At 42.8% G+C, this 288358-nt stretch overlaps 1 protein-coding gene across 1 annotated transcript; it reads right to left on the bottom strand.

The window, feature by feature from the left end:
• Window positions 1-93679: 93679 nt before the first annotated feature.
• On the bottom strand, window positions 93680-266612 carry CDH20 (cadherin 20). The gene is made up of 12 exons (XM_030552235.1): window positions 266330-266612; window positions 150064-150444; window positions 141140-141434; window positions 138479-138598; window positions 135465-135632; window positions 133493-133680; window positions 124064-124317; window positions 118898-119034; window positions 111010-111131; window positions 107918-108035; window positions 96670-96921; window positions 93680-95199 (listed from the first exon to the last, which is right to left on the bottom strand). The coding sequence occupies exons 2-12, from the start codon at window positions 150310-150312 to the stop codon at window positions 94700-94702; spliced, it is 2403 nt and encodes an 800-aa protein (XP_030408095.1). The 5' UTR covers window positions 150313-150444; window positions 266330-266612; the 3' UTR covers window positions 93680-94699.
• Window positions 266613-288358: the final 21746 nt, after the last annotated feature.

Raw genomic sequence — 288358 nt, 5'->3', positions numbered from 1 at the left:
AGACTAACAAATTTATTTGAGCATAAACTTTTGTTGGCTACAGCCCACTTCATCAGATATATGTGTTCTCTGTGTATATATATATCTTCCTACTGTATTTTCCACTGCATGCATCCGATGAAGTGGGCTGTAGCTCACAAAAGCTTATGCTCAAATAAATTTGTTAGTCTCTAAGGTGCCGCAATTACATTTAATCACTCTTTGACAAGGCATTCGACTATCCCATTTCTTTTCATTTCCTGACTTCATTGCCTACAGAGCAGCATTATGCTGCATGAGAACATGAGTCATTGGCCTGCTTTTGAATGGTGGCATGATTCCACATAAGGGTTTGATTTTTGTGTTACATACTTTCCACCAAACCCTCTGTGACATACCAGGGTACAATAAACTAAGGACTAGCTGTGTCACCCCTGCCTTGGAACCCTGGGTGCCTTATATGCCTTGCTAAGTAGCTCCCACCTGGGCCAATCAGAAACAGCCTTCCATCTTGCAAGCAAAAACCTGAGTGGCTGTGTAACTGCATCCTACCAGCCATACCTGGGTTACACTCTGGGTCTCACCAGTCTTGGTTACACTGCAGAATGACCCCAACACTCCCGTAGCCCCAGAAACCTACATCCTGTACTGCCCAGCCTTCTTGTGGACAGTACAAAATATTTTAAGTCCATTATTCTTTAAAGGGAATAATATGCCAGTGTATTGGTCAGACATTTCAATTTAAACACACTGGATTAGATATAACAGTAAACCAAGTTTATTAACTACTTAGACATAGATTCTAAATGCATACAAGTAATGAGGCATAAAAGTCAGAAACAGTTTTAGAAAAAATAAAGCTAAAACATTCACTGATGCCTAACTTACACAGTATATCAGATTTAGGCAAAGCTTCTCACCACGTGCATTCAGCAGTCTTACTGACCAAACTTGGTAGGTCAGGACCCCCAACCCCCAAAGTCCAACAATTGCTTTCTTTTACTCTTCATGTGCAGTGAATGAGATGGATAGGGAGAGAGGGGGGCCTGCCTAGGATTGTTTGTCCCTCCTTTTTATAATTTCAGTCCCCCTCTTGAAAAACATTTCCAGTACTAGGAGATTAAAGGCATTAGGAGACTATGAGTCCATATGGAAGCATGTTCCCTGCTGGCTTTTTCTCACTTGTTTGAACCATCTTTGTTTCCCTCCCTGCTTGATGACTCCATTTACTGCTTAAAAACAAATTAAGCAGAGTGCACATTCCTTTGATTAGGACAGACCTGTTTGCCAACTTCTGTTTGGACAGGGCTGTGTGGTTTGGAACATATGTCAATAACACCATATAGGGGGATCTCATAACTTCACATACAATGTTGCCATGCATTTTATTAGGACAATACTGACCAGCAAATTATGAATTTTCAAATGATACTTTACAAGCATACCTTGTACAAAGATTATTACAACAGTGTGTAGGAAGTGAACCCAGGTATTTTCTATCACACTCTCCAATTCCTGTTTATTGCTTGTGTTAGCGGTTGAAGGTGAAGTCTAAAGCCCTAAATATTTGCTCTGCTGGATGTTAGTCTGTGCCAATATTCATTTAAAGCCCAATACCTACATAACAGGTGTGCTAACTAGCTGCCCAAGAATAGCTCAGGTGTAGTTTCCAAGCAACAAACTGCTTTTTCACTACAGAGGGAATCTGAAGTATTCTGAAATCCATCTGAGGTGGTGGTGGTTACATCTGAGGCAGTGGAGAATGAATAAATGCAAAACCCGCATAACCAGAAGGTCCAGCACTAAGCTTGGGATGGATGACCTCACCACCAGGGCTGGATTAACCTTTTGGGGGCCCAGCGCCAAACATATTTATGGGACACTTGGAGGCACTGAAGCATGGCGTGGGGAGGTCAGGCCCCGGAGCAAGGAGCCAGCCAGAGGCAATGGGGCGTAACATGGCAGGGGTGGCCCCACTCCACGCAATGCAAGGGCACTATTTACAAACCGGCAGTTGCCAGACACACAGTGGCCTGCTTGGCCCTGTGTTGCCAGCATGCCCCTTCCCCTTGGGTGTGGGTCTATGCCACACCACACAACTCTGTCCCACCCAACACCCCCTGAGTCCCAATGGCCAGAGGCCCCCTGGAATGACTATGCCTAGTACCCCCCTCAGACTCACCCACAAATGCACAGCACCCTGCACAACACCAGCTCTGCCCACAGCCCCACTACAACTGCCCAGCACCCCCCACAGAAGCCCCACTCCCTAGTGCCCCAACACACATAGATCCTTCAGCCCCTTCACAGCACAGCACCCCTGCATACTTCCTACAGATCCACTCCCCCAAGCCCTGTCTCCTGACCACACTCACCGGCCTTGCTGCGAGGCAACTGTGTCTGCTGGGCTGAGCCAGCACTGCAGCCAGGGCTGATCCCAGGGCTGGGAATTGCTCCAGTCCCTCAGGAGTGATGTGATCAGCCTGGCCGGGACCTACCCCAGCTGGGGTCCCTCAAGACTCACTTGCCTGGAGAGGCTCAGCCAAGCCCTCCACACTGTTTCCACCCACACACGCACCATGCTGAGACTGCACCAGTCTCAGGTGGCTCAGCTCTGGGGTAACAGTGGGGCCCACAGGTGGTGGGAAGCAGAGACTTTCCAGAGCCAGAGGTGCACCCGGGTCCAGCCATGGGGGGTGAGAGGAGCAAGGGATGGTGTCAGGGGGTGGAGAGGAGCCCTTAGCCAGCTGGTGGGCAGGTCGAGAGGAGCAAGTGGTAGGCCTGGGGAACCAGCAGGGTCTCAGGGTGCAGTGTAAGCAGAGCAGGCTGAGACCTCTTCTGAGCATGGGCCCAGCTCCATGGAGCCACTGGAGCCATTGTGAACCTGGCACTGCTCACCACATCCCTACAAACCACTGCTTGTTACTAATTGTAGAAAGAGCTAACACCAGCAGAGGGCTCTAAATTACTGGAGAGTAGAAAATTTTGAGGAACTTTGACCAAAAATACTCAGGATATGTCTACACTTCGGGATTATTCTGCTTTTACATAAACCTGTTTTGTAAAACAGATTGTATAAAGTCGAGTGCACACTTCCACACTAAGCACATTAATTCGGTGGTGTGCGTCCATGTACCGAGGCTAGCGTCGATTTCTGGAGCGTTGCACTGTGAGTAGCTATCCTGTAGCTATCCCATAGTTCCCGCAGTCTCCCCCTCCCATTGGAATTCTGGGTTGACATCCCAATGCAAAAACAGCATCGCGGGTGATTCTGGGTAAATGTCATCACTCAATCCTTCCTCCGTGAAAGCAACGGCAGACAATCATTTTGCGCCCTTTTTCCCTGGATTGCCCTGGCAGACGCCATAGCATGGCAAGCAAGCCTGTTTTGCCTTTTGTCACTGTATGTGTACTGGATGCTGCTGACAGACGCGATACTGCAGTGCTACACAGCAGCATTCATTTGCCTTTGCAAGGTAGCAGAGATGGTTACCAGCCCTATTGCACTGTCTGCCATGCCATTGTAAATCGGTGATGAGATGACTGTTATCAGTCTTTCTGTACCGTCTGCTGCTGTCATGGGTACTCCTGGCTGGCCTCGCTGAGGTCGGCCAGGGGTGCATGGACAAAAATGGGAATGACTCCCTGGTTCATTCCCTTCTTTATGTTTTGACTAAAAATAGAGTCAGTCCTGCCTAGAATATGGGGCAAGTGTACTAGAGAACCAGAGAGCACAGGCGCTCCGTGTCAGAGGCCCAGAGATCCTGCAGAAATGATGAGCTGCATGCCATTCTAGGGAGTGCCCCCGCAACAACACCACCCATTGCTTCTGTCCTCCCCCAACTCTCCTGGGCTACTGTGGCAGTGTCCCCCCATTTCTGTGATGAAGTAATAAAGAATGCAGGAATAAGAAACACTAACTTTTTAGTGAGATAAAATGAGGGGGAGGAAGCCTCCAGCTGCTATGATAGTCCAGGCAGGACATTAAAGGATGGAGGGGGAGAGGAGCACAGCCTCCTGCTGCTATGATAGTCCAGGCAGTACAGAATCTTTTCTTTAGACATGAAAGGGGGGGAGGCGGGTTGATGGAGCTCAGCCTCCAGTTGCTATGATGTAGATGGTTACCAGCTGTTCTGTGCCATCTGCTGGGAATGACCGGAAGTAATTCCCATTTTTACCCAGGCGCCCCCGGTCAACCTCACCGAGGCCAGCCAGGAGCACTCACAGGCTGATGATGACGATGGATAGCAATCATATTGTACTGTCTGCCATTTTGAGGGGGATGCTGGTGTTCAGCGCTGCAGCACCCCATCTACCATCAGCATGCAGTAGACATAGAGTGACACTGAAAAAAGGCGAGAAACATTTTTTCCCCTTTTCTTTCGGGGGGGGGGGGAAAGGGTGTAAATTGATGACATGTACCCTGAAACACACGGGAAAATGTTTTTGACCCTTCAGGCATTGGGAGCTCAGCCAAGAATGCAAATGCTTTTCGGAGACTGCGGGGACTGTGGGATAGCTTGAGTCCTCAGTACCCCCTCCCTCCCTCCATGAGCATCCATTTGATTCTTTCGCTTTCCGTTACGCTTGTCACACAGCACTGTGCTGTGGACTCTGTCTATCATAGCCTGGAGATTTTTTTCAAATGCTTTGTCATTTCGTCTTCTGTAACGGAGCTCTGATAGAACAGATTTGTCTCCCCATACAGCAATCAGATCCGTATCTCCCCTATGGTCCATGCTGAAGCTCTTTTTGGATTTGGGACTGCATCACCACCCGTGCTGATCAGAGCTCCACGCTGGGCAAACAGGAAATGAAATTCAAAAGTTCACAGGGCTTTTCCTGTCTACCTGGCCAGTGCATCCGAATTCACATTGCTTTCCAGAGCGGTCACAATGGTGCGCTGTGGGATACACCTGGAGGCCAATACCATCGATTTGCAGCCATACTAACCCTAATCCGACATGGCAACACTGATTTCAGCACTACTCCTTTCGTCAGGGAGGAGTACAGAAATCAGTTTAAAGAGCCATTTATATCGATATAAAGGGCCTCATTGTATGGACGGATGCAGGGTTAAATCAGTTTAACGCTGCTAAATTTGGTTTAAAAGCGTAGTGTAGACCAGGCCTCAAAAGTAGCATTCAGAGGTGCAGCAAGGGAGACCTGATGTGCAGGCTACAGTTCAGAGATGCAGCATATTAATTGTTGGTTGGGGATTTTGAGGCATGCCTGCTCTGTAGCAAACCACTCAAGACATGTCAGGTTCCCTTGGTGCTCACACAGAGGTCACAGTGCCATGGCAACCATATTCAGTGGAATATTTGTGGGGACAACAGTGGCTCCAATTAATAATAGTCTAATCCTTATAACATATCACTTATATTCCAAAGAGCACCTGGAGCCAGATCACTTAAAAAAACTATTCCCCTGTGTTTTGGGTGCTGTATATGATTACACTGGATAAGGGTCACCAATGTATAGTCAGTGAATTCCACATTTAAATAACCGAGCTGGTCTGGATTAACCAGGAAATGGAGATAGCTATGAATCCTCAGTGTGGAATGTGAATCCATCCTGGGCCAGTTGTGCAACCTCTTTGATGAAAAGAAATCACATTTGTTCACTGCCAAAACATAAACTGAATCTTTCTTTGAAAGAGATAAAACAATCATGCCTTGTTTGAATGTATAAGTAGATACAGATGGTTACCTCTACTGTAATATCTTCCCAATCCCCCATTTAATATACAGTAACAATCTGCTTGAATTTGGTTTAGTAAAGAAGCAGTAGAAGAAATCTGGGGAATAGTCTTGGTTTTATTGTTAGAAAGAACAGAATAGTATCTTTCCTCTAAATCTTTAAATAGAGTATAGGGGTGAAATCCCGGCCCCATTAAAGTCAATGGGAGTTCTGCCCTTGATTTCAGTGAGGCCAGGATTTCAACACAGATATCTTTCCAAGATATCAGATTGCCATATGAACTTCCTGTAGACATCAATGCCATATACACTTAACTCACCCTGTTTTCTTTTTTTCAAACCCTTTACTAAAGTGAGTAAAGGCTTACAATGAAAAGGTTGCAGTGCATGTCAGAGTTCTTGAGTTCATTCGCACCAGAGTGATGTGGATCACTAGGATTCAAATGGAGCTGGAGAAATTTTCCTGTATCCAACACACCTCTAGCTGTGCATGACTTCCCCCACATCAGAGGCTTATGTGCTGCTGGAGAGACTTAGCAGAAAAAAAACAAAACATCAAGGTCCCTTCCTCAAGTGTGTATAGTAAAAAAGTAAAATGATATGAAAGTAAACAGAAAATCTCCCCTGGTCTAGGGGTCAGTCAGGTCTCGTGAGCTGGGGTGTGCAGCTTGGCCTCCCCATGTATATTCTCTTCCCAAGCAGGTACTCCGTTAATACTTTCTAGTATATGTGGAGAGGAGAGCTGAGTTGGAGTTAATCCCTTGTTTACTGGGGATCAGGTAATGCAACTGCACCCTTTCACAAGGTGTTGCTGCTGCTGCTTCAACATGAGCTTTTATATTTCAACAGTTCTGTGTCACGAGGTATGTTGCCCATTGAAGTCCTAATCCAGAGTACAGCATCAGTGTTACACAGAGCTCTTAAATTTCTCTTCAGTAAAGTCAGGCTTGGTCTACACTAGAACTGATGTTGGTATAACTATGTTGCTCAGGCATGTGGAAAATCCACACCCCTGAGCAATGTAGTTATATCGACCTAACCCCTGCTGTAGACAGAGCTATGTCAATGGAGGGCTATCTCCTCTTAAGGAGGTGGAGTACCTACAATGAGAGAAGTTAAGTGCTAAACTGGCGTAGCTGCAGCACTGTACAAGTATAGACAAATCCTCAGCCTCCCTGGATACAGCTTCCTGACTCACCTTGTGGTAATCACCTTAGGAGCCTCCATCCATCGTTCAGCACAACTGACATGATAGCATTCAGGAACAGACTCAGTCTTGAGGAGATTGGAAAGCTGCCTGTATGTCAGATGCCCAACTACTATCTGCAGAGTTAGGGAGGCATACGTCACTGGATGCATCAAAAACATAGTCCTCAGAGAACAGCACGGTGCCAGTACTAATGGCCAGCCTGAGAACACAGCTGGTGCTACTGAACAGTACAAAGAACTTAAGGGTTTGTCTACACTTACAGTGCCGGCTGGTGCAGATGTGCCATGTTAGCACTTAGTGAGGATGCCAGTGGTAGAGCTTCTCCTGTTGGCGTATGTACTCCGCCTCTCTGAGATGCAGTAACTATGTCAATGAGAGACGCTCTCCCGTCAATGTAGCGCTGTGTACACTGGTAGTTAGGTGGATATAACCACGTTGTTTGGGGGCGTGGAAAATCCACATCCCTGAGCGAAGCAGTTGTACTGACATAATTTTGTAGTATAGACCAGGGCTCAGTCAGTAAATATGGTGCTAAAAGACTAAACCCTAGTCTAGAGGTAAAAAGTGGGTTAAAGAACTTCTAGAAGGTCTCAGACATAAAAATGCCTTTCATGGAGGATCTTCATTGTTTGTAGTATTATCAGGTGTAATTTATGGGTCACAGTTTCCAAGTTGAGCACAGGCCTAACATTTGAAAGCTGGGATTTGCACATACCAGTGAGATGCCTATTTGGCTCTGGGCATATATAGCTCCACAATTTGTGTACAATCAAGGTATTGGCACACAGAAACACGGCATGTGAGTTAGACTGTAAAATCTTCAGGGCAGGGCCCTTATCTCTCATTTATGTGTATGTAAAGCACTGTACACATTTACAACATCTTATAAATAATAATAATAATTTGGGGCTCAGCCCCTTTACCTCCCTCAAACAATCTCCTTTGTAGGTGTAGTCAAAGATAGAGCCCAGTGGTACATTAAGATTAAGCTTGGACTGAATGGTTTGTCTGATCCAAATGGTTTGTGCTCTGATGGGACCCCAGATTGGGAGTAAAAATCCTAGAGCATGTGTATTCATCAGCTGAAGTGCACCCATATTTTTATTTGGGGCAGGTTTATACTTAAAATGTTGCAGCAGCACAGCTACAACTGTGCAGCTGTGTTGCTGTAGTACTTCAGTGAAGACATCACTACACTGACAGGAGAGCTTTTCCCATGGCAGTAGTTAATCCATTTCTACAAGATGCAGCAGCTATGTTGATAGGAGAAGACCCTCGCATTGACATAGTGCTGTGTGGATTTTTCACACCCCTGAATGATGTAGTTATATTGATGTAAGTTTATAGTGCAGAATAGGCCTTGTTCTCACCCAGCCACTAGAAAATAATAAAAAAAAAATGACCTGGGAGCTGGTTTTCAATTAAAAGTGTGACATAAAAATGCTGGCAAGAGCCTAATAATATTTATTTCCTGGCATCAGCCACATTACATAGGTCAGGGTTACAACCTCACTGATAGGGGTCAGCGTCCACTGGCTACTGCTGCATCTTCCTTTAGCTTGAACATTTGTTTCAAAGACTCATAAAATATTAGTAAAAAAATAACCACAGAACCATTACAGCTGTTTAATAAAACATGCAGATAGACTCATTCAGAATGGAGGTCAGGGTACAGAATGGTAACATCTATGTATCACAGTGGTTTTCTGATCTCATGGCCATTTAGTCTCAAAGCTGTTCTTTCTGTCTGTTTAGCTAGGGATGTGGATCCACTTCCTGGTGCTTATGCTGCTACTCCTGGTGTTTTTCATGGGCAATGTCTGGGTGGGCAATAAGTGTGTGTTACTTCTATTAGCATAGGAGCACTGTCCATAACATTGCAAAGGTCTTCAAGAAACAGAGAACCAATGTCCTCTGTGGGCTTGTTTTTGCTCATCCAATGAGTTTGGGCCTTGGGGGTAATTATGACATAATACTTTGGTGTATATGGCATATCTATTACCTTGGCATGTTCCCACTGCTTTCTGTTTGAAATTTAAGATTCTCTCCCATTTGCAATGGGATTAACTGTTTAGTATTCTTGGCATAGTCTTTATTCTGTTCTAGTTTCCTGAGATTTAGTTCTTTTGGACCTACTTCAGGTGAATAGTCTTTGGCTGAAGAAGCCAGTGATTTTGGGACTTAAGTTTTTGTCCTTCTGCCCATATGAAACATGAACATGTTTGGTTTATTTCAGATTGAAAATTTTTATTTCAGTTTTTGAAACTGATATTTTAAAAACTTTTGTTGTTTATATTGCTCCCTCACCCCCTTCTCTCCCACTTTTCTAGGAAACATGGCCCACACCTCGGGGGCAAAAAAAAAAAAAAATGGGGAGACAAAGAGAAGGAGGCCACTGAAAATTAAAAATATTTTGGTTCTTAAAAAACAACATGAAACAAAATGTAATGATACAAAACAAAAATCTACTTTTTTCTTTTTGTTTGGTATACAAATTAGAGTATTTCAAAAGAAGTGAAACATTTTGTCTCATTCAAAAAGAATTTTATCTTTTAAAACATTTTCAACAACAATGATAAAAAAATGTAGACTGCCTCCAGTTATGCCTCATTATGTGACAAGGTCATCAGTCACTGAGTCTAATTGCTACTGTTATAGCTTTCATGGCTTTAGTCAACTTGGGCCACTTTTGTCCTTAATTTGTTCCTGGTGTTTTTTCATAGTGACTGAGTTAGGATGGAGAAAACTGTCCTTGGGCTGGGCCTGCTCCATCAGGTACCATCTCTCTTCCTGCAGTCAGGTTCTGCTGCAACAAATGCATTTACTGGGAACTGAGAGATATGGTGGGTGAGGTAATATCTTTTATTGGACCAGCTTCTGTTGGTGAGAGAAATCAAACTTTCAAGCCACACAGAGCTCTTCTTCAGATCTGGGAAAGGAACTCCCAGTGTCACAGCAAAATGCAAGGTGAGACAGATTGTTTAGCATAAATCATTAGCACATATTGTAAGGGACCATTCAAAGTAGAGTGGCCTATTAAAAACTCTGCAGTCGTAGGACAAGAAGGTAACAGATTGTTGTAATAAGCCATAAATTCAGTGTCTGTGTTCAGTCCATGATTTTTAGTGTTGAGCAGAGTAATGAATTTAAGCTCCCAGGCTCATCTTTTGGAACAATCAAATAGCCAACAGCAAACATGAGTGAGATTACAAGAGCAGGGCATCATACTGTCTCAGGAACTGGCCCATCTTTGTATAACTCCTCCAAGAGATTAGAATGACAATGAATTTTATTCCTTTCAGGATGAAATGCAAGGCCTATCTCTTTACTATGGCTTTTCCACACCATATATTATTAGCAGCGATGAGCTGCCAAAATCTTAACAACCGGTTCCCTATAAAAAGTTCTGATTTAAGGGGGGAGAGCAGGGGAGGAGCAGGGGGAGACATACCAGTGGGGCCGGGGGCTCCTGCAGGGCCCGGGCCAATTGCCCCACTTGCCCCCTCCCCTCTCCTCTGGCCAGCCCTGGGACTTGCAGCAGGACCCCCACACACACCTTGCCGGGCCTCTCAAAAAGTGGCAGCAGGATGACTCCAGAGCTCAGCTGAGCTGCCCAGCTGATGCTGGCGGCTGGCCACGCCGCAGCTGGGGGGAAGCGGGGGAAGGGCAGGGGGAGCCTCAGTCTCCCCAGCTGGGAATCCTGGGAGCAACAGGATGGTCTAGCCCACAGACCAGAGTTCTTTGCCCACTCCCAGGCCCTTTAACAACCAGTTATCCACGGAGGTCTAATTTTAGCAACCGGTTCTTGGGAACCTGTGAGAACCGGCTCCAGCTCACAACTGATTATTAGTAATTACGAGGACAAAAAAATACCCTTGCCTACCTGCCAGGAAAGGGGTGGAGGGTGGGGGAAAAGTGAACTATAATTTTACTGTGTTTGTTGTCGATTAGAAAGACAAGGTGGGTGAAGTAATATTTTTATTGGACCAACTTCTGTTGGTGAGAGAGACAAACTTTTGAGCTTACACAGAGCTCTTCTTCAGGTCTGGCAAACTAGTGTCACTGCTAAATACAATATTTGAGCAGATTATTTAGCATAAGTAGTTGTTGTCTATGTAATTGCATAAGTTGCTGCGATACTACAATGATGAACCCAGAATAGAGAGAGAGAGCTAAAAAAGACACAGCTGTTGTGCATTTCACTCCAAGTTTCCAGAGGGGAGTTAATTTTCTTATTATTCCCTTTTTTACTCTTTCTGTGTTTTTCTCTCGCTCTTCCTCTGTAGTAGCTAGGCTTAAGGATTATCTCCACTTACTGGGGGATCAAGGCATGGTGATTGATCTACGGGGGGTCGATTTAGCAGGTCTACTGAAGACCTGCTAAATCAACCACCAGTCGCTCTCTCGTCGACTCTGGTACTCCACTGGAACAAGAAGCATAAGGTAAGTTGACGGGAGAGTTTCTTCTCTCGATCCAGCATGGTGTAGACACCACAATAAGTCAACCTAAGGTACGTTGAGTTGCATAACTTAGGTCAACTTAGCCCTGTAGTGTAGATCTGGCCTTAGTGTCCATTCCACAACTGTTTGCGATTCCTTCAGTCCCCAAAATCTGAATGCTTCTGATGAACAGGCAGATGCTCAAAGTGTGCTAGACACACATGCTGTGTGTGCACTGCTCACCTATTTGTAGCACTAACCACATGCTTTCCATAGGGTGGCTCTGTTATAGCAGTTATTTTAAACCGTTATAGCAGCAGTGCTGATGCTACATGGACAACATAGGTAAAAATAGGGAAATGAGAAGTAAGTGTAGAGTAATTGGTTCATCCTCTGCCAGTTATCTTCAGGTTAATAGTTTGTTTTTTCTCTATCTCTTTAAGAGGGCTAAAACTTTTAAAAGGTAACTAGTAGGTTGGGACATCTGAGTAGCTGGGAGTATTTTCTTGATGGCTAAAGTAGTATGTATATTGGGTACTGTGATTCTGACACATCTCTGTAACCCTTCGCTGCTTGTTTGTGAATTCTGCCTCTCACAGTGCGATCTGCTCTACAGGTGCAAGGTACTGTGGCTAATAAGTAACCAGAGCAAATTTTTACTTAGCTGCAATCACTTAACACAGTAATTTAATTGCCATTACACAAGTGAACCATGTAATCACAAACTACCACCTGATGTCTTGCTGCCTTCTACAAAGAATGTGCACTTGTCTGGGATTTTTATGTTTAACCTTTGCAAATACTAAATCAAAGAGAGAAATTCTGGCTAGGGTTGTACAGTATATCATTTTGTCAAGGTACCCTCACTACTTTCTTTCCATAAGGGTCTCAAATCCATCAATTGATAAATCAAATCTACTAAAGGCCTATATGGATCATGTTCTCGTTTAGTATCCCAGCAACATGTATCATCAGCCAATCCATTTTCCATTTGGAATGACAGAGCTTTGTTACTCATGATAGATGAATCATTGCTTGCCTTCTCTTTGGTTTTAATAATGGAATAGTTGGATTTATACTGGCTAATTTGTAATTCTATGTACCCCTAACACCACCCCTTTTTTCTGCCTCCTGAAACTTGGTAGCCGCTAACGTGTAGTGAAGATTACACCTATCAAAGGATTCATTTATAAAATTCAGTTCTGGAAAGCTGCTATGCAGCACAGTCCAGTCCTCAGAATCACTGATGAACCAAAGAGTTTGTTGTGATAATATTCTTGCTAGAGAGCGTTTGCAAAAACTAGTCTGAATGGGTTCTCTTTAGATAAAGAATATGTTGCTTTTGTAAGTGACTTAATCTTCCTTTTTCCATAAAGAACTTGATTTGATAGCCTTTTGGAAAAGAAAGAAAGAACATGGTAAAAGTAGGGGAGAGGAGAAAGAGATTAAGGGGTTGATTTGGGTTCTCGGATACCAGAGTAGTGGGCAGGGGATAAGAACTTGAAGGTGCTAGTGGTTAATTACCTTCACTATTGAAATGTTTTCTAGTGTGAATTTTGTCTAATTTTAGCTTTCAGACATGGCATATCATTGTGCCTTTTTTTGCTAGATTAAAGGACTGTTTGCAATCAGAAACCTCTTCCGTAGGTAGGTGCTTGTAGATAGTGATGAAGTGAGCTTTTCATCTTCTCTTGGACAAGCTAAATAGATTTAGCTTCTTTAGTGTCTCACTGGAAGGCAGGTTTTCCAGACCTGAATGATTCTGGTGTAGCTCTTTTTTGAACCCTTTCCAAAGTTTCATCAGAGAAGGAGATTTGTAATCACGCAAGAAAAATATCTAAAATCAAAGTTTTAGCTTCTGAAACAACTCAGCATTCAGGAGAAAATGTACCTGAATTTATAGCAGATTTAAGAGGCCTGACTTCCATACGTGAGGAACCTGGTCCAAAGCCCAGAGAAGTAAATTAAAGGTCTCTCGCTGACTTCAGTGCATATTGGATAAGGCTTTATGGTGCAGTCAAAAGGATTTATTTGTATATGGTATTGACAGCAAGGAGCTGTGCAGCAAGTTACTTAGTACAGTCTGTGGAGTGCTGGAAGAATCCTGGATTCTATGAAGTATTTTGAAAGCAATGCACTTGGTATAGAGAAATTTAACTGCTTTCTTAGATCAACTACTTGGGGGCACTGAGGTTTCCATTTGCAAGGTAAAGCCAACCAGTCACTTCACACAAGCATCATCATAGTCGGCGAGCAAAACAAGTGGAAAAAAAATTAGCTTTTGTAGGTTTTTTTCTGTCTGGGGACTGAACGCTTAGGGCTTGACCTTGCCAATGGCTTAAGTGCCCTCAGCTCCCAGTGAACTCAGCTGGAGTTGAGTGGGCTCAGCACCTTGCAGGGCCAAGCCCTTCTTGCAGGGGGGGCAGGTTTAAGAAGTTACAGAAATAGGTGTGTTCATTGTGGGAGACACTGAGCAAGTTGGTGTGATCATAGATTGATCCCTGACAATGGCAGGATTACCCAGACATGGCTCTCAACCATCTCTCCTCAAAATCATTTACCAGACACAGCAATACTGGGTGAGGGCTTACTGACTGCTAGTTCTCCATATCCCCCAAAGCCCCAAAATGGGAACTGTAGAGATAGCAAAAACAAAATATGAGAGTGTCTTCAGTGATTCTTCTTCTCAGGATAAGTTATAACTCCCATTGACGTTGGAGTGAGCTGAGAGACAGGGTTTATTCTTTCACCCACCCTATAATTTCAGGTTACCATGTTCCTATCTATACAACAGTTCTGACACCATTGGTCAAGTTCTGTTCTTATCAGAGATTTAGGTTTTCATGTCCAAATCATGTTGATAGGACTCTCCTGCTGCTGCTGCTTGTGAGAACAAACAGACTCAGATCCTTATAGGTATTTAAGCTCCTACCTTCAGTGGAAGTGGCCACATTGATCAGGAATTTCATTTACAAACTGTGCTGCCAACTGGCTGACCTTTGTATAAGTCATTTGCCCACATATGAAAAGGTTTATTCTGAATGGCACTTGTAAACTTTTCCTTTTTTACTATGTGAGAACTAACTGCCTCCAGCTCCCACAAGCCTTTTCTAACTTGCATTGGTTTTAGAGTGTAATTCTTTCAGTGGATTTACTTACGACTTGCACAAGTGAAGGCAAGAGAAGAATCAGGCCCTGAGTGCTTCCATCCCACAAGTCTCTCAACCTTGGTGGGGGTATAATCCCAAGGTCACGCTGAACACAAACACTTTCCTTTAGCCACTGATAAAAGTGAGAAGTGGACTGATATTTATGAGATCAAATGAGTGCTAACAACAAGCCATCAATCACCTGCCATTTACTAGGACTATCAATTCATCTTATAACCTTTATAAAGCTTTCTAAAACCCAGGAAAGGTTGTGAGAAACAGCCCCAGCTTTCATCAAAAGCCCAAGAAAAATGTAAAGGTTTGATAGTTGTTTTCATTGTCCAAGTCTTTCTCATTCAGGACCTTTCTACTATGTATTCCTTTGTAAGGTGCTAGTCTGCACACATTCTGAATGTTCTTTGAAAGCAGCTTTTCCATTCTGTGAAACCTTGTGAAAATTTAGCGGGGGATTCTGATGGCCCTGTAATAGGTTCTGTAGTGTAAGTCATCACTGTCCTCATCTAGAGGGGCTATCAGACCTGATCAAGTGGGAGCGTTGTCCTTCTCTAGTGTCACCTTCACAGAGGTTATGGTCACTGATCCAACAAAACATTTAAGCAAGTGTGTAACTTTAAGCACATAAATAGTCCTACTACCTATGTGCTTAAATACCTTGCTAAGTTAACATGGACATATTAATCATGTGAATTCAGTGCAGTGGCAGCTCTAGACATTTCACCACCCCAAGCACGGCGGCATGCCATGGGGGGCGCTCTGCTGGTCGCCGGGAGGGCGGCAGGCGGCTCTGGTGAACCTCCTTCAGACGTGCCAGCGGAGGGTCCGCTGGTCCTGCGGTCTGCAGGTCCCGCGGCTTTGATGGACCGCCCGCAGGCACGTCTGCGGGAGGTCCACCCCAGCTGCCTGCCGTCTTCCTGGCAACTGGCAGAGCACCCCCTGCGGCATGCCACCCCAAGCACGCGCTTGGTGTGCTCGGGCCTGGAGCTGCCCCTGCTTCAGGGGCTTAAAGTCATGCATAGCATGACCATATTTCCCAAAGAGAAAATGGGACACCGCGTGGGGCTAGCCCAAGCCATTAGCTCAAGCCCTCCTTGCCCCCTGTGCAAGCCTGGGGCTGGTGTTGCTGTTCGCCCGAACCCTGCTTCGCCCCTTCCCCCCCGGGGAAGGCCTAGCATCGCCACTTACCCCTACTTCCCACGTTCCTCTGCACTTCACTTTTTTGACAAAAGTGATCATCTGATCAAGTTGGCAAGAGCAAACGGGACAAATGCCCACATATGCCAAAAAAGTTGGGACAGGGCTTAAAAAAGGGACTGTCCTGGCTAAAATGGGCCATATCTCCCTAGACTCATGCATGTAGTTTAGTACCTTGCTGAAGTGGGGCCATGAGCCCTAAAACCTGGGGGCAGAGCCTCAGCTGGTGTAAATTGTCATAGCTCTATTGAAGTCAACGGAGCTATGACAATTTACACCAGCTAAGGATCTGCCCCTATACTCCCTTATACTTAAATAACACCAAAGTGTTCAAACCCTATATAAACCTTGCTCTAGAGGTAGTGACGATTCCTTTCACTAGAGTGGTAGGGCTACTAGTTTTGGAAGAAGAGTCCTGAAGTCTAGCCCCTGCTTATGGCTGAGAAATTGCTGTGGCCATCATTTTCAATATAGCCATTGACTGAGAAAACCTGTGCAGCTGTTGAATTTTTATATTATCGAACCACTCACAAAGGCTTTTTGAGGGCACAGTTTACATGGAAGATTGTGAGGTGCTCAGGTACTATGGTAATGGGGGATATATAAGTGCCTTAGATAGAATAATTTTGTTACTGTCTTCAAGCACAGATTTCAAGTAAAGTATCATACGTAGCGTATACCTTACATTTGTAGACAGAAGAGAACTGTGCCTTCCACACAGCCCTCTTATGCTACCCTGTAAATTAACACTAAGGAGCAAGGAGGGGACCCTAGTTCTGATAAAATTAACAATACTTTGCATTTATACAGTAGTTTTACTGATGTATCTCAAAGTGCTCAACAAGCATCAATTAATTAAGTCTTACTACATCTCTGAAAGGTAAGCATATCTATTTTATAATTGACCATGCCCTGGCAGGGCCGGTTTTATTAACTGCGGGACCCAATTCAAATACCTGGTGGTGGTCCAGGGCTTTGGTGGCACTTCGGTGGTGGGGGGTCAGCTCCAGATCTTCCGTGGCACCGAAGGACCCCCAGCCACTGAAATGCCGCCAAAGACCCCTGGAGTGGACCGCCGCTGGGTGAGTAAAAAAAAAAAAAAAAAAAAATTTAAAAGGCGCTTAAGGCTCAGGGGTCTGGTGCTGGGCCCTCTTAGGCGCAGGGCCTGATTCCGGGGAATTGGGCAAATCAGCCTAAAGCAGGCCCTGTGCCCTGGAGAAGTTAAGTGCTTTAACTCAGGGTGTGTCTTCACTACTCACCGGATTGGCAGGCAGAGATTGATCCAGTGGGAGTCGATTTATCATGTCTAGTCTAGACACCACGGTAAGTTATTCACATACCTGAAGTTGCATAACTTAGATCGATTCCCCCATCTCCCAGTGTAGACCAGGCCTCAGGGCATCTGACATCTAGTCCTACTAGATTACACTGCCTCATTGGTACAATTGTTCATCCAGAACTCAAACCAAAAGAGAACCAAACTTTTGTTGAAGTTCAATAAAGTTTGGATTAACTATGTTTTCAAATATTTTTCACTTTTTTTTGCTCTTCTAAACTTCCTAATTAGACACAGTTGAAAGTAAAAGTGCAAGAATACTACTTGATAGGCTGCTCTTGTGATAATTTAGGAAACACCAGAAGCAGGAAGTGATGAAACCCTGTGACAGTGACAGGGGCGGCTCCAGGCACCAGCATGCCCAGCGCGTGCCTGGGGCAGCACGCCACGAGGGGCGCTCTGCCTGTTGCCGCAAGGGCGGCAGGCAGGTTGCCTTTGGCAGCATGCCTGTGGAGGGTTCACTGGTCCCGCGGCTTCGGTGGACCTCCCACAGGCAAGCCACCGAAGGGGCGGCAAAATACCTAGAGCCGCCCCTGAACAGTGAGTTTTCCATTCCTAATTGTCAGACTTGGGAATTCTGTGTAATTTGACAAGAAACGAAAAAACATCCAAACTTTTATATTTATGTGAATCAAAGCTCCAACTTTTTTCTGGGGGGTAGGAGGAACGTTCACCTCTGTTCACTAATTATAATTTACCTCTTTGTCAAACCAGGACCTAGTCATTCATTCCAAAAATGCCAGTCAGTGTGATCCAAAAGCATGAAATTCTTGGTCTTGTTCACAATTCCCAAAAGGGTGACCTCCCAAAGACTCAGTCAATCAAAACTGTATAATAAAGCATACTGTAAAGATCAGGGCCTGCAGCAGAACAAGTCTGGATGAAGTCTTGGCAACCTAAAGAGTGCAGCTGCCTGTAGTAGGCCATCTGATCCGCTATGCCTCCTGATTGATTTCAAGAGCCAGTAGACTGGCTCCTAAACCCCAGGAGTAGCATTAGCAGCAAAGTGGCTGCTCAAAACACTTGACCGTGACTGCAGTAGCTTCTGTGCCTGCTTGTTCCTAGCCTTGGGCCCAGCCTTGCCATACTCCAGGTAACATGACTCTGACCCTCGGCTCCATTTCCTGACCTCTCACTTTGGCTCTGACCCTTGGTTTTAGCTTTGGCTCTGATTCCTGGCCTCTGACTCCAGCTCTGACCCTTAGCTCCAATTCCTGACTACTGACATCTGCTGTACCCATGAGGCCTGGCTGCTGCTCTAACCACTGGGTACAACTGCCTGCCTCCCAGTCATGAACACCCAGCAGAAGGTATTGTTTCACATCCTCAAATGACGTGTAAGACCAAAATTTTTGCCAGCATGACCCCATTTTCAGACTTTATTGCTTCCTGTGACCCCAGGCAGCATGGAGAACACCATTTGTAGAGATGGGATTGCAGCCCCATCCACTGATGACGGTGGAGTTGTGACCCATAGTTTAGGATCTGCTGCATTAGACTATTCTTTAAAAAAAAAAGACTAAGGACCAGCTTTTTATCTACTTTTCCAGCAGATTTAATAATTTACATTCACTTTTTAAATAATTTCCTCAGTGTTTGGTACTTTCAAAATTCTTTTTGCATCAGCAGTTTCTCACCTTTTGCCAGAAGCATTGATCATTGCAGAATCTTTTACTGGAAACAATTCTTTAACAATAGCAGAAGCAGCCACTACTATCAGAAAGTCCATATAAATAGCTCCCAAGCATACATTACATAGGAACAGTCCTAGTGGAACAGACCATCTGGTCTGATATCCTGGCAGCCTATGCTAGATGCTTCAATAGAGTTTTCTGTAGTTGGGGACTTGCAGAAGCTGTGAAACTGCACAATGAAGTAGGAAAAACTGCATGATGGTATAGTGTTTCCTGCAGTGAGGTCTTTGCAGGACTAGTAGACTCAGGCAAAGCACACTGCTGTTTGGGGTCTAGATGTGTATTGCTTTAGTTTTTCCTATATTGAGCATTCACTAATTTCAGATCAGACCCAGACTGTATGTCAGGCTGCTTCTCCAAAGGAGACTTTCTCACCATTGTTATTTTTCCATGCATAGGTTTCAAAACATGTATTTACAGGCTAAGAACCTGATCCTGCAATGGAATTTATGTGGGTGGAAGGGTCCATCCCTGTTGATTCCAATGATAGGACTGGGACCCCAAATGGTTTATTTTAGATTAAACCAAACAGCAGGAAAGCACAAAAGTAAAGTTTCTGTGTTTGTGTGTCTCTCCTCCAGAACAAGCTCCAGCAGCTGAGAACAAAATGGCTGCTGATCTCTGCCCTGGGTGAGAATTCTTAACAATGTACAAATGCAATACACAGAAACAAAAAGGTTTTGAAACATAATAGCTACATCCTGTACATCACAGTCAGTCAGTAACAAGAGGAACAAGGCCTATGTGGATGCCTTATTCCAATTTGGCAGTTTCTCTGTCTTGTGATTTGTCATTTTGCTAACTGTATCTTCCTTCAAATTTGACTGGATTAAGTTCATAATGAGATTTCTCTTGCAATGTAGTGATTGGAGGATGTGAAGTTATATTTAAGAGTAAAAGCCAAATGCTGAGGTCAGTTAGGGTGTAGGTACAGTAGTTACCCTCAGTCAGAACCGTAACATCTATAATGCAATTAAGGCTTTTTTGATTCCATGCAGTGTATTATAAGGCAGGCTAAGGCTGTGCAGATTGCTGGCAGGTGTTTTTTTGTTTTGCTATATATATATATATATTGTTAAGAATTTCTGGAGTTTTATAGAGATTTTATAATACTTCTGTGGTTATTACAAGTAGGCAATTACTATGGAAATTATAGACTATGCTTGAATGTCTGGAGTGAGAAATTATAGATAATTCCTGGTATGTTGGTCCAGTTTCTATGGTAATCTGAATAATTGTGAATTAATTGCCTGTTGTTGCCATGGTTCTTTATGATAATTTCAGGCTGTTAATGTTTGAAACATTCAGGGTTACACTTTATGCTTGTCTTTGCTACTTGTTACCCTGCCTCCTCAGATGTTTCAAGACAATTATAGTCAAAAACAGGAAATAAAACTATTTGGGGACGTTAACATGAAAATCTGAAAGGTAATTTAAAAAAATTCCTCTTGCTGTATTGGTTGGTTCTAGATATGACCAATCTGAAGTCTGTCAAAGACAGTGGGAGCCTTTCCATTAACTACAGTGGCCTTTGAATCAGGCCCATTATTTTTCTTATTCAGTAGTGATTGACAGGTCATGGGTTTTGCTCTTTCTTTCCTTATTGCTGCTGCACAGACTAAACCACTAACTAACATGGAAAGTAAGGAGAGACCACAAACTTGGATGAAGTAAAAAGTAACAACCCTGTTCAAAAGCAACATTCAGACCTTCCGTAACAGGAATCCAGGGAAAGCTGAAAACCGCAAGGAAAGGTGAAGGCATGAATCCCTCAGGACTTTGCTAACAGAAAGTGATTCTCCCAATAGCACCAACTTAACAGCTGTTGATGGATGATACTATGGAACCACTGCAAAGTTACATGACGTTAAATAGTAGAGATTGTTTTCTCACTGGAGTCACTGTAGGATATGATTGGACTTCATGGAGAAACTAGAGTGTTCCCTAAGGACAGGAAATATACTTCAGTCTGTCTTGTAAAAGGGTGTGTTGAACTATGCTGCTGTGTAAATGACTACTGTGCTGCTATCCAAACATCTATTTATTCTAAGCCCTCTGTTTTCCAAAACAGGGTCATGCCCCATGATGTTTGTTAATATATTCACCATTCCCTAGATTACATAAATGAATGTAATCAAGGTTTTATATAATCTCTCCACACACCATGACGTTTGGCTTATCAAAGCTGTGCTGTATTATTAATTATGATTATATATCATTAATTACACACACAAAACTACGTTAAAAGAATATAATTAAGGTTGTGAAGTTAAGCTCTCAAAAGATAGGGAATGCCAGAATTACTGTCATCTGTGCAATAAAGCAGCCCCTGCATCATGATACCATCTTTAATTACTTGATCACACACTGTTTTTCCCACAGGACTCCTGTGCACAGAATGGACGGTGCTCACTTTATGAGCAGCTATTCAGTATTTTGTAGTATTCTCATGGTTTAGTGCAGGGATCAGCAACCTTTGACATGTGGCTCGTCAGGGTAAGGACCCTGGCAGGCTGGGCTGGTTTGTTTACCTGCTGCATCTGCGGGTTCAGCCGACCGTGGCTCCCACTGGCCGTGATTCGCTGCTCCAGGCCAATGGAGGCTATGGGAAGCGTGCGGGCCGAGGGATGTGCTGGCCTTCACTTCCTGCTGCCCTCATTGGCCTGGAGTGTCCAGTGGGAGCTGCCATTGGCTGAACCTGTGGATGTGGCAGATAAACAAACTGGCCAGTCCCACCAGGGTGCTTACCCTGGTGAGCTGTGTGCCAGAGGTTGCCGATCCCTGGTTTAGTGTGTGGCCCCCCAGGGCTATTTATTGTACTCTGTTCAAACCCTGTTCTAAAGACTGATTTATTGATTAGTTTATGGGCTTTTCTATGGCACTCATCAGTATATATCTGAGTGCATCACAAATATTATTTTACTTTCACAACACCCCTGTGAGATGAGGGGGTGTTATTATTTCCATTTTACAGATGGGGAACTGAGGCACATGGAGATTAAGGTCAAAAGTATCCACCAACTTGGGGTGACCGATCTAAGATGCCTAGGACCTGATTTTTCAGAGTACTTTATTTGTTCAAAGTACAGCTCGCATAGACTTCAGCGTCAGCTGTGAGTGCTCAGCTTTTCTGCAAATGAGACCTCAGATATCAAGCTGGGTACCCAAAAAATGAGGAACGCAAATTAGTGTGCACATGTGAAATGTCTGGATTAAATGACTTGCCCAGAATCACATAGGAACTCTAGCAGAGACAGGGATAGAATCCAATTCTCCAGGGCAGCATTCAAGTACCTTAACTACGAGACTTTCCTTTCTCTTCCTACAACCCCCTGCCTCATTCACTACACACCTTTCAACTTTTGCCAGAAATGCAGGGGGGGGGGGCTACAGACAATGGCCTCTGGCACTAGCAAACTTTGATTCATTCTGTGGAAAAAAAAGATAATATATGATAATGTAATGAAAGACTATATCATAGCACATATGCACAAAGAGTCACTCGCTATCTTTTGAGAGCTTGACTTTACAACCGTATGCTTTTTAAAATATTTTTTTGCGTGAAATTTCCTAAACATTTCCTAAAAAAGCAAACTGAAAAACTAGAAATCCCACCACACAGATCTCACCACTAGTGCTAACAAAGTAACTGATAGTAGTAGTAGTAGTAGTAGTAGTAGTAGGTTGTCATCCTCTACATGGGCCAGTACTGGAGGTGGATTAGACATACACAATGCCAGTGGGTTTCACAGATATTTGCTGACAGCTGAGGAATGCTGGATTCCTTCCCATGCTATGCAAGGAAATGTTCTCTTGTGGCCACAGTTTCTTCTGCTCATTCCTCCCTATGCTTGATGCTTTCTGCCCTATTTCTTCCAAGTCGTCATTGTCCAGTTCTCATCCCAGTCTCATCTCCTTGCAGATCCAGTCCTAGTTTCCCATTCCTGGCTTGCTGTCTGAGTCCCAATCTCCCCACTCACTAGGTCTCTCCTTCCCACACCTAGCCCCAGCTGTCTTGCACATCCAGTTCCAGTTTCCCCTTCCTGGTTCTTCTTCAGTCTATTTCTCTCTCCTTCCTTCCCCCTCCCACTACTTTCTAGTCCCAATCTTCCTCCCACCTCATTTGAGTCAGTGGGTATTAGAGGCATGGTTGTGAATCCCACTTCCAGAGCCATGTAGTAAGGGTCAGACACACACTACTGCTGGTGAAACCCAAAGAAATGAACCTATTTCCTGGCCCATGTGACCAAGATCGAGTCTCTAGCGTTCTAATGTGTGCAGACGTGTGTTACTGTAGGACAGGTTATCTGTGATCCAGGGAAAAACTCCAAATCAAGGGTCAGGTTCTTCCTTCCATTGGATGATATAGGGGGAGAAAGACAATGTCTCTGAAGCTGCAGCAGCAGGGTTTTCTGGCTTTGTAGCAGGCTACCCCAGAACACTCAAGTCTTCCCTCTTGATTCTGCAACATTAGAAGGGGTGAGGCTAGATTGGAGCTGGGGAGTCCTCCGCCCTGGTCCTGAGCATTTCCTATCAGACATCCAGGTGGGAACTGATGTTGATCCAAACATACAGCTGCTGAGGATTGTGCAGCTTCTTGCCATGCTATGCACAATGATCAGTTTGCAAATATACATAAAATCATACACTGACTGACTGCACTGCAAGGACTCCCCTGAGCAGTTGTGGGGAGGCAGAAGCTCATTCCTTACCTTCCTCACAACAGGGCAGGGGGAGTGCCTGAAGAGAGCCAGAAGCAGCCTGTACAGGGGGAACCTGGAATAACCATGGGAACCTAAATCATGCGGCTTATGGCACAAAAGTGACCAGGTGATTGTTGGTGTGTATCTACAGGGGATGCTATTGAATGGGCAGCTGTTCTCCTCTTTAACTTCTTCCTATGTTTAGCTCTAGGCCAAGTCCATCACCCACTCCTTACCCTTCTACACTCCCTGTAGGCTGGAAACCAACAAAGGGGGCAGAGAGGTTGCCTGCTCAGCAGGTGCACAGGAGAATCAATTGCAGTTCAAGACTGCCTGCTTTTCACAGCCCAGATGAACACTTGAACTCTCTGAATATGTCAGTGACCTGCCTGTGAGTGTTACAGGAGATGACACTTGACACATCTGCAAACAGCTTCTTCTGTGCTGCTGGGTGAGGGAGAGAGTCCAGATGCAATTTTAGAAGCTCTGGGGAAGTTTTGGAATCTGGAACAGAGGTCTCTGGTTCTTCAAGATGAGCAGGTTTGGAGGACCCAAGCCCCAGCACCCTGCTGTGCTGTCCATGAGAGCAGCACTAACAGACAATTCTGTAGGGTGACTCTTGTGCTTCTCTGTTTCCTCAACCACACATATCGTATCCTTCTCTGGCAGACAGTCCACCAAGAGGATAACAGCTCGCTACTACTACTATCCGATGAGTTCATTTGGGTGAGCTGAAGTGGTAGAAGCATGTGCCTAGGGCTTGAATCTGAGCCTTCAGGCTCCTAAAGGGACCTACTACTTTTATGGATCTCCTTCCTTCAATTATACAAAGATAAATTAAAGTTCCATTTGGTGGTAAAGAAACACATTTTAAACCCTTCATGGTTAGTCTCCTAGCAGTCAAACTGCTTTTTCTCAGGGTTGCTGCCCACCAACTTAGAGTTTCCCGTTGTCTCTTTCTTGGCTGCGGTCACTTGATTGCAGGAGCTCAGCAGATATTCTACCTTTGCTCTTTTATTGACATTCTTCATTTCTTTGCACAGAGCTGCATGTGTCATTGATTGGCCTCATCAAAACACCCAAGTTCTCTGTATAAACAGACAGCAGCAGCCAAGTCCCTAAGCCAAAGTCCCATTGAGAGCAGTGGGAGACTAGCCTGGGTTATTAGGGACTTCAGAGTTTGGCCCATGGTAACTTCAGGCGCTGCAGCTGCTGCCACCCACATGGTGAATCATCCAGCCCATCACCAAATGGCTCTTCCACATCCTGCTAGTTGTGTCACTGGCTGATTACCTGGAGAACAGAAATCCTTTGTTACAGGCAGAATTTTTTCCCCTTTACATGGCTCCCCAGGGCTTCACAATGAAACCTGTCTATGAAAGATTTTCTCCAAGGAGTTCCCAGATCATCCACTTGCAATGGTCTCTGACAGTGACAATGGGTCTCTGCAGGCTGTCTCTTCTATGACTGTCTGAATGGGAGAATATTGGGTCTTGTGATTTAAGGCACAGGTTTGAGTCAGGGCTCCTGGGTTCTACGGCTCTGGAAGTGGGTGGAACTGGACTGGTAGTCAATACAGAGATTTAATCCTATTTGTGTCAGTGATATTGTGTATGATCTTCCTTGCACCCACTCACTTTCCATCTCTCCACCCTAGATAATGGGGATTGTGATGTTCTGTATCTTGGGGGAGCACCCTGTAACCTCCCATATTCCTCATCTGAACATAATTATGATCTTACATATAGAGCATTCCTTGTAAGTTATCAAGGGAAAAGTTACGATCTGCTGAAAGTCATTTCTCTATCCATATATGTATATCATTAATGCATGTGAAGTTATGTGTTGTATGGTTGTCACTAAAACATGCTGTAAATTGGGAAATCAGCCAGATATTAGCTCTCCAGAAGCAACAGCAAGGAAAGTAACCAATGCCAGGGTAGGATGTCAAATAGCCCATCAACAGCCATTGTCCAGCAAGGGAGCTACAATGCAGTGACTCACCTGCATGAGGCCACACCAGGGGAATTGCTCAACCTTGCTTGGAGAGTCTCAGCAATACCCCCAAACATGCCTGGACTTGTGTTTTGCAAGCACATGGACTGAGGGTATAAAACAGAGTGGACACATATGGGGCCTTTCTCCTTCAACCCATGTACATTGCAAGCAACAATGATGCTGAAGACTTGAGATTCCAACTGAAGGGACTGGCCCAGATTTCAAAGGTGAAATCTGTATACTATGGACTGCAATATCCAGTGGGATGAGAAAAACTGCTTAATCTAGTTCCTGCCCAGTCTAATAGAGTTGAGAGTTTAGACTGCGTGTTTATATTTTATTTCCTTTGGTAACTGACTCTGACTTTTTGCCTATCACTTAATATCACTTAAAATCTATCTTTTGTGGTCAATAAATGTGTTTAACTGTGTGGCAAATCTGCTCAGGTTGACAAAGGCTGGTTTATGTTCACTGTCCATTGTTGAAGTGGTGAACCAATTAATAAATTAGATGGTATTAGAAGGTATATTCCTGAGGTACAGTACTGGGAGCTGGGTGGCGGGGTGCTCCATATACTCTTGTGCTGAGTGATCACAGCACCTGGAGGAGCTTGCTGCTGGTCACTAGCAAGGCACTGTGAGAAACAGCTCAGGCTGGAGAGAGAGAGTTAAGGGGGCACAGTGGTCCCACAGTCCCAGGTTGCACTCCAGGGGGATCCCGTCACAGGGATAACACTGACCCACCTTAAGCCAGGGGAGGATGTGGAGGGGTGAGAAGTTGGGCAGGGTATCATGAATTACTCATCTCTAATGCCGTCCAACAAAATATCTCAAAGTTAATAGGTTTAGCTCACCCCTCTGCCCCCGAAAACTGACTGCCTGTGCATCTCCATTGCTGTGGAACTGCTTATAGAGGCTGAAGTTCTGTCCACAAGGTTATATTTATGTAAGAATCCCTCTTAGATGGGGACTATTCCTGTTGACCTCACTCACACATACCTGCCCCTGACTGCTATCACAACAGTGTGAAAGGTTTGTAGTATCTGGCCTTGCAATCAGAAACTCAGACCCAAACAAACTTACCTTGTCAAAGTGGAGCAACAGTAGGAGTTGCAAATGATTTCAGATCCCAGATGCGTGCAGAGAAAGGGCTCCAGTGCCACAACGCAGGGCAGGTCAGTTGCCATCAGGACTTTCATGATGAAACACAAGTCTCATTAGGCAGTGCCTTGCACACTGGAAGGAATTTTGCTGAGCAGCCCCTATGCCCTCACATGAAGCAGTCATAAGAGGCTGCTTCCCAAATGTGAGTTGGATGCTCCAATAGTCCACCAGCCTTGGTGGATGCTGGACATGAGTAAACTCCAGCCAGATCCTCAGTTTTCTGCTCCAGGCCAGCAGGTGGCAATGCAGATTGGTCACAGTTCAGTTTTGGCATCAATTCATGGTATGTTGACCTGGAACAGGGCATGGGCTGGGGGTCAAAGCATAGGATGTAGAACCAGAACAGAATTGCAGTCAGACTCCTTCTTAGATGGGGCTGCTTATCTAGTGGATGGAGGGAAGTAGTTGACATGATATATCTTGATTTTAGTAAGGTTTTTGAGACCTTGATCACATTGGTGTACATCAAAGGCAGGCTCAGACCCTAGATATTTGTAATTGAACTGAGAAATTTTAACTCAAAGTGACCACTTGGCATTCTCAAAAGCAAACTAGGGAAATGTGGGCAACATGAAATTATTATAAGCTTGGTGTACAGCTGGCTGAAAAACTGTACTCCAAGAGTCGTTATCAATGGTTTGTTGTCAAACTGGGAGGTTGTATATAGTGGGGTGCTGCAGAGTCAGTCCTGGGTTCAGTACTAGTTAATATTTTCATGAATGACTTGGATAATGGAGTGGAGAGTATGCTTATAAAATTTGCAGATGATGCCAAAGTACTTGCCAAGAAGGGGTGGCAAGTACTTTAGAGGACAAAACTCAAAATGACCTTGATAAACTGGAGAAATGGTTGAAATAAAAAAGATAAAATTAATTGAAGTGCAATAAAAGGAACAATCAAATGTGCAAATACAAAATATGGAATGACTGACTAGGTGGTAATACTGCTGAAAAGGATCTGGGGGTTATGGTGGATCACAAATTGAATAAAAGTCAATACCGTGATTCAGTTTAGAAAAAGACTAATATCATTCTGAGGAGTATTAGCAGGAGTGTGTAAGACACAGGAAGTAACTGTCCCAGTCTACTCGGCATTGGTGAGGCTCCAGCTGGACTACTGTATTCGATTCTGGGCACCACATTTTAGGAAAGATATAGATAAACTGGAGAGAGTCCAGAGGAGAACAACAAAAATGACAAAAATTTAGAAAATCTGATGTATGAGGAAAGGTTAAAAAAACTGGGCACACCATGTATGATTGCACAGTCCAGGAAAAATTATGACAACATGCTGTATAAATTATACTTGAGAAATACACATTCAATCAAACTTCATCAAAATTCCTTGATTTAATCCAGTCCCTGGAAGGCATCAAGATGGATCTGCGCAAGGTGCAGGCTGTCCGCAAGTGGGCAGCCCCCTGTGTTATGTGTGACCTATAACATTTTTTAGGCTTCCTGAACTTTTACCAGAAGTTCGTTTTGAATTTTTCAAAACAAGCCAAGCCTCTCACTGCTGTAGACCAGAAAAACACCCAGTTCTATTGGTCGGCCAAGGACCAAAATGCATTTGAGCAGTTAAAACTTACCTTCACCACTGCTCCAGTACTGGACAACCCAGATATAATGCAAACTTTCAATGATGAAGCTGACCCCTCTAGTACAGTGATTGGGACAGTCTTCCCCCAGAGTCATGGACCTGAGCAAGTACTACATTCCATTACCTACTGCTCAAGGGAGTTTAACCCCTGCTGAGTGAACCTATGAAATCTTGGACAAGGAGCTCCTGGCAATTAAGACCTTCGAAAAATGGTGACACTACTTTGTGACATGGGAAAAGCAACCTTTCCCCCCTCTGACCTCTTTCTCAGAAACAGCTGAACTGTTTTGACTGTAGTTAAAAAAAAAAAATCAGTTGGAGGTAGTCACTCGGCATGGAAAATTCAGCCCAAAAGGTTAAGAGTCCCACAAAGTTGAAAGCAACCCATAACCAGGGTCTTGCAATGGGAAGCTTTGGGCAATCTTAATAATTTCAGCATCTCCATAGTGAATACCATCCAATGGAACTTTATTCTTGTTTTTGCAAAGATGATTTTGGCCATTTCAAAAGCTGCCTTATTTATGGAGAAATCTCTAGCTAAAATATAGGAACAATTTTGTTGCCCTTTGGTGGAAAAAATAAGGGTTAGATTGTGATAAGGTTATTATTGATTTCAAAGGGTTCCAGACTGAGCCCTTACTCATGTTTCTTTTACTATAGAAATGTTTCTCACATTATACAAGCATGCAGCTTAGGATAGCAAAGAGACAATCTTATATAAGCATTGACTAAACCATGTTAATATAAAAATTTCAGACTAGATCCTCAGCTAGTGTAAATCAGTGTAGCTATCATCACCTCAATGGAGCAATGCTGATTTACATCTGGCCTGAAGACCACTTTTATTAGTGACAAGGGACTGTGTATTTTGGAATCCTTGCTGAATGTCCTAGAATTAACTTCTGTGTATGAATCATAGTAAAAAGCCTCCTGTATGCAATTAAATTAATAATATATCATCATATCTGGGAATGTTTTGGTTTTATACTATTAAAGTTTCACATCTGTGATGAAAGAGAAAGTTGTTGTCTGGCTGACTAATCTCTATTGCATTTGTCACTGCACCTGAGTGCCTAGTTCAGCATTATGGTAATTATTTTGTGCTACACTTTCAAAAGGGTGGATTCCATACCTTGACATCTGTGAGGTTCTTTTACATTTGACTCTGAATTTCCTGGTTTCCAAATGCTTATTTTTAGGATGAGTGCAAAGTTCTTGCAATGTTTTCTTACCCTTAAACTAGTAGTATGTGCTCTCAACATCAGTGCCAGCTTGACAGTTTTTCCTTTGAGAATTTGTGTTTCAGTGATGTGTTTTAAGTTTTTCCCAAGGTTTCCCTACTTGTTTGGGAGCCTGGTTCTGCTATTTGTGTGCAAAACTTTTTTGCCCAAATTGTCTCCTGTGCCAATATCTGCACAACAAAGAGAAGGAGTGGTGAGCTAGGAAGATGGGTATGGTTGCTTGGGCTCAGCCTTAGCATAAGGTAAAGCAACCCAGAGCTGGCCAAGGTCACAAGCTAAGTTCCCTGTAAGATGAGTGGCTGCGCAGCCTATTAAGTGCCACAGAGGAACTCAGGGCTGTGCCAGGGAGGGATGCCTCTCCTTCAGCCCTGGACCTGCCATGGCTGGGGCAAGAGGCACCCCCTCCCCTGGCCCCAACTCAGCCCCAGCCTGGACCTGCTGTGGCTGGGAGGAGAGGCACCTATCCCATGCTCCAGTGCCAGATCTGCCATGGCAGGGAGAGGCACCTCTACCTCCCGGCCCCAGGCCAGGTGCTGCTGCAGGGAGAGAGAGCTGGGGGGGGGGGGAGTCCTCTCTCCTCGCTGTGGCCCCGGGGCAGACTGCACCCCAAACCCCTCATTCCCAGGCCTGAAGCTGGAGGTTGTGCCTGGCTTGAGAGCAGCACATAGCCCTAAAAATATCTTCTTAGAGCGAGACACATTTGTGGCAAGATCTGTGAATTTCAACAGAAGGGTTAAGTAATGGAGTTGGAAAGAGAATAAGGTTCTTTGGAGGAGGAGGAAATTAACTAGACAGTGGATAAGGTCATGATGATGCTAAAAAAAGGAAGAACCTTTTAATAAACTATTGTCAAGAGTGAAATAAAATATTCTGTTTCATCTACTCTGTGTGAAGCCTGTTATTATCCAGCATATCAGCAATCAGCAAAGAAAAAATATAAACACTCGTGTTATTCTTGAAACAGAAATGGAGGCATAACTCAAGGAAAACATGCTCTTCTCTTCAGGAGTGGGGATGGTCAGAGAGATTTTCTGTTCCAAGCTGGTTATGATTCTAAAGCTACTTGCAGGAACATAACAAGGTCAGACTGACCACATTATATGAGCACTGATGGGACTCTCCATCTGCAGATTTCATTCCTTTCAGTTCACCTCTCTTCTCAGCACTCCTCCCAATTCCCAGGATACTTAAAGATGCTCTGCTTGGTATGGATTCATGGCCGAGGAGAGGGAGGGGCTGGGAGCAATAAGAGGGCTGGTGCAGGGCTTAGGGAAGGGAGGAGGAGACACATCGTTCTGCCACCGTTCTTATGGCGAATGTGCTTTGAAGCTTAGGGCTTTAAAGGGTAGTTTCAGGGGCTGTTACTCACAGACAGGACAATCCTGTCAACATGACTTCAGTGAAGGTGGGATACAAGGGCAGGGAGATCAAAGAGAGAGAGGCAAGGAGGCAGTGTGGAGACCCATGATCTCTGTGCAAATAACGCTCTGCCTTTGCTTGATCACTGTAGCTTCAGGGCTTGGGGTAAACTCCCTGCTTCTTCCATGGCAAGGAGGGATTGCAAACCCTATTCTTCTCCCCTGATTGGGAAAACAAATCTCAGGAAATACTGCACAGGAGGACCAGGCTGAATATATTCCCTACCATGGGAGGTGACAACTTTGTTATGACAGGAAAGTGCTTAACTCCCTATCTTGAATAAGGGGGATTTTTTTCTCAGTCCTCCAGCATCTGATTAGAGAAAAGTGTGTGTATATATGTAAAACATGCTATGTGGTAAGACAGAAACATAGGCAATGTCACAGATCATTGCACTGACTTCAGAGCTGGGTGGCCCTGTGGTGTGGCAGAAAAATGAGATGCTCCACGGTGCTTAAACTAGTATAAATAAACATACCAGGAAAGGATTTGCTGTGGTGTATCAGACCATTTGTCCAGCAAAGCTAGAAAGGACTATTGATAGTGGCCTCTCATTCCATAAATAGGAATATCAGGCCTTTTTACTTAGGGCCAATCTGGAAATCATTATACAGACAGCCTGACATTGTCTTCAATGGAAGATTTGTCTGTGTAAAGTTTATAGGTTCAATCCCTTATATTGCAAAGTAAAGATATTGTAAGCAAGGAGGGGACTGAGCCTTTCAGAGAGAGAGGCATTATGGACTTTATCATTTACATACCGTTTCATCCTAGCATCAGAAGTAGAATCTGGGCCTCAGTGCTTTCTTTCTAATGAAAAAGGCTGAAATAGAAGATTGATTTTTGCCTTTAATCTCACATTTGACTGTGCAAGCATTATATTTTCTTTGAGCCACTGTGTTTCAGTTTCTAAAGGGATTACCCTCAAAATACAGAGTTTAGAAATAATTAAAGAATTCTGATGATGCAATGATGATGCTAGACACGGTGTCCACTCTACACTGGTATAATAATTAAAGGCATATGAATTAGATATGGTTTATGCATTCTGAGGCCCTAGGGGAAGCCTTGTTGATGCTGAAAAATCCCAAATGCTAGACCCGATGGCCAAAGACAGCTTGAACATGTCTTTATTTGAACAAATAATCTTGCATAACAAGATTCTAGTGTTTAATCTACAGATTGTAGCACAACATCATCGCTGACCTAACCCAGACAAGTATGAAAATATATCACTGGAATTCGTGCTTCACTGGGAGAATGTTGGACAAACAACTGGAGGAAAAAATAGTTAATCTAATGAAGTGATCCCTGGGTGGGCTGTCCTGAAGAGAAGGTACATGTGACAATGGGTCTTTCTGATATTAGTGCAGTTGCAAATAGTCCTAATGGAAGCATCTTATCTCCCTGTTATAAAGGGTTATTATTGGGTCATTGTCATGGGGTGTACAGACTCCATGCTGTCTCTGCCGCTGAATGGTTAATAGGGAAACTGATTGCTGCCTCCTGATGGAGCTGACTGGAAGCCTCACAATTGCTGCAGAGATAAAAGGGCTGCAGAGCAGCAAAGAGGGGAGGATGCCAGAGAGTCTGAGGGGTCACAAAGAGGAAGGGCCTTCAGCAAGAGATGGATGAGAAGCTGCCCAGGAAACCAGACCCTCTGGAAGAGAGGACCACAGGGTGTGACTCTGAGAATGGCCTGCAAGAGAAGCATGGCAGGAAGCAGAGCAGAGACACAGAAAGGAGCGGGGAGAGATTGATGCCAGACACTTTATAATGGGGTCCTTGCCTGGAACCCAGAAGAGTGGGTGGCCTGGGTTCCCTTACCAAACCCAGCAAGGAGAGAAACTGAGGCAGAGTTGCTGGGTTGCCTGATCTTGCTGCAAGGGGGCACCAAAGATCGAAGGCGACCACTGACAGTCCTCTTTTTCCAATACCTTGGTAGGCTGATCACTTACCTAGCAACTCTTCTTTTGGGTAATGACAACCCAGCAACATCTGAGGGAGAAGGAACAGAGACTAGCAACAGCTGTTTCATTTCTTTGACAGGGTGGTCACAGATGAGGGCAGTAAAAGGGATGGAAGCGTCTGTTTTGAGGTGCCTTATACATCCATCCCAGCCTCTTGACAATCCTTTAGCTCTGTGAGATCTGGGAAGTAGGAGCATCAGTTCTGGTCCCTGTGCTTCCTCCAACCTTCTACAGCTGTCCTGGGTCAGTAAGAGATGGGTGTGCTTTCAGATCCCTGGTCAACGAACAGTGAGGCAGCAATGAAATGCAAGCTCAATTTACCATTGACTGTATTGAGGAGAATGCTTTATTTTCATCACAGCAAAGCACAAGTCTTCAGCTGGAGCCTAGCAGCTAAGGGGCACAGATAACAAAGCACAAAGCTAGCGAGCACAGTGAACCAATCTGAAAGTAGACCATCATTGTCTTGTTCTCCAACAGAGGTTCAACCACTGCCATGAATGTTAAATTTTAGACCAAATTACTCCATCCACTATTTAAGCTAAGAGAAGGAAGGAAGAGAAGTCTCCACTGGCTGCTTTGATGTAGGAAAAAACATTATAGTTAATTCATTGTTACCTAACTTTATTTTACCAACCTATTATGCACCAAGTGCCAGTAAATTCCTCTGCCAAACACAGATAGAGATATCTGACTTTAAAGGTTTCACAAATCCTCATAGCTCAGTATAGCTGAATTACATAAAACTACCTTCAAAGAACATTATTAAGGTTGCAAAGTCAAGCACTCAAGAGGTAGGAAATGCCAAAATTAAAATGGCTTGTGCAACCTTAATTCAGTCTGTGTTTGCAACAGTCTTTAATGACATGATCACATGCTATTCTGTTCACAGAAGGAATGTTGAGACTCAGGAATAATCAGTTCCATTGCAGGTTTTGGAGGAGAGTATTCTCTAGTGGTTACAGACCCTTTCTACCCCCTTTCCTCCTGAGCCTCTCTCTGATCCCTTCTGCACCTATTGCTTCCTCCCCCCGCCAGATCCTGCTTCTATCTTCCCCATATTGCTTCTTTCCTCCCCCCCCCACTTCCAGGAACTATCCTCCCCCACCCTGCCCCTTTCTTCCAACCCTCTGGCTCTGCCTTGGCCCATTCTTGTGGCTCCTGCTTCTAATACCCCTACCCCGGGATCCTATCTCTCCATACCCCATCCCCTCTACATTTAAATCAGGCTGCGTTCACCTTTCCCTCCACACAGGGTGGGTGTCAGCTGGGGGAGCACTGAGAGCATAGAAGAGACAGTTTCCCTGCTCCCAGTTCCTGTGTTTGGTCCCATAGTGGCTCCTAGTAGCCAGGAGGAGCCATTTCTAGGAAAGCACTGCTCAGTTTCCACTCATTTACTGTGTGGGGGATGGCACATGCGCATGTTAATGTGGGCAAAACAATGCATTTTTCCCTGTGCTCAGCCTCAGAAACAGCAGAACAGTTTTAGCTGAGATTTAAAATATTCAGGCTTGAGGCAGACAGCCATTATGGAAAACTTCAGCCTAAATGGTTAACATTTGGTATAGTGATAAGAAACTCATCTTTAAATTCTTATAATTGCTATTCCCTTGCTGAACACTCACGTTTTCCTGTCTGATACTGCTGAGACCTGAAATCTCATCATCCAGGCTGGATTCACTGTGCCGACAAGCCAGGACTCATGCAGTGCTGATTTCCTGTTACTGGAAAGTGTCAGCAAGTCTTAACGAGAGGAGTCACTACTTGTCATTGGAGCAGGGGGAATGGTGCTTTTGTACTCCAGCCCCAAGGCTACCAAGTCACTCTCTGTCTCACTCTGGCCTAGAGACTCTTTAAGCATGTATCCACTTCAATGGGAGCTTCAACAGGAAAGACTGAGAGAACAGTGCTGATTCCAACTGGCTGTCCTTTTAAACAAACAAATCTGGGGTTAAATCAACCAGTGTCAAAAGAAAGTTCTGCCCAACCTAGGATGATAGGTGCATATTCATATCACTTAGTCACCAGGGGCCAGATTTTGAGTGTCCCCAACTCCTATTGGCAAGATCCTGAGTACTCTGCAGCAAGCTGGATGTATCTTCTGCAGCAAGGCCCCCAAACTTCTGTAACTCGATGTTACAGTGAACTGGAAATTTGGTAGTGGCTTCAGGTAACTTAAATAGAAGATTTTTTAAAACTGAATTAAACCAGTACAAAGTTAATTACTAGGGCCCTACCAAATTCATGGTCCATTTTTGTCAATTTTATAGTCATGGGATTTTTAAAATTGTAAATTTCATGATTTCAGCTGTTTAAATTTGAAATTTCATGGTGTTGTAATAGTAGTGGTCCTGACCCAAAAAGGAGTTGTCAGAGGGTGGTGTCACAAGGTTATTGTATGGAGGGGTTGTGCTGCTGCTGGTGGTGAGGTGGTGCCTTCAGAGCTGTTCAGCTGTCTAACAGTTGCCACTCTCCGGCCACCCAGCTCTGAAGTCAGTGCAGGAGTAAGAGTGGCAATACTGTGACCCTCCCCCTAAAATAACCTTGTGATCCCCCTGCAAGTCCCTTTTGGGTCAGGATCCCCAATCTGAAAAAAGTGCTGGTAAAACCCATATAGAATAAGGTAAAAGAATATAAAAGATCAGATTTCACGAGGGAGACCAGTTTTCATGATCTGTGACACATTTTTCCTGGCTGTGAATTTGGTAGGGCCCTATTTTTATTTTGATGTTTTTTGGGGATGAAATTGGGGGTTTTAGCAGATGGGTAGGGACCTCTTGGGAATTTTGACAACTCAGATTATGGGACAGGCACACCATCTGGATGTTGCCACTAAACTAACCAGCAGTTAAATGGTTAACACTATAGGCATTTTAATGCTATCATTAGGTCTCCTAGTTGACGAGCCAGATGGGATGAATGGGCCAGTTCACACTGCTCTTAAAGCTATTGTTTTAGGCTTTCTACAGATTTAGGAAGAAAATGTTCTACTGGTTTGCACAGGGTTCTGATATGAAAGGTTTTCATTGCTTCTAGAAGATATAGGTGCATACTTTGTTTTTTATACAACCACTTGAACTCTGGAGCAGAGTTCTGGGCAAGTTCAGGGTAGGGACTGACTTTGTGCAAGGTGCCATGCAAACACATGACAATGGGGCTGGTGCCTTTACCATAATGCAGATGACAATTAATAATAATGAGTGCTGTACCTATTAATGGGGGCTGTACCTATTAATTTCATGGGGGAATTGAGGGCACTCATCACCTCAGCCCCCAAATATGGTTTACATGTCATCAACAAGGTTAGTTCCTGCTGAAGCTGAAAGGCAATTCTATTGGAAGGTCAGGAAAAAATGCACAAGTCTTTCATAGATGCCTTGTTTAAATCTTCAACACTCAAGGCCTGATCCTGCAAGGTGTAAGAGGAGTGGAAGATGAGGCTGTAAAGCACCCAGCTGGATCAGATCCTAAGTGAACAAATAACTTCCAAGCCTACACAGTGGTCTTCGGTGTTCTTGCAACTTACTGCCACCATACATTTCACTAAGCAAGAGTTCTCCAGGTGCAGGTAAAAAAGATGGTGGTGAATTGCTATGATGAAAACTCTTCTATATCTCTGTGGTATGACTGGGTACCTTAATGATAGACAGAAAAGGCAACTACTAAATTTGAAGGTGACCTGCAAACATTTAGTACCAAATTCAGGAACGTAGCCAATATATGCTGAATTCCCCACCTCCCTATAGGTAATCTAAGAGTGCTATCCAGTACATTATTTATCTTTCTTATCTCCAGCTACCTCTATCAAGGCTGTCTGGCTGTCTGGTAAACTCCTTTTTTGTTGAGAGGTGCTATGCTAATCATAGACACCAAAAAACCTTGCTGGAAAACAGAACCAGCTCATAGAAAAGTGCCCCTAAAAACACACGCATATAATATAATTCAGTGTGAATATATATATATACATTTCCCCTTCCTTCTATCCATCCCCCCCAAATCCCTGAGTTGACTATGCCTCTGAGCCTGTGGGAACATTCAGATCATATTGGTACAATTACTGCATTTGGGTATTACCCTTTTTATAGGTCTCTTTTAAATTGAACAGCTGGCCTTGCACAGTGCTGTAGAGCTATCTAATTTGTTTCCCTAGCCACGAGGCTGCAGAACTACATCTGAGTTGACTCTGAACCCTTATGAATACAACAATATATAACATCAGCCAGAAACAAAATAACCAGCTGCATGTTCATATGTAGACATAATTGTAATGTTCTGAAACACTACCATCTTGTGGCAGCTTGAAGAGAAAATAGATATCTTTTTTTTGTACTTTTCATGGCTGGCTAGGACACGAGGGTGATGTTTATTTGCTCTGATAATTGTTTGTAATTTATGTGTGTTTTGGCATTCATACATTAAATAGTAACAGGAATTCAGAAAATCACACCCCATATTTAAACAATGTTCCTGCAGCTATTTAATAATTTTAAAAAACAATGCATTGTTTTCTCTGCTTCTCTCCCCAGCAGATATACTGCATGAACAATTCTTCTCTGGGGGAGAGGATGAGAGAGGACCACACAACAGATGTTTGTCATGTTGCTTAACGCACTACTGGAAGGGGCTCTGATACCTTCTAGCTAAGGTCCTTTTATGGCCCCCATCATCATAGTGATGTTTAGTGCTTCACACTATATTTAGCCTCACAATGCCCCTGTGAAGTATGGAAAGTGTGATTATTCACATTTTACAGATGGGGATATGAGTCACAGAGAAGCTAAATAACTGGCACAAAGTCACACAGGAAGTCTGTGGCACAGCAGGGAATTGAAGGAGGATGTTAAACAGAAGCCACTAAAGTTAGATTTTTTAAATCAGCAGATCAGATAACTTGCAACAAAGAGTTTCAGAAGAGCTTGCTGGACCATTAACGTTGATTTTCAATAAGTCTTAGAGCATTGAGGAAGTTCCAGAAGACTGGAAGAAACTTAATGTTGTGTCAATTTTTTAAAAGGGTAAATGGGGTGACCCTGGTAATTATAGGCCTGTCAGCCTGACACTAGTCCCTGACAAGATAATTGAGCAGCTGAAACAGGACTCGATTAATAAAGAACTAAAGAAGGGCAATTACTCCTGGGAGGATTCTGCACCAAAAAATTAAAAATGTTTTTTAAATGGGTAAGCAAAATAAATCCTGAGCTGTAATCTAAACCCATTGTGCCACTTTGGCACAGGAAAAAAGTGAGAAAGCACATAGATCTTCCTAGCTGATTTGTTGACAGTCACTTATAAGGCTTTACATCACTTTGGCAATGCAGGAGCCTTAAAACTTTTACAGGTTTTATGCTCCTGGGGGAGTTGACTGAGAATGGGAACAGTTAACTAACAATAGGAACATTAACAATGTTACTACTCAGGCAGGCTGCTACATTTTTGCCTTAGAGAATGAGAACAATTAACTAGCAGGCAGGTTGCTACATTTCTGCCTCTGGGACAGAGCCTTCCTTGTACACAATAAAAAGACCTACCCCTCCACAACCCGAGCAAGCCACAGTAGCAAGTGAGAGGGACAGAGTCTCTCTTGCTTGTTGGCAGGCATGCACACCCAGTCCTGTCCCATGATGGTGATCAACATCTCCCCTGCAGGCCTGCATGCCCAGCCCTGTCCCCCTGCACTGATTTGCATCTCTGAGGCTGCTCCATGCACACTGGAACAGATGCGCTGCCTGGACTGCCGGGAAGAGGCGAGTGTCCACCCACAGATTTCTTTTGAATTTTTCTGTGTGGGGGCACAGAAATATGTGGGTCATATGAATTCTGTGCCCTCACAGGGGCACAGAATTCTGTGAGGAGTCGGTGATGTAATTAATGAAAATCAACATGGGTTTATGGAAAATAGATCCTGTCAAACTAACTAGATTTTTTTTGATGAGATCACAAATTTGGTTGATAAAGTTACTAGTGTAGATATAATAAACGTAGACTTCTGTAAGGCATTTGAGATGGTACTGCACAATATTTTGATTAAAAAACTAGAATGACATAAAATTAACATGGCACACATCAAAGGGAGTAAAAACTGATAGGTCTCGAAATGTATCTGAAAATGGGGAATCATCATCAAGCAGGTGTGTTTCCAGCTGGATGCCACAGGGAATGGTTCTTGGCCCTTCACTGTTTAACATTTTAATCAAGAACCTGGAAGAAAACATAAAAGCATCACTAATAATGTTTGCAGATGATAAAAAATTGGGGGAATGGGAAATAATGACAAGGACAGATCACTGATTCAGATCCATGTGGATCGCTTGGTAAACTGGGCCCAAGCAAACAATAGGCTAAATGTAAATGTATACCTCTAGGAACAAAGAATGTAGGCCATACTTGCAGGCTGGGGGACTCTATCCTGGGAAACAGTGACTCTGAAAGAACTTTGGGGTCATGGTGGATAATCAGCTGAATATGAACTCTTGGTGTGATGCTGTGGCCAAAAAAGCGAATGCAATCCTGGGATTCACAAACAGGGGAATCTCCGGTAGGAATAGAGATTATTTTACCTCTGTATTTGGTACTGCTGCTGGAATACTGGGTCCAGTTGTGCTGCCCACAGTTCAAGAATGATCTTGATAAATTGGAGAGGGCTCAGAAAAGAGCAATGAGCATGATTAAAGAATTAGAAAACCTGAGCTCCTTCAGTCCATTTTAGAAAGAGAAGAGTAAGGAGTGACTTGATTACAGTCCACAGATACCTGCATGGGGAACAAATAGTTAATAATGAGCTCTTCAGTCTGACAGAGAAAGGTAAAAAATGATCCAGTGGCTGGAAGATGAAGCTAGACAAAATCAATTTGGAAATAAGGCAGAACGTTTTAGCAGTGAGAGTAATTAATCACTGGAACAATTTACCAAAGGTCATGGTAGATTCTCCATAACTGACAATTTTTAGATCAAGACTGGATGTTTTTCTAAAAGATCTGCTCTGGGAGTTATTTTCGGGAAGTTCTATGCCCTGTGTTATACAGGAAGTCAGACTAGATGATCGTTATGGTCCCTTCTGGCCTTGGAAACTATGAATCTATGAAATCAAACAGTACATTGATGATTATACTGGTCATCTGATTACTGGTAGCATAAATACAAGCTGTTTTCAAAGCCAACCAGAGCGCAGATTTACAATAATGGTACAGCAGGCAATTGTCATGTACACTTGAATGTTCATCAGGCAAAATACCAGTACCTACCTGATAAATCATGTGGTATAATGGTAGTAAAGCCTCTGGACACTATTTAGGAGCAGAAGACCATTATCCTGTGACAGCATGCTAGTCCAATAACTATCTTTTAAATATACCACTGATTGGAAATGAAGTAGTTATTGTAAAATTGTTTTAAGGAAGAAGTGATTATCATGAATAATTTTTAATTGGAGTGATATTGTTTCCAAATGTGCTGTTGCTCTAGATGTTTTTTATTTGGCTTTCTAGTCTGTGAACTGATTGTGATACCATCCACAATGCTTTTCTGTGCTTACATGATTGCAAGTTAGAACACTGTAGACAGGAAAACTCAGTCATGTTTTTAAGTACCTTCTTTTGGGTAAGAAGTAAAACCTTTGTGCCACTGATTTTTTTGTAGAATATGGATGGGAAGTTAACTCCCAAAAACCTGGCCAAATTCTGTTTTGTGTAAAGACAATCTGTCTACTGAAACTCCGCATCAGTGTCCATTAATTATGGTATTCTTTTCCACTTCTTGTCCTAAAATGATGACTATCGATGCTATGTGTACCCACTCCTACATCACAAAACAAGGGTGGCTGCATTTCAGGGTGGGTGAAGTGATTCCTGTGTATACATTCTGAAAATTCACAAAGGGCTGTTGGGATTCTTTGGAATTAAAAAAAAGCTATATACAAAATAATCTATTCCGTTCTCCCCTACTACAATTTTACTGAGTCAGGTTTTCCTATGCCCATGCAGGAGTGGGCAAAAGTTGGTGTCCAGGATATGAGTGAACTATTATGGGTAATAGCAACTGCATTTGTCTATGCAGTCACTGTGCTGCCAGAAACAGTTGTGAAGAGCTTTGAGGAACCTTGACCAGTAGTGAAGAGTGGTAGTGGTTCAGCAGTGATTAAATCTACCAAGTTGACAGTTAAACATTTGCCATCATGTTGCCAGTATAGAAATTTGCAGGGGAAGGGAGGCATGGCTGTGAAAACTTGGAACAATAAAGTGAGAGATTTGTAGAGGAATGTGATTTCTCTTTGAGAAGTTTTCTGCCTGCAGGAGCTGCTAAATTATGTCTAAGTGGCTTCAGCAAACCCCACTAACTTGGCATGACAGACACTGGAAGACAGTGAAAGAAGCATTCACTATGAAATATAAAACTAATTAGCTATCTGATTACCTTAGTGATGCTAATTCATATAATTGGTTTCAATGAAGTTAAGGATTGACCATAGGGAGGTGGCCATTGACAAAGGAGGACAAAACAGGAGCACACATCAGAAGAGTTGTTCCTTCCTTCCCCGTTTCTTTTGGTGCTCTGAGAATTACTGTTTGGTTTCAGGCTTCTGAAGTACCTTGCTGAAGTAGGTAACTTATGCTTCTGATTAATTTTATATAACCCAGTAAGCTGTAAATAAATAGATTAAAGAGCCATTTGATCTTCAAGAAGAGGTTTAAAATTGCTTTAAGTACTATGGGGATACAATGGATTATTATGGATAGTGGGTTAAGACAACAGGGGATATTGAGCTAATATTGTATAATATGTGTTTATGTGCGTCTCTGTGTGTGTATAATATACAGTTTGTGTGTGTGAGCATATCTGTATGGGTGAGGTGTGTGTATGTGTAAGCAGAATCAGGATGAGCTCTACCCTGACATCTGGTGGTGAATTATGGGAAGTGTGGAAAGAATTTCAGGAAGTGTGGAATCTCAGGTATTTGCATGGGACCACCCAGCATAGCCCAAGGCAGCCTGGGATGGTTATTTTGACAGTTCTGGGATCCCCAATTTCTTTGTTATTGGGGCAGGATAAATAAAGTGTTGCTACCCGATTATGTGAATGAGGAACTACGAGACTGCTTTATGACAGAGATGTCTCAATATAAATTAAGTGACACTTGCTAGACAAGGGACATGGGTTCCAACTCCCAGTGAATGGAAAGAGGTTGAGGACTAGTGTGGGTACCTGATGGTATGGGCCCCTTTTGAGGGCCTGGAACACCAATTGCACATCCTCCTCTCTCCACTGTTAAAGAGTAGAGCTAATTTTGATTCCATCAGGGCTCCATCTAGAGACTGCTGAGCTAAATTCATGTTGGGCCAATGGTGCACCAGCACCAGGGCTCCCCTACTAAGAGCTGAAATCACTGAGTGCTGTGTTAGCTAGTGAGGGAGCCTGAAGACCTATGGGCAAGCAGCTGGCAGAGCGGAGCAGTTTGCAGCATGTTGGAGCAGCCCATGGAACAGTGAGTGGAGTGGAGCGGTTTTCAGGGACAGCTGGAGTGACTCATGGATTGGCTGGAGGAGCGGCACAGCTGGTGTAGTGGAGCTGGTCATGGTGACGGCTGCAGCAGAACTCCACAGAGAGGCAGAGCAGTTGGCCCTGGCCCATGTAAGGTGCCCCACACCCTGTGTGGGCTTTCCCTCCCCCCATTTCCACCCAAGCTGGGGGAGGCGTAAAACTCTGCCCATAAACTTTTGAACTCTGAGATGGCATGGACCAGAAACTTTTGGGTTGTTGGACTTTGAGGTAATTGGACTCAAGACCCTAAGGGGGAAAGGACATTGCCAGACGTACTTGGAGGTAGGTTTTTTTTTGCTTATGGTTTGTGTTATAATCCAGTTTGTGATATTTCTTCAATGTGATGCCACATTGTTTCCCTCCTTTATTAAAAGGATTTTGCTACACTCAGACTCTGTGCTTGCGAGTGGGGAAATATTGCCTCCTAGAGGAGCCCGGGGACGTGGGGGTGGTATGTAAGTGTCCCAGGTCACTGAGTGGGAGCTTGAGCCGGTTATGCATTCTGTTATTGAAACGGAACCCCTGGATACTGAACCCAGCCCTTGTTGCTGCCAACTCAGAGGGGCAGAAGGGTTACATATGTATAAGCATATGTATTTATACATATATGTATATAACATATATGTGTTTTACTCTTTATGGAATAAGAGGTGGCCTGTGGATCTGTTAAAACTGAATTGAGTTTGGATATTCAGCAGTGTGCAGAGAAGCCAGTAAGTCAAGATACCGAACTTGAATTTTCCTCTGTTCATGCGACTATGGTGAAACTGTTTCAGTTTAAAGTGGCAGGATCTTAGGCAAATGACATGTGTTACCTGATTGGATTGGCATAAGGGTCTTATACATGTTATGAAAAAAAATATTTAAAAGCACATATATTTAGTGATGGTTGGGAAAAGGTGTCAGACTGACTGTCCTGGAGACTTGCCCTCTCTATCCACATCAGTGATAGTACAAGCTTCCATCACTGTTCACCAATATGCCTCAACTTAGACTACCCCCAGCTGCTCTAGGGATGTAAAAAATAGATTTTGAGAGAAGGATAAGAGATATGTGAAACTGACGGGAGGGGGAAGAAAAGACTAAAAGATTATGGAGATGCAGCCTTCAGCCCTCTCCTTGAGAGAGTCCAAAAACTGCAGCCTTGGCTTTTAAAATGAGAGGCAGCCAGAAATTAAATGAACCTGAAAAGACCCCTCCAAACTATTTTCTTGACCTCTTTAGATCGAAAAATTGGCCTCTCTTGGTTTGAAGCCAGATTTCAGCCTGGAGTGTATTAAATCAGCAGGGTTATATAAACCTTGGTGAATGGGAGGGGTAATGGAAACAGTAATTCAGTCTTGGCCTTACCCCTATGAATGGCAGTCTACAGAACCCAAATTCAATTTATATAATTTGCTTTCAATTTCCTTTTTTTGGGAGGGGAAGAAATTTATTTATTTTTACACAAATCCTCCCCAGCTCCTTCTCTTTCATTTCATTTCCCAAGGATTCATGGGGAAAGGTGAACTTTGTTGCACAAATAGAGAAAAGTCTAGGCACATGATGTTTCTATTATATGTCAGTTCTCTGCAATGTGACTGATGGCATTTTTAGTTCACTAGTTTTATAGTTTAAATAATGACCCTGAAGAAAACACAAAAGCAACAGCAGAAACAATGCTCTGCTCCCTACCTACCAACAGGACTGGCTCTAGACATCAGCAAACCAAGCACATGCATGGAGCGGCAAAATTCCAGGGGCAGCATTTCGGGAGGTCTTTTTTTTTTTTTTTTTTTTTTTTTGCTTCGAGAGTTGCGATCTCTAAGGTTTTGGGGTTTTTTTTTGCTGGGGGGGCGGGGGCAAAAAACCTAGAGCTGGCCCTGCCTACCAACCACACAAGAGTACCTGGTCCTTCAAAGTAAGTGGGGATGGAAGGATTTAGTTTGCATTGGGGCCTTGGGAAATAGATAAGACAGCTGTTCACTTCTACTAGAGCAACAGAAACAGCACAGCCTGTCCTCTGGGAACTGAATTAGAGTACAAAGTTGCATTATAAATATCATTACCCACATACAGATTGGGTTCCCTGAGACTGCTGAATGGACCAGTGCTGCCTTACTACAGCAGGTTAAAGAACAGCCCTTTCTCCATTCACTGTCAATGTTGGGGGGCTAGGGAGGAGGACTATTGCACTGTTTCTGCTACTTAATTGAGGTTGTTTCAGTCAGATGGACCTTTAATAATCAACTATGGCCTGATTTTTCAGAGAAGCACCTGCAGCTCCCACTGAAGTGAGTTGTATGTGTGGGTGCTCAACACCTCTCAAAATCAGGCCATGAGAATAGTGCTTTGAACAAGGCACTGGGACTTTGTTTAGACTCAGTCACTGATTTAATGTGTGACCTTGGGTAAGTTGCTTCATGTCATGTGTGCCTCATATTACCCATCTTTAAAATGGGGCATAATGCTACCTACAGTACCTCACCAGGGTGTTGTGAAACTTAGGGTATGTCTACACTGCAGCTGGGAGGTGTAAATCCCAGCACAGGTAGACATAGGTGTACTAGCTCTGCTCAAGCTAGTGCCTAAAAATCGCACCATAGTTGCAGCAGCACAAGCAGTGAATGGTGTGAGCCCCCCGAGTACAGTTCTGCCCAGGGTTGGCCCTAGACCAAATTGTGCCCCAGATGAGGAGTATCTTCAGTGCCCCTCCTTCCATTTGCTAAACCTTTGAATACCTTATATTTTTTAATTGCATTTGTAGCCCATTTCATTACTTTGATGGACGATTTGCATGCCTGATTTATCCCTCTCATATAAGATGATAAATTTGCACTCTAGGATCTGTGAATCTGTATTTATTCATTCCAAATATAAGTAAATAAAAATTAATTTCTTCTATGCTCATAGAAATGTTTTAATTAAATTGTGCATCAACGTTGGGTGGGCCAGTATTAAATAGTGTTACAGTAGGTGACACCCTTAGAATGTTGACCCTTGTCCTTTAGTCCCACAGGTTTCTTGCAATTATATAATAAAACAAGGTTCACAATATCATAACTAGGTTGTTACTTCATTTCATTCTTATATCTCATGGATTGGTGATGCTTAGCCCCTTATATACCCATGAGGGCATGGCTGACAACATTTTAAAAGGTTCAAAGAAAATATAGTTCTCAGAAAGTCTAGAAGGTTCCATGAGATTCTACAGAGGTCTGGAACATTCTAGGACAGGGGTCGGCAACCTCTGGAGTGTGGCTCACCAGGGTAAGCACTCTGGCGGGCCAGGCCAGTTTGTTTTCCTGCCACATTAGCAGGTTCGGCTGATTGTGGCTCCCACTGGCTGCGGTTCCCCATCCCAGGCCAATGGGGGTGGCAGGAAGTGGCATGGGCTAAGGGATGTGCTGGCCGTGGCTTTCCCTGTTCTAGGAGGTTAGGGGAAAACGACTCCACATATGGAATATCTGAAACATTTTATTTCAAACATTCAATTTTCCCTTTTGTCACTAACCATAAAAACAAGACCCTAAGCCCTTCGCCCCCACAAACCCAGCACCTCAGGTGGTCACTTGGGCTGCCTGCCCCTAAAGCCGGTCCTGATGCTGCCTGACCTCCTTGTAAGTATTCAGAGAGCTAGTGAGAACCACTGCATATAGAGCTGCAGCCTTGCTGCTATTTTTAAGCACTGGCTTGAACAGAGTGTGTATGTCTACCTGTGCTAGAATTTATGCTTCCCTGCTGCAGCATAGACTTACCATGAGTAAATTCACGATTTTTAACCAAGCTCTACTAAATGGTTATCTTTATCAAGCTCCTGGGCCTTATCTCATTTTCCTGAAATTACATTCCACTCCCACTAGGAAAACAAAACACTCCTGTCCCAGCCTGATGGCTATAGTGTAATCATCACATGACTAATTCCATCAGAAGGGACCATGCCACAGATCCGATTCTTGCTCTTCATTGCCCTTCTTCAAGAATTTCCCTTGTCTTTATTCTCCCCTATGAATGAAGAGTTTTACTCCACACACATTTAGATTTCCCAGAACCTTCATGCAGTGAGGTTCAGCCTGACAAGCCACCAAAAAAGCCAAGTAGGAGATAACTAATGATTTAAATTGTCGGCTGTGAAAAGTGCCTCTCAGGAAATAAAATGATACTTGGGCCCTTTTCTTTCTTCTCCTTTTGAAGCAAGCAGTAATTTATTACAAATGAAATAGATGCAGCATTTTTTTTTGAACTACACCTTTACTGCAGCTTTACTTCTCAGAGAAACACTTAATTCATCACCAAATCTAAAATGGCTGTTAATGCTTTGGGTTACTTAAGATCTGAAGGTACTGTAACTAACATTGAGCCAATTTCTCCAGCCCTAATTCAGCTCTCATTAGAGCAAAACTGATATTGAAGTTATCATATAACTATGCACTAGAAACAAATGCCAATAGATATTTAACACAAATTCATCAACCTGTTTCAAAAGAGAGCAATAAATACAGCTACCCCACACTGAGCAGTGAGGTGAACAGTATTGCAAGTTAAAAGTAGGTAGGGTGACCAGATAGCAAGTGTAAAAAATTCAGACAGGAGGTGGAGGGTAATGGGTGCTTATATAAGAACCCCACCCCCCAAAAAAATCAGGATTGTCCCTATAAAATCAGGACATCTGGTCACCCTACAAGTAGGAAATACTGATTTTTATTCCATAGGGAAAAATCAGCTCCTGGAATAAGTAAAATTTCTATTGAAGTTAATGGACATTGCAGCTACTTACACTAAGTCTTAATTAGTTTTGGGGATAGACAGGTGAGTTGGTGCTTATATCTCACTCTCCTGTTAGATGCTTTTCTTCATACTTTTCCTGCTCCCTTGGCTAAAAATGAATGCTGAGGGTTAGGTTTTAAATTCCATATTTCAACACCTGAACATTAGCCCACTGATTTAGAAGTGCTGAGCCCCCACTAGCTCTCCCTGAAGGAAATGACAACTCGGTACTAAGCACTGTTGAATTCCTTCTGTGCGGGAGGATTCTCCTAGGGACAGATCTGCTTGTGTTTCTCCCCGACTCCTTCTCCCTCCCCATTAAAGCACCAGAGTAATGTAAAGAGACCACAGCACAACAGAGAATCAGCCCCACTTAGACTCCCTTCTAAATCTGGCCCTCAGCCTTTGTTTTTCATCTGTTAAGAAGAGGTGATTGGAAGGACATGTTAGAGCAGTGCTGTTTGGGAATGGATTCTTAACAGTGGGAAAACTGTAATATAGATTCACTCTTAGGGTATGTCTGCACTACGGGATTATACAGATTTTACAGAAACCGGTTTTTTAAAACAGATTGTATAAAGTGGAGTGCATGTGGCCACACTAAGCACATTAATTTGGCAGTGTGCGTCCATGTACCGAGGCTAGTGTCAATTTCCAGAGGGTTGCACTGTGGGTAGCTATCCCATAGTTCCCGCAGTCTCCCCTGCTCCTTGGAATTCTGGGTTGAGATCCCAGTGCCTAATGGGGCAAAAAACATTGTCGCGGGTGGTTCTGAGTACAGCCTCACCCCTCCCTCCATGAAAGCAGCAGACAACCATATCGCACCTTTTTCCCGTGTGAACTGTGCAAACGCCATAGCACAGCAAGCATGGACCCTGCTGAGCTCAAGACAGCAATCATGGACGTTGTAAACACTTCGTGCATTCTTGTGCAGTCTGTGCCGAACCAGGACCTGCAAAACCAGGCGAGGAGGAGGCGGCTACGGCAGCATGGTGACGAGAGTGATGAGGACATGGACACAGAATTCTCTCAAACCGCAGGCTCCTGCGCTTTGGACATCCTGCTGGTAATGGGGCAGGTTCTAGCCATTGAACGCCGATTTTGAGCCTGGGAAACAAGCACAGACTGGTGGGACTGCATAGTGTTGCAGGTTTGGGACGATTCCCAATGACTGCGAAACTTTCGCATGTGTAAGGGCACTCTCATGGAACTTTGTGACTTGCTTTCCCCTGCCCTGAAACACCAGAATACCAAGATGAGAGCAGCCCTCACAGTTGAGAAGCGAGTGGCAATAGCCCTCTGGAAGCTTGCAATGCCAGACAGCTACTGGTCAGTCAGGAATCAATTTGGAGTGGGAAAATCTACTGTGGGGACTGCTGTGATGCAAGTAGCCAAAGCAATCATTAAGCTGCTGCTACGAAAGGTAGTGACTCTGGGAAATGTGCAGGTCATAGTGGATGGCTTTGCTGCAATGGGATTCCCTAACTGGTGGGGCAATAGCTGGAACCCATATCCCTATCTGAGCACTGGAGCACCAGGGCACCTAGTACATAAATCGCAAGGGGTACTTTTCAGTGGTGCTGCAAGCACTGGTGGATCACAAGGGAGGTTTCACCAGCATCCACGTGGGATGGCCGGGAAGGGTTCATGACGCTCACGTCTTCAGGAACACTACTCTGTTTAAACGGCTGCAGCAAGGGAATTACTTCCCAGACGAGAAAATAACAGTTGAGGATGTTGAAATGCCTGTAGTTATCCTGGGGGACCCAGCGTACCCCTTGATGCCATGGCTCCTGAAGCCATACACAGGCAGCCTGGATAGTAGTCAGGAGTTGTTCAATTACAGGCTGAGCAAGTGCAGAATGGTGGTAGAATGTGTATTTGGATGTTTAAAGGCGCGCTGGCGCACATTACTGACTTGCTCAGACCTCAGCCAAACCAATGTCCCCTTTGTTATTGCTGCTTGCTGTGTGCTCTACAGTCTCTGTGAGAGTAAGAGTGAGACCTTTATGGTGGGGTGGGAGGCTGAGGCAAATCAGCTGGCCGCTGATTACGCGCAGCCAGACACCAGGGCGATTAGAAGAGCACACCAGGAAGCGGTGCACTACAAGGTCACATTTTGCATCTTAATAATGAGTGCCTGCGGCTCTGGTGTTAGAGATCTCACAGACGCAGGTCTGGGCAGCAGAATTCAGCTTGCATGTGGCCATGGTAAGCCATTATCTTTCGGCTTCTGCAGCCTTCATATATCCAGTGCCCTCCTTTACCAAATAGCAAGCAAAGCCCTTTCAGTGCTGCTTCTTTCCTGTTAACATGCAGCAACAGAAACCACCCCCCTCATCCAATTGTCTGGGATGATTGCTTTACCCCTCCCCCCCACCGCGTGGCTGGTATCAGGGAAGATCCCTGCTAGCCAAATGCGAAAAAGCTCAGCGCCAATCACCCCCCCCTTCCCCCTGCTTGGCTACCTGCAAGGAAGGATTTCTTTTAAGCAACAGGCAAACAGCCCAGTAGGAATGGCCATCTCTGTCCCCTTAATTAAATTCCGGAATTTCAACCAGGTTACCATGAATGATATCACTCTCCTGAGGATAACACAGTGAGATAAAGAATGGATGTTGCTTGAATGCCAGCAAACACCGGGACCATACGCAGCTAGGCTTTGTCATGCAATGATACTTAGCGAACAGGAGCTGCTAACAGGGAGTTTTGCAAGGGAGTTCTCCAGGTAAAGGAGGAGCACATACAGCATCTGTGGGCAGAGCAGAGCGGACAGGGAGCTGCAGACGGGAATTTGAGAGAGTTTGACAGAGGGAGGCTTACAATGGTGAGGAGGACCCGCAACACCTGTGCCAGCACTGCTTCTGTCTCCTCCACCTGCGCCTGTAGCCAGACAGAGCACCAAAGCATGGATGCTTTTACCCAGATTCTGGTGCGGGCTTGCAAAGACTGTAATTTGCAATTTCCACTTCCTGATATCCAGGCTGGGGGTGGCATCCAATGTGAAAGGTGCCTACTGGTGGAATCTCTCAGGCAGCAGGTGGGAGAGCTACAGGAGGAGGTGGCTAGGCTGAGGAACATCCATATCCATGAGCAATTCTTGGACAGTATCCATGTGGAGACAGCTGACGTAGCTGTCCCAGTTGACGGGACTACTGACACACCAGTGGAGGAGGAGATGCCTCAGGGTGTATCGGACACACCAGTGGAGGAGGAGGCTCAGGGTGGACACAAGCAGCTGGTTACTTCTAGCAGCAGGCAGTGCTCCACCCCTGCTGCAAACCCTCCTGCTGTGGTAAAAGATAACCATTATGCTCTTCTTGATACAGGAGAGAAGGAATCACCCCCAACAGTTAAGGAGGGGAAGCCTCGTACCCCTAAGGCTGGGAGGTCTGCTGCCACCACTGATAAGAAACGTAGGGTAGTGGTGGTTGGAGACTCTCTGCTGAGGGGGACGGAGACACTCATCTGTCGCCCTGACCGTTCATCCCGGGAGGTATGCTGCCTGCCAGGGGCCAGTATCCGAGATGTTACAGAGGCATTGTCGAGGATTATCCGGCCTTCTGACTACTACCCCATGCTACTCATCCATGTGGGCACAAATGATACTGCGAGGTGTGACACTGAGCAGATCAAGAGTGACTACAGGGCTCTGGGAGTACGGGTTAAGGAGTTTGGAGTGCAGGTGGTATTCTCTTCGATTCTTCCTGTTGAAGGTAGGGGCCCGGGCAGAGACAGATGCATTGTGGAGGTGAATGCCTGGCTGCGAAGATAGTGTCACCAGGAGGGCTTTGGCTTCCTCGACCACGGGATGCTATTCGAGGAAGGACTGCTAGGCACAGATGGCATTCACCTTTCAAAGAGGGGAAAGGCCTTATTTGCACACAGACTGGCTAACCTAGTAAGGAGGGCTTTAAACTAGGTTCGACGGAGACAGGTGAGCAAACCCCACAGGTAAGTGGGGAACAAGACAGGAGCACGGGCTATAATGGCAGTGAGGAAGGAGGGTCAGGGCAAACCTGGAAGGCAAGATCAAACCAGTATCTTAGATGCCTATATACAAATGCAAGAAGTAATAAGCAGGGTAATAAGCAGGAAGAACTGGAAGTGCTAATAAATAAATACAACTATGACATTGTTGGCATTACTGAAACTTGGTGGGATAATACACATGACTGGAATGTTGGTGTGGATGGGTATAGTTTGCTCAGGAAGGATAGACAGGGGAAAAAGGGAGGAGGTGTTGCCTTATATATTAAAAATGTACACACTTGGACTGAGGTGGAGATGGACATAGGAGACGGAAGTGTTGAGAGTCTCTGGGTGAGGCTAAAAGGAGTAAAAAACACGGGTGATGTCATGCTGGGAGTCTACTACAGGCCACCTAATCAGATGGAAGAGGTGGATGAGGCTTTTTTCAAACAACTAACAAAATCATCCAAAGCCCAAGATTTGGTGGTGATGGGGGACTTCAACTATCCAGATATATGTTGGGAAAATAACACTGCGGGGCACAGACTCTCCAAAAAGTTCCTGGACTGCATTGCAGACAACTTTTTATTTTAGAAAGTTGAAAAAACTACTAGGGGGGAAGCTGTTCTAGACTTGATTTTAACAAATAGGGAGGAACTTGTTGAGAATTTGAAAGTAGAAGGAAGCTTGGGTGAAAGTGATCATGAAATCATAGAGTTTGCAATTCTAAGGAAGGGTAGAAGGGAGTACAGCAGAATAGAGACAATGGATTTCAGGAAGGCGGATTTTGGTAAGCTCAGAGAGCTGATAGATAAGGTCCCATGGGAATCAAGACTGAGGGGATAAACAACTGAGGAGAGTTGGCAGTTTTTCAAAGGAACACTATTAAGGGCCCAAAAGCAAGCTATTCCGATGGTTAGGAAAGATAGAAAATGTGGCAAAAGACCACCTTGGCTTAACCACGAGATCTTGCATGACCTACAAAATAAAAAGGCGTCATATAAAAAATGGAAACTAGGTCAGATTACAAAGGATGAATATAGGCAAATAACACAGGAATGCAGAGGAAAGATTAGAAAGGCAAAGGCACAAAACGAACTCAAACTAGCTATGGGAATAAAGGGAAACAAGAAGACTTTTTATCAATACATTAGAAGCAAGAGGAAGACCAAGGACAGGGTAGGCCCACTGCTCAGTGAGGAGGGGGAAACAGTAACGGGAGACTTGGAAATGGCAGAGATGCTTAATGACTTCTTTGTTTCGGTCTTCACTGAGAAGTCTGAAGGAATGTCTAATATAGTGAATGCTTACGGGAAGAGGGTAGGTTTAGAAGAGAAAATAAAAAAAGAGCAAGTAAAAAATCACTTAGAAAAGTTAGATGCCTGCAAGTCACCAGGGCCTGATGAAATGCATCCTAGAATACTCAAGGAGTTAATAGAAGAGGTATTTGAGCCTCTAGCTATTATCTTTGGGAAATCATGGGAGACGGGGGATATTCCAGAAGACTGGAAGGGGGCAAATATAGTGCCCATCTATAAAAAGGGAAATAAAAACAACCCAGGAAACTACAGACCAGTTAGTTTAACTTCTGTGCCAGGGAAGATAATGGAGCAGGTAATTAAAGAAATCATCTGCAAACACTTGGAAGGTGGTAAGGTGATAGGGAATAGCCAGCATGGATTTGTAAAGAACAAATCATGTCAAACTAATCTGATAGCGTTCTTTGATAGGATAACGAGCCTTGTGGATAAGGGAGAAGCAGTGGATGTGATATACCTAGACTTTAGTAAGGCATTTGATACGGTCTCGCATGATATTCTTATAGATAAACTAGGAAAGTACAATTTAGATGGGGCTACTATAAGGTCGGTGCATAACTGGCTGGATAACCATACTCAGAGAGTAGTTGTTAATGGCTCCCAATCCTGCTGGAAAGGTATAACAAGTGGGGTTCCGCAGGGGTCTGTTTTGGGACCGGTTCTGTTCAATATCTTCATCAACGATATAGATGTTGGCATAGAAAGTACGCTTATTAAGTTTGCGGACGATACCAAACTGGGAGGGATTGCAACTGCTTTGGAGGACAGGGTCAAAATTCAAAATGATCTGGACAAACTGGAGAAATGGTCTGAGGTAAACAGGATGAAATTCAATAAAGATAAATGCAAAGTGCTCCACTTAGGAAGGAACAATCAGTTTCACACATACAGAATGGGAAGAGACTGTCTAGGAAGGAGTATGGCAGAAAGAGATCTAGGGGTCATAGTAGACCACAAGCTTAATATGAGTCAATAGTGTGATACTGTTGCAAAAAAAGCAAACGTGATTCTGGGATGCATTAACAGGTGTGTTGTAAACAAGACACGAGAAGTCATTCTTCCGCTTTACTCTGCGCTGGTCAGGCCTCAGCTGGAGTATAGTGTCCAGTTCTGGGCACCACATTTCAAGAAAGATGTGGAGAAATTGGAGAGGGTCCAGAGAAGAGCAACAAGAATGATTAAAGGTCTTCCAATGATAGAACAAGAAGCAATGGGCTTAAACCGCAGCAAGAGAGATTTAGGTTGGACATTAGGAAAAAGTTTCTAACTATCAGGGTAGTTAAACACTGGAATAGATTGCCTAGGGAAGTTGTGGAATCTCCATCTCTGGAGATATTTAAGAGTAGGTTAGATAAATGTCTATTAGAGATGGTCTAGACAATATTTGGTCCTGCCATGAGGGCAGGGGACTGGACTCGATGACCTCTCGAGGTCCCTTCCAGTCCTAGAGTCTATGAATCTATGAATACCACATTACTTGCTATATGCATGACTTGGTCAAGTGTCCTACCATGGAGGATGGAATAAGGCTGCCCTGCCCAGAAACCTTCTGCAAAGGCTTTTGGAGTACCTCCAGGAAAGCTTCATGGAGATGTTCCTGGAGGATTTCCGCTCCATCCCCAGACATGTTAACAGACTTTTCCAGTAACTATACTGGCCGCGAATGCATCTCGAATTCTCAGGGCAAATTAATCATTAAAAAACACTTGCTTTTAAACCATGTTTTATATTTACAAAGGTACACTCACCAGAGGTCCCTTCCATGGCATCGTTGTCTGGGAGGACTGGGAGGGTAATTCTGTCAGGATGAGAAAAACTCCTGGCTGTTGGGGAGAACGGAGTGCTGTGTGCTGTCTGCAAGCTCATCCTCCTCTTCCTCCTCCTCATCTTCCCCATCCACAGAATCCTCAGCCATGGCTGAGATTACCACCCCTAGCTCAGAATCCATGGACAGAGGTGGGGTAGTGGTGGCAGACCCCCCCTAGAATTGCATGCAGCTCAGCATAGAAGCGGCATGTTTTCGGCCCTGCCCTGGACCTTCCCTTTGCTTCTTTGGTTTTCTGGTAGGCTTGTCTGAGCTTCTTAACTTTCATTTCGTCTTTTGGAATGGAGTTCTGTTAGCACGGAATCCTCTCCCCATACAGCGATCAGATCCAATACCTCCCGTGCGGTCCATGCTGAAGCTCTTTTTCGATTCTCAGGAGACTGCATTGTTACCAGTGCTGAGCTCTGCGTGGTCACCTGTGCTGATGAGCTCTCCACGCTGGCCAAACAGGAAATGAAATTCAAAAGTTTGCGGGGCTTTTCCTGTCTACCTGGCCAGTGCATCCGAGTTCAGATTGCTGTCCAGAGCGGACACAATGGTGCACTGTGGGATAGCTCCTGGAGACCAATACCGTCGAATTGCGGACACACTAACCCTAATTCGAAATGGCAATACCAATTTCAGCGCTACTCCCCTCGTCAGGGAGGAGTACAGAAATTGGTTTTAAGAGCCCTTTATATCGAAATAAAGGGCTTCGTTGTGTGGATGGTGCAGGGTTAATTCGGTTTAACACTGCTAAATTTGGTATAAATGAGTAGTGTAGACCAGGCCTTAGTGTAGTTAGCTGGGAAATGTTGGGGACTTTTCCTCCTAACTCCCGAAAATTTTGATTATAATGAAAATTTTGTTGTCATTTTCAATGGAAAATTTTTATTTTCTATTGAAAATTCAAAAACTGCTGTAAACTGACTTTTTTTTTTGGCTGAGAACTACCAGAAACTAATTTTTTTCCAATTAAAACAAAAATTAATCAAGGAAAGCAGCCACTTTGTCAGTGTTCTTTTAATCAAAAGTCCCATTTTTGGGGGGAGGGGCGAAAGAGAAGGGAAAGAGAGGGTCAATAGAAAATAGCTAGCCTAGGGTTCCAAGCTCTGTTTAGCAATAAAATTACCAAGCCATATACAGGGCAAGCTCAGTATCTCCATCTAAAACAAACTCCAAATGAAATGACTCCCAGATGGATTCTGTGCCTATGGAACAGTGCTAGGCATTGTACAAACACTGAGTAAGAGAGTCCCTGCCGTTACGATCTTCTACTCTAAGCATAGCAATAAATTGGTGATATTGGAACTGAGTCTCACCAAAGATATCTCAGTTGAGGACTATCAAATATCCGTTAAATGGTAACAGCTTTTAATCCTTGCTGAGCTGGCCAGGGTTCAAACTACTGACCTACAGGTGGAAGATGTTTTAGCTCATTAGCAATGCCTGAGGCATCCAGTACCATAAGTGCTAACAAAACAGCTGTGAGAATGAAGCTTATTTTTTGTAAAGATAAGTTCATTAAGACTTTTCTCTCACTCTGGATGTCTGCATCTTTTTGCATCATCATGCAGTAGTGGCCAAACCTGTTGCACTCAAGATATAATCTTAGGAGTAGGAAACAGGAGTTGATAACAGATCTCTTTAGACACATAGTGCAGTATGCAAATTATGCTCCTTCCGCATGTTTCTTAAGTAACCTCTTAAAAATGGTGTGGAAAAGAAGTGAATGACTTTCTGCTGTGGAGTTAGATGGAGCAAAGGAGCCTGATTCTCTTCTCTACCTGGTAAGAATATAATTTCTTACAGCATTTTGAAACCTTAATTTCTGTCCCAGGTCAGTACTATTGGCTGACAAGAATAAAAACTGGAATCACTTATTTGGCTAAGTAGGGTTTCAAAATTCTTCCAAGTATTGACTTTCATGTGACCAGAACTTAGCATTTTCATTCCTGAAAATATTGTCTGATCAGGATTTTATTTATTAGTATTTTAGTAGCTGCAGTTAAGTATTTGGCTTCCTTGAACATTGTACAATGACTAGTATTACTATATGCTCTTGCTGGTTATTGAACTTAAATTTGAATCTTGAAATGTATTCCTACTGGGAGGACCTCTCCCCCCCTCCCTTTTTTTTTTTAACCCACAAAAAATAAGTACTGTACTTTGGGTAGTGGCTTACCTTCTTTCTTCCACAACTCCTTTTGTTTCCTTTTGGAGCTCACAAAAAATCCCCCCAAACAAACCCACAAACCTTTGCTTTTAAAATAGGTCTGGGTGGCTGGGAGATATGTTTCATAGTTGAACCATCCTTGATAGCAGGAGTCCCAAATTATTAGATTGGGGTAGGAATCTTGGCTTCTGTATAGGTTCTTATTTCACCCTATTTCAGTATCGGAGCACTTTGCAGTAGTGCATTATGTGATGTGACTCAGGGCTTGTCTATGTTTTGTGGCAATGGCAGTGTGGTTTCTGAAGCACTATGTTAATGCACACTAGGTAACTTTCAATGTGTGCTCACAGGTCTAGAGTGGCTAGTGAGCATGCAACATATTGGTTAACTTTAGAAATGACACCCCTCAGTACACACTACTGCACCACGAAGCAAGCTTTCACACCCATCATATGTGATCTGTTCTGTCTCCCATCCTCTCATCAAAGTGAGTTGTGTGTGCAGGTGTCATAAACAGATAGCTAAGGGTTAATGTCTCTTTCACCTGAAACACCTGACCAGAGAACCAATCAGGAAACCGGATTTTTTCAACTTTGGGTGGAGGGAAGTTTGTGTAAGAGGTCTTTTGTCTGTCTGCCTGTTTCCTCTGAGCTTTGGAGAAGTAGTTCTATTTTCTAGTCTTCTGTTTCTAAGTGTAAGGACAAAGAGATCAGATAGTAAGTTCTATGGTTTCTTTTCTTTGGTATTTGCATGAATATAAGTGCTGGAATGCTTTGATTTGTATTCTTTTTGAATAAGGCTGTTTATTCAATATTCTTTTAAGCAATTGACCCTGTGTTGTATCATCTTAATACAGAGAGAACATTTGTATTTTTTCTTTCTTTTTTATATAAAGTTTTCTTTTAAGACCTGTTGGAGTTTTTCTTTACTTCAGGGAAATTAAGTCTGTACTCACCAGGGAATTGGTGGGAGGAAGAAATCAAGGGGAGAGCTGTGTGTTGGATTGCTAGCCTGATTTGGCATTTCCTCTGGGTGAAGAGGAAAGTGCTTTTGTTCCAGGATTGGGAACGGAGAGGGGGAATCACTCTGCGTAGTTTCACAGAGCTTGTGTCTGGGTATCTCTCCAGGAGCATCTGGAGGGGGGAAGGGAAAAAGGATTATTTCCCTTTGTTGTGAGACTCAAGGGATTTGGGTCTTGGGTCCCCAGGGAAGGTTTTCCAGTGGGACCAGAGTGCCCCAAAACACTCTAATTTTTTGGGTGGTGGCAGCAGGTACCAGGTCCAAGCTGGTGACTAAGCTTGGAGATTTTTCATGCTAACCCCCATATTTTGGACGCTAAGGTCCAAATCTGGGAATAAGGTTATAACAGCAGGGTAGGGATTTTTTTCTTTTTTTAGATGTCCACTGCTGTGTGTTTATATTTGAGAAGGCAGGTTGAGGCAGTGTGCCTTGCATTTAGATCAGAAGGTGGTGATGGTCCTTAGTCCTAGGGGAGCTCATCCCACAGACTAAGGCTAGGCCCTGAGAAAGCTTTGTCTCCTGAACAGACAAATTTTGACCTTGTGGTAGATAGTTCCATGTTGCCTAAGAAGCGGAGTTGTGGACTGCAGTCTTTGTCCCTGAGCTGTAGTCAATATTTTAGATATCTTTGGTGCAGGTCACTGAGTGCCTTGAAGATAAGGACTGACACCTTGGATTTGCCTTAGTAGTCTATGGGAAGTCAGTGTATAAAGAGGAGGATGGGTCTCGTGTGTTTGTGGTAGTCACTGGTTGCTGAGATATACTGCAGCATGCTGTACTATTTGCAGTTTCTAAGGGCTGATGACTTCATGCATGTATATATTGCATCCATTGCCTCCTGATTTGTTACCTCCTCTTAAAGCATCACATCTAATATTAAAGCTTGATTTTATCAGTGATTCTGAGAACCTAAAATCCCCCTTAAGTCACTGGGACATGCAGGTGCTCAAAACGTAATAAGGCCTGGCTCTCATAGCACTTTTCATCAATAGAGCTCAAAACACTTTACAAAAGAGGTAACATCCCCATTTTACAGCTAGGGGAGTTGAGAGGTGAAGTAACTTGCTGAAGATCACCCAGAAGACCAGTGGCTAAGTCAGGAATAGAGCTAAGGTCTCTGGAGTCTCAATCCAGTGGTCTAGCCGTGTAAGAAAATCAGCTCCATTATAACCCCCCATGACAGGAACCTTGTCTTTTAAATTGTACTGTAAAGCATCAAGCACACTTTTATGCAGAATAGTCCCTGATGTTGACATTTAAATTTTAGTCTGAAATGCTTGTCTCCTCCCCTCAATAATATTAGGCTGCTATTATGTTTTCTTGCGAGAGAGAGAATTTTTTTAAGGAAGCCCCAATTTTGAAAATATGTTGAGTCCACCCAAGATTTTAATTTTAATAAAATTTGGCTTTCCCTGTAATAACACCCCACAGATTTTATTGTATTACAAGGATAGTGTTGTCTACGGCACAGTCAAGTGCTTCTAATTCCACTTGGGTGTGTTCATTTGATAACTACCATGAGGTTTTTCTTTATTAATGATCTGGAATTTCTTTCGGCTTTACATACTAATCACTCTTTCTCTTTGTTTTGCTGGGAGTTAACTAATTTATCTCTGGGAGCTGCCAAGTAATCTCTGAATGTTTCACTTGTGCAACTATCCCTCTAGAAAGTGAATGACCCCATCAGAATGTTCTCTCATTATATGTGTTAAATGATGCATGTATTACAGTGGCAGATGCCCTGATGTCCTGCTGCATGAAAGGTGGATTTGGACCAGGAAGAAATGTCTGTTACAGTGTTCTCTTTATTTCAACTAATGCTCATGGAGCTTCTAGGTGAAATTCAGCCTAACCTTGAATTTTCTGAGATGTCAATGTACCCCTATTAATTTCTAACAACTGGGGGGCACTTGAATGGGAGTACATAGAACCTGTAGCCCAGTGTATAACTCTGCTACATGAGAAACCTGGGTTTGATTCTCATTGTGTTTAACAACCCTTGGAAGGGGAGAGAGACATTTTGCAGTGATTACACATCATTTGGCCAAAGGAATGTTGCTAAGACGCTTGCTCAATCCCTTACTTAAGGGAAGGTCATTGCAATGTGGGGACTTATATGGTTAGGTGTAAACCAGGGAAAATAGGATTATTTGGGCTCCAAAAGGAAAGGGGACTAGATGACCCTCTCCCTACAAATCTATTGGGATTTCTCTGGACTTTGTGGCTAAAGCTTTAACTTTCTGTATGATCTTGAGGAATAATAATACCTAGCTCTTATCAGTAGCTTTCAAAGGGAGGTCAGTGTATTAGCTATATTTTACATATGGGGAAACTGAGGCACTGGGCAGTGAAGTGGTTTGTCTAAGATCACCTAGCAGGCTAGTGGCAAAGCCAGGAATAGAACTCAGGATTCTGGAGTTCCAGTCCAGTGGTCTATTCTCTAGGTCACATATGACCTTTATCCCCCTGTCATTTGCTAAACATCAAAAAGTGTACCAGGTGCTGGATAGCACGATTAATCCATGCTTATTTCACTTAGTTACAGAATTAATCTCTTCCACCTCTATGAGCATTTCCTTGTTACTTTGCAGATGAAATCTCTCATTCCACCACATCAGAACAGGGTCTTGACAGACAAACGAGTCGTCTTTGCTTGAATTTCATTGTATTACTCTCCGAGGTTCTGGATATACCAAGGCAGTTCAGACTACTTGTTAATTGGATCCATTTCCTTACCCATCGGTCTTTGTCAGTTGGAAAGTGCTAGGTTCTTTATTAAGGGAGGTTGCTAATGCCTCCCTTCAGGAGGGCCATGAAAACAGGTCCTTTGCCCTACCAGGACATACATGATTCCCAATCACAAACTACAGGAGGGTAATGATCGAGGTGTACAGAATACAAAAGATTTTTTGCAATGTAAAAATTTTGCTGGTACTTATTTAAAATGACCTACATAATTGTTGGCATCATGCATTAAAAAAATAGAAGGAATTAATTAGTTAATAAATGAAGTTAATGGAGAAAATGACCAAGAATTAAAAAAAGTACAATTAACAGGAATGGAACTCATTAAGTTTTGAAACATGAGGCAGCCATTCTACAGCTGTGATAACTAATGGGAATTCAAAGGAATTAAATTGGCTGTGTGAGGGTTCTTTAGCTGGCCAATAAACACAGTTAGAATACGTGGAGTATTACAGGGGAAAGATGGTAAGATACTATAGTGACAACAAAGGCTACAAACTTAAAATGAAGTCTATTCTCTAGGTCAGAGGTTGTTAAACTGTGGTCTGCAGCCCACCAGTGGTCTGCGAGTTCCATTCAGGTGGTCCGTGGATAGTTCCCTCTAAGGGGTGTACCTGGATGGCTGCACATCAGAGAATGAAGGGCCACCCACCTAATTAGTGGAGCCATGCCTGCGCACATGTAAGGTGAGGTGGTGGCCTGGGGGCGGGGGAGGGGAGGGAATAGGGGACAGGTGGGAGGGGGCAGTGGGGTGAGAAGTAGGGGTGAGGAGAATTTGGAATGTGCAGGGCTGCAGTGATCAGAGAAAGAGGCGACTTTCCCCAGCTCCAGGGCTGTGGCTGCCGGAGAGATGGCCCTCCTTCCCAGCCCCAGCTCTGTGGCTGCTGTGGTGGGGGAGAGACCCCCGTCCTTCCCAGCCCCAGCCGGGTAGAAGGCACATCCATCACATTAGAAAGGTAAGACTATTGATATTGAAATATAAGTTGTGTGCTTTTATTTGTAGAACAAAAAAGTTATTTATTTATTTATTTATTTTAAATATATAGTGCTTTTATCCAAAGCGCTTTACAATATTTAGCTAACAATACAAACATTTGGAAAGATCATTAAGTGGTCCGCTGAGACCCTCAGTAATTTTGAAGTGGTCTGTGGGAGGCAGGGAAACAAAGTTTGAGAACCACTGCTCTAGGTCATATCAAGGTACATGTTCACAAAATGGTTTATAGAAATCTCACTGATGGGTTTTATTTCCCCAATAGCAAAATGAGAAGAATTTTCTGACTTTTTGTATGTTTCTCTAGAAATGATATCTAGTACAATGACTTTCCTCTCCTCAAACTGGGGTCCGTGTGAGGCACGCAACAGGACAGCATTTGCATCACCCTAGAAACACTCAAGTGGTTACATTGGGGCTATAGGTGCAAACGTATTTTAAAAACAAACAAAAAACAGGATAAGGCCAAGTGTGAGAAAATGAGGCCAGTGGTCAAGTTGTTGGGGACCTCCCTAGCATAGTATATTGAGGTGGGAGTAAATAGCTACCCCTCTAGGGTTTGTGCACTGGGGTGTCTTTTCAAAAAAATTTGTGAGGAGCAGCAAAGTTGTCAGCCTATAGAATGTTATATGGATTATAGTGTATCCTGCAAAGTCAGGAGGGGGGAGTGGAAGACATGAGAGAGCATATAGATCTATGAATAGGATTTGGGGGACACATCAAGGTCTGGGGGTGTGGGCAACAGCCACCCTTGCCCCATAACGAATGATGCCCGATTTGTGCATATGAGGCCACTGGATCTGCATAAAGTTGGATCTTGTGACCATTTCCCCATAATATCCCCAGCCCAACTGTATTACCATCCTCCATCCCTGCCTAAGCAGGGCCATGATTGTCATGGTATATTTCCTCAATCTGAACCTTAGAGTCCCAAAGATGGGGTACTAGCATGAATTTTCCTAAGCTTAATTACCAGCTTAGATCTGATAGCTGCCACCAATTAGGACTTGGAGTGCCTGATACACCTTGGTCCCCCCAAAACCTTCCCTGGGGGAGCCCCAAGACCCAGACCCCCTGGATCTTAACACAAGGAAAGTAAACTCTTTCCCTCACCAGTGCCTCTCCTAGGCTTTCCCTCCCTGGGTTACCCTGGAAGATCACTGTGATTCAACCCCCTTCTCTGGCTTTCCCTCCCTGGGTTATCCTGGAGAGAGTCAGATAGAATCATAGAATCCTAGGGTTGGAAGGGACCTCAAAAGGTCATTTAATCCAACCCCCTGCTCAAAGCAGGACCAATCCCTAGATTTTTACCCTGGTTCCCCAAATGGCCCCCTCAAGGATTGAACTCACAACCTGGGGCTTAGCAGACCAATGCTCAAACCACTGAGCTATCCCTCCCCCTGTGCTCTGTGAACCTAAAACAAAGTGATTCCACCCTTTTTCCCCTCCCTTCTCCTCCCCTGTTAAGTACAGACTCGATTCCCTTGAGACTCAACAAGGGGAAAAAATCAAACAGGTCTTAAAAAGCAAAACTTTTAATAAAAAGAAAGAGAAAAAAAATGTTTCTGTAATTTAGATGGTAAAAGTTACAGGGTCTTTTAGCTTATGGACACTAGAGAGAAGCACCCCCCTCCCCCAGCAAAATACAATTTAAAATACTTCCAACAAACTACACATTTGCAAATACAGAAAACAATCAAAAGACTATAACCGCCTTTCTACTTAATACTCACTATTCTGAATATATAAGAGACTGTAGCAGGGAGATTGGCAAGAAACCTGGTTGCATGTCTAGTCCCTTTCAGGACTCAGAGAACAAAGCAAAACCCAAAAACCACAAACAAAGGCTTCCCTCCACCGAGATATGAAAGTATCTTGTTTCCTGATTGGTCCTCTGGTCAGGTATTTTTGGTTCCCTGTTTGTTAACCCTTTACAGGTAAAAGAGACATTAACCCTTAACTATCTATTTATGACATGCCCCCCAAATCGCGGACAGTGGGAAATGTCACTGGCGGTGATTTCTTTCTAGAACTTTAGAATAAATAAATTAATACAACACATGCACCTTTACATATACTACTAAGTATGTAAACTACAAGACTTTCTACATTTGAAGGACCAATTTTAACCAGTGGATTCTGGGAAACTTTCACGAGAGAGTGCATCAGCTACGTTGTTAGAAGCTCCTGAAATGTGTTGAATTCCAAAATCAAAATCTTAGAGAGCTAAACTCCATCGAAGCAGTTTTTTGTTGTTCCCCTTGGCAGTATGAAGCCACTTTAGTGCAGCATGGTTGGTTTGTAGCTGGAACCGCCGTCCCCAAACGTATGGGCGTAGCTTTTTCAGGGCGTACACAATGGTGTAGCATTCCTTTTCACTGACTGACCAGTGGCTTTCCCTCTCAGACAGTTTCTTGCTGAGAAACACAACAGGATGGAAGTTGTGATCTGGTCGTTCCTGCATGAGAACTGCTCCTATACCACGTTCAGATGCATCTGTGGTTACTAGGAATGGTTTGTCAAAGTCCGGGGCCCTTAGCACAGGGTCAGACATGAGTGTCGCCTTAAGCTGGGTAAAGGCCTTCTGACACTCATCAGTCCACTTAACTGCATTCGGCTGGGTTTTTTTGGTCAGGTTGGTCAGTGGGGCAGCGATTTGGCTGTAGTGTGGTACAAATCGCCTGTAATACCCGGCCAACCCTAAGAAGGATTGGACCTGTTTCTTGGACTTTGGGACAGGCCACTTTTGGATAGCATCCACCTTGGCCTGTAGGGGGTTTATGGTTCCTTGACCCACCTGGTGTTCCAGGTAAGTCACTCTGTTTTACAGAGAAAAAAGAAAAATAATAATCTTACTGGCTTTTTGGGTCCTACTTTATCCAATCTGCTGCCACCATGTCATGGTATATTTCCCCAATCTGAACCTTAGAGTCCCAAACATGGGGTACCAGCCTGAATTTTCCTAAGCTTAATTACCAGCTTAGATCTGATAGCTGCGACCAATCAGGACTTGGAGTGCCTGATACACTTTGGTCCCCCTAAAATCTTCCCTGGGGAGCCCCAAGACCCAGACCCCCTGGATCTTAACACAAGGAAAGTAAACTCTTTCCCTCACCAGTGCCTCTCCTAGGCTTTCCCTCCCTGGGTTACCCTGGAAGATCACTGTGATTCAAACCCCTTCTCTCTCCTTCTCAGGCTTTCCCTCCCTGGGCTATCCTGGAGAGAGAGTCAGATTCAAGCTCCGTGAATCTAAAAACAAAGGGATTCCACCCTTCTCCCCTCCCTTCTCCTTCCCTGTTAAGTACAGACTCAATTCCCTTGAGACTCAACAAGGGGAAAAAAATCAAACAGGTCTTATAAAGCAAAACTTTTAATAAAAAGAGAGGGGAAAAAAAAGTAAAAGTTGTTTCTGTAATTTAGATGGTAAAAGTTACAGGGTCTTTTAGCTTATAGACACTAGAGAGAAGCCCCCCCCAATAAAATACAATTTAAAATACTTCCAGCAAACTACACATTTGCAAATACAGAAAACAATCAAAAGACGATAACCGCCTTTCTACTTAATACTCACTAGTCTGAATATATAAGAGACTGTAGCAGGAAGATTGGCAAGAAACCTGGTTGCACATCTAGTCCCTTTCAGAACTCTGAAAGAACAAAGCAAAAACCACAAACAAAGGCTTCTCTCCACCGAAATTTAAAAGTATCTTGTTTCCTGATTGGTCCTCTGGTCAGGTGTTTTTGGTTCCCTGTTTGTTAACCCTTAACTATCTGTTTGTGACAATGATAGAGACCCCTTCCATGGTCTTCTGAGAGCATGAATGGGCTCCTGCATAGCTGCTCCTCCTCCTCCGCCCTTAACTACCCCTTCCACATATACTGCCTCAATGCACCACTTCAGCAGATGAAGAACTTTGGACTGGCTTTTGCACCAGGGAAAGCTTCACCTCTCAGGGGTGTGTGTGTGAGTGAGTGAAGAGGCTCTAGTGAGGTTTCATTGATGTAGAAGATCTTATCTGGTCCTTCTGCCTGGGAGTGAATGTCCCCGCAAATGAATAAAGCTTACACCATAGTGTGTTAGAGGAAAACCTCACATTCCCTGTCAGGGCTGGACAGCTAATAAGAGGCATGACTGTCTTGTTTACTCAATTTTAGTAATTGATTTAACCTTTTTCTCCCCTCCCCCTTTTCATTATGCTCAAACTGGTCACTCATTTCATCCCTGCAGCATATACAATATGAATTCCTGCTCACCTTGAATTTTCAAAGATGCCCGTCTATCCAACGACCATTCAGTGGGTGTTTATGTTATATTGCCTTACGTGTGCAATATTTTTTTCTGATTCTTGACGTTTGGAAATTAAGATTTCACCTTCTTTTGCCTATTCCTCCAGCCTCGTATTGAGAGGAAATTTCTTGTAGTGTGTTTTGTTTTGTCGTTTTATTTTTTGGTATGTCTGAATTGTTCCCGAACCTGGTTCATTTTATATATGCTTATTCACCTTACTTTCTAACTGAACTTTTATCCGTCATGGGCTGAAGGGCAGGTTAGATTGCAGGTCTTTGGTTAATTGCAAGTGCCATTATTTTTTATTTGCAGTACCTGAGCAAGCAGGAAAACAGCAGGTTAGGACTCATTTGCAGTGAGATCACTACTCAATTAGTGGGTTTTTTTTTTTTTGAGTAAAAGGATGTGGTAATTAAGAGCATGGCAGTTGCAGCTTTGTGTGTCAGCCCAAAAGCTGAGAAACCTATTTGAGCAAATTCCCAATGGAAGAATCAAGGATTAGAAAGAATTTATGCAAGTTCTGAATGCCTCCTGGAATTTATGTGAGAGGATACAGGCACCAGCGAAAGGTAAAACTAGGCATGGCTCTGCAAAACTTTATCCTTCTGGGTTTGCAAAGTCAATGCCAAGGACTCTTTGGATCCAGGCCCCAGTTTATCCAAAGAGTCCCTGAGCTTTGGAAAGGTAAGTGATGTGGGTAACATTTCATTTTTGGAAACAATCATAAATACTCCTATACATTCAAGAAGTTTCCTGTAGTTCAGAATGGTGCACTGCAGCCTCAAACATGCATACCAGACTGCAATGTCAAAGGTTTGCTTATAAGTCTCCATGATCCCTTATTATGAAAGATGTCTTACCCTTTGGACTCATTGCCTCTGTCCCCACACTGATTTCCTGTCCTCCTGCTTTATACTACTGTAAATCACAGACAGCTGTAATGCTGAATTGTGAAACTGAGTTCCTAGAGAACTTCATCATACACCACAATGAAGAAACTCGTCCCTCTCCATTTCTAAATTTTTCTCTACTAGCCTGTAATTTTGCTCCTCATTTGGATCTATCCACCCTGGGGCACTGAGGAGTCAAATCCTACCTTGATGCAAAACCAAGCATAGCTCCAATGATGTTAACAGAGCTAACTCAATTTTACAGCAGCTGAGGATCTGGCCCATTTATTCAAAGTGCAGCCTGGGTAAATGCATTCTTAAACATTGATGGGCATGTTAACAACACATTTTTTTTTTTTTTTTTTTTTTTTTTTTTTTTTTTTTTTTTTTTTGCTGTGTGAATATTTTTAAATGACGGACATGCTAAAGGATTTTAAGTTTCTCTAAAGAAAATAATGCAGTACACAGAAGCAGGGATGCTACAGCAAAGCCTTCCTTGATTACTTCTGTGCCTGCCAAGCTCTCTTTTTGTGTGTGTATATAGCTTTTAATAATTGAAGGTTTTTTCCTGTGCCATCAAAATTAATGGCAATTTTTCTATTTACTTGAATGGAACAGGATCAGTGCCATATGAGCATCCATCATTGCATTAGGGCACTTTGTTTATTTCTGTGTTCCCACCAGTGTGCTGGGAGGTCAGAGAGAGGTTCTGTCCCTGCCCTGTTGAGTTTACAATTATAGCTGGCTGGAAATGTTCAAAAACTGTCAAATTTCATATAAAAAGAGGGTGGAAAAAAATCAAACTTTTTTTTTCTATTTTCTGACCATCTCACAAGTCCTTGAGGCTGCAAACATTTATACACATGATTAACTTTAGGCATGTGAGTAACTTAATTTAGCTTAACTTTACCCATGGAGCTGAAGGAGACTGCTTCTGCATCTAAAGTTAAACATGTGTCTGACTCTTTGCAGAATCAGGGCCTAAGTGTAACATGTGACAGTGAGAAAACAGAAGGGAGAGGAACAACCAGTGTCAAAACCATGAGACCATGTGGTCACACATCTTAAGCATGGATGAATCAGTGATTTTTTTTTTTTAAGCTATATGATAAAGATGTTGAAGACTATTATATTGCTTATTAATGAACACTGGCACCGATGAAACTTGGCAGAGGGGCTAGCTCCAGCTGGGGACACTCCATTGAGCTGCAGCTTGTTGAATTTCTAATCACAAACAATGGAATTTTCAAAATAATCTAACAGCAGTTGCTATGGCCTTTGAGTTCCCTTGGATACTTTTGAAAGGCTCTCCCCAAATTCTTTATATCCCAAATCCAAATTTTGGGGCAAAATCACATCTCACTTCATATATTTTTAAAAGCACTGAATCTACAAAACTCTTTTAGGAAGCATTTATATGCATGAGTGAAAAGTGTCTGGTTCAGTGGAATCACCAGGAAGCTGATCTTTTTGATGCAACTTTCTAAATCTGCTCCCTCTCTTTTCCACCTGTATTCAGGATTCCAGTTTTGTCCATTTCTACTTAAAACTGGAATCAGATTCACTCAAAAGGGTCATGATTTCAGTTTGTAATAACAATGTGGGTATTGTGAAACCAGTGAGTGTAGCATAGTTTTTTGCAGTGTATTGTTAAAGGTTTCTAGCTAATTGTTCTTGATGACACTTGTGGTTTGACATTAAATATGTTCAAGAAGCCAAATAACCAAGCTTAGCCAATTTATTGTCTAAAGACCAAGTAGTACAATACAGAGGAAGTATACATACCACTCCCTCTGGGAAGCCATTTCTCACAAAGCACAGTTCACCTTACATAGAAGGCATGCTCCAAAATATGCATTCAAAACCAGACATGTATAGCATGTTTTTTAATGAGATAAAAGCATGCTATATGTCACCCTAGAATAAAATTTACCAATCTGCTTTTTATCTTCTTGTTTCTGGCACTATGATGTACCTTTTTCTTATCTCTATTTTGGATACTACATTCCTAACTAGTTGCCCATTAATGTGCCTTCCAAGCTTGTAGCAGGGTGGGACATTAATATACCTCCCAAGCTTGTGGCAGGGCAGGACATTAATGTATATTGTTTTTGACAGATTTCATATTTTCCAAGGCCAAAGCTGACTTTAATTTTGCAAAGTGTTATGGGATACTTGGCATGGGTGAAAAGAACTGTGGGAAGAACATAATACCTTGTTAACATAACAATTCAGTGCCTACACACAATATTTTAACACCATGCACCCTAATACCTATTAATGTGTGTGTAATATGTGTGTTAGCTAACCCAGCTATAGTTAGAAGAAACTACTGGGATCCTATTTGTTTTACTTGTAGAAATGTTTGCATCAATAACTGCTCTTGAAGATAGTATAGAAGTAGAACAAGCATTGTATAATGGTCTAAATCTGAGAACAGGGCTAGAATTCAGATTGTTCTCTGAGCATATGCTCCAGATTTGACCTTCCATTTAGTGCATATCTTCAGGGATGAGGATATGGATTTTGTTTATATTCTGCAGAGTGTACAGCAGAGGTGCCTTCACTAAGTGTGGTGAAAAGAATGTTACTTCCTCATAGCTTTTTAAATGAATGACAATGCCCCAGTCTCTTTTAATGGACTCGCATAGGAATGATTTTTAAACTTAAATGAGCAAATGTGGAAAGTACATCTCCTTGGAGCCATATAATAAGGGATGGAAAGCTGTTAGGTAGCTTCACACACATGAATCCAGATAATGAGACTAGAGATTTAAGCTACCTCCTGGCTGCAAAGAGCATGAGTCTGTTGACCTTCGGGGCATGCTGCCAGATTTAGTTTTCTCCTTAACGCCTGGGAAGAGTGTGGCTTGAGAAATGGGTTAGGTGTCTGGAGTTTATTAGTCTCGATGGGCTGGGTGGGTCAGCAAACTTTTGTTGTTGACATCAGGGAGTTGTTATATTAAGGGTACATTTTATAGATGGAGTATAACTGAGTAAAAGATATTTTAATGCGTGATTAATCCATTGTTAAATATTATACAGGCCAATGGATTGCTTATAGCCATCCATAGCATCATCTACTGATGGATTCATAATTGTCTATAACACATACTGTTCATGTCTGTAACATGTTTATAACCTCTATTAATCATTTACAAACATTCCCTTAAATGGAAAGTGTGACTGATATGGGTTTCGTTCTAAAACAATGTATAAGTTTTTTTGTTGCTGTACATATGGCTAGAGCATAGAATAGGTGCATTCTAAAATTCCAAGTCATAAAGCTAGAGAATCATTTTCTATTTGTTTTTCTTTACTCTCCTCCAGGCTTTATTCCTTGGTTTTGAAATAAATGTTCCACTGCATTTAAACATGCTACCCAATGTCCATCAAAGTGAACTGTAGTGCATCTTTTGCAGGGGTGGTATTTTGCCGCTCCAAGCACAGCAGGCAGGCTGCCTTCGAAGGCTTGCCTGCGGGAGGTCCCCAGTCCTGCGGATTCAGCGGCATGCGGGAAGTCCACCGAAGCCATGGGACCAGTGGACCCTCTGCAGGCATGCCCGAAAGGCAGCCTGCCTGCCGCCCTCACTGCGACTGGCAAAGCTCCCCTTGCGGCTTGCCGCCGCAAGCACACGCTTGGCGTGCTGGTGCCTGGAGCCGCCCCTGATCTTTTGCAATTGATTGGAGCAGATTCATTAGCTAGTTGCACAGGAATTAACTGCTTTTGGGGGGCTTTTTCACTTGAGTGGGAATAGAAATGCTCATACAGTGTATTAATCTGGCATTTGCACTGGAAAAATAGGGGAACTGACACAACAAAGGGGTTGGTTTGTGCTTTATTCTACCTTTTTGTAGTCCTCAATTGTGGGGCTGGCTGGAGTCTAGTTCAGCCTTCTGGCACCGTAGAGCAGCTTTAAGGCTGCTCTACTTTGTACCAAGCTGCCAATGGCCCTGCAGGGCTGTTTCAGCAGCCAGGGGTCACTGGTGTGCAGAAGTGAGCTGACAATGTGCTCATTCATTCAGGAGTACCCCATTTGCCTGAAGCTGGAATTGCTACCTAGCTCTGTGCTATCCAGGAATATCCACATCTCTGGGGAAATCTTCCAGAGGCTGAGTAGGAGGATTCATGGGTCCTTTATACCACTGCTGTAAGGCTATTTACATTGCTATGACCTCTGACATTATCTACGGAGTCCAGTATTCCATATGTGAAGTAGTACTCAGCTGAGACTTAAACTGTAAAAGACGCTGCATCCGGAACAGTGATGTAGAGAAGACTCACAAAAGCAGTCACTTGAATTTCCTTAACAAAGTAATTTAACAGTTTATTTAAGCACAGGAGAATGAGTCTCATGGGCTAGATATCGACAATCATCTTGGAAACTAGCATCCCCACCTCCCTGACCACAGCTCTGTGTCCAGACATAGATGGAGATTCAAGGTCAGAATGCCATAACATATGTATCCTCTCTTGCCTGTTCAAAATACTAGCTGAGAAGGCCTCCACTTACATATCCATGTGCCTCTAGTCTGGGTATCAATGAACCCTTTATTACATATGCAACAAATAATTTGTCACTTTTTGGCACGTGGGGAAAAAATTCTGCTGCATTAGCTTCCACACTGAGGGCCAAGAAGTGTCAAATAATTTAACACTCTACTGTCATAATTCAGAGTGTCATAAGCCTGAAGAATGATCCAGGCATTAAAAATACAGTGGGAGCATTTATCTTAATTTCTTTCTACCTACTACAAAGACACAGGCCATTCTGCTACCGCTATTTGGTTCCTCTTGTATTAACTCCCCCAACTCCTAGCTTGGGAACTTGCATCTGGACATTAAACTAACTGGCCACTAGGAGACACTGTGGCTCAACAAAAATAGAATTTAAAACTCACATACTTGCCTCTTCAAAAATGTACTGAATTGGAGAACTTGGCTGTAGGTGCTGACAGTTCTAAAGTGATAGTGGGGTAACCAGGCACAACTGAAACTTGCTGAAGGATTTTTTTCTGCTCCAGCTGCAGAGGTGTCCTCTAGCATAATCATTGCTGCTGAAAAGATACTCTTAGGTATTTTTATCAAGTTTAAAATATTTTTCCTTGCTGTTTATATTAACTTTGGAAAATGAAATGGAATCTTTTCTTCCCCAGTTTTACCCCATCTATTACTTGTGCATTTTTTTTTTTAGACAGTTTGTTATTCATGCAAAAAGTTTTGGGGAAAAAATAAGCTACATATGAACACATACTATGGAAAGAACTGCACAGATGTTGGAAGTAGAAAGGGAAGGAAGGTCAAATTTTGGGCACACCAGAACAGTGTGTGTTCCTTTAAATGAATTTCCCATAAACTCTGCTCCAGCAGCACATGATGACATTGAGGCTTAATATCATGATATTGTCTCAATACACTGTGCTATTGAATCTTCACATCATGGTGCTGCCTTCATGCGTGACTTGTATGCAGTGTCACGTGTTGGTCCTAGGATATTAGAGATGAGGTGGGTGAGGTAATATCTTTTATTGGACCAACTCCCCAATAAGTAGAAGTTACCTCACCTAATTTCTCTTTTTAATGCATGATGTCATTTAGAGTTCTTGATGTGATGTTGACTCAATCTGGGCCTCTTCCTAGAGTCCTTTCTCAGGCATTGAAATTAGGGGGCTGTTTGCACAAGTAAGCCTGATAGGATTAGATAGTGTTCTTGATTTGTTTCTTTCTCATGTTTCCATTCTCTCTCTCTCACCCCTCCCTCCCCCTTCATGTGGTAGCCACGTATTTATTTGTAGGGAGAAGAAACTACGGAAATCACCCCCTTTGTAAATGCTTTCACTGGCTGTAAACTTTCAAATAACTTTCCAACCAGGGACTGTAATTTCCTCTGCTAACAAATATCCGACACATGGGACAGCTGGTAAGAGCCGTGCTAATGGTTCTGAGATTGGTTCAGCTAATTCCTAATGTACCGTAGGATGAATTTCAATGGGCCCTGCCAGTTTGACTACATCTAACTTATCTAAATCATTTTTAACCTGTTTTGGCTTGTGTTCCTTCCTTCTTGTTGTTAATATTAATTATATTGAGTATCTGGTCATCATTGGTCCCATTCCCCCTTTTTTTTTAAGTGAAGACTTAAATAGGCATTAAACATCTCAGCTTTCTCCATGTCACCAGTTATCAGCTCTCCTCCCCTGCTAAGTAGAGGACCTACACTTTCCTTCTTCTTTTTTTTTTCCCCTCTTCCTCCTAATGTATTTAAAGAACTCCTTCATACTGCCTTTTAGGTCCCTTGCTAGGTGTAACTCATTTTGTGCCTTAGCCTTTCTGATTTTGTTCCTACACACTTGCATTATTCTTTTGTGTTCTTCCTTAGCAATTAATCGATGTGTCCACTTTTTGTAGGATTCCTTTTTGATTTTCGGGTCATTAAAGAGCTCCTGATAGTAAGAGGCCAATATGGCTGTCTTTTTCCTTTACATCAGGATAGTTAGCAGTTGTGCCTTTAATGTTGTTTCTTTGAGACATCGTCAGCTGTCCTGAGCTCCTTTTCTACTTAGATTCTCTTCCCATGAGGCATTATCTACCAGTTGTCTGAGTCTAGCAGTATAGACGTTCTAGCATAGTTGACATTCCTTCTTAGGCTGCAGTGTTGGCTCTGAAACCCGGCAAGGGAGGAGTGTCTCAGAACTCAGGCTCCAGCCCAACCAGGAACGTATACATTTTATCCATGTACTGTGAGCCCAAGTGAGTTGACCAGGGCTCTGATACCTGCTGCTGCAAGTTCTTGTTGTGCAGTGTAGACTTAACCAGAGGTGCCTAGGGAACATATAATGCAAACATTTAGGCACCGAGCAAGCTTAGATGTCTACAGGGGAAGCTGGCAGCTGAGTAGGGGTTTTGTGAATGCCAGTAGTGCCTGAATCTTGGGTTTAGGCACTTAAAATTGCAGTCAGGCACCTAAATCCCTCTGTGGAACTAGCCCTAGGTTTCTAGCCCTCATGGCTGTAGGAAAAAATGTGAACCCCAAACATTCCAGAAGGGAAATAAAATGAACCTCAGATACATTATTTATTTTTTTTAAATCCCATGATTATTTAAGCCCATCTCATGATTTTTTACACTTGGAGTTGGCAATACTATCACAGATAGAACTTCATTTTCTGGCCTCAGGCACCTGACCTGTTATACCATGGTGAACATCCCTGTTAAGTCTAGCACCTACTGATTACAATGGTTAGTGTTATCCCTCATCCATATGCTTTTCTGGGCTTTGTATTAGCATATGTTAAACACAGGGTGATGCATTCTTCCACTTGTGAAACCTTTACTCCTGGGGGGAGCACCTACCCATGTGGGGAGTACTAGGGATGTCGATGGGATTGCTCGAGTGAGCAAGTCCCCACAACCTTCAGTAAGGATGCAACAGTCAGGCCCTTTGTCTTGGCCCATGGTTTTGAGACTGGTGTGTATGTGGCTTCCCCTCTTCCTCTAGAAAGAAATCTCTGCTACAGCCTCCCCTGATGCATTTCCCATGCAATACTTTGTCTGCCTGTCCCCTGCCACTCCCACTTTCACCCCCTTCAACTCGACAGATGGAAAGTGACAGTGCTGGTGCTTCCTCCACCATGTTTTGCAACAGTGATTTCAGTGTTAAACTGTGACTCTGCAGCAGGGACATCACCCTGCCAAACAACTTCTTCCCACTCCCTGATCCCTCAGCGCAGTCTAATGGACTGCGTCTACCAAGGCTGCAGTTTCTCCAGTTATTTATGCCTTGGAGAGTGAGTACACAGCTGCAGCAGTGCTTCAGTTAGTGGTCGCCCACCTTTAGAAACCCTGAGACAGCAGGAGCTCAAATGATAGTCCACCAGTCTGGTGAAATCCCAGGGAATAAATTAGGCCTTGCTAGAGTATTATGAAAATTAACTGATTATTGTGCACAGCGAACTCTGTGCAGCTTGAGCATCCCCTGCCATCGTGACCTCTTATCGATGCTGGAAGTAACTTGGCACTGATGAAATCCTGATCTCACAAACCCAGAAGAACGTAGCCTACAGCCATGAAAGACTTTGATTTTTAAACTCCTGTTGTCAAAATATCTTTTAAATGTCAACAGTCTCAACAAACATCGATGCACAATGTCATTTCCGATCACTTGCCAGAAGAATCAGCGTGTTCCCATGTTTGGACGGATGTCATTTCAGCCACTGTGTTGTGGCTATGGCCCTGAGGCTGCAAGTTTTGGTGGTGGGCAGGGGTGTATGTCTGTGAGGCATGCCAGTGAAGTGAGTGGGGCCTCTGCACATCCAGCAATGCACCCACGTGCAACAAGTTGGTCCCTAGCTAGGTTGGTCCCTCAATACCAGGTTAAGCCAGCCATTTTGTCTCAGGGATATGCTCCTGCCTTCCATATTGTGTTGATTGGTGTGGAAAATAACATATGGGCAATTCTTTATCATCGCTTTGCAACTGAAATTAGGTCAAGTTTAAGAAAATATGGTCACTGAAGCACAAAGGTAGAGAGACTAGGTGTTTCCAGTAGTGATATCTTAAATGAAACAAAAAGGGAGTCCTTCTGTTTGCCTACTGGAAGCAAACTGATCATACATTCTACTACAGCTGGTTTGTTTGCAGACACTATCTCAGTATTTACTTTGGGTCAACAGCATGAGGGGAGCAGTGAGTTTGTTGGGGAAAATGTTGCCCAAAACTCTGGCTAAATCACCTGATTTTTTTTTTTTTAAAACAATTGAGCCTAGAAGCCTCAAATGAGATTAGGGCTGTGCAGTGCTAGGGGCTGTGCAGTGCTAGGCACTGTGCATGCTCCAAGGGGGAGAGATTGCCTGTGCACTTTGAAAGCAGATAAGACAAAATAAGAACACATTATCCCCATTTTATAGATAAGGAACTGAGGTAGAGCATTTAAGTCTGTGGCAGACCTAGAAATTGGACCCAGGTGTCCTGAGTCCCAGCCTCCTCTCTGAACCAAGGGCGGCTCCAGGCCCCAGCATGCCAAGCGCATGCTTGGGGCAGCAAGCTGTGGGGGGTGCGCTATGCCAGCGCCGCAAGGGCGGCAGGGAAACAGCCAGAGGCAGCCTACCTGCCGTGTTTGGGGAGGCAAAATCCCTAGAGCCGTCCCTGCTTTTAACCACAAGATCATCTTTCTTTTAAGATTTTTTTTTCTTTCCACTAGTTTCCTGTGCTGATTCGTCATCCTTCCCAATACATCCCATGCTGGAAAGACACTCTTCACTGTCCAGCTTCAGCAGGGATGAAAAGTCCTGTCAGGCTGAAAATCCCCTTGAGAATTCATGGATTATATGACTACTGTGACAAATGAAGTCAAATTATGAATATTAAAGTCTGTGAGTTTGCATCAATTACTGCACTGAAATTTCTCTCTGAAATTAATATTCATGTGTATTACTCTGAGGGCCACTGATTACGTTCTCTGTATACATCACAGGGATGTTGTGCTGCTCCATTAATTAATGGTTAGTGTTTTTAGAGATCCTTGGATGAAGGGCAGTACAGAGGCGCAAAATAACATTATGAATGCAGCATGGAAACTGAGAAAAAGGGAAATGATTAGATTCCATTAGTCTGCCCTACGTAGGTTCTTATGCTGCCCTCCTCACCATAGTATCTCAGCACCTTCCATTAGTCGGTTAAGTGACATGACCAACAGCTGTCACAAGTGGCAGATTCTTTCTCTCTTATCCTTTCCCATAATGGGACAATTATGTGTGCAGCCTTGCTTTGGGCAGGTTTTGATTTGGGAGAGGAGGGTTTAGAGAGCTTAAGCCTTCACTCTCACGTTTCCCTGGTCCTTTTCGCATGAACAGGGAGCAACAATATCTAAAGTCCAAAGGTGCAAATAATTCAATGTTTATTGGGGTAAACTTCCAGCAAGCTTAAATTCAAGTTCCTTTTTCCTTATTTTCAAATCCCAATTTACTTTCTGTTTGCCCCTAATTTATATAGTAATTCTCAGCTATACCTTAATTCTACTAAAATTTACCTAACCAATCCTAACGTACTGTAACATGATTAGCTAACCAATTATATCCTACCATCTTAATTAGTTTACACCCAGTAAAATTAATTATACAGCAGACAGAAATAATTATAGAACCAGACAGAGACCATGCAAATAAACATACAAAAACAATACAGAAGTGGGAATTTCACAACTGCATCTATACAGACATAAGGGTTCTCCAGCTGTGTCTATTGATAAGTGAGTTCTTACCAGACAGAAAACTATCAAACTAAATTTGGTTTTACGTGTTTTAGGCTCTTCCCTTTCTCTGGAAGTGATAAAATTAAATCACCTTCCTAACAGCCCCCGATTGCTTTATTTTAATATAACTAGTTTGAAATGTAAGACTGTGACCATACGTTTCCCAGTTTATGGCTGCTTAGCTGAAGAACCAGGCCTCAAACTTGTTGCAGTAAGAAAAGACCATTACACAGACAGACAGTATTTTTTTATTCTTTCTTTTATACCTCTATAACTAGCTAAGTAATAAAAATACACCTAAATTCTTAAAGTATAGGCCTTTGCAGACAGATCTAAATATCTATATCCTAATGGGGGATTGTTCAAGTGTTTTTAAAGGTACACAGTTCTATATGACATCTTTATGCTCCTGGTGTCTTAAAATGTCTTCCAAAATATGTCAATAAACAATATATTACTTTGCACTGGCCAAACTCTTTAAAGAGATAGATAAACATCTCCTCTGTTATAGTGATTGGGGAGCTGAGGCTCAGAGCAGTCAAGTGAATTCACCAAGATTACATGGGGAGTCAATAGCAGAGCCAGAAGCGGAAAACCGAGTTACTCACCTTGTGCAGTAACAATGGTTCTTTGAGATATGTGTCCCTGTGGGTGCTCCACTCTAGGTGTTGGTGCATTCCTGCTCCGGAGATCGGAGATTTCTCACAGCAGTACTTGATCAGGGGAAGGGCATGCACGGGAGTCATCTCATGCAGCCGTTGGCACTTCCTGTAGTGCGCACTCCCCCAACCATCCCCTCTGTTCCTTCTCTACTGCAGAGCTCGGCTGTGTGAATGCTGAAGTAGAGGTGAGGAGGGTGGGTAGTGGAGCACCCACAGGGACACACATCTTGAAGAACCATCATTACTGCACAAGGTGAGTAACTACTTCTTCTTGTGTCCCTCTGGGTGCTCCACTCTAGGTGTTTGTAGAGCAGTACCCCACCAGTGGTGGTAGGGGTTTGGAGTTGTGTGAAGAGAGCACTGTAAGGCCAACAATAGAGTCTGAGACAAGGCCTTGGGTGATAGCATAATGCTTTGCAAAAGTGTGCTCCGATGTCTAGGTTACAGCTCTACAAATATCTATTAAGGGGAAGTTGTTCAAGAATGGAATCGAAGTTGCCATGGCTCGTGTTGAGTGGGACCTGATGCCTATGGGGGGTTCTTTGTGATGCAGGTAGCAGCAAGTTTGAATTCAGGTAGATACCCATTTGAGAGGCTCTGGGTCAGTATCGTAGAGCCCTTGCAGCACTCTGCTGTAGATCCAAATAATCTTTGTGACTTGCGAAATGATTTAGTTCTGTTCAAGTAGAAGGCTACAGCCAGTCTGACATCTAGCATGTGCAATGTTGCTTCCTGAGAGTTATTTGGCTTGGGATAGAAGGCAGGTAAGTGTATGGTTTGGTTAATATGACAATTTGTAGCCACTTGGGGCAAGAATTTTGGGTGAGGACATAACATGATTTTGTGTTTGGCAAATGCCGTGTACAGTAGTTCAGCCATCAGTGCTCCTATTTCGCTGATACATCTGGCAGATGTGAATGCCACTAGCAATGTGACCTTCACTGACATATGAAGGAGAGAGCAGGTTGCTAGAGGTTTGAAGGGTGGTCTTGTGAGACACTTGAGCATAAGATTGAGATCCCATGGTGGTGCAGGTTGGCATCCTTCTGGGTACATGTTCTGTATACCTTCTAGAAAGTGCAATGTAATCGGGTGAGTGAATACTGAAGCCCCTTCTATTTGTTTGTGGAGGGCCATGATGGCAGCGAGGTGTACTTTAATAGACCTTATGGCTAACCCCGTTTCCTTCAGTTTTAGTAGGTAGTCTAGGATCATAGATAGAGGCACCTTGATTGCGTCCAGCTGTTTTTGCTGACACCAAAGAGAGAATCCTCTCCACTTGTGGCAGTAAGTATTTCTGTTGGTGAGGCGAAGGCTATTTAGTAATACCTGTTTTACTTTCTCCAAACAGTTCCGTTCCCCATGTTGGAATCGGAGAGGAGCCATGCTTTGAGATGGAGTTTCACTGGGTCTTGATGGAGCGTCAGGCCCTTGTTCTGGGACAGGAGGTCGGTCCAGAAAGGCAGTGTTTGTGGGGCACAGACTGCTAGATGTGAGAGGTACAGAAACCAAGTCTCTCTGGGCCATGTGGGAACAATGAGAATGATGTATGTTCTGCCAAGTTGTATCTTGCAGATGACCCGTGGGATCAGAGGTAGCAGCAGGAAGTTGTACATGAGTGACGAGTTCCAAGGGATGAGGAAGGCATCCCCTAATGATACCGGTGCCAGGCCTGCCCTGGAGCAAAATAGTGGATGTTTGTGATTTGTCACTGAGCCGAAAAAGTCGATTACTGGGTGACCCCATTTTGGGAATATTCTGTCGAGAACACTGTCATGGATTTCCTACTCATGTTCCTATGAGAAGTGCCTGCTGAGATTGTCGGCTGTAGTGTTTTGGCACTCTGGTAGGTAGGGTGCTGTGATGTTTACATTGTTGCGTATGCAGAAGTTCCATACATTCATGGCTTCTATGCATAGCAAGTGATACCTGGCTCCTCCGTGGTGATTGATGTAAAACATGCACGCCACATTGTCAGTGAGAATAGAGATTGAGGTTTCTCATATGAGTGGGAGGAAGTATTAGCATGCATTGTGTACCACGCAGAGTTCCAGGAGATTGATATGTAGTCGGATTTCTGTCGCAAACCACTTGCCTTGTACATTGTGGTGACCCAAGTGGGGGCCCCAACCTATCAGGGAGGCATCTGTTGTAGTAATCACTGATTTAGGAAGGGCATGTCTTGTTGAAAGGGAATCCTGGAGCATACGTTCCCTGGCTGTGCCCACCATTGTAGGGAGAGGGTAACCCTTGGTGGTAGTGTCACACGTCTGTTGAGAGAGTGTTTGCTGAGTGCATAGACTGTGCTCAACCAGTGCTGCAGACAGTGCATATGGAGTCTGGCATACTTTACTACGAAAGTCATAGCTGTCATATGCCTTCAGATTCTGGGATAAGTCCTCACTGAAGTTTGCAGGCTGATGGTCACCATGGAAATAAGATTGGTCAATTTAGTGAATCTATGCTTTGGCAATATTGCCTTGGCTTGTATGGAGTCTAGGTCAGCTCTGATGAACACCAATCGCTGGGTTGATTCCAGGGTGGATTTCTTTTTGTTTATCTGTGGACCTAGCTGATGAAACAGGTCTATTGTGGTCGTCAGCATGCCTGCTGTTTTTTGTTGGTAGGCACCCTTGAGAAGGCAATCATCCAAATAGGGGAAGATTATGACTCTTTTTTGCATCATAAATGTGCTGCTACTACCACGAGTGTTTTTGAGAATACGAGGGGAGCAGTGGACAGTCGAAGGGAAGGACCTGTATTGGTAGTGGTTGGATCCTATTGTAAACCTCAGGAACCATCTATGGGCAGGATGTATTGTAATATGGAAGTATGCATCTTGGAAGTCGAGGGCTGCAAACCAATCCCTCCCCATCTAGAGCTGGGATTATTGTGGTCAGAGTGACCATTTTGAACCCATGGTTGCATATGAACCTATTGAGTTTTTGGAGATCTAAGATTGGTCTCCAAATATTTCCTGACAGAGAATGGGATGGAGTAAAAACCCCTTCTTTGGTATTGATGTGGTACTGGTTCTACAGCACCCAGAAGTAGAAAGTGGTCTACTTCCTGTTGCAGTAAGTGCTCGTGAGAGGGGTCCTTGAGGAGGGACGGGGGGAGGGCGATAGCTGTGAAAGGAATGGTGTAGCCAGATTGTATGATCTCCAAAACCCATTGATCTCTGGTTATTGGAGCCAAGGTATGGTAAAATGGGCATGGGGTGACCAAAATTGTGGGATGGGGTATCTGTTGGTGCTAGAGGTGTGAGGAGGTCGTGCATACCCTCGACCAAGACTTTAAAATTGTGGCTTAGATGTAGCTGAATGGGTGGACGAGGTCTGGTTCTGTGGAACTCGTCATCTCTGAGCCCATTGTTTGGATCTGTTCTGAGTGAAGTATCATGGTGTTTGATGATTAAACGAAGGGGTAGATGACGTCACCGCTTTGTCTGGCGCAGAAGATGTGTAGGGCAGGTGGTGAATCATCCAGGTCTGCCCGAGATAGTACCTCTTCCTCTTCTATCTCTGTCTCAGGGGAGTCAGAGGTTTCTCTGTGTGGTAATGATGGGTGTGCTCTGGAACCTTTTGTTCCCCCTTCCCCAGCAACAGAATAGGGATTCTAGTATGTGTGCCTAGGACCCCACTGTGGCCGTTGCATGGGGTAAAGTGGTAATGGGTAAGGCCAGGGCTGTGAATGCTCGCAGGGATGTGGCTTAGGCATCACAGCATTCCATGTAGGTCTCATTTGTGATGGGGATAACACTGAGAGGAGAAGCAGTTGTAGGGTGGTAGATGAAGGATGGTACCATACTATGTTGTTTTGGGAGTGTTGAGTAGTTGAGTGGTGCTGAGTAGCGGTGACTATGGTGCCAAAGAAACTATGTCAGCAGGATGCAGGAGTTGCGCTGGTCCCACCTTGGGGTTGCGGTTGACCGTAGTAGCACTGACTGGTGCTGGATTTGGCTTGCTAGGCAGCAGCCAGTTTTGGGTCAGTGCTGGTGGTGGCAGCATTGATCACAGTGCCACTGGGGTAACCGTTGATGTGGAGGAGCGTTGGGGCTCAGCAGGGGTCTGCTGAGGGACAGTGCAGGAGGAGCCCAGTGCCTTGTAAGTACCCTCAATGCTCCACTCATCCAGAGTGAGCAAAGACCTGGCTGGCGAAGCTCTCTTTCTGAAAGACCCTTGCTGGAGAGGTTGATGCTCACTTCCTGACAGTTTTGGAAGTCAGAGCGTTATCAGAGCTCAGGGATCTCGGTTTATGAGACTCCCTGGAGGATGTCTCTTGAGGAGGCTGGAGGGATTTCTCCAGCAGAAGCATTTTCAAGCAGAGATCCCTGTTGCGTCTTGCCCGTGTTGTTAAGTAGGTGCAATGTATGCATTTCTGAGAGATATGAGCTTGTCCCGCATTCGCTGTCTGGGTGGTGTGGCTGTCAGAAGCCAGCATCAGTTCACAGTGGGAGTCACGCTTTTCAAATCCTGTTGAGCCCAGTATGATTGCAGCTAAGCCTCTCCCATCTCTCGAGAGACAGGGCCGGCTCCAGCTTTTTTGTCACCCCAAGCGGCGAAGTGGGGGAAGAAGGGTAGGGGGAGCAAATCGGCAGCACTTCGGTGGCAGATCAATCGTGCTGCTTCATTCTTCTGTGGCAATTTGGTGGTGGGTCCGTCACTCCCTCTCTTCCTCTTTGGTGACAGTTTGGCAGCAGCTCAAAGAGTAGGAGAGGGACTGAGGGACCCACCGCTGAATTGCCGCTGAAGACCCGGACATGCCGCTCCGCTTTCCATTGGCCACCCCAAGCACGTGCTTGGTTTGCTGGTGCCTGGAGCCAGCCCTGTCGAGAGATAAGGATGGGAGTTGATTGTAATGGTAAACTGTTTAAACTGTTCCCAAACAGGGAGTTAGGGAGAGGAAAAAGTCGTCGTCTTCCTTCTTTTCCTTTTTATTTATTTATTTATTTATTTATTTATTTTATTTATTTAAGAAAATCCTCTAAGAGGAACTGACAAAACTATGTATAGACTAACAAAACAATGTAACTAAGTATAGACTAAAAAATTGTTCCTATGTAACTTGTAAATAACCCCACTCGTTGCTTCCCTACTCCCCCAACCCTCCTGGGCTACCGTGGCAGTCCCCCCCCCCATTTGTGTGATGAAGTAATAAAGAATGCAGGAATAAGAAACACTGACTTTTTAGTGAGATAAAGTGAGGGAGAGGCAGCCTCTAGCTGCTATGATAGTCCAGGGAGTACAGAATCTTTTCTTTAGACATGAAAGCGGGACGGGCTGATGGAGCTCAGCCTCCAGCTGCTATGATGAGGATGGTTACCAAGCCTTCTGTACCGTCTGCTGGGAATGACCAGGAATCATTCCCATTTTTACCGAGGCCAGCTAGGAGCACTCACGGGCTGATGATGACAATGGATACCAGTCATTCTGCACCATCTGCCACCGGGAAGGGGATGCTGATGCTGCAGCACCCCATCTACCAGCAGCATGCTGTAGACATAGGGTGACATTGAAAAAAGGTGAGAAATGATTTTTTCCCCTCTTCTCTCGGTGGGGAGGAAGGGTGTAAATTGAATATATACACGCTGAAACACCCGGGAAATGTTTTTGACCCTTCAGGCATTGAGAGCTCAGCCAAGAATGCAAATGCTTTTTGGAGACTGCGGGGACTGTGGGATAACTCGAGTCCTCAGTACCCCCTCCCTCCCTCCATGAGTGTCCATTTGATTCTTTGGCTTTCCAAAACAGAGTCCCTGCTGTGGACTCTGTCTATCATAGCCTGGAGATCTGGCATGCAGCTCATCATTTCTGCAGGATCTCTGGGGCTCTGACCCGGAGTGGCTGTGCTCTCTGGCTCTCTAGTACACTTGCCCCATATTCTAGGCAGGACTGACTCTATTTTTAGACAAAACATAAAGAAGGGAATGAGCTGGGGAGTCATTCCCATTTTTGGCCATGCGCCCCTGGCTGACCTCAGCAAGGCCAGCCAGGAGCACCCATGAAAGCAGCAGACGGTACAAAAGGATTGATAACCGTCATTGCCAATTTCCAAATGAAAACGGTGCAAAATGACTGATAACCATCATCTCATCACCAATTTACAATGGCAGATAGTGCAATAGGGATGGTAAACGTCTCTGCTACCTTGCAAAGGCAAATGAATGCTGCTGTGTAGCACTGCAGTACCGTGTCTGTCAGCAGCATCCAGTACACATACAGTGACAAAAGGCAGAACAGGCTCCTTGGTTGCCATGCTATGGCATCTGCCAGGGCAATCCAGGGAAAAAGGGCATGAAATGATTGTCTGCCATTGCTTTCACGGAGGAAGGATTGAGTGACGACATTTATCCAGAATCACCCGCGACACTGTTTTTGCCCCATCATGCATTGGGATCTCAACCCAGAATTCCAATGGGCGGGGGAGACTGCGGGAACTATGGGATAGCTACCCACAGTGCAACGCTCCAGAAATCGATGCTAGCCTTGGTACATAGACACACACTGCCGAATTAATGTGCTTAGTATGGCCGCGTGCACTTGACTTTATACAATCTGTTTTTAAAAACTGGTTTCTGTAAAATCAGAATAATCCTGTAGTGTAGACATACCCAAAGAGAGCTGAGGACAGTTGAGAAGGAACTGAGGGGAATGCCGGGGGAACATGCACTACAGGAGGTGCCAACAGCTGCATGAGACGATTCCTGTGTGCGCCCTTCCCCTGATGACTGCTGCGAGAAATCTCCAATCTCCGGTGCAGAGATGCACCAACACCTAGAGTGAAGCACCCACAGGGACACCACTCGAAGAAGAACCCAGGTGTCCATGGACCACAGTGTCATCTTGCTGATGGGTGTCTGTTTAGACAGTACGCGGCTGATAGATGGGTGGTGGCAAGAATGCCCATGGAAGAAGACTCACTCTGAATAAACCACTAACAGCATGGAAAACTTTAGTTTTTATGCTGTGATCAATGTGGAAGCTAAAATTTTCCTCTTTTCGTCTGCCAAAGTACCAGCCAGCAGAGCTGTCCAGAATGTGCTACATTATTTAAGACAGAAGTTTTTTTTTCTCACTTTTGAGAAATTTTCACTTTAAATTGTGGCTAGAATCAAAGTTAGTTGGGCACTGACTGCAATATCTAGTCCTTATCTGGAAGCCTGGGGTAAATTTGCTTTCTCATAATATGGGTAACGTTGGTTACTTACTACAGTGATGAGTGTGCTGTGTATTTATCAAATAAACCCATTACACAGCTGATATTTTCAAAGGAGATAGAGCTCGGAGTGAGATTCAATCTCTTAGGAAAGGATAGTTGAGATGAATGTGAAGATCCAGCTGAGAGTGATTGTCTAGAGTGTTTATACCAACACTTATTTCTCAAAATTACTATTAATTGATGCTGTGGTTATTCAGTGCCACATTAGTGTAGGAAAACACTTCTTCTCAAATTAACTCTGAATATCAAAATTAATTAAGAGTTGTTACAATTTTTTCCATCCAACACATCTGTTTGGGTTCTAAATGCAGTGTTGACTTTTGATTTTCTTCAGTGGCTGAATAGTAGTTAAGAGTTTCAAATATAGAGGAATCACTTAAATGAAGGTTCTTTGGATCAACAGTATTGTTCACTTTCTACCATGAGACTGAATTACTCATTTTACCTGCAGATGCGTTTATTTAATCAGAAGAAAAACTATTCATTTAAAATAAAACTCAAATGTCTATTTGCTACTTGTGCTGTAAGCAGAACCTGCTAAATTAGAAAAAGAACCATTGTATCCTATTAGAGCAATGGATTGGAAGTCAGGACTCCTAGGTTCTGTTACCAGTTCTATGTTGACTTTCTGTGAGACCTTACACAATTTGATTTAACGTCTCTGTCCTTTGTTTACTCATCTGTAAAAATGGGTGGGTAACATTTACCTTGCAGGGATAGTGTGGGCTTATTTGTTTAATGTTTGTAAAGCACTTTGAGATCCCAGGATAAAAAGTACAATATAAATCCTAAATATTACTGTGTATTTTCCTTGTAGGTGTGTCTGTATATATTATATCATCCAGTACTAACATCTCGAACACTAAAAGCTCTCTATACAGAGGGGCAAGTCCAGCAATGATTTCCACTCAGATTTAGTATCCAAAGTCAAAAAATGACACATTTTCTTGAGTAGAAGAATTGGCTAGTGGTTAAAGGAGGAGGAATTGTAAGTTGAGACTTCTGTGTTCTACTCCCTGTTGCCACTGACTTCCTATGTCATGTTGAGCAAGTCACTGACTGCTTTGTGCTTCAGTTTCTCTGGCTATCTACGGTATGTGGTTACTTCACAGAAGGATGGATGAGCGCCTCAGAGAAAAAGTGCTACTGGAGTGTTGCTATACTTTGGGCACATTGTATTTGTTAATGTTCTTTCTGGGGATGCTACACAAGTACCCTTGAAGACAGGGCACATTGTATTGCATCCTGGAAAGGCAGTTCTTCATCTTTGGATTATGCACTAACATACAGGGAGTCTATAATCTGCCTGGCTCTTCATTTGGTGCCTAGCTCTTCATTTTACATGCTGGGAGGTAGAAAATGTATCTGGAGCCTGATTCTTCCCTGCCTGGCATCTTGTGTAGTCATTTACACTTGTGCAAAGAGGGCATAAAAGGCTGCCATTCTGATTTACACCCATGCTGCACAAGTGTAAATGATCTCACAAGCTGCAAGACCGAGAACATGGCCCTTTGTTAATCAGGCAGAAAAAGGACTGAATTAAGGAAATCAGGGACCCAAGGCACATTAAGATGTGGGACATGTGGCCTCAGCCCATCCTGGAGTGGTGGTGACAGTTGAGCCCTCTTCCCTTCCTAAAGAGCCACTATACCTCCCAGAAACAGCAGTAGGGTTGCTTGTCTTGGAAGCAGCAAAGGGGACACAGAGGCAGAGCTGGCAGAAGGGGGACACCCAATACTTAACCAGCAGGCAGGGTGCACCTGCCCAAGAGGCTGGGAAAGGCCTACACACTGAGGGGGTGGTGTTAGCAGGGCCTCCCAGAGCACTGAGGCTTAAAGGTAACTCTGCACTAGGATGAATGGGGGCAGTTCTCAGAGTTACTGATTCAGACTCTCTGCAGACTCAGGCAGACACAACTGCATTGGGTGCACTCTGGTCATACTTTCAAGGTGGTGGTTTTCCAAGCATATGTGCTTAGAACAGTAGTTTCTCAAAGCCGGTCCGCCACTTGTTCAAGGAAAGGCCCTGGCAGGCTGAGTGGTTTGTTTATCTGCTGTGTCTGCAGGTTTGGCCGAGCGTGGTTCCCACTGGCTGCGGTTCAGCACTCCAGGCCGATGGGGGCTGCAGGAAGGTCAGCCAGGACATCACTCGGCCCACGCTACTTCCCGCAGCCCCTATTTGCCTGGGACAGCGAACTGCAGCCAGTGGGAGCAGCGATCAGCCGAACCTGTGGGCGCAGTAGGTAAACAAACTGGCCTGACCCAACAGGGGCTTTCCCAGAACAAGAGGCGGACTGGCTTTGAAAACCACTGGTTTAGACCTTTTATAAGAAATATGTATTTGAAAGCTCTTATTCTGACCTCATCCTGTGACTCAGAAGCTGGGTCTCTAAGCACATTGCTATAGGCCCACACCTGCATCCGTTGCTATCTAGAGCAGAGGTCGGCAACCTTTCAGAAGTGCTGTGCCGAGTCTTCATTTAATCACTCTAATTTTAAGGTTTCGTGTGCCACTAATACATTTTAAATTTTTAGAAGGTCTCTTTCTATAAGTCTATAATATATAACTAAACTATTGTTGTATGTAAAGTAAATAAGATTTTTAAAAATGTTTAAGAAGCTTCATTTAAAATTAAATTAAAAGGCAGAGCCCCCCGGACTGGTGGCCAGGACCTGGGCAGTGTGAGTGCCACTGAAAATCAGCTTGCTTGCTGCCTTCGGAACGCATGCCATAGGTTGCCTATCCCTGATCTAGAGGAAACAAGACACATGTTGTGGGTATGGAGATCACATTTCTTCCAGTTGTCTGTTTCCAAATCTCAATGACTGCAACAAATATCCAACTTCACTGAGCTAAATGTCCTTCTTTTTTGTCCTGTGCCATGACAAGCATTTGTCTCTAGTTATAAAAGCTTTAGCTCATGCACCCTTAAAAATCAATCTTTGCAGGATTGGCTTATGGCTATTAGGGAATATAAATTTTCAAAATACCTTCTTAATCCGCCCATTCCTTAATGGTGGCCAGGAAAGTGGGATTCCCACAGAATATTCCTAACTTTACTTTTTAAAGAGCCTTTTGTTCTGTCTTGTCATCAAAGTAAACTGCACCCAGTGTCCTACTACTCCCTCCCTTAAGAAATGCAGGCCCAGGATTACACAGTTACTCATTTTCTGAAGCAGGGCTTGCTGACGGAGGGTCTGATTTTGCTCCCTCTGGCACCCATGGCAAAATTTGCTTGGATTTGAGCAGGAGCAGGCCCAGCTTTATTCCTTTATCCATAGATGGTTAGCCTGGAGGACAAAGTTCCACAGTCACTGGGGCTTTGTGCAGGGGCCTGTCTGCTTGGATCTGGTTGCTGGATCAGAGCCAAAGAGGTGCAACTGGAATTTCCCCAATATGGGAAGGGGAAATGCTGCACCGTATCTGGGTGAGTTCATGTGAAATATCAGGAACTCTTCAGTGTTTCTGGACTTTAAGTAAAACTAAAACACCTTTAACCTTGTTGTCAGAGTCCCTGAGAAAAAGAACTAATGCTTGTACCCCAGCAAGCCATTCTCTCCTTAGGAAACAGGTTGCTCCATCCGATCACTCCCTGGGTGGGGGGGAGAATCTTCTTTAGACTTTCAGAACTGCAAAAGCTCTTCACAAGCAATAATTCATCCTTTCATAATTAGCCCCATTTTACTGATGAGTAAACTGAGTCACAGAGGGGTGGAGGGTCATAGACTTCACACAGAGATTCAGAGACAGAAACAGATTCCAGGAGTCCTGACCTACTGTCTCCATCTCTGTCTTTCAGAATGTAGACTTGGAGCCAAATCCTCAGCTGGTGTAAATCATAGCCCTGCTGAAGTCAATGTCCACAGCAGTTGAGGTGCTATCTGTAGGAACCCTAGCTCCCAAACCCTTGCAATAGCCATAGACACTAGGGGTCTTGACTTCCAGGGCCAGGTTTTTCAAAGGTCTTTAGGTGCCTAAAGATGCAGATAGGCATCTAATGGGATTTTCAAAGGCGCTTATGTAATACCAACAGATCCTAGTTATCATCAGGATCGAATCGGGGACCTCTGCAGCTCAGTCCATGAGCTTGTACCCCGTGAGCTAAAAGCCAACTGGCTGTTAGCTAAGGTTGTAGAGGAGACTCATTTTCTCCCTCTTTAAGCTGTCTCAGTGCTACTAGATGGGACAGAACACCCCACCCAGAAGGTGTGCGGGTTACACTTAGGGCTAGTCTACACTGGCAACACTAACGCGCTTTTGCGGCACCGCTTTAACGTGGCTTGTGTGGCCACAGCCAAGCATTGGGAGAGAACTCTCCCAGCGCTCTAAAAAACCCACCTCCATGAGAGGTGCGTCTCCCAGCATGGGGAGCGCAGCTCCCAGTGCTGGTGCAGTGTCTACATTGGCACTTTACAGCACTGAAATTTGCTGCGCTTAGGCCCCCTGAGCAAGAAAGTTGCAGCGTGGTAAATTGCCAGTGTAGACAAGTCCTTGGGCACTTAACTCCCATTAAAATCAATGGAAATTACGCACCTAAATACCTTTTAAAAAGCTGGCCCTCAGGCCCTTATTCTGTGCAATTACCATTATCATAAACATTTTTCCTTGTCCTGTACCATATTACACCTCCGGGGCATCTTTAAATATGAGACCGAAGACAATTTTGTTTTGTTTTTAGGATAAACACTGGGGGTGGAATGTTTGGTTGTGTATATTTAAGTCTCCGTTGCTTGGGAAAATGTGTGGGAGGGTCCAAATAAAGGTTGTAGTGGCAATTAGTTAGTATTTGGATGAGTGGTGTGGAGAGAGCAATTCTTGTTTTCATTTCTTTACGAGTACTGGAATCCATTTATTAAGCCAGCTTGCTGTTGTTCGCCTAAGCCAGCTGGGGAGATATAGCAGTGGCATGAGCTATTTTTTTTTTTCTGTTATAAGGCTGGTTTCTCTCTTCCCTTCCTCCTCACCTCCCCCAGCAAGCTTTAAGCAGTCCTCAAGGAAACTGGAGTACTGAATTTTCTGGAAAAAATGGTATGTGATCACATAATTAAAGACTCTATCATCATGTACTGATTTGCTGGGTCCTTCGATGACTGTATTCACTCTGAAGACCTGGATATCATGATGGGGAGCTCAGTGAAAACCTCTGCTTACAGCAATTATAAAAGCCAATGCAAGAGACAGTGGTTGCCTGGATGGTTTTACAATTAGAGAGGAGAGACTCCGAAGAGCAGGAATTGTGCTTATTCATCAAATATCTCCTTGGCATAGTCTCCTGCTGGGGCTTCTGTGAACATGCTTTAAAGCTGCTCTCCCCAGGCAGAACCCCAGCAAAAGCAGCCATATAAACACCCCTTGTCTTTCCCTGTGAGGACCCCTGGTGCCGGGTGCCAGTGGGCGAATCAACTAGTATATAGTTGTGAAAGGAAAGGAAACAAACCACAGCTCTCCTGGAACATGGAAAACAGTCACATTCTGCAATACTAAAATGTGGAGCTATATCTAGAAATAGGCAGCCCATTGTAAGCCCATCACACTAGTGTTGTGTGCTCTGCACTGCTTGTCTGCTCCCTCGTGGGTGTAGTTCAAAGTCTTGGTTATGACCCTTAAGCCTCTCAAAAGCCTGTGAATCGCTCACCTGCCCAAATGCTTTTCTTTCTTGATGGCTGGGTTTCTCTGCCATCAGTTCCTATGGTTAATTCTGCAGCAATAAGGCTTCCTTGGTTGCCTACCAGAGCCTGAATATGGAAAGCTGCAGGCGGGCTGGAACAATTTGCATAGTGGGGGTGCTGAAAGCCATTGAACCACACTGTAAACCCTGTATATAATGGAAACCACTTCAAGCCAAGGGGTGCTTCAGAAGCCCTAGTACCAGCACCTAATCCAAAGCCCATTAAAACCTTTTCCATTGACTTCAGTGCAGTTTGGATGAGACACTGATGTACAGTGTAGGAACTGACATTTGAGTGTTCTAGCAGCAAGGAGGGAACAATGTAGGAACAGACCTTTTTTGATCATTTTAGCAGCAATGACTGATGGCTCCATTTGTTCTCTCAAAGGATGTGAGCCTTAGTTCACTTATAGTAGTTTTATACTAATTAAATGGCATTAATGTTAGGGGAGTTACTTCAGATACACACTGAGCCGAGATCAGAATGGGGTTATTTGCCAATGGCTATTTAATTTAAGGTGTGCAGGTACTGGATTGCAGCAAAGAATCCTGTGGCACCTTATAGACTGACAGACGTTTTGGAGCATGTGCTTTCATGGGTGAATACCCACTTCGTCAGATGCCCGAAGTGGGTATTCACCCACGAAAGCTCATGCTCCAAAATGTCTGTTAGTCTATAAGGTGCCACAGGATTCTTTGCTGCTTTTACAGATCCAGACTAACTCAGCTACCCCTCTGACACTTGACAGGTATTGAATTGTTACCAGTGTAAATACACGGAAATATGTAATCATCATTGTTCACCCCAAATAACTAACTAAATAAATAGACAGACCAACAACATATGAATGAAAAGTTGAAGTATTTGTGGGGAGGAATTATTTTTCTGTTTGCTTTTGTCAATGCTGGTAACTAATATTCCCAAGATACTACATGAACATATGCAAAAATTTGACACCCCACAGTAGATACTCAGTGCTATACTGGTGTAGCTTTGCCTTGACAAGTAGCAGTTTTATTCCTGCATATCATTTGGTCTTTTTTTCCACTTTTCTGACTATTCTTTTGCTTTATTTACTCTGCGCTTGTTGCTTTTCCCCTCTCTGCCAGCCCTTTCCCTCCAAATCATCTCTTTTGCTCACTCTTTCCTGGCCTGCCTTCTCCAAAAATCACTCTGTGCTCCCCTAGTCACTTGTCTTCTCCTCCAGATTAGCTCCCTCTCTCACCAAAACCACTGTGGGCAGATTGTGACGCCCTCAGTCATAATGAGAGGTCGCCTCTGATCCCCAGTAGGAGTAAGAGCTAGATTTTACTATCCTCTGTTTGCCCGCCTCGCTAATAGTCTTTCTCCTCTTTCTTTGGATGAGTTGCTCTTCCACTTCATATGGTCGTCTTCTGGCAGTTGCCTGTACTCCCAGTGAGAAATTGGCCTGAGGCCTACTGGAGCCTCCTCACATCTGTCCATAAATATACCATATAAAGAGCATTCTGTAACTATCAAGGAGGCTGAGTGAGGGCAAATGTAGACATGGGACTGCAAAACTGTTCACATTCCACAGCAGTTGAACATCACAGTCATGAAAGTTAAAGACTATGAGGAACTATGAGCAGGGCTTCATAGAGCTATTTTTAGGGAAAACCATTTTTTTTTCTCTGTATAAACAAACTGTCATAAACATACAGCTAAGGGTAGCATAAAATCCCTCCTTTACCTGTAAAGGTTTAAGAAGCTCAGATAACCTGTCTGGAACCTGACCAAAAGAACCAAGAAGGGGAGAAGATACTTTCAAAGCTGTGGGAGAAGGTTTTGTTTTGGGTCCCTTTTGTTCTCTCTGGGTCAGCGAGGAATCAGGGCAGGGAAAATACATCTCCCAAAGCCATACCTTAACTAAGCCTCTAAGATTACAAATTGTAAGTAATAGGAAGGATATGCATTAGATTCTTTTGTTTTATCTTGTGAATTGTCCCTACACTATGAGGGAGGTTTATCTCTGTTTTTTGTAACTTTAAAGTTTTGCCCAGAGGGGAATCCTCTGTGTTTCGAATCTGATTGCCTGTAAAATTACCTTCCATCCTGATTTTACAGAGGTGCTTCTTTTACTTTTTCTTTATTATAAAGTTCTGTTTTTAAGAATCTGATTGGGTTTTAGTGTCCTAAAAACCCAAGGGTCTGGTCAGTTACTCACTTTGGTTACTCTCAAGCCTCCTCAGGAAAAGAGGTGAAGGGACTTGGGGGGGATTTTGGGGGAACAGGAACTCCAAGTGGTCCTTTTTCCTTGAATCTTTGTCTAACTCACTTGGTGGTGGCAGCATACAGTCCAAGGGCAAGGAAGGATTTGTGTCTTGGGGATGTTTTTAACCTAAGCTGGTAGAAATAAGTGTAGAGGGTCTTTCATGCAGGTCCCCACATCTGTACCCCAAAGTGGGGAGGGAACCCTGACACAAACAAAATAAAATACACTTAAAGGTCTAATAGGGTTTGAATTCTAGAGCCAATACATAAATTATAGAAGGGGTCAAACCCTGAGTTCTTGCATCTATAATTAAAATATTATAAGCCTGATTCTCCATGTTGTTAAAATTATTTTATGGTATTATTACTTCACTCATTTAGAAGAGACTTACAATGCTATAAAACTGCTATACTAGAAAAACTGGTGTATGGACTTGGTTTACACTATAGCCACTTTTACAGAACACATTTCTTTGTTTTTAGGGGGTCTTTTCCCGCTTTAACAGTGAAGGGTCCAATCCAGATGTGGAACTGAACCACTGGCATATTGTATCTAGTAAAACTCATTTTTTCACACCTGATTAGCAAGCATATGAGAAACTCTAAAGCACTTTTATTTGCTGTTTACATAGTGCCATAGGAGTGTAGGCATCTGAGATGTTTAGTTCTTTGCTGGAGAGCTTATAGTCTAAAATTAGACTAAATAAAGACAAAGTGTGTGTGTGTGTGTGTGTGTGTGTGTGTGTGTGTGTGTGTAAGTAAAATGAAGATGGGACAGTGATGGGGGGGGGGAAGAAAGATGAAATAACACAATCATGTTGTTTTTAGGCCTGGCACATGTTTCAGCACCTCCTTGTTCGCATAGCCTCTTTATATATAAAGATCCTGTAGATGCAATTTTAGATCTGTATTACATCACAAGATTCCAGTAAAGCATGCACTGAGATGTTTGTTCACTTCTACATGTAATTTTTGTGTACTGCCTTTAGGGTATACAAATGAGAGAATCTCCAAATTCTATTTGCACAGGAAAATGAGTAGATTCCATCATTTGTGTGAACCAATGAGTGCATAAGTTATGCATGCAACAAGAGAAGCTGGGTTTAAAACATGGCTTGAAATGCTTCATAAAGTGAGAAATGACTCTCTCCTAAATGAACTAATTGACAAGGGTTCCACTACTTAGAAGTGAACATTTAATGGGCTTGACCCTGAAGATTGAAAGTTCGGTTCCATTACACGGCTCTGACTAACCACGTTTTGCCTGTTTTCTACAAGCACTAACTGTGTACATAAAGCATCCAATAAATTGTCATCAGACTATCTCTTCAGTATAACTTTTATTAAAAGAGATGCTAAGGTACTGTATGCAGTACATGATATTTATTACCAAAATTATTAACAAATATACAAAACTTATACATGTAATTTTCTTACATCCATTTATTCTTCTATAATACTGCATTTGTTCAAGTAGGTTATCTACAGTATGTAAACATCCCTTGGATTGACCTCACACAGATTAGGAAGCCCCTCTAACCCATGTATTTATCAAATTTTTTTTATTTGGCATTCATTGCTAGCATCTAACCATCACATTTGGCACATGGAAGAGACATCTACAGTGCAAAAGAGGCAGATTTTCTGGTTTTGTTCTGAGCAGTTCCACAGTGCCAACATTTTAAAGAGCTGAGAGGAAAATAAATTTACACTAACTTGACAGGGGGTGAATTAGTATTTAACCTCAGTGACTCACGTATCAGCCATTAAACTAGAGCATAAATCCAAAGGTCTTTCCAAGCCGTCTCCTCTGAGCAACATGGAAAAAGTCAGGCTTGTTTTTCAAGGGTTAAAAGGACTCTTAGCAACAAAAGAAGAAGGATGATTTTTATAATGAACACTCTTCATGATTCCAGTTTCAGTTTTCTGCTTTCTGTTTTGTTAGCAAGAAATGGGGGGAAATAACCAATTGGGGATCCTCTTTTACTGGCAATTTCCCTGTGAGCTGAAGATTACTATTGGACCCTAGGCATTTTCATATACAGATGCAAAGAACTCCATAAGCTGCCATGTAAAAAAAGAGTAATATATTCCAGGAACGAAGCTTTCAAATGTAACTATAAAAATCAGGAAATACTTTCCTCTTTTTGTTCTCCATTGTTTAAAAATGTAACTTAATTTAACTGAGTAAAGCTGAGCCAGAGAGAGAGAGAGCTTTGTTTGCATCCTTCTCCCTCATTCTCATTCAAGCACCATACTGCTATTTCAGGAGGTCTCGCCCTATGTCCATACAAGCTTCTGATGAGAACAGATCTAGATTAGGACATTTGTGTCATGTAGAAAACACTCTGCTCTTCATTCGTTACCACAGAGCCCCGTTGCCTTCTGTGATGCCGTACATCTCAGCCAGCTTTTTAAAGCGAGGTCCCCAGTCTGTCAGGTAGTCATAGCTCTGGTCTGAGTCTGTAGTGACAGACTGTAATGAACTGAGTGACTCTGCCACTGAGCCGTTCCCTTCAAACATGTATGTTTGGAGGGAGTCAAAAGGAGGAGCCCAGAGGTCCATATCAGCTTCGTACAGCTTGGCCAGCACATAGTTGTGAACATTGTTGTCCGTTATGCACATCTGAGACACGTATCGGGAGAGGCTTTCTATTTCAGGCAGCATGTCCTGCCTGCTTTTCACCACTAGCTGGGCCTCCCGGGGATTCCACATGGCAGCAATGTCAAAGGCCTCAGTGTCTTCCTCCCCGCCCCCTTCATCATCATACCTTACGATATTCTCATGGATATTCTCTTCTTCATCAATGATGTAAGGCTGCTTCCTGTACCGCCTCATGGATAAGATGAGCAGCACGAGCACTGCAAGGGGCAACCAAAACATACGGGCATTAGAAAGAGCAGCTCTCTGGCATCTACTCTCCTCAATCACTGAGAAAAGGAACAAATGTGCATTTCTAACAGAAGGCATGGCCGAAAGATGCAGTGAAAATGTAAATACCAACGCCCAGTCCAGGCATTGTCCTTGGTGTTTACAATCTCTATGGAATCAGTATGACAATTTTGTAATGCTAATAACTGAAATACCTCATTTAATGATTTATTCTAGATATGAGCCCAAATCAGTGGTCCATAGAAGTCAAATACTTCTGAGCTTTGGGCAGCTGGGATGGAGCTAAGAAAATTAATTTAAAATTTTTGGTCTGAATATGGCTACTGGATCCTTTTTCCTATAATAGACCAAACCAAATTCCAGGATTTAAACAATCCAGAACTTTGGAGTGGGGAGAGGGTCTGCTGTAAGCTGGACCCATACCCGAATGTTCTGGTTTGGGCCCATCTAATCTACTCCCTTTCTCTCATAAATCCCACTGATTTTTTTTAAATGACACTTAGATTATGTTTATGCTATGACTTTAGTTGGTATAACTTATGTTGCTAAGGGCTGTGAGAAAAACACCTGATTGAGCAAGATAAATTACACTGACAAGCACCAGTTTGGTCGGCTCTATGTCAACAAGAAAGCTTCTCTCACCAACATAGCTACTGCTGCTCATTGGGGATGGCTTAATTATGTCGACGGGCGAGCTCTTGCCCATCGGCATAGAGTGGCTACACAAGAGATTTTACAGTGTAAGCTCTCTAGTATAGACATGGCCTTAGGCTCCTAATTGCCTAAGTCACTGTTGAAAATAGGACTTCAGTGCTTTTGAAAAAGTTAGCCTGTGCCTCTATCCCATTGCTTCTCAGACTGAAGATGAACTTCTGAAATGTTAGGGAATGTGTGGCGATCAAGGGTAGGAGCAATCTGACCCAGATTCCTGTTGATCCCAATATCCGGGGCAGAGTATAGGGGAAATAGGTAGGGAAATAGACCAGATCTGTAGGTAAATGAGAGCAAGAGAGATATTAAGCACCTTAGCTCCCCCTGGCGATCAGATACTAACCTCAGATACCATATCTAAGTAAGTAGATATTTCTGATTAAAACAAAGAATGGGAGCAGAGGTGCTAAATATCTGGAAGATTCAGAACCAAAATAATGAAATTTACAAGTTTTCATTTTTTTCCTGATTTTTGTGTGTGTGAGAGAAACTTAGACCATTTGATCGTATGACTTGACCTCCCTTGCCCCATTGCCCTTCTTTGTCTCATAAAATCTTGGGGGAAATGCTGACATCAATAAAGAAAAAGCTTTATATATATATTATACACACACTTCTATTTTATGCACACTATAAAATCAGCCTTAGTGAGGCTAACAGTCTGCCAAGTGTCGTGACCAAAATAGATGAGTTAAGTTCCTCATTAGGAAAGGCAACACAAGTTTTACCTAACAAGACAAAGATGCAGGCTAGGATTGCAATGAGTGCTCCTCTGCTCAGGCTGACAGGGAGTATATAGGCCTCTGCATTGCAAGACATCACCACACCATCGTCATCACAACTGCACACATGCACGGTCAGAGTGCCAGTACTGCTCAACATGGGGCGCCCGTTATCGGCGATCAGGATGGGAAGATAAAAGATGTTCTGCTCGTGCTGTCGGAAGCCAGATCTCCTGGTTAAAATCCAGGCGGTGTTGTCTAGGGCAGGAAATTAACAAAGATTTATAAGAATTTATGATGCAAACATTTTCAGCTGGAAAGGGAGGTTAAAACCCCTCTCCCAGCATTAGACACACATCTGTGATATCCTCTCCCTGTTTTCTATGCTTTTCACCAGTTTGTCACTAATCAGCATTTTGCCTCAGCCTCCCATCCTAACTCCAACATGTTTTCAGGCTAAAACCTATAGACCTGTAAGGCGTACACCTTATGAGACTCTCTTACCCTTTGTGACACTAAGTGCCTAGAGCAAACTCTCAGCCTTCAGATCTTGCTAAAATATCTTTCAGAAAGCAAGATAGAAATGAACAGTTGAGGGCAACTTCTTGTCCCTGTTTGTTCCTGCTCAGCAGCTTTTCTAGGCCTTGTTGTTTCTTTGTGTTTCCAGTGAAAATGCTGTGGAAACCTCTTTGTGTAACCCTTGTGGACATGTAGTGTTCTCTTATTTTTGATGTGTAGCTGTTTTCCCCTACATCTGAAAGACCTCTAAAATCAGCTGAATCAATCATTCTGGGCTATATAAACTGTCCACTGGGGGCACCGAATGGATAAAAGACACCAAAAATAGTCTCTTTCAGTGTCTCGTGGGGGGGCGGGAAGGATGGCAGGCTTTTTCAGCACTTACCCCCCACCAAATAATCAAAATTGCAGGAATATGTCCATTTTGACAAAACTTTAGATGGAAAAAGGTAGAAATGTGTGGTTTTTTTTGACAATATCAAACATTTCATTTCTATTAATTTCATTTAGATGATATTAATTTATATAATATAGTATTTATATATTGTCAAATTTTTAATGTAATATAAAAGTCAAAACTGAATGAAAACAAAGTTGAAACAAAATATTTCAACACTATTGAAATGAAACATTTTGGTCTCAATTCAAACATTTTGGAATTATTTCACAGGAAATTGAAATTTCACTTTTTTTTTCCTAATTCAGAACAATTCCACCTCCATCCCCTGCCAAAATGTTGGACTTTCCTGCAGAACAGAATTTCCAGTTCTCAACCAACTCTTCTCAAAACACAAAGGCCACTATCCACACTACAAACTTCACAGAATCAGGACTTCCAAATTACCCTGGGTGCAGCTGGCCAGAAGAGTTGGGGTTCAGGCAGCAGTTCTTCATAGTTCTATCCTCAGGAAAACCTGCAGAGATTTCCTGTGGAAGTCACTGCTGATCTTATCAGCGCTAAATTGGTGAAGAGGAATTCTATCTATTACTAGACTTGTCTACACAGAGGTTGGGGTAGGGGATTGATATGACATGCATTATTTAACTCACAGGACATGAGCTGAACTAAGGTGCGCACAGGCTGGCGGTGCCTCTTTCGATTTGCATCATGTGCACACAGTGGCAGCTTCGTGAACAATAATCATGTAGCATTCTTTGAGGGTATCCCATAGTCCTTTGCTGCTGAGCAGTGTGCATGCTGGGATTTGTCTCTCTGTGAATTGTGGGATGCATATCAGAAGCCAGGGAAGTTCGATCAAAAAAAACCCCATTTTTTTCATTCTCTCTGCCTCATGTTTCCTTTTCTGGGCAGACTAGCATTGTTTTTGAGTTGCTGTCAGCCAGATGGACTCTATAATGCTGGCAACTGCAAGCACACAGAGGTTGCTTGGACTCTATGTCACACTCAAAGCTGGATGACTTTGGGTTTGGACTTTGCTGGCCACATCAGCTTCAGAGGCTAAGGAAGAAGAGGAGGATGGCGAGAAACTGATATGAGAGAAGCAGTTGCTGAAGTAGCTTAACAGCCTGCAGTGCTGTTTCTGGGCTTGGGAAGCCAGCGTGGATTGGTGGGAAAGGATCATTCTGCAGAGCTGGGGAAATCAGCCATGGTGAGAGAATTTCAGGGTGGTGAAGGAAACCATTTTTTGAGATCCTTCAGAACTGGCCCTGGAGTGGCAGCATACCAATACCCGGAGCCCCATACCTGTGGAGATGTAGGTTGTAATTGCCATCTGGAAGCTGGTCACCCCAGAATGCTACTGGAACACAGCCAACCAATTTGGCCTGGGGAGATCAGCTGTGGGGGCCATTGTTTATGTGTGGTGCCATGGATGAGGCACTGTTACACCAGGTTATAAAGCTTGGTAATGTTCATAATATTACTGATGACTTTGCACTCATGGGGTTCCCAAACTGTATTGGAGCAACTGATGACAGCAATGTACTTATTATTTGGCTCCTCCCCTCCCTTCCCCCCCACTCCCGCAGCTCAGAGTTTATACACAGAAAGGGGTATTTCTCCATGGTGCTACAAAGGCTGTCGACCACCGTGGCAGGTTTACAGACATAAATGCAGGGTGGTCTGGAAGAGTCTATGATAGGATTTTGGAAACTCAGCTCTGTTTACCTTAACGCAGTGGTCTCCAATGCGGTGCCCACAGATGCCATGGCGCCCACAGGGGCATCTTAATGTGCCCGTGTCCTGGCCCCTGGGAGAGCACCTGCCGAAATGCTGCCGAATTTCAGCGGCATTTTAGCGGGGATGCCTCTCGCTGACACCGCTTGCCGTCAACAAGTGGCATCATCGAGAGGCGTCGCCCAGCCAAAAAGGTTGAGGACCACTGCCTTAATGGCTCAAGAACAGTTTGCCTAGAGGATGATTGTGGACATCATGGTGTGCAGATTGCTCTGGTTATCCTAGGAGACCTGGCTTGTCCTTTATTTCCCTCAGTAACAGCAGTTCACAGTCGGTTTGGACAGAAGGAAGGAATTGTTTAACTATTGTGTTAATAGTTGCGGAACGACAGCGGGTGTGCATTTTGCCGTTTGAAAGGAAGGTGGTGCTGTTTGTGGACTAGGTTGGAAGCTGGAGGGGAAAAAATAAGTGCCTTAAAATTATTGCTCCATTTGTCAGAGTAAGAGAAAAAGCCTTCCACCCGGGATAAGGCTGTGCCTTGAGCAGCCAGCAAGGCATCCAATACAAAAGAGAAACGGCCAGGGCAATGTTGTCATAGATACCTCTTGATCTTAATTTGAGTCTCAGGCCTGAAAATGTGCAGCTGTTACCCAGTTGAGGGTGTGTATGTGGGATGGACTGTGAGCAGTGCAATATTGTTTATGGGTAGTGAAGTGAAGGACAATGTCGTGGCAATCCTCATTTTATTCTGTGTCTGTGCTTGGTTCTTCTGTAAAACACTAAACTATGGTCTATGGATTTGCTATATAAAATGCATTGACGACTCTTTTTACAAATGATTTTTAATGAGTTTTATTATATAGCAAACAGAAACAGGCCTTATTTAGAACAATAACTAAATAAAAATTCAAAGTGACATCGTGCAGTGGAGGCGGGACTCAAGTCATAGGTGAGCATATGCCTTGCCTCTTCCTCCTCTTGTTCTTAGGCCTTCTGGTGTTGAATGGCAAGGCTCAAAGTTATTAAGGATGGTAGATGGCTCAAAAAACGAAGGCTCCCAAGTAAAACTGTTCTTGCTGCCCTGAGCCTGGGTCTGTGAAGGAATGACGGTTTGGGGTACTCTGTTGGGTGTACAGTAGTACACTCTGTTGCTAGTGTTCCCAGTACCCTGTATTGAAGGGGCTGCATAACATGGCTGGGTCTGGGTTAACAGAAGCTGCAGCAGACCCTTCTGGCTCTCTATAGCCTCCAGGAGTTGCCTTTATATCTCCATGTCTATTTCCACAGCATCTTTTGCCATGGCAATACTGTCCCTGGCCACTGTGACCCACTCTGTTCACCCTAATGGTCTCTCTAGGAGCTCCATTTCTATTTCCTTCTCTTTGCCCAAGTACAGCCTCCATCTCTCCACTATTTTTATTTGTCATTGGGCCTCTGCAATGCTGCTTTTTAAGTCTCTTTCTGCATTAGGTTAGCCAGCAACTCAGCCATTGATAAAGGCCTTGTCTTGGAGGGTCTGGCCACTGCAAGTGCTGCGACTGTGGGAGGAAGGAAAACATATAAGTAGTTATTTTTCATATTCCAGAGAGGCTAAAATAGCGTTTTTTTCTTTTAATATGGAAATGGTGACATTCTTCCCAGGCTTGGGGGAATTTCAGAGCTGGTAAGTGGTGTGTGAATGAGAACTATACGGGGATTTTTGTCTGTGTGGTATATGCTGCTTGGGTTTGCCGTTGCCCCTGAAGAGGCTAGGGAAGGGTTGGGAATTTTGCATTTTTGCTTATACAGTGTGGCAGAGGTGAGTAGAGGCCCTGTAGGGGAGAATTGGATAGCAATCCCCTCTACATCACTTTTAGGCTGTCCTGATTCTCAGTGATGTTACATAGAGATGGTTGACTAAAAGGCAGAGAATGGCCTTCTTGAAGAAAGCAAAGGGCAGATCAGTGAGATATGCTGTGAAGTTATTCACCAAGATGGCTCTTCCCCACAAAATGCTTCAGAAATGGAAGGGGAATGACTGCATAGCCATCCTCTATAATGCCCAGACCAAAGTCAGGCAATTTCTTTGGCTTCGATTGTGCTTTATCTTCCTTGCAGACATGGTGAAAGTGCAGAGAAAAACAGGGTTCTGCAGTGGTTGTCTGAAGCATTCACTGTTACAGAGCATCTATACTTCCTTGAGGAGCTGTAGCTTTTGTACCTGTAAAGGCATGTGATGTCCATGTCTACCTCATGTAAACTCAGAAGAGTAACCAAACTTCCTGTAACCAAGCATTGATAAACTGTTGAATTTTGCATAAATGAATGTTTTCATTATTTGAATAAGCTTGGGGAGGGGTGTGTCTGTGTGCGCGGGAGATGGGGAGTGCAGGTGGAGACTGTGCCAGGCTGCTGGCTGCCAGTTTCAGCAGGCAAATGGGGTTGCCAGACAGGACAGATATGGAGAGAGGAAAGAAAAATAGGTGGATGGGTATGCGCCCTCTATGGTCAGGACTTTAGCATGAGACAGATGCAGGTTGCTTGGCCAGAGCAGCCACCATTTTGAAAACTGTATGGAGGGGCCAAAAGCACAATGTGGGCTGAAATGAGGGGTTGGAGACTTGGAAAGGCTTCTACTTCACATCAAACTAAAATGTCATGTGGCACCCAAAATGAAGCTAGCACAGCAGCATAGCACATTAATAATAATAAATTATAAAGATAGATACTTACATGACAAGATTCCCTTGAGAGGATCTGCCTCCTCAGTCCCAGCCTGGATTTCTGGCTAGGAATTGGGCTTGATTGCTGCACGTCAGGAATTGGGCTCACTTTCTACTTGGCCAACATCATGATTCGATGTCCTGAAGAATTCTTGGCATTCTGGAGATGTCTTCACTGGCTCCCTCATGCTTATCCTCCAGTGAGTCTTGCAGGTTGTCTTTGGGGTGGGGACAGAGCAGGTTCCATAACCTTCCTGGTTTGGGTGGTAGGGTACCTGATCAAAATTCTGTCCAGCTCTTCAAAAGATGGACAGGTCACATTGCCACTACTGGACCTTTTCCTGGTATCCCTGGTGTGAATGTAAGTCCTCCTGGGCTGTTTGCTCTTTACCTTGCACTGGTTGGTGTGCTGGTTGAGGCCCTGCCTGGCTATGTGCTTAGCAGTGCCTACAAAAAGAGCTTGATTTTGGCGGGTGTCCATAAGAGCTTCCTGATACTTCTCCCCAGATGGTGATGAGATTCAGGGTCTCAGCACAGCTCCAAGCAGCTACTCTAGGCATATTTTAGGGCTTCTGGACTAATACTGCTGCAATGCCAATATATTCAAATCGAGGAGAAAATGGACAAAATCTGACCCTGTGACAGTTTTTAAACAGGGACAGGGGCATCTGGTCAGCTTGACACCAGAGCAGTGGAAGGCATAGAGGTAAATAGACAAGTCATTTAATGGTTGCCTGCAAAGCAGTGTGGGATAGCAGCTGGAGGATTGCAAAGAAGTGCACAACAGCTTTGTATGAACACAAACAATAGAACAAACTGTATCTGAGTCAAATTTCTTTCACTTTGAAAGAAGATTCCAGAGTTAATATGCTATAATGAATTGGAGCATCTGTACTCAAGTATTTCCCCACCAGTTTAACTTGATTTAGTCTAGTTTAAACCTCCCATTTAGACAACCCCAATGCCTCTTGGAAGGCCCATGAATAAGTAGGAAAGTATGGTAGCAGGGCTCTTAACCAGTCTGTGCTGCTAAGGGGGGGGAGGAACCTGAAGGAGTAGGGCAGACGACTTGGCCCTATGTACAAATGGCCTAATCATTACTGCAATTTATTTGCAGATATTGGGGCATCCACTTATTTGTAGGGCTACAGCACCTTTGCTCTTCGATGGGCCAACAAACTCCACCCCCAACTCCCCTGGATGGAATGATGCGGTGGGATGTCTGAATTTCAGCTTGTGGTTTCCTATTTAATTTTTGCTACCTCCCCTCTGATTAGTTAAAAGGAAATAATGAGCTGGCCATCTGTGCTTTTGATTGGTGAAGCAGGTGTATTGATATCCTTAGAAGTACCTGGTGCTGTCAGTGTTTACAGGGTAGGCTGGCATAAAAGACACCGCTAGCTAGGAAAACTTCCATTTAAAAATAAAGGGGGGTGGGGTGGGGTAGAGAGGGGAAATTGACATTTTCCTACCTGTAAAATGTGGAATTTATATAAATGTACTTAGGACAGACAGTTGCTTTGTTTGCAGTGGAAACAGTTTTATTGTCAGTTTTAAGCTGAACATTTCGTCCCCAACCCCAATTTAACAGCACTGATTATGTGGCAATTGATTACCAACTCATCTGATACACTGCGTAGCTTTAAAAAAGGGAAACAGAGGCAGCCCACAGAAGGAGGCGTCTGCCATCCTTGGCACCAAAGCAGAATTCTGTTTCTGTGCCCATTAGGAGCTCTGGAGCTGGGGCAGGCTTAGGACAGGGGCAGTTAATTGTTTTTTCAAGGTCCAAATTTCTTGGTCAAGGTATAATCAAGGTCCAGACTCCAGAGAAACATTTTTCATACTGCATTAACGATGATAATAAGTAAATATATTCTACAGTCCACTCAAAAGCATCTGGCAGTCCAGATTTGGCCCATGGTCTGCCTAGTGACTACCTCTGGCTTAGGAACTGCAAAATGGCAACTGCCTTCTTCTGCAAACCTCTCCAAACTCTTTCTTGTCTCTAGGCTGCCCAAGTGCCCTCTGACATCTCCTCTCCAGCACCTAATACAATGTCCTTTCTGCAGCACGTTTAGTAGAGTGGGTGGAGAAGCTGAAGTAATGGCAGGAAATGGCAATTTAAATTTATGCTGTGCCAACAGATAGCATACATGGACACAGGAACGGCCTGTTTAAAGTGAACAAGAATAGAAGTCTTGTTCATCCCTTGCTCCTCCTGGTTGGTGCCCCTGATAATAAGAGGATTCTACTTTATTCATAAAACAAATAACTTTTTGATACAGGGAGTGCATCTGGCTGAAGCTGTGCAGCATTAATTACTGACAAACCCTAGGTTCCTTTTCAAGATGAAACACAGACTTTTATAGTCAAATGTTGAAGCAAATTTTTTGTTTTAATTGACTGCAAATATGTCTCCCAGATCTCTCTTAACTGTTGTGGTGATGCAATTCCCTTTGGTGTTTCTCAGTGTTGTGTATCTGCCACCCTTTTGTTTTTGTTTAGCTTAATACCAGGCAGGGATCCAGTTCATCCCTAAAGAATAGCTGGACTTATTGCATTGTAACTGCAATATGTTTGTGCCATATCGTGTAATCAGGTGTCTCATCAAATGTCAATGGGATTTGATACAGTACTGCTGGGTGTATAATATGATGGAATGTGACCCGGCATGTCAGAAATTTGAATATACCACTTGCCCAGATTGGATACCTGCTAGAGACTAACCCAAAAAAGAAGTTCTGTGAAATATGGATGATACAAAAGCACAGGTAGTGTTGACCTCACTACAACCTCATGCAGCTTCTTTTAATCACAGAAGGACAGACTGTAGTATTTAGCCACAACCCTGAATACAGACAGATGTAGCTCTGTACCACTTCTGGCAGAGGAACTGTCTCCTCAGTCAGCCTTTGGGCAAACAGAAGGAGCACACATGATACTCCATCCCATAGGATGGAGCATATGCCATGTCATGCAGGATCGGCTGTGCAGGAGTGTGTGTGTGTGTGTGTGTGTGTGTGTGCACGAGAGCACACCATAGTTGTTTTCTCCTGGTCCAGCTGAGATGATTGCTCACGCCTAGTACTTTCAGGGAAGTAATCACTGAACTCCACTAAATTCAGGGAACAAAACAAACCCTGGCATGGGGCCTGGAACAATTTGTATAGTGGGAGTGCTAAGAGCCATTTAACCAAACTGTAAACCCTGTATATGATGAAAACAACTTCAAGCCAGGAGATGCAGCACTGCCCCTAGTTCCAGCATCTAGGCTTGTGGGGCTAGGGAAGGCACCATGCATCTGTGCAAGGACCAGGGATAATCTACCTCACAATTTGTATTGGTTTTCTTAAAGTAATTACCATAGTTAATAACTAATGCAAAAATAATTTACCAGAGATTGAGGGAGAGGGAGGAGAAGCAGCAGCCATCTTTGATAACCAACCATGAAGTAGGAACTTTGATTTTTCTCAGGATTTTCAGCTTTTTGGTTTTCTCTCTCATGTCTGAGACAGTAGTAACCTCTCATTTAAGGAAAAGTGTCTTTAAGAACCCACAAGCCATAAAATACTGTGTGGAGAGGAGGTGGATGTTTGAGATTGCAGATGAATACCCACACACCAGTATACAATTGGTGTCTGTACCCATCATGGTTGCTGTTCCTTTTCATCATCAGAAACTGGAGGCCAGAGGATTGAGTCAAGAGACGACTGTACTGAAATCTTCCTTGTGAACTGAGAAAAGTATCCACTAATTTGTAGATCCTCCCATCCAAAACACTTAATGCCTTTACCCTCTATATGTTCTCCTGAACTGAGAGGGGGTGTTAGAGGAGCTCTCTAGACTGCAAACTGACTCTTACAGTTTTAATTGGTGCTAGAGTTCTACAGCTTTGATAAAGAATTACTCCTAATCACTGCAGTGGCTAGCAATGTATTCAGCAGCATTGGTAATCTTGGCATTTGTTCTCTAGTAGCTAAAGAACAGGACCTGTGATTTGGGAGTTCTTTGTTCTGTTCCCATCATTACCGCAAAGTGACTTTAGATAAGTATCTATCCTTTCTGTGAATCAGTCTCCTAATTTATAAAGTAGTGTGAGATTCCCAGATGAAAGTATCATTCTGAAGTTTTATTACTATTTGTTACTACTGAACTGCCAAGGCAGTAGGTTCTTACGAATTGCAGGCAGGACTGGAAGGGACCTCTTCAGTTACTGAAATAGTACAATCCTGTTCATAAACTACTCCATGTACATTTCAGATTTGTAAGCAATACTATCCCTGTGTTTGCTAGGATATATGTCTCTCTGAAAAACTGGCATTCTAAAGTGATAAGGAGACACAGCTATTCGGTCACTGCTGCCACTATACATTTTACCAAGCGCAGCGCTGGTCTGAAAGAGTACATCTGATGCTAAGAATTTTCAATGAGCCTAGTTTGCCAAAGGTTACAGTGAAGGTTGCTTTCAACTTTATTGGCAAAATATCTCCTGCCTCCCACCCCAAAAGAGAGACAAGGTCACAAAATGTTGCACGGGGAAACCTTTGGGCCTTTCTCCAAATAACTGTTATGAGCAGATATAGCATTGGCCCGCTGTTGTGAAAGGTCATTGGCCTGCTTGCTACTTGCATTCTTTTTAAAAGTACCATTTGTTAGCCATGGCAGAAACTCTGTCTACATTTATGATTGACTTCAGAAACTTTCCTCTGTATTCCTGGAGAGAGATGGACAGATGCACGGTGGTGTAGGAAACAATGCTGTATTCAGATCATGGCCAATGCTGTTGCAGGTGCCTTTATTTTTATTAAGTTAAAAATATCCCCAGCCTCTCTTGCTGAACTGGGGCACCTTAAGTATTACAAAAAAATACCCCCCCCCCACAAGTCCAGTATATCATAAGCTATATTCACATCCATAGCTCACTGAATGTGGTCACATTAGCTAATCAAAGGCCTGCCTCATCTCCCTTTGAAGTCAGTTGAGGGTCTGACTTTATTACCTCTGTCTGCCAAGAGTGATCCTCTCACTGGTGAATTAATTGTCCCTTAAATGCCTGACTACAGGTGGGGCTGTACTCCATGATTTTGAAGGCCACCTAAGCCTAGTTAAGCTCTGGTGGACTCTCAAGGAAGTAAATTCCACACTTTGGGCCTGATCCTGTGTGCAAGGATTGCAAGATCAGGTTCAGTTCCAAAAGTTTTTCACTTTGAATGATCCCATTTGAACCATCCAGCTAATGTGCTTGATTATTTCCTTGTTCTTGGACAATGGTTTTTCACTATCTTCCCTTGTTACTCCCTATTTCCTTTTTGGAGTGTTCTACTCTGGCTTCTCCCTTTCTGCTCTGTGCATCCTAGATGGCTTCTTCCTCTGTGCCATGCATCTCCTCTGTAACTCTTACAGCTTTTTATGAGCAGTAAGTGAACAAGTGTAAAGAGCTTTGAAAAAAAGAGAGGAGACAGTGGAATAATAAGAGCATTCACTTTCTGTGCCTGGAAGAAAACATGTAGGGTGCAAAAAAGGGAAATTATTTTGCTCTCCATTTCTCCTAGTTCCAGTTCTAATCCTACCTTTAAGCCTTGCCTTTTGAACCAAGTCCCACACTTGAAATCTTAGATGCCTACAGCATGACCACAAGATCTGAATTTGCACAATGCTGACACTTTTCCGCAAAGAAAAGAGCCTAACACTGGGAAATGTTTATATAGAAGCAAATGTTGTATAACCTTCAAGTGTATAAAATAATATGTCATTTTATCACTGCCTTTAAGGAGCAGGTGTCACTTGGCATTATTGGAAATGGCAGTCTCATAGCGCACTGTGAGTCAAAGCTTCTCACGTCCAACTCAGGCTATAGAAATAAGTGTAACTAACTGACTGTGTCCACTCTGATTACCTTGATTGTCCCTTAGAGTGAAGTTTGGGTTGTTAGCTGCCTCAGGAGCCAAGCTGTAGTAGAAGTGTTGACCCTCTTGTGGGTCATCCTGGTCTACTGCACTCACTGTCTGAATCAGCTGTGGGATGCAAGAACAAAACAGTGGTAGCAGCCCTGCTAGGGAGAGACTGCTTAAAGAATTACACTCTAAAAGTGAAAGCAAATGCAGTGTTTGAACAAGACCATCTTGTGAGGGACAAGTCATGACTTGAGACATTGAAAGCCTTCTAGACTTCATTTTATTTCACTGCAATCATACAAATCCCAGTAAAACTAGGGATGGGCCAATTGGTTCGGTTAAAATAACAGACAAGCCACACCCCCGTTCCCAATTTAAATCAAACCTTTTTTGAAGGCTCTGAAATGCTCAGGAGCACATGCATCGATGTTACAAGAAAGCCCATTGTCAATAGATTTCCAACCTCATTTTCTACTACCAAGTAGATAACTTTCAGACACTTATCCACACTGAACCCTAGATGAGTATTTTGAACATAATTTTAAATAGTAAGGTATCTTTCACAGGGAAACATGTCGCTTTGCTTAAAAGAAGAAAAAAAAGGCAGTTCTGCAGCATTATATATGTAAATTTTCCATGCCTGATTTCCACGTGATGAATTCTCCCTTTCAGGGGTGTGCACAAGGGGGATGGCAAGCGGGGGCATGCCCTCCCCCCAATAACTGGCAGGGGCACAGAACATGCCCCTCCAAAAATGGTAAAATTTAAATTCTTGCCCCTTCTCCATTCATTGGTTTCTACTGTCTTTCATACAATAAGCTAAACGTGCTGTAAGTTACAGAATATAAACTTCCCTCCACATTCTATATATTCTGTCACCAAGGATGTGCACTAGAAAAATAATCTGGATTTCAGAAGAACTAATGCTCTTGATATTGTAATTGACCCACAGTTCAAAATACCTTGGGAGAAAGTCTAACTCAGCTTAAGTCAGTGGGAGTTTTGCCATTGACTTTAAACGGTGAAATCTAAGCTCCTTTAATTTTTTTAAATTAATTAGGTTTTTCCTATGAAGTCAACAATAAGAAAACAAACAAGCATTGCCTTAAGCAATGAATATAATAGGCTGTTTGGAAAGAAAATAGAAGCCAGATTCTACCACCTTTACTTCATAAGTAGCCTGTTGATTTCAATGGGGAGTAATAGAGTATGGTACTGCTCAGCTTGAGCATGTACTAGAATCAGGGACAAACCTTTTGCTTAGTTTTAATATAAGGAATAAACTTCTACTTGAATTCATAGCACTGAAGTTTGTTTTCTAAGTGATTAAGTGAGAAATGATAGGCCTGAGCAGCCTTAAACAGCACTTTGAAATTGATTCCAGGAACTTTTCAAAGTGGTGCAAAGCAATTTAGTCACATGACTCCAGTTATTCATAATGGCAGCTGCATGTCTAAATTCTCATGCACTACTGGGGGGGTGGGGGGAGAAAGGGATAGCTCAGTGGTTTGAGCATTGGCCCAGGGTTGTGACTTCAATCCTCATGGGGGCCATCTAGGGAACTGGAGTAAAAATCTGTCTGGGGATTGGTCCTGCTTTGAGCAGGGGGTTTGGACTAGATGACCTCCTGAGGTCCCTTCCAACCCTGATATTCTATGATACTTGGAAAGTTTGTCCCCTAGGACAGTGGTCTCCAAAGTGGGATGCACAGCAGCATGAGTGTTTTTTTGTTTTGTTTTGCTTTGGCAGTTTGGGTGGGAGTCCGAGTGTGTGTGTGTTTTGTTTTTTTTATTATTTACGGGTTCGGTTTTTTTTTGCTTTGGCAAAAATGGTAGAGCCAGCACTGCAGGGGGTGCGTGCTCAAAATTCTTTTACTGATAGGGGTGTGCGATCAAAAAATTTGAAGATGACTACCCTAGGAAACCCAAACAGTGGTTTTTCTTCTTTGCCTCATTCTGAGGCTCTGTGTGCATAGTTGTACAAAGTTATCTCTGGCATAAACCCACTGACTTCAGGGGAGTCCTATCATGAAGTTGGCCCAGTCACTCCAGGCTACTTTATAGGAGTAAATAGGCTTGAAGTAGATTTAGTGAAAGCTAAGGGCAGGTCTAAAATATGGAATGTCTATTTTTTCCTCCCCTAGTAAGAGATCGGCACCCCAGTTTTTAAATTTAGGCATCCAATTCTGATTTGAGCACCCAAACATAGTACCGTGGATACTGAATGCCTAAGGGCCAGGTTGAAAAACTGCTGGGGTTAGTGACAAAATTCCCACTGACATCAATGAGCATAGGATCAGACCTTAAATGCCGAGTTTGTGCATCTGCCTGTGGAATATAGAAACCCTAATAAATGAGTCCATATATGAAAGATGTGATTTGAGACAGAGAAGGGACGCCATTGTGATGTTAGCACTGCTTGCTTCAGTGGAGTGATTCTTGATTTTCATGGGTATCAGTGAGTGGAACCTAGGATCCCTTGTTAGAAATACTTAGACTTCCTGTAATTACATGATCAAACCCCTAGAGAGCTGACTCAGTCTGTCATTCTTCCTAGATGGATGTGTTCAATTCTATGCAGCTTACAGTTCTTCCTGCCTGGATTTAAAAACAAACAAACAAGAGCAAACAAAATACCCAACCCAACCCACTGCCTAACAACTCCAACTGTTCTTCATTAGAGGCACAGTTTGCCCCGTGGTCTCACATTTCCTCTTGTCATTGCTGCTGTGCAACATGCTGTCTGGTTATCTGCTGCCAGCCTCTCTAAAGATGGCTTCATGTCAGAAGTGAAGTGAATCAGACTTTGCAAAGTACTTTGTGATCAATAAGGAGGAGAAAGGTGCTATGGATGAGATTATTACTAGCATACTGTAACTTCCTTTGGAAAACAATGAAGTCATCAGAGGACACACATTGGGCCAAGAGCATCAGAACTGCTGAACAGAGTTCTGATGAAACATCTGATGTCCTGTAGTGCAAATCTACTTTGCCCCATCCCCTCCCTTTTCTTAATTGCTGGCTATGCCCATACAATGCAGTATCTGCATGTAAGTGACAACATTCATCTCACACAGACATATAGGATTTCTCACCTGTCCAGCGTTTGCATTTTCACACACAAAAGCTTCATAGAACCTGGAAAACTGAGGAGCATTATCATTCACATCTAGGACTTTTACTGTGACTGATACACTGCCAACCTGTGAGGGATTGTCTAAAAGAAGAAAGAACAAAATAATTACAGGGACTTTATAATCACAGGAAAAAGTAGCTGCTTGCTCTACCAAAAAGGCAAGCGAACTCTCCTTTTAAGCCTTGTTGCATTGAAGGAAATTATTCTAATTGTAACAGGTGTGGGAAGATAGTGGATACTATAAGCAAGATTGAGTTCCAGATTCCAGTCTAATCACCTTGACTCCTCACATGTTCACAGCTTTCTCAAACCTGGCCACAAACACAAGGTAAATTTCTGGGAAAGTTTGAGATGATGCCAAGAATTAAGGTAGGCTAAGGTTGGAAGGTGTGGTTCAATTAGTCTTGTTTGAGAAGGCATTGGGCTCAAGGAGCTGATAAAATTGTTTTTGAAATTCTGCAATTCTGATTTTTCTCAAAATTTAGAATTTCAACTATAAAACAGCTTGACATTTTGGACAAATATTTTATATAAAAATCATCCAGTTTTTTGATCAGCTATAGCACTGGTTGAAAAATGTAAAAATTTCTACAAAAGTTTTCAGTCAAATTTCAATGAGAAAAAGATGGAATTTTCATGACATCTTTCGTGGAAACCAAGTGGAACATAATTTATTGGCTTAGTAGCTCACAAATAGAAGGAGAGATGAGTTCATCAAGGTAAATATCTTCAGATCAAATAATATATAAACCCTGTGTCTTCAAGATGAATACATTAGCTTCTTTCTTCTTGTGGTGTTTTCTGGTCCCCCACACCCAATTATTCCACATAAAAAACCAAAATGAAACACCATACAAAAACAAGATGAAGATTGAGCGATCAAAGGTTCAAACGTTCATAAAAGTTGAGATTTAATTCTCAACTTTAACCCTGCTACCTTGTGCATATATTTAAAATACTATCTCTTTATAGCATTATGTAATGGTTTCAAATACAGTAGAGCATACATTCTGGAATTTTCATAAGTTTTTTATGTATGGTATTCATATTGCATGTAGCATGCCTGTACCACTGAGTTAATACTGTCAAATAATTTGATTATGTAGCTTGTCATCTATCCATATGTTTTATACTGTACCTATCACAGAGGCATATGAATATCTAATTTATAGACTGAATAATATCAAACTAGCTTTTAAAAATAGAAACTCCTAGACTTTGTGATGGTCCCTTCTGACTGTAATCATCCAGTCTGCTATCCTGCACATTGCAGGCCACAGAACCTCACCCCCCTACCCCTGTAATAGACCCCTAACCTCTGGCTGAATCACTGAAGTCCACAAACCAAGATGTAAAGACTCCAAGTTACAGATAATCCACCATGTACACTACTTTAACCTAACCAGGGAGCCATTCCCCATATTTCAAAGGAAGATGAAAAGCCCCCAGAGTCTCTGTCAATCTGACCCAGGGGAAAATTCTTTTCCAACTTCAAATATGGTGATTAGTTAGACCCTGAGCATGTCGGAAAGGCCCATCAGCCAGATACCTGGGAAAGTAACTGTAGTAACTCAGAGCCCTCCCCATCTAGCATCCCATCACTGGCCATTGGAGACATTTTGCTGCTAGCAGTCGTAGATCAGCTACATGCCACTGTAGGCAGTCTCATCAGATCATCCCCTCCAAAAACTTTTCAGGCTCAGTCTTGAAGTCAGTTAGGGTTTCTGCTCCCTTTGGAAGGCTGTTCCAGAACTTCACTCCTCTGATAGCTAGAAACCGTTATCCAATTTCAAGTCTAAGCTTGCTGATGGTCAATTTATATCAATTTGTTTGTGTGTCCACATTGGTACTTAACTTAAATAACTCTTTCCTCTCCCTAGTATTTATCCCACTGATGTATTTATAGAGAGCAATCATATCTCCTCAGCCACCTTCTGGTTAAACAAGCAAAACTGTTTGAGTCTCCACTCATAAAATAGGTTTTCCATTCTTCTGATCATCCTAGCAGCCCTTCTCTGCACCTGTTTGAATTCATCTTTCTTAAACATGGGAGACCAGAGTTGCACACAGTCTTCCAGATGAGGTCTTGCCAGTGGCTTGTATAACTGTACTAACACTTCTGTCTCTACTGGAAATACCTTGCCTGACGCAGCCTAGGACTGCATTAGCTTTTTTCATGGCTGCAACATATTGGTGGCTCATAGTCATCCTGTGATCAACCAATACACTCATCTTCCTTTGTCATCTCCAACTAATACATCCCCAGCTTATAGCAAAAATTCTTCTCATTAGTTCCTAAATACATGACCTTGCACTATTAGATGCCATCCCGTTTCACCTTATTCATCTATTGTATGCACAAGTGCATACAGACTCGGGCAATTTGGAAGCTAGAAACCTACTAGAAATGTTGTACTGCACATATAGAAAAGTGAAATTTTATTTGCTTCAGACAATATGGGACACTTCCTTAGTTACAGCCAACCCAGACAATGAGTCAGTGGGTGCTGTGCAAAGGAGTTTCACCGTATCTTTCTCTGATCCTAGTGCTACTGTAATGCACGGCTTTAACTGAGCCTGTGGGCTGCTTTGGCCACAGAAGGCTGAGCACACAGTAAGGATAGGTTGGGATGGTGTGAGGTCATATCAGGTTACGACCCCTTCCTGCAGCTATATAGGGAGGGGAGGTGTGTTATAAAAGCCCTTACATTAGCTCTCAACTACTCAGGTAGGTCATCCTTGCCCTTGACTTAGGTGAGCCTCCCTGGACTTATGAAATTGGATTTTTGGCTGCATTAGACTAGTGGTGCAGTAGTGCAAAGCAGAGATGAGTCAAGATGCTCTTGATCTGTCCCTCAATCTTTTTCAGATAAAACAAGCAATTCTTCTTCTTCGAGGATTAAGCCAAGGAAACGTTTTACACTTATATCTTTGAGCTGTGCATATTTTAAAAAAAACCCCAAAACAAAACAACAACAACAACAAAAAACCTTTGACACTTCTATTAAAGCGGAAATGGTATATTCTCCACCTCCGCCCTTCACCTAACTCAGAGATGGCTGGGTATATTTTGTACAAATATTAAAAAAATATATTCACTTATAGACTGAGGGTGAGTATATAATTTAACAAAATTCATGGCAGAGAGGGAGGCAAGCATAAGAATGATGCTGTGTAGCATGGTGGGCAGAACGCTCCCCTGGGACGTGAGACACCCAGTACCCCTGCTCTAATGGATTTTTTAAAAATTTATCCATAGATTGAATAAGACATCAGAATATCCCATAACACTATGGCTAAGGCATGCATCTGAGAGGTGGAAGATCTCAGTCCAGATTCTTCAGGTGTGTATGTGTGGGGGGATCTGAACTGGCTTTCCCACATCCAAGGTAAGTACTCTACCCACCAGCTAAAAGTTAGGAGTTGTCGCCCGCCCCTGGCTGTTTTTGTAAGCTTGTCTATTGGAGCCCAATGTGGTAGGCAAGTCTGTCTTCTCCTGGATCATGCATCATTGTGGGATTTAGCCAGCTGGATGCCTGGTGAGAGGCTGCAGGGCACATGCTCAACGGCAGAAATGTAGGCTCCTAGCAGCGGCGCCAACTTTCTCCGGCGCTGGGGGGTGCCCATGCCCCCCCGCCCCTGGCCCTATGCTGACTCCACCCCATCCCTGCCCCTGGCCCTTACCCCATTCCAATCCCATCCCCAAAGTCCCTGCCCTAACTCCACCCCATCCCTCCCCCTTTTGGATCCCTTCCCCAAATCCCCACCCGGCCCCGTCTCTGCCTTCAGCGTGCAGCGTTCCCCCTCTTCCCTCCCTGCCCTGCGAATCAGCTGTGTCATGACACAAGGGCTAGGAAGGAGAAGCAGGACGCGGCGGTATGCTCATGGCAGAGGCAGAGGTGAGATGGAGCAGGGGGGCAGGGCCACGGGAAGCTGCCGGTTGGTGCTCAGCACCCACCAATTTTTTTCCATGGGTGCTCCGGCCTATGCTGGCACCTATGGCTCCTAATGAACTTTTACTGCACAATTTTAGGCACAGAGTAAGTTTAGGTGCCTAAAAGATTTGAGGGCAGCTCAGCTGGAGATTTGTGAATCCCTGAGGGACCTGATTCTGGGATTTAGGTCCATAAAGTGGCACTTGTGCACCTAAGTCCTTTTGTGAATCTAGCCCTATGTGTTCACTGCTGCAGAAGTGACATTTACTTTTGAAGCCTTTTGACAGCACAGTTAGTTTGAGATTTTAAAAGCTGCCTAAAATAAATAGGAATTTGGTGTATAAATCTCTTAAGTGATCTTGAAAATCTCAACTTTATTCTTTTATCAGTTTTTAAGGACCTGATTCCTCCACCATAGTGAACTGAACCTTATGGGGCAGGTGGTCCAATTCACTTAGCAGTCTGGGGGTTCTGCTCCACAGAAGGGTGGCAGAATCAGCTCCTAGGTTAGAACATAAGAACATAAGAATGGCCACACTTGGTCAAACCAATGGTCCATCAAGCCCAGTAGCCTGTCCCCTGACATGGCCAATGGCAGGTGCCCCAAAGTGAATGAACAGACAGGTTATCATCAAGTGATCCATGCCCTGTCACTCAATCCCAGTTTCTAGTAAACAGAGGCTAGGGACACCATTCCTGCCCATCCTGGCTAATAGCCATTGATGGACCTATCTTCCATGAATCTATCTAGCTCCCTTTTGAACCCTGTTATAGTATTGGCCATCCCAACACCCTCTGGCAAGGAGTTCCAGAGGCTAACAGTCCATTGCATGAAAAAATACTTTCTTGTGTTTGTTTTAAACCTGCTACCTATTAATTTCATTTCATGGCCCCTTGTTCTTGTATTATGAGAAGGAGTAAATAACACTTCCTTATTTACTTTCTCTATACCACTCATGATTTTATAGACCTCTATCATATACCCCCTTGGGCGCGTCTTTCGAAGCTGAAAAGTCCCAGTCTTATTAATCTCTCCTTATACGAAAGCCATTCTATATCCCTAAGAAATTTTCTTGCCCTTTTCTGAACCTTTTCCAATTCCAATATATCTTTTTTGAGATGGGGCGACCACATTTGCATGCAGTATTCGAGTTGTGGGTGTATCATGGATTTATATAGAGGCAATAGGATATTTTCTGTCTTCTTATCTATCCCTTTCTTGATGATTCCCAACATTCTGCTCCCTTTTTTGACTGCTGCTGCACATCGAGTGGATGATTTCAGAGAACTATCCACAATGACTCCAAGATCTCTTTCTTGAGTGGTAACAGCGAATTTAGACTCCATCGTTGTATATGTATAGTTAGGATTATGTTTTTCAATGTGCATTACTTTACATTTATCAACATTAAATTTCATCTGCCATTTTGTTGTCCAGTCACCCAGTTTTGTGAGATCCTTTTGTAGCTCTTTGCAGTCTGCCTGGGACTTAACTATCTTGAGTAGTTTTTTTATCATCTGCAAATTTTGCCACCTCACTGTTTACCCCTTTCTCCAGATTGTTTATGAATATGTTAAATAGGACTGAGCCTAGTACAGACCCTTGAGGGACACCGCTATTTACCTCTCTCCATTCTGAAAACTGACCATTTATTTCTACTCTTTGTTTCCTATCTTTTAACCAGGTACCAGTCATGAGAGAACCTTCCCTCTTATCCCGTAACTGCTTATTTTGCTTAAGAGCCTTTGGTGAGGGATCTTGTCAAAGCCTTTCTGAAAATCAAAATACACTATATCCACCGGATCTCCTTTGTCTGCATGCTTGTTGACCCCCTCAAAAAATTCTAGTAGATTGGTGAGGCATGATTTCCCTTTACAAAAACCATGTTGACTATTTCCCAACAAATTATGTTCATCTATGTGTCTGACAATTTTGTTCTTTATGATAGTTTCAACCAATCTGCTGGGTACTGAAGTGAGGCTTACTGGCCTGTAGTTGCCAGGGTCACCTCTGGAGCCCTTTTTAAAAATTGGCATCACATTAGCTATCCTCCAGTCATTTGGTACAGAAGCTGATTTAAATGATAGGTTACAGATGACAGTTAGTAGTCCTGCAATTTCACATTTGAGTTCCTTCAGAACTCTTGGGTGAATACCATCAGATCCTGGAGATTTATTACTGTTTAGTTTATCAATTTGTTCTAAAACCTCCTCTAATGACACCTCAATTTGGGACAGTTCCTCAGATCTGTCACCCAAAAAGAATGGCTCAGGTTTGGGAATCTCCCTCACATTCTCAACAGTGAAGACCGATGCAAATAATTCATTTAGGTTCTCCACAATAGCCTTATTGTTTCTGAGTGCTCCTTTAGCATCTTGATCATTCAGCGGCCCCATTGATTGTTTATCAGGCTTTCTGCTTTTGATGTATTTAAAAATGACTTTGTTATTACTTTTGGAGTCTTTGACTAGATGTTCTTCCATTATTTTTTGGTCTTTCTAATTATATTTTTACACTTCATTTGCCAGAGTTTATGCTCTCTTCTATTTTCCTCATTAGGACTTATCTTCCACTTTTTAAAGGATTCCTTTTTGCCTCTCACTGCTTCTTTTACTTTGTTGTTTAACCACAGTGGCTCTTTTTTGGTTCTCTTACTTTTGTTTTTTAAATTGGGGTATACATTTAAGTTGAGCCTCTACTATGGCGTCTTTAAAAAGTTCCCACGCAGCTTGCAGGGATTTTACTTTTGGTATTGTACCTTTTAATTTCTGTTTCACTAACCTCCTCATTTTTGTGTAGTTCCCCTTTCTGAAATTAAATGCTACAGTGTTGTGCCACTGTGGATTTTTCCCTGCCACAGGGATGTTAAATTTAACATTTAAGTTACTGATTGCAAAAGGTGCCAGGTTAAAGAGCCCTGGAGTATGAAGTACTCCAGCTGTAAAGCAGGCACTGCCTAAATAGCAGGAGTGCATACTCATTCAAACTGCCCAGCTAGTCTGTTTCAAACTTGATGTAGCCCTAGATATGATCTTTCTAGATGAATCCAATCAGTTCTTGGACAACTGAGAGACTGCTGACAAAGATACCAGTTAATACTGAGTGGTGGCAGATTTTGTGATGTCCACAAGAAAATGGACTGAGATCATTAACAAAACCTTGTGAAGCACTGAGGTTTCAGCTCAGATGCCTGAAGCTCTGCTTTGAATTTCATGTTCATTTGTACCCCAAGCTAAGCGCTATCAAAATTGCAGTTTTTCATAGATTCATTTTAAAACTATCAGTGCCTCCTTTGCACCTAGAAGTTCACAATGGTGAATCTGGGCTGAGTTTTTGGTATGTAACTAAACATAGAATCCTAGCAAATTTCAACTGTTCTGGAGTTGTTAAAAGCAATTCACGCAGCTTCTGTGGCTTGTGCGAAATGACTTGGCTGTAAACAGCAAGCAGATGGCAATGACATTTGCTCTCTACTGACCTAGGATGGATTTGAACCAGTGACCCAGAAGGTAAAAAGCTCTCATCCTATTACCAATTCCCTCCTCCCTAGGAGCCTTGGTGTCTATTCTGATAGACACTGAAGCATCTATTTTTGTTAACTAGTTGTTCTGGGGAGACGGCTCTCACTGAATCATATTTCAAGAAGAGCTTTACAATAATTCACTTGAATACTAATGAGTTGAGAAAACAACACTCTGCATTTAATTGTAACCCTCCAAATCTCATCTCTTTACAAAAAAGAGTGTAAAAACTAAAATGCAATATTCACTCTGTAATGTGAGAAGTTCAATTCAGACAGATAATGTGACTTCCATTCAATAAATAAAAAAAAATCTGAATTGCTTAATTGAAAATAATCTATCACTGTACCTATTGTATCTCTAATCTATCTACAGTCTCCATCAACTTACTCAGCTCCACAGCCAGCACAGTGATATTGTGCCAAGAAAGGTCTTCCCGGTCAAGAGGTCTTGCAGTCATCAGAGCTCCTGTTGCAATGTCGACGTAAAAGAACCTTCCGGGATCACTGCTTCTATCAATTGAATATCTGCAAAAGTACATATTAAAAATATTATGCAACTCTTGGGGAAACATTGTGTTATAGCACATACAGCACATACAGAACATAAGAACGGCCATACTAGATCAGACCAATGGTCCATCTAGCCCAGCAGCCTGTTTTCCAATGGTGGCCAATGCCAGGTGTCCCAGAGGGAATGAACAGAACAGGTAATCATCAAGTGATCCATCCCCTGTTGCCCATTTTGGCTTCTGGCAAACGGAGGGCAGGGACACTATTCCTGCCCATCCTAGCTAATAGCCATTGATGGACCTATCCTCGATGAATTTATCTAGTTCTTTTTTTGAGCCCTGTTATAGTCTTGGCCTTCACTACATTCTCTGGCAAAGATTTCCACAGGTTGACTGTGCGTTGTGTGAAGAAATACTTCCTTTTGTTTGTTTTAAACCTGCTGCCTATTATTTTCATTTGGTGACCCCTAATTCTTGTGTTATGAGAAGGAGTAAATAACACTTATTTATTTTTCTGCATACCAGTCATGATTTTATAGACCTCTCTCATATCCCGCCTCAGGCATCTCTTTTCCAAGCTGACAAGTCCCAATCTTATTAATCTCTCCTCAAACGGAGGATTTTGGTTGCCCTTTTCTGTTCCTTTTCCAATTCAAATATCTTTTCTGAGATGGGACGACCACATCTGCACGCAATATTCAAGATGTTGGCCTACCATGGATTTATATAGAGGGAACAGGATATTTTCTGTCTTATCTATCTTTTTCCTAATGATTCCCAACATTATTAGCTTTCCTGACTGCCACTGCACATTGAGGGGATGGTTTCAGAGAACTATCCACAATGACTCCTAGATATCATTCTTAAGTATTAACAGCTAGTTTAGACTCCATCATTTCATATTCATACATATATATAAAAAATCGGGATTATGTTTTCCAACGTGCATTACTCTGCATTTATCAACGCTGAATTTAATCTCCCATTTTGTTGCCCAGTTGCCCAACTTTGAGCCACTAAAGTACCTCACCAACTATCATACAGAACATAACTGTATTCATCTAGGACCTGCTCCTGTTTCCATTGACTTCAGTAGGTAAGGATTGGAGCCTTCACTAACTGATAAATAGTTCAGTGTTGGCCTCCATTCACAGGGAACACTAATAGTTTGAAGCTGGAGGGTAGGGAATGTAATGCACAGTTCACCACAGACTATGTTGAATGCTGTACTGCCTAACTAACTAGTTGGGGTGGGAGTCCGTTACTGAGATAGTTATACTAGTACAACCCTTACTGGGGATGCAATTATACCAGGATAAAGGTACCTTGTACTAGTATAGTTATTTCCTGTCCTGTACAGGAATAAGATATGCTGGTATAAGCACTTTTATATTAGTATAAAGGTGTCCGTGCAACAGATTGAACTATTTTGACTGTACCAGTATAGTAACCATGTTAGTTTGGATGTTAGGAACAAGCACTGGAATGTGTCTCTCTGTGGTGAGCAGAGTTGTCTGACAGTACTCATTTTGGCTTTTTTTTTTTAATTCAGACATTTGATCCACAATTATCACCCTTCATGGAACACAGGGACAATCCTTCTGATGGTTGTCATGTATTTACTAGAGGTGGAAATTTTGCCATTTCTCTGCACATCCAAAACTCTCAGATGGCAATGGGAATATAGGGTGCAGAAGTGCATCCAGCCACTGCTGTGGAGGCAGTTCATCTGCCCCCTCAGTAGCATTCTGGCTCTGAGAGTCTGCAATGAACCAATAATGTGTAATCCTTTTTTGACTTCTATTTGCATCAATGATATCCTGCAGTAATGAAGTCCACAGATTCATTTTATGTTGTGGAAAAGAACATTTGGCCTTTGGAAGCAAAGACCACTTTCTCTGCAGTATTATGATGCTTTTCTGTAGGTGATAAATACCTTTAATTTTCACACTTAAAGTCTAGAGTAGACTCTTTCTGTCTTTGGAGGTTGCTGATGTGTAATGTATAATGTGTAACTGTAATGTATACTGTTAATCTATTACAGCTATTCATCTAAGATAGACACTCCCTCAAAAGATATCACCAGGCACCAATCCAAGCACTGTTCCTTAGATTATAGTTCAGACTCATTTCCACCACTGTTGGCCCATTCCACAGTGCTCTCATTGAATTGAATACGAGTTTATCCACTGACTTCACCAGAAGCAGAATCAGGACCTTTATTCTGAATGTTTTTCTGCTTTACAATCAGCAGAACAAACATGCAAGACTGTATAGCAGTGCTTCTCAAAGTTGGACCGCCGCTTCTTCAGGGAAAGCCCCTGGTGGGCTGGGCCAGTTTGTTTACCTGCTACGTCGGCAGGTTCAGCCGATCACGGCTCCCACTGGACAGCACATCCCTCGGCCTGTGCTGCTTCCCGCAGCTCCCATTGGCCTGGGATGGCAAACCGCAGCCAGTGGGAGCCGTGATCAGCCGAACCAACTGACATGGCAGGTAAACAAACTGGCCCGGCCCACTAGGGGCTTTCCCTACACAAGCGGCGGCCCGACTTTGAGAATCATAGAATATCAGGATTGAAAGGGACCTCAGGAGGTCATCTAGTCCAACCCCCTGCTCAAAGCAGGGCCAATCCCTAAATGGCCCCCTCAGAGATTGAATTCACAACCCTGGGTTTAGCAAGCCAATGCTCAAACCACTGAGCTATCCCTCCTCCCCCTGCTGTATAGCACTGGCAATACAAAACACTGTGGAGCTATGCACTTGGGAAAGAAACAGCAAATATTTCCCCCAGAAAAAGTGAGAAAAGGGGAAAAAAGGGTATTTTTTCTATTTTAAATAGAGATTTTTGAGGTATTAGATTTATTACAGAAATCTGAATGAGAGTTGCTGTATTTTTCTATAATAATCATTCTTGTATGAGGTCTATAAAAAGATTTTTCCTATGACAGTTTAAGGCTAGCTAGTATCTGAGAGTGAATATAGCCGTCTGATTAGTGGTTTAGCATTAATCAGTGATGTCACAAAGCACAGGTGGAGGCTTTGTACTGATTTCTCCACACACTGTCTCCTATTAATAACTAGTTTTCCACGTTCATGTCCATTGTACTGTTTTAATAATCTTCCTTAGTCAATCAAGTAATCAAGCCACATTTCCAACAATCGGAGTCTCTCAGTGGGGGAGTCCAAATGCCAGAAGCTGGGAATAAGAGGATTTCAGCATTCCCATGTGTTCAGTGGGCCCTTCTGAAACATGGTCTGGTGCTTTAAATTTATTTTCAAATTTGAAAAAAAAAGGCATTTTTGATTAATTTTTTTTTTTGGATTAAAACCCTAGTTTCTGGTGGAATCATTTCTGATGCACTGAATGTATGTTTTCCTCCTCCTTTAAATTTTGCACTACGAGGGCCAGATTCTCCCCAACCTTGCACCTTGTGCAGTCATTTACATCAGTAGAAAGTGACGGTGTAAAACACTACCATTCTGCTTTTGCTCTCATTAGACGTCGATGTAACTGGCCAAATGAGGTGCAAGGCAGTAGAGGAGTAATAGTTGATTTTTACATCTTTATTTACCCAAATCACTTGTATTTTGTTTCTCTCTATGTATTTACAATGCAGGAGGAAAGAGGGGCTGCATACAAGAAAATATGTGTAAGTAAATACTGGAGCATATTTTTAATTGTGCCTGAATGTAAATACACCTCTACCTTGATATAACGCTGTCCTCAGGACCCAAAAAATCTTACCACGTTATAGGTGAAACTGTGTTCTATTGAACTTGCTTTGATCCGCCACAGTGTGCAGCCCCGCCCCCCTCAGAGCACTGCTTTACCGTGTTATATCCAAATTTGTGTTATATCAGGTCGTGTTATATCACGGTAGAGGTGTAGTTGTTCTTGGCTTGCTGTTTGTATTTTTCCCCCCCTTAAAAAGCTTATTCTCAACTGAGTTAGCTGAAAAGTCCTGGGAAAAATTCAAAACCTCAGTAAAAACATGAACATATATCTACCTTTTGTGTCTACGGATATATTTTTTCACAAATGCACATGAACTTGTTTTCACTGCAAAGCTGCAGCATGTGGATGATGCCAGAAAATGATTAGAATAATAAGACCTTGAGACAGAGAGAGTAGAATGATGTAGTTTGATTGATACTGAAGGAAAGACTAAGATGAGAAGCACAGAGCTGAATGAAGGATAGTCTCATAATCTAGTTAGGAGTTAGAAACAATGGACATGATGTAGGAAAAAGGAAAGCATACATCTTAGAAAGAGCACTTCTAAGGGAAAATAATGTGCTAAGCAGAACAGGCTTTGTGTCTACCTGGTTCCCTCCCTATGTGAAGCCCATAAAGCCATATATAAGGATTTCACTGTCCCTTCAAAAATTGTAACAACTCAGCATTTAGCGTTCCTGCTGTGCTTTTCTGGAAAGATCCTGAAACCAGGCAGCTGAGAAGCTGAACTTGCACAGGGAGAGAGAAACAATATAGCAACTGCTTGCATAGATCAGAGAAACTTTTAAGGGTTATTTGCTGGTCTATGAAAATGCAATGAACCTGCAACTTTATGTAAGTTTCAATGCTGAATATGGTCTCAAAGAACATTGGTCTTTTCTGGTAAGACTTGGCTGCCACTCTGGAAATGAGAGTGATAATCATGCAGCTCATTCTTTTGGTTCCTGGCTGAATTGTAGACATGAAGCTTCCATGACTGTGAATGTAGTTTACCTTCCTTTATTACTTATGGGAATATCTAACTAAGCAGCTTGAATGTCACAATAGATAATTGAGTGGTCCAGGCATATGTTATTAGCATGCATTCTATTATAAATGTATTTGTATAGCTGAACTGTTGACAAAGATAGGTTGTGTGTAACAACATGCCTTGAAACAGAAGGGAGAAGAGAGTTGATTACCTACAACATAATATGAGGACAGATCTGCAATGGGGGTTTCAATTTACACCAGCTGAGTATCTGGCCTAAGACATACAGTAGAAAATCTCTGGATAACAAGAAAAGCTTAAAAAACAGTATGAAAAACCTGATTGAGTTGTTGGTCACATCAGGGTCCCTGGCAGAAATAATTTGTATGGTGGTTCCAATCTCCACATCCTCAGGCACTTCCACAAAGTAGAAGCTAGGCTCAAACACTGGTGGCTCATCCACATCTTCCACACTGATGTGCACAGTCGTGGTGTCGCGGAAGGGGCCCAGGTTCAGGAAACGCATTTCCAGGTGGGGATTGGTGCCTTCTACTTTTAAAGTGTAGCTTTTCTTGCTCTCAAAACTTAAGGACTGAGGAAGAGAAAAGGACTGTGTTAAGCCTGTTGAATTCAGTGTGTTAGGCTGCAGCCTCTTGTGTGCCTAAAATAAATGCTTCTCCCCTTTTTACTGCATCTCAGTATCTTTCCACAGATTCATCTCTATTACATGGTCAGTCTTTATGCCAAATATTGCATCTAAATATTTTTAGTTGAAAATAAATCCTGAAGGGGCAATTGTATCAGGAACATTCTATATTTAACTAAAAACCTAACATCTAAAGTGATGAGAGGAAGGGTTCTGTTTGAAACAACTGAAGGTCTGAAACTCGTTCACCCAATCAAGTGCTATCCATAAGTCTAGTGGAAGCAAAAGCAATTGCAAAGTTATACACTTCTACCCCGATATAATGTGACCCAATAAAATACGAATTCGGATATAACGCAGTAAAGCAGCGCTCCGGGGAGCAGGGCTGCACACTCCGGTGGATCAAAGCAAGTTCGATATAACACGGTTTCACCTATAACGCGTAAGATTTTTTGGCTCCCGAGGACAGCGTTATATCAGGGTAGAGGTGTAGTTAAAAGTTATGGGGGACCGTGCTGCCAATTTAATTTCCTGCAGTTCTCAAAACTATATGTTCACAAACCCTTAACATGTAGGGAGTTTTACAGTGGAAAACAGCTCAGTAGAATCCCCTTAATTGGTGCAGAGTCCAAGCAAAACAAACTTTGTGCCTATAATGCAATTGCCCAGTTTTCAGAGGCATACAGTTTGCTGCAAAAAATCATGGATTTGATGGTTTTTAGCCTGGTATATTGTAACCGTAGAACCATGAAACTGCCTTGCATAGAGCAGATCATTAACCCACTTAATTCACTATGGAGCTGAAGCTGATTGAGGCTTGCACATCTATTCCCAACCTCTAGGAGCACTACTGACTTTCAATCTTCGTCATTCTTTTCTTTTTGACAACTGAATGAAATTAGATGGGTAGTGGGATTGCAAGAGGGTTGGGTGGCAGGGCAACTGGGAAGCAGGCCTGAGTGTTTTGCACTGGAGTGTATTCAAGGAGAATGAAGGGGAAGGCCAGTTGTGGTAGGTATGTGGGAGCACACAGCATAAATGGCAGAAGTTCTCCCAGACCTTTAGACAGCAGAGATCATTGTGCACTTGTGCCCCCCACAACAAGGTGGAAGTCAGTAGTTTGCTGTAATTGCTACTCTCTGCTAAGACAGTTTGTGGCAACCAGAAGAGGAAGTTACTCAACTTGTGAAGTACCGATGGTTCTTTGAGATGTGTCCCCCTATGGGTGCTCCACCCTAGGTGCATGTGCGCCCCTGCGCCTCTAATCGGAGATTTTTGGGAGCAATGACAGTTGAGCCCGCGCATGTGCTCTCCCTTCCTCGTGGTCTGCCTCAAGACTATCTAGCACTGCATGGGCGAACCCCCCCTCTCTTCTTTCTCCACCACAGAGCCCTATAGAGAACTCTGAAGTAGAAGGGTGGAGGGCGGGTTGTGGAGCACTCACAGGTGGACACATGTCGAAGAACCATTGTTACTGCACAAAGTGAGTAACTTCCTCCTCTTCTTCAGGTAGTGTCCCTGTAGGTGATTCCTGAGCAGTAGCCACCACTGGAGTATGGGACTTTGGAGTGGAGTCTGTTACTACAAAGAGCACTGTGGAGTCAAAGATGGCATTGGGGGCCAAATCTTCAGTGATCGCATAATGTTCTGTGAAAATATGGGCTGAGGCCCAAGTCACTGCTCTACAGATTACTGAGATAGGAATGGTGACCGAGGTAGAAATTGACCTCATGGCATGCATATGGACTCTGGACTGCACCAGGTTGCACCCTTGATAACCATGATTAATGCAACCAGAGACCCATTTGGATAGTCTTTGAACTCATATCTCAGAGATTTTGGATCCTTCTGTGGTCAAAAGGAAGAGTTTAGGGGATTTCCTAAAGTCCTTAGTCCTGTCCAAATAGAATGCTAGTGTCCTTCTAACATCTAGTATACGCAGAATCATCTCCCTGTTGTCATAGTGTGGTTTTGGGAAAAAAACAGGAAGATGGATCTATTGATTCATATGGAAAGTGCAGAGAAAGTAGGGAGAAACTTGGGATATGGCTTTAGAGTTATTTTGTTTTTAAAAAAAAGCGGTGAATGGTGAGTGTGCCATCAGGGCCGCTATTTCTCCTATGTGCTTAGCTGAGGTGATGGCAATTAGAAATGCTGTCTTCATGGACAGGTGTGAGAGAGCAAGTTGTCATGGACATAAAAGGATGCCTAGTCAAAGCCCTGAGAACTAGATTAAGGTCCCAGGATGGAGTGGGTATATCACATGCGGGAAGAGATTCCCAAGGCCCTTAAGGAATCTACACATCAATGGGTGAGCAAACATCAATTATCTGTCTACCTGGCAGTGGAAAGCAATTTTCACATGAGATGTACCTTAAGGGAGCTGAGTTAGAGTTTTGACCTCTTGAGGTCTAAAATATAGTGCAAAATCAGAGAGAGGGAAGATGAGGTTGGGTCTATGTGTTTAGGTAACTATGTCAAGTCATCAACTTTTGGCTGTGTAGCAACATGTCTTTCAGCTCATCAGAGCATTCTGCCTCTAAGCTTGGGAACTAAGAAGGAGCCAAGCCTGGAGGCAGAGGACCTGCAGGTTGGGGTGAAGGATCAGCCCATTGTATTGAAAGAGCAGGTGAGGAATGGGCCGAAGAGGAACAGGAGGGCATATTGCCATTTGTGTCAGTGTAACAGGGTTCATGACCCCTCCCCTCTTCCTGGGGCCCACTTGCCCACCCCAATAAGTTTGGAGAGGCTTCAGGGTTGTGCAACACCCATGTCTTTATTTACTTATCATTGTCCCACCACCAGTGTCCATCTATATACAAGCTTTACAGGTTTGTTTACCTCCTTTACAGGCAGAGTCAGCTTTCAGGTAGGAGGCTTCCAGCTTCCTCCCTGACTTCTTCCTTGCTGCCTCCCTGCTTTCTGGCTCCTTCCCAGCCTTTATAGCCCTTGGCATGTCAGGCCAGCAGATGTTGCCAATCTTCAGGCCAGCATCAGGCCTTTTCCATCAGCCCCAATCTGTTCCCTTGATTGGGAAGAGGCTAATTAGGTGCTTCTCCATCAGCAGCCTGCTACAGTCAAGTAAGGGAGCCAGACTTGTCATGTCCAGGAGGAGCAGTCAGAATAACTCGCTTTGTCTCATTTAATTTTCAACAGGACCTTGGATAGAAGAGGAAACTGGGAAAAGGCAAACAAGAGGGCCCCGTCCACTATGATGGAGTTGGGCTGTGGATGTTGAAACAAAATCTGTCTCTGTGGGAGGGATGTAGTATTTTCTTTTTAATTATTTTTATTTTTGGCTCTGTTGCAGGATGGTGCGATGGAGGCTGGTGTCTGCCAGATGACTTTGGTAGGATCTAGAATAGCCTCATTAACTGGGAGGGCGATTCTGGATGAGGAGGTGGTGTGCAACATATCCACCAACTTGTGATGTGTATTTATCTGCCACCTTGTGAAGGGGAATCTGCATCTCATCTGCCACCCTCTCGGTAAGATCCAGAAAGTTCTTTAAATCATAGATTCATAGATTCTAGGACTGGAAGGGACCTCGAGAGGTTATCGAGTCCAGTCCCCTGCCCTCATGGCAGACCAAATACTGTCTAGACCATCCCTGTTAGTCATTTATCTAAGCTATTCTTAAATAGCTCCAGAGGTGGAGATTCCACAACCTCCCTAGGCAATTTATTCCAGTGTTTAACCACCTTGACAGTTAGGAACTTTTTCCTAATGTCCAACCTAAACCTCCCTTGCTGCAGTTTAAGCCCATTGCTTCTTGTTCTGTCCTTAGAGGCTAAGATGAACAAGTTTTCTCCCTCCTCCTTATGACAACCTTTTAGATACCTGAAAACTGCTATCATGTCCCCTCTCAGTCTTCTCTTTTCCAAACTAAACAAACCCAATTCTTTCAGTCTTCCTTCATAGGTCATGTTCTCTAGACCCTTAATCATTCTTGTTGCTCCAATTTCTCCACATCTTTCTTGAAATGTGGTATCCAGAACTGGATGCAATACTTCAGTTGAGGCCTAACCAGCGTAGAGTAGAGCGGAAGAATGACTTCTCATGTCTTGCTCATAACACACTTGTTAATGCATCCTAGAATCATGTTTGCTTTTTTTGCAACAGCATAACGCTGTTGACTCATATTTAGCTTGTGGTCCACTATAACCCCTAGATCCCTTTCTGCTGTACTCCTTCCTTGACAGTCTCTTCTCATTCTGTATGTGTAAAACTGATTGTTCCTTCCTAAGTGGAGCACTTTGCATTTGTCTTTATTAAACTTCATCCTGTTTACCTCAGACCATATCTCCAATTTGTCCAGATCATTTTGAATTATGACCCTATCCTCCAAAGCAGTTGCAATCCTTCCCAGTTTGGTGGTATCTGCAAACTTAAGCGTAATTTCTATGCCAATCTGTATGTCGTTGATACTCAACAGAGCCGGTCCCAAAACAGATTGCTGCAGAACCCCACTTGTTACACCTTTCCAGCAGGATTGGGAGCCATTAATAACTACTCTCTGAGTACAGTGATGGGTGGGGGAGCAGTACAGCCTCATCTGGTGGAGATGAGGAGAAGTGTGCTAGAGGGGTAGCTTCAAGTCCTCCTTCCTGTTCTGAAAAAGCTTCCTCCTCCCCTGGGTCAGGGGCTCTGGACAGCCAGGCTGTAGAAGACCAGTTGGTGGACTCTCTCTGAGCAACACTGGATGGCTGCGACATGTGTGTACACATTACCCAAGGATTGCAATATAGCCATGGGAGAGTGGGGGAAGGAGGGTGGGCATGGGCGGTGGGCTTACCCCAGGGTTTGTGGGTTGGCTCAGTAGAACTGGGGAGGACCCTTGTATTGTAACTGTGGGCCACAATGAGGGGCCAGGGAAATGACCTTCTCCTAGCCACTGTCACACTCATCACTGGGTAAGGGTGGCACTGACTGGAGTATTGGCGGTACATGGCCTGGTGCCAAGAGTGATTCCAAGTGCCAGGAGGTGCTTGGTACCGGGGCTCTGGTACTGAGTAATGGGGATTGCGGTTCTTCACCAACCATCAGGTCTCTAGGGTACTAGAGACTCTGGAGTACCCTGTGCTCACTTGGTACCACGGAGGAGTGTTCATGGTACTTTGTTTGTACCGATGGTTGAGAGCACTCCCTAGATGAGAGTTTTGTTACACCCAGTACAGAAGTTTTGTCGATGCCACTATTTTAGAGATGGTACTTTAATTGTCTTTCCCTGGGTACCAGGGTCATGGGTCTCCAGAGTACCAGAGCTCATGTGGTACCATGGGCTCACTTGGTCCTGTAGAGGTGTGCGTGTGGTATGTTGTCAGTACTGATAGTTGGGAAGGTGCAGAGCACTCCTTAGATGGGAGTTTTGTCACACCTGGTACCAAAAGGTTTCTCTGTGACGTTCTTTTAGAGAGAGTGTGGTAATTGTCTGTCTCCTTAGGGAGTGGTACCATTGCCTCAGAGCCTGACTGCCAGAGCCCCTGGCTTCTCCAGGTGGTGCTGCCAGCCGGTGCCACACAGCAGAGCTCATAGTGGAGGCCTCCTTCTGGGTACCATGCTACTGGTGCCATCAGTACCCAGGTGGCCGCACTGGGGAGCTCCTCTGGCTGGCCAACTACTTGGAGCCCTTTTAATGAGCCTTTTCTGGGGACGTCTGCTGTTTTTTCCCATGACTGTATGCCCTTTGATCCGAGGTCAGCACTGGAGTCCCCCTGGAGACTGAAATGCCTTCTCCATAAGGGGGAGTTTTAACTTCAGCTTTGAGTTCCCGCGAGAAGGCTGCTTTAGCTGTGGCAGGGGAAGCACTTCTGTGAGTGCATCTGGCCATTACAGGAATCAAGTCCTTGCAGGAGAGGCACCTCTTGGAGCAGGGAGAGCTGGGCATGGGGGACTATCATCCTCTGCAGTGAGGAATGCAGAAAAAAAGTCAACTTTACTCCTCTTTTCCTTCTTTTTTTTAAACTGAAAAAACAGAGTGTACTAAACACAGGCAGGAGGGGTGGTGGGAAATGCCCCCGGACAGGGCAGGAAACTAAAACATTTTTTCTTTCTTTCTCTTCTCTCTCTCTCTTTTTTTTAATCCCAAAGGAGTAAAAAAAAAGGAAACACTAACGATTAAGTAGAACAAAAGAAACAAAAACAACTTCTTATGCTAATGACACAGATAAGGAAGGGATGACTGCTCACTCCATCTGCTCACTCTGTTCGAGGTGGTGGAGAAGGAAATGAGCGGGGTTTGCCCACATAGTGCTAGAGAGCTTCAAGGGAGAGCACATGGGCAGGCTCAACGGACACTGCTACCAAAAATCTCTGATCAGAGGCGCAAGCGCACACGTACACCTACAGTGGAGCATCCAGAGGGACACTACTCAAAGCAGAACTACTTTCTCACACAAGGGGAGTCAGAGCCAGGAGCTCTGCTTTCCAGCTGAGAAGATAGATCCACCTACTTAGAGATGTTGAACTCACTAAAGTTTGAAATGCTTTGGGGTTTTTGCATGGAAGGTGCGATAGAAATACAAAGTATTATATTATTTGCTGACTCAAGCTATCTACTAGCAAGCCAGTAGGAGGTAGGATGGGGAAGGAGCAGTCAGATAAGGGGAAGATAGCTGGTGAGAAGCTGTGCCCCAGGTGGCTTTTAGATCAAAGTGTCATGGAGCTAATTCCAGGAGTCCTGCAAACCCTGTGATCTTACACTAGTGACTAGCTCCATTGTCTAGTTATTTAATTGCTGCTCATCACTGTTGTATCAAGTAGCAAATTACTTAGGCCTGGTCACACAGTCTTTATTTGGCAAAACTCCAATTGAAGCCAATGGTAATTTTGCTAAGTAAAGGTTTAAACAAGGATATTAGGATTTGGCCCTTTTCTCTATTCATATGGATCATCTGGTTTTTAGTGAAGTTCTAGGGCCAGAAAGAATGACTATTCTAACATGATTTCCAGATCAGTTTTACATATTGAAGAAGTTCAGCTAAATTTTAGTACATTTGAGAAATTATCCAGATTGAATTGGCACTCCAGACTTTTTGAGATTTACCCATAGCTACTTTTAAATCCAGTTTTACAGCTGGATTGATGCACACTTGTTCAGTGTCTCTGCATGCATCAGTGGCTGTCTGCATTACAACAGTTTAAGATTTTTTTAGCTCCCAATCCTTTGCCTCAGACACTGGACTCACTTGACCTCATGAAATTTCTATTTATTTGACTCCAAAGTTTAGGTTGCACTACAGATATGTTAGCCTTTGAGTCTGTTAATAGTGTGACAGGAAAACTAAATCCTTTGTTTGTTTGTTTGTTTGTTACTATAGACTGACTAGATTCTGTTTAGTAGAGATGGGTCCAAAACAAAAATACAGAGCTGAATTCTGGGTACAAACTTTATAGCTCTACAGAACAAGCAAAATACACAGTCTGTCACTTCTGCAGCCCTTGGGGGTTTGAAATCTTGATCTGAATGAGAACTTTTCCAAAATGGAGTGTGGCTATACACAAATGAATCATCTTATAAAATACCATAGGCACACACAGTTTTGCAAGCATATAAACTCTGGTAGCCTAGAATGAGAGTACCTTACTGTGTTGGTGTTAGATAGTCTTCTCATTCTGTATGTTCTAGAATGCATCTTTTATAGTACTGCATAATTATGCTTAAATGCTTTGCTGAACCTTGGCCTAAAGAACTAAAGTAGTGGTTCTCAGTTGGACGTACGCAGAAGTCTTCCAGGGGGTGCATCAACTCATCTATATATTTGCCTAGTTTTACAACAGACTATGTATAAAGCACTAGCAAAGTCAATACAAACTAAAATTTCATACGATGACTTGTTTATACTGCTCAATAGACATTATATACTGAAATGTAAATACAATATTTATATTCCAATCAATTTATTATTATATTATTATTTTCAGTAATAGTGTGCTGTGTCAATTTTGTATTTTTTGTGTCTGATTTTGTAAGCGAGTAGTTTTTAAGTGAGGTGAAATGTGGGGAACTCAAGACAAATCAGACTCCTGAAAGGGGTACAGTAATCTGGAAAGGTAGAGGATCAAATCCATCCTCTGTGTCAGTCCATTTTAGTGGATGATTTTGGCTCAGGCTATTTAAACAGAGACTGTATTTCATTATGCGTGCACTAGATATGCCTAGGAAAAGATATAACAATAGCTTCAGAATCTAGAACAGGGGTAGGCAACCTTTCAGAAGTGCTGTGCCAAGTCTTCATTTATTCACTCCAATTTAAGGTTTCGTGTGCCAGTAATACATTTTAATGTTTTTAGAAGGTCTCTTTCTATAAGTCTATAATATATAACTAAACTATTGTTGTATGTAAAGTAAATAAGGCTTTAAAAATGTTTAAGAAGCTTCATTTAAAATTAAATTAAAATGCAGAGCGCCCCGGACTTGTGGTGGCCAGGACCTTGGCAGTGTGAGTGCCACTGAAAATCAGCTTGTGTGCCGCCTTTGGCACCCGTGCCATAGGTTGCCTACCCCTGATCTAGGAAGAGAGTTCAACAACTAACATTTATATAAAATTATAGAATAAATATCCTGCAGGAGATACTCTAAGCAAAATACTATATTCCTTTCTGTGTAGCCTGTGGTACAAAATACTAGCAATTTCACAGCTGCCATTTTAAAGTAGAGCTTCTTCTAAGCTAATTAGCATTTATGGATCTTCAAGAAGCAATTAAAAAAACTGCCTGGTTTTTATTGGTTTATAAATAATTCTTCGGCTTGCTTTATTATTGTTTATGGAACACCAGCATGAAAAATGTCTACAGTTCAAACGCAAATATTGATCAGATCACTCACACTGTTGTGTAATTAAGCTACAAAGGTTATTTACATGGATAAATACTGAACAGGGACATTTATGTGCATATTTATTTATATCACACTACCCTCTTTTTAAGGTTTTTTCCTGAGAATACAGCCTGTTTTCATATTTTAGCAAAGAGTGTTAATGAAATGGTGCTTCATAACAGGAAAGAAGCTATTGTCATGTAATGGGAACCAAGTTACAGTAGCTATAACAGAATATTGCACCCATGAAATGTAACCGGAACTATTAGCTGTATAAATGGATATAAAAAGAAAACTTACTACCTTTCTCACAGTTATGATGCCAACTTGGTAATTAGGATCAGTGTTAATGTCAAAGACATCCAGTCCATCTCCATCTACAAAGCTGTATTTCATGTCAGCATTAATGCCTTCATCCAGGTCTTTAGCAACAACACGGCCCACAGTGGAGCTGACTGGAGCGGACTCCAGCACACTCATCTGATAATGTTCTGGCAAGAGAAGTGGAGGGGGAAAAAAACATGACTGGAACAAAAACTGTACAGGAATTCAGAGGACTGGCCACAGTCAACAAATCCAGCAGTCTGAAGAGAGGTCCAGTTAAAGGTTCTTTTTTCCAGGCTGAAAAGCAAAGGGTCATCTCCATTTAGGAAGCCATCACTAATATGGATTTGCCTTGCTGAATTTCAGTAAGGGGCCTGTTGGGGCATATTTAAGTGATTTTCATCAAAACACCAGTGCTTCCAATGGCAACTCAAAATGAAATGAGTGCAGAATTAGTGCATAACTGATCTGCTTTAACAGTAGGCCTGGGGAAAGAGAGAACTGCAATTTAATAAAGTAGTTTAAAAAAAAAAAGCACAAATACTGTGCTTATGATATTATCTGCCATCCTAGCTCAGCTCCATGCTTGAACAATCTCTCTTAACTATACCATTTATTTAACTCTATTGTAAAGGACAGCATCAATGATGAGGCTTGATGTCATTTATTACCATTTTTCCTAATTCATAGGATTGACACCAAGTCTCTCCACTTGATGTTGTTTTAAAAATAGAAATAACATCAATAACATGCATCAAGTCAGACTTTAACAAAGAGAAGAGGAGGAAGAAAATTAACAGCAATATGCAGTGATGGTATTGCTGGAGGGTGCTCTCAGTTTAGTTCGGTTTTAGCAAATCAAGGTATGTAAAGGGAGAAAGAGAAAAGGAACAGACAAAAGTGTTGAAAACATTAAAAATAACTAAAATATCAGACTGTTAGTCTAAAGTTAAAGGGAGTCTTCAATGGACTTTGCTTAGGATCAGGCCATTAGGGGATGCATTTAGAGAAGGGCATAAAGAGCCAAATCTTGCTTTGAGTTACACTGGTGTAAATCCAAACTAACCTTTTTGAAATCATCACGTCTTAGACTTTAAATAATCTTTTGGTGAGTTCAATTGAATTTTCACTGGGGAACAGTCTGCATGCAAAACTATTCCATACTATGCAGCACAAACAACAGACTCTCTCATAAAGAGGAGAGACTAAACTGAATTGCTGAATTCAATCCCTTTCTCTCTCCTCCTCCCAACCCTTGAGACAGACATCCTTCCATGCTAAAGATGTGAAAACAAAGTAGTACATGGAAACCCACTTGCCAAAGGCCTGCAGTATCTAATCTAGGGATAAAGGAATGCCCCTGATTTCCTAAATTTAAGAAGGAAAAACAAAACCATAAAAACCAAAAATAAATAGGTTTAAAAAGGGGGGCGGGGTCAGGAATACAGCTGGTCGAGATTTTTTTTATTTTTTGGCTTGGAAAATGTCAATTTGTCTAAACTAAAACTGTTTGCAGGAAAGGGTCTGTTTTGACAAATATTTTGATTAAAACTTCTTTTTGAAAAATTTTGAAATGTCAAAATGGGATGCTTTGACATTTTCTAAACAAAAAGTTTAGTTTTTCAATTTGAAAAAAACCTTTTCATTAAAATAAGACTTTAAAATATCTAAATCAATACATGTTTTGAAATTACTGAAACAATAACAAGATCTGATATTTGTTTTGGATCATCAGTTCTCAGAATTTTTTTGAGATTTTAACTTTTCATCCTGTTTTGAGACAGTAAAACATTTAAAAAATGCTCAGGGGGATAGGAAAATTGTGTTGTGCCCTACTCTAGTCATGGATTGATTCCATTTGAAAAGATCAAAGTAAGTGCAGATATTCATCATGCAAGTATTTCAACCCATCTTCCCTTTTCAGTAACACTGTAATGCAGCAGATACTCACTCTGTGGAAATCTGGGTGGATTGTCATTGACATCAGAGAGGGTGATGTTGACTGTGGTTGTCCCAGCTAATCCTCCCAGCTGTCCACCCATATCCTTGGCCTGGATAATCACTTCATAATAGTCTTTTGCTTCTCTGTCCATGTTCATTAGAGCTGTCCTAATTAAACCTGTAAGATTTTTTTTTTAAAGGTTTTAGGACAGAAAAGAAATTCTGGCTAAACAATATGCAAAACAGGACAGAGCTGGTTTTAATAAAAAACAAACAAACACAATTGCCTCTAATTTAAAAGAATGGGGTCAGACTATGCTCTTAATCACACTAGTGTAGATCTAGAGTGATTCAAATGAAGCCAATGGAGTTAATTCACATCAACTCCAGTGTAAATGAGAACAGAATTTGTCCCTCAGTCTCCATTTTGTCTCCTGTGGATATTCTGTTAAAAAAGACTGGTAGTTTATTTTGTAATTTACATCTCAGGGTTAGGAGGACAGAAACTGCGGTTGGTAATCACGCAAAAATCCACAGTTCAATGCAGTCCACTTTCTTCTATGGTAATATTACTGAAAAAGAACACGAGGTGGCAGCACTAGTTCTCTTATAGAGTCTGCAAAGAGCCATCCAATGCAATTACTGCCTTTGCTGACTAAAGGAGATTGTTGCTTTTGGTTATAAAAGCGGGAACTCACAAGGCTATAGCTCTCTGGACTTTTAGATCATGCTTCTTTAGCTCGCTCTTGGTTTCCTGCTTCCGGGATCCTGGTAGTGTAACTGACCTCTTATTCTCATCCACACCTCAGCACCCCCTTCCCTTCTTAAGGCTTTAAAGTCTTTTTCTCTTTTCTTTTTTTTATACCTGACTGCCCTTGCTGAATTCTACATACTTTTTAGTGGTTACTTCTAGCAGACACACTATGTGTGGGGCTTAATAAAACAGCACTAAAATGATACCGCAGTGGTGTCATAAACAGATAGCTAAGGGTTAATGTCTCTTTCACCTGTAAAGGGTTAACAAACAGTGACCTGCAACACCTGACCAGAGGACCAATCAGGAGACAAGATACTTTCAAATCTCAGTGGAGGAAGCCTTTGTGTATGTTTTTGGGTTTGGCTTTGTTCTCTCTGGGCTCTGAGAGTGACCACATGTACCTACAGGCTCTCTAATCATCTATTCCAATTTTGTGAGTACAAATGTAGAAAGGCGGTATAGTCTTTTTATTTGTTTTCCTTTACTTGCAATTGTGTAGTTTGCTGGAAGTATTTTAAATTGTATTTGCTGGGGGGAGGCTTCTTTTTAGTTTCTCTAAGCTGACAGACCCTGTAACTTTTTACCATCTAAATTGCAGAGATAGACCTTTTACTTTTTTTCTTTCTTGTTATTAAAAGTTTTGCTTTTAAGGCCTGTCTGATTTTTTCCCCTTGTTGAGGCTCAAGGGAATTGAGTCTGTACTTAACAGGGAGGGAGGGGAGAAGGGGGAATCCCTTTGTTTTAGATTCACGGAGCTTGAATCTGGATTGCCTCTGGGGGAAGGTATCATTCCTCTCTGTGTGGTGATTCAAGGAGTTGAATCACGGTGATTTCCTAGTGTACCCAGGGCGGGAAAGAGCTGGGAGGAAGAAAGGAGGGGGAAGGGATATGGTTTATTCCCCTTTGTTGTGAGACTCAAGGAATTTGGATCTTGGGGTCCCCAGGGAAGGTTTTGGGGGAGACCAGAGTCTATCAGGCGCTCTACTCTAAGTCCTGATTGGTGGCAGCATTACAGGATCTAAGCTGGTAATTAAGCTTAGGGGAATTCATGCTAGTACCCATATTTGGGACGCTAAGGTCCAGATTTGGGAATTATACTATGACAAAATGATACTGCAGTGGCAACTATCATCCTACATACTAAGAAAGAAATAGAGACTAAAGCAAACAATTCACAAGTGCACTGTTTAAATGGTGCCACCTGCAGTTTTTATGAGCCTGATTCTGCAAGAAGTTGAGCACTGCCCATTAAGTGCTGTGGATCTTCAATTCCCACTGGGATATGAAAATGCTTAGCATCTTTGCAAAATGGTCCCTCTGTGTGTGAATACTTTATAGACTGTGTCCCCCTCTGTCCCTTAATACAGCAAATGTCCTTATTTCACCTTCTTAGAAATCCTTAAGTATCTGAAAACAAAAATGATTAAGGGCTTACTCATTCTATGGTTTATAACCCGAATACTAAATAAATAGCTCTGTTTTATCTATGTATAATAGGGCTCAGGAAAGAGCAAACCGTATCTAAGTTTGTTCTTGGATAATGGACATATTTCATGTACTGGTAGCTTTCAAAAGTGAGTTATATGATATTTCTTTTTATTTTGTTTCCCTAGGGTTTAACAGTAAATATCCTCCGATGAGTTTCTGACCTTAACACTACAGTTGGCCCCTGGGAGTTGTCAAAAAATGTACGATTCCTCCTATGATAGACATTATGTGTGTGTGTGTGTGTGTGTGTTATATGCAGTGTCCTGTGCATAAATCTAGGGCTCTTAATAAGTAAACCCTTATAAAGGACTACTCCAGCTAACTGCATTTATTTGCTTTTACTTTCTTATCTCCATTAGTATTAAGATTTTTTTACATGTGGATTTGTGAACAACCAGATCTGCTGAAGACTTCATTGAAATGATAGTCTACAAGAATAGTAACAGCACAAAATAAAGCCAACTCCACCAATGCAGAATTTGGTAATTTAGATGAATATGCTACTGCAGAGAGCATATTCTTGCTCTGAAGATCTCTATTGCAATGATGCTTAACCTCCAACATAAAACTGTTATATCCTGGCTCTTACATATAGAAATAAGAGTTGGATATCATGCTTTATCTTTTAACTTTCTTTCTGCTCCAATAGTTTTGCTCTCCTGTGTCCATCTGATATTTAATACAAACTGGGTGTTTCCTTGGGGAGGAATGTGATCCGTAATGAATGAAAGCTAAGAGAAGTCATATTTTTTGGCTGATTCCTTGTTGAAATGAAATACCTGTTCTGGATTCCACAGAGAAATATGGTTGCCCCTGAAGAATACTGTAGACTACTCTGGCACTGTTTCCGTAGGTTGGATCATCAGCATCTGTTGCTGTCACCTGGATAACAGAGGTGCCTGAAAAAAACAAACAAAAAAAACCACAGCGGGGTAGATCCTTATTAAATTCATAACTGGGAAGAAAAAAACAGTTCTAACAAGTTTTAATCCATAACAAATGTTCTATTATATTGGATCTCATAGATTCATGGATTATAAAGCCAGAAGGAACACTGTGAGTATCCTAATCTGACCTCTAGTGTAACACAGGCCATAGAACTTTTCCAAAATAATTCCTAGAGCAGATCTTTTAGAAAAACATCCAGTCATTGTCAGTGATGGAGGCTCCACCATGAACATTGATGAACTATTCCACTGTTAAAAAATTATGACTTATTTCTGGTCTGAATTTGTCTAGCTTCAACTTCCAACCAGTGGATCATGTTATAACTTTCTCTTGATTGAAAAGTCCATTATTAAATATTTGTTCCCCATATAGATACTTATAGACTGAAATCAAGTCACTCCTTAACCTTCTCTTTGTTGAGGTAAGTATATTGAGCTCCTTGAGTAAATTATAAGGCATGTCTCCTAATTCTTTAATCATTCTTGTGGCTTTTCTCTGAACCCTCTCCAATTTTTCAATATCTTTCTTGAATTGTGGACACCAGAACTGGATACAATATTCCAGCAGCGGTCTCAATGCTGCCAAATATGGAAATAAAATAAGCTCTTCCACTGGAGATTCCCCTGTTTATGCATCCCAGGATCACATTAGCTCTTTTGGCTATAGTTCACACTGGGATCTGATGTTTAGCTGATTATCTCCCTCCTAAACCCCAATCCTTTTCAGAGTCACTGATTCCCAGGACAGAGTTCCCCATCCTGCATCCCCTAAATATGGCCTGCATTCTTTGTTCCTAGATGTATACATTTACATTTAGCCATACTAAAATCCATACTGTTTTCTTGCATCCAGTTTACCAAGCAATCCAGATCTCTCTGAATCAGTGACCTGTCTTTTTTCATTATGTACCACTTCCTCAATTTTTGTGTCATCTACAAACTTTATCAGTGATGCCTTTATGTTTTCTTCCAGGTCACTGATTAAAAAAAACATTAAATAGTGTAAGGCCAAAAACCGATTCTGGCAGGACCCCACTGATAACAAATTCATTAGATGATGATTCCCCATTTACAATTACATTTTGAGACCTCTCAGTTAGCCAGTTTTCAATTCATTTAATGTGTGCCATTGTAGTGAGGCGCCACAGCCTCCCTCTGAGATTGACCCCTGCCCACCTTCTGGTGTGTGGAACCAGGACATCTGCACCCACCCCACCAGAAGCAGAGGGGCGGGACAGGAACTATAAAAAGCAAGCCCTGCAGCTCAGCTGGGCTGGAGCCACCAGAGGAGACAGATGCCTCCCGCCTGCTGCTGGAGCCTGAAAAGGATCCGTCTTCCTGTTGCAAGGAATGATGAGGAATTTTCTGGGACTGCCGTTAGCCATGTATCCTGGCGAAACAGAGGATGAACCCGAGACACAGGCACACCATGTGGGGAATATAGGAAGTAGCCCAGGGACACCAGACTGTAGTCCAGTTTTCTTGTTGCCTGAATCCAAGTCAGCACGTTCTGGCTAAATCCCCACTGACCCAGTGGCAGAACACTCCATCACTTTTAGGGCCCTAGGCTGGGACCTGGTGAAGTAGGGTGGGCCCAGGTCCTCCTACTATCCTTTGCTGCCAGCTTCCCCGCCTTATGGTAAAAGGCCTGTGTTTGCCCACTGTCTGCAGAGCTAGGATGTCAGATTGTTTGGTGCTGCACCCTGCCTGAGGGCCGGTGCACCTACACTGTGTGGTGCTCTGCTCTGCCTGTAAGCACACAACAGATGATTTATCTTGCAGTATTTCTTTATCAGCATTATGCCACCACAAAACAATTGTTTCTTCCAAGGAAATGAAAAATTGACAAAATTGGAAAAAACACTTTCCATGTTTACTAGAAGTTTTACATAGAAAGGTGTTTTCCTGTTTTGCTCAGGTCCCAGGAAGCCTCCTGTTTGCATTCTGGCTGTACTGCAAAAAATATCTAATAAATTCTTCTTTGATCCCACTTTTTCTAACAGCATAAAACACATTATGTCAGATCTTTGGGTCCACTGAGATAAGCTTGGTGCAGGACCAGAAAGGAGTGGAAGTCAAAGGTAGCTTAAAGCTAGCTTTGCACACCTTCAATCCTAGGGGCAGCTGGAGCCAATTCCAACTTTTGGTATAAGCTAGATCAGGCACAGAGGTGCTCTAACCTTCACTGACTCGTAGTGGGTGTCCAAGAGAACATTACACACATACAGATGGTCAGAGCACAGTACATTCAAGCTATGCCCTTCCCTGCCCCCATCTTTCCATTGACATGCGTCCTATGCTGGGTGGGACCAGCAACTGCTGATGTAGACCAAGTACACTTGCTTGCAGCAGCCAGAGATGTTCTTGAGAAGCTTTTTCCCATGCTGCAGAACAAAGGACCCAAAGCAGAGGCCAAAAACTTGGGTAATTTATGTATTGGTGATTAATTGTAATTTGCTCATAATGAAAATTATGTTCTTAAATCCACCTTACCTACTGGTGACATTTCTGGAACTGAGGCTACATAAGGTCCATCCAGGAACTTGGGTTCATTGTCATTGATGTCTTGGATTTTGATGATAAACTCTGATTCTGGTTCCATTGGCCTGCCTGTCCGTCTGTCCAGAGCCTGAGCCCTCAGGGTATACTGGGATCTCTCCTCTCGGTCCAATCTCTGAATGGCATGAATGTCTCCAGTGGTATCATCGATTGTAAATACAATACCAGCTCCTTCTCCTGAGAGAATGTACTTGATTGATCCATCTCCTCTGTCCATATCGGAATGGAGCTGCAAAAAGTAACACAATCTACTCAGGATGCAAGCATGGAGTGTATGTGGAGAACACAGCTATGAAAATTAATTTTCAGAACATTTTGGTCTCCCTATTGAAATTCATCTGCTGTTTTTTTGTTGTTGTTTAATATGGAAGGATGCAAATAATTCATATAGCAGAAGTGCAAAGTTGAGGTTAACCTCCACCCATTTCTACCCCCAAATCTGTACTGTGGAAAAAGGAGGAGGCAACCAAACAAGAATGCTCTTGTGGTTTGATTTAAAGCTCTTAGAAATCTGTGGGAGTTTTTCTGTTGACTTCAATGGGCTTCAGCTAAGACCCATACGCAGCGAAGGCAATGGTCCCCAAACTTTTCAGGGTCACGCTGCCCCATACCCCTGTCGATGCCGCCCACCCTCTGAGCCAGGACAGGAAGCGGATAGGGGTCAGGGGGCTGAGTCTGGGCCCACAGTTGGGTGTATTTCTTGTCACACAAAATCGAACACCCTAGCTGTCCCCTCCCCCCTACATTCCCCCTCCCTTGGTGGCTCACTCTCCTTCACCCTCACTCACTTTCACTTGGCTGGGGCAGGGGGTTGGGGTGCAGGAGGGGGCTCCAGGCTGAGGCCAAGGGATGAGGGGTTTGGGGTTCAGGAGGGAGCTCCAGGCTGGGGGAGGTGGGGCCGAGGGATTCGGAATGCAGGAGGGGGCTGTGGGTTGAGGCAGGGAACTGAGGTGCAGGAGAGGGTGAGGGCTATGGGCTGGGGCCAGGGATGAGGGGTTTGGGGTGCAGGAGGGTGCTCTGAGTTTGGGGGGGTGCTCAGGGCTGGAACAGGGAGTTGGGGCTTGGGGTTGGGGTGCAATCTTAACTCAGGCAGCTCATGGTCAGTGGTGCAGCGGGGTAAGGCAGGCTGCCTGCCTGTCCTGACACTGCACTACACATGCCCCGGAAGCAGCCAGCAGGTCTGGGTCCTAGGTGGGGGTCCAGGAGGCTCCATGCACTGCTCTCGCCCGCAGGCACCATCCCCACAGCTCCCATTGGCCAGTGCTCAATGCGGAGGCAGCGCATGGAGCCCCATGGTCCCCCTGCCTAGGAGCCGGACCTTCTGGCCGCTTCCAGAGCACAGTGTAGTGCCAGCCAGGACAGATAGGGACTAGCCTGACTTAGCACCACCAACAAGACTTTTAACGGCCTAGTCGGCAGTGCTGACCAGAGCTGCCAGGGTCCCTTTTCAACTGGGTGAGGGATGTGTGGGTCTGGGGCCAGGGGCAGAGCTGCTGCTAGGGGGAAGCCAGGCGGGGGACTGGGAGCTGTGGTGGGGGGTAGCACTGGAGCAAGACTGGGTTGTGCTCCCTCTCCGCCCCCCTGGAGGCTGACCTGGGCCCTGCTGCACCCCCATGAATGTTCCTCTGCGACCCCTAAGGATGCACACCCCACAGTTTGGGGACCTCTGAGCTAAGGCTCAGGAAAAGATAAGGACAAAAAACATACAGAATGTCTTTACACTTTCTAATGAGGATTAAAAGGAATGAGACTGTCTCTTATAAAATACACCATGGGCAAAAGCAGTACTGGACTAGAGAGAAAATACAGTAAGGGCTTGTCTATAAAGCAAGTTACTACCCAGCAAGCCAGGGGGTGAATCTACAGTGCACCAGCTTGCCACATGTGGACACTTCTACATCACCCTGAAAGTTTGCCAAGCTGCACTCCAGATTTTTCACTATGTTGTATCAGTGTCCACATGGGATGTCACTGCATAGCTTCTTGGTGAGCTATAGGTTGGCTTGCTGGGCAGTAACTTGTCGTGTAGGCAAGCCCTCAGTCAACTGGTGAATGAGGAGTGGAATGGAGTGAATGACTACTCAATAATTGCTGTGAGGCAGAACTTCTTTAAAAAATTGTCTCAAACAAGAAAAAATAAAGCTGGATAGATAGGTATAAAATAGCTATTATGAAAGTTGTTTGCAGCATTGTAGCTATGTTGGTCCCAGGATGAGACAGACAAGGTGTATGAGGTAATAGCTTTTATTGGACAAAATCTCTTGTTGGTGAAAGAGACAAGCATTAGAGCTCCACAGAGCTTTTATTGTCTCTTTCACGGCAGAAGTTGGTCCAATAAAAGATATTGCCTCACTCAGCTTGTTTCTATTATTAAAGAACAGGTAAGGCAAGCAGTTTGGAACATTTGTGCATATACAAGCTAGCCCATGGATTTTAAATGCATCCCAGAGTTTTAAATAGAATTAACAAATGAATTTGCTGCATGACTGGTAAACAGTTTCGAGAAGTTGTGGATAACTGGAAACACAACCAAATACAGAAGAAAAGTAAATGTACGAATTATCTTCAAAACCAGGTACAAGAGTCACCCTGGTAATTACCATTCTGCTAAACACCTAATCCTAGTGAGATATTAGAACAAATATTAAGATCAAACAAATTGTTTAATTTCAATTTAAGCACATTCTTAAATGCTTTGCTGGATTGGGGCCTTATGGCCTGATGAAATCAATGAAACACGTTAGATCAGGACCTATGCATTTGGAAGATAATAGAACCATGAACAATAATCAGAATGGATTTATGAAGAATAGCTTTTGTTCGTCAAGCTTGATTGTTATTTTTTTTAAATATATTTTCAACACTGGTGGATGAATAAACAATGGTGGGCATAATAGCCTAGCTGCAACAAAGTAGTTAAGCACTTTCTTAACTTTATACATGTATAAATATTTTGATGAGGAGGGCTGAGTAAGAGCATCACTGAACTGTGACCAACAGGAGCAGCATTGGTCTAGCGGACTGAGCACCAGCAAATATCAAGGGCAGAGAGGAATTGTTTAGAATAATAAAATGGATATAAATAGGAGCAATAGGATGAAATTACTAAAGAAGAAATTTAGGTTGAAAAGCAGGAACCAAATCCTGATGGTGAGATTTATCAGTCAAAGGAATACTCTTCTGAGGAAAGTGGTGAAATCCCATCTCAGGGACATTTAAAATTAAACTGATAAAATTCTACCAATATATATTATAAAATAACCTCTGATTTCAATATAGAAGAACCTCAGATTTGTTGGGGGATGGACTAAGTCACCTTATACTACCGGTCTCTAATTCCTATGGGCCAGACCCTCATCTATTATAAGTCATTGTGGCCCCACTGCTTCAGCTGAGGTATGTCAATTTGCACTCAGCTGTGGATCTGGCCCTATGATTCTATAAGTTTTTGGAGGCTATTTTTCTCCCTAATCTGTCAGAGTACAATGTGTGACCTATGCAGACCTTGAGCCTACTCCTATTGAATTAATTTTGCATTAATTTAGATCAGAACTAGACTGATTCAGCAAAGCTGTAGCCACATTTGGAGTGCCCCCAAAAAACTGCTTAGAATATATGTTAGCTAAATAGAGGTCTACCAATCACTAGTGTTTCCTTTAAAGGACACTGAAATTACATTGTTGAGGCAGTAGATTTATTTTATAATCAAATCCATATTACAATATGAAAAATGTGTATTAAAACATGTAACTTCTATTTCTTTTAAAATGCATTAAAGCATATTTTAGGGTCCTTCTCCCTACAGACCACCTGATCCCTTTAAAAAAATCCACTTCTGGTGGCTTTACTCTGAATCACACTGGCTTAAAAGTTACAACTGAGCCTCTTTTTATTAAATGCTGAAAAACCTAAAGGTACAGGTGGTGACAGTGAACTTGTTTGGTAATTGATATTTCATTTAACCACTTTGCAGCTGGTCTCTAGTATGGCTACTGTGGAATCTAACAGTGTTCTTTGGAGTCTTCACTGGAACACTAGCGTTTCATAGCTGATACATCAGTTAAATGGGGGAAGAACAGGAGAACCAGTTACATTCTGCATAAACAAAGCAGTGAAATTCAGATGACTGTTACCAGTACAGTAACTCCTCACTTAACGTTGTAGTTATGTTCCTGAAAAATGCGACTTTAAGCAAAACGATGTTAAGCGAATCCAATTTCCCAATAAGAATTAATGTAAATGAAGGGGTTAGGTTACAGGGAATTTTTTTTCACTAGACAAATACACACACACACAGTATAAGTTTTAAACAAACAATTCAATACTGGTACACAGTGATGTGAAGCTTGGTTGAGGTGGAGGAGTCAGAGGGTGGGATATTTCCTAGGGAATGCCTTACTGCTAAATGATGAACTAGCAATTGGCTGAACCCTCAAGGGTTAACCCTCACACTCAACAGTGCAACAAGAATAGAGGGATGGGAGACAGCATCGCAGACAGAGACACACACTGTGTGTGTGTGTGTGAGAGAGATGCGCATTTCCCCTTTACTCTTAAGTACACTGCTATCCTACTCTTAAGTACACTGCCTTGTTAATTAGATCAGCTTGCTGAGACCACAGCTGCTGCCAGCAAGCACCCTCCATCCTGAGCTGAGCCCTGTTGTGTCCCCCACCCCGCTCTATGGAAGATGGGATAAGCGGGATGCAGGAGCAGGGGGAGGGGGACACTCTGACGTTAGCCCCCCTCTTTCCCTTCTCCCCCCCCAGCATAGCAAGCAGGAGTCTCCAGGAGCAGCTTCAAGGCAGAGGGCAGGAGCAGCACATGGCAGTGGGGGGAGGCACAGCTGAACTGCCCGGCAATTGATAGCCGCCTGGGCTGCTGCAGCACAGGGAGCTGAGAGGAGCGGATAGCGGGGCTGCCGGTCCACCCTGGTTCCAAGCCCCCACCGGCTAGCTCCAATGGGCTGCTCTTCCTGCAAGCAGTGGACAAAACAGGTGGCTGCCAAATGACATTAGAAGGGAGCATTGCACAACTTTAAACAAGTGTGTTCCCTAATTGATCAGCAACATAACAAGGTTAACCGGGATGACTTTAAGTTCAGATTTACTGTGTTAACACAGATGCCACCCTACAAACTAGCATATCTTTATAAAATGGTATCTGGTGATTAATTAAAAAAGACACTAGTTGTTACCATTTGCTCTACACACCCATTACTCAGAATATCAGTTTAGAAGCTAGTAAACAGGACTTTTCCAGGAGGAGGACTCTTTTGTAAATTTTGATTCAGAACTACTTAGCAACTTCCTACTCTTTTAGGGTGTTTGTATTCTGTGTTAGCATGACCTCTTGGTTAGGTGTAGCTCTCACATTTGACTGGCTATGGCAGAGAGAAAGAGATGTGTCTGGTACATTCATAAAAAAGTGTTCATTAAACAGTAAATCAAATAAAATATAGGAAGCTATATGGTGTAAATTTGGCCAATTAATAACAATTTTAGGATAGTGGAGGGTGTCCTACTCTGCAGTTGTGTGTTAAAAGTACTGTGTCCCAAGCAGGGCAGCTGTTATGTTGTAAAACTGCTGTTAGCATTACTTATCTCATATCCTATTTTTTCCAGGCAGAGCAAAGAGGAGGAGCATAAAAGTGAATTGTGTGTGTTTGGAGAGATAGTGTGAAGAAACAGATTTCTTCTGCAATACGTTTAGCATTTCGAAAGCAAAGATTCTATCATTTCAGCCTATACTATAAATCTAACACATTTCATCATTGCAGAGATGGAAGCTCACATCACTGCAGTGACAAACCAAATCCTCTGACACTGCAGTTTTATGAATAGGTGTGTTCAGTATAGCAGTTACTATGCTTGAAAGGAAATTTAGTTTTAAGTTGTCACAATGCTGTGGCTGCTGCAGCATCATGCTGCCATGTGACAGGCTTGGAGCTGGGAGGAATTTATTTGGATTTTTCTCTTCACAGTAAAAGATGTGCTACTGGAGAGATGAAGCAGGTGGCCCCTGAGAAAGCATTAACCATGTCAGTCTGAGTAGTCTTCTTTGGGCAGGATGGTAAAACCTGCGGGGGAGCTTATTTATGTGTGATAGACACAGGCTTTTGTAAGGGGCAGTGAGAAATCACCCCAGGAGTTATTTCAGGGAGGGAACTGTGCCTCAGGGAGCACAGCATGTGCTCCCTTGTGCAGCCGACCAGCTCCACTCACTGAGACATGGCCCTACCTCCCCTTGCCCCTTCCATTCCTTTAGAGAAGCTAATGTGTGCAGGGGCTCTGTGAGGGAGTGTAACTGTGCTGCACTGATGCACAATGGCGCACAGTGGGAGGTGTCCTGTGGCCTCCCCACTCCCTTGCACATTAGTTCAGCTGCCAGGCTCTAATGCCTGTTAACCTCTAAAACAGGGGTTGGGAGGAATGGTATGTGCAAAGAAGTGAGCCCTGAACTCCTCTGGAACCAGAGTTCAAACACTGGAGCATTGTAGGTTACTGGATGAAGTCAGAAAAAGCCTGACACTAAAAATTAGTTTTTGTCTCCCTAACTTACCACACTGGCCACTCACCTCTACCTAGTCTTTAACTTTAATGAGAGTCATGTAGCTGTAACACTTTGACAACTAAATGACAACTTCAGGCATCACAGAAAAAAGCAAGCATTATGCTGACTAAAGCCCTGGAGAATCTTTTCCTTTTTCTTGCCCAAAAGATATTTTCCCCATATTTCTCAGTTAACTATGAGGCATATTTTCCATAGCCGACAAGATCCACAGCGTAGATTGAGTCTCCTTGGTGCTGCTCCAGTGGCACAAAGGGGACTAGAATGCTGTTCTAAAGAAGCAGCAAGGGATTTCCCTGTTACAGGGGAACACTTCATAGTGTAAAGCCAATATAACTGGCTTTTTGGTATTCACTCTTTCCCCTTCCATCAGGGAGGGAGCATTGACAAAATATGTGCGCTCCAGCAATCTCTGGCCACCAGAACGATGCACAGAGGGCCATTCTATATGGCATAAATTAGAGCAGCCCTGTGTCTGTTCTGAATTGTGTCAAGGGCAGATCCTAGGATCAAGGCAGATAGAAAGGTGGCTAGGAATCATCTTTGTCACACTTTTCTCAGCTGTGCTGAGTGGGAGCTCAGATCATCTGAGGATTTTGCCTGCAGCTTTTTATATTTAAGTTTTCACGTGGTTAATTACACAACCTGGCCCAAAAAACATTAACCAGTTTTATATATGCATTTAAACCCAGATTCTGCTCCAAGTGCCCAGTGCAGATTTGAAATAACTTCAGTGTTACCCTGGTGTGACTGAGAAAAAACTGTTCCTTATTCTTAAACTTATGGGGGAATTAAATATTTACTACTTTCACTCCAAAAGAAATGGAGACGAAGAACAGAAAAGTTAGGCTGTGTGATGAAGCAAAAATGGTGAGACTCTCGAAGGGGGCTCATTTACACCAGTGTCAGTCAGGGGTAACTTCACTGGAGTCAACAGGACTGTCTTTGGTGTTAGTCACATTAACACCAAATCAGGAATAACTCCACTGAAGTCAGTGGAATTATTTTGATCTTACACCATGTAACCGAGAACCCTAAGTAGTTATACTAGCGATAAATCAATTCAAAAGCAGGCCCTTTGACTTTTGAAATTTTTTTTGCTGAGATCCACAACTTAGAAGAAAAGAATGAACCAGATATGTCTGACTTTCCCCAGGTCCTAATACAGCATGTCAAAACCTGATGATGTGGGTAAAAACCATAATGTAATCTAATGTAATCTTTCTACGTATCTACTTACCCATCTATTAATCTATCATATTTACCTGTATTTATAGTGTGCTCCTCACCACAGCATCGGATCATCCTGAGGTGTGGAAACCATAACTGTATTGTTCAAGCTATAATTATAACTTACTGCAATCAACATAGATTGGAAGCAAAGCTAGTTGCTGAAACTTCTAAAATAGCAGGGTCAAAATTGTTTCATCCACATCAGTCTCGATAAGCAGTGGTAAAATGGAGCAGAGAGGGTGGGTTATAGTGTGTGACAAAAGGTAAATTGTGACTGAAAACATCATGGGCTTGATTCTCTATTAGCCTGTACTTTGTGTAGCCTCTTGTACCATTGGATTTGATAGCATTTCACATCAGCTTTGCCCTGGCTTTGTACTGGTGGAGTAGTCTACACAAGGTGCAGGTTAATGGAGAATCAGGCCCCATATCTTTGAATTTAATGACCTGCTCTCACACTGGTATAAATGAGGCATTAGCTGCATTTAAAACAATAGAATTACACTGTAGTAAAGCCAGTGTAAATGAGAGGAGATTCAGACCGTGGAAGTCAACAGAAAATCATTGAAGTCTTGCTTTTCACAAGCCACTGGTTATTCTTATTCGAATGTAAATTTTAACTTTAACACCAGATTTGATCACAGACAGAAGCATGATCACAAGCCCTCTCTTTCTTCCCTAATCCTCATATGTCAATATAACCTTGCTTTGCCTTGACACTTTAGTGGTCCCTAGAAAGTCTGTTGCAGATTTTCTAAGGCTACCCCAATTACAACTGATAATTGTTAGAGTGGATCTTTCTGAAATACGCAAACACATTGATAGCTTCTTGAAACAGACATTCTTCCCTGTTCAAGGTGACACCAGTCAAAAGCACTCAGGAGCTCAAATAAATTAGCTGTGGATGAATTCATTGCCACAAGAAGGGAAGAACAGGTACTTGGGGAAACTTCCCATGTTTTGCCACATTTACTTACACACACACACACACACACACTCTCTCTCTCTCTCTCCCTGTTTGATCTCCCCTCTCCCTCTGATTTCATGGTTCTTACCTTGCCAACATAGAGAGGATCAGTTCCAGTGTATTCTTCAAGAACAAAAAACTGGTTCCACACCCAGCTCCTTTTCATTCGCTGATGCAGTAGCAGCTTGTCCGACAGGTTATCTTCCTGGCTTTTGGTGAGTGGCCTGGCACTCCCAGACAGTGCAAGTGTAGTAAGGTCCATCAGTCCCCAAAAATATAAGGATACACCAAGCCCAAGCCAGTTCTTTGCATTGCTCATTCTATCTGAAGTCCACATCTGTTTACCAGTTGTTGTTTTTTTTAAAGTCAAAACATCACAGTTTGGGTTTTTCAGGAAGAAAAAGGTAGGCCTTTGAAACTTCCAAGAGAGACTTTGACTGGAGCAGACAGCTTTAATAATGATGGTCTCCTGTAAAGTTAAGGATAATCTACAGTAATAAGAAGTTCATGTTTCTGCCAATGTAGAGGGAACATCTTTTTTCACAAAAGACAACTGTGTTGTAAAACATTCAATTCTCCACATAAAACTCTGATACCAGGGCATACATAACCTAGACAAGGAAGACTTGTTAATTTATTAGTTGTAGCACTGCACACTCACCAGTGGGATATAGTTACTAAGAAAGAGTTCTCTGCTTTGCTAACTTAAGAACCTGCAGGGTTCCAGTATATTATTGATCATTTTGAGTTAACAGGTTGCACTTTAGAAATATTTATGACCAGAAGCCCCATGAAAACATTTAAAAGATAGAAATTATGATAGATAACTAATACCTCTGTGCCAGTTGACTTTCTTTTTCTGTCTAGAAACCACCTTAAATATGATGGCTATATTACAAACCTTGAATTTCATTTCTAGCAACTGCAAATTATTTCTTTCTAATTATTTGTAATTCTTTCAAACCCTTGTTGCTTGAATTCAGGTTTCACACTCTGTTGCTTTCTCTCTAAGGAGCTGATTGCTGCTGCCAACGTAACATTTCTAGAATGTGAATGGTCAGTTAATCATTATATAATCCACAAAAGGTTTCAGAATGCTGATTGTCACATGCTATTGTGGGATATGTGTAAGCGAGGGAGCTAACACATTTTTTCTTCTTAAGCCTAAAAGGCTCATTTTAGGCAGATGAATGCAACCTCCATCAGAGTACACTTTCTCATCAGTCTAGGATCTTTTCTTGTCATGAAGTCAGATTAGCTGGTGACCTCACTCCAGGCCGTTGACTGCTGCAATCTTTTCTTTTACTGTTTTTCTGGGTTAAATTAAGTGACTCTGCACTTGAGTTACTCTGTCAAAATACACAGCACATCCTGTGAGTCTATTTCTGCTGTTCTTTTGGGGAATTCTACTTTCCCTCCCTCTCAGAACAAATGAACTCCTTAGTAAGGTGCCACAGGATTCTTTGCTGCTTTTACAGATCCAGATTAACACGGCTACCCCTCTGATCCTTAGTAAGTGTTTTTTCACTTGTGACACTTAACTAACACACACTTAATTTCATTAACGTTATACATTTATGGCATAGAGGCCTACTTAATTGTTTCATCCTGAGGAAAGAAAAACTGGCAGGAGATATCTGTCAAATTCCCTTAATTGAAACCCTTCAAAGGATTAAAAATCATTAAAAATTATTTTGCACAACTGCATAGAAAATTCTTTAAGTGGAAAGTAATATAATGTGATATTTTCAACATGAAGAAGTTACAAGAATGAAGTGTTGTAATATAACCATGGCTTTTAAGGGGGTATAATAGAAAGTGTCCTTATACAGTGCAACTGATGTACATGTTGTTGTACATTATGTGAAGTGTGGCAAACAAATAAGTCCATGCCCTGAGGAGCTTAAAGCATAACAGGTACAACAAACAAGGCACAAAATATAACAAATATTCAATGGTATAAATACATTATAGCCATAATGATTTACAGAATAGACGGGCCTTTATAAATTGTAGAGGGAGGGCAGTTACTGATGTTGGCATAATAAATCCCTTGGGTCCAAACTCTGTTCCCAATTAAATGAATCCAACTCACTGTAAAGTCAATGGAAGTTGCACCTGTGTAACTCATGTCAGAATTGGGCCCAGGATTGTCCTGTCCCTTTAAATATTTGAGCATTTCCCCTCATTCCAGTGCAAAGCCTCACTTTCATGTTAGTTTCAGTTTTGCTGCCAGAAGCATAAAGGGAGAATAGCAGACAGCTGTGTTTCTATCAGTTCCCTCTGTTTCTATTTCCTTCTCTGCCGGGTCTGAATATAATATTTGGCAATGGAAGATTTCTATCCCATGAATGTCCAGTGCTCCCATTGCCTGAAAAACAAGAGAAAGTACGCAAATGATACTGTAAAAAGGGGGAAAAGTTCATCTTTAGGCACAAGGTGATAGACTGCTGCTTTTGCTGCTGAGACAATATGAACTAGACAGCTAGAGAATGAGGAAATAGGCACTTAAAAATAGAATAAAGGAATAGGTTGCTGACTGGAGTATCTGAAAACAAAGCAGTGAGTGGAAATCAAGCAGCCTTCTTGGTTGACCTGGTGCAGGTAGACAAACAGACAAACAGTTTAGCCTGCGCTGAGGGTCTATAGCAAGCAGAGAAAAACCAAGAACAGGCAAAGAAAAAAATTTGTAGTTGACATGGATCCAGAAGAGGCAGGTCAAGCACAGATAGTGCAGTAATAGTTTTTCTGTGGCAGGGAAGACATCCACTAGGTGCAAAGTCCAACAGGAGAGCAGAGAAATGGCAACTTTTGTGGGGCATGTTGGTGAATTCGACAAAAACTGCAAAAGATGAGTGAATGTTTTGAGCAATTTGTAACCTGCAAACCACCATTTCTGATGGATGAGTTTCAACCTTATTGACAGTGATGGGTCCAAAGGCATACGGACTGCTGCATGAACTATTGTCTCCTACTGTGCACAGAACTGCCATGTAAGCTGCAATTACTGCAGCAATGCAGGAACATTTTCTCCTACCTCATGGCAGAATGATATTTGTTCCATCAGTGACATCAGAGAAGTGGAGAGTCAATAGCACAGTTTGTTGCTGCTCTAAGGAAGTTGTCAGAGCATTGTCATTTGGACAAACATTAAGTGATGACCTGTGGGACCAATTGCTTTCTGGATTACGCAATGACCAGGTTCAGAAGAAGTTATTGACTGTATTAGCACTTACATTCAATAAGGCAGTTAATGTAGCAGTTGCAATGGAAACCTCAGAGAAGGGTTCTCTGGAATTTAGTGTGAACCGAGAAGTTCATCTTGTGAATGAGCAACAGTGGGGAACATGGGAATGTAAGAAATTTCCATTTGGCACAAACTGTACATGCTTAGAAGGATTGCTGGGCACATCATTGTGACTTGTATCACAGTTCAACAACCAGAAACATAAGAGTAACAATCCATCCAAGAATGAACCTAAGAAAGGACGGAAGTTGAGAATTGATAATGTGGAAAAAGACAAGAGTTCTACTGACACTGACCAAGATCTAACATTACATGTTTTACCAGAAGCTGGAGTCAGAGATGGCATCTGGGTCACAATGTTGGTTGAAGGAGTTCCTATAAGAATGGAGCTTGATACTGGAGCTACTGTTTCACTGATTTCTGCATCTACTATCACCAGACTTTGTCCACCTCCACAATTTTGAAGACTTATACTGGGGGAAAGTAGGTCCCAAAAGGTATACTCCAGGTGAAAGTTCAATTAGATGGATAATCAGTTGTGTTATCTTTGTATATGATTGAAGGGAAGTATCTACTATTATTTGGCAGATCTTGGCTTGAGAAGCTCAAGGTGAACTGGACGAAGATCAAGGCAGTCACGAAAGCACCTGAAAATCTTTGAAAAATACTGGACATACACTCCAAAGTGGCCACAGACTCCTTGCACAGGTATTCACATGGCCTTTGCCAGACTTTTAGAAAGTTATATGATGTTTGTTGTAGTCAATGCCCAATTGAAATGGCCAGACATTTTCAGAATAACATCTGCTACAGCTATCAAGACGATTGGACATCTTCGCACCTTATTTAGCAATTTGGTTTATCATTACAGTTGATGAAGGACAATGGACCTCATTTCTGTTCTAAAGAATTTCATAAGTACCTAGCTTCAAATGAAATTCAGCACATATGCTCTGCTCCATAACACCCTGGTACAAACAGACTAGTGGAATGCTTTGTACTAACACTTAAGCATACCTTAAGAGCTAACACATCTATTTTGAGTCATCAGCAGAAATTAGACAATTTCTTGTTTGTTTACAGGAACATATGACATGCTAGTACCCAGGAGTCACTTACAATGCTTTTCTTTACATGATCTTTGTGTACCTATAGGGATCTGTTAGGTCCTGATGTTGCCTCACATGTAGCCAAATCTCAAGCTATGTAAACTGAACGATGATGTGAGACTTAGCATCATTCTTTTTAAGTCAGAAACTTAGTGTGGACTCCTAACTTCAGTTCTGGAGTGAAAGGGGTACTTGGAGAACTTGTAAAATGCAAGGGACTTAGTTTTACCTCAAACGAAACATCTGATGGTATTTTATGGAAATGAAATATGTACCAGTTGCAGCCTCAACTATTACTGTTGTCCAGGGATGTTCCACTAGGTCTCTGTTCCTCTGATCAAACCTCTTTCCATGACAACTCCTAATTTCAATGACTTGTTGGGAGAAACTTTGATATCAGATCCAGTTGATTCCATACTAGATCTAGTTGATTCCTTACCACAGATTGTTCCTGTTCAGGACACTGCCACCCCCCCCCCCCACATCACCATACTATCCCAAAGAGAGTGTGAAAACCAGTTGTGCACCTGAACTGATAAATTGTTTAGTTAGTCAGCTACTATTCCAGGTCAGAATGATTCCTTGCAGTTTAAGAGTCTGTAGTAGTCCATCCCTCAATTTATAGTAAGGTTATACAGTGTCTAATGTTAGCCATATAAATGACAATGTCTGTGCTTTTGTAAAGTTTTTTTAAAGTAGTGTGGAGGAATGTAATATGATGTCCTGTCCTTTTAAATGTTTGAGCACTTCCCACTCCCCAGTGCAAAGCCTCACTTTCATGTTTGTTTCAGTTTTGCTGTCAGAAAAATAAAGCAAGCACAGCAGACAAGCTGTGTTTCTATAAGCTCCCTCTGTGTCTTGCTCCTTCTATGCTGGGTCCAAATACAATAGGCCCCTTCAAGGCTCCATCCCTCTAAAGGGCCAAAATAGTGTGCGTATGCCAACTATGATATAGAGAAGATGGGAACTCTATGCGAGAGGCAGCTGAAGTGCAGCTTGCAGTACATATATGGCCCAGAGAATTCTACAATGTTGCTTCAGTTGCCTAGTTTCTAATAAGGTGCTGTGGCCCATGGGAACCCCTGATCAGAACATGCGGTAGTCATCTGTGGCTTGGGAAGTCAGGTGGCTCCAGTCTACTTGATTTTATGTGTATGGGGTACATCTGTCTGACTCCTGGGACCCTTAGTTGGGCACAGATAGCACAACACTATTCAATCTAAGGGTTTTGTGAGAGTTGAGATTGATAAGGCCCATTGAAAGAGAAAGACCCTTTGAAGATTTTAAGATCCAGTGGGAGATTCTCTACAAAAGGAAGTTGTTGTTTAAGAATTATATTTTGTGTACATTGCACAACCCTGCCTCAGTGTTCATAAGAACTCATCTACTACCTATAATGAGCAGGGAACCTAGAGTATGAGTCATCAAAGTTTCTGCTTGGAATTTTACTTGCCTGTGATCCCATTTACTGCACATCAGCACAAATCAGGTATGTTTATAGCTATAAAGAAAACAAATCATACATTATTGCCCTGACATACTGAACAGATTCCCATTATAATTAGAATTTTGTTTGTAAGTGATCTCAGAAAACATCAAACCATCCAAATCCAACACTGCCTAGCACTAAGTACACCTGGCAAGGGTTGTTTGCAGTCAGTCAAAGTAGTACCAGTTACATAACATCATATGGCTGAAGCTGAAGCAGCTATGGGGGATTAGAGCAGGGAATCTGATCACAGTAATCCTTCCCCCTACATCTGCCTATATGTGTACCAGCAGAAAGCAACAGGAAAATGAAAGGGGGAAGAAGTGAAATTCATGCTGCCATGCTTTCTGTAATAATACTGCTTTTTCATTCGAACATCGTTGGGCATTGCTTCAATTTCCATTAGAAACTCCTTTTGAAAATGTGCATGTTCGCAGAACATGCATTTTCTATGGTCCCCAACAGCCATATCACAGAGAACATTTATGATACAGTCAAAATCCCTTTCATAATAGTAATACCATCATCAGAAATTTAGCCATTAGGCAGAATATATGTAAATTAATGTCTTGACTAAGTGGAATGTGTTTCTAAATGTTTTGTCTTCCCACTGTGGGCAGACTAGAGCATTCAGTTGTGTAAGCTTTCCCATTCTAACCCCAGACTTTTCAATAGCTTGCAACTTTCCCAAACTTTGCAAATTTGGCTGAAATTTTCCATTCTTACTGTCTGCATAAATTATTATTAATTATTATTTAATGTAAGCAAGAACAGTGCAGCTATTATGTAACGCCATTAGGGTATATGGCACTCCATTGACTCTGTCTCATTGTGATCATGCATCTACTTGTGATCAAATCAGGTTAAGGTTAAAAGTAACCACAAGAAAGAATATGTTTGGCTAACAACTTTCTTACTATTTCTTTTTTTTTAATACCAGTGCTAGCAACAAGATGGCTCTATCAGAATGTTGAAATTTGGCAACAAAATATGCACCACTGAGAAGAGGTGCTTTTGAGTCTCCTAGTTTTATATTATGAATGATATGATGATATGTCTTTGGAAATTGTATTTACTGCCGGTGCAGCATATTGGAATGTTTTGTTTTTCATTTTTTAGTATTTTAAAATAATTTATTAACAATCACATAGCTATTTACATCGTGTTACGTATAGGGCAGCCTTTCCATTGAATTAACTTGAGTTTGGATCAAGCTCTTAGTGAATCTGGTGAAGATGCATAGTGAGTGAGGCAGGGTACTGCACAAGTAACAACATTATAGAGATGTCTGAATTTCTTCTAGTTTTAATGCTTCATTTTGGGGATAATTATGGGTTACTTAAAAGAAATCTAAAGATGTTAGGGTACAGAAATGCAGGGTAAGGTACCCAAATGACATTGGCTCTGCCCTGTAGTGATGCTGGAGAATAAACCTATAATTATGATTAGTACATATATGCTTGTAGTTCCAGATTAAATTAAACTGATTTTTAAAGACACAGTTTTTTTCCCTATGCTTTTTCCTCAAGGCATCTTCCACTGAACCAGTGGCTCTCTATGCTGTCATCACCATCTTAGCTGAGGGTAGTTTGACTTCACTCTTCCTGGGAACAATGGGAGGCAGTAGCCATTTTGAAACACGGCACTTTTATGAAGGGCAGCTGTAGCTCCAATCCCATTGAGAACAATGGGCAATGGCAGGCATTTTTTAAAGAGGAAAGCTCTTAGAATTCTCTGTAGAAGAAAAATTACCTGTCAGCCTCTACTGAAGGAGAAAATTTCAGCTATGAAGAAAAATGGTAAGTGATGATCACTAATCCTTAAATAAAACAAATTTCAACATAGCCTACACACTAGATTTTAATGAGTTTAACTATATGCAAAGTTTGTACTATTCCATTACTAAGATCATTTGGGACAAAAACATGGACTTTAAAAATATTATTTTTTAAGAACTTTATCACCTAAAGTAATTTTAACTCAAACTAATTATTTGATTTACTTGTAAATTTTCAAAAGAATTATTTGTGCCCAAAGAGCAAGTGTAATTTTGGGGAGGATATACTATATTCTTCATATAGAGCAAAGTGATTGAATCCCTGCTTTAAGTGCAAAACCAATTCCTTAACTCTGGTGTTGTGAGAGGCACTTCTATAATGTTGTTTCTCAGGTTACAGGGAGGACTACAGAACATTATGAAATCTAGTGCACGTGTACCTAAGGTTGTTTTTTTTAAAATGTCTGATATGTCATTGACTGACAACACAACTTTAGGATCGAATGCCATCCAGTCTCACGCTAAGTAGTACCTTACTATGTGAGTAGCTTGAGTAAAATCAATGAAATTACTCATGTAGTAAGGTCCTTAATATTCCCTTCCCTTAATGCAAATTGTTTTATCGACTCATGCAAGAGTTTTCAAGAGGCTTAAACATCTGAAAAGATGGAAATGATAGCTATTCTGCTTTCCACATGGAGTATATAACAAAAAATGACACTGGACTAGTTAGGATTTTGCTACTTAAAAAGTTTAAAAACCAAATAAAGGGTAAAATCCTGCTTTCTTTACTCATGTGAAGAGCCTCATTAAAGCCAGTGAGACTGTTTGCATGAGCAGGATTTGGCTCAGAGGAAGGTTACCACTGGCTGGTATTCGACTGGCTTGGTGCTTTTTTGTTGTTGTTTTTTAAATGGATTTGCCAAGTGCCAGAAAAATAATTTAATCTGGCATTGTTATCACACTACACTGGGATATCTAATGTTAAAAGTTTCTGTGTCCAGCTAAAGATGCTGCAGTGTTCCCACTTCCGCAGTATAGGCGATAACAGATCAAAACTATTGAAAATACAGCAGCTGTCTGCCCACGAACACGCAAGCGAACTGCAGGTGCATGTGAGAGAGGGTTTGAGTCACTGGAGAGTGAAGAGATGTGCAATGTTATCTATCTTATCTGTATGTGTTATCTAGATACCATAAGTGGCTGTTGAAGGGTGGTGGGTTTGTGGAGTTGCCATGTAACAGGGGGTTGGGTTTGTGGTGGGCTTGCCCTTTTGGGGGTGGGAGGAAAGTTTTTGTTTTGCATTTCAAAGGTGGTAACCCTACCTCAGATAGTATTTTATTTTTCAATTTAGAAATAAATGATGGAATTTAAAGCGTGTCTAAGAACCCAATTTGTTATCCACATCTGACACCCCCATGGTAACACCTTGGTCACATCAGAATAGCTTAGATCTCTGACCCAAAGTGCTCGACATGAACTCCTTTTTTGCTTGTCTTTTTGTGATGGCTATCTGGTCGCCAGTTCAGTTATCTAGGCGACCTCCTTCTCCTACTCCTGCCTCAGACACATTGTGGGAAAGTCTTTTTATTATTTTTATCAAACTGTTACAAATATGGCTTTTGGCATCATTAGGACCCGTGAAGCCCTTTTTGAACCTTGTGGAACCTGTGGTCTACAACTCTTTAGCCATTCCATATCAAGGGGCACAATTATGCATTCTCTACCATGTTTGAAATAACTCAACTCACATTCTACAACTGAAAATTAATGTGTGTTCTATGTAGGAGCTGATGTAAAACTCCCATCTTTTTAAAATTTACATTTATGCTTTAGTTAAACTACTGCTTATTCAATATCTGTTTCAGGCTAAGATTAAAAGGGAGAGAAATATCTGTAGGAACAAACTTGTCACTGGTCTTATATATGAACCACTTCTTATGTTATTTCCGCAGACAATGGTACTTCCAAAGAAAGAATAAAAATATGGTTTTTATTATAGAATGACATTGACACCCAGAGTACTCAGTCAGGGCTAGGTGCATTGTGTTAGGCACTTTACAAACATGAACATATGGAGATTCAGTGCACCAAGACCTCATTAGCTAAAGCCCAAATCCTGGAAAGATTTACACACTTCTTAACTTTATGCATGTGAGTAAGGTCAATGAATGCATTGGGGGTGAGCTCATCGAAGGCAATGGGATTACTCATATGCATAAAATCTTTTAGCTGGATCTGGGGGGGGGGGGTTGACCCCTGCACCTGTACAGAGCCCTCCTGACTTCATTGCCACAGGGGCTGACCCAAGGTAATTTGTTTGCAGAATGGAGGCCTTAAAAGACAAGCGACACAGAAAAGGTGAGGGAAGAGGGATACATTTATAATCTCTCTCTCTCTAGGAATAAATAGACACATACACTTGATTTTTTTTACATATACATGCAGAAATGGTTTTCAGTAGCACTTATCCTGTATTAAGACTACATTAGTGGAAATTGATTTCCATGTGTAATGATTCTTTTTAAAGGTTCTCCGCCACCCACCATCCTGCCTAAAGAAACCAAACAGCTTGGTAATGAACACAGTAGGAAGAAATTAAACTTGAGTGCAAAATGTGCTCTAAGTGAGCTGTTTATTTTGTTCCTTGAATTTCTTGTGATATTTAAAACACAGGGTGAGGGGTGACTACTTGTCTCCAGTAAATGGATTACCTTTTTATTCTTTCCCAGCTTACTTTCCAGTTGTACTGTCCCCTTAGTTGTTCATAATGCTGTCTTGTAATACTTATGCACTAGCTCCTACTGGACAAGGGAATAAATGGCTGCACCCCATGCTCATCATTACCAAAAGGAAGGTGGGGTGTTTTCAGAGTTGTTTGCACTGATCCCTGTTCTAGCATAATGCTACTGTTGGGGATTATTGCTACATATTGTGCAAGTTTACATTAAAAAACAAATTCCCCAGACATTTGTTAGTTTGGGAAATAGACTGGCTCTGAAAATGTGCTTTTCTTTTTCTCCCCCTTCCCCCTTTTTTTCTTTTTGTTAAGATCTGGATAAATACAATGAAACTTGACAATGCACCATATGGTGCGTAAGCATTAACTCAGAATACAGAGCAGTGTCACAAAGTTACATCCACAGACCAGTCAACCATCTCTCTTGGGACACATCAGGGAACTCATTTTACTCAAGATTTGAAGTCCTTCAAAACTATGGAATGCCTGCAGAATGAAGAACTCCTGCAGAATGACAGAGGGAGTCCCATCATATAAATCCCAGCAAAATGCTTACAGGACCATAAACATACCAAGAAGGAAATTTACAAACAATCACAAGGTAAACATTTCCAAATGGATGTATGCCAATGACTTACACCAGCTGAGGATCTACTCCAAAGTTTTCACTAAATGAGAGGTAATTGACAATGACATGCTATAATAAATAAAGATGGACTTTTCAAAACTGCTCAGTGCTGTCTGAAATGCTTCCTCTAAAGTCAACACCAATGGGAGCAGAGTTAGGCCAATGCTGAGTATATTTGAAAACCCCATAAATATAAATAAAACAATGCCTCTATAATTAAGGCAATGCAAGACTTCAGAATTAATTTGAAAATTAGGTAAATCCAGGTTTCATGATGGGTTCCCACAAACCTCTTGCCCAGATTGGCAAGCCACCACCAAGAGATGTTTTGTGAACGTGAACCTGATCTAGAGCTTTATGACATTAGACTAGAGGTCTGTGTAAATTTTGATGAGGACCCACTCAAGCATCTCTTCTCCCCTCAGCATGACCCCCACTCTCTTCCTTCAGCTGACCCAGGACCTTTTGTGTGCTGCACTCTTCTGTGTAGGGAGAAACCTAGCAGCCTGTGATCTCCTTGCTTCCCTTCCCTCTTAACGTATTTGGGGCTCAGTGAGATGTCCAGCTCCTTCATTTGCTGTGAGATCAATTATAACCTGTTTTCTACATCCACAAACATCTGCTGGGTTTTGAGCAGGTGACTTGCCTGCTCCCTCATTCAGCAGCAGTGTATTTAAAAACAGCTCCAGTTCCACAAACGGATAGTGCCTTGAATTTGAGATGTCCCAGCCTACACTGCATGGTAACTAAGGTAACTGAAGCATTCCCCCTATTTATCAAGAATTGTATTGTGGGTGCTTCAGCTCCAGAATGTGGTAAAGCTCCACCCAACAGTGAGAGATGGAGTCTTTCTTGTTCCACTGCTGCTGAAAGGAGGGGTGAGCAGGCAGCCTGTTCCCCAAAAAGTGCCACAGAGATTGGAGGCTATACATGTCAGCTTATCTGCAAACAATAGATATGGAGAGCAGGCTACCTGGCTGCCAGCAAAAATATGAGAAGATTGGGTTGGAGGTGTTCAGAGGAGATCAGAAAGAAGGGGGACGGGGGTCTGTTGGAGGCGAGAAAACTTTTTAGTTTCATTACAAAACCATTAAGTGTTGCCAGTTAGCTTGATATTCCCAGTGACATTTTGGTACGCATATGACACAAACTCAAAATTCCAGGTAAGAGTGAGAACGTATGGATTTGAAAAACATACGTTAATCCTAAAAGGTCGGTTTTATAAAATACATAGTATGATCCTAATCCCAGTATGCCAAAAATCCAGTCCAAGGATAAATGTAATATTCTAAAAATTGACCCAAAGCCACCATCTCCGAACAGCTTCAGGGTAAAGACAAAGATGATCACCAGCAAATTTTTGTTCCAAACAACAAGCATTTTCTAGCCATCTAGCAAGATACATTTATTAAATATACAGTCGTGCATGTATTAATTTCTTTTATTAAAACATGTCCACTTATAAAGTAGGACAGGTATGGCCACCAAGCTACAGGGTAGCTGCCTATGTGGCTATCAGTATTGTAGGATTTGGAAACCCTTATCCTAATTGAAACTTTCTTGGATCTGACATTTATATTGCAGGCCAACACTGACAGCTATATTATCTGGCCCTGACCTTGCTGATTGCCTCGACTCCAATACCAAGCATGAAGAAATACTATTAACCAACAAGATGAAGAACCTTTTGAGCCAACTTCAGGCTGCTGTCTATGAAATCAAACCAGAGTAAGAAATAGAGTCTTACAGTATGTATAACTATCTGAGGTGCTACAGAGCTATCTACCTCGTTCTTATCTCCAAGCTTCAAAGTGCCTCTGGGAATAAAAAATATGAGTGCATGGCCTTCACAGCAATCTTTCAGGCTAAAAGAATAAAGCAACAAGGAATAAAGACATACTGACCTCATTTGTCCCAGAACTGTTCTAATACAGCAAAAGTAACATTCCTAAACCTTGAAAAAAACAGTCTCAGACAATTTTCACATCAACCTCTAGATTTTGTTCCTCAGACCCAATTGTTACAATCTCCACAGGAAGTGTGTGTGGTACTATCTAATTGGCCTCCCTGAATGTGACATATACCAATAATACACTTCAAGAAGAGAATGCCATTGTCCATTATTATTGTCCTTCATAATTTGATGTTGGGACTCCATTCCCACCTTCACAAACCACCCACAATATGCAATATTCCTGTAGGTCACTTACTTTCAAGTTCATCCATCTGGATTTCTTTAAGGCACACCAGTCTTTGCTATTTATAATAATAAATAATATTGAGGTTGACTTGGGCCTCCATCACTTTTGGGAAAACTGAATTCATGCAGTTTATTTTATGTGGGTCTTTCAGAAGCAACTTCAGAACCCTAGGATCTGTGTGCTCAGAATTGGAGTTTGCTACAGTATTCTAGGTGAAAACTGTTGTGCAGTTTGCTGTGACCTAGTCGGTTGCTGCCTTCCATTTGAAAGATGGCTGCATTTGAATATATCTGTTTTTTGTTAATAGTGTGTCAGGATGACATATACTATCTACATGTAAATTATTATTATTATGCTCATGACGGACTTGAGACACTTCATAGCCTTCTAATGTCTTGGGCCTTGTATATACTAGGAATTCAGCCACTGATGGCTAGCAATTGGTTAATATATATCAGTGCAAATCCCAATGTGGACTTGAAAGGGGAATGAATTCAATCAGTACAAAACATGGCTTTCTTTATCTATGCTTGAGACTTGCTCAGTGCAGTTACCTCAGTTGTTAGCTACCATTGGCTCACTCGAGGGTAACCCTAAGTACTGGCCAGGCCTAAATCCCACATCTTTAATGTTTTCCCCCCACATAACATCTGAAAAGTAACTGGAAGTGCGGCACTGTCAGAAGAACTAAGGTGCCTGACCAGAACAGCACAAATATGGAGGGTTATGGATATCTTACAATTTCTACAAAAACAACTTGGCCAAGAAAATACAGGAAGACTTAAAGAAAAGCAAAACTGAGAACTGGACTAGATGACTTATTGCGATCCCCTCCTGTCCTACAATTCTATGAAATACATTCTCACTCACTATAGTCTTCTCCAGTGTATCTTCCTTGCGAGCCCACCTGCATATCCACTGCGGCAACAAAAAATGCTTCTTTTAAAGCTGCTATATTTATGCTTTGTTCACTAATTTTTTCTTCCTTATAATTTTGCCTTTTAAATTTTTTTTCTACTCACGGGCATTGTACCTTTAAGGAACATAGGAGTTCTCCTACCAGACAAGGTCACTGATCTGTTAAGTATGGTATCCTGCCTTTGGAAGTTGTCAATAACGGCCATGGCTACACTTACAGTTCTGCAGCGCTGGTAGTTACAGCTGTGTTCGTACAGCTGTGTAGGGCCAGCGCTGCAGTGTGGCCACACTGACAGCTACCAGCGCTGCAGTGTGGCCACATTTGCAGCATTTGCAGCGCTGTTGGGAGTGGTGCATTGTGGGCAGCTATCCCAGCATTCAAGTGGCTGCAATGTGCTTTTCAAAAGAGGGGGGTGGTGTGGAATGTGACAGGGAGCGTGGGAGAGACAGAGAGATTGGATTTTTGGAGCTGACTGTTCTCAGCTCTCTGCCTTGCAAGTTCTAAGGACTGGAAGACACACAGTGCCTACCTTCAATCATTTTAAAAGTTCTGACCCCTTCCCCCACCCCTCTCTCATTCACTAAATGCAAATTATGCACTCCTAAATAGCGGTCAGACCAGATAAGCATCTGCTCAACATGGACTTCCCCCTCCCCCTCTGCCGTGTGAGCGTGCTGTTTCTCTCTTCAAGCAAACAGCTGTGAACATTCCAAAGTAATTCCCCTGCCTGCCTCCGCTCGCTCAGCAAACAGGAGCTGTGTTTGTTTTTTAAATAAGCAGTTTGGCTGAACTCCGAGCTCCCCCTTTCTTCCGGTTTGTTGTGGACAGGAATTCTGGGATACCTCCTTATACCCCGGAGGTCAATAAAAGCACTGGTGGGGTCCACACTTGCTGACCAGCGCTGGATCACCAGCGCTGGATCACCAGCGCTGGAATCGCTACACCCGAGGCTCGACCGGGTGTACAGCCAGTGCTGCAACCAGGGAGTTGCAGCGCTGGCCGTGCTTTGCAAGTGTGGCCACATCCTAAGTTGCAGCACTGCAACCCCCTCACCAGCGCTGCAACTCTCTACTGTAGCCATGGCCAAAGTAAGTGCTCTCTTTCCCTCTCAGCACACTTAGGAAATGGTAGTTCAGAAGTGAAAAAATTTTTGACAAGAGAGACTTCGATACAGATTAGCTAAGATTCATGGGGGCAAAAAGGATTATATCAAGAAATTGGAAGGAGGGTGCTTTCCAAGTGGAAATAGAATGGATTTCTAATTTGACCCAGATGGAATCATACCAAAGAAGATGTAAAAAATGAAGGGAAAGGGAGATTTATTTGAAACTGTATAGACATTAAGTTAGAGACTCTCATCATATTGAAACCCCATGATTCTAATAGTCTTCGCTCCCTTTCATTAATAGCTTTACTACAGATTTTATTACTCTTTCCTCAGACATCTGTTAGTTTTCTGCTTTGGTTATGCTGAATCCATATTTGTTGAGAGTTGTTTTTATTGTATTGGTTTACCTGAGAACCTATCAGGTTTGCATAAAGAATGAATTATCCTTGCCAAATGTGGCTAACATTTATGAGGATAGACAAAAAACAACCAGCTTGCACACTCTTTACCATGATTAGTAATAATAATGAAGAAAAACTGATATTTCACTGGCCTTTCCAAAAAAAAAGAAAAAATAAAACTTTCCCCAAGTGAACTGGTGAATAGAAGTTTGTTATTTGTAATTGCTGCACTTTATGGTTAAGGCTGAAATGCAAGCATGCAGTTGATCTCTGTGTTGACTGCCCAAGATGTTCCCTTTTCAAATGATAACAATATAGTTCAGTGACTTGGTAAATCAGCTCAATAGTATAAATATGCTTAAATACCATTCTCTAGGATTATCACTTCATCTAATGGGTCATACCCCTAAGTGATTCTAGTGTATGGCTCATTGTGATACATGCCATGCTGTAATCTGTCTACCCTCAGTTAGTTATCACATTAAATCAACAAAATGGCCATCTTTAGTGCAGAGATGCAGTATTTATTCAGAAATGGTTTCTGCTTCTGCATGTGCTGATTAATACCTTATTAAAGACTGAGATAAAACTGCTAACCATGCACTACTCCTCACAACTATATGCAAGTAAGCCTACCTTTATGTTGCCTTTTAAATCCCTGGTATGAAAACACAAGAAAAAACGAAACAAAATCTTTCTCATGTTCTGCCTCACAGCGCAGGTTCATGTTGCACATATCCAGTGAAAACAATTAGCTGGCCATTCTATTAATTTCAATCAATTCATTCAATCAATTTCCAGTAAACAAAGCAAGTGGCTCAATCGCAACTGGCTTTACAATACCATAAGATATAATGAGGAAATCCCTTTTGGCATCATTCAGATAAGATGTAAAATTGAGATCCGGTCTGTTTGTGCTCTCTAAAGAATCCTTGCCACTTTTTGCAAGAGTAAAGGTATTAGGTTTGGTGTCCTATCTACTAGATTGGTTAATTAGTCTGTCTACTTAAATCCACCTGCAGTTTCAAATGCTTATGAGATGATATTTTTCTACACTATCTGGCCTAGATTGTGGTATAAAAATCTGCCGCACCTAACCTTAGAGATGTTTCTGATTTAGTACTGGGTGAAGTGATTCTAATACATATAAGATCACATTTTCAAAAAGGGCTTCAACCTGACCTCTGAATTTGTACCTTTGGGGAAAAATCTTGCTTGTATTATTCATTTGTGTAGTCCAATTGACTTCAGTAGGAATAATCAGGTGAATAAAGTCATCCAGGTTTGATTCACAATCAATTTCATTGCAAATATGCAGTGGCAAATGACAGAATTTAAACATGTAACTACAAGTTTTGCAGGTGTAAATGTTATTTGTAAATGCAGATTAGAGAGTTAAATATCTGAACTCTATCACTTGGGTCCACAATTAATTGTGCCAACAAAATTGTGCCTACAGATGATTGCAGGCACAAAATTGGGCATGCAGAGACTAAAGGCACTTTTGAAAATTTGGTTTGTATACCATTTCAAACACTTGAAATCCTTTGGGATGGAAGGTTCGATATAAGTGCCTAGTATCATTTGTCAAAAGGCATTCTGTTCATCACCTGCCCCTCTTCTGCCCAAAACATTTTTTCTAGAAATCTTTCAGGAAGGGGACTTACCTGCTGCTCTTGGGCCATCAAGCAAAATACAATTTAAGGGAAGACTCCATTTTTTTTAAATGTCAGAATGATCTCAGCTTGTAAAGATCTAAGGATATTGGGTTTCTTTTCCTGATTAACATTGCTGTTAACATAAAAAGACTCTAATCTGGAATATGTGGTAAAGCATGTGTCCATTCTACCTAGAAAATATGATGTACATGAATATACATAATCTGTAGACAAAAGGAAGGACAAATACAATGCACATGTAGCTCACATACACAAATACTTTAATAAAAGGACATATAAGGCAGAAGGATGAATACAGTAGGCATTGTATATGTATGAATAAGTGATGAACCTCAGAAATGATTACATTTTAAATGATTAAAGAGGGTTGCTGCTGGTTTATGGATAAATACTGAAGATAAAGACAGTGAATATGATTGACTCAATTATTTTAAGCATCACTGAAGAGGTGTGTTTTTAAAGGGGATTTAAATAAGAAGAGTGGTGGCTTGCTATACTAGAGATGGGAGAGTGCGCCATTCCCGAGCATAAAGGGACCAAGGCCATCAGACCGAAGATTGGGACTGGAATATAGGTGTCCCTTACTTTTTTCCTGTGCTTATCCCATTGCGCCAAACTGCCTCTTGTACTAGTGAGCTGCTCCAGGCATTTGGTCAGAGACTGTGCTGAATGTTCAGCTGATTCAGCAGAAACTTGCAACAGTCATAGAGCCACCCGTGGAAGCCCAAGCTGCATCATCCCCACGACTGTACAAACTGTTCTGAAGTTCTCCCCAGACTTTAAAGGGCTATGGGTTTGTTACCACATGGGTAAAAGTTGGTGGAGACTCTGAATAACTATGCTCTTTAGTAAAAATCACAGTGAAAATCCTTCCACTCCAAGAATCACTTTGATCTACTGCCCATCATCAAGACTCCACAGCCAGGAGCTTATCAGTTCTCAAAGTTCCTCTCTGAAACAGCCAGCCACTGTTTTATATGTGGAGTGTGACCTGTTGTGAAGCTGAAGAGGTGGCCAAAACTGACCAGGTGCACAAGAGAGGGGCCGGTTAGGCTCTTTGTCTTTTGTCCTGCCAGATGGACGTGGCCAAGATACAAGGTAAGAGCTATTTCCTGCAAGAGAAAGCTAGGAACCTCCAGTGATAATCCTTTGTTGGCATGTATAATTTTTGAATATTTTAAACACATATTTAATGAACTCTAAAGCCTTTGTTAAAAAACAGCGGAGTTTTCCTTTAATGAAAATCCACACATCAGGAATCTCAGTGTAGTGATAGTTTATAAACATTTTGCTACACAGCAGAAGCACTGAATTAATCTAAGAGAAGAAAGCATTATGAATTAGAAAAAAATATATGTCAAGAAGAATAAAACTTTTGATTTCTGTTGTAACATTCATTCAGTGTTTCAAGAACAGATGTAGTGTCTGTTCATCACTTAACATAACAGAGCTTCATTTATTGTAACTCTTCTTTCTCTTCAAATAAATACATATATTGTTATATATCCCTCACTTGTTTTGCCACAAGGCACATTTCAAAACAACATGTGCTGTTTCTGACACACCACCATATCAATCTGATTAATAAAGCATGTTCTAAAATAAAATACTACACAGATATCTATTTAGAAGGATGCCCTTGATGTTGTGAACTAAAGAAATCTTTAAACTCAAAGGAAATAAAGGAGAAATTCTGTGTCATTGCAGTCAATCTTAATCTACCGTAGAAGTCAATGTTCTGTACAAGTGCCATCCTAATCTACTTCCAAATATAAACATTGGCTAGACAGCTGAGACATGCAGATTAGTCCTTTGAACAAGAATTATCTGGAAGCACAAACGTAAATTTGTAGCACTTAATATCCATTTTCCAAATCAACTTTTTAATTACATGTGTTTTGCGAATCACATACATGTTTTCATGTATTTGTCATTTTAAGCAATGTAATATTTTAAAATTAAGAGCTGGTTATAGAAACTTTGAATAACAAATAATAAAATTATTCCTAAACCCTTTATACATCTACCAATCACTATATTGTGCAGTTGTCTAATAATTTGTTAAACAATATAGGATTGGTGTCTATTTATTTTATTCAGTGAGAAGAAACAAATCCATTATGAATAGCACAGGAAAAAAATTATAATATACTTTCCTTTTTCTTGTAAAAATATTACTATGTTTGCATTTTTCTGTTGTCTTGTCACTTACTGCTGCAGTTCAGTTTATACATTGCCTGATTCTTGTGCATTTCAATGTGTATGATAGGCACCGCAGCAGCTCTTCCCTCTCTGTAACACAACCCATCTCTAAAGAAGAAAGTTTCATTTGTATTTCAGAGTCCAGCAACTTTCAGGCAGAAGACATCATCACAAACCAATCAGAGTAGCGCTAGCCTGAAGATTTTCTCTCCCTCTCTGCAGAAGCACTAGTTTCTGAATGAATCTTGTAATCCATGAGGTAAGATGTACAGAAGCCACTCACCAGGAAGATGCTGATGGGTGGACAGTAGGAACAATAGCAAACATTTTATGTTGAGGTGGGTGGAAATGAATAATACATGTCTTGGGGAAAACAGTTGGCTCATTCTATTGCAAAGAGGATGAAAAGGGTGGACCTTATTATTTTTTAATCAAGTTAGCATTTCCAATTAAAATCATAATACATAAAAAAGGCATATTGTGATGATTAAGCACTGTGCAAACTACCTAGTGGGAACAAACTATCATTGTTATGGCCTCACATTCAAGAAAGCAGAAATAGCCCAAACACACACACACACACACACACACACACACACACACACACACACACACACACACACACACACACACACACACACACACTTAGTGTTTCTAAACATGCACACATATCATATGGAAACCAAAAGACAAAAGTAAATGCTACCATTCTACAAATACTTTTAATTTGATATTGCTCAGATATACCATTAAATAAATGCATCATTTTAGCTGAACTGCCCTTTCAAATTGCTGTTAATTAAGTAATAGTCCCTGAGAAATCTGTCATTACCAGCAGTTACAAACTGGTTTATTAAGCTGGCCTGAGGCTGTTAATGCTTGAACAAACTGGCTACTAATTGAGATAAGAACTGATTTCAGTGGGATTACTGCCTGTATTTCTAACTGTCTGGCAGCATTTTACTTTTTTAAACTTTCCCTTTTAATTTATATTCCTAGAGCATGGAGGGTCAGAAGAACCATTCCGTGGTGATTTACCACAGAAATCACCAATAGTGGAGAGAAAGCAGATTTTAGTTAGTTTTGTACATTATTAAGTGTTCTTTGCTGAGGACAACAAAACAAGTTACAGTGTTTATACACGCTGTGTCTGATCCAAAGCTCAGTGAAATCAGTGGGAATCTTTTCACTGAATTTAATGGCTCAGACCCTATGATTCCTTTTAAAACAAAGTCAAGGTTTGGGTTTTTCCCCCTCTTGACCCCCATTCACATGATTGCTTATCCTTTGAAACATATGTTATTAGTGTAGTGGTAAATTGTTTCTAGTATGTTCTGAACATAACTTTGACATTTTTTCACAGTAGATGGAATGTCATGGCTAGAACAATTTCCATTATGTACTGTTAAAATGGATAAATTCTGGGAATTCATTCAGGAGCAGGGAAATCTACCATAAAATGATTTGCTCTACAAATATATTTCTTTCCTTTTGCTCAAGAGCACAGTCTAATGAAAAAGCATTGAAGAAAAGTTACCGTTCTCACTGCATTTTAAAAAACATCCACAGGGCAATTTAAAAAGAATTGCCATTTCAGCTATTTCTTAAATAGCCTCTTTCCTTCATAATCATGTAACATATTTCTTTCACCTTCTGACTAGTACTTTGTTTTTTTTAAATAAAGTCACATACTCATTTTGCAAGAATTATGTTTTTAAATGCTTCTCAGAGATATTTTATCTTAACAGGTTCATTTGGGTTGAATTAATGTGGAGTCTTGATTTGCTGAGAGAGAGCAAAAATAGAAAAAGAGAAAAAAGCTAGCTTGTACCCCAATTTCCAAACACACTTCAATTCATTCCCAAATCAATCTTACTGTCACCTTTATCTGTAATAACAGATTAATTCAGATATCTCTAAAACATATATAACAGCAATAGAGTTATCTACTGGCTTAGACAGGCAAAATAGTTTCCCCCGTTCTTCACCAATTCACAATTTGTTTTCATTCCTTCAGTCTCCATTCTCACTTGATTATTCTTTTCTTTTTTTAGGTTCTCATCTCTCTTTTTTCCTATTAAGATTCGTATGGGCTGGTACCTCAGCCAATATGTCTATACATGCCTGAATACACTTGCAGAAAAGCGGGATCTTCTTTTGTTTGGGCCCTGTATGGCTGTATGTTATTCTGCACCGACAGGCAATGGCTTCCCTCTCAATGGGAGCTTTCCAATAATTGCCAGAACAAATTAAACTGGAGTTTATCTGTTCCTTTCCCTTTTCAGTTGGAAAATGGAAGGAACTGATGAACAAGACCAATTTTAACTGGTAACAATACAGTGTAAAAATAGATTGGATATAGCCAATGTGGAATCATGTTGTGGACAACAGTGGCAGAGCAGGCTATTTTCATGGGTGAAGCAGTGTTGCACCAAATGGACTCTGAAATAATCTCTCTAATTCAACAAAGAATTAAAAAAAATAACATGAAAGGTAAAGAACACACTCATTTAAAGCTGTGTAAAATAGTTATGAATAAACAAGCCTTTCCTTTTTTATGTAGCATGTCAGAAAAACAGATTGGACTGGAATGTGTAAGAATGACAGGCTTGGCATATTCAACTTTTTTGTTTTGGAAGAGTAAAATAAATGAAGGTCAGTAAGGTGAGGTTCCAATACCCTTATGTATGCATGCCCGGGGCCTCTGAACTACACTGGGGATGTTCCAGTTGGGAAGATCGTGAATGTTGCAATTCAGCTTTGGAGACTAGAATTCCCATGATACTTTCGGGAGGAGAAAGACTTTTGCTTTGAGATGACGCAGATTGAGCATGCGGTGGGCTCCATCTTGGTGGGGAGCTGAGATTGCTTTGTGGAGCTCTGTGATAAATGAAGCGAGGACGGGGCGGCTGTAGTTCCCTTTGATGGACACCCAGCCAGCCAGTTAGCTATAAAATCCCTATTGGTAGCTGTTCTCTACTTGCTTTACCTATAAAGGGTTAAAAAGTCCCCCAGGTAAAGAAAAACAAAAGTGGACACTTGAGCAAAAGGGCCAATGGGAAGGCCAGAACTTCTAAAAACTGGGACAGAAACTTTCCCTTTGTCTCTTGTTCTCTGGGTTGCAGGGACATGGAGCATCAATACTATAAGCAGGAATGCTGTGTTGGGTCTGAACTGGGTATGAAAAAGTATCTTCCATACCTAGAAGAAATTATTTGCATAGGGAATGTTTTGTTAGTCAGGTTTATTTATTTTGGCTTGTGGATCTCCTCTGTGCTAACACTGATGCTTTTGTTTTCTTATAAGCTTTAAGCTGAACCCCCAAGACAGCTATTTTGGGTGCTTGATTTTTGGAATTGCTGAGCAGGAGGGCTTGGGGTCCCTGAAATTTTTTAAATCAAAACAGGGGTCCTCAAGTTGCTAAAGTTTGAGAACCACTGATCTAAGAGACACGATGTAACTGGTGGATGAGACAAAAAAGTGAGTGCAGGGACCTCTCGGGTGCAGAATATACAATCATAGAGTTGGAGCTCAGGGTGGGGGCAGCATGCAAAAAAAACCCTGTCCCCCCAGGGGCTTCAGGGATGTGCCGGCCGCTTCTGGGAGCCATGTGGAACCAGGGCAAGTACGGAGCCTACCTTAGCCCTGCTGCGCTGCTGGACTTTTAGTGCCTAAAATCTCCCAGTTTGGCTTCAGTAGCCTCCGGGAATGGAGGGAGAGGGAAGAGCTGAGGGAGGAAGAGTTGATCAGTGGGGCCTGTTGACCCCCTGGAGTACCCTTGAGGATCCCCAGGCGTCCCCGGACCCCAGTTTGAGAAATGCACAGAAACTAACACTGTGTGGCTCAACCTATTTGTGATCTTTAGTCACTAGACCCACAACAGTATTCCGGATCTATATCAACGTTTTGGCCTTAATTCTTAAAACTTTCAATGTACTATATCCTAGCTATTTTAGTTTGCCTCTACCTCTGCAATCCAACAGGCCTGATCAAAATCAACAAATTTTCTCCCACTGACTTCAAAGAGTTTTCACATGAGAGTTGTACTCCACTGCAACATTTCAGCTGAAGTATCTTATGATAAAACTAGGTGAGCTAGATTATTTTTTGGAGAGTCTCCAGCTGTTGTACTTGGAGCTCAAGATAAGTCCACGTCTCATTACCATTAAAGCACAATGAAGACATAGGTATTCACTCATGATTTCCCCTAATAATTGCAGCAAATTATTGGATTAATTATTTTTGATGAAAACAGAACTAATTAGGAAGGCAACAACATAGCTCATAATGGGTTAGTTCTCTTAAACAGAATATGTGCTAGTGACTTAGATAGAAAAGACAGTTACCTGTTCCATAACTGGCGCAGCCAGCTCTCCCCACCCTCAGTTCCTTCTTGCTGGAAACTCCGACAGTGGGGAAGGAGGGCGGGTCATAGAATGGACATGAGCAACTCATCTCAAAGAACACCAGTTATGGAACAGGTAATTGTCTTTTCCTCGAGTGCTTGCTCATGTCCATTTCACATTAGGTGACTCCCAGCAGTTCCAGTGGAGGTGGGTAGTAGTTCATGGCTGCGCAGATTGCAATACAGCTCTGCTGAACCCAGTGTCGTCTCTGGCCTGCTGAATGATGGCATAATGAGACATGAACGTGTAGACTGAGGACCATGTTGTGGCTCTACAGATGTCCTGGATCGGGATGTGCACCAGGAAGGCCGCTGAAGACGCTTGCACTCCAGTCGAATGGGCTCTGACAATTGGTGGTGGTGGTATCTTTGCTAGCTCGTAACAGATCTTTATGCAAGACGTGACCCAGTTGGCAGTCCTCTGTAAAGAAACCAGAAGGCCCTTCATCCTAGCTGCCATAGCGATGAAAAGCTTGGTCAATTTATGGAAAGGTTTGGTATGCTCCAAGTAAAAAGCCATGGCCCTCTGGATGTCCAATGTGTGAAGATGCCTCTCCTCGGCAGTCCTGTGCAGCTTGGGAGAGAACACTGGCAGGAATATCTCCTGGCTCTTGTGGAAGGAAGATACCACCTTTGGCAGGAAGGCTGAGTGGGGCGGAAGCTGGACCTTGTCCTTATAAAACACTGTGTAAGTCAGTTCCGAGGTCAAGGCCTTAATCTCAGAGACTCGTCTTGCTGACATCACTGCCACCAGGAAAGTGACCTTCTAGGACAAGTAGGAAAGGAAGCAGGAGCCCAGTGGCTTGAAAGGCAGGCTGGTGAGCCTGGAGAAGACTAGGTTAAGGTCCCACTGAGGGACAGTGGCCCATACCTCGTGTGGCCCCTCAGGAAGCTGACTGTCATGTCATTAGAAAAGACCATCTGACCTTGGATCAGCGGGTGGAACACGGAGATGGCCACAAGGTACACTCTGATGGAAGAATACACCAGATCCTGGTTCCTGAGCTGCAGTAAGTAGTCCAAGATGGACTGCACTGAAGAACGCCAGAGAGAAATGCCACACTTTGATGCCCAGTGGGAAAACCTCATCCACTTGGCCAGGTAAGTTAGTCTCATGGATGGCTTCCTATTTCCCAGGAGGTCCTACTGGACTTCCTCTGAGCAGGTACACTCCTCTGGTTTCAACCATGGAGCATCCACGCCTAGAGGTGTAGAGACTTGAGATTGGGGTGTAGGAGCCAACCATGATCCTGTGACAGTTAGGGAAGGGGCCAGAGAGGGGCAACCACCATGTTCATGAGAGTGTCGAACCAGTGCTGGTGAGGCCACGCAGAGGCGATCAAGACAACCTGTGCCTTGTCTCTCATGATCTTTATTAGGACCTGGCTGACCAGAGGGATTGGAGGGACCGCGTACATCAGACCCTCAGCCCATGACAGGAGGAAGGCTAGGAGCAAAACCAGTGTACTTTCTGTTTCACCTGATGGCAAACAGATCTACTTGGGGAGTTCCCCACCTCAGGAAGATCATGCAGGCCAACCTCTGGGTGAGCAACACCTCATGGTGAGAGGAGAAGTCCCTGCTGAGGTGATCTGCTAGGGCATTCCTGATGCTGGGAGGTGACCAGCTTCCAGATGGCCGTGAGACAGAGAGCCTCTTGGCAGAGAGCCGAGGCATGTGCTCCTCCTTACCTGTTGATGTAGAACATAGAGGCCATATTGTCCGTCAGGACTCTCACCAGTTTGCCCAACAGGTGCAGCAGGAAGACCCCGCTGGCCAATCGGCCCACTCTGAGCTCCTTGACATTTATGTGTAATATTGTCTTCTCCGGGGTCCACGTCCCCTGGGTCCGGAGATGTCTGAAGTGTGCTCTCCAACAGAGGTCCGAAGCGTCTGACACTAGCTCGACAGATGGAGTGGGACTGTCAAACGGGACTCCTTCCAGGACCTTCTCGCCATAGGTCCACCACTGTAGCGAGCTGAGAACTGCCAGAAAAATAGTTACAATGTTTTCTAGGTGGTCTCTGGATTGGGAATAAGTTGATGCCAGCGATTGCTGCAGGGGCCACATGCGGAGCCTGGCATGGCGGACCACATATGTGCAAGCTGCGATGTGGCCTAGCAGGCACAGGCACACCCTGGCCATTGTCAGGAGAAACGCTGACACTTCGTGATGAGGTCCATCAGGGCCTGTAACTTGTCTAATGGCAGGAACACTCTCACTCGGGTTGAGTCAAGCACAGCCCTGATGAATTCTATCCTTTGAATTGGAACTAACGTGGACTTTTTGTGGTTGACCAGTAGTCCCAAGGAGCGGCACATGGCTTGTAGTATAGTGATGTTACGTTGGACCTGAGCCTTGGAGTTGCCTTTGACCAGCCAGTCATCAAGGTATGGGAAAATCTGGTTATCCTGACACCTGAGGTAGGCCACGACTACTGCCATGCACTTGGTGAACACCCTGAGTGCTGTAGCCAGGCTAAATGGAAGGACCACAAGGTTGGTAGTGGGCCGAACCAAACTTAAAACAGAGAAAGTGTCTGTGTCCTGGGAAGATCGCTATGTCTGCTTCTTTCAGGTCGAGGGCAGTATACCAGTCTCCCAGATCCAGGGAGGGGATAATGGAGTCTAGGGAAACTGTAGAAAACTTTAGCTTCCTTAGGGATCTGTTGAGGTCTCACAGGTCCAGGATGTCTCTCATGATCTTTATTAGGACCTGGCTGACCTGAGAGATTGGAGTGCATGCGTACATCAGACCCTCAGCGCATGACAGGACGAAGGCTAGGAGCAAAACCAGTAGTACTTTCTGTTTCACCTGATGGCAAACAGATCTACTTGGGGAGTTCCCCACCTCAGGAAGATCATGCAGGCCATCCTCTGGGTGAGCAACACCTCATGGTGAGAGGAGAAGTCCCTGCTGAGGTGATCTGCTAGGGCATTCCTGATGCTGGGAGGTGACCACTCTTGGCCTTTGGGATCAGAAAATACCAGGAATAGAAATCCTTGTTCCGCCCCCAGCTGTAAGAGTCCCTGAACCTCCTGCTCGAGAAGACTCTGGTGAGAAGGGTCCCTGAAGAGGGATAGGGAGTGGGGATAGGAGGGAGGGTGGAAATATATTGGAGAGTGTAGCTGTAAGCCACCATATTGAGGACCCAGAGGTCCGAAGTTATCGCCAACAATGCCAGGAGGAAAAAAGAATGGCAGTTGCAAAAAATTGAGAAAATCAGATCCAGGAAATAGACTGGTAGGTTGCCCTTGGGCTTACCCTCAAAACAACCTTTTAGCTCCTCGCTTGGAGTGGGTTGAGCCCGACTGGGCGGGAGCGGGTGGCTCGTGCACTGTCTCTAGCCTTTGGGCTTTTTGTGCAGCGGGTCGTACCGAAGCTGGCTCCCTTGCCCCTGAGGAAGTTGTGGTTTGAACCACTTACGTGCCACGCCCAGAATGTAGAGCCCCAGGGTTTTTAGGGTGGTTCGGGAGTCCTTCAGCCCTTGTAATTTATTGTCTGTCTGCTCTGCAAACAGGGCCTGACCATCAAAGGGGAGATCCTGAATCAACTGCTGAGCCTCAGAGGACAACCTGAGAGGAACAGCCAGGACACTCATCGCATGCCATGGTACGGGTAGTGGAGTCTGCTGCATCAGATGCTGCTTGATGGGCCATCCCGGCAGCGGCAATGCCCTCATCGAGGATTTCTTTCCAGGAACTTTCCAGGAGAGGATTCTCGAACTTGGCCGCAGTCTGTCATATATTAAAGTCGTAGTGGCCAAGAAGGGCCTGGTGGTTGGCCACCCTCAACTGGAAGCTAGATAAGGAACACATTTTCCATCCAAACAAATGCAGTGTCCTGAAGTTTTTTTTGGGGGGGGGGGGATAGCTCTGGGTTGCCCCAGCATTCCCTATGGTTCTCTGCCTTAACCACCAGGGAATTTGGGGCAGGATGAGAGTAAAGGTATTCATGCCCCTTAGTTGGGACAAAGTACTTATGTTCTGCCCGTTTGGAAATGAGGGTTCCACGGCACCCACTGGTGGTCCAGTTGGCTGTTCATGGACTTGCTGGGTCTTATCCCCTGCGGCCTCAATCACTGGAGGCAGTTAGGTTGTCAAGGCCACAGGCCTGTCCAAGGCACCCTACAGTGGGCAGGCTAGGAAGGCTGGGTGAACCCCTCCTGGGGTCCGGGGGTACCATGGGGTCGGCCATCAGGCCTGGGGCCATGGGGCATGTTTTGGTACTGAAGATGCAGGTAGCACCGAGGGTCTGGGAGGCTTCCCTGCTGATGTGGAGCTTTGCTCCATACCGGAGCCATATCCAAAGCGATTGCTGCCCAGTGACCCGGATCCACTGGAGCAGGAACTCCGTGCCTGGTGATAATTGCGGTTGTGTCTAGAGGAGGACCAGTCCAAATGGGATGTATGCCTCCATGGGGACCTCGGTGACCAGCAGCGCTTGGCAGATCCACGACGGGAGATCCGAGATCCACGCCTCGTGCTTCGAGACTGGTACCGGGACGAGGAGCAGGACCTGGAGGTATCATGGGCTGGGCACCGGGATGGGATCTCCCCAAATACGGTGACACCCATCTTGTGGATTGTTGGTGGGGCCCATGGCTCCGGTTCTCCAGTCATTCCTGAGATCTGTAATGGCATTGCGGTGACGCGAAGAGCCGGTTCCAACATTCCTGCTGGGGAGCACGTGTCTCCATGGGTCTGTGACAGGTAACTGACAAGGTCCCCCTCAAATCCCGCTGCAGGTGCCCAAGGTCCAGTGACCATAGAGAGCTCCAATGCATCTGCCTCCCTAACTCTGAGGCATGATGACTTCGAGCAGGTGAATGGTAGTGGGATGTCCCCTGCAATGGGGAGATATACCATTGGGGTGAGGGCAGACGGAAAGGTCCCAAGGAGATCTTACCCCAGGTAGGTGTGGGCGACACCAGGAGTGTCAGGATCTCCTGTGCAACCTGGAGTGCTTCAGGCGTCGACGACACCTGAAGCTGATGAAGGCCCGCCTCTGTATCTGGGTTTCCAGGTAAGGAACGCGGTGGGCTGCATTGCTCTATATGAGTCGAGGCCCAACTTCCCGATGGGGGAGATTAGCTGCCTGGCGCAAGTCTTAGTTCGCCTCCAGCCCTGTCCTTCCCCTTGTGGGGAGTAGGAGACCATCCCCTATCAGCCTTCTTCTCTTCTTGGTTGGAGCGATAGATGGGGATCAGTGCCAGCTCGTTGATGGCGTCGGTGGGGCACTAGGCACCAATGCCACAGTGCTGAGTGCCAAGTTGGACCTTTGCTCCGGGGCTCAACTGAGTGACGACTCCATCAGGAGTTTAAAGAACTATAAGATTCAACACTTATCACTTATGTGCCCTTCACCGAGGCACCTGAGACAGCTACTATGCAGATCACTCGTGGGCCTGGGCCATTTGCAGCGATCGCAGGGCTTAAAGCCTGGGGACCAGGGCATACCCAGGACCTCATCTATGTCCCTGGCAGGTCTAACAAAATTCTAGCTACTGCTAAGGGCTAACTCACTCAACTACTAACTATGTACACTAACTTTACAAGAACTCTAGTTCATACGAATGGAGCCTACGCAAATCTAGTAAGAGCAGCAAATGTTCCATGCACCATCATTGGCAGCAAGAAGGAACTGAGGGTGCAGGAAGCCAGAGCTGCCCCTTATACCTCGCCATGAGGGTGCCACTCCAGAGGGCACCAGAGCCACTCCCCTATGGATACTGCTGAGGGAAAACCTTCTGGCACTGGTGCATGTGGTGAGCACACACAACTAATGTGGAATGGACATGAACAAGCGCTCGAAGAAGAATCCGTTTTTAAGTTGATATGTAGATACTTAACAGAGACAGATTTGACTGGTAGCAATGTTTTCCTGGTGTAACTTCAGAGGAGTCAACTGAGATACACAAGGTATGAATTTGACCCATGATATTTTGCCCTTCAACAAAAAGAGCGGTTTAAACATGTATCTATGCCCCTTGTTACTATAGTCTTCATAATCTTTAGTGCATTTAGCCTCCCAACTCCCTTGTGATATTGTGAAATACTATTATCCCCATTTTAGAGGTGAGGAACTGGGGCAGAGAGAGACTAAAAGCCAGATTTTTAGTCACTTAAGTCCTGAAAGATGTAGACAGATACCTAGTGGGATTTTCAAAAGTACCTAGGGACCTCACTCCCACTGAAATCAAATAGCATGGATATAATGCTCTGTTAAATACTATACAATAGATTAAAAAATCATAGAACGTTTATAATTAAATTCAGTAGGAATTTTCCATAAAGGCAGATGTAGAACTTTGTACATTGTATGAAAATCAGAATGAGGACCATTACTGAGAGGTGCTGTGGTCATTCAGTTCCCACTAATTTTAAAGGCAGACACCAAGCACCACACACAAGGTATATAGCATCTCACATGATAGGCCTTATTTCCCCTACATTAAGGAATTCCCATGGAGGAGACATGCAATCCTTGGACTTCAGCTCAGGGAATTTATTCAAATCTTTGTGCTGGAGTTGGGTGCTATGCAGATTACTCCCAGTGGAACAGGATAGCAGTTTGAGGCCCTAAACTCCTGGATGTCTAGATTCATACAGCTTGTGGAACTCCTACTGCCTGTCACCACCATATCTACAACTGTCCTAGTTCTCAATCCCAAAGCAGCACAGCTTTTCCCGGCTCTCACTGGCATGGCCTAGCCTCTTATTGCTGATCCTGAACCTTCCTCTTAGAGAGGCAGAAGTATTTCTTGCAGCAGAAGGGTAGTATTATTTTATAGGGGTAAATTCCCACTGATTTCCAGAAGGATGATGCTGTAGAATGCCTGTTTCCCCCAGACTATCTCCCTTCTGAATATGGTCATTTATCTGAATTTACAGAGCCCCAGGGCATGGTGGAGAGGAGCCTCAGCAGTCTCTGGTACCAGAGGAAGTCATCATTCCCCTTCTGCATGTTTAACAGCTCTTTCCCCCAAGTGTGTTCCATTCTGCTTTGCTAGCATCTATTGTGCCTTTTGCTTCTTCTGCAAAAACAGTATCAAGATAAGAAATAGGATTTAAAATGTGGAGTTGTCTATATTTTGGTAATAATTTCTAATCTAAGAGCAAATAACTGTGCTTCAAAACCAAATATGTCAGTGCGCACACTCCCTCTCGTTTTCTCTTTTAACCATAGGCAAGTCATCAGTCCCTATCCATAAGAAATAGTACTAGAATTAAAGGTCTATTCTACAGTCCTTTCACAGGCAATGCTCCAATTGCATATGTGTTGCATGTAACTATGAAACTGTGATGGCCTTTGTTTTCTGCGTTCTGCATTTTGAATTGCTGCAGCCTATTACAGATAAGACACACACTACTGTCTTCTAGAGATTTTAGTTTTGTTCTTTCCGCTAATCTAAAATAAGTCATTGAGAAAAAGCACTGCCAATGACTGTTCTTTTTGTATTGAAAAACATAACAAAAGGTTCATAGATTCACAGAAGGGGCCATTGAGATCATCTAGTTTGACTTTTACATAACACAGAATTTCCCCAAAATAATTCCTTTTTTAATAAGACCATATCTTTTAGAAAAACATCCAGTCTTGATTTAAAAATGGTCAGTGATAGAGAATCCACCATCGCCATTGGTAAATTGTTCCAATGGTTAATTACCCTAATTGTTAAAAATTAACATCTTATTTCCTGTCAGTTTGACTACCTCAACTTTCAGCCACTGGTTCATGTTATAGCCTTGTTTACTAGATCGAAGAGCCTTTTATCAAATATTTGTTCCCCATGTACGTATTTACAGACTATGATCAAGTCCCCTTTCACCTTCTCTTTGTTAAACTGAATAAATTGAGCTCCTTGAGTCTATCACTATAAATCAGGGTTTCCCCAAACTTGGGATGCCGCTTGTGTAGGGAAAGCCCCTGGCGGGCCAGACCAATTTCTTTACCTGCCCTATCCGCAGGTCCAGCTGATCGCAGCTTCCACTGGCTGTGGTTCGCTGCTCCAGGTCAATGAGAGCTTCTGGAAGCGGCAGCCAGCACATCCCTCGGCCCGCGCTGCTTCCAGCAGCTCCCAATGGCCTGGAGTGGCGAACCGTGACCAGTCGGAGCCACGATCGGCCGAGCCTGCGGACGGGGCAGGTAAACAAACCAGCCTGGCCTGCCAGGGGCTTTGCCTACACAAGCGACATCCCAGGTTTTGGAAACACGGCTATAAGGCATGTTTTCTAATCTTTTAATCATTCTTGTGGCTCTTCTCTGAATCCTTTCCAGTTTATCAATATCCTTGTACTGTGGACACCAAAACTGGACACAATATTCCAGCAGCAGCAGTTGCACCAGTGCAAAATACAGACATAAAATAACCTCTCTACTCCTACTGAAGATTTCCCTGTTTATGCATCCAAGCATCACATTAGTCCTTTTAGCCACTGGGAGAGCTTATGTTCAGCTGATTATCAACCATGATTCTCAAATCTTTATTGCAGTCATTGGTTCCCAGGACAGAATCCCCTGCCATGTAAGTATGGCCTATATTCTTTGTTCCTATATATAACACACATTTAACCATATTAAAAGACAATTGTTTGCTTGAATCCAGTTTACCAAGTATTCAAGATCATTCTACAGCAGGGGTCCATCTTCTTCATTATTTACCATTCCCCCATTTTTTTTGTGTCATCTGCAAACTTTATTAGTGATGATTTAATGTTTTCTTACAGATTATTAGTAAAAATGTTAAATAGCATAGAGCTAAGAACAAAACCCTGCAGGACCACTCTAAATGATACCTGCTCAATGGTGATTCCCTGTTTACAATTATAATTTGAGACCTGTCAGTTAGCCAGTTTTAAATCCATTTCATGTATGCCATGTTAATTTGATATAGTTCTAGTCTTTTAATCAAAACGTCGTGCGGCTCCAAGTCAAATGCTTTACAGAAATGTAGATATATCACATCACCACTTTATCAACCAGACTTGTAATCTTATTTAAAAAAAATATGACATTAGTTTTGCAGTTTCTATTTTCCATAAGCCTACGTTGATTAGCAAGCATTATTTTTTTAATTATTTTATTAATCGAGTACCGTATCAGCCACTCCATAGTCCCAAATAAGGATCTGCAAAACTACTTCATGGCCTTTAACAGAATGTGTTATCATGCTTTCTCGGGTGTGTTAAAAACAAATTTTTGGCCATGATTTGCAAATATAATTAGTAATTATAATTACTGATTTTAGGGCAGGATTTGATTTTTCAGAGGATGAGAGCTCAGCACTTTCTGAAAATCAGGCCCATTGAAGGTATTTCAAGTTGGGCACCTAAGAACCATGACACCAAGAATCACTAGTCACTTTTAAAAATTAGGCTAATAAATCAGTTTAGTTTGTCACAATAGTAGTAAATAGCAGCAGAAAAAAATAGTAATGACTTACTTTTACCCAACTGCTGAATGAGTGGTAAGGAGACATGAGGGATAAGCAGGTCAGCTCTTGATAAGCCAAGTCAGATTGTTGGATTTTTTCCCCTCCATTTGATTTTGCCTTAGTGTGATCTGGACATAAATCATTTGTAATGGCAGTATATTGAGTCACAGTGGTGGCTTGAAGCCAAGTTACTAAAAGAACCTCACTGTTGTGATCTCTACAGGACTGGACTCAATGTGGAATCTGGGGCACTGCTGCTTTGACAATCTCAAACACTGAAATTTTCCCTTTATTTTTGTGAAGACATGTTCACGCTAACATCACAAACAGAAAGCAATTGTTTTGGAATACAACACACAAAAATTAGATTGATTTTTCAAACTAATAAGTGGAAAAAAAGAAGTCAAATCTTAATCTTGTGAAATACTGAGAAAGGCCCTTTGACCTTAAAAAGTTTGTTATAACTTGTGAATCTTCAATGAGCAATTATGTTTCTTAAACATCTCACAACTAAACTAACTATCTAAAAAGAGGCCTGCGGTTTGAGCATTCAGATTTTTAAATGCTTCTGGAGGAAGCAAAATACACTTAGGTTAATTTTTCAGTGAGGTAAATGAGAAATGAATTATGAAAAAAATTAGAAAAGTGCAAGTTTTAAAACCTGATCTCCATGTTCTTCTAAAAATATGAGGAGTCAGCAAAACCACAATGGCAAATCCATTCTAAAAAGACAGTCACCATCACAAACCTGTTGTCCCAGCCTTTTCTAAAGCCTGTACTGCAGAGACTGAGGCCTTGGCTACACTGGAGAGCTGCAGCACTGGTGGTGGGTTTACAGCGCTGAAACTTACTCACCGTCCACATTTGCAAGGCACATACAGCGCTGCATCTCCCTGGCTGCAGCGCTGGCTATACTCCTGCTCTGCCTGGGCTATAACAATTGCAGCGCTGGTGATGCAGCGCTGCTCCGCCAGTTTGGCCACCAAAAGTGCTGTAATTGGCCTCCAGAATATTTGGAGGTATCCCAGAATGCCTGTTCAGCCACTCTGCTCATCAGTTCGCACTCTACTGCCCTAGCCTCAGGTGACCCGCCCTTTAAATGCCCCGGGAATTTTAAAAATCCCCTTCCTGTTTGCTCAGCCAGGTGTGGAGTGCAATCAGAATCTTTCCAGGTGACCATGCCTCCACGTGCCAAATGAGCCCCAGCATGGAGCAATGGCGAGTTGCTGGACCTCATCAGTGTTTGGGGTGAGGAAGCTATGCAGTCACAGCTGTGCTCCAGCTGTAGGAATTATGATACCTATGGGCAGATCTCAGGGGCCATGCTGGAAAGGGGCCATGACCGGGACACGGTGCAGTGCAGGGTTAAAGTAAAGGAGCTGTGGAGTGCCTATTGCAAAGCCCATGAGGAAAACCGCCGCTCCGGTGCTGCCCCCACAACCTGCCGTTTTTACAAGGAGCTGGACGCGATACTTGGGGGTGACCTCACTGCCAATCCAACGACCACGATGGACACTTCAGAGCGGCGGGGGGAAGAAGGAAACCGAGACTGAGTGTACTGAGGTGGAGGGAGACGCCCCGGAGTCCCAAGAGGCATGCAGCCAGGAGCTCTTCTCAAGCCAGGAGGAAGGTAGCCAGTTGCAGGAGCCGGTACTTGGTGAAGGACAAGCAGAAGAACGGGTTCCCAGTAAGCGGCTTTTATTTTCAGGATAGAAATGTTTCGGGAGAGGAGGGAAGGTTAGAACTGTATGCATGCCTAGATGTGGAATAGCGCATTGATGTGGTCTATCACGTCGCGGTAATCGGCCTCGGTAATCTTTTCAAAAGTTTCAGCCAGAGTGTGGGCAATGCGCTCGCGCAAGTTTATAGGGAGAGCCACTGTGGTCCTTGTCCCAGTCAGGCTAACGTGTCCATGCCACTGTGCTGCAAGGGTGGGGGGACCATTGCTGCACACAGGCAAGCTGCATAGGGGCCAGGGCGGAATCCGTATTGCTGTAGAAGACCCTCCCGCTTTTCCCAGGTGACCCGCAGCAGTGAGATATCTTCCAGGATTAACTCCTGTGGAAACTGTTGGGAGAGTGTTCAGTGTAGGTGCCCCCTGCGGCATTTTGCTTTCCCCAAAGCACAGAAGCCCCTGCACATCCCTGAAGCAATCATTCCCCCTTACTCACCATTTCCTGGCTCCTGTGGGTTAGATGCCCTCTGTTTGGTATGGGAAAAGTATGCTAAAGTGAAGACTGTAACTCCTTCACTGTGTGGGAATAGCTGTCTGGGTGAGATTATAAACAATGCATCCTATGTTAATTGTTGCCATTTTTGCCTTTCGAAAAGTGTCCTTGACTACTGGACGGCCCGTATCATCCACTGCTCAGAGGCTACAAAACCTCAGGAAGAAGCCACGAAAAAGCAAAGAAGACATGCTGAAAGCAGTTATGGATCACTCTGCCAGAGAGAAAAAAAAACTGCAGGACTGGAGGGAAAGGGAAAGCAGGCTCCTCCAGAGAAACGCAGCGGCTAAGAAGAAAAGCACAAAGCAGCTGATAAGCATCCTGGCGCGCCAATCGGACTCTATCCAGTCACTCGTAGCCATGCAGGCAGAGTACTACCGTGCCAGCCCCCACCTCCATCCCAAAGCTCTTTCCCTTGTGCCCCAATGTCAGCTCCAAACCCCCTTCCCCAGCATCCAGGTTCTTACCACCACCAGCTGCCCCCAACACCTGTACATTCACCAACCAGCCCGGAGAACTACAACCCTTACCCTCTGCACTCAACCCCCATCACCATGCAGTATAGGCATCCTGAAGTGCAGCAGTCATTGCACAGCACTCCAGACAGGACATATTCAAACCTGTGACTGTACAGTTCACCACCCCACCCCCTTTTAGGTTCCCAAAATGTTGTGTGTCTGTCAAGAAAGTTATTTTCTTTTCAATAAATGAATTCTTGTCTTTGAAAACAGTCTTTATTATTGCAGAAAGTGAAAGATACCATAGCCCAGGAAAGAAACATGCACTGCAAATCATTTTAGGAAAAACAGATTCCTACTATGTAACCACTGCACTTCACTCCCGTGCAAGGCACCAAACATTACTGTTGGTTTTCAGCCTCAAATTCCCCCCTCAGGGCATCCCTAATCCTTGTAGCCCTGTGCTGGGCCTCTCTAGTAGCCCTGCTCTCTGGCTGTGCAAATTCAGCCTCCAGGCATTGAACCTCGGAGGTCCATTCCTGACTGAATGTTTCACCCTTCCCTTCACAAATATTATTATAACCGCAGGGATGCTGCTTTCCCCCAAGTCTAGCTTCCCATACAGAGATCTCCAGCGCCCTTTTAAATGGCCAAAAGCACACTCCACAGTCATTCTGCACCGGCTCAGCCTGTAGTTGAACCGGTCCTTGCTCCTGTCAAGCTTCCCTGTATACGGTTTCATGAGCCAAGGCATTAATGGGTAAGCGGGGTCTCCAAGGATCACAATGGGCATTTCGACGTCCCCTACTGTGATCTTCCAGTCTGGGAAAAAAAGTCCCGGCCTGCAGCTTCCTGAACAGGCCACTGTTCCAAAAGATGCGTGCATCATGCACCTTTCCAGGCCAGCCTGTGTTAATGTCAATGAAACGCCCACCGTGATCCACAAGTGCCTGGAGAACCATAGAGAAATAACCCTTCTGATTAATGTACTCGGATGCCAGGTGGGGTAGTGCCAGAATAGGAATATGCATCCCATCTATCGTGCCTCCACAGTTAAGGAAACCCATTTGTGCAAAGCCATCCAGAATGTCCTTCACATTCCCCAGAATCACGGTTCTTCTTAGCAGGATGCGATTAATGGCCCTGCAAACTTGCATCAACACGATTCCAACGGTCGACTTTCCCATTCCAACCTGGTTCGTGACTGATTGGTAGCTGTCTGGAGTTGCCAGCTTCCATATTGCAATAGCCACCCGCTTCTCCACTGGCAGGGCAGCTCTCAATCTCGTATCCTTGCGCTGCAGGGTGGGGGCGAGCTCCACCCAAAGTCCCATGAAAGTGTCTTTTCTCAACTGAAAGTTCTGCAGCCACTGCTTGTCATCCCAGACTTCCATGACGATGTGATCCCACCACTCTGTGCTTGTTTCCCGAGCCCAAAAGTGGTGTTCCACGGTGCTGAGCATTTCCGTGAATGCCACAAGCAATTTAGTGTCACATGCGTCAGGCGACCCAATATCATCGTCGGACTCCTCACTGTCACTTTGGAGCTGAAGGAAGAGCTCAACTGCCAAACGTGATGTGCTGGTGACACTCATCAGCAAAGTCCTCAGCAGCTCTGGCTCCATTTCCCACAGAAATTGCACTGCACAGAAACCGCTGGGAGACTCACAATGGCGCCAAATGTGGACAGAAAAACTGTGGCTGCTGGGATGTGAAGCGATGCACCACTGGGCATTGCGACAGTAAGCGGAATGACCCGCACCCTTCCGTCCCCTTCCCACAACCCAGGGCGCCAAAATGGGACGAGGTGCTCTGTCGGATAGCTGCCCACAATGCACCACTCCAAACAGCGCTGCAAATGCTGCAAATATGGCCACACTGCAGTGCTGGTAGCTGTCAGTGTGGCCACACTGCAGCGCTTTCCCTACACAGCTGTATGAAGACAGCTGTAACTCCCAGTGCTGTACAGCTGTAAGTGTAGCCATGGCCTAAGTTCTACCATCCCCTTGCTTTCTGTTTCATCATCCTCTTTGATCAGATATGGTCTAGTTACAATCTAATGGGCAAATTCTCACTCTGAAGATGAGTATTTCTAGAGTCTAAGAGGACTCGGTTTCCTTCTAAAAAATCTCATTGATGTCAACAGAAGTTGCACTCCTGCAAACAAAAGAAGGATTGAGCATCTCGGGTCAAATTCTGCCATTATTTACATTCAAGAAAGCCCATTGACCTCAGTGGGATTTCTATCTGAGTTTAAACGAGAATAGACTTTTGCCAGTAGGCTTAATTTGGATTACATAGGTCAAATTGGAAGACTCATCCCTTGTCTTCACATAACAATTGCACAGTGCCTAAGGTAAATACATATAGAAAAGAAACAAACACTTTACAGAGACATTGTTGCATTATAATCTTATGTAAATATGAAGCTAAGGCTGAGTTTTAAAGAGATTGCAGACAGTAGCTTTGAATCTCTGGAACTGAAGAAAATGCAGAGTCCCTATCTGCCCTGTCTCACTCTGCGAATAGGAAGAATTGACAGACCTTCCCCCAACTTGAGAACTCCTTTCAGGGCCACAGCAACGTAGGACTGGTCTTACTGGGTTAGTCAATTGGTCTGTCTAGTCCACTGCCTTAAACAGTGAGCTCTTTCAAAAGAAGGCAAAAGCACCCAGTCAGTTATGCAGTAGCATATAGGGAAAGGGGAGGGAGAGGGGGAAACCTTTCCTGACCTCTTAGGTGATCAGCCAAATACCCTGAAGGATTAGAATAGATTAGCCCTTTTATTATATCTTAATTTGTGTAGGTACAAATGTTGTTACTGATCACAGGGTTATCCCAAATGATGGGTTCTGCTTTCATAAATTAGGCATCCTAATTCACCTGTTCAAATTATTAAGGGCCTTTTTCCATATTTATTGGTATGCAGACAAAAGAGACAGATCCTACCCCATTGTTCACTAGGGCTTTTAAAGGTGTTTACCTTATATATGCACAGGACACAGAGTAGTGGTAACATATTCCAAATAATGTTTTAGCTGTTACAGTTTTCCTTCTACAGTAGTCTAACCATTTTTTCTTCTGATTAAACAAACCCACAGCAACCAGGTAAAAATGTTCATGCTTTTAAATATATTCATATAGTGATGCCATCTTATACTATGATTCCCATCAGCTTTCAAAAGCTAATGAAGGTCAGGCTGGGCTCACTACTTGGATGAGAGATTTCCAAAAAACACCTACTTGTAGCACCTTAGAGACTAACAAATTTATTTCATCATAAGCTTTTGTGGGCTACATCTGAAGAAGTGAGCTGTAGCCCACGAAAGTTTATGCTGAAATACATTTGTTAGTCTCTAAGGTGCCACAAGTACTCCTGTTCTTTTTGCAAAAAACACCTAGGTGCTACAGAAATTTTTGCTGATGGTGGTGCTCTTCCTTTTGAATAAGACATGAAGTTGAGGTCCTGATTACATGTGGCTATTAAAAGATACAGAGACCCTTTTTAGAAGAGCAGGGATATTATCCTTAGTGTCCTGGCCAAATTCCAATGCTGGTAATTACATTTGGAAAGCACTGTGTAAATCTGCAGCACTATATGCACAATTTTTAATACTACTTTCTGCCTAGCCTATCTAAATTCCCCCTGCGGTTTTAATTGTGTATGGTATTCTTCTTCAGTTCCAGTCCTAAACTGTTTTAGTGTGTTTGCATACACAATTTAACAGCTGCTGTGCTTTAATCCAGATGTAACTGGATTTCAGTCATGAGTGAAGTGATTCTTGTGTATACAAAGTCTATAAAGTACTTCAAGATTAATGGCATGTTATAAAAGTTAATTATTAATCATCAGTATTATTACACATACTAATATGTTTTCCTCATACTATAACAGATCTAGCTGAGATGTAAGCACATTAAAGAATTACTATTTTTTATTTACATTTGCCACAGAACTAAGTGAATTTTACCAAAGACACAGAGCAGGATCAAATTTTATGAATGTAAAATCCCTTTATTACATGGGGATGATTTTGGAGAAGAGATGAACAAAGAGTTCACAAAATATGCCTCATTTCAAGCTGAGGTCTTTGCATGAGATACTGCACAGTACAAAGTCAGCCAGTAAGGCACACTACAACTGGGAGGACAACAGTATTTGAAATTTCTATTGAACCCACAGCTTCCTAACAGAGTGTTCACAACTAGCCTCTAGGCTGTCAAGTTTGATTAACTACTACTAGCACCAGCAAAAATGGTAGCTAGCATATTTTTGTAGCTAAATATTTTCAGGTTTACAAGGCTTCGTTGACTCTAAATATAAAGATCCCTATACAACTTTATGATGCTATCAAAAACCAGCAGTAATGCTTAATGGCTCTCTTAGATGTAACCACACACTTAGGAGTTATCTTGGTATAATTATAGGAAAAATACATTAAGAAATAAAGCTGTTAAAAATACTCAAAATCAGAAGGCAACTTGGAAATGGGGCCATGCATCTCTGGTAAAGACATCCAAATTTACACAAACAAGTTATCTTAAATAGCAGCAGCAATAAAAAGGTAGTGGGATTAAATTATTATGAATGATTGCTTTTTTTTTTTAAATCTCTGCCACCAGATGCCATTAACAGGAAATGACTGGATGACAGTAGTGTAATTCATTTGAATTACTAAAATAACTGAGGATAACACAAAGAGCTGAACAGGAGATGCACTTCAAGAGCAGAGACTAAAATTTCCAAAGTTGAATGCAGTAACTTAGGCACTTCAATTCATATTAATGCACCTAAATGAGTGATGTGATTTTTCAAAGGTGCTGAACATCAGTGGTTCCCACTGAAGTTGATGAAAGCTGTTGGCATTCAGCCCCTCTGAAAATCATGCCACTTCGTTTAGGCACCAAAATCAGTACAAACTTCCACACCGGTAAATGATTCTGATACAATACTTGTTTCACCCCGCCACTGCACCAATTAAAGTTCCAGTGACAGTACCCCATTTGCTATATGTCATACAATGAGAGTCAGAAACTCTGCCAATTGGCTGACTGCATCCAGGGGCTATAGTCTTGTGTCTGTAGTGCACTGGAGGAAAGGGGGGTGTAAAGGGAAAAAGGATATCAGACAGGGAAAGTTCACACTAAGAGTTAGAAGAGAGAAAGCAAAGATCCTGCCAGAAGGAAGAGCAGGGAAGGTCAGAATTTTTGTGTACATTTTGGTTCTATCTTCACAGGCAAAAAGGTGTGTAAGTTATTTTGGCTCAATCAAGTTATCTTAATATGATTGAAAAGCCCCTGAAAATGCAGATGAACCTGTCTGAAGCTGCATTAGCTGGCAATGATGTAGCCCGTGAGAAGCCAGTTGGGTTTAGCATACCCTGTTAAGTGGAAAAACATGGACATTGTTCTGAACAGCTAACTTATACAGATAATTTGTCTTTTCACACAAGGCCTGCTCTAGCCTTCTCATCCCTGTTCTCCACCTCCCCAAGGAGACTCTAACCCCTACCTCACCATCTTCTCACCATGGCAGTCTCCTGCCTCTGCCCAGGTTCTCCAATCCTCCCAAGCAGGCTGTAGCCAATTCCTCCCCCTCGCTCCAGACCTTGGCTTCAAGTTCTCTCCCCAAGGTGAAGCTCCAGCAGCTGCCCCTCAACTCCCAAGCCTCATCTCTCATCAACCTGCCTCCCACAATTGTAAACTTTTCAGAGCAGGGACCGTCATTGACTATATGGGTGTACACAGAGCTGGCACTGGGCATAAGCAGACTAAGCAATTTCTTAGTGAACTGAGCAGGTCAAGAGGGGCCTATTCATTATTAGTATGTGTTATGTGGACCCTGCCCCCAAAATATTCCTGGTTAGGGCCCCCAGTAGACTAGCACTGCCTCTGGTTGTACAATGCCTCACACAATGGGACTCCCTGATCTTGAACAGAGTCTGTATTGTGCTGCTAGAATACAAATAAACAACAACAGTTATCACACAGAGATATATGAGCCACTGCAGTATTTCCCTTTGCGTACAGATGATAACCGAGGTATCTTCGATATCCCTGATGAGTACTGTCTGTAACCTTTTCAAGGGTGACAGCTATATTGAACAGTTTGAATCATTACCCATGAAAAAGACACCCTATGGTCAGATGCGGTTTTCTAGCATCTTCATTTCCAGTTTAAACCATATTAATGATTTGCTGAGTTAGAGAATCTGTTGAAAAAAATAATTTGCCACTTCCAGCTGCTGTTGCCTTAGGGGCTTGTGCTACAAAGGGCTGAGCACTTTCTACTCCCATTGTAATCGACAGAGCTGACTGAATGGCTTGGAGTTGAGGATTTTCTGCCTCTCAGAGGATCTGCCTATTATACTGCAACTTCCTGCACAGCAATGGAGGAAAGATAATACGAAGTGCCTAATAAATGAAATATAAAGAAACCAATTAATCCTGATTAAATGTTGCTATTTTGTCATTTGCAAAAACAGCATTTTTTAATTCATCAGATACAAAAGAGCAACAGAGAAACAAAGAGTTAGCCAGGGTGGAGCGGGGAGAATATGTTGGGGAGAGGAGACAGAGAGACAGACTGACAGACAGAAGAAAAAAAAATTAAAGCTATAAAGCAGCTTACAACATTGCAGGTTCTCTTCACAGATGTACAAATTAGTATTCGACAGGAAAAGAAATATTCTCCTCAAATAGGAACAGAATATAGGCTTAATTATATCTCTGTGCTTTAGTAGGAAATCACTTAGGTGATGGACCACATGTATTATTTTCATGAAATTCTTCTGTATTATTAACATTCTGGATTAAGGTCAAGCCTGGGTGGACCTAAACCCCATTCATCCACAAGACAGATCCCAAATCAATATGCCTTTTCTGTTCTCCTGTGTTTTCAGCATGACAGACAGAGTAAAAAAGTGGTTAGAGAAAAGAAGTGCATGCCACAGTGCCTACACAGAGTGGTACATAATGGAATGAAATGGAATTTGGAAGCATTTTTTTACTGAGCATCTTTAAGTCTGTCACTGAAAGTAACACAACAGAGATAACTACAATTGATCACAGATACCACTATTCATCTTTTAAGGAGAAAGTAACCCCAAATCATTACAAAAAACTGACTCTGACACCTAATTCCATGAAATTCAAATTAACATCCTGAGATGATCTAAGGAGGTCCAGTCAGCTTGGTTTCTCTCTGTAAGTTGTTCGTGTCTACATATTAGTAGCCATATCTTGTATTCTGTTGCATCTGTGCAACTCCATTGACTCCACAGCATGGTAGTGCAATGGTGATAGGGGCCATATAAATTAAATTAAATATGATCAGATACAGTAGAAATATTCAAGCTACCATAAAGTAAACAAAATGAATAATAATCATGACAACACAACCTGACTGAGAATAGAACTTGGACCTCAACTTTCATAATATTTTGAAGACCAGACCATTCTCAGAACAAATGAGGTCGGCTGGAAAGAGATTAGGTAGGACTCTTACATGATAAAAATAGTTATTTGGGAAGAACATCAGAAATGTTGAGGCTAGTACCCGGGGTTCCTCAGCATATTGTTCCTTTCAGATATTTTCACTTCCACTCAATATTTCCCCAGTTATCTTTGATAAACCACCCTCTTCTCTTTAATTAAAGACGTTGGCAGGTATACTTTGCTTCAGTTTATTCCACAGGCTTTGTTATAATCTCCTTTTACAATTTTCCGTTCTTGAGGAGTGGAAAAATTATTTCATAAATCCTTGTGAAGAGGACTCTCTGGCTATCTCTCATAATTATGTTGGATATTCCTGTGAATCCGTGCAGAATCGAAACATCACTCAAACATGCCATCTTTTAGCAAACTGATGCAAGTCATCTGGAACTAGAGTCTGACATCCTTTCTGAATAGCACGTTGGTCCATGAGCAGACCCACTGGTGTCAATGGTACAATAGCTTGAAGTCACTGGGACTACTTCTGGAGGATGGTGCTATTCAGCTGGGGCAAGGAGATCAGAATCTGGGCACTAGTAATGGAGCATATTCAGTGGAAAGTCTGAAAAGAAAAAAAAAAACCTTTAGGCTAAGACCACACCAAGTGAACTTATTCATCAAGCACCAATTTGTGCCCAGTTTACTCATGTTAAGTAGCACCTTCATTAGTAGTTCTATTGATTTCAAAGGGACCTCTTGCACAACAAGGTACTCCTCACCATGAATAAGGGTGCCAGAAACTGTCCCCAAGTGCAGAGAAGTCCCCTGATCATTAGAACGGGTCAAACAATGTCCAGTGACTTTGTTATTCAACTAATTTCTGTGTTTTTCCTTGAATAATTTATTCAAACACTTTTTTCCTGCTATTTTATCAGCTCTGTCAGTCAGAAATTGTACAGTATGTCCCTGCTACTGTCAACAAACAGCAAACCAGCCCCGATATCAGCATATCTGGGGCACAATGTACAATATGACGAGGGGCACCAGGTCCCAATGCTATCATTTTTAATGCTCTTTGCATCTGCCATTGGTATGAAGGACTTACATTAGATTTGAATCCCTCTTCCACAAACACACCTTTTCCCACTATCTGATCAGGTTTTTTTCTTTAAGTTTCTATCACTGCTGAACTTTCCCTCTCCCCTCTTTTGCTCCTGTTTTTTAGAATGCTCATTAGTAGCCTGGCTTATCTTTGCAAACTACTGGAAGTCACATTCTGTGCATTCAGACAGAAATGGGTGCAGGGAGTCTAGCTGCAGGTTAGAAACACAGACATTGTACAGGAAGCAGGTCTGTTGTCTCATCACCTGGTAACAGTCTCAATAAAGAAATGCCCGCTTTTATGAGGGGCTCTGAATGTGTTTGGCTTTAATTAAGTCCAACAAAGGCATGTCTGGACTCAATAGGCTTGTATTTTAGATACTAAGGTAAGGAGAGAGAGCATTATCTCATTCTGTGCATGAAAACAAGGATTCAGGAATGAACTGCAGAATTAAGAACTGAAAGGGAAAAAATGCAATTCAATTAAACGACAATAATACAAGGAATCAATGGCTTTATGTGGTGTTTAATGATGATACTGTTTTCATTTCATTATACATGAGTCATAGCCAGCTTTGCCTTGGTTTAATTTTATTCCTTATAGAGTAAACTGAGGCATGAAATTTTGCAGCAGCAACATCTGTTTAAAGAGGTTTATTTTAGACTATCATAAATTGATCCTGAGGAATGAAATCAACCTTTTCCCAAATCCAATGTTCTAGCTTGTTTAACTTTGATATTCTTGATTGAAAAAGATGAAAAAAAAAATCAAAGATTTTTTTTCTTTCCTGACTAGGAAAGAAAGCCAGATGGGTTTGTGGATACACATCTTGTGATCTGAGCCCAACAATGAGGTGTTTCAGTTTTAACATTTTTGGATTGCACAGTAAATGCTAGATCAGTCTTCCTCTATAAGAAAAGAAAGGAAAAGGGGAAGGCAAAAGAATAAAAGGAAGTAGAACAGGAAGGAACGACTGTCACAAGATTGATGTTATCTATCTTTAGATGTTTTCTCGGCAATACACCTGTTTTTGAGTACCATCCTTGACATCCTACTCTGTGTTTAGGGCTTAGGTGAAAGAGATTTGGCAGGCGACTATTTGTGCCAGGAGGGTTTAACAGAATGGTGTATAGGCAAAGATTTTGGGAGAAGATGTGTGCAGCAGGATTTTGACAAATGGGAAAATGTTTGGGGTCTCTGCTTGGGACCTGTTACTCTACAACCAAGTGTCCCTCATGAGTTCTTGTCTCTCTGCTTCCCCTCTCTCCAGCAGCTGCTTGTTTTTTTGACACCTCCCTCTTTATCTTATGGTAAAAATGGTAAAAATTCAGGACCTAGCTATGTTTGTGATGGGTAGAGCTGGTTGGAATTTTTCATCCAAAATTTTTTTGTAAAAATATCAGCATTGACAAATTGATAACTTTTGCAGTGAATGGTTGGCGACAGCAAATTTCTCAACAATTTTTTTTGAAAATGCTTCCAAATCATTGAAACATCACATTTCAACATTTTAAAAACAAAAGTCCAGTTTTCTGGTTTGGATGACTTATTTAGAACTCTAAGCTAATTAGAGTTAAAAAATTAAACAATGCTCAAACTCAGAATGTTTTGATTTATAAGTTTTTTTTCTTTCCTCAGATTTTAAGTTCATGAACAATGTAGAGATCTCAATTTTATGTCCTTATTCGGGATTGGAAAATTTTCCAGAATCTCAAATTTAACAAGATGAGAAAACTACCCAACTATAGTGATGGGTTATGATGGTGCCATAATTTTATGGTCACTCTGAAGTCCGGGGCTCTGCAAATCCTGGTGTGCTCCAGAACAGAAGTTGTGGAGTGCCACAAACTTCATAGTGAACACAACTGAATTTTCAGGAGGGAGGCAGACACAGTGTAGGCTAGCAAAAAAACAATTGAGGCCTGAATTTAACAGTAAGGTTGTGGAAATGTATGGAGCCCCTTAAATCCATGCCCTTATTTGTACTAGAGGGAAAGGGCTCCAAGCACTATGCCGCTGAACTTCAGCATGCAGTGACTGCTCTCCATGATTATGTGGTGCTCTCTATCGCTACTATGCATGAGCCATACAGAGGTTGATATTTCAGGAGCAGAGGTATTGGCTTGACTATTACTCATTCCCTAATCTGCTATCCTAGGTAGTTGCCTCAGATGGCTATCCTTAATGGCAGGGATTGGAAATTATGATATCACACTAAGCTGCTGAAATGAGGAGCCTCAAATGGCTCAACAGTGACTTCCTCACCTGACTAATGTCAGCTTGATTCCATAATGTTCTCCCCTAATCAAAGAATGGTAACCGTGAAGTTGGATCAATGTGAGGGGAGTATGTCAGAGGAAAAGACAGATCTTCAGAGTTTTGCAGATGTTCCCTTTGGAAGCTAATTAATTGTTAAACACACTAAAGCTGTACAATTCTGTTGATTAAGTCCTGCAAAAATAAATAAATATTTAAAATAGCATCCTTAGATGCTAACCCACAAAGGTTCTGGCAGAACAGCCCTGCAGGCTAATCATGAGTTTTAAAGGGCAGTATTATTCTTAAAAGTACCACTTCTGAAAAAGTCACATTGTAGGATCCATGTTTATCATCTCATACTGATTTCTGTATAAACTGTGTTCAGCTCACAAAGTGAAATATATGTTTGCCTCCTGACTGCCAGCCCTGCAAACTCCACAAAGACTGTGAATGGCAATCTGTTTGATACATCACCAGTTACAAGGAGCCAGCTGGCTAAATTATGCCTTTGATGGCATTGGTGCAACCACATTGTCTTCAATGGGCTTGCACAGGGTGTAACTGATTGGATGTTGGTAAAAGAATTCAGCTCATGATGCCCAAAATGGAACAGATTCCTCATCTCACTCTCTTAATTCACTCAGCAGGGCTAACAGGAGGAAAACACACAGATTTATTTTTGTCATGCTTGGCAAAAGCAACTTTGAATTTCCACAAAGATCTGTTGAATAAGAAGCTGTCAGTTTTACAAGGTAACCTTTCAGAGTAGAATCATATTTGAAGGGGAAATTCCATCTCTTTGGGGCTGCTGAATGCCTCATGAAGAATTTTTCTTCTTCATCAGAGTGGATGTAGTGACCATGATGTAGGGCCCTCAGTCTCTTGGGATCATCATAAGGGTTCTGTGTTTACTATGCTCTGGAACCCTTTCCTAAATATCTTAACACAGGTTCTTCCTCAGCTGACTGATTGTCACAAGATAGGGAAGAATCTTAAAGGGGCTTCAGATAGATAGTTGTTGCTTGGTTCTTCTCATGACTGACAGGTCTTTTTTTTCTGAGAAAAGCCACAGAACATATTTGGAGAGCTCCTAGCCTCCATTTCCCTTCACATTGTGTGTATGATGATAATGATAGCAACAAGTGGCCATTGGTAAATACCAGCCTTTTACCCCAAGCATTCCCAAAGTTGTTTTTGTTACCTTTGTCACAGTTTCAGGGTAATTCTCTCCCTCCATGGTCCACTGCAGGACTTCCCAGTCAGATCTCAAGTCTCTTGCCATCACATATCTCTGGGCATGGACTCTTGTCCCACTCCCTTCTGATTAGGCGTTTTAAGGCTACACTGTAATATTCCCAGCAAACCAGTCTGCCTAAAGGCCAGCACCTGTGTGCTGCATTCTGAAAATATGCTTATGACATATATGACATAACTGGAATATATTTTATGCTACATATGCCATGTAACATATCTCTGCAAATGTTATGATCTACTGAATATATTCATCCTATTTGTATGCATGTATCATTTTTGTATTTGAAGTTATGAATATTGGCGATGTACTTATTTGATTTTAAGTCGCCTTAGTAAGGCATTTGGTCAGCTTCTTAAGAAAGGAATTTGCAAGTTAAGTGTCCAATCAAGAAACACTTGACAGACAATGGAAACTTGGAAGACTCCAATCCACATAAGCAGTCTACCTGGAGACATTCAAGGTAGCATATGAACAATGGCTGCCACCTGTAAAGTTCTGAGTCATGCATGGACATGTGACTTACCCACGTGACTCCAAAACTCCAGCTTGCAGCTGGATTCTGCATAGGAGAGAGGAGGGTGTCTCCACCCACAAGAGAAAATTTATTTAAGCCCCTGGGAGACACTCCATTTTGTTTTCAGCTGGCTCAAGAGATAGTCTCTCCACCCCTAAAGGATACCTGAAAGAACTGGAACAAAGGACAGTAACCACAGGGGTGTGAATGATTGCTGGACCCAGACTAGAAAAGGAGGCTAGCATGTAAAATAAGCTTACTGGAACATCTCTGAGGGTGAGATTTCATCTGTAATCACTTTCTTATTGTATTAGGTTTAGACTTGTGTGTTTTATTTTATTTTTGCTTGATAATTCACTTTGTTCTGTCTGTTATTGTTATTACTTGGAACCACTTAAATCCTACTTTTTGTATTTAATAAAATCACTTTTTACTTATTAATTAACCCAGAGTATATATTAATATCTCAGAGGTGGGGGGGGGCAAACAGCTGTGCATATCTTTCTATCAGTGTTATAGAGAGCAAACAATATATGAGTTTACCCTGTACAAGCTTTATACAGGGTAAAATGGATTTATTTGGGGTTTGGACCCCATTGAGAATTGGGCATCTGAGTGTTGGAGACAGGAACACTTCTTAAGTTGTTTTCAGTTAAGCTTGCAGTTTTGGGGGGTGTGGGTCAGACCTGGGTCTGTGTTTGCAGTAGGCTAGCATGTCTGGCTCAAACCAGCCAGGGCACTGAAGTCCCAAGCTGCCAGGGAAAACGGCCTCAGAGGTAGTCTCAGCACATCAGTTGGCAGTTCCCCAGGGGTTTTTTGTGATCCAACCTGTCACAGACACAATCATACATAATCCAGTCATAGATTTAATACAATATGCTCTCCAAAGTTACTGCATGTAATTTTTTTTTAAATTGGAGATATACCAATCTCCTAGAACTGGAAGGGACCTTGACAGGTCATCAGGTCCAGCCCCCTGCCTTCCCTAGCAGGACCAATTTTTGCCCCAGATCCCTAAGTGGCCCCCTCAAGGATTGAGCTCACAACTCTGGGTTTAGCAGACCAATTCTCAAACCACTGAGTTCACCAGAGCAGGTTGGTCCAGTGTTTAGGGCACTAGCCTACTATTCAGAGAACTGAGTTCACTTCCTTATCCTGTCACGAGTTTAGTGTGTGACCTCAGGCAGGTCACATAGCCTTTCTGTGCCTCAGTTTACCATCTGTAAAATGGGGGTAATTGCACTGCCCTACCTCCCAGGGGTGTAGTGAGGATAAATACATCATCAGGCACCCAGATACTATGGTGACTGGCACCAGAAGCTGTTCTTCCACATTTACAGTTACACCAAGCACAGAATGGGTGGGGATTTATGATGTAACAAGCAAGAGAGGAGGGAAAGAACTGATTTGTCTGAATTCTTCACCCACATAGTTGCTTTCCAACTTTTGACCCACAGAGCTGTTTGTCCCCCATCTCTAATCAGCTTCTGCAACAGGACAACCTTGCCTCTGAATAGCATCTGACGACTCATGCAGCCAGAATCTGTTGCTTTTGATGCCCTGGACAGCCCAGAGGGTCACAGATATTTTCTTCTGAATATGCTTGAATGATTAAGTAGTCGATCAGACTTTTGTGTAGATTGTATTGCTTTAAATACACAGGAACAAATTTTTTCTTTTGTATTTTTGTAAGCAGAGAGGGGTTTGAAAACTAGAGAGATGTTATGCTTGAAATAAAAGACTAAATTCATCTTGAATATACAGTATTACTTTCTTTTGCTTACAAGAAGTTACATGTTGCAAGATTCTAAGTATAATCAGATAGCTGCAATATGTTAATAGCTTCAATCTGTGTATGTGAGAGTAGGAAAGTGTGGAAGAAAGCAAACAGCATTGTTGTGCTTGTAATAATAGTACTGTAGTCTGCAGATAAGTGAGAAAAATACCATTTTATTGAAAGTAAGAGATTCAACTAAACTACCTGGAATTAAACTCCACAAGTGGGATGCAAAGGAAGAAAAACAGCTGTCTATTTCCACAATAATTCCACTAGTACCAATGCTCTCCAGAGTGATAACTAGTTACAGACAATGAAGTATCACGACATACTAGAAGTGGGCTTTGAAGTGGATTTGGATGTGGATGTGGATTTGAATTTCCCCAAACTTCAGATTATAATTTAGCAATTTGCCCTGAGTAAGGGGAGTGCATAGTTGTACTTGACACACAGGAGCAGACAAGGGAATGAATTTTGACTTTGACACACACAATTCCTTTCCTGCTTCCTTCTTTGTTATGGGTGAGGATTATGCTGCTTAGCCCTTTTTGTGCTTGGGCCAGCTAGTATGACTACCTGCCCCTTTCCAACCATTCCCCATTGGTTCAGAGTCGGGTATCAGATGAGCAACCCCAACTCTCCTCCCCATGGTTAGATTCAGAATTTGATCAGAGCTGAACAGGGAAGTAAGGTGGGGAGGAAGGGAGAAGAATAGACTGTAAGAATCCAAATGAGATTTTCAAAGAGGCCCTAGAGGAGTTAATTAGGTGCTCAATGCTCACTGAAAGTCTAAGGGAGTTGGGTGCTCTAGGACTTGGCTATACTAGAAAGCTGCATAGCCTTAACCAATGCCATAGTTCATGTGGTACAACCTTCCCTCCCCCTTTAGTGTGGATGCAGTGGTATCAGTAGAATGATGCTTTATATTAGCATAGCTATTTCCATATGGGAAGGAGAATAAGCTACACTGGTATAAGCACTTTTAAACTGATATAATTGCATCCACACTAGGGTCTGGTCTATACTGGGGTGGGTGGGGTCAATACTGTAGCTGAAGTTGACGTATCTTATTTCGACTTACCTCCCGTCCTCACAGCGCGGGATCGATGGCCGCGGCTCCTCCGTCGACTCCGCTACCGCTGCTCACTCTGGTGGAGTTCTGGAGTCTACAGGAGCATGTTCGGGGATCGATATATCGCATCTAGATGAGATGCAATATATTGATCCCCAGTAAATCAATCACTACCCACCGATATGGCAGGTAGTCTCGACATACCCTAGGACTTTTATCAGTATAATTATTTCCCTAAAACATCCCATTCCTAACTGTCATAGTTATGTCACTAGAACTTTTAAGTGCAGCCCAGGCTCAACTCCCTTACGAGCCTTTGAAAATCTCAGTCCTAGCCATCTGTGATTTTCAGTTAAAGAGGTGAGTGCGGTGGGTATTTGATTTGGTTCGTTATAGAGCAGTCAAACACAAAATTCAGATCAGGAAATTCTAAAAATTTTGGTGTGTATCTACTTTGGCCTAACTTATTTTGTAATCAACTCTATTAAATTTCTACCCCAAATATTGGTATTATAGCATCATTGTCTATCCTGAGAAATACTGTTTGAGCATTTTCATTTCTTGTACGTTTTTATTAACTATTGTTGTTACATTAACGACAAAATACTTTTCATGATTGGATAAAAGGCAGCCATTCAATGACTAAGTAAGTTTTTATTGTTTCTCTCCTCAGAGATCCATAATCATCATCTCTAGAACACAATTAACCAATCAGAAAACGCAAACAAATGAGTACATCTCAAATACCCACTGCTGACTTCTGCAAAGACTGTAAAAGCAGAATCTTGCTAATTTGCACTTTTTGCAAATCCATAAACCACCTAATTTTACCCACAACAAATGTGGTCTCTTTCCCACTTCTCAGCAAACATAACAGCAAAATATTGTGATGAAGCCTCTTGTTATTAGGACTTCAAAATATAACAATGATTCGTATCTAACTAGTAATAATAAATAATTGAAGCTAAACCACACTTACCAAATAAATAAACAAAGCACATTACGTGATGTATTATCTTAGCTTTTTTATTGTTTTGTTTACTTGCTAATTTACAAAATTCACTAATTCACAATGGATCTCTCAGTTTTTATTACACATGAACAAGGGTGCCTTTCATTTATATAGAACCAGATTATAAAGTCAGAAGGGACCATTGTGATCATCTAGTCTGCATCCTGCAGAACACAGGTCATAAGACTTACTGAACTGATTCCTGTTTGAACTAGAGCATATCTTTTAGATGAATATCCAGTCTTGATTTAAAAATGGTCAGTGACAGAGAATCCACCACAACTCTTGGTAAATTGTTCCAGTGGTTAACTACTCCGACTGTTAAAAATATGCACCTCATTAACAATCTGAATTTATCTAGTTTCAGCTTCCAGACATTGGATCTTGTGAGACCTTGGTCGGCTATACTGAAAAGCCCATTATCAATTTTTTGTTCCCTATTGTAGGTACTGAAAAATTGTGATCCAAGTCACTTTTTAATCTTCTCTTGGTTAAGCTAAATAGATTGAGTTCATGGAATCTATCACTATAAGGCATGTTTTCCAATCCTTTAATCATTCTCTCTACTATAGGCATATAGGTACAGCCAAGCCAGATCAGAGCAATGGTCCAGCTGTCTTAGTATTCTGCCAGTGCCAGATGCTTCAGAGGAAGAAGCAAGAAACCTATTGGACAATTATGAAACAACTTGACTGTAGGGAAAGTTTCTTCCTAACCTAACCTCATCAGTTAGTGGTTGGTTTATATCCTGAAGAATGTGGCTATATTTTAAATGCTATCTATTGTAATTGTGGATGTCCTAATTATCCACATAAACATCCAACCTTTTTTCAAATCTTACTAAACCTCAGTGATATCTAGTGGCCCTGGTTCCAAAAGTTAATTGTACTTTTGTGTAAAAATATATCTTCTTTTATCGGTTTTTAAATTTGTTGGCCTTTCAATTTCACTCAGTGCCCCCTTATTCTTGTATTATGAGATGGTAATTAGAAGCTGCATCTGTAGGTTACATTATTTTGTATACCTTTCATTTATCTTCTCTCCAAACTAAACAACCACTATATTTTTCAATTTCTCTTTGTGCCTCTAATCATTTTCACCACCTGTCTCTGAATCCTATCTGATGGACCAAATAATATATGCAAACCTCTTTCTGACTGGATGGATTAAAGTAAATATACTTTTTCATGTACTTTTAACTTCTATCTCCCTATTGGAATTTTAGCTTCATTTGCAAGGCTTTACAGCTTTTGAAATTCATGGTGACAATGGAGAGAATTGCAGCTATTCTCAGGAAGACATTCAGAACATGTGAATTGACATATGCTGGTCATACTGACCTATTCATTACATAAACATTGAGCTGTATTGACCAGAGAATTAAATATTAATTCTTGGTCAACAGTTAACTCTCAATTCCATAAAACCTGATATTTGCCAAAAAATAATTTATTACTGACATATTACTATTTTCTATTACAGGTATTTATATAACGTATTTTTCGCCATTTATAAGTGTGAAGAAACAACATTTTTTTAGTTTAAAATACTTTACTTTCTCATTCAAAAGCAGCTGCAATTTAAATTTAAAAAAATTAAAACATTATGGGCCAGATTCTGCTAGCCTTCTATATGTGAGCATAGGATGGCAGAAGTTGCCACTTCCTCAGCTCCTGTATCAGACAGAATTCCTGTTCCTGTTCTCTTTCGGTTACCTGTTAGGGGAAGGGAGGTGGTATGAGCAGGACCCATGACAAGACTGGGTAAACATTTTTATTTATTTATTTACTTATTTATTGCAAATAGTACATTTGCTGAACATGTATTTTGGGAAGGCACTGAAACTCTGAAAATTCAAGTCAAATTTTGCTATCAGTTTTGTCTCCCACTCCAAAATGGATTTCCCCCTCAAAAATATCTGTGTTTTTTTCCCCAGCCATTTTGAAGTGAAATGTTTTATTTTGAATTTGTTTCTAAATGAAATGCCATTTCAAAATTTATCTAAATTTTAAAAGAGAAGGGAGAAAAAAACACCCAAGAACAACAAGAAACAAAATAAAAATCTGGAAGAAATTCATTTTGAATTGAACAAAATATTTTGTTTGATCCTAAACCATTTTTTCCTCCATTTTGTCAAGAAAAAGCTGAAAATTCAGTTTTGGTTTCAACCAAACCATTGGGGGTTTGAGGTTTTTTTTTGGTGGGGAAGGGGAGAAATTCATGTTTTTTTGGTGCAGCCTCTGAAACAAAAAATCAATTATTCTTTCAGCTCTATCCATGACTCCACACATCTTCCCACAAACAAGACAGTGGAACTGGTTGAATATGCAATGAATAGGAAGCTGTATCCACCTTTAGCGGCTAAAGGAATGTAGTCATGGGAGCATGGCTTTATGCACCTGGCAGGTCAAGAAGGTCTCTACAAATCAGAATGTGTTCTGGTGCTCCTTCTGGAGCAGTGTGGTTCTGTACCTTCCCCAATGCATGGCTGTGTCTAAAAGGTAGACACATGCCCTGTATTGTGATGTAACCACTCATGACATTTTTAAAAGAGTATTTCAGTGACAGTGTTACTGATTGTTAAAAAAAAAAAAAAAAGAGCAACTGTTCATATACTCATTTTCTGCTCTCAGTACCTTTTGTCACAGAAAAACAGTATATAAGATCATGCACTACTTTAGTGCCTTTCTTGATGTATTATGGGTAGAGTTAAACAGACTTGCAATCTTATCTATGAATTGCCTTGCATTTGTGTGTTTATGTTGGATTCTTTGTGCTATATGAATTTATTCTTTATTCTTACAAGTACTGTTAAAAAGAAAAAAGAGATCTATTATGGGAATGTATGGACATTAAAATAATAGTCCACAAGGGCTCATTCGTTGTGTATTTCATAAATATATATTTCAATTCCAGGAAGGCAATTTTTAACATGTATATTATTTATCTAACTTTAGTAGCTCTTCTAGAGCTTTATATTTTTCTGTGAGAAATGTGGACCTGCTCTTGCAGCTGATCTGGATTTTGAACTCATTTTGAAGTCAATGTGAGTACCAGGAATGGAGAGGCCAAGCGATCAAACCTTCAAGACGTCTGATAAATAAAATATGCAGCTGAAAAATTATCTGAAACATATATGGATACTTCTTCAGAATTATTATAGACCTGATCCAGAAAAGCACATGCTTAATTTAAAAAATGTCAATAGCCCCACTGAAGTCAATGTTTAAAGTTAAGGATGCACTTAAGTGTTTGCTGGCCTGAGGCCTATCTGGATCTTCAAGAGGATACCCTTGTAATAAAGCAGACCTGTCAAGTCTATGCCTTTTCACAGCAGAATATTGCATTTTGGCATTTGCTACAGATGTACTGAGATATACTGTTTTTTCTTCTAGTGCCAGGCTGTGAGCATTTAATACAAAAGCCGAGAGTGATTTGTGTGGGAAGATAAACAGCCTTGGCACTAAAATGTTTCAAAGCAATATTCTGTTTCCTCAGCTTCTCTCAGGGCCTTATCACAATCTCCATAGCAGCATCTGCATAGGCACAGACAACTCTGCATGATTCCAGTCATGGTGTTTCCTCTGTATTCTTCCATTGGGTTTCACCATCCCTTTCCCCTGCAGAGGGAACCTTGGATCTGGCACATGCATTCCAATCACAAAACTCCCTCTAGCTGCCTTTGGGGCCCCCTTAGAGGAGTTTCTCACTGCAGAGGGGGCTTCTTGGAAAACATATATTATGCATTCCCCGTGTCCTGTCCTACTCATCCCCATGGCCCAAGCTCTGCATACCCACACATGGATCTACAGGGTCCATCTCAGAGACAGAAACATTGCTGCAGCAGTGGTTGACCCTCCTCTTTTAGCATGAGAGAGGAGACATCCAGGCTTAGTTGGCTAGTTCTGTGTGTGGCTCTTAAATCATGTTCGGACCCTCATCATTTAGATTATACAAATTCTGATTGCTCTCCAACGTTCTGCCAGATTCTGCTATTACTGCATGCACACACACAGCAGTGTTTTATTCTGTGGGAAGCCCTACTGCCTCTCATAGTAAAAGTACTATGCAACAGTGTCAGAATCAGGCCTTAAATTAGGAGTCATCATAACAGGTACTTGTTTCACCCAAATAGCCCACCTTCATGGAACGTCACCATGAAAAGAATAGGAACAATACTGTAAATATAGCTTGGAAATTTACTCACTCAATTAGTATATCAACACTCAACGTGCCCCACAAATCATCATCAATAGGCAAATCCCAAAGGGATATAGCCTTTTTGCAGATTGAAAGCCACCCAGATCGCTCTCTAGCTAGGTCCTCAAGATGGTCTGGCTGGATGTTCAGTCTATTTGCATGCAATCATCTTCTCCGTAGTGTTTTTTTTCTTTAGTATAACTTTAAAAGAAGAAGAAACATTCTTCTGATGCTTTATGTCTCAGTTTACGCAAATATATGAAAATTATGCAAATATTCAACCTACTGCTTTTTTTTAAAATAGTGGCGCTTGGCAGGTATATATAACCTAGCTGTTAATAATGTGAAGGCCTTACAATAATAATAGAGATATGTGTATTAAATGATTCTGAAATAAAAGCAGGTAGTGTTCGTGTGCATTGGCCAACATTCAAACATTAAGAATTCAGCAATTTTAATTCTAAATGAACAAAAAAGAGCCTCATCCACATAATTAACTAATGGAATACAACATTTCCTTTTAAAGAACAAAGCTATTTTTGAATTATAGGAATATATAAAAGTATCCAAAACTTTGTAATTTTTGTAATGCTTCTTCTTTTAAAAGGAGTTGAGAGCTCATGAAAAGTACCAGATCCACAGCACTGTAAACAAAAGACCTCTCCTTATTCATGCACAAAAGTATGGCATGGACAACAGCAGCAGTGCTAGCTTCCCCACTCTGCCCTACAAATGCATCTAGGACTTAAACTGCAGATATCATAACCACTCAATTCTCTGCCTATCTGCTAGGATTGCCAAGAAGGATACACCGGTTGTGATACTGGGGGTTTCAGAGTGGTGGCATAGGTTCTGGAATAGCCAGCACCCCCTGGCTTGAAGCGATTTCCAGTATATAAAAGGTTTGCAGTTTTGTTCAATGGCTTTCAGCACCCCCACCATTCAAATTGTTCCAGCATAACCATGTGTTGCTTGTTATTTTGTTGTTTTTCATCCCAAACAATTAAAAGAAATGGCAACAGATTTTTTTTTTTAAATTAACAAAAAAAGTGCTATTCTGTTTATCTAGGTCTTTATGTTTATCACCATGGTACCTGGGTGCCATTTTATATATCAGCCTCTAGTCTTGCTTAAATTTCTATAGCCAAGTTACGAACAGCTGTAAATGTGAATTTCTTTTCAGATTGCTTACATACTATGAACTCTAAAAGTGCCAACAAAGGAAATTAATATTCCCAGTACAAACTTATAAAACACAGCCAGTACATAGTTTAAAATAAATGTACCGAACATTTAGACCTGTTTAATTTTGGAATGAGTTCCATGTTTGAAATAATCTACAAGTTGAAACTGCTGAAGCGTAAAATGTGTTTGAAACTGAACAAGTTTAAATATTGAATCAATTCCGACACAAATGTGTTTGCATATTAAGAAATTAAAAGTGAATCCAATTTAAATATTAAGCTGAGGAAGAAAGAGCTGTGCTAGGGAAAAAAAGATTAAGGATGACCAGTAAAATTACCGCAGACTCAAATGCTAGAAAATTCTGGTTTGTTATTTAATCCTAGTGAGGCAGCTAAAGGAAAAAACAAAGAAAAAACCACTGTAAACATCAATATGGTGCTGATTGTCACAGAGTGACAATTCACTTAGTGGTGAGTGAATTGTCTTATTATTCAGATTTTGTTCAGTATTCTGATTTTCATCCAATTCCAAATACTGCCCTAAAAGAATCCCTTCCTCCCTCAGGCCTGGATTTCCCCTCACTTTTCCCTTTTTTTATGGAGACGTGGGAAAGGCCCACTGACTTGATTTTCCCTCCACACAGACTATCTTCAGGGAGCAGTTAGCTGTGAACCATTGCCACGCACCCTCTTAGTATACTTAGTTCCAGAGGATGAAAGGGCCAGTAAAAGAGGAAAAAGCAGGACCAAAACAGTCTTTGTGGATACTGCTGCTGCTAAATGAGGCTGTGCGGGATGGGAGGGGGTAGAGTGGGGGGGTTGCTACCTATCCAGTAGATGCCGCAGTTGGATAGGGAAGCAAACCTGCCAGCTGTCCCCCCACCCCTCAAAAACAGCCAAGTGTGGGGTGAAATAGGTTATCTGGGCATCCGCGGAATACACCAGGAGGGCATAGTATGGTACCAGACCTCTTCCCTACAAAACAACTGAAGGTAAGGGAGGAGAAGAAATCAGTGCAAGGGTGCCTCTTTTAGGAGCCTTTTTAAAGCACCCTAGCATTTGAAACTGTCAGAGCTGGAATTCCCATTTCCCTGCCCATCCTGGAGAACAGTGAGTGTGGGGTGTTCCTCTTGAATCTCCCTCATGAGGGCCAAAGGAGGATGAATCTGGAGGCTCCTCTTCCCTTTTTCTACTGTAGCCAGGGAAAGGAGTTGCTGGAGACTCTTCACCCCCTCTCGCAAAGAGGACTAGGGAGGAAGGAGGATGAGGATTTTCTGTTTCCTCCCCAATGAGCCAATGGAGATGGTGCTGACTGCTGCTCTCCTGACAAAAGGAAAATTAAATGGGGCAGGGGGAGGAAGGGTGGTATATTTTTTCTCACTATGAAGATCCAGAGACAACTGGCAGTTTGTGTTACCCTCCCTGTTGAAGTTAGGGGAAGGGCCCGGGCTAGGATCCTTCTGTCTCTTCCCCTCACAAGGTTGGTTTGCAGGTCTGTGGTAGAGTGAGGAGCACATTATTACTCCCACATTAGTGCTGCTGCTGGTTCAGTAACTTAAATATCAGCCTAAAGTTTTCACTTGAGTTCAGATGGCTGAATATTGCCAATATTTAAAGTTAAACTTGTGTTCACTCATCACCAGCTCAGAAAGTTGTGCCTATTTGGCTCTGTGAGGTGTTCTGAAAATCCAAATAGTTAGAAACACATTTTTCCCCTTCAAGTTGCATGTCAAATGTAATGTACTGGTACTTCCCAATGACAGCATGAACTCCTAAACCCTAAACTGTGACACTGGTAACATGCAGGCCCAGTGTCAAGTTTCACAAATCGGTTTCCATCCTGCCTCAATACTGATCTGACAATTAGAAGGAAAACTGTATTGCTTAAACATTTAAACTGTGATATTGCCCCTCTCTTCGTGTCACTATTTGACTCCACTGATATCTCTGCTACAGAGATAGCCAGAACTGGAATGGCAACAGTATTGCAGGTGAGAATAGTGATAAATAGGTTACAGTGCAGCATATGGGAAAACATGCATACTTTTAGAGCTGACCAGAAAACAATAGTTCCATTTCACAACAATTTGAGGTTTTGAAATTTGTTTTCATTCTGCACTGAAACAAGGCCAAAACCTTTTGAATGCTGTTGTGAAACAGAATTGTGCTGAAACAACCATTTTCCAATTTGGGTCTCCCTCTCTCTCTGTGGAATTGACCAGAAAGATAACCCTGGACTTCAGAAACCTTCCCAATGAAAACGCTTCCGAAACTGATACACCTTCACAAAATGTTTTGGCTTTGATGAAACAGTATATTTGTACAACAAATAGTTCTGTCAAAAATGTTGCAACTAGCTCTATATGTTACTGTACTGCATAATCACTAACCAGTGGTATTAAACTATCAGTACTGTGAGCACTGAAATTCACACCCAAAATTAGTGAAGGCATGATCTGGAGGAGTCTGTATGTGGAAGCCACCTAAGTGTGACTTCAAAGCTCAGATATGTTTATCTCATCCTCTGCCGCAGTCCAGATCAAACTTCAAATTCAGCATTGGAAAAAAAAAAAAGAGAATATCGTGAGAGCACACACAAGTTGGATCGGGACTCTTGGGTCTGACCCCAAATCTTAGAACATCTGGAATTCTGGCTCAAGCTTGTCTTTACATAAAATGTTATTTTAAATGTCAAGAACTAATTTTGCAGGTTAAATTAACACTAAAGTAGAATGTAAGTACTTTCAAATCCCTCCTATGGAGTCTCTCTGGTGTTAAAGTGTCAAAAAAAGAAGGCAGCTTTTAGTTATTTGTCTTCTCGTCTGTAGGAAGCTAAACAATTTGAAATGTATTTAAAATACAATTTATGTATGACGAGAAATGCTTCTCCTACTATATGAATTTGACAGCTATGCTACAGTTTGTTTTAAGGTTTACTGTTATACATTTACTAAAATAAAATTAGTTTGTAAAAGAAACCAAATTCTCATGCCATTGTCAGTGGCAAATCTCTCCCTGACTTTAAAGGGAGCAGAGTCAATCTCCTGATTGGATATAACTATAGACCCATTTAATATTTCATGAGTATTAGAGAAACACATCAGTGATCACCAGTGTAAAACAAGCACCTGTACACACCCTCTTTCACCATTCTATAATACTAATATTTGCCTTGATGTTCTTAAAAAAAAGTTATACTGTCTTGCAAATGCTTTCTGCTCTCTTATTACTTCCCGCGTCCTGATATTATTGTATTCAGGGGCGGGTTCAAGCCCCAGCACGCCAAGCATGTGCTTGGCGTGGCATGCCGCAGGGGGCGCTATGCCAGACGCCGGAAGGGTGGCAGGCGGCTCCGGTGGACCTCCTGCAGTCCACCAAAGCCGCGCGTCCAGCGGACCGCAGGACCAGTGGACCCTCCGCAGGCACGCCTGTGGGAGGTCCACTGGAGCCACTTGATGCCCTCCCGGCGGCCCGCATAGCGCCCCCCGCGGCATGCCGCTGTGCTTGGGGCGGCGAAATGTCTAGAGCCGCCCCTGATTGTATCTTGCCCCTTAGGGATGGTAGGGAGTTTTTTTTATGAGTCAGATTATGCATTCCCCTTGCTCACATTGGTGAGGGCTTACTCAATCAAATAGTCTCACTAGTTTCAATAAGACTATTTACATAAGCAAGTGCTCAGGAATGTGATTGTGCACTTCTCAGTCTGGCTCACTGTTATTTTCAAACTTTTGTGGATGTTAATTTTTTTTTAAAGAACAATTTCTAACTAAAAACTCCCAGATGAGTGTTTAAATATTCTACTTTTAAATTGATTTATGGAGTTGTCCTCAAAGTTTCACGGCTGCATGTGCCTTAGTTAGAGTGATAATAAAAATATATAAAAGGACTAATTAGCCTGGTGTGATAAAATAACCTGTACTAGAAAGTGAGACAGTTCTATCTGTTTTGGACAATCATTCCTTTTTGAAATTGTAAATCTCTCTTTTAATAAATACTTTCTTCTAGATGACCAGGTAGACCTGGTAATTACCCCTGTCTGGATGCTTTTTAATTTATAAGCCCAGGTATACACACTTTTCTTGAAGGACTCTGTCTTGCCCTTGAAGTAAAGTGGACTAGAAGGTCCATGGTGAAATCTTGTCTCCACTAAATTCAATGGGAACTTTGCTAATTGCTAGACTCCAGTGATTCTGAAACCTGTACGGGAATCTTAAATACATTAACTTCCACCATCCCATGAATTTTATTTACCTTCCTTTTCTAACTTTTGGACAATTTTCCCCCCTTTCTCTATCATATACAAAGTATCTCCTGTTTAAGAGAGTGGTAGGAACTCTATTCTGGTTCTTGTTGTCTCAGCCTGAATAGGTTAAATTGCCATGGTTACCTCTTCTGTGTTGTTAGACCTTGAAATACAGCTTTATTACATGTCAGCTTTCCAAGCTCAAACTGAACTCTAGACAAATTTAGGAAGACTTTTCATCATGATCTTAACCCCCCTCCACCAAAAGCCCCCTTTTGGGTTTTGTTCATGCCTTCAGCTTCCTTCTGTGCCTGGCTAAACCAACAGTTGCAGCAAACCTCCATATCAACAGCCTTGTCAGAATGAATAATCTAAAATTAATGTGCACTTGTCAACATGTATTACTGTTCCTGACAGGGACGCTTTGCCTGCACTAGCTACAAACCGACAATCCTTCAGAAGCAGTTTGCTCATTGCCAAGGTCTAACGGTTGATAGAGAGCATGGATAAGGCTGGGAGTCTGATTTTAAATGATAAGTACAATGGTTCCTGACACATAAGACTCTAAGTGAATTCACCAAAGACCAAGCTGCTTACTTTTTTTTCTTGTTTGCTTTATATTCACTGGTGATGGTTATCACATTTATACGAAACCCTTAGAGAAATCATCTAGATCAGTTTTGAACATCTTGTTTTCAACACCCTCAATTTCAGCTGGAAGAGACAGAACATGAATAATCAAAAAACACTGTTAAATCCCAAACAATTTAACATTCAGCTTTACATACTGCAGTCCAACCTCATTATGTTTAGCTCTTAAAATATTTCCCAGTAAACAACCTGTGCAGTTTTCCGATGTTATGGGCAGACTGTCAGGGGAATGTAGGATAGGCAATACAATTTGAACTATATATATAATTGCTATGTATGGTTACGATTGTTAGCATGTGCGCACAGAAATAATACATTAATTTTTGATTGACTGATTGTAACAAAATATGACATTTACTTGATTTTTTTTAAAAAGTCCAACATTCACCATAAGGAGATAATGGTTTATTGCTAAATTTTTAAAGCTAATCTTTACAGACTTCTTATGGGTAGTTTTTGAGACATCTTCCTGAATACCCAAGTATTCATTTTTTTGCAATTTAATTGCAACAGAGAATCACTTTAAATAAACTGTTGCCAAGCTTTCACATGTCAATACAGGACTCAAAACTGTGAAGCTTTAAGTTTTGTTTTTGCTTGAATTTCAATTAATATAATTAACTCATTTCCACTAGGTGAGAACTGAAGTCTCATGGTGCAACCCCCATACACCCCAAACTATGCAAAATTACTTGAATGTAATGAGACCGTACATTTACATAGCACCTGTTATTATGAAAGAACCCAAAACACTTTTGAGAACTCTGGCTATGTACTGCTAGATAGATGCACTGGAAAGGGTAGAATTCAAGGAGATCCTTCCCCACTTGCAGTTCCTGAACTGAAGGAAGCCGCAGGGTGTCTGGTAATACTCCCTGACCACAAAAGGGTCTCAGAGGGCTAGAAATGTGGTCAGAGCCTAATCTCCTGCCCACCAACTTGTCCCAGAAAGGCAGCACACACTATATATTTTAGTTCCTAGATACTTGAGAAACTGACCCTTTCCCCATATGAAATACCTGCCTAAAGAGCTGGGTTGGTAGCATAATCCCTGGTTTAGAAAATCTGTTCAAGTGAAATGTCCCTCTTCTTATCACTGCCCTGAAATTGTGGCAGGTTACTTCCATATGTTGGCTGCTTGACTCCTCATCTGCAGGAAGACCTCGCTGAGTTTTGCCCCCATACTGAGCTCAGCACAGGGCTAGAGGCAAATGCAGGGGAAGGAGCTGGGAGCAAGCTTCCTGAGGTCAAGGGAGAGGGCCACTGAGCATCCAGGAAAGAGAGCAGTCTGCATGTGAGCAAAGACACAGAGGTGACAGGCGAAGGGGATCAGTGTATGGGGATTAGGGGAAAGGGCAAAAAGAGTGATGGGGCAGGGGAATGGAGGAGTCTCATGGGAATATGATGAAAAGTCATGAGGGGGATAGTAGGAGGACTAATTTTTTTCCAAGGGATGACTTGTCAAAGTTGTCAGGGATCTGCTGTCTGAATGTATATACTTTCCGGTGAATTTCAGGTTATTTTTCTTGTCTTCTCCCCTTCCTTTCTCAGAATAATCTTACATTCACTAAGATGTGCACACAGCCCTCAGGTAGCCCCCAGCTTATTTGGAAAACTGTCCCTGGCAAAACTGTTTATATGCTAACAACAATGGTGCGATAATGTAGCAGCTGAAATCATCCAAGGTGCTCACACATAGCCCTGTTTTAAACACAAGGGGGTGCTGGCAGGGATAAGTTTGATTTATAAACACATCCCTGCTTGGTCCTGCAGAACCAGATTTGGGTCATGCTGCAAGATTCATCTTTCTCCCCAGCCTTCTTCTGTTTTGGTTCAAGCTAATTTGAATGTGAAGTCTTTGGAACATATTTTTGTCTAGGTTTTGGACTCTAGTCTAGTCATGGGAGAATGATGGGGAAGAATTTTAAGTTTGGGACAAATGACATCTTTTTGGGGAAGGTTTGAGGGAAATTAGCTGTTGGCGTATATGTGCTTTGACATGCATGATTGCTTATTGCTCATGTTCATACAAAGTGCTGAATGGGCATATTTTAAATTAAAATAGGCCACGCACAGCAGAAGTGTCTTTAGTTTTTGAAGGTCTTGGCTTAGAGATCCATACACAATCATATCACATTTCAGGGTGCAATCTAGACCAGTGAGGGGTTGTGCCATCACCTGCCCTGCAACCTTGGGTGCCTTACAATGCTTTTCTGCTGTAGCTCCCAACCTGGGTCGCTTACAAACAGCTAAACAGCATGCAGGTCACACCTGAGTGTCTGTTACTAGCAATAGCCCTGGTCCAGCAGCTCTGACCCCAGAAAATACCAGCTACACTCTGGCTTCCAGCCAGCTGGGTTACTACCTGCAGGGTGACCCCAACACACTTCCACTCCCAAATTTTCCCCCAAAATGTGTGTTCTGCACTGTCTGACCCTCTCCTGGTCAGTTCAGATATTATAGGTCCATTGCCTCTATAAGGGGTCAATATACAACAGTTTGCTACTTTAATTGGAATTACCATACAATTCAGTTTAAACTTAATACTGGATTAAGTTCTGATTAAAAAATAAAACAAGGTTATTTAACTACAAAGAAAGAGATTTTAAGTGAGCACAGGTATGAGGCATTAAGTCAGAAATAGTTACAAGAGAAATAAAGATAAAACTTCTAGCAGCTAAAATTTAACAAGACTAGGTTCAAGGTAAAATCCTTACCACGTGGTCCCAGCAACAAGGCTGACCAAATTCTCTGGCTAAGATCCCTCCTGCCACCCAAAGTCAAAGAGCGGTTCCTTTGTCCTCTTAAGTGTGCGGGGGTTGGGGGCGGGGAGAAGAGAGAGAGAGAAAGAGAGAAGCTGGGGGGATTTGCCCCTCACTTTTATAGTCTAGTCACCCTTTGAAATACATCTTCATAAGTGTTACACTCAGATAAATTTCAGAGTAGCAGACATATTAGTCTGTATCTGCAAAAAGAACAGGAGTACTTGTGGCATCTTAAAGACTAACAAATTTATTTGAGCATAAGCTTTCGTGGGCTACAGTGCATCTGATGAAGTGGGCTGTAGCTCACGAAAGCTTATGCTCAAATAAATTTGTTAGTCTCTAAGGTGCCACAGGTACACTTAGATCAAGTTTCTTCCCATTGTGAGACCAAAGACATGGAGTTTCATGATGAGAGGTTCCATGTGGTTGCAGAGGTGCTGGAACAATTTTTATACTAGGGGTGCTGAGAGATACTGAACCAAACTGTAAACCCTGTGTATAATGGAAACCACTTCAAGCCAGGGGTACAACAGCACCCTCAACACCCTTAGTTCCAGCACCTATGGTAGTTGCTTGCTAAAATGCAGATTCATCTGTTCCTATCCCCTTTGTTGCCAAAGAATGGTACCTTGACAGGTGGTTGCCAGTTAACTTTGATTATACCTGGCTAGAGGCATCAGCTTGTCATTTTTCCATAAGAAAGTGGTATACCTCCTCCCCAGACTTGTCTGGTAAACACGTATCTGTCATAATTTCAGCTTATGTTCATACCTTTATATATGATGTTGCTAGACACATTTCAGCATGGTATTATTGGCCAATGAGTTATTAGTTTTTCCAATGATATCTCAAGGCATATTTTGTACAAAGATTAAACTAGAATGCAAGGTATGAATATACAGGTGTACTTGTGTCACAAGCAGATTTCAGGGAACTCAGTTTATTTACTACAAAAGGCTAAAGACCTGATTTAACATAGTTGGGATTCAAGCCACCGATTTTATGGAGCTTGGGTATCTCAAACCCATTATTTAGATCACTTGGCCAACATTCTCTGATCAGAGAGAAAACTCTTGCTGCACAACAGTGCCAGTTAACTCAAATAATGCCCTTTGCACTGTTTCCACTTACTGGGCTATTTCTTATTGGGTACACTTTAGAGGAGGTTTTCAAAGGCACAGATGACCATTAGCATTCACCTTTCACACAGCGCATCAAGCCTTTAATGATGGATGTTTCAGTACACCCAGAAGTAGTGCTGATTTTCTAGGTCATTGGGCTCAACAGGAGTTAGGTACTTAAGTGCTCTTGTGTTTGACAATCTCTCCCTAAATGGGATGCTGAAAGTTAACCCCAGTTTTCTGACACCATAGCTATTAGATTGTATTGAGAGTCTCTCATCATGCTATGCTATGCCACATGTGAGTGAAGACAACAGGAGGGGAGATTAACATCATGCCATAGAATTTAACAGCACAGAAAGGCATTTTCTGGATTTACAGCCTGGCATCAATTTATATATCTAGGTATCAGATTCAGGGCTTGTAGCAGGGAGATGTGGAGCATTAGAAGAAGCTGCCAACGTCATTCCAAACTAATTTTGCAAATGCAGGTAATTTCACTGTTCTCACATCTTCCCTAATTTAATATTAAATGCAAACTGGATTACTGAGTCTGACATGACAAGAATCAAACAGCACCAGCAGACCCTTGAAATTAGCAGAGTGAGTTTGCTGGAGGAATTATATTGCTGATACAAGTCTTCCTCAGGATAAAAAGCAACCTTACTAAAAAAAACTCTGCAGAAATAAAACAGACAGAAATATTTTACATCAATCTGAGGAGGGACTAGAGAACTAAGGACTAATCTGGCATGAAGGGCCACATTTTTATCTCAGATGCTCAATGCAGTATGTAAGTAAATGAGAGCCACACATGCTCATCTGACTGGAAAATTTGGCTCTTATAACAAGGTACAGGGAATGTTCCTGTTATCTTGTAAACATCCAGCATGGGCTTCACTAAGGAATTTAGACACCTAACTCCTACTGAAACCAATGGGCATTAGGTGCTTAAATACCATTGTGAATCTTACGCCAAAAGTGCCTGCTTAGTCTCTCCTACTATAGTACTTGCAGCAGAACTAACCTAGAATTTCTGCCACAATGACTGGCAGGGATTTGACTATGGAGACTTCTTGTTAGTCAGGGCCATCACAGGGAAAGAATGCTGAAAAGTGTGATGGACAAGCAGATGAGATGCAATAGGACACCTATGCTGGAAGGAACTTAAAGAGTTAGGACCTGATTCTCCATTGCCCTGGAGTTTGTGCAGTCGTTTATACCAGTGAAGAGTTAGTGCCAAATGCTACCAAATCAGAATGGTAGTTTTTTTACACTCATTTTCCACTGGTGTAAATGACTGTAAAAAGATGAAGGACAATAGAGAATAAGGGCCTTTGTCGCTATACCCAGAGGTACTACTGACTTTCTGTGTCACTTCTGGGTTATCACTAATAAAACCCTATCCACAGTGGCAATCTTACTGCCTCTATGTGCTCCTAGATCCTGTATGCACTGCAATATGACATGGTGTTGAACCTGACTGGATCTTACCCCTAGAAAGAGGAGAGGAAGAAAAAGCAAGCAGAACTCCTTGTGAGGGCAGGGCTATGTGATTATGTTCATTCATCTGAAGCTGGTAAGAAAAAAAAAGGGAATTTTTTCATCCCAAAATGTCATTTTAAAAAAAAAAAAACTAATTTAAAATGTTTTTCATTGAAAAAATCTAATTTTAAAAATCTTTCAAGCAACTTCAAGCCATGGAGTGTCCCCAGAACAGGCTGTGCTGCGGAGGTGTGAGGAAGAGAGAACAAGCAGCGAAGTGCTATGAGAAGGGATTTAAAGGCAACAAAAAGCCAAGCCCAGAGCAGGGGCAAACAGAAAACCAGGACAGAGAAAATAATCCCCATGTAGAGGTGTTTTCTCCAGAGAAGCGGGGCTGTAGGCCAAAAACAGAGAAGCTACAGAAAAGAGTTACAGATCCCACAGAGACATAATGGGAGACGGGTCTGTCTGTGCAGGATCAGGGAGAGGAAAAACAAGTTCCTAATACTGGTGGGGAGAACATTTAAATAAGAAAAGAGTTAAAGGAACACAAGTTATTTTTCATAGGTAATGGAGTTAATGGTTCTCATAAGGCCTCAGAAAAGCTTCACTTTGCTGACAAAACAGCACAGCCAAAATGGAGAGGCTGCTTTCAAGCAGTTTTGTGCCACACCAGGACTTATTAATAAGCATAATGAATACAGTAAGCTTTCTAGTCCACACCATGGGATACAAGGCAAATGGCAGACTGACATCAAGCCTAGCAACATCAGAAGAATGCTAATGAAAAAGTGAGAAAATTGTTTGATAGTCATCCCATTGGGAAAAACCTGGGCAACCACCAGAGAATAGCAAAGAGAATCAACAGGTCACACTACAAATTTAGATGCAATGAAACAATAAAAAAAAAAAAAAAGCTAAAATAGAAATGGAAAGAAGAAAAAGCTAGCAACAGTGATGGAAGACTTTGGAGGCGGGAAACAGAATAAAAAACTTATGGAAAATGTCATGAAACATTTAATCTTTCCTGGAAAATATGTTTCCAGCCTGAGGAGCTGAATGCTATAAGAGTTAGCAGAAAGGCCAAGCCTAAAGCTAAAAGGAAGAAAAAAACAAAGGCTAAAAGCCAAGGAGGAGGAGGAGGAAAAGGCCGAGACTAAAGCCAAAAGAGATGAGCAAGCCAAAAGCTAAAATGAAAAAAGGCAACCCCAGAGTCAATGAGAAAAAAGAAACACAGTGTATTGATTGCCATCTTAATAAGGAAGCAGGATAATCTCAATTCAGAAAGCCTCACTTGTGTTCCAGTACAGTTTACAGTTAGGTCTTGTTGGATTTTTCAATGTTAATAAGCCTTTTTGGCCCTTCAGCAGAAAGGTGTAGGAAGGGACTGAAAGAGTTAATGCTGTAGGTCTCACTGCACCAGGAAGTAGTGCTGGCTGTCTTCTGTGTTATCAGTAATAAAGCTCTTACCTGTGGCAGTCCTATGTGCCTTTTTGTGCTCTTTGCTCCTGCTTCTATACCATGACACAAGAGCACCAGGATGGAACAGCACTCTCCTGGTCAAGTATCACAGGGTTAATTGCCGCACGTGAAAATATTACAACTCACTTCTAGCTCTTTACATTTTAGCTTCCCTCCTCTGGCATAGTTTAAAGGTCCACATTTTTAGCCATGCTGCAGCAAGGTTCCAGACACAACTTCCTATCCTAGTGTATCATTGACATTTATAAGATCCCTGTCTACCAATGTGAGAAGGAGATATGCTTTTTGGCATTTTTCCTCAGAAGTTAAGTCCTAAATCATTTCATTTTGACAATAAAAATCTCTGTGCAATCACCTTTCTATCTCTCCTTGTATCACATTAGTATCTAGCCTTCCTTGGGGTACAAGAAAATCTGAGGCTGCCCTTTTAGAACCCTGTTTTCCCAACTGGAGATGTGCTGAATTCTGACTGAAAGGAGGGGCAGAGAAACTGAAATGCAGGCAAACTAAAATTACAATAAATAAACAAAATGCAACTTTAATCAAGTGTTAATGGGAAAGAGACTTACCCTGAAACTTTCTAAAAATTTCACAGGGCTCAAGACAGACTTCTTCCATTGATTTTACTGACACTCATGCAGCTGAGACCCTGCCTGCCAGTCAGAAAATATAGAGACAAGGTAAGTGAGAAAATATCTTTTATTGGATCAACTTCTGTTGGTGAGAGAGACAAGCTTTCTAGCAGGGTCATCCAGACGATTCAGGGGGCTTGGGGTCTTTGGTGGCGGGGGTCCTTCCGCTCTGGGTCCCAGAGCCAGTGAAGGACTACTGCCGCCGAAGACCTGGACCATAAGGAGCCCTCGCCGCTGAATTGCTGCCAAAGACCCGGAGCGGAAGAAGCTCTGGGTCTTCAGCAGAGGGTCCTTCACTCGCTCCGGGTGTGTTTGGCGGCACTGAAGGACCTGCTGCCAAAGACCCGCCAAAAACTCTTGTGGGGCCCCTGTGGAACCTGGGGCAAATTGCCCCACTTGCCCCCCACTCTGGGCGGCCCTGCTTTCTAGTTACACAGGGCTCTTCCTCAGGTCTTTCATCAACAGAAGTGGGTCCAATAAAAAATATTATCTCACTCACCCTTTCTCTTTAATATCCTGGGACAAACATGGCCACAACAACGCTGCATAGTTAGAAAACATGGCAGGAGACTGGGAGAGACTTGAGCAGTAATAAGGTTTATAACTCCTGGAAATCAGTTGGTATTTTGTATTTTGTGTATTAATGGTCATGAAAGGCGCAAGTCTATTTAAATCTTTGGGTGGTGGGCAAAGCCCACCAGAAAAAAAAAAGATCTGCCCCGTCAGGTGAGGAAGGGGCCACAGAACCCAAAACATAACAGAATATGGGGCACAAACAATGAAAAACAGGGACAGTGTGTAGGTCATAACAATGGATCCAAAGGGCAGCAGGGAAACCTGGACAGTACCCTTTGCCCAAATGAATAGTCCAAGAAATCAGAGGATGTTTTCCTCTAATTTGCTGGGAATTAAAGATTTGTCAGACCAAATACTCTTCTTGCCCCCAAATGATTATGGGTGGTGGTGGTTGGCTGGAGAAATTGGGGAACATATTCTCTGTATGAGGCTTGAGGAGGAAAAATGTAAAATACCAGATGGATCTTGAATGAAGTTGGTAGTTGCAGCTTGAAGGCTACAGGATTGACCTATTCCAAGATCTTGTATGGGCCCAGTTATTTGTGATCCAGTTTGGCTGATGATGGGGTACCCAGTAGATATTCAGACCTTGTCCCCCACAGCCAGGTTGGGGACAATCCAACAGTTCGGTATGGTGTGGTATTCGCAAGCTTCCTTCGCATATCTCAATTGCTCCTTGAGCTCTTGGTGTATTTGGTGCTGATGGGCAGCCCAATCTGCAGCTGCAGGTACCAGGGAGTTCATGGGTATATCAGTATGGAACAGTGGATAAAAAATATTGTTCACAAGGAATGGGTGTTGTCAGTTTGAGGTGTGAATTACATTGTTGTAGGCAAATTCCACATAGTGGAGCAGAAACCCCCCCCAACAATCATCTTGGTGGTAATTCAAGAAACAACATAGGTACCATTTTAGAATCTAGCTGATTTATTCTCTTTGCCCATTGGTCTGCAGGTGGTAGGCAAACAAGGCAAAGGATCCTATGCTGAGAAGCTGCAGAAACTCCTGCCAAAAATGAGAGAAAAACTGGGGGCCATGGTCCAACAAAAATGTCAGTTGTTAGCTGAGGATGCTCTCAAGAAAAAGGCATGCTGTTTCCAGGGAGAAAAGGATGGCAGAACATGTAACAAAATGCACCATTTTAGTTAGGCAATCAATCATGAGTGGCATCACGATGTGCAAATGAGAGTGAGACAGCTCCACAATAAAGTCTACAGATATGGTAGACAAGAGTTGAAGGGGAATGGGGAAAAGTTGGAGAAGACCAAAGGTTTAGAGTGTGGGCTCTTGGTTCATGAGCAAAGGTTGAAGAACCTTACATACTTCTTGACACATGTGAGTAGGTTAGGCCAATAGAAACTCTGCAATATCAGGTCCCACCTCTTGAACTGGCCACAGTGACCATATGGCATATAGTGGCATAGTTCCAGGACTTGGAGTTTAGGTTGATCCTCCAGAACATAAATATGATCCTTGTGACAGAAAAGGCCATCCTGCAGCCTGAACTTGGAGCTGGATTAAGCATCTGCATTATCCAATGTCTGGCAGATCTGGGTCACAAAGAGGTTGTGGGACAGCTGAGAATGGTTAGATGACATTAGATAGGTGTCAGCTGACCCACTGACAAAGTTGGATGCCTTAAGGACTGTGGTGAGGAGCTCCTTGCTAGTCTTAAGGTACTCCTCTTTTTGGGACAGGGCATCCACTTTCCCATTTCTAACCCCCACGTGATAGGCTACAATGAAGTCAAATCAAGCAAAAAAGAAAGAACAGCATATATGGCACTGATTGAGCTGCCTGGCTGTCCAGAGATACTCTAGGTTCTTATGGTCTGTGAGAACGTGGTCTGGGAACGGAGTTTCCTTTAGGAGGTTACGCCACTCTTCAAACACTGTCTTGATTGCCAGTAATCCCTTGCCCTAGATGTTATTCTTTCCACTGGGGTCAGTTTGTGTGTAAGTAAAAGGTTCAGGGGTGAAGTTGACTTGGGCGTCCACTGGCTGGGACAACACTATGCCTATGGCAAAGTTTGATGCATTGGCTTCCAAAGTAAATGGTCTGATAAGGTTTGGATGGATAAGGATATTTGCCATGGTGAATGCCCTCTTCAGCTGATTAAAGGCAAACTGAGCTTCCGAGGACCAGATGAACTAGGTTCTTTTTCAGAGGAGTGCCACCATAGTGGCGACGAGGCTAGAAAATTCCTTGATGAACACTGATAGAAATTGGCAAAACCCAAGAACCATTGTGTCCATCATACATTCCTCAGAGCCCTTGATTCATATATGGCTGCCACCCTGCATGGATCCATAGTTAGTACCGTAGGACAGACAATATACCCTAGAATAGGGGTCTCAAACATGCGACCTGCAGAGCTATTTCCTGCAGCCTGCCATAGGCACCGACTCCCTCCTGCCTCCTTTCCTCCTCTCTCAGCGCACCACGTCCTCGCTCCTCTGCCTACCTCCCAGTGCTTCCTGCTGCCAAACCGCTGTGTGGCAGTGCTTAGGACTGTACAGGAGGGAGGGAGAAGGAGCGGGGACACGGCACGCTCGGGAGGAGGTGGAGAAGAGGCGGGGCCAGGGCGGGGATTTGGGGAAGCAGCTGAAATAGGGGCAGGAACGGGGAGCATGAACTGTATACTATTTTGGCTTCTGCATCAACAGAACTTTTGACTATGAATCTAATCCAACCCCCATTGAAATCAATGACATCCTTTCCATTGATTTCAAGGAGTTAGACAAGATCCTAAATTCCAGTTGCAGAATATAGTACTGGTGAAGAAGCAAAAGAACACTGCTGGACTGTAATTACAAGGTATATTTGCAGACCTGTGTAAAGGGGTCCACTCACCGCAGGACCACCTCCTTGTGGGTACTCCACCCTTTTAGGCCTCTTGTAAGAGTCCCTAATCCAGGACAGAACCACAGGGTTTACTTCCTCCTGACCTCCTCTTTGTCTCTGGCCAACTCCCTTTCCCTCTAGGGAGTGGTTGCAGACCTCCTTTCTGCTGTCACTTCCTGGCTTTATAATCCTAGCCCATGGCTTCCCCCCTGCTGGGCTTCATATTCCATTAGTTCTCATCAATCCCTGGCTTCCCTCCAGGTGCAACATATAAGGTTAATTGGCCCTTTCTGGCCCACATCTACCCACTCAGGGCTTGTGTGGGATGGACATTCCATCACAAGCAGACAGAATTTTAACTCATAAAATTAACAAATTAACACTGACAGCTAAGTAGTCAAAAATGAAATGGCTGTCATAATTAGCACTGACTTCACATTACAGTTTTTAAAAAGTTAATACATTGACTTCTAATTGCATACTCTATTACTCTTCATTTTTGTCTATACTTTTGTATCGTATGAAAAGGTGTCAATGATGCTGCCCTCAGGCCAATGTACTAGTCCTCATGTGGCCCTCATGGTGATTTGAGTTTGAGATCCTTGCTCTAGAAATTGAACTCACATTTCTCAAGCTTCACATACAAGTGGTTTTGCCAGAGTTTAAGACATGGCACACTCGTTCATGAAGACCTTGATCCTCAGAAAAAATAGGATATCATCAAGATAAAGGACCACAAATTGGTCCAACATGTCTTGGAAGATATCATTAACGAAGTGCTGAAAGGCTGCTGGAGTGTTGCACAGGTCAAAAGGCATGACTAACTATTATGTGAAATGTCCATACCAGGTAAGGAGAGCAGTCTTCCACTCCTCTCCTTCTCCATTTTGAACTAGATTAAAAGATCTGTGAAGGTCCAAATTGGTGAAGACCCCAAATTAGCACACTCCTCCAGAGAACACATTTATAAACGATTAGGGGTACAATTTCCAGATTGAAACCTTACATAATGCCCAGTAGTCCACACAACAATACGGAAAGCCATCCTTCTTAGTCACAAAGAAACATTAGAGTCACATTTGTAACTTTTCCTTGAGATAGCTCCAGAAAAAGAATAGTTTCATTTGAAAGGGACCTCTGCTCCAGGCTGGAGGTCAGTGGGGGCAGTTCCACTACGATTCTGTGGCAAGATATTAGCCTTTTTTTTGTTAACACATCCACAAAAGCCTGATACTTGGCAGGTATTCCCATGGCATTTGGGAGAGTAGCACAGGATGTCGGGTTTTCTTCCTGATTAATTTCTTTTGTCTCAAGGTCCCCTCACATGCAGGTAGAAGTGGGTTCTAGGAGAGAAGATTGCTGGTACTATGGTGAATTAAAATGATCCCTTTCAGTTACCTATAAGATACGTGAGTCATGGTGGATGAGCCACAGGATGCAGAGAATGACCAGAGAGTGTGATGCATGGATCAACCTGAAGTGGTGGATTTCATGGTGACCCTGAAGGGTGATAACTTCTAAGAGAGCCGTTTGGTAAGTGACTTGGCCTGAAGAGAGGAGTGATCTATAAATGATTTCTGCCAAGTCATGAGGAATCATGTGCTGGGTTAGGATAGCATGCACTTGGGCAAACTCCAAATCCACACAATTCTTCAAACACTAGAGTCCACCAGAGCATTTAGGTTAACCTCCAACAAAGTGGAGTTCCAGAGAACGAGTGGGAGTTGGAGGGGTGTCAGACTGCAATTAACTGTTGCCAAAGACCCTGCGGACCTGCATCAACATGGAAGGAGACCCCAACCCAGCCCAAACCCCTCTATCTTGACTGGAATTTACTGTTTCCCAATTAGAAATGCAGATCAGGCTTTTGTAGGGTAGCTTGATATGAAGCATCCCAGTTTATCGCAGTAGAGACATATGCCCAATGCTTGATACCAGTTTTTCTCTGCATCAGAAAGATGAGACTAGGCATGGCCATGGGTTCATCAAGCTGCTGGGATGAGGGCACCAGAGGTTGGCGGACGCCACCTGGCAAGACTGTGGGGGTCGGAATGTCAACCTTCTATGAGGCAGTCCTCAGTCTTAATACTGAGCTTGATCAAGGCATCCAGACTGACTGGCGGTTCTACTTGCACCAACTCATCTTTGATTTCATGTTCAAGGCTGAGCTAGAAGTGGTAGCTCTGTGCTGCCTCATTCCATGTGGTGTCAGCTACCAGATGCTGAAATTCTGCAACCTAACTAGCATCTGACCAGAATCCCTGCCTCAGGATATGGAGTGCGGCCTCAACTATGCATTGGTACAGATCATCAAAAATTACCGCCATGGCTTGAACAAAGTGCTCAAACTGGCTTTGGTCACTTCCAAATTGTCCAGCAGGGAAATTTTAGGTTCCTGGGGAGCAAGAATTGCAGGTGATATGGCCTGTGTCTACGGCATAAAAATTCTACCTGCATCTGTAGGTTCCACATGGTGCCTACTATCTCAGACAGGGAGATGCTGGCCTCAGTGAACTCCATTAAGTAACTGATCCATTCCTACTCCCCTTCTTTACTTCCTTTTTTGTTTAGCTGTCACAGAGCTAGGTGTGGGGAGTCAGACCTAGTGGTCAGAGCCAGAGTCAGGAATCAGAGACTGAGAAGGGCTGAAGCAGGGGTGTAAATGTTGAGCAGTCAATGGCCAAGTGCTACTGTTGGACTTAAGAGCAGGTCCTGGTAATGCCACTTGGGCAATCAAGCAATCTGGCTGATTAGGGATTTCAGCTGCAGATAGCTAGCTGATCCCAGGCACAGCTGTGGGCTTTCATTCCTGTCATTTACAATGCTATCTCAGAAGAGTCAGATGGTTTGTACAGAAAGAAGTTGGCTTAATAGAACTCTGCTTTCTGAAAGTCCATTCCTAAAGCATAAGAAAAAGAAGGCTGGGAACTTTTCTTCTTCAGCTCTTCTTCTGTGTTTGCTCCCCAGTGTGTAGGTGCTACTGGCTTTGTGTAAATGCTAACTTTTGACTGGTTATGTTGGAATGCAAATATTATAATGTCAGGATGCAGATCAGGTTTAGGGTTGGCCAGTAGCATTGGCCGTAATCCAAACACAAACATCTTCTAGCTCATTCATCCCTTAATTAAAGGTTAAGTCCTTACATTGCCCAGCCTGCAGTACAACATGGATAATACATTCATATAGAAAGGATGGATAGCGTCCCCATTGCTCCCATATAGTGAGATGTTTTCCTATATAATAAAATCTTAAAAGGGACTCAGGAACACCTGATTAATTAAACAATGAATTTTAACACAACTGATGCAAAACATTCAACCTTTCATTATTTCTAGCTATGTATTTTTTTCCAGGAGAAAACACACAAATGAAAGGCCAACCAGCCAGAACTAATTACAGAATCAGAGGACAGGAAGGGACCTTGAAATGTCATCTAGTCCAGTACCCTACACTCATGGCAGGACTAAGTATTATCTAGACCAGCTTTTCCCAAACTGGGGGTTCACGAAATGTTACGGGGGGTTCTCGGGGAAAAATTCCCTAATGGTGGACAGAGCTGTCCCTAGGAACCCAAAGCACAGGGCCGGCTCCAGGCACCAGCATTCCAAGTTCGTGCTTGGGGCAGCATTCTGCAAGGGGTGGCAGTCTCTGTTGTTTTGCCCCCAAGCAGTGCGCTGAATTGCCGCCCCGGACGGTGGGGGCTGTCCGTGTGCCCTTAGGGCGGCAGGCGCGTTTCCGAGGCAGCGGCAATTCGGCAGCAGCTTCTATGTTTAGCCGTCCGCTTCAGTGTGCTGCTTGGGGCGGTGAAAACTGTAGAGCCGGCCCTGTCTAAGCAGAATGGGACACTGAGAAGACTTAACCTTCAAGACTCCTTATAAGAAATGGAAAGGGAAGTGGATATTTTTTGCTGTTTTTAAAATTAAATAGGCAGCTACTATTGTTTTTAAAATTATTATGAAGAACAAGTTTAAGTTTTGTTGTAACATGCGTTCTTTGCCTGGAGTGCTCAAGACCTGAATGCTTGTGTAGGAGGAGCTCTTTGAGTTGGCTTCTTAAATACCTTCATGCTGTTTCACATCTGATACTCCTTGATGAAACATAGGAGCCTTGTCTTATAACAGGCTTATTCAAAGTGATACAAGCTACGAAAGTGAGATCTTGGAAGAGTGTTGCCATTCTCATAATGCAATAAAAATACTGTAATGATAAATAAAAATGAATACATAGTGTGTAATAAACATGTCACAGAAACAAATTTTATATTTCCAAGATCACTGATTTTATAATTTATACTCTGGTAAAGGAGAAAATCCCTGGAAATACTCATTTTTAAGAGGGGGTTCACGAGACTTGACATTTTAGTGAAAGAGGTTCACAGGTTATTAAAGTTTGGGAACCACTGATCTAGACCACCCCTGACAGGTGTTTGTCTAACCTGCTCTTAAAAATCTCCAATGATGGTGATTCCACAACCTACCTACACAATTTATTCCAGTGCTTATCCACCCTGACAGGAAGTTTTTCCTAATGTCCAACCTAAACTTCCCTTGCTGCAATTTAAGTCCATTGCTTCTTGTCCTATCCTCAGAAGTTAAGAAGAACAATTCTTCTCCTTCCTCCTTGTAACAACCTTTTATGTACTTGAAAACTGTAATCATGTCCCCTCTCAGTCTTCTCCCTTTAGACTAAACAAACCCAATTTTTTCAATCTTCCCTCATAAGTCATGTTTTCTAGACCTTTATTCATTTTTGCTGTTCTTCTCTGGACTTTCTCTAATTTGTCCATGTCTTTCCTGAAATGTGGCGCCCAGAACTGGACACAATATTCCAGCTGAGGCCTAATCACGTGGAGGAGAGTGTAAGAATTACTTCTCGTGTCTCGCTTATAACACTTCTGCTAATAAATCCCAGAATGATTGTTGTAAAAAAAAAGCAAACACGTTACACTGTTCATTCATATTTAGTGTGTGATCCACTATGACCCCCCCAGCTCCCTTTGTGCAGTACTACTTCTTAGGCAGTCTGTAGCGAGGTGACTTGGCTCCCAGTCGCGCCTGAGAGGGCCAAGCCAGAACAGAAGCCGAAGTGGGTGGAGCCACCACTGCCTCTCCCCGCCCCCCAGAAGTCAAGGGGCGGGACAGGAAGTTTACAGGCCCGGCCCCAGCGCTCAGTTGACCGCTGGCCGCCGGAGAGGACAGATCCTGGTGCCCTAGCTCCTGCTGGGCCGAGCCTGCCCTGTCCTCGCTACCCTGAGGAGCACCGGCTGAGCTTTCCCCTCGCCTGGTATCCTGAGAAGCTGCCTGAACTTCCCCGCATCTGGTATCCCGAGGACCAGCCCCGCTTACCCAGCGCTCAGGATCCTGAGGAACTCATGGTGTGGGACATCGCGGAAGATGCAGGTGATACACAGGTACCAACACGGGGAGAGACTGGAAGTGGCCCGGGGGTAGCCGACCCCAGTCTGGCTCCAGGAGACCCCGAACCAATGTCAGTGTGTTGCGGCCAGGATCCCCACTGACACAGTAGTGGACTGCCTGCCGCTGTTAGGGCCCCGGGCTGGGACACAGTGGAGTGGGAGGGCCTGCATCCCCCCTGCCACCCCACTCCGGGGTGGCAGACTCCCCCTCTCTCTGGCCTGAGGAGGCCGATAACTGTTACTGCTGCTCAGCCCAGCCCCAAGGCCTGAGCTTACTACTTCAGCATTTGCTGCCCACCCTGACCAAGGGTTGGGCCTCTGAACTGGTACTGTTTGTTTGCTCAGCCCCTGCTTAAGGGTCTGAGCCCTGAACTGCTTGTTGCCCCACCCTGCCCAAGGGCCTGGGCCTATATACTGTTTGTTTGCTCAGCCCCTGCCTAAGGGACTGAGCCCTGCACTGTTTGTTGCCCTGCCCAAGGGCCCAGGCTTATATACTGTTTGTTTGCCCAGCCCTGCCTGAGGGCCTGGGCTCCTGACTGTTTCCTGCCTCCCCAGGCTAATTTGACAGCCCACCCAACTCGTGTAGCGAGGTGGCCTGGCTCACAGCTGCGCCTGAGAGGGCCTAGTCCCCACACCAGACCCTTACGCAGTCATTTCTCATTTGGTATATGTGCAACTGATTGTTCCTTTCTAAATGGAGGACTTTGCATTTGTCCTTATTGAATTTCATCCTATTTACTTCAGACCATTTCTCCAGTTTGTCCAGATCATTTTGAATTTTAATCCTATCCTCACTTGCAACCCCTCCCAGCTTGGTATTGTCTGCAAACATAAGTGTACTCTCTGCCATTATCTAAATCGCTGATGAAGATATTGAACAGAACCGGACCCAAAACTGATCCTTGAGGGATCCCACTCAATATGCCCTTCCAGCATGACTGTGAACCACTGAAGATTACTTTCTTGGAATGATTTTCCAACCAGTTTTGCACCCACCTTATAGTAGCACCATCAATGTTTCACAGCCCTAGTTTGTTTATAAGAAATGAAGAAAAAAATTGAGGTAACTCTTTTGCATTAGTAACAATACAAAGCATTATGGTTAATCACAAGGGCATAAACATAGTGAGTTAAAATCTGAAATCAGCAACCTACAATTGAGACTTGGAATAATGCCACACATGGACATAGACCCAAATTCTGATCTAGATGACAAAGTTACTCTGGATTTATACCAGCATAATTGAGATCACAAATAGTCTCCTTTTTAATTTTTTTTTTTGCCACATTTGGGCAGTTATGCACCTTAAGCAAAGACACACAACTTGACTATTACATAAGGTATGAGAAAAAAACGTCACTATGGGCTTGAACCTGATCCCCTTGATTTCAATGGGAATATAGTTAATGACAAGCTATTAGGAAAAACTTTCTATTAGGCTAGTTAAGTACCAGACTAGGTTACCAAAGGAGGTATCCCTATCAATGGAGATTTTTACGAACAGGTTAGACAAATATCTATTAGGGATGGTCTAGGTTTACTTGCTCCTGATTCAGTGGAGGGAGGCTGGACTTGATGAGCTCTTGAGGTCCCTTTCAGCCCTACATTTCTATAATTCTGTGACTATATTCAGTGCATACTAGAGAAGAAACATTTCTATCTCTTTGAGAGGTAAAGGTACAGGGAAACTTCCAAAAAAGAGGGGAAAAAAATCACAAAAAGAGATGTTGTCAGAAGTGACCAAACTGAAAACATTTTATTGCTGTTAATATATAGAAGATACTTTTGGTAGCTTCATTCCTGGAGCACTAAAATAGCGTTCATTTAAACAAGTGGGAAGTCCCATTTAGGGACTGGAGTGTGAACCCCTTACTCACACTGGTGGTCAATGGGACTTCTCCTGAATACCTGCTCATCAGCATGAGTAAGAGTTTCACAACCAATTGAAATGTAAAAGTGCATATCTATTAGCAGGGGTGAAAAATAATTTCCCCTTCTCTCTCCACCCAGATACCTCATTTGTAGGGTTTCATTGTTGCCCAGGCCTATAAGAGAGCTTTTCCTTCCCTCTTTAGCATTTTGCCCATTGTTGGAGAAATGATAATGAACTATTTGATCAATCCAGTCTGGTAGTACATATGTTCCTATGTAACAGTCATTTTCCATTTGCCTTCATTATAATTTTAAGTATGCTTTAAGTATATTTATTCGGTGCAGATGGGGTGATGTCTGATTAACTATAAAACAATATATAAATACGTAATTATAATTAAATGAATGTTAAAATACTTTGAGTCCTAGGTATTTGTCTTCACAATTGACAGAAACAACTGGGTCCCGATTCAGGAAAGCACATATTGAAGTTTATCCCTCTTCAGGACAGCACTTATGCACATGCTTAACTTTTAGAATGTTCTTAAATACCATTATAGGCACATATTTAAGTCCCATTGACTCTAGTTAAGCATGTGCTTAAGTTCTATCCTGAACAAGGAGCTTTCCTGAGCTGGGACATAGGTTAAGATTCAGTGAAGAACTAGGGCAGAAGTTTGTCTTAGCTTTACTGTCCATGTTAAAGTTGCCTAGGGCCAGTTTTAACTTATGTAATCAGAATTTGTTAGTTTTGCTTACTTTTTTAACAATGAGGATGCACATCAAATGTTCAGCTACATTTTAGGCAGCACTTCACCCACCCTCAAACTCATTTTTGTTCTCTCATCCTCCTGAAGTGATACTTTCCTTCTGACGAAACTGGATGTGTCTCTGGGGTACATGTCATAGCTTGAAAGACAGAATACCATTTTTCCTAAAATACATGGCAGAGCCATTTTCTCTACATACCTCTCACATGGAAATTATCTGAAATAAATCCCAGACGAGCATCTCACATCACAGCAAAGTATAGTCCTCAGCAACTAAGAATTAGGAATTGATTTTATCTGCACTGGTCCTAATGAATTCATTCGGCATTCTTGTGAACCTCATCTCTACTTGAATAAGAGATCTGTGTAGCTCAAAAATTTGTCTCTCTCACCAACAGAAGATGGTCCTATAAAAGATATTACCCCCAACCAGGGCCGGCGCTTCCATGCGGCGACCTTAGGCGGTTGCCTAGGGCACCAGGATTCGGGGAGCGGCATTTTGTGCACTCCCCATGGGGCACACGGGAACTTCTGGTTCCGCTCCCGTCATGCCGCCAAAGAAGGACCTTCTGCCGACGTTCCGCGGAAAACAGCGGCAGGCAATTGAGCAGCTCAATGACTGCTGCTGTCACCTGCGGCATTTCGGCGGAGGGTCCTTCTTCGGCAGCGCAATGGGAGTGGAACTGGAAGCTCCCACGCACCCCGTGGGGAGCGCACAAAATGCCGCCCACTGAATTCTGCCTAGGGCGCCGAAACTCTGGCACCGCTCCTGCTCCCAACCACCTTGTCTCTCATCTCAGACAATTCACTGTAATGTAGCATTACAGAAAGCAACAATTAATGGCCATGCGTTAGGTAAAATATCACCACCCAAATAAAATATGTTGGGTTTTGCTTTCCACTGCTATGTAAAAAAAATAAAATCTAACCAGTCACATGAATTATGCAAGAGTAAAACTTCTGTCTTTCAATACAGTTCAAAATGTCCCAGAAAGAGATATGTAAGGCCATTAATTCTGCAATAGCTAGAATATAGAATGCTGCTCTTAGCTGTCAAGACAACTAGTGACATCTAACTTTTCTTTGCACTTAGTTTTATCACCTAGGTTTTTTAAATTAAGCTTGTAAAGTAAACATTCTGGCTTCAGATGTGAGCATATGCTGCTAAGCAGAGGTGCTAATTAGACCCACGTCGGAGTCAGGCTATTGTCTTTGCCTTAAAGGTTATGAATTAGCCTGCTCCCCCCCACACATCATCCCTTGTCCTTCTGCATTACTCTCACTGACTCTGCTCCCCCAATGATGCCTGTATTGATGCCTCATATATTCTTTTCTCCCATAACGTCCCAATGTCCTGCACATGGAATGTCCTCCCCGAGCTGGTTTGCAAAGGGTCTCATCTGTTCACAGTCAAATTGCTCCTAAAATCCTCAAGATGCCCTCTAGTTGACTGATAATAGCATGGTTGAGGAGTAATTAGGTACAGTCCATATATTTCCCACCAACAAATCAACCCCCCCCCATTATATAATATCACCAGGTTGTGACTGATCACCTTGAATGCTTCAGTTTCCCCTATCCTTTGTCTATAATAGCCTTTTAAATTCTCTGGGACACTGACCTTGCCTTCTGTAATATATGTTCAGCACTCAGAACTTTCTTGGTGCTACTTGAATTTAATAAAATTAGAGCTGTCAATTAATCACAGTTAATTCAAACGATTAACTCAAAAAATTAATTGAGATTAAAAAAGTTAATCGTGATTAATAGCACTGTTAAACAATAGAATACCAATTGAAATGTATTAAATATTTTTGGATGTTTTTCTACATTTTCAAATATATTGATTTCTGTTACAACACAGAATACAAAGTGTACAGTGCTCACTTTATATTATTTTTATTACAAATATTTGCACTGTAAAAATGATAAAAGAAATAGTGTTTTTCAATTCACCTCATACAAGTACTATAGTGCAATCTTGTTATCATGAAAGTGCAACTTACAAATATAGATTTTTTTTGGTTACATAACTGCTCTCAAAAACAAAATAATGTAAAACTTTAGAGCCTACAAGTCCACTCAGTCCTACTTCTTGTTCAGCCAATTGCTAAGATAAACAAGTTTGTTTACATTTACAGGAGATGCTGCTGCCTGCTTCTTATTTACAATGTCACCTGAAAGTGAGAACAGGTGTTCGCATGGCACTTTTGTAGCTGGTGTTGCAAGGTATTCATGTTGCAAATATGCTAAAAATTCGTATGCCACTTCATGCTTCAGGCACCATTCCAAAGGATATGCTTCCATGCTGATGATGCTTTTTAAAAAATAATGTCTAATTAAATTTGTGACTTAACTCCTTGGGAAAGAATTGTATGTCTTTGGCTCCAGGGCTGGTGCAACCACTAGGAAAACTAGGCAGTCGCCTAGGGCACCAAAAAGTGGTGCCCTGGCTGGGCAGGGAGGAGCCGCCTTTCTGAGGCACCAGAGAGCCAGAGCATCGGCTTGCGGGGGCGGCAAGCCCCTGCCATGGAGGAGCTGGTGCGGCCCAGGGTGGGCAGCAGCCCTGCAAAGGTGGCACCCCCCACCCCAGGGCTCCTGCAGGCTGCAGCAGATGTATGAGGGCAGCGGACTCCGTGTGCCCCCTGGGTCACCCTTACCCCGCTCAGGTTCTGCAGCTCCCGGAAGTGTGAGCTGCTGCTGCCTCAGCACTCTGCAGGGGAAGGGCTGTGCGCGCAGCAGCCCAGCAGTATGTTTTGCCTCCACATGGAGCCAGCATCCGACCAGCAAAGGCATGGTAAGGGGAGTCCTGAGGGGTAGTCAGGGAGCAGGGAGAGGATTGGATGGGTCATGAGTTCTGGGGGGGGCTGTCAGGGGGTGGGGTGTGGAGAGAGATCGGAGCATTCAGGGGACATGAAGTGGGGGGGGGTTAGATGGGTCGGCGTTCTGGGGGGGGTATCTATTGGGGAGGCGGGGAGTGGTTGGATGAGGTGTGGAAGTCCCGGTGGTCTGTCTGAGGGTGTGGGTGTGGATAAGGGTCAGTGCAGTTGGGGACAGGTACGGGGCAGGATCCTAGGGGGGCAGTTAGGGTGTGGGGGTGTCTGAGGAGGGGGCAGTCAGGGGACAAGGAACAGGGAGGCTTAGGTAAGGGGTGGGGTTCTGGGGGGCAGTTAGGGGCAGGGGTCCCAGGAGGGGGCAGTCAGGGGACAAGAGGCAGGGGGAGGCTGGGACTTCTGAGGGGAGTAGTCAGGGGGTGGGAAGTGGGAGGGAGTGCATGAGGCGGGGTGGGGCTTTCCCTCCCATCCTCTTTTTTGATTGTTGAAATATGGTAACCCTTGGTGAGGAGGGAGCCGGGGGGCATATGGAGGCTGGCGCCTGCATGCATCCACTGCAGACTACAGAAGCCAAGGGGGTGGGGTGCTGGGCCGCAGCCAGAGCAGGAGGGGCGGGGGGCATGGCCGTTCTCTGCTAGCGGCGCCGCCTTTGCAGGGCTGCTGCTTCCCTGTGCCATGCCGGCTCCTCCATGGCTGGGGCTCGCCACCACTGCAAGCAGGACGCTCTGTCTCTCTGGTGCCTCCAGAAGGCAGCTCCTCCCTGCCGAGCTGCTGCAGAGGCCCAAGCCTGGCAAAGCCAGTGAGTGGACTTGGGTAGGAGCCACTGGACTGGGGTGAGGAGGGCTCATGGGGGAGGGAGGGGCTGTGCACCCTAAAGGGGAATTCAGGGAGTGGGGAGGGGGGAACCTGGTCTGGGGAGCAGCTCCTGGGCATAGCTCGCTCCTGGGCAGCCTGGCCCCTGGGGTCTATAAAGGCTCATTGGGATTTGCCCCTCAATGAACCAATGTGCAAGGGGCGGAAGGGCGCAAGGTGGCAGTTTCACCTAGGGCGCAAAATATCTTTGCACTGGCCCTGTTTGGCTCTGTTTTATACACATTCTGCCATATATTTCATGTTATAGCAAACACAGATGATGACCCAGCACATTTGTTTTAAGAACACTTTCACTGCCGTTTGACAAAACGCAAAGAAAATACCAATGTGAGATTTCTAAAAATAGCTACATCGCTCGACTCAATGTTGCAGAATCAGAAGTGCCTTCCAAAATCTGAGAGGGACAAGATGTGGAACACGCTTTCAGAAGTCTTAAAAGAGCAACACTCAGATGTGGAAACTACAGGACCCGAACCACCAAAAAAGAAAATCAACCTTCTGTTGGTGGCATCTGACTCAGATGATGAAAATGAACATATTAGGTCCACTCTGCTTTGGATCGTTATTGAGCAGAACCCATCATCAGCATGATAGCATGTCCTTTAGAATGGTGGTTGAAGATGAAGGGACTTATGACTCTTTAGCACATCTAGCACGTAAATATCTTGCAACCCTGGCTATAACAGTGCTTTGCAAATGCCTGTTCTCACTTTCAGGTGACATTGTAAACAAGAAGCAGTATTATCTCCTGCAAGTTGTAACCAAGTTTGTTTGTCTAAGTGATTGGCTGAAGTAGGACTGATTGGACTTGTAGGCTCTAAAGTTTGACATTGTTTTATTTTTCAGTGCAGTTATTTTTTGTACATAATTCTACATTTGTAAGTTCAACTTTCATGATAAAGAGATTGCACTATAGTACTTGTATGAGGTGAATTGAAAAATACTATGTCTTTTGTTTTTTACAGTGCAAATATTTGTAATAAAAATAAATATAAAGTGATCACTGTACAATTTGCATTTTGTGTTGTAATTGAAATCAATATATTTGCAAATGTAGAAAACATCCAAAAATATTTAAATACATGGCATTCCATTATTGTTTAACAACACGAATAAATAAATACAGCATAACAATACCGATCTAAGTACAATATATAAGAATAATACAGATTTAAAAGAAGTTGTTCGTTAAATGAACACCTACTATTTATTATAAACACCAACCTTTCTTAACAATTAAGTAATATTATACACAGTATCTGAATAAACTTTAAGGTCAATATAGTCAAAAGGAAAACCTTTAATACAAGAATAATAGAAGAAACGTGTACTAGGTTTCTGTCTATATAGTATTTGTGGTACCGAGTCATGGAAAAATCCCAAAACACTACATGTAGCTACAATGATGTATAATGAAATCTTGCAAGTGGATTTAATGAGTGTAGTCACTGCCCAGAAGCAAGTATGGGGAAAAAAGGAAGTAACTGTCCAAAAAGGCTGTATAGAGGGACTAATATGTTCTAAACCTGTTTCTTATGAATAGTGAGTTCTCTGAAGCACAACCCATCTTCCTGTGTGTTTATACAGCACCTAGCACAATAGGTCCCTGAACTTCTTGGGGGATTCCATGTGCTTATTATTATTAAATAATTAATAATAATAATAATTATTAATAATATGGGATCAGAAGCAACTCAATTCTCCTTTGTGTCTGGAATAGGCTAATGACAACTGCCATTTTCTATGTCCTGCTGCTTCAGTGGGAGTCAGTGGCAAGATTCCCATTGACTTCCATGGGAACAGATTCAGATACGTTTAAAAATGTGTAATTTTTTAAAATTGCTCCACCATTATTGGCAAATATTTCCTGTTCAGAGACCAGCAATGACAGTGGCTGAAGTCTACAGGCAGAATAAACTTCTCCATATTTCCCTTATGGTAGTCTGTCTCCCTGACTTTTCTAAATTACGCTCAATCCAGGGCAAAAAAGATGAAATTTTACAACTTTTAAGTTCAATCTCTCTGTGGCGGATACAATTTAGAACAACTGAAAATGGAGTAACTGCATTCATTTTTTTTTCAAATATGGTGCAACATCCAAAAGGGACTCTCTCATTTCATGTAGGGCTTGAACTTCACCACAGTGGAAAGGCCAATTCTTTATCTTGTAAGCTATCACCCACATTTATGCAATACAAGATTTTTTACTAGCATCCATTGTGATGGACTCCATGACTTCAGAAGAAACACTCCAGCATGCTGGAAGCAAGACTGGATATATTTTTATAGACTCTTCTCATAAATGAAATCAACAAGCCACACTAAACCATTATTCTAAATGTAAGGAGCAGCTTTGATCGTGGAAAAGAAACAATTTGAGCCATGCCAGGGTTCAATTGTTCTTTCACATAAAGAACAAAATAAGTTAAAACTTAATTTTCAAATAATATATAATAAAATATAAGAGTAAAACTTTCTTTTGTCCTAATTTTTAATTTTTGGAGTTCCTCCTTTATTCATTTCCATCTTGTCTACATTCCCACTGGATCCAGATGGGGTCAATTTATCGTGTGTAGTCTAGATGCATTAAATTGACTGCAGAGCACTTTCCCATCAACTCTGGTGGAGTCGACGGAAGAGAGTGTCAGCTGTCAACTTACTGCAGTGAAGATACCGCGGTAAGTAGATTTAAGTACATTGACTTCAGCTACGTTATTCATGTAGCTGAAGTTGCCTAACTTAGATCGATCCCCCACCCCACCCCAGTGTAGACCAAGCTTTAATCAAGGCATTGTCCTTCTGACAACTGGGATTTCAGTGCTATTGAAGGAAGAGGAAGGGGGCAGATATAGTGCCCATCTATAAAAAGGGAAATAAAAACAACCCAGGAAACTACAGACCAGTTAGTTTAACTTCTGTGCCAGGGAAGATAATGGAGCAAGTAATCAAAGAAATCATCTGCAAACACTTGGAAGGTGGTAAGGTGATAGGGAATAGCCAGCATGGATTTGTAAAGAACAAATCGTGTCAAACTAATCTGATAGCGTTCTTTGATAGGATAACGAGCCTTGTGGATAAGGGAGAAGCGGTGGATGTGATATACCTAGACTTTAGTAAGGCATTTGATACAGTCTCGCATGATATTCTTATAGATAAACTAGGAAAGTACAATTTAGATGGGGCTACTATAAGGTGGGTGCATAACTGGCTGGATAATCATACTCAGAGAGTAGTTGTTAATGGCTCCCAATCCTGCTGGAAAGGTATAACAAGTGGGGTTCCGCAGGGGTCTGTTTTGGGACCGGTTCTGTTCAATATCTTCATCAACGATTTAGATGTTGGCATAGAAAGTACGCTTATTAAGTTTGTGGACGATACCAAACTGGGAGGGATTGCAACTGCTTTGGAGGACAGGGTCAAAATTCAAAATGATCTGGACAAGTTGGAGAAATGGTCTGAGGTAAACAGGATGAAGTTCAATAAAGATAAATGCAAAGTGCTCCACTTAGGAAGGAACAATCAGTTTCACACATACAGAATGGGAAGAGACTGTCTAGGGAGGAGTATGGCAGAAAGAGATCTAGGGGTCATAGTGGACCACAAGCTTAATATGAGTCAACAGTGTGATACTGTTGCAAAAAAAGCAAATGTGATTCTGGGATGCATTAACAGGTGTGTTGTAAACAAGACATGAGAAGTCATTCCTCTGCTTTACTCTGCGCTGGTTAGGCCTCAGCTGGAGTATTGTGTCCAGTTCTGGGCACCGCATTTCAAGAAAGATGTGGAGAAATTGGAGAGGGTCCAGAGAAGAGCAACAAGAATGATTAAAGGTCTTGAGAACATGACCTATGAAGGAAGGCTGAAGGAATTGGGTTTGTTTAGTTTGGAAAAGAGAAGACTGAGAGGGGACATGATAGCAGTTTTCAGGTATCTAAAAGGGTGTCATCAGGAGGAGGGAGAAAACTTGTTCACCTTAGCCTCCAATGATAGAACAAGAAGCAATGGGCTTAAGCTGCAGCAAGGGAGATTTAGGTTGGACATTAGGAAAAAGTTCCTAACTGTCAGGGTAGTTAAACACTGGAATAGATTGCCTAGGGAAGTTGTGGAATCTCCATCGCTGGAGATATTTAAGAGTAGGTTAGATAAATGTCTATCAGGGATGGTCTAGACAGTATTTGGTCCTGCCATGAGGGCAGGGGACTGGACTCGATGACCTCTCGAGGTCCCTTCCAGTCCTAGAGTCTATGAGTCTATTGCATGAACTCGTCAGAAGAATGCAGTTTATAATGAGAGATGTAGCCAGCAACATTTCTCAGGAGGCAAACTATATTGTCTCCGCACTGCCCTCAGCCTCTGCCCAGTCTGCCCAAAGAGCTCTGTCTCCCATTGGACAATGCAGCATACCATGTGGCTACCACTATGTCAACATCTGAGTGGAAACTTTTAGCATTTTCTTGGGGAGAAACACTTCACATTTTTCACGAGACATAAATGGGACTGGAAACCTCTTTTATGTTTACGCTATGAGGTTTGTTTGTTTATTTCTAATATAATTTTTGTAATCAACAACTGCCATAAAAATAATGCACCAATACACAATACTTTCCCAACCTTACACATTTCTGCAGTGAACCTTACTTCATTTTTTAGAAGTGAAGTAATAAATGCATAAACTTCAAGAACTACAGCTTAATATGCAGGATATGCAGTTTCCTTGGTTCAAACCTTCTCCACTGGAAAAAAAAATCACTTGCCGATGCAGGCATAGTTCAAAATGAATGCAGAACATGTATTCAAACAAATGCATTCACCTCACATTCATTAGTACAGGCATTAGTAATTCTACACTATGTGCTTTAGTACTACTCACTGCCAGGAAGAAAGATAACCGCGAGAAAAAAATTGGTAGCAGAATTTGCTTGTACAAGCTAATTGAAATATTTGCAGCCACAATACAGGATACGTTTCAGTCAGTCAGAAAATTGTCTTAGTGATAATCAAATTAATTATCCACATTACAGCACAGAGAGCCCAAGTTGAAATTTAATAACACACGCTTCTTGAAGATGCTGAGAGATAAATCATAGCTTGTGATTCTGCAAGCATCATTTGTTTTAAAACACTGTATTGTTTCTGAAAATTGTATTTGAAACAGCTATGTGAAAGTATTGAGTATTATCAAAGGGGAGTATGTTTCTATTGTTATGCCTCACACAGTTTAAGCAAGATATTTGTTTCTATTACTTACATTCCCTAGCTCCTTCCCTCAAAGAATTATTTGCATTCCTGATATATAACACTATGAGTGACCACCTCCTCTGCATTTTGCTCTGCTTGGTTCTTGCCCACCTCTAAGAGCCCTAGACCATGGTTATTATGCTTCCAGCTGCGAACATGTGGAACGGGCTTCCGCAACAACCTGTTACTGCTGTCCCACAATTCACCAGAGGGGTTGCTATTAAATGCTAAGTCAACAGGGGCTAAGTACATTGATTCAGCTCTTGACAACATGGACAAAGAAAGAAAGACAGAAGACAAGAATCACAACCAGCAGAGGTCACTTTCATTACATTACAGAGGATACTGGTTAGTCATAGGGCCTGTCCAATCACTGAAATTCTATTAATATGTATACAGATGCGTACTTCCTCTTCTCCCCCCCACAACTTTCTGACTAAAGTGCATACCAAGGACCTACAAAGTTAAATGTAGTGTCACCTGTAGGAAGCACTTTTTCTCAAGTGTAAAACGTCTAGTTATTTCCATTTGGTCTGGTATGTTCTATTTTCCACCACCACCACCACACACACACCACCACAAGCAGGGTTGTACTAGGACTTGAAAATGACCATTAGCTTTTACTTTTGTTCCTGTGTTTCCTAGCATAGAAGCTACTTGACTTTGAGAAATCTAGGACTCTGATTAAAAAAACCTTTAATTTTTAATATATTTCATCATTATGCAGTTTCTTAAGAATGATGTACAGTGACAAGAAAAATGAATTTTGATAGCATTTGTCATGAAACGTCCCCATCTATGCCTGGAGGGAATTCAGGGGAAGATTCAGATTTTAAAGCTAAATGCCCTTTGTGCAGCCTTCTGGCTTTGTGTCCTTACTGCAGTACAAATTTGCTCTGATCTACCTAATAGAAATCATTAGAGGAATTGGTATGATCTGTATACATCTTTGGAGGGAAGGAAGCTTGAGTCACTTTGCAACACATAGCACAATAGATAAAATAAGGGAAGACCTACTAAGGTCATTCTGTTCCTATTAATTTGATCAAGAATAATGCATCAGACAGTAAAAATGTTTGGATTCACATATTTACAGATCTTCTGAGTTTCATACCTGAAAGCAGACTTAGTTATTGTAATGGTTTATGATGCTAGAACTGAAAAGGTAGAAGCAAGAGGTATTATCAATTTATTCTTCAAAGGAGTAACTGTTTCCAGTGAATTGCACACACAAAAAATTCATAATATATGAGGCCAAAAAGCAATCCCATAAGGGTTCAATGAATGCAACAGAAGATAGGATTCATCCCTTTGTGTCAGAAAACAAAGCCCTCTAGTTGGTTAGAATCAGAGATACAAGCTCCCATCTGACATGGTTTCAAGACAATGTACATATTTTGGCTTGAGCCTATTCCTAAAGAATACTTAGGCCAAGCCAAGCTTGCTTATAAGTCACCCAAGCACAAAGCAGAGATTTAAACAGGAATAATAATAAAGAGATAGATGTAATTAAACCCCCAAAACAGAACTGGGCAAAATTGCTATGGTTACACTTTACAAAGTCAATGAAGGACTGGAATGGAGCAACAGAAATAAGGTTATTTGGCATGGGGTCATTGTAAAGACGAATTAGGGTTAATTTGCTACTTGAACGTAGGTCAGCTACTCTGCTGTTACAAAATACTCATTTTACTAAATATATTTTGGCTCACTTACAGCTTTGGAAAATAAATATTACAATGTTAAATTCAATATGCTCTGAGACAAGGACCTGCAAGAGTGGGAGAATGTGATTTCATAGGCAGTTGACTCTTATATACCATTAATATTATAAGCACTTTGTAGCAAAAGCTAAAGGGCCTGCTCTGCAGTGCAGAAATACTTTGCTACCCCTTTCAGGTTGCAGGCTTTTTATTTTATTTTTTTTAAATGAGTACATGAGTTAATTAGTGGTTATGTATTCTGTCTCTTTGCCTGGTCTAGCTTATCCTTTGTCCCCACAGTAAAGTTTCACTTTTTTCCCCTCTCTTACAATCATTACAACATTAACCAGTGCTGTCAACAAAACTAATTGAAGATCTCCTGTCTTTAGGATCAGCTTAATGAAAAACAGGGGAGTTAAACAAATTCATTTAGCTTTCTAATATACTGCAATTCCTATTAATTCATGTAAAGACAAAGAGGTAGAAAAATAACCCAGACTTTTTTCCATCGCTTGTCTTAAAAAGTCATCGCCTTCTTAAAGCTGTATAATTAAAAGTAATTATTTTTGTAACTTAAATCTCTCATCACTCTTTAATATGGAGTTAATGGTATTACATTTTGTCTTTTCAACTGGAGCTAGGTAAAACACACAAAGACAAGTATTTGTGAATATTCTTCCAGATTAATCCAATCCATTCTCTTTACTGACATTTGAATCTTTTTTACTCATTTAGGCTCTGGGTCAGCACAGCATTTAAATATGAGTTGAAATCCATTCCTGTTCTGCACATCACTTAAGCAAATGCCTTAATCCCACTGATTTCAATGGGAATTAAGCAGATGCTTAAACTCAGGCACGTGCTAATGTGCTGGGTGACAGGGAGGGCTGCTTAGGCCCTGATCCAGCAAAACTCTTAAGCATGCAATTTAAATATATGCTTAAAGTTAAGCATTTTGCAAACATTGCATGGGAAGAAGCTATTAAACAGCAAAAAAACCAAAAAACAAACAAAAACATCTTGGGCTACATTGTTTGTTGTGAACAGTTTCCCCATCTATTCTCTCAGTTGTGTAGAAATATACTACTGCATGAGCCACGCCCTCCCCCACCTCCCCACCTGCCACTTTCTAGTTTGCTACTGAAGAAAAGAAAAGAAAAAAAAAGCAAAAAGACAGACAGGACTAATAATTATTTATTTGTATTACAGTAGTGCCTAGATGTCCAAATAAGGAAAGGGATCCCACTGCGCTTGGCACTGTGCAAACACATCAGTACAGAGTACTGTATAAAGGCCTGAGTCTGTGAACACTGCATGTGGAAATCCCTTTTAAGTCATTTGGAATTCATCCCACAGAGGGTCTGCAGGATCAGGACTTAAATGTTAAGTATTATTATTAGTTATCAAGTGTTCTGAAGCAGATAAAAAATGACTTGCGCTTTATTATGCTATGATGAGCAAAGTAACATAGGATCTGAAAAATAAATTGTGGCTTGTCAACTATGTATATTGGCTTGTTATATTTAAATGGATAGTTATGTACTTTTTGCAACTGGGCAGAGGCTGAGTTTTTTTCCTTTTTTAATTAAAAAAAATCGTTTAAATGACATACTTGTAAAACAATCCAGGTTAATGCATTATAAATATATAATATGGGATAAATGCTGCTCAAAGATCTGCATCTCCTAAGGATTATAAATGTATGTTGGAGGATTATAAATGTATGTTGGAGGATATAATTTGGTCCCGTATGGAAGGTACTCTTCCATTCTTGTAGGATGGATATATATATAAAAAAAAAAGGTCCAAGAAATGTTAACAATTCCTATCCTATATCATAGTGCCCTCCTACAACAGCAAATCCCAGCTTGAGTACCTGGGGATCTCAGGGAGGGCTTGTGAATTACAAACAGGGAGAGCGCTCTAGCATTGACAGTTTCGCTGAAGAAATGAGCTTGTAACCCATGCTCACAATGATGTAATCATTAGTACAAAAAGCTGAAATAGATTAACAGTAATAGATTACAAAGGGGCAAAAAGAAAGAAAGAAATGGTAGTCAGGAATAATTATCACAGTGTATAAAACTTTCTACTCCTTTATCATAAACTGCAAAGTTTTATTGATGCATATTTTATCACAGCACTCTTGCCATATGTGATCTGAAGACTCAGAGCCTGTCCCCAGGGACAGAAGTACTGATATAGATAATCAAGAATTCCTTTTATGCTTCTCTCAACACAGCTACAGCTCATATTGAAATTAGCATCTTTTACAATGAAACACCAGTTTGCTGCCACAACTAGACATGACAGCTGGAGAAAGATGTCTGCTCATCCAGTTATTCCTTCAAATCTCAGTTTCATTATGGTTTGTGAAGATGGTGTGCTGTACGTAAGCACTGTGGATCGTCACTGGCTAGCAGAGAAATGAATCTGCACACAACCTATGTGATCCGGAAATCAGAGAGAAATTGTTCAAAATAAAACCAATGATGAAAAGCATGATCACAGACAGCCCTTAAAAAAAAGCAATGAAGAGGAATCCAAGTGCTTTGAACTCTTGTAATTTACACTCAGGATTAGATTGCAAGAATTACTCACAGGGTGACATTACCCCTGTGAAGACCCAGAACAGGACTACGTACCGTTTAGATTCCCAAAGCATGAATTTCACCTATGTAGTGCCCTATGCAGTGGATGGTATGGAGCTGCACCACTGGTGCGGAGGTAGCAGAAGTGGTTAGTGCGCCAAAGGGGTACGTACTATGCACTTGTCACAGTTCAGGGCAATTGCACATATTCTCCCTCTATGGTCCAGCAAGGGCTCCCACTCCAGGTTTCTGGCTCTCCAGCTGTTGCCTTTCTTAGATAGAGAAGCATCTTTCTCCCTTCATACCAGAGTATTTCCAGGCTGCTCAATTCCCTGACTATACTGTGATACACCCAGCAAAAGAGAGACTACCTAAGCAGGCCTGCTTCACTTTTCTCCTCACAGATGGTACACAGTATAATTGCCACAGTTATAAGTTAACACGCTGCTCCTTCTAAGCAAGAGCTTATATTCTTTAGGTAAATGCATTACAAAGAAAACAATAAAAGAACCTACACTCACCTAAGAAGCTTCCCAGTGATCACCCCAACTCCAACAAGAGGTCTGGTTGATGATTACCCCTTCAAACCTCACACAGGGTTTTTTCCTGTAGTCACAAGTTCATCATCTTCAGCTCAGCATTAGCACTCAAGTGGGCCTCAGTGGGACAAAGACCTTCCAACCCTTCTCTAAGAGCTGCCCACCCGTGGCCCAGAGGTCCTGTCCATTTGCTGGGTCAGAAAAAAAGCCCTGAGTCTGTTTTCACTCAGGCTATTTAAGCAAAAATGCTTTAACTATTGGTTCTTGGAGAATACAGTTTGAACCAGCATATGAGAGCCTTTCCACAGGTGGGAGTAGCTCTCTGGAGATGTTACAACATGCATAAATTTGCCTACTCCTCCCCCTCCCCCGCACATCTCCTAGTGTTCTTAGTTCCAAGAGGCCTGTGGTCCCCCTTCCCCATGGAACTACATACAATCCTTCAATGGGACACTAATGTTTGCATTTTTAATACAACGATGTCCTGAAATACTTAAACTTAATTCAACAAGGTTTGGCCAGGATATTGTCATATTCGTCACAGTGCTATCCACTGATGTAGATTGCTTTCACTGGTACACAAGCTCCTTGCCTCAGACTGGTGAGAAAAGACTATTCTGTTCTACAAAGATTCTTATACCCCCTCATCATGGTAGTATCCAAGTGCCTTCCAGTAAAGGATTATGCAACTAATATGCATCGGGAGTGGTTCATTCATTCATTCATTCTCTCTCTCTTGCATCCTCTTCCTGGGGGACAACCGGCTGTAGAGTGTAGTGTTTTGTTGCAGCAGGATTTTTTAATCAAATGTATATGCTACTATGTGTTTATGCTAAAGAAGGCAGGTCAAAACTAAGGAAGAGGAAGGTGGTAAGGACTGTGATGGTCATTGGTTCCTGTGGGAGTTTCTTTCACAGTCTCAGCCTGGCTCCCAAGAATGCTGTGAGCAAGATATCCCGCATCACCCTGCATCACTTTACTGATTATAGTTGTGAGCTGTATTAGATACTTTCGGTGCACACATGGTATCAGTTGAGCACATAGCACAAATGCAGCTTTGGAGCAGTTTATTTATGAAAATTTTTAAAGTGTGCATCATCCCAGATTATGTTACATATTATCATAGTATGGAGTAAAACCTATTTTATTCAGAGGGAAAAGACTGGCCAGGTCACTGGCATCATCCTCAAAATTCTTTTTTAAAAAATGTCATGCTATCTTTAAATTCTCTGCAGACAGCTAGTGGAAAGGGACAAAAGGAACATCACCTTTAAGATTTAACCCACAGAACAGGACACATGTATTGCACAGGTGTCAAGTCCTTTGGGCAGCATTTAAACCATAACATATCCAGAAAAAGTGGGAAATAAATTACATGGAGAAGGGTGAATGTAATTCCATTTTACTACCCTTATAGCTTTGTCCTCTTGCAAATTGCATTGAGTAGCACTTTTATAGTGTAATATTGTGGACAAGCTTCCCAGGCTCAAAACATGCATAACAGCAGGCCCCTTAGAGTTCATTATCAAGAAATGAGAGAAAACAATTACTTATAGCATGGAAGGCAGAAGACTATGAAAAGAAACTGAGTACGTGGGGAAAAGAAGAACTATAATGTAAGGAACAATCTTGCCTTAGCAGAGCAAAGTAACCCTAATATATAAGAGTCGTAGATGACCCCATCCTGAAAAGCTTACAATCTATGAGTGGGACAAGAAGGTACCTATAATCCAAACTCTTGGGGATCCCATTTTAATTATCCTAAGGACTTCAAAATTCTGAAATTCCTGCCCCTAACTCCAGGGGAAGGATACATATAACTAGAAATGAGTTATTCTTTTGTGTACCCAGGAGGAAGATTTTTTTTTTTCAGGGTTACTTTCCACCTTTTCTACCATGTCATGGATTGTCCTGCCTTCCTGAGCTCATCCAAGAGCTCCCTTTTATAAGGATTAAAATTAAAGACCCTTTTCTCATCTGTGCTGTTAGTTACACTAGCATAATCCCATTGAAAGCAATGAGGTTGCAATAGTGTATTTGAGAGCAAAAAAGTGTAGCAAACTGTTGTGTAATATGGGGTTTTTACATGTTCCTTTCAAATGTCAGAAACTAATCATTTGCAGAGACAATGATGACAGCCTAAATGGACCATAGGTGTGTCCTGAGATAGCAAATCCTGTATCTATAAAATGGAAAGGTATAATAAAGAGAATAAGACCTGTGGAGCAAAATCTATCTCTGATTAAGTCATATTCTTTCACTGTTGTACTGAGGTAAATGGGGATTGTATATATGTATGTATCCAGAGGAGAATTTGGCTACAATAATCATTTTCTATTGCTGAGACATTAGCATTGAAAAGGCAATATTTTACAAAATCCATGTTCTGACAAAGTTCCTCCTATACCTTGGTGGGTCCTGCGCTTATTGGCAGATTTGCTCACCTCAGTGATCTTCCCCACAGTCTTGGTCAACTTCTCCTGTGTCTGTTCAGGAGTGGGGAGGTTTAGGGGGAACCGGGCCCCATTCTTTACTCTAGGTTCCAGCCCAGGGCCCTGTGGATTGCAGCTGTCTATAGTGCCTCCTGTAACAGCTACACAACAGCTACAACTCCCTGGGCTACTTCCCCATGACCTCCTCCAAACACCTTCTTTATCCTCACCACAGGACCTTTCTCCTTGTGTCTGATAACACTTGTACTCCTTAGTCCTCCAGCAGCACACCCTCTCCCTCTCAGCTCCTTGCACCTTTTGCTTCCAGCTCCTCTCACATACTTCCTCTCCTCTGGCTCCCCCTCACCTGACTGGGAGTAAGCTCCTTTTTAAACCCAGGTGCCCTGATTAGCCTGCCTTGATTGGCTGCAGGTGTTCTAATCAGCCTATCTGCCTTAATTGGTTCTAGCAGGTTCCTGATTACTCTAGTGCAGCCCCTGCTCTGGTCACTCAGGGAACAGAAAACTACTCATCCAGTGACCAGTATATTTGCCCTCTACCAAACTCTCGTACCCTACTGGTTTGGATCTGTCACAATATGAACGCAGTATGGTCAATTGTCTAGACTATTTTATACCATAGCATTTCAAAGATGAAGGTATCCCCCTGCTTTGTATTAGAATGTCTTAAAAATGTTATTGAAGCAAGACTTGACAGTATATTGTGGTAAAAATCAAACTTTGCTTTTTTTCAAACCCAACAGTTGTGGGGTTTTTTTGCTATTGATTTTTTTTTTTGCCACTCTGAAGCATAAACTCACAACTTTTAAACAAGAACTGACCTAAGATTTCTGAAGACTGGGCATGCAATTAGCCCTCAGGTAAGGGCAATTTTCCAACCATCACCTACTTCTTAACTCAGAAAACCATGAAGCTGATTCTCAGATGTAGCAAGATTGGGATATCAGAGACTCCCTTTATCAAGGCTCATGGAAGGGACTGTGGCAGGTTTGTCTTTGTCATCTGGCACTGTTTGAAAACTTTTAGAGTAGAATGCTGTTAAAGAATTTTATAAAAAATGTTCCAAGGTTTTTATTTACTTTCCCCCATCCCTGCAATTCTCTAGATATTCTAGTATAGGTTAAAATATGTGAGACAGCACAGCTGATGATATGGCACTGAACTGGGAAGAAGGAGATATGGTTGTATTTCTGGCTGACCTCCTGCATAATCCTGGGCAAGTCACTTCATCTCTCTGTGCCTGTGTTTCCCTTACTACCTTTAGTCGATCTTGCATATTTAGTGGAGCTGGTTGGAACATTTTTGACATTTTTTTTTCAAAATATGCTGTTTCGAAGACAAAGCTTTTAACATAGATACATCAGCTGTGATGACATTGTTGACAGGAATGTTTCTGTGGCCCGGGGTGGACTTTCCTTCACTTCCAAAGAGAGAGAAAGAGACAAAAAGAAATCTTGATTTTTTCAAATAAAAAAATGGACATTATGACAATTCTGTTTTGCAAAAATGTTCAAAAGTTTTCATTTTTATTCCAGTACAGAATGAAAAATGCTGAAATCTTAAATGTTGTAGAACACATTTGTCATCCTCCAGACAGCTCTACTATTTCAGTGATGAGTTCCTTGGGCCAGAGCTATTTCTTATTATGAGTTTATACGGTGCCTGGCACAATGGGGGTCTGATCTCAGCTGGCACTCCTAGGCACTACTGTAAAACAAATAATAATAAAAGTTCTCCCTTAATTGACTATTTCTATCCTAGAAGCCTAAAACCACGATATACCTCAGCACTCAAATCCACATGTGGATTAAAGATACAAACAAGCCAACAACTTTCAGGAAATTCAGATCCAGATTCAAACTCTGCAGCTTGGACCCATCCTTAATATGGATGAAAACCTAGAATCATTTTGGGATTTCATTTTCTGGCAATATGCTACCATCAGTTTTGGCTTCAATGGCTGCGCAGAGCAAACACAGAATGTGGTCCACGTACTTGACCTTACTCTTTCTTACTTCCTCATGAAAAAAACAAAAACACTAGTCTAGCTATATTCATAGCCTTATTTTACACACCACAATATACACAAGGTCCACCATAGGGTAACACTAATCGTTCCCCTTGTCCTGATTATATTTACACACACACACAATACTGTACCTAATATCATCTCCAAGATTCTCCTAGCTCCATAGATTTGGGAAACAAGAATCCTGACACCACTAATTTTGAATCCTGACGCTATCCCTTTACCAGAGTTTCACATATGATATATGACAATGCCACACTCCACTGGAAATGTTTGGTGCATGATGTTTTGCCACATTTTTATATCTTTTAAGTGTTGCTTCAAAAAATTCCAATGTGCAGTCATAAATAAAGTATACTTGTCAGAAGATACAATCTGATTTTTTTCTAACAGTTTGCTTGTGTTCCCTCCATAAATAGTTTATTGGTAAATATGGCTGGAACTTTTGATTTTTACTATTGTTAACCTTGCCCTAAATGTTCATTTCGGACAGTGTTGAGTGTTCAATAGAAAACTTCTCCTTTATTTAAGTCATATGGAACAGATTTTCTGGCTGAAAATTCTGAATGAGTAGCTTGACTATTATCTTATATTTCTTAGCCTCATTGAGATTGTTAGTACCTTTGATATCATCCTCATTAAAGGAACATTTGAGTTACTGGTCAGAACTATATTGGTATTACTGAAGTCAATATTAGCTATGGAATTATGTTGCAGGGAGGCTACTTCCAAGTGGTCCCTCTATAATGTAATAAAGCAAATGAAAAAAGATCGAATAAAATATTATTACTCTTATCTGTATTCTGTTTCACTAAATCATGTTAATATTCTTCAAGTAACAATTTAACATTGTGAAATGGTACCCTGATGAGTAAATTATGAGTAAGGCGGTGGATTTCAGACATGTGTCTGGGCAGGCGGTGAAAACAACACCAAACTATTTCTAGTTGCAAAAGACATCAGTGATTGACATCTGAAAAAAATGAATCTCTCCCAGCACTCCCGAAGCCTTGCAATGCAGAAGGTCTTTCAGCAAAACAATTACCATTCAATGAGGATGTTGTTTTAAAGCAGATAAGTGCTTTGGCCCTCTCCTGTTCTAGTCCTGATCGTTTCCAAGGATGCTAAACAAAGCATTATGGTCTTAAACTTTCAACATGATTATAAGCATAATGGCTGTTGGATTCAATAATTGCAGCCATGGAAGTCAAATATGTTTTGACATTTGAAATTTGCTTATTCAATTCAAATAAATTGTATAAGAATAAAAATAATTTTCGGCCACTACCTCTTTGAAGACAGTCTTGTACAAAACTATATTAAGATTTTAAAGTTGCACAAGAGTGTTGGATGCCCACTGACCATTAAAATGAATGGGAATTTACTGTCTAAATCCCATAGGTGGCTTAAAAAATCTCAGTTGTATACCTGAAGTCAGTGAGAACAGGATAGGGCCTCAATATCATAAGGAGGCCTATGGTATTATTGTCTGTTAAGAGATTGAATAATTTAAACACACATTTTGGTATGACCATATTTTTAAACACTTGGGCGTCACATAATATTCTAAAAAATTGCTGGTAAGTGCAATCATATTAGATAACAAACACTGTCCACTGCCAAGATATTAAAACTGAAGAATATTAATAACTTACAAAAGAAATAGAATCACAAAAATATTTTAAATGGTGATTTAAGACAAATTTACAGGTTTCATTAACTTGATATGTGAAGAAACCATTAAACCCTATATTTTTAGTTACATTTGATATGAACATGCATTATCAGTGGAATAAATTAGCAACAGATTTTGATCAAAATGAGGCTTCAAGGTTTATAGATTTTTAATAAAAAATAAATTTCTTTACTACATTTTCATATTTAAACTATACTACAGTAGCACCTACAGTGCTCAGTCAGGAATCAAGAACGCTTTGCTTTACTCATGTAATAAAAAGGCAGTCTCTCCCCCAAAGTTCTTACAATCTTAGCATCTAATGAGAAACAAATGAACTGGGTGAAGATTGGGAAAAGAGAAGATAATTATTTTGACACAATTAAGCACTAGTCTCAGTATACCCATTGCCTAGCTATTGTCAAGTGTTTCATTGGCATCACAGTAGAGGTGAGTCCTAAGAGGAGATCTTTTCATGTATATTGGGCATCATGGCACAATGCCTGCAGGAGTTTAAGGGAAAAATGGATTAACAGATAATGAAGGCTGGCTTCAGAGGCAGACCAGAGGCAGGAGTTGACAACTCAATAACATAGAGCTGATCAATTTGTTTTCTTTGAATCTTTGATATGTCATCATCCTTTCCAAGATATTTGAACTTGAGCGCCTAGTTCCTTATCCTATAACATAAGGTGCACACACATCTCATATAAAGTTTACATAACTAATGTTTCTAAAGATGCCAATGGATATCTCAGGACAAATTGTGCTCTCAGTTACAACAAGGTAAATCTGGTGCACTTCCATTGAGTTCAGAGACGTTACTCTGAATTTACACAAGTCTGAGTGAACAGAATCTGGCCCTGTGTGAGACCTGAGCTATATATGAGAGATGGTTCAGGCTATCGTCTCTATATAGAGGACTTCAAATTTGATCTCCATGCCCCATATCTCCACACATAGCACTATCATATCTTTAGCTGCCTCTCTCACATTTCCTCCTAAATGAACTATTGCCTCAAACTCAAAATGGAAAAAATTGAATGTACCTTTTTAGAAAACCCTTTAATCTCTTGAACTGTATATGCCCCAAAGAGCTTTCATAAAAATCTAGACAACACCAGACTAGTTTGAACATTCATCTATAACCTTAAACTGTTTGACCTAGCTTCATATTATGTCACAACCTAATTGTCATTTGTCTCCTATTTCTACATATCCCTAGGCCATGCTTTCACCAAATTCTCTCTCTTCCACCTCTGCAGTCTATCCTTCTCTCTTCACCCCTGAAGATTATCACATTTATCATCTCTCTTTTACTATAGAGATACTTTTACTATATACAACCCCCTCTTCTCTGCAGTTCTTTGATCTAGTACATACAAAGTAGTGTTGATAAATTTATCCTGTTCCAGCAACCTGGGAGTCATTTGACAGGTCTCCCCTCTTGTTTTCTGCATAAAGATCAAGCTTCATATTTCACCTTCAAGGCCCTACTTCATTCTATTTTGTCTACTTCCGCTTCCTTCTATTATCTCTCCCCCACACTACTTACATTCCTCCCGCACTACCCTGTCTAGGACCTTATACATTCTTTTCCCATACTCATCTCCGCGTACTTTCCACACATGGATTTCTCATATTTCTTCAATCACTTCCTTAAAAACCCTCTTCTTCCACAAGGCTTTGAAATATTAGCCCATCACATTGTCCCATGTAGTATATATGTTGGAATGGTGTTATCTACATCTTATTTAGACTGTAAGCTCTATGGCACAAGGACCATGGGTAAAATTTTGAACAAAAGTGCCCAAGAGGCTTAGGAGCCTCCCATTTTGAAAAGAAAACAGGTTCCTCAGTGTCTAACACACATTGGAAGTCTTGAATGTAAGCTCTTAAGTCAATTAAGTGCTTTTGAAAAAATGTATCCTATGTCTTGTTTTATATTTGTATAGTGCTAAGCACACAGAAGGCACTCAGTAAATCACCACCACCACTTCCTGAGGTGTCTATATACCAATTTTATAAGATTTGCCAAATGGTGTTCTACTACTGCTATTATATCATGATCGCAATTCTGAATCAAAACTACACAAGCAAGAACATTTATAGGTAAGCCTTTCAATCTGTCTTTAACAAGTCCCACTGTGTCCAGGTTACATGTTTCAGGAATCCACTATATGCCACAAGTACTAAAATACCTAGGCATAAGGAGAGGTTAATTATATAGTTTTATTTTTACCTCTGAATTACTGCTGTAGTAGATTTAAAGAAACCACATTGAATAATTTGATGCCAAAGAGCTACCTACTTTAGAACTGCTAGAATCTCATGATTTGTATCTTTAGGATTCTTAGGACTTGATTGTGCAAACTTGATTCATGTTGGTGAGCACTTACTATAACAGGCCCACTGGCTAGCTGCAACAGAGCTCACCAACATGAATAAGGCCCCTAACAAATCTGTTTAACATACTTCACCATGTAATTTAAAATAAAAACCAAACGGTTTACACAAAGGCCCTACTCAAAAACAAAGTTCTGTGTGCCCTCTACTGGTCCCACAGCAGCAACTATCTAACAAACACTATCCCTAGACTTCTGATGATGATGGTGTGTGTGTGAATAAACAGGGAGATGGACAAAAATATTTTTGGGACTTCAAATACTATTAGAAAAAACAGACGCCCCCCCCCAAAGTAGTGACTAATGGCAAAAGGAAAGAATCAAAAGAAGAAAATTCAGCCTAACTTGTTGCTTTAAACTGGAATGTTTTCACTGATGTCAGTGGGAGCTTTGACTGCCTCATGGCTACAGGATTGGGCCCTTCATTTTCAAGGTTCTGAGAAAGTATTGAAAACAATGGAGCAAAATATTTTAAACCTATAAAAGGGTATTTGACAGTGTAACTTTATTTCAAAACACTTGAAGTCTCTTTAATGGGTGTGGTGTGTGAACTATCATATTGGAAATGTATGAAATGCTCCTTTTACCCACAGATCATTGACAGCTAATTGACATGAGAAACTGTATTTCTTCCTTCACAGTACTTATGGTCTATCATATCAATATGTACTTAGTGAACTCTACCAGAGGATTACCATATTGACATGCTCTATAGTGTCTACAAGAGATGGTGAATTTTAAAACAGTAATTAATTCACAAATGAAAATGCATGTGTATATATATATTAATCCTTATGCAAAATTAGGTCTTGTCTTAGTGTTGAAGACATTTTTACAAATGTATACCTCTATTGCTTTAATTAAAAAAAAACAACGAAACAAAACACCCAAGATACTATGATTCATAACCTACAAAATATTCTTGTTCAATTGCTTTTGCAATTATTTTGTAGCTGCAAACAAAAAATAGCATGTGAAATTAGAGATAATTTCATCTTTTAAAACTGACAAATTACTTAAATTAAATTTGTTTAAAAGATAAGTATTCCCAAACTAAGGACTTTCATATCTACTTTCAGCCTCCGATGAGATATCACAGCTGAGTTATAGACCTCTGGCATTAAAATGTAAATGATGATATATCCTTAACTAGCCATATCACACCAATAAAATACTAAGACATGACTGGCCTGCCTCATGTCTTGCTTTTCCTTAAATACAATGCCTTAGAGGTAGTAGTGTTAGTGTACAACGCACTCTGCTAATACTAGTTTTAATCTTTATATAGAAAAATAAGCTTCATTTTCTTGCTTGCTAATGATCAGAACATGAGCACATTTAACTTCTCTTCACAAAATACATTCATACATTATCGCTTTCCAAAACAAGGTACAGTGGTGACATGACAGATTCATGTTCCCAGCTGTGACATAAGGGTTCTTTGACAATGCCATAGTGAAAGCCCTATTAAGAGTACATGTATCAGACAATGCATGCGATGCAGTTAGATGCTATAAAAAGATTTTCCAGGTGTTAATGAGTTACAGGGTTAGAATGAAAATGAGATAGATCAGTCTAACTGGAAAATCTCAAGAAATAGGACTCAGACTCTCAGAGAAACAGACAAACAGTGCTTTATACGCATCATTGGCCAAACTCTGCACCTGACCATGGGAGGTGATGAGTAATCATGACTACTCAGTGAAGAAACTGTTCATTCATGATGGTATGCATGAAATAAGGAAGACACTAATGAGATCATTCAGTTTCATACGCCCTTTTACTTAGCTTTATCTGAAAAAATAACTTTTTGTGTAACTTTTAAATGAAAATGGTGATTTGTTGCTTCATTCTCCTTCTCTCTGGTTTTGCTATACTCAGTCAGAAAAGACGGTTACTCACCTTTGTAACTGTTGTTCTTCGAGATGTGTTGCTCACATCCATTCCAGTTAGGTGTGCGCGCCGCGCGTGCACGTTCGTCGGAAACTTTTTTACCCTAGCAACTCCAGTGGGCCGGCAGGTCGCCCCCTAGAGTGGCGCCGCCATGGCGCTCTATATATACCCCTGCCGGCCCGCCCGCTCCTCAGTTCCTTCTTGCCGGCTACTCCGACAGTGGGGAAGGAGGGCGGGTGTGGAATGGATGTGAGCAACACATCTCGAAGAACAACAGTTACAAAGGTGAATAACCGTCTTTTCTTCTTCGAGTGATTGCTCACATCCATTCCAGTTAGGTGACTCCCAAGCCATACCTAGGCGGTGGGGTCGGAGTGAGAAGTCGCGGCCCGGAGCACTGCAGTTCCGAAGGCCGCATCCTCCCTCGACTGCTGGACCAGGGCGTAGTGGGAAGCAAAGGTGTGGACCGATGGCCAGGTCGCTGCCCGACAGATTTCCTGGATGGGCACACGGGCTAGGAAAGCCAGCGACGACGCCTGCGCCCTGGTAGAATGAGCAGTCACACGGCCCGTAGGGACATGGGCCAAGTCATAACAAGTCCTGAAACAGGATGTAACCCAAGAGGATATCCTCTGGGAGGAGATAGGAAGACCTTTCATACGGTCTGCTACCGCCACGAAAAGTTGGGGGGATTTTCGGAAGGGCTTAGTCCTCTCTATGTAGAACGCGAGAGCCCTACGGACATCCAGCGAGTGGAGCTGCTGCTCCCTGCCTGAGGAGTGAGGTTTTGGGAAAAAAACCGGAAGGAAAATCTCTTGGTTGATATGAAAGGCTGAGACCACCTTGGGCAGAAAAGCAGGGTGTGGCCTCAGCTGCACCTTATCCTTGTGGAAGACCGTATATGGGGGGTCTACCACCAGAGCTCGGAGCTCCGACACCCGTCTAGCTGAGGTGATAGCCACTAGAAAGGCAGTTTTCCAAGAGAGGTAGAGCAGGGAGCAAGTAGCTAACGGCTCAAAGGGGGGTCCCATGAGCCGGGACAACACCAGGTTAAGATCCCAGGTTGGAGCAGGGGGACGGACGTTAGGGAATAAACGTTCCAGCCCTTTAAGGAATCTCGACACCGTCGGGTGAGAAAAAACGGAGCGACCGTCCGCACCCGGGTGAAAGGTGGAGATAGCTGCTAGGTGGACTCGCAACGACGATAAGGCCAGACCTTGCCCTTTGAGGGACAAAACGTAGTCTAAGATTTCGGAAACCGAAACTTCCATAGGGCGGAGATTTCTCTCTACGCACCAACAGGAGAAGCGCTTCCATTTCGCTGAATATGTGGCTCTTGTGGACGGTTTCCTGCTGCTCAAGAGCACCTCTCTCACAGGCGTAGAGCAGCGCAGCTCTGAACCAGTCAGCCACGCAGGAGCCATGCCGCTAGGTGCAGCGACTGCAGGTCTGGGTGACAGAGGGTCCCGTGGTCCTGGGTAATCAGGTCCGGATGAAGGGGCAGGGGAACTGGGTCGGCTATGGCCAAGTCCAGCAGCATGGTGTACCAGTGCTGCCTGGGCCATGCCGGGGCCACCATGATCACGAGAGCCCTGTCCCTGCGCACCTTCAGGAGGACCTTGTGGACCAGAGGGAACGGGGGAAATGCATAGTACAGGTGGGTCGACCACTGGATGAGGAAGGCATCCGCTATCGACCCCGGCTCCCTGCCCTGAAAGGAGCAGAACGCTTGGCACTTCCTGTTCCCCTTGGACGCGAAGAGGTCCACCCCGGGATAACCCCACCTCCGGAAAATGGAGAGAGCGACGTCCGGGCGAAGGGACCACTCGTGTGACAGGAAGGATCTGCTCAATCGATCTGCCAGAGTGTTCCGTACTCCAGGGAGGAAGGAAGCCCTGAGGTGAATGGAGTGGGCTACGCAAAAGTCCCAGAGACGTATCGCCTCGTGGCACAGGGAGGAGGACCTGGTGCCGCCCTGCTTGTTGATATAGTACATGGTCGTCGTGTTGTCCGTAAACACGGCGACACAACGACCCTGAAGCTGATGACAAAACGCTTGACAAGCAAGGCGGACCGCTCTCAACTCCTGTATGTTGATGTGGAGCCCCACCTCCTCCTGGGACCACAGGCCCTGTGTCCGCAGGGTCCCTAGGTGGGCCCCCCAGCCTAGATCTGAGGCATCCGTTGTCAGGGATACCGATGGCTGAGAGGGGTGAAAGGGAAGACCCGCACATAATACGGACTGGTCTAACCACCAGCCGAGAGAATCTAAGACCTTCTGGGGGATTGTGACTAACATGTCTAAAGGTTGCCTTTGCGGCCTGTAACGACTGATAAGCCACAGCTGGAGAGGCCTCATGTGGAGCCGAGCGTAGCCGGTCACAAAAGTGCACGCCGCCATGTGGCCTAACAGGGTTAGACATGTCCTCACTGACGTCAATGGGGCTGACCGCAAACGTTGAACGATCGCCGCCATGGTCTGGAACCGTTGCAGAGGCAGCGAGGCCCTGCCCACAGTGGCATCCAAGACGGCCCCGATAAATTCCACCTTCTGCGTGGGCCTCAGAGTGGACTTGTCTGTGTTTATCAAGAGGCCCAGACTTGCAAATATGGCGGTGATCATGCGGACATGGCTGTTGACCTGCTGTTCCGACGTGCCCCGAATCAACCAGTCGTCCAGATAAGGGAACACGTGGACACGGTTGCGCCGAAGATGCGCCACGACAACTGCCATGCATTTTGTAAACACCCTCGGGGCTGTGGACAGGCCGAATGGGAGGACTGCAAACTGATAATGAAGAGCCCCCACAACGAAGCGGAGAAAGCGTCTGTGGCGCGGCCAAATGGCAATGTGGAAATACGCGTCCTGCATGTCGAGGGCGGCGTACCAGTCTCCCGGATCCAGGGATGGAATAATGGTCCCCAGGGATACCATGCGGAACTTCAACTTCACGAGGTATTTGTTGAGTTCTCGCAGGTCGAGGATAGGCCTGAGGCCCCCCCTTGGCCTTGGGGATCAGAAAGTAGCGGGAATAAAACCCTTTGCCTTTCTCGTTTTCCGGAACCGCCTCTATGGCTCCTTTGCTGAGGAGCGTCTGCACCTCCTGCCGAAGGAATTGCTCGTGAGAGGGGTCCCTGAAGAGGGACGAGGAAGGAGGGCGGGAAGGAGGAAACGAAACAAACTGCAGGCGGTATCCCGTCTGCACCATGCTTAAGACCCAGCGGTCCGATGTTATTTGGGACCACGCCGGGAGGAAAAACGAAAGGCGGTTTGAAAACGGGGGGAAAGGATCCATAGGGGAAACTGTTACCGCGCCCTCGGGCGCACCTTCAAAATGAAGGCTTAGGACCAGGCGGGGGTTTTGAGGAGCCTTGGTTCTGCCCCCCTTGGTTCCCAGACTGCCTGCGCCTGCCGTTCCTGCCGCGGCGCCTGTAAAGGTCCTGCCGCTGGCGGAACTGGGAAAACGGCCTACGTTGTTGCTGTTGTTGCGACCTAAAGGGTCTACGCTGCGTCACGGGGGTGTGCATCCCGAGGGACCGCATGATGACCCTGTTGTCTTTTAGACTCTTGAGTCTGGGGTCTGTCTTATCGGAAAACAGGCCCTGGCCTTCGAAAGGAAGGTCCTGTATAGTGTGCTGGAGCTCCGGCGGAAGGCCGGAAACCTGCAGCCAGGAGATGCGACGCATCGTAACTCCTGACGCGAGGGTACGGGCAGCCGAGTCCGCAGCGTCCAAGGAGGCTTGTAAGGCCGTGCGTGCGACCTTCTTGCCTTCGTCCAAGATGGCCGTAAACTCTTGGCGAGCATCCTGTGGCAGCAGCTCCTTAAATTTGTCCACTGCCACCCAGGAGTTAAAGGCGTATCTGCTCAGCAGGGCCTGCTGGTTAGAGACCCTGAGCTGCAGCGCCCCAGCCGAATACACCTTACGGCCAAGGAGGTCCATCCGCCTGGCCTCTCTGGACTTGGGGGCCGGAGCCTCCTGACCGTGACGCTCCCTATCGTTCACCGATTGCACTACCAGTGAACCGGGAGTCGGGTGAACATGTAGATATTCATAGCCCCTAGAAGGGGCCATGTACTTTCTCTCGACTCCTTTCGCTGTCGGAGGGATGGAGGCCGGGGACTGCCAGATAGTATTGGCATTGGCCTGGATGGTCCGTATGAAGGGCAGGGCGACCCTGGTGGGAGCATCAGAAGAGAGGATGGTGACAATTGGGTCCTCTATCTCCGAGACCTCCTCTGCCTGCAGACTCAGGTTTTGAGCCAATCGCCTGAGGAGGTCCTGGTGCGCCCTGAGATCCAGCGGGGGGGGACTGTTGGAGGAGGTACCCGCCACCGCCTCATCCGGGGAGGAGGATGATGAGACCCCAGGCACGATAGTGTCCAACTGAGGGTCTTCCTCAGCCCTCGCCTCTGCCTCCGGAGCCACAGCGGAGTCCTGCTGTTTGGACCCTTCGTCCCCTTCCGGGGAGGGAGGGGGGCGAGACAAGGAGGCTTCAGGGGCCCTACGCTCCGCAGTCGCCGGTCTAGCAGGGAGCTGCTGGGGGCCCTGGGCCTGATGGTATGCCCAGGGTGTCCAGAATCCCCACTGTTGTGGGCCTTGGTCTTGCAGCGGCGGATCCCCGAACAGCGCCGCCTGCCGGTCGGTGCCCAGCGCATACCCACTGTCCGTCTGGGAAGATACGGACGGCTGTCTCGAGGGCCACGGCGGGGCCGACCCCGGATGGTAAGGGTCTGCGCGGGCCGGCACGGAGGATCGTCTCGGTGCCGGGGACCGGTGCCGGGAGTCATATCGGTGCCGGGACCGGGATCGGGACCGGGATCTATCACGGTGCCGGGATCCTGATCGGTACCGGGTGCCGCTTCGGTACCGGGACCTGCCACCAGCTCGGTGCCGGGAGGTCGACCGGGACCTGCCACCAGCTCGGTGCCGGGAGGTCGACCGGGACCTACCACCAGCTCGGCGCCGGGAGGTCGACCGAGACCGGGACCTGCCACCAGCTCGGTGCCGGGAGGTCGACCGGTGCGGCGAGTAGCGTCGGGACCTGCTCCTGGAGTCGCGGTGCCGGTGTCGCCGACTGGAGCCTGACCGCGACCGTCTCGATGCCGACCGTTGCCGCGAGTGCGACCGGTACCGCTGAGGGGAGCGGTGCCGGGACTGCGAGCGGCGTTGGGATCTGGAGCGCCCAAGACGTCGGGACCTGGATGGCGAACGACTGTCTCTGGGCGGCGCCGACAGCATGGGCTTGCCTCTGGACACAACCCGCACCGGAGGTACCGGGGGTGGCAGCCGAGTGGGCTCAGTCAGGGCAATAAGGTCCCGAGCCGAGGCGAAGGTCTCCGGTGTGGATGGGACCACTATCTCAACCCCAGATCTCATGGGGGAGCTCGGCGGCACCGGACTCAACGGACCCGCTGGGCCCGGAGTCAACGGTGCTGACGGTGCCGGCGGCGCCGCGGCCGATGTCGAGGCCGGGCGCTCAAGCCGGGTCTGCCTGGCCGGAGTATCAGACTTCGACGGCCTTGGCTCTGATTCCGGTGCCGGAGAAGGTCGGTGCCGGGGAGTCTTCTCGGTGCCGGAGCGATCTGGTGCCGGTGCCGATACCACGGCCTGCGAAGCCGACGGGTCAAGTGCCGCCTCCATTAGGAGAGTTCGGAGCCTCTGATCCCTCTCCTTTTTTGTCCTCGGCTTAAAAGCCTTACAGATGCGGCACTTGTCAGATCTGTGCGATTCCCCGAGGCACTTCAGGCACGCTTCGTGGGGATCGCTGGTAGGCATGGGCTTCTTGCAGGCCGCACACTGCTTGAAGCCCGGCGAAACAGGCATGAGCCTGGCGCCGGGTGCCGGGAAGGGCTAAGCCCCCGGCAAAGAACTACTTAACAACTATTTAACTAAACTATCTACTTAACAAACTAATTAACAACTATATGGAACTAGAGATAAACGATAGACAAGCGATAGAGAACTAGGAGAGCTAGGGACGTGGAGGACAGCTAAGCCGCGCTCCACAGTTCCAACGACCGACACGGCGGTAAGAAGGAACTGAGGAGCGGGCGGGCCGGCAGGGGTATATATAGAGCGCCATGGCGGCGCCACTCTAGGGGGCGACCTGCCAGCCCACTGGAGTTGCTAGGGTAAAAAAGTTTCCGACGAACGTGCACGCGCGGCGCGCACACCTAACTGGAATGGATGTGAGCAATCACTCGAAGAAGAACCATGACTACTTGTGGTTTGTACTTTCAAAAGACACACGTGCACACAAATAACCCTATCCTGAAAAATCAGTGGTTGAGATTTTCAAAGCAGGTTAGGGGATTTGATACATTAAAGGTATGTAAAACCCCTAGATTGCTTTGAAAATCTCAACCACTGATCTTTCAGAGTATGTGTATCACTATCCTGTATATCATGTATACACACACACATACATTTATTTATATTATTTGTTAGTTTACTAAAAGAACATTTTAAATTGTGTGTGCATCTTACCGATACTGTTTGTACTAGGAGTTTTGGGAACTGAAGTTTTGGTATCTCTATAGATGCAAGGTACAGTCTGAGAAGGCTGCAATGCAGATTTCTCCATGCCATTGTGACCACAATCTCAGCTTGCTATACAACTGTATGGCAGAGGTGATGGGAGGGGAGGAGGAAAAGAGATATTTTAGTCTCAATGCTAATTTCATCGGGGCTTTTCTTTGCCAGCGTACACTATTAACATGTACTGCCCACTAGAAAATGAACTAACAACATCTAATTCATTTCACCAAGTAAGTAAATTCTGTACTATTTTATCTTTCAGTTCCAACTTAAGTCCCTCATGAGGTTAGCCCATTTAAGTTTTGCTGAAGGGCTAAATTATCTTATATTAGGTCTAGGAAGATTAGATGAAGAGTATGAGCAAACAAATTCAGTAACATCTTGGCACTGAGTCCTGAAATTAAAGCCTTAAGGGTTAAAATTCTGCTATCTTGCCAGGTGTTCTGCACAAATGTTGCTATCATACAATGTAATGTCTGACCATTCAACCATATGTCAAACAAACTCTGCTATGACAACCAGATGTAGTCATTGCCATGGAATGAAATCATCATTTTATTAATTACCCTTTAATGAGTTTATACAATAGAGGACATGCAGTAATTTAGTCATAATTGGTCTGACAGACTCAGTACTTACAGGAATGGAATCTGTTTGTGAGACTACTTGTTATGAATAACAATTATGTCTGTGACAATGCAATTTTATTATGAAGATGTACTGTGAATTTTAAATAACTTATTTACAAGATATTATTCAGCATTTTACTACAAACCAATGACTAATGATTTCAATACATAAAATTGTCTGAACCTCTATATAGATGGCATGCATATTGTAACTATACTAGTTTCTCCATTATTATCATGGCTCTTAACATGTCTTATTTAACAACCGTAGATTTTGTATATGTTTGTGTTTGTTAAATATAAGAAGCATTAGACTTATGACAATACTTTACTGGTCTTCATTCCTGGCTCCAGAAATTATTCTGAAATTAAACCTAGCACTTAACTAATTGATGCACTATAAAGTTAAAATTCTTTATAAGAGTTCCATAATGAAACATCACTGGCAACAACTCAAGATCAGTAATGTCTCTTACAGTTTTCACTACACATTTTGTCTTTCTAGCTCCAGAGGATATTTCAGTAAAATGTTCTTAGGTTTCTAATAGTGGGTTGATCCAGATACAGTTAGCAATATTTCCTTCTAGATAGTTCTGGTAAAAAGGAACAGGTTGGCAGATTGCCTTCAAGACTGTTCCTCACAACAGGAATTACAATTAAGTCAGAAATAAAGAATTTATCCTCAATCCATCATTGGAGTATGGCAATGCAATTTTGATAACTTAATCAGAACATTTGTGAAGTGCATTTTAATTGCGGTCATTTAATATCCAGATGAGTTCCTCCCAGCACCCCACTTTGGGTCAAACACTGCAGTGCTCACTCAGTCCTTCCTTAGATAATTTGGGATTTGAATAGAGACTACATTATTTTATTTAGTTACTTAACGGTTGTAGCACTTCAACACGCATCCTGTGTTCTTCCCTTTCCTTAATGCAAAAATCTCACAAGTGCATCTCAAAGTCTTAGGCAAACTCAGAAAATACAACACTATGTTTTTGACAGCAAAGTGAAAGCTCACTCCCCCATTATCTTATTGGTAGCTCTGGCTTCCTTATGTATACAGATGAAAAGTATACTAATTATAGTTCTGATTAAACATTGTCCAGTTCCAAAATCTTTTTTTATTTAGTAATATATAGTGGACGGGTATTTGTATTAAAATCTGCAAGCCAAATTCATCCCTGGTGTAACTTCTTTGAAGGCAGTGGAGTCACACCAAAGCTGACTTTACATTAGACTTCAAATCATCCTGTGATTTTGCTCACATGATTATGACTTCATCAACTTTGTTTTAATGCCCTGCTGTTCCATTCTCTCTGATTAGTCATATCACTACTCTGTTTTTTTTGTACATGTATCTCTTGTTATATGTTACTTATGAAATAGTTTACAAGCACTTTTCACTTACAAGTGCCATTTTTTAGTAAATATCAATACTGTCAGTTTACTGCCTATACATGTTCTTTGCTTGACTACTAAAATCACCTTTAGCACTAGCAAGCATGGAGTTTTCTGTTACATCACATAGAAAAGCAACAGTATAGTAAGATATTATTTCACCAGTTTTTCATGAAAGAGAAATCACTCTGAGTAATATGTTTTAAACCTGAACATAATTACGAAGTTAAAAAGCAAACAGTTTTCTGTTAAAATCTTGCATGCCTGTTTGAAAAGCCTTACAGCAGCAAAAAAGCTGGCACCATTAGTGGTCATCCCTGTTGATCTGGCAATAAAGTGTGCACGTCTAAGTAAAATGCATAAATTGGTGTTAGTCTGTCTAGTTAGGATGTTCATTCTCCAGGCATCTTTACATTTTACTTCCCTAAAACGGGATTAAAAAAACCAAAACTCATCACTCGATTGTGTGCAGCATAAAAACTAAAGAGAAAATAGCAGTAATGCATATTTAAACTGCAGTTTTACAGAGATGCCCTTTTGTTAAATAGATAACGACCCCTGAGCTCTGGGATTCAAAGTACTGCAGAAGCGGAGCAAGTGATAAATGTTGCATGTTGCTATTTTCTCTCCGTTTCTCTCGTTTTGTGGTTACTGTGCACTACTGATTCCCGCACCTTTGGATCAAAATGAACAATTAACGGCCTAATTATTCCGGTCACACCAGCCCACAATGAAATCTTTATTCAGTGTTTACAGCAATCTTTGGCAGAGACTGTCTTGCTGTTTTGAAACTAAGAAGAACTGCACCCTTTGGCTCCGCTCAGCATCAGCTGCCTTGGTTTCAGAGCTGGGTGCCAATAATCAGCCTTCTTGGTTCCCCCTCCCCCTTCCAAAGGGGTAATTTTTTTTTTGAGGGTGAAAAGCTCTATTCTCATCAACTCCCCCTATATACTGGCTGATTTATGGCCCAGCCTTTGGGTCTCTTCCTTCCGTATCTTTTTCACATTTATTTTCTGCTAACTCGACCCCCCTCCCCACGTCCATCAACACCCAGCAGAGCCCATGAAGTCCCACCAAGTGGGCAGCTCGAGAGCCCTTCACCGCAGGCTGCTTGGGGGCGGCGGCCGAGAGGAGCTAACGCGGCCAGTGAGAGCCACAGAAGAGGACCCAAACTTTTTTCGTAGGAGAAACAAAAGGGACGGGGGGAGTTTCCTGCACACTTTGCACGCTGCTCCAGAGACTCCTTTATTCTCCCCGGCTCTAAGGGGGGGAGGGCTGGCAACAGCGCGTGCCCTGCTCCCCAAAGGGCTCCCCCAAATCACCCCATGGGCAGGGCTCCCTCTTGCTCTTTTAACGCCCGTGCTCAGGGCTCCCACTGGGCAAAATCCCCCCTCTCCTTTGCCCCCAGCCCATGGCTCCCCACACTCTCGGCCTCCTGCTGGGCATGCCCCCCCCACCCGCTGCAGGCGCCCCGCGCTCGCTCGGTGTCTGAGCCTTGGAGGCATCCCCATGGGGCGGCAGCCTGCGGAAGAGTTCTCTGTGCAATCCCCTCCTTTCCCGTGCGTCGCTCCCCGCACTGCCTGCCCCCGCAGGCAGGAGAGCAGAGGGGACCACCCTGGAGCTGGCGGGACTGGGACACCTCCCCCCGTCCGAGGCGCCGCGGAGGTGGCTCCCCGCTGTGGCCCGAGCCGCCGGGGAAGTTGGAGGGAGAAGCTCGTGGCAGGGCGGAGGCAGCCCCGCCGCCAGCGCACCTGCAAGAGTCCCAGCCAAACTCGAGAGCAGCTGCAGCCCCGCGCCCCTTCCCTCTGCCTCCCGCTGCGCTCGGCCAGGGAGCCTCCAATGTAACCCCGCGGGTACCTTGCGCGGTGTGTGGCAGGAGCTCCCCGGGAAGCCTCCTGGCGACCTTCCTCCTCGCTGGGGTCCCCGCTCACATCCCCGTGCCCCCCGCCACGGCCACTGCCGTCCGAGAAGCGAAGTCCGCTCCTGAGCCCACCTCAGGGGGAAAAAACGGGGGTGGGGAGGGGCGCACAGCTTCCTCCTCCTGCTCCCAGCGCACACACGGGGCGAGATTTTTGCTTCCACCTGCTCTGCAGCGACGACGGGGTTCTCCCCCGCCGTCCCTCGCCTCTGCCAGCGCTCAGCTCAGCGCTGGTGGAGATGGAGGCTCCTCCAGATCAGCTCCTGTCTAGTTTGTGGCAGGCACCTCTTCCCCTCCTCCTTCGCCCTTGCTCCTTCCCTAGCCTAAGTGGCTGCTGGCTGCCTGTGCCACCGGCACTCAGTCTGCTGCTCATGAATATTCTGACAGAGGCGAATGCTGTTGAAGTAAATTGAATTAGCCAATTGGTGCCAGGAATGTGCACTTCTACCCTCAGAGGAGCTGTCTGGAACACCACCAGATACAAGTAATTAGTGTCCAGTTGGTACCCTGTGGTTCAGACCCTGCAATTTTGACTGGGCACCTCTGGGGAACCCTGCTGGCTTTAGATTCCACACACATCTCTCAAGTCCTGGGAACAGCAGCAGTGTGTACCAGAGACATCTTTTTACAGAGAATATGTCTTAGGATAATTTAAAAGATGCAGCATCCCTGTTCAGGACTGAATGGGAATTTATGGGGAAAGACAAGGACAACATGACAGATTAAAAACACACTGGTTACGTAGTCTAAAACTACTGGGAAACAAAGCTTTATTTTTTTAACAGAGGAAAGCTTTGTTTCTCAGTTCTAATTAATAAATATTATTAGACTTATCTTACAGATATTAGTGTAAACATGATTTCTTGTGAGGATTGTAAAAGATTGAAAAAATCTATTAAATAAACCTTTGAAAACCCTTCCTTTAATTTTTTTTTTCAAATGTCTGTGCTGGTCATGAAACTGGTAGGCAACTGACAGCAATGAAAACTGAAATACCCTGTCTTAACCACAGAACTGCTACAGCAGAGGCAGCACATGTAGACAGTAGATAGATGCATTCCATGCTGCCTACCAATTTGCCTCAGTGGTGACCTGGAATAACCATCTTTAGGGGTGAGAAGATTCCTAACTCTATGCCCATCGAATCCTTCATCTTTCTGCAGACATTGTGGTAAGGGTACAAATTAGTGCCAACTTTGGCAATGTAAAAGATGTACACTAGGTACTAGAATGAGACTGCAGCTCTTTTCACATATACTGAACGGCTGTCAGGTGGTAATACATTCTTGTCACTACCAACCTACAGCCCAATTCAATTCTCAGTTACACTAGGTCAAAACTCTCCACTAACTTCAGTGCAGAATGGAAACCATATAATCGCTACCCAGTCAGTTTGCCATTGAAGACTAATTCCCATTATTGATTTCCTGGAACATCCAGCCTCTTTGCCATGAAATCTACTATGAAGATTGATTGCAAAGTTTAGATTTTTTTTATTTGTCTTGATTATTTAGCAGAACTAAGGTCACAGAAATATACCCAGGGAATCTTATGGACATGCATTTTTCATAAACAATCATCACTATATAATCATTTCAGCATAAAAAACTAAAAAATGCGAGAGACTCAAGCTGGGTGAGATAATACCATTATTGGGCCAACTTCTGTTGGTGAAAGAGACAAGCTTTTGAGGTTACACACAGTTCTTTTTCAGGTCTACAGAAGTTCAAAGGCTTTCACCAACAGAAACTGGTGCAATACAAGATATTACCTCACCCACCTTGTATCTCTAATATACCAGTATCAACATGGCTACAATGACACTGCAAAAAAGAAAGAGAGATGCAATGGAGACTCTTACATTAACAGTTAGGAAGTTTTGACATTGTTTGGTGTAACACTCAATATAAATTATGTTACAATTGTGATAAATATACATTTTGACAGCCAATATTTTTTCCAGTGTTATTCTACTGTATATTCAGTTCTGGACTCAGGTTGATTGGTGACTTTTAATGAAACATTCTAGAGAGCCAGAATTGTCTCTCACTTCTACCGTCTGTCAATGTCTGAGTCTCAGTGGGTTTCTGATAATAAGGCAAAATATACCCTTACTGAGGAGAATGATCAACTGAGCACATGTAACAATATTCCAGGAAGTTACCACAGTTGCAATTTTAATCAAAATCCAAAAGATCTATAGCCAGAATCAAGCCTTTTAGTTATTAATCGTGGAAATATTTCCATACTAATGTATTTATTCTCAATACATATTGTTTAGCATTGATACTATACTTGCAGATGATATGTACATCTTTATTTTGAGATAACATGTTAAGAATACATAGGATAAGATTTAAAAAAAAATGTAAATCAATGTCACTCCTGTAATATGTGGAATCAGTCTGTATATTGTCTCTACCTCCCTCACCCTTAATTTATTTATTTTCCGAAGATAGACTGCCGTAAGAAAAAAGAAGTCACAATAAAAATATATGAGACAGCTTTAATGGTGTGGTGGCTCCAGTGAAGGTATTTAGATCATGTTGTATGCCATGGCACCATGAAAATAAAATGCAGGTACTGTCTATTGCGTAAGGTTATAATGTAGGATTAATAGATATATAGTACATAATGCTGAACTGATGACAGAAAACACAAGAGAATTCTATAATAGACAGAGCGAGCACTGGAAAAAAAACAACAATGTGAGGTTCTCAATTTTATGTTTACAGTTGATTTTGAATATCAAAAATTAATTTATTAAAATAGATGCTACTTGCATACCTTAATTTTTACAGTTCAATATTTGTGTCAGTTTTTTCCACAGAAAGAAGTTTGAGTAATGTGCTTGTGACTGTCTTTCCTAAGAACTATTATGTGATACATAGGGGAAGGAGGAAAAATAGAGAGGGGTGGGAGGAGGGAATGTTCTTACATTCCAACTGGAAAAAAAAAAGATAAGGCCTCAATCAGGAAAGATGCTGGGCACCCTCATCTCCAACTGAAGTCAGAGTTGAGAGCACCCAGCACTTCAGAGAAGGTGCTCACCACCTCACCTCATCTGCTTTAAAATATGCACACCTCATATAGAATAGGTGGATGTGGATATCCTGGAGGTCTCAATTTTCTCCTTAAAAACATATCACCAAAGGGATGACAATTAAAAAAAAAAAGACCCTAACTCTCAAGATTGAGATGACCCGTAAGAGTCCATACTTAAAAATAGGCCTTTTATTGATGCTATGAGTAAATATTTTTATATAAAGTACTGCATATATTACTTCCAATACTTGAAGTTCTCTCTGCCTTGAAACTATATGTAAAGTTGGATCCATGCAAAACAAGTAAAATAAAATTAAAAAAAAAAGAGAGAGAATGCTGAGTAGTCTTAAAGATTAGAGTCTTTGGGGGAGATGTAAAAACATTTTGCTATCTCTGTTTGAACAAGATAATTTAATATGCTCCTATCTATTTACACATTCTCTTGGAATAAAAACTTGCAAGAAATGTGTATATTGCTTATCTGCTCATATACATGTTTGTCTTCTGTGCCTGACATGAAGGATAAGTTACAAGTTCTTTAAATAACAGAGCTAAAGAAAAATAAAGAAAGCTCAAAACCAACTATTTTATACCCAAGTGGTCATTTCATGTCATGCAGTGGCTTTCATACCTTTCTGGCTAGTTTATTCTCCACCTTTTTTCACACCTGCCCCTCTTTATCTCTCCATCATTCCTCAAGAAAGAAGATTGGCTTTTGGTGCATGATACACAGTTGTGTTGCAGTATTCCTTCATTAGGTGGTCAATAGGAATCACTCATTCTTTGGCAATAGAGGGAGGAACAGGATATTTCCATTATTCAGGTTGTATGGATAAGAGCTAAATGCTTTGAGGAATCAAAATTATGAAGATTTCATCAATCTTCATTCCTCTTTTCTAACATTTTATTGTCATATAATTAAGATGATTTTTTAAATTAATCCCACTCTATATTTTATTCATTTTAGGGCATTTTGGAGGGTCAGTATTAATTGCACAATGCACCATTATCCTTGGTATGGTACCTTTCTTACACAGGAAAAAAGATTTGGATTTTCTGTTTTGTGAAAATTCACTGGAATAAGATATCATATAAAACGGAAAAAAAAATGAGACCATGAACCTAAAGAAAGCACATTCCAAAGTAGTAAACCAAAACTACACATAGTTTCAAGAAGTGGTACATAAAGCTAATGTATATAAAAATTTGATAGTGAAAAAAATTATATTATTATAATATAAATTTTACATTTGAAAATATCCCTGAAACAGGTAATATACAAAACTTTCAAAGAGTCATGTCTACAGAGCAAGAGTGCCAGTACCACCTGCATCCAAGAAAGTGCAGAAGTACCATATATTAATGAGTAAATACTATGGCTCAAATGCCAGACAGTCTTTATTTATTTCTAAAAAGTACTCAAAACAAGTCCAGTGAAGGACAGAGCCTAAAATGGCAAGTGCATTTTATGAAACAAAGTGGCTACAATAAAGGCATCTCTCTCTTATTGCAACCCTCCAACTGCTCCAATGATCACATCCCACCCTGTCTCTTGTTCTCCTTTGCCCCCGACTCTCATACCCTTCTCTAGACTCTCTCCCTAGTTCACAATACAACCATTGTTCAGTCTCTCTCATTTTAAAAAAGGCCTACTATTGATCTAATTTGCATCCTCAACTATCTCTGCATCTTTCTCCTCCCCTTTCACCTCTAATCTCATTGGGTGGTCTATATCCACTATCTGGAGTTCTTTTGTTTCAGCTCCAGTCTAGATCCCATCAGAATCCAGCTTTCACTTGCTGCACTCCATGGAAACGTCTCTCTCTAAAGTCTCTAATGTCCTCTTCCTGGCCAAAACTCAGGATGAGTACTCTATCTTCATCTTTCTCAACCAGTCAGCTGTGTTCACCACCACCACCGGCCATGCTTTTCTTTTAAAATGCATCCTACCTTCAGTTTTCTGACTATCCTCTCTTAGTTCCCCTCTTTACTCTCTAATCACTCCCTCATTTCCTTTGGGAATCCTCACCGTTCCCCCCCCCCCGCCACAAGAGACTTTTTTTCTGGCCACCTCTTCTTCCTCCATACCATAACTCTGGGCATTCTCATTCAGAAACATGACTAACTATTGGCTTTTAGCTGGTAACATAGAACTGTCTCCTCCTGTTCAAACTAAAATCTCTGCCCAACTTTCAGATATCTCCTTATTTCTAACTATCAGCTCAACCTTCAACATGGTGAAAACTGAGATCTTTCCTCCAAAACTCTCCACCCTCTTCTTAGTATGCATAGACAATACACAATCCTCTTGATGTTACTCAGCAATGTAGCTTTGGCATTGCTATAGAATTAACCCTCTCTCTAGATCCTCATATCTAGGTCCTGTTTAAATCTTTCCACTTATTTCTGAAGAACATCTCTAAGATACAGCCATTCCTTTCTATCTACACAGCGAAAACTCTTATGCAGACCTTTATCATCTCACATTGTGACTGCTGCAACCACTTCCTTTCTGGCCACGACAAATGCTCTCTCAAAGGTGTTCAACAGGCTGCTACAAAAAAATAATCTTCCTGATTCAATTTGACCATTTCACACCCTTTGCATCTTTCCTTTTTCCATTGCACCAAGCACAAAAAACATATCTCCACTTTTAAGGCCCTTCATGGACAATTCATGCTCTCCATATCATTTCATACAATACTGAGCCATTAACCCTGTCTCCACTCTGCCAATCATGGGCATCAGGTGAACCTCTACTTTGGGGAGGTTAGCCTGCCAGCCCCGCTCTTTCCACATGAGCCTCAAGGAACCATGGCCCACCCTCCCCAGCCATGCCAGCTGGCCCCCTCAGCAGCAGCCTCCCAGCACTGGACCAAGTTGCCAGGCCCTCCAGCGCCGGGCTGAGCCACGGGTGGGCCCAAGCTCCAGACTGCCAGCTGCAGCTTAGAGAGCTCTGCAGGCTTCAGTGTAGAGGAGGAGGAAGGGTGGGACCTTGGGGCAGAACATGGGCGGGGCCATGAACTGGCTCAGGGGAGGTTTAGCCTGCCCTGGCCTTTGATACTTGCTGGTGTTGCCCATGCTACCAATGACATCATCCTTGTGTCAAAGTTTTCCAGCATTACCTTTCACAAGCCCCGTTCCCTATCAGACAGCCTAACCACCTCCAACACACACACACTTTCCTTTTGCTTTCTTTTGAGAAGGATCTGGTGGACTGCAACCTCTCCCTTCCCTCCTGATCTCCTCTGAGAAGAGAGGGCAGTTGGCGTGCACATTACCTTCATTTTCTGTCTTGGTAGGGGCACCTACAAAAATCAGCTGGTGCCCGCCATTTGACAGAAGAGCAACCCATTGACAGACCTTTATTTTATGGCCTGAAGATCCCACAATACACAAAGGCACTATGGAATTCCCAGAATAGGAGCCAATTTCAAGCAAAGCTGGGCCTCCTTGAAAACCTCAACAGATCTGGGTTTGTTTACAAATTGTTAAAAAAAAAAAGAAAAGAAAAGAAAAAAGAAGGAAAGAAAAGAAAAAAGGTTCACATAGTCCCACAGTTCTCACAGAAAGAAACATGTCACAAAATCTGTCTGGGTGAAATTCACTCCCATGCAGAGGTACAGCACAAAGCCTATAGGTCACTGAAGTCCTCAAAATAAGACATACATGGGACTTCATTTGTTGCATAGGCCTTCTGGGCAGGGGTGAATTTCAGCCTCGGCAGTGATCAGTAAAAATGTCAGATTGTATTTATTTGTGATCAAGATATATGGATTATTTAAGTCTTTTGAAGATGACAAGTACTATATAAACACATCTTATTATTACTATTACCATGTAAGATTAACTATTATTATTACAGGTACAAAGTACTAGATGATACCAATCATCTTCATGGTATCACCAGAAACAAGCAAACAAACCAAAAACCTATAATAGTGTTATCAACAAACAACCTGCATTGAAAGAATCTTATTTAAAAAAATAGTTGACTTTTAAAGCTTTCTGGGTATTCTGGAGGCTATAGATTCAGGCACACACAACATATGATGCGTGCCATGCTGTGCAATTTTTAATTTCTCCCAGATATTTCTTATGGGACCCTGACTGGCAGGTGTTCTGTTCCGCCTGGCTTTTATTGAAACACTTCTGGGTATCTCTAATTACACCTGCTGTGTAAGGGATCCTATTACTTGCCATGACTTATCTACCATAGAAGATGATGGGTATACTGCAGGTAGCAGATTGGCCACAGCATATACAATTTTCAAAGTGGCAGTTGCACTCTTGTTTGCAGGGAGGAGCTGCATATGAGGAAGGATTCTTCTTCCAGAAGCAGTAGCCAAGTGCATGCTAGATAGTGGCAGGGAAATGGAAAGGAGTAAAAGTACAAAGGGAAAAAATACCCAGACCCTCATATTATTAAAAAACATCTTACTTCTCTTTTGTTGTTGCATTTTTGTCAGAGACATTTGTATTTGTGCTGAAGCTGAATATTATAATACACAACATAGCACAGCAGTGATTGCCCAGCACTGTTTGTGCTCTGTCTATGAGAACTGGGCAGCGGTTTTTCTTTGAATACATCATTTACAGCTTGCCGCAGTGATTCTACAAAGTCAATACATATCCTTAACACAAAGCAAAGAATGAAGGGCATTATAGAGTGAGAGAGCAAAAGGGAGAGTCCAGTACCAGAGAAAGAATGAATCCCATTGCACAAGCACATCACAAGTTCTATTGATAGCAATAAAGACACTTTTTTGTTTTTACACAAAGTAAAAAAAAAAAAAAAGTATGTCATACTTAGAGCTGTATCTAGACATCTTGGGTGCAAACTCTATTTCACTACCCACAAGCTCCCTTGTGATAAATTATTAGATTGCTGCCCTCAGGAAAAAAAAGGATCTAATCTATTTACCTATGTATGCAGGAACTTGTGTTTTAGGATACTCTGGCTAGCTCTCTCTGGTTTCCACAGTAACTGACAGAGTATTGCTGCTGTATTTGAAAAGCACTGAGATTTGCAGTTTAGACATACCATAAGCCCAGGCTTGAGCTCAGGCTTAAGCCTAACTCTCCTTGCATCTACACTACAATTGCGCTAACCCAGGACTTGGACCCAGGGTCAAGGGACTCTGCAGGGCTGGAGGGTCCAAGCTCGAGTTTGGCTGCAACCCAGGAGCCAAGCCCTATTGTTTTGCAGCGTAGATCCTACTTCACTTGACTCAAGTCCCAGGAGTCAGCCGGAAGTATCCCACAATTCCATGGGACAACTTCCTTAATCCTCTCTATCCCAACAATCTGCAATCCATTTTATTGAAAACTGAAGATACACTCCTTTGGCAAATGGCAGCAGCTAAGGCCAGCATTAACCAATTATTTTCCGATCACTGATCAGCAAGCACTCTATGAGAGAGATTGCTGTGCTTGCCACAGAGTGTGAACCAATGAAGGCCTTTGCAAAGCGAACTGCTTCATAGTCACAGGGGCACAGACAGATTTTATGAGAGAGATTGCTGTGCTTGCCACAGAGTGTGAACCAATGAAGGCCTTTGCAAAGCGAACTGCTTCATAGTCACAGGGGCACAGACAGATTTTGGTGAATCCCTGATGCAAGGCCAGTAAAACTCTGCACTTCAGCAAAAGCACCAGAAATCTCCATGCATACTGGAAGACCGCTAAAAAGCTAGCAGCTCTGCCAATTTTCCAGATGGACAATCAGTGCAGTGAGTGTATTAAGAAGCTGAAGAGCAAGTACTAGAAGACCAGGGACAAGAACTGCACCTTGGGCAACCTGTCAATGACATGCCCATATTATGATCATTTTGACAGGTCCTGGGCACTGACCCCAGCATGGACCCAACCGTGTTTCATGATGACCTGGTCAGCTGGGATGGTGCCGTGCTGGCCCCTGAATCCAGCATGGGGACTGTTCATTCCTCTGCACTGCACCCCACTTTGGGGTAAAAAAAAAAGTGAGTATTTGTCTTGTTTGCTCTTGCCAACTGATCAAGTCGGCAAGAGCAAACGGGACAAATGCCCACTTTTGCCAAAAAAGTTGGAATGGCCAAGATACGGCTTAAAAATTGGACTGTTCTGGCCAAAACAGGACATATGAACCCTACCCCTTGGAAGAACTGTTTGTTTCACTTCCTGTAAAGGAACACTCTGCTGTAAAGCCTGCAGAGAATCCAGTGGAGAAAGAAGTTGCTGCAAAAAACGGTAAGTGTATGACTCAATTTAAGAGTTTATTATTATAGTAACAGGAGGGATTTCTGCTGTAAGCAGCAATGCAAAATTATTATACTTGGCTACAAGTGTTTGGCCACTAATGGCAGATTGTATCACAGTGCGTTGGCATCCCTTTCTTCCCAACCATGTGGCATTCAAAATGGCAACTTGGAATTTCAAACATTCATGAACAGCTGCAAAGGTTATTTTAACTGTTAAGGCAGAGGTTTGCTAGCGTCCTTCTTGTTTTCCTTTCAGTAATAAGAAATATGCCACTCTGTAATCACTCCTCTGGGGTCTATGGTGCACCTATAAATAGCCAGCTGAGTGTGTGTATTTGTGAAACAGTATTCCATTTCCCAATCTAGTCCATTTCAGTTAGAGGTAGTCCAGGCAGTCTGTGGGTCACAAAATCATTTCTCCAAAGAACTAGTGGGGTGTCAGTTATTTCCCAGAGCCGTGCAGAGTGTGGGATAGAATAAAACTGCAGATTTCAGCGGGTTTGTGTGCTGCAACAACATGGTAAGCCATATGCAAGCTAACACAGCATCATATTACTTCTCTCATGGATTCCGACCCAATTGGGATTGCCAGTTATGGTTGGATGAATTCCTGAAGGTTTCAATCACTTGACAATCTTAGATTCCTGGAAACTCCAGGACACTCCTGGAGGGTTGACAGCCCTAGACCCAATCCCGGCTACTAATAACTGCAAACTTCTCCTGCAGCAGGAACTCCAGATAATCACATTGCAAGGAAGGGCATATTTTCCAGGTATAACTGACTAGTCCATTCTTCTCACAAATGTGCTGTTCAGTCACTATACATTTGATTACTTCAGCTGCAGACACTGCAGGCTTCCCCCCAGCATCTTGGAATAACTCCTCTGCCAATAGGGCACCACAAAAACAGTTATGTCTTCCAATATATGAAAGGCGTGAGATGACAGAAAAAGCCTTTTGCAGAGAGGGTATTATGCCTACCAGCCCCATCCCACATATAGCAGAGAGTTGACATTTTTTATGAAACAGAATAAAGTTTATAATTTTAAACTCACCATTGTCTCTGCACTTCTGTAACTGCAATTAACAAGGTTGTGTCCAGAGACTGTATGAGGACTGAAGCATCCCTGTCACAATAAGGAATGCTGTTTCACTTTAGAAATGTTACATTTTATGTCCTTGAGATTCCACAGTAATTAATTCTGTGTCCCTCCACAGAGCTACTTTAGACAATAAACCTTCTGTTTCTCATCCTATTTCAGGTCCCTCAACTATACAGCCTGCTGTTCTTCAGGAACTTGATCCCGTGTACAATCACGGACCGTTCCAAAAGGAAGCGTTTTCATGGTGAAGTTAGGGTTGATGTTCTTGAAAGGGAAGACCAGCAGTTGCTACAGCTGAAGCAGAGAGTCAAAAGATTGGAACAACGGCCTGCTGACAGGCAGGAGAAAAGGCTGAGGCTCCCCACCCAGGTGGAGGACTAGGTTTCATCGAGTGAGCAGGCACTTGCAAAGCAGTTCCTGGAACAAGAACAGCAGCTAAAGTAGGAGGACAGAGCTCCCTGCAGCTGCCAAGTGAGGGGGAAATGTGTAAAGAAGGGAAAGGGGGATATGGGGTCAGGGGGATATGTAGTGGTAGGGAGATTGTGTCTAGGATTAACTATTTCCTATCTTTTTTGGGAGAAGTGGATAGTTTTGTAATGGCGGCAGGCCTGCCGAAGACCGTGAGAGTGGTTTACTGATGTAAGACATGTTTACAAATAGAGCATGCTATGTTTTCAAGAAAGTTTATTGCTATCACTGCATCACATCATTAAATCATGATTTGAGATAATAAAGCTAAAAACATTCCCAGGAGCAATTAAGTTTTAGTAAGCAAACAGTACTCCTATTTAGCTAGGCACAGCAATTCACATTTCAATAAATTCCATCTGTACAGCCATTGTGTCCCCCTCTCCCTCAACCAAATTCATTATTTATCAAGTCATTCAAACCTACATTGGATGGCAATCAAGCCCATTCCCCTCCTAAGCACTGCCCCTGCGCCCCTCCCAAATGAGCCAGCTTTCTTCTGCAAGCACTTTCGTACAGGTATTATTCCCTCCTTTCTGTTGGGCCATGCAAATCCATCATGTGAGAACATAAAGCACCCCTGACCTCTGCTGCCTGGGCACAATCAGCTCCTGAGGTGGTAGCTGCACTTTCTGACTGAGTGTACTGACTCAGTGTCCCCGTGCCATCGTAGTTCCATTGAGGGGGAAATAGCTCGCCTTTGGTTTCACAAAGGTTGCAAAGAGCCACAGTAGTGTGGACAGCATTGATGACACTGGCATTGAAGACTTAGATACCTCCAATGTGATTTTAATCTACCAAAAGCACATTCAACAACTTTTCTACACCTGCTGAGAGTGTAATAAAACTTGGTTTTTTTGTCAGGGCCTTTGAAATCAGGGTACAATTTCATAAGCCAGGGCAAAAGAGAGTACACAGGGTCCCTCCGCCTCAAGAACAACAGTGTGGACAGTAATGCTGTTTATGTCAATGTCATTTGGTGGGAATAGTGTCCCAGCTGGTCCACGAACGTAGACTCTTGAGTGGCAAAAGCTCTGGCATTATTAACTTTTCCTGTACAACCAAAATTGACATACATAAATCTGCCTCTGCAGTTCACTAGTGCCTGAAGCACAATGGAGTAGTACCCTTTGTGGTTTATGTATCATGTGCTCCTTGAGGAGGGCAAAGTATGAGCACATGAGTCCCACAAATAGCCCTGGCACAGTTAGGAAACTCCATTCTCCTGAAGACAGCAATTCATGCCAGAATATCTTTAATGCCTGTCACCTTGGGGTAATCCTCAGAAACCTTTGTCACCACTTTATTCACAGTTGATTTTCCAATCTCAAAGTGGTTGGCAATGGACCTGTCTGGGATGGCCTGCTTCCAGACGGTTATAGCAATCCACTTCTGAACCAGCAGGGATGCCCTCAAATGTGTCTCTTTACACTGAAGGGTGGAGGTCAGCTTCTCACAGAGCTCCAGAAAATTGGCTTTCATCACAAGAAAGTTTTGGACCTCTGCTGGTCATCCCAAGTCTGCATGATGATGTGGTCACAACAATCTGTGCTTGTGGTCCTGTGCTAGAAGCAGCTCTGCAAATTATACTGAACAGCATGTGCCAGTGAGAGTCTGTGATACCAGGTTACTCCTCCTCCTCCTGCAACTCCATCAGGAAATCCATCAGGTATCTTTGGTGGGACAGAAAATGCCAGTTTTCTGATAGAGGTGTGAAAGCACAAACAAGGAAATTTGTCAAAAGGCACCTCCTTCATGTTGCGGGCTCTGGTGGCTGGGCATGCACAGACCAAAATGACTACTTAACAGGCTGTGTTGGTGGGTTATTCAAACTTTACTGCCCATCCTTCACATTACAGAAAGTTTTCCCACAGTGCACCATGGTCCTATGGCTAGAGCAGCCACATTTCTGGGGGGAGGTATGATAGGGAATCTGGGGTATAGTTACTTTGACGGGGGTCTGCACACTGCAGCATGGATGCTGGAGTCCTAGGTTTGAGCATGCATTAGAAAAGTCTTAACGCAAGGTTAAAATACAATTTAGACACCAAGTTCAGGGTTCCCTAACACAGATCAGCTGACTCAAGTCCCACTAACCCTGGGCTTACATTGCAGGGTAGACGTAGCCTTAGACACAATTACTTCTCCAAGTGTACACACAAAGTAATCAGGTCTATATACTATGGGGTTTGGAGGTATTCGGAGTGGAGTGTATAGAGGAGGAGTGCAAGGAAAGGAACCTTCATTCCCAGTCATCAGAGTTGTAGTGGATCTACTGTGCTAGTACATCCCTTGAATTTTCAAAAGCTCCAGCACTCCAGTCTGCATGGTGTAATAATTGATAGACTGGTGTAGTAGCTGATCGACCAACCTTGCATGGACAAATCTTCATTGTGATAACCCCACCTCCCCTGCTGGACGGTGTGATGTGATCCCCAGCCAAAGTATGTTCTATAGTTCTCAGAGGTATTAATTCCTTGAATAGGCTCCAGGATTTGTGCATAAGGAATAAATTAGGCATAAGCCAGCCATAGCACTGACCTGCTGTTATTACTCAGGCAACACTTATGGATTTTCAAAGGGAGTTTTGTACGAGTAAAAACTTCAGGAATTGGTATCACTTCTGGGAGGAAAAAGATCCTTTCTATCCCTGAGTCTTCATCTGTAACTCAAACAACTCTTTTTGGAGATTTGGAAAGGTTGTGTTTATTTTTCATTTTTCTGTGCCTTTGGACTTTCAGATCCTAGGCACAACCAAAGCAGTAGTACTTGGTAAATACTTGAACAAATTGATTCTCAGGAACTTTCCAGAACCTGGATAAGGTTTGGGTAACCATCTGAACATTTTTCATTTAATCATTAAACCTCACTAGCTGCACTGAAAGTAAATCTGAAACCACAGCTCAGTAAAGTGTCTGCTACTATGCAGGGTGAGAATCTGAAAATTCTCTGGGCACATGAAATGGATATGTTTGATTTTTTATGGAGAAATCCCTTTTGTCATTCAAAAAGAGGTAAAACAATCTACTATATGCTGCCTGCTGCAACATACTACACACTGTCTAAACATGCTGAGAAGAGATTTTATTTTCATTTTAAAATTTACACTGACAACAAAGAATTGAACACACCCTTCACACCCGAATAAAGGAATCTATTTGCAGTATGCAGTTGTTCAAAGTGATCTAGACAAACTGCGCCTGTATTTTATTTGAATCCATCACAATACAACTTTACAAGGCACTTCAGTTACCTCAATAAGCTACCAATACAACTTTATCATTTCAATTTTCATCTCTTTTCTTAGACTCAGTTTTGCTCTGTATATCAGCATAATCTCGTCAATACCAGCCCACTTTAGACTAGGCGGCGAACAGAGCGGCTAACAGGGGAGTTTCAGTGGGAGTGCTGTTGGAGGAGCAGGTTTGTGTAGTTTGTGGTGTTTGTGTGTGAGTGAGTGTGTGTGCAGGCTGCTAGGGGCTGTGTGCTGGGAGCGAGGCTGAGCCCTGAGTTGGGGGCGGGGCTTACCTGATTAGGGGTCCTATATAAGGATCCAGGCACTCAGGCAGCGGCACAGGAGGCGGCGAACAGAGCGGCTAACAGGGGAGTTTCAGTGGGAGTTTCCAGGGGGAGGTTACAGGGGAGACCAAAGCAGAGGAACCAGGAAGGCAGACTAGGGAAGAGGCAGGGGTCTGCCAGCAGCCCAACGCTTGTTGGTGGCCTGCGGTGTGGTGTGAGGCGTGGATTGCCAGGCACAGAGTTGGAGCGCTACGATGGAGGCGGAGGTAGCAGGTGCAGACACACTGAGGATGACCGGATGCGGTAGCTGCGGCATGTACATGGTCCTAGAGGGAGCACCTGAAAGGAGTTTCATCTGCATGAAGTGCCGCCTGATAGAGCTGTTGGAGGAAAAGGTAAGGGGACTGGAGATGCAAGTGGAAACTCTGGCTGAGTTTAGAAGGGGATTTGAGCAGATGATGGAACACAGACATGATGAGGCACAGGGGACAAGCTCAGACGAGCAGATAGAAGCAGGACCAAAGGACTCTGAGGAGGGGCTGCTGGGTGAGGAAAGTGGACGGTGGAAGCATGTGACTAGGAGAACCAGGCAGAGGAAAAGACGGGCCAGCGATGGAGAAATAGAACTCAGGAACAGGTTTGCTGAGTTGGGAAATGAAGATGGAGCACAGCAGGCTGCTGAAGGACAAAGGGCGAGGAAGAAGAGGCGAGCAGCTAGTCCTGCAGAAGGAGGGGAGAAGTCAATGGAGGCGACACCAAGTATGAGCCCTAGGAGGACTGTAGGGGCAAATACAAATCGAAAGGAATTGCGACCACCTGCTGTGGGGGATAGACCGCAGAATCGCACTGTCGCCAGGAAAGGCAAGTCTACGTGATTGGAGACTCTTTACTGAGAAGAGTAGATAGGCCTGTAACTAGACCTGATCGGGAGAACAGAAGGGTGTGCTGTCTGCCAGGGGCTAAGATACAGGATGTGGACCTGAGGCTGAATACGATCTTAGCGGGAGCGGGAAAGAATCCGTTGATTATCCTTCATGTGGGAATGAATGATACGGCTAGTTACTCGCTGGACTGTATCAAGGAGGACTATGCCAGACTGGGGAAGAGGCTCAAAGACATCGAGGCTCAGGTGATCTTCAGTGGGATTCTGCCGGTTCCTAGAGCGGGGCGACGAAGGAGTGACAAGATTATGGCGATCAACAGATGGCTTAGGGAGTGGTGTTATAAGGAGGGCTTTGGGATGTACGGTCACTGGGAAGCGTTTACGGATAGACGACTGTTCGCTCAGGATGGACTTCATCTAAGCAAGGAGGGAAATAGAATTCTAGGATGGAGGCTCACCGAGCTCATCAAGAGAGCTTTAAACTAGGAAGTTGGGGGAGATGGTTGGGAGATGTTCGGGAGATCTCCACGCCGGAATATAACCTGGAGAGGAAAGTAAACAAAGTGAGAGGGGATACCCTTGCGGTCCCAAGATTTGATCCAAGGAGGAATAGTGGAGTAGAAACCAGAGTAACAGGTGATGCTGGTGGTAAAAGGTCTCTGCACGAAGGGGGAAAGAATGTCACTGACGCCAAACGCCGAAAATTAAAAGGTCTGTACACTAATGCGAGGAGCCTAGGTAACAAGATGGAAGAACTGGAGTTACTGGTACAGGAAGTGAAACCGGATATTATAGGGATAACTGAAACCTGGTGGAATAGTACTCATGACTGGAGCACGGGTATTGAAGGCTATGTGCTGTTTAGAAAGGACAGGAAGAAAGGCAAAGGTGGTGGAGTAGCCTTGTACATCAATGATGAAATTAACTGTAGCGAAATAAGAAGTGATGGAATGGATAAGACAGAGTCTGTCTGGGCAAAAATCACACTGGGTAAAAAAGCAACTAGAGTTTCCCCTGAGATAGTGCTTGGCGTGTGCTACAGACCGCCGGGATCTGATTGGGATATGGATAGAGACCTCTTTAATGTCTTTAATGAAGTAAACACAAAGGGGAAATGTGTGATTATGGGGGACTTCAACTTCCCGGATATAGACTGGAGGACGAGTACTTGCAAGAATAATAGGGGTCAGATTTTTCTGGATGTGATAGCGGATGGATTTCTTCATCAAGTAGTTGAAGTACCTACGAGAGGAGATGCCATTTTAGATTTGGTGTTGGTGAGCAGTGAGGACTTCGTAGAAGAAATGGTGGTAGGGGACAACCTTGGTTCGAGTGATCATGAGCTGATACAGTTCAAACTAGATGGAAGGATAAACAAATGCAGATCTGGGATTAGGGTTTTTGACTTCTCAAGGGCTAATTTTAAAGAGTTAAGGAAATTAGTTAGGGAAGTGGATTGGACGGAGGAATTAGTGGATTTAAATGCGGAGGAGGCCTGGAATTACTTTAAGTCGCAGCTGCGGAGATTGTCAGAAGCCTGCATCCCGAGAAAGGGGAAAAAAAACCATGGGCAGGAGTTGTAGGCCAAACTGGATGAGCAAGCAACTCAGGGAGGGGATTAGACAAAAGCAGAAAGCTTACAGGGAGTGGAAGAAAGGCAGGATCAGTAAGGAAAGCTACCTTGGTGAGGTCAGAACATGTAGGGATAAAGTGAGGAAGGCTAAAAGCCGCATTGAACTGGACCTTGCAAAGGGAATCAAAACCAATAGTAAAAGGTTCTACAGCCACATAAATAAGAAGAAAACAAAGAAAGAAGAAGTGGGGCCGCTATACACTGAGGATGGAATGGAGGTTAAGGATAACCTAGGCATGGCCCAACATCTAAACAAGTACTTTGCTTCAGTCTTTAATAAGACTAGTGAGGAACCTTGCGATGATGGAGGGATGATAAACGGGAATGTGGATATGGAAGTGGATATTACCGCAACTGAGGTAGAGGCCGTACTTTAACAGCTCGATGGGACGAAGTTGGAGGGCCTGGACAATCTCCATCCGAGGATATTAAAGGAACTGGCGCGTGAAATTGCGAGCCCGTTAGTGAGAATTTTTAAGCAATCGATAAACTCGGGGGTTGTGCCGTATGACTGGAGGATTGCTAATGTAGTTCCTATTTTTAAGAAAGGGAATAAAAGTGATCCGGGTAATTATAGGCCTGTTAGCTTGACCTCCGTAGTATGCAAGGTCTTGGAAAAAAATTTAAGGGAGAAAGTAGTTAAGCACATAGAGGCCAATGGTAATTGGGACGAATTGCAACACGGATTTACTAAAGGTAGATCGTGTCAAACCAATCTGATCTCCTTCTTTGAGAAGGTGATGGATTACTTAGATAAAGGAAATGCGGTAGATATAATTTACCTAGATTTCAGTAAGGCGTTCGACACGGTTCCGCACGGGGAACTGTTAGTCAAATTGGAAAGATGGGAATGAATATGAAAGTTGTAAGGTTGATAAGGAACTGGTTAAAGGGGAGACTCCAGAGGGTCATATTGAAAGGTGAATTGTCATGCTGGAAGGAGGTCACTAGTGGAGTCCCTCAAGGATCGGTTTTGGGTCCGATCTTATTTAACCTTTTTATTACTGACCTTGGCACAAAGAGCGGGAATGTGCTAATAAAGTTTGCGGATGACACCAAGCTGGGGGGTATTGCTAACACGGAGAAGGACAGGGATACTATTCAGGAAGATCTGAACCACCTTGTAAACTGGAGTAATAGAAATAGGATGAAATACAATAGTGAAAAGTGCAAGGTTATGCATTTAGGAATTAATAATAAGAATTTTGGATATACGTTGGGGGCGCATCAGTTGGAAGCGACGGAGGAGGAGAAGGACCTTGGGGTACTGGTTGATAGCAGGATGACTATGAGTCGCCAATGTGATACGGCTGTTAAAAAAGCAAATGCGATTTTTGGGATGCATCAGGCGGGGTATTTCCTGCAAGGATAAGGAGGTGTTAGTACCGTTATACAAGGCGTTGGTGAGACCCCATTTGGAATACTGTGTGCAGTTCTGGTGTCCCATGTTCAAGAAGGATGAATTCAAACTGGAACAGGTTCAGAGACGGGCTACAAGGATGATCCGAGGAATGGAAAAACTGCCTTATGAAAGGAGACTCAAAGAGCCTGGCTTGTTTAGCCTGGCCAAAAGAAGGCTGCGGGGGGATATGCTTGCTCTATATAAATATATCAGGGGGGTTAACGTTAGGGAGGGAGAGGAATTATTTAAGTTTAGTACTAATGTAGGCACGAGGACGAATGGGTATAAACTGGATATTAGGAAATTTAGACTTGAAATTAGACGAAGGTTTCTAACCATTAGGGGAGTGAAGTTCTGGAACAGCCTTCCGAGGGAGGTAGTGGGGGCAAAAGACTTTCCTGGCTTTAAGACAAAGCTTGATAAGTATATGGAGGGGATGTTATGATAGGATCGTTAATTTGGGCAATTGATCTTGGATTACCACCAGATAAGTCTGCTCAGTGGTCTGCGGGGAGATGTTGGATGGAATGGGAACTGAGTTACTGCAGAGAATTCCTTCTTGGGTGCTGGCTGGTGAGTCTTGCCCACATGCTCAGGGTTTAGCTGATCGCCATATTTGGGGTCGGGAAGGAATTTTCCTCCAGGGCGGATTGGCAGGGGCCCTGGAGGTTTTTCGCCTTCCCCTGCAGCATGGGGCACGGGTCGCTTGCTGGTGGTTTCTCTGCAGCTTGAGGTCTTCAAACCAATTTTGAGGATTTCAATAACTCGGTCCTGGGATAGGGTTTGTTATAAAATTGGATGGGTGGGGTTCTGTGGCCTGCCTTGTGCAGGAGGTCAGACTAGATGATCAGATTGGTCCCTTCTGACCTATGAGTCTATGAGTCCTCATCTCAGACATAATGAAAAGAGGAAATTCATGACAGAGAAAGCCACAGACAGACAGTCACTACTTTGGGTCCCACACTCACCTCTTCAAGGGGTATTGCACATGAAAACAATTCCTCAACCACTTCTGTTTTAGAGAAATATACAGTCCTGAGGGAGGCTTATCATCTGTAACTCACACGGAAGTAAATAGGAATGTAGACTCTCAGCATCTCTCAGGATTGGACCCAGATGTCTGCTGCTCAGGGTAATTAGGGTAATAGTTTAAACCACTACAGTTCCACAACATGCCCTTCGTTGGCACACACTGCTCCCATTGACACGCACAGGAGCCATGCTTACAGATCATCAAGGGCATGATATGAACTACAGTAACTTTTCAGATCTTCCGTCACACTATTATTCTCTTCAGTGATAAGGATGAGATGAAAAGGGAGGCATTTAGTTTTATTTTAACCAGAAACACACCGAAGACCTGATAGATATTGACAAAAACAGATAGAAAACCAATTCTGACTCCTGAATATGTTTTTGCTGACAACCACTGATAAAGTTTAAGGGTTTCAAAGAGATTCTGCGTACACAACAGAGGCAAACAGATGAAATAATACTGTAAATCAACATACTTATATGTTGATTAATCTAAATTAGAATGTGCCCTCTGTAACAGAGTATTACACCAAATAAACTTCTCAACACTGCAAAGAATGTAACTAGAGACTTTTTATTCCTTTTCCCTTGAGTTCCTGAGCTGAAACAATGCCACTGTAATGGATATTAACAATAAAACCATGTTAATAAAAGTTCCAAAATGTTCTTTTTTTACAACAGTCTGTTAAAAGATTTAGTCATTCAAAAGACAACCTCTTGAACAGAATGTCAGTGCAGTACATAAAATACAGAAATGTATGAAACATTGTTAAGGCAATACGTTACTGTTGAGGTGGCTCTAACTTGATTGTTAAGGTAGTTGAAGTAGCTTGTTCATAAATGAAATGTGTACTCTGTTCCCAATATAGACAGAATAAGAGCAAAGTCAATGAAAAGTCCACCCTTCTTTTTTTTTTTTTTTTAAGGATGTTACTGCCTACAGAATATAAAATCTATGACTAGTGCATCTAAATAATACAGTCATATGTTCAAAAGTATGCATGCAAAAGAGCCCAATTAACATGCTCCAGATTATTGTCTTCTCTTCTTTAATTTGGGGATCAAATCAATCTGGGGAAAGTTAAACAAACAAATTCATTTACATTTGGGTTAGGGCCTAAGTGTTTTCAAAAGTGACTAATGATTTTTGGGTGCCCAAGAGGGTTATCAACCAGCCGAATTTCACTGGGAATCTCCTGAAATTGGCCTCTATCTCCCAGAGGTTACTGAAGCCAAATCAGGAGATTTTAGGCTGCTAAAAGTCCAGCAGCGCAGCAGGGGTAAGGCAGACTCCCTGCCTGTCCTGGCTCTGCACCACTCCCAGAAACTACTGGCATGTCCTTGTAGCCCCACTGCACCACTGCCTGGGAACCACTCGAGGTAAGCACTTCCTAGCTGCAGCTCACACCCCTCACTCCCTCTTGTACCCCACCCCCCTGCCTCAGCCCTGAGCCCCCTCCCACACCCAAACTCCCTCCCAGAGTCTGCACCCCCTCCTGCACCCCAACCCCTTGCCCCAGCCCTGAGCCCTCTCCAGCACCCAAACTCCCTCCCAGAGCTTGTACCCTGCACCTCCTCTTGCACCCCAACCCCCTAAACCAGGCTCATCCAGGAGCCCCCTCCCACACGCTGAGCCCCATTGGCAACCGTAGTGCCCAACTTGAGCCACCTGCAAGGGGCCTGACTCCCAGAAGGCAGGTTGAGCATATTCTGAAAAATGTTCCCTGTTAAGGAATGTAAAGTTTGTCAGTGAAAAATTGGGGCATCCTAAAAAAAATCACTAGTTGCTTTTGAAAGTTTAGGCCTCCATAACTTTTTCCACCATCAGATACTGTTAACAAATCAACATGCAACACATATCCAAATGGGCCCAATTTTCCAAATAGTAACCTTTGGGCAACACGCCATAATCTCAGGAACTCTATCCTTATGCTTTCCTTAATTTAATAATAAATAAAAATGAATAAATAGTGCAAAAGGCCTGATATTATTAAATAATACTGTGTATAAATCACCTTTCATTCAAGGATCTTAAGGTGCTTCGTAAACATTGTCCCAGATGATCCCTGTCCTATTGATAAATGCATGGGAAAGAGATTTGGTAAAGGAAATATCCACAAGGATGCCCTAGTGGAGTTCCTCCTCTGTTGCTCTGTTGTGAGGGTAGGGGTTGCCAGTAGAATAGGCTTTGGGCCTACCCCCAGGCCAAGGCCATCTGTATGGAAATCTTGTGCCTCTGTACCAGCTCTTATCCCTGGTCCTTGACAGAGAAGCTCCAATGCAGCCATTTTACTTGGGGCTGTTTTTAATTGCAGAAACCTCCAAGACACAAGTATCAGAGGGGTAGCCGTGTTAGTCTGGAACTGTAAAAGCATCAAAGAATCCTGTGGCACCTTATAGACTAACAGACGTTTTGGAGCATGAGCTTGCACTTTGCAAATGCATGCATCTGACGAAGTGGGTATTCACCCACGAAAGCTCATGCTCCAAAACGTCTGTTAGTCTATAAGGTGCCACAGGATTCTTTGCTGCTCCAAGACACAAGCATCCATCCTGTGAAAGATAATATACAAAGTTTTTACTACCTTTTCTGGCTAAACTCTAGGCTACAAGGGATACTGTGTCCTATCTCGATCTCTGC

Source organism: Gopherus evgoodei, chromosome 2 (genome assembly GCF_007399415.2).
Source record: "Gopherus evgoodei ecotype Sinaloan lineage chromosome 2, rGopEvg1_v1.p, whole genome shotgun sequence".
Classification (NCBI taxonomy): domain Eukaryota; kingdom Metazoa; phylum Chordata; order Testudines; family Testudinidae; genus Gopherus; species Gopherus evgoodei.
The sequence above is the reverse complement of the archived record's forward strand: the minus strand, read 5'-3'. Positions and strand labels throughout refer to the sequence as shown.

Coding starts and splice junctions, on each gene's coding strand:
- CDH20 (XM_030552235.1), bottom strand. CDS start 150,312: ATGTGGACTTCAGATAGAATGAGCAATGCAAAGAACTGGCTTGGGCTT. Junction 133,681..135,464: donor TCCACCCAGATTTCCACAGA/GTGAGTATCTGC, acceptor TTCTCTTGCCAG/AACATTATCAGATGAGTGTG. Junction 108,036..111,009: donor AAAATGCAAACGCTGGACAG/GTGAGAAATCCT, acceptor TGCATCCCACAG/CTGATTCAGACAGTGAGTGC.